Source organism: Ursus americanus, chromosome 13 (assembly GCF_024610735.1).
Source record: "Ursus americanus isolate L20-20 chromosome 13, mUrsAme1.1.p, whole genome shotgun sequence".
Lineage (NCBI taxonomy): Eukaryota > Metazoa > Chordata > Mammalia > Carnivora > Ursidae > Ursus > Ursus americanus.
Genome location: NC_142139.1, coordinates 44,917,295 through 45,205,652, shown reverse-complemented (window position 1 = coordinate 45,205,652; position 288,358 = coordinate 44,917,295). Strand labels below are relative to the sequence as shown.

The 288,358-nt window shown below is 35.8% G+C and overlaps 2 protein-coding genes across 2 annotated transcripts in view; both read right to left on the bottom strand.

The window, feature by feature from the left end:
• GRIA2 (glutamate ionotropic receptor AMPA type subunit 2) overlaps window positions 1–131,856 on the bottom strand; it is a 146,695-nt gene extending 14,839 nt beyond the window's left edge. Inside the window, exons 1-12 of the mRNA XM_087866547.1 lie at window positions 131,440–131,856; window positions 130,765–130,905; window positions 61,597–61,836; window positions 48,873–49,069; window positions 44,717–44,770; window positions 39,665–39,826; window positions 28,002–28,169; window positions 27,426–27,530; window positions 26,646–26,756; window positions 24,940–25,146; window positions 24,068–24,438; window positions 19,355–19,553 (exon numbers count right to left, since the gene is read on the bottom strand). Coding sequence (XP_087722673.1) covers window positions 19,355–19,553; window positions 24,068–24,438; window positions 24,940–25,146; window positions 26,646–26,756; window positions 27,426–27,530; window positions 28,002–28,169; window positions 39,665–39,826; window positions 44,717–44,770; window positions 48,873–49,069; window positions 61,597–61,836; window positions 130,765–130,905; window positions 131,440–131,527 — 2,043 coding nt within the window. The 5' untranslated portion in view covers window positions 131,528–131,856. The remainder of the gene's footprint in view (window positions 1–19,354; window positions 19,554–24,067; window positions 24,439–24,939; window positions 25,147–26,645; window positions 26,757–27,425; window positions 27,531–28,001; window positions 28,170–39,664; window positions 39,827–44,716; window positions 44,771–48,872; window positions 49,070–61,596; window positions 61,837–130,764; window positions 130,906–131,439) is intronic.
• Window positions 131,857–172,804: 40,948 nt separating this feature from the next.
• On the bottom strand, window positions 172,805–267,706 carry GLRB (glycine receptor beta). The gene is made up of 10 exons (XM_045798757.2): window positions 267,471–267,706; window positions 265,570–265,719; window positions 231,278–231,384; window positions 229,512–229,579; window positions 206,658–206,887; window positions 206,465–206,547; window positions 204,700–204,840; window positions 199,512–199,664; window positions 185,648–185,940; window positions 172,805–173,646 (listed from the first exon to the last, which is right to left on the bottom strand). The coding sequence occupies exons 2-10, from the start codon at window positions 265,689–265,691 to the stop codon at window positions 173,350–173,352; spliced, it is 1,494 nt and encodes a 497-aa protein (XP_045654713.1). The 5' UTR covers window positions 265,692–265,719; window positions 267,471–267,706; the 3' UTR covers window positions 172,805–173,349.
• Window positions 267,707–288,358: the final 20,652 nt, after the last annotated feature.

Here is a 288,358-nt window from a genome sequence, read left to right as displayed (position 1 = left end):
GCCCAGGAAGGAGCAAAACTGCTGTGAGACCCTGCTCCTTCCCCAGGAGTCTGTCGAGTTTGGCAATCTGGAAGAAATGGATGCATTCCTGGAAACTTATAAACTATCAAAACTGAACCAGGAAGAAATAAAATACCCGAACAGACTCATAACCAGCAAGGAAATTGAAGCGGTTTTCAAAAACCTCCCAACAAACAAGAGTCCAGTGCCAGATGGCTTCCCAGGGGAATTCTACCGAGCATTTAAAGAAGAGCTAAGACCTATTCTTCTGAAGCTGTTTCAAGAAATAGAAAGGGAAGGAAAACTTCTAAACTCATTCTATGAGGCCAGCATTACCTTGATTCCAAAACCAGACAAGGACCCCATCAAAAAAGAGAATTAGAGACCAATATCCCTGATGAACATGGATGCCAAAATTCTCACCAGGATACTAGCCAATAGGATCCAACAGTATATTAAAAGGATTATTCACCATGACCAAGTAGGATTTATTACTGGCTTGCAAGGGTGATTCAACATTTGCAAATCAATTAACATGATACATCACATTAATAAAAGAAAGGACAAGAACCATATGATCCTCTCAATTGATACAGAAAAAGCATTTGACAAAATATAGCATCCTTCCTTGATTAAAACTCTCCACAGAGTAGAGATAGAGGTAACATATCTCAATATCATAAAAGCCATCTATGAAAAGTCCACAGCAAATATCATTCTCAAAAACTGAGAGCTTTTCCCCTAAGGTCAGGAACACAGCAGGGACGTCCACTCTCAGCACTTTTGTTCAACATAGTACTAGAAGTCTTAGCCTCAGCAATCAGACAACAAAAAGAAATAAAAGGTATTCAAATTGGCAAAGAAGAAGTCAAACTCTTACTCTTCACAGATGACATGATACTTTATTTGGAAACCTCAAAGACTCCACCCCAAAATTGCTAGAACTCATACAGGAATTCAGCAAAGTGGCAGGATATAAAATCAATACAGAGAAATCAGTTTCATTTCTATTCACTAACAACGAGACAGAAGAAGAGAAATTAAGAAGTTGATCCCATTTACGTTAGCACCAAAACCCATAAGATACTTAGCAATAAACCTAACCAAAGAAAGGTTTAGATCTATACTCTAAAAACTACAGACCACTTATGAAAAAAATTGAAGAAGACACAAAAAAATGGCAAAACGTTACATGCTCATGGAATGGAAGAATAAATATTGTTAGAATGTCTATGCTACCCAGAGAAATCTACACATTGAATGCAATCCCTATGAAAATACCATCAACAATTTCACAGAGCTGGAACAAATAATCCTCAAATTTGTATGGAACCAGAAAAGATGTTGAATAACCCAAGCAATGTTGAAAAAGAAAACCAAAGCTGATGGTATGACAATGCCGGACTTAAAGCTATATTACAAAACTGTAATCAAGACAGTAAGAAGGGCCTGTTATATGATGAGCACTGGATGTTACATGCACCTGATGAATTACTGAACTCTACATCTGAAACTAATAATGTTCTATATGTTGGCTAATTGAATTTAAACAAAAAACAACAAACAAACAAAACCCCCAAAACAAAACAAAACAAAACAAAACAAAAAAGACATTATGGTACTGGCACAAAAACAGTCACATAAATCAATGGAACAGACTAGAGAACCCAGAAATGGACCCTCAACTCTATGGTCAACTAATCTTTGACAAAGAAGGAAAGAATACCCAATGGAAAAAGGACCATCCCTTCAACAAATGGTGTTGGGAAATTGGACAGTCTCATGTAGAAAAATGAAACTGGACCATTTCTTACACCATACACAAAGATAAACTCAAAATGGATGAAAGACCTAAATGTGAGACAGGAATCTATCAAAATCCTAGAGGAGAATTTAGGCTGCAACATCTTCTACCTTGGCCTCAGCAACTCTCTGTAGACATGTCTTCAAAGGCAAGGGAAACAAAAGCAAAAATGAACTATTGGGACTTCATCAAGATAAAAAGCTTCTGCACAACAAAGGAAACAGTCAACAAAACTAATAGGCAACCTACGAAATGGGAGAAGAGATTTGCAAATGACATATCAGAGAGAAGGCTAGTATCCAAGATCTATAAAGAACTTATGAGACTCCACACCCAACAAACAAATAATCCAGTCAAGAAATGGGCAGAAGACATGAACAGACATTTCTCCAAAGAAGACATACAAATGGCCAACGAAACATAAAAAAATGCTCCACATCACTTGGCATCAGGGAAATACAAATCAAAACCACAATGAGATACCACCTCACTCCAGTCAGATTGGATGTAACAAGTCAGGAAACAACAAATGTTGGTGAGGATGTGGAGAAAGGGGAACTCTCTTATACTGTTGGTGGGAATGCAAGCTGGTGCAGCCAGTCTGGAAAATAGTATGGAGGTTCCTCAAGAAGTTAAAAATAGAACTACCTATAACCGAGCAATGGCACTACTAGGTTTTTATCCCAACGATACAAATGTGTTGATGCAAAGGGGCACCTGTACCCCAGTGTTCATAGCAGCAATGTCCACAATAGCCAAACTGTGGAAAGAGCCAAGATGTCTATTGACAGATGAATGGATAAAGAAGATTTGGAATACAAACACACGCGTGCGTGCACGCACAATGGAACATTACTCAACCATCAGAAAGGATGAATACTTATCACGTACATCAGTGCGGGTGGAACTGGAGGGCATTACGCTGAGTAAAATAAGTTAATCAGATAAAACAATTATCATATGATATTGCTCATATGTGGAATATAAGAAAGTGCAGAGGATCATAGGGGAAGGGAGGGAAAACTGAATGGGAAGTCATCAGAGAGGGAGAAAAACCATGAGAGACTCTTAACTGTAGGAAACAAACTGAGAGTTGCTGAAGGGGAGGTGGGTGGGGGATGGGGTAATTGGGTGAGGGGCATTAAGGAGGGCAGGTGATGTGATGTGGCATTGGTGTTATACACTGATGAATTATTGAACTCTACATCTGAAACTAATAATGTACTATACGTTGACTAATTGAATTTAAATAAATAAAAGAATAATACTGAAAAAGCTACATTCGAAAGATAGATACCAGAATAAAGGGCTTGAAAATATAATTTAATAAAGAATGGTGGAAGGAATTAAGAATTCTTAGGTTAGATGATGAGAAAATTTATGGAAAAGATGAGTTATCTTATGTATTTGATTTATGTGTCATATGAAAAAGAAAGCAATTACTAAAGTCAGAATAGGACCAATGAACGAAAACACTTAGGAAGCAAGTTTTAGTTTCAAAGAAATTTCTAAAAACTGTAACAATAAAAAGTAACAAAACGAAATTTAATGCTAAGGAAAGTGGCAAGTGAGCATTCATAAGATATATTCAATAATAGTTTGCATGATTAATTCTTTATAAATGTCACAATGTTTCAAACATGAATAGAATCTGAGAGGTAATTTATAACCCAAGCCCTGTGTTTAAAGATGAAAATGCTGATGCCACCTGAGATCACCATGTATAGAAGGAACTTGATCTTTTATGTGAGAGTTTGCTTCTAAAACACTTTAATGGAGCTTCTTTGTCCAACCTCAACATGGCATCTACAGAAATAGGGAATTTTAAGTATAACCTTTCTTAAGCAATTAAAAGATGTATGCAATTATGGGCAAAATTGCTTTTTGTTGGTTAATTATTCTAATTTAAAAGACTGTGAGATTCTTTTTTGTTATGAATGAACAAATTTTCAGGGGAGCACAGTTATTTCCAGAAACACTACTACAGCATGTGCACTGTATTCTTTAACAACATACTATTATTTCAGCAAATAAGTAAATACTACTACATGTCCCATTCTCAGGCTTCAGATTGGTGTCTCGGTACTCTGAAGTTACACAAAGAAAATAAGGAAATCCCAACACAATGACCAAATTTCTCTTATTAATTTTATTTAAGAAAATTTGATTTTAGAAAAAAAATGATGGTTGCCTAAATGTGAAGCCATTCTTTACTCCTCTTCTCCCCTCCCCAATATGGTGCAATATTTTATATCCTTTTATATTATGAATCACGTGGCCAACTTTACAGAAATACTTATTTTTACTGCTTTTGTGGTTTTTTTTCATACTCTCAATAATTAAAAAACTGGCAGAAGACATGAACAGACATTTCTCCAAAGAAGACATACAGATGGCTAACAGACATATGAAGAGATGCTCAATACTACTGATCATCAGGGAAATGTAAATCAAAGATATCACCTCACACCTGTCAGAATGGCTAAAATCAACAACGTAAGAAATAGCAGGTATTGGCAAGGATCCAAAGAAAGGAGAACCCTCTTGCACTGTTGGTGGGAATGCAAACTGGTGCAGTCACTCTGGAAAACTGTATGGAGGTTCTTCAAAAAATTAAAAATACAGCTAAACTATGATCCAGTAATCACACTACTGGGTATTTACCCCCCAAATAAAAAAACACTAATTCAAAGGGATACATGCACTCCTATGTTTACAGTAGCATTATTTACAATAGCCAAGATATGGAAGCAGCCCAAGTGTCCACTGAAAGATGAATGAATAAAGAAGATGTGGCATATATATACTATTTAGCCATAAAAAAGAATGAAATCTTGCCATTTGCAAGACATAGATGGGGCTAGAGAGTGCAATGCTAAGTGAAGTAAGTCAGTCAGAGAAAGACAAATACCATATGATTTCATTCATATGTGGAATTTAAGAAACAAAACAAATGAGCAGAGGAAAAAGAGAATCCAAGAAACAGATTCTTAAGAACAAACTGATGGTTACCAGAGGAGAGGTGGGTGGAGGGATGGGTGAAAAGAAATTGGGGATAAAGAGTACACTTACCATGATGAGCACTGAGCGATGTATACGATTTATTCAATCACTATACCATACACCTGAAACTAATATAACCTTGTACATTAACTACACTGGAATTAAAATTTAAAACTTAATAAAAAAAGAAAATCGCTGAATTTGATTTTTAAATAAGCAAAGAAACAAAAAAACCTTGGTACTCAGGGGAAGTAAAACAAGAAAACGGTAGCAAAGGAGAAAGGGTAGCAAAAGTCACAGAGTGTCGATGAAATATCATTAACATACAGACATGTTGGGCCCCTTGGCTTATAAATATGAATCCCTCTAGCAAATCAAATACTACAGTATTTTCTACCTTTCTTACCCTCCACTATCATGCTACTAACCCAATACGGAAAGTTTACTGTATCCTGCAAAAAACATTTTAAAGACAGTGATACAAATCTTTTCAGATAAAAAGTTCAAAGTCATTTCATCATTAAGGTATTGCCTTCCATATAAAAGGATTTATCATAAAGTCCCCTTATTTGCCATGTCAAGAATAAAGGACTATCAAGAAAGCGAGTTGGAGCAAAAAAATACAGGACAATGACTATATATAAGTAATTTCACATATATGTGAATATACTAGCCACCTTAATATGTACTTTATTATATATATTAAATATATACTATATTGTACTAACTACATTAAAATTTCTGTGCACTTATGTGTCTATCTACCTCATGACTGGTACATTTAATATTGAAAAAGTATAAATATTCATGCCTGCCTCTAATTTTGTTTTAATACCAATCTGCCATTTTTTTTGAATTCTAGTCACTACCTTGTAAGAAGGAACATCAACCATTTATGAATTTAAATTTTTTAATACTACAAAACACCTCCTAATAAGATAGGTTCGTTCCTTATTTTTTCTTTTTGTTTTGTTTTTTGTGTGTGTTATCTGGGGTAGGTTTTTTTTTTTATTGTGGTAAAAAATAATACATGACATGAAATCTATCTTTAACAAATTTGTAAGTATACAGTACAATATTATCTATATGGGTATTATTGTACAGAAGGTTTTTAGAACTTTTTCATCTTGCGTGACTGAAACTATACCCACTGAACAGCAACTTTCAATTCCCTCCTCCCTCCAGCTATGATAACATTTCTACTTTCTGCTTCAACGGGTTTGACTGCTTGAGATATCTAACATAAGTGGAATCATACAGTGCTTGTCCTTCTGTAACCAGCTTATTTCAGTTAGCATAACATCCTCAACGTTCATCAATGTTGCAGCATGACAGGATTTCCTTCTTTTTTTTATTTTATTATTTTATTTTTTTTATTATGATATGTTAGTCACCATACAGTACATCATTAGCTTTTGATGCAGGATTTCCTTCTTTTTTTAAAAGACTAAATAGGGGCGCCTGGGTGGCACAGCGGTTAAGCGTCTGCCTTCGGCTCAGGGCGTGATCCCGGCGTTATGGGATCGAGCCCCACATCAGGCTCCTCCACTATGAGCCTGCTTCTTCCTCTCCCACTCCCCCTGCTTGTGTTCCCTCTCTCAATGGCTGTCTCTATCTCTGTTAAATAAATAAATAAAATCTTTAAAAAAAAAAATAAATAAAATAAAATAAAAGACTAAATAATATTCCACTGAATAATATACTATACTCTCTTTTTCCAAATATCCATCAACGGACACAGGTTGTTTCCACTTCTTGGCTATTGTGAATAATGCTGTAATGAACACGGTAGTGAAAATATCTCTTTGGGATTCTGATTTCAATTTGCTTAGACAAATGCCTAAAAGTGGGATTGCTAGATCATGTGGTAGTTCCATTTTAAACTTTTTCAGAAAACTGCATATTGTTTCCCATAGGGGCTGCATCATTTTGCATTCCCACCAACAATACACAAGGGTTTCAGTTTCTGCACGTTTTTATTTTTATTTACTTTTTTTTTCTAATGGCTCTCCTAACTGGTGTGAGGCAATACCTCATTGTGGTTTTGATTTGTATTTCCCTGATGGTTAGTGGCATTGAATATCTTTTCATATACCTTGACCCTTTGAGGTCTTTTTTGGAGAAATGTCTATCTCCTTTGCTATTTTTTTAAATGAGGTTAGTAGTTTTTTTTGCCATTGAGTGTAAAAGTCCCTTATATAGTTCAGATACTAACCTTTCATTAGATACATGGTTTGAAATATTTCCTCCAATTCCATAGATGCCTTTTCATGCTATGGTTTATTTTGCGGTACAAAAGCTTTTTAATTTGATCTAGTCCACTTGTCTACATTTCATCTTGTTGCCTGTGCTTTTGGTGTCCTATCCAACAAATCTTTGCCAAGACCAATGTCATGAAGCTTATCTCCTATATTTTCTTATAAAAGCTGTATAGTTTCAGATCTTTTCAATCTTTAATCAACTTTGAGTTGATTTTTGTGTATGGTATGAATACTATTTCATTTCTTTGCATGTGGGTATCCAGTTATTCAGACACCATTTCCTGAGGAGACTGTCCTTTCCTTACTATGCAGTCTTGGATCCTTGTCAAAAATCACTTAACCATATACACGTGGGTTTACTTCTGGGTTCTCTATTCTGTTGCATTGCTTGATAAATCCATCTTTAGGCCAGTATGAGAACTTTCTAATAGGTTTTGAAGTCAGGGAATGTAAGGCTTGTTTCCATTTCTTTAGGTTGTTTTAACTATTTCTTAATCTTTATGATTCTATATGAATTTTAGGATATTTTTTCTATTTCTGCAAAAAACAACATTGGGATTTTGATAGGGATTCCAGTGAATATATAGATCATGTGGTAGTATAGATATTTTAACAATATTAAATCTTTCAATCCATGAACAAGGAATTCTTCCATTTGTGTCTTTTTTAACTTCTTGCAGCAATCTTTTGGAGTTTTCAATGAACAATTCTTTTGCCTCCTTGGTTTAGTTCATTCTTAAGTACTTTACTCTTTCAATGCTATTGTAAATGAGATTGTTTTCTTAATTCCCTTTTTGGATTGTTCTTTGTTAGTGTATAGAAATGCAACCAGTTTTTGAATATTTTGCATCTTGCAACTTTACTGAATTTATTAGTTCTAACAGCTTTGGGGGGGCGTGAGGTTAGTGGAATCCTTTGAGTTTTCTACGTATTAGAACATGTGATCTCTGAGGCACCTGAATGGCTCAGCCATTAAGCATCTGCCTTCGGCTCAGGTCATGATCCCAGGGTCCTGGGACCGAGCCCCACATTGGGCTCCCCGCTCAGCAGGGAACCTGCTTCTCCTCTCACACTCCCCTTGCTTGTATTGCCTCTCTCACTGTCTTTCTCTGTCAAATAAATAAATAAAATCTTAAAAAAAAAAAAAAAGAAGAAGAAGAACATGTGATCTCTGAACAGAGAAAATTTTACTTCTTTTCCAATTTGGGTGTCTTTTATTTCTTTTTCTTGCTTAATTGGTCTAGCTAGGATTTCTTATACTATGCCAAATTAAAGTGGCAATAAGTGGGCATGCCTGTCTTGTTCCTGATTTTGAAGAAAAACTTTCAGTTACATCATTGAGTATGCTGTCAGCCGTGGGCTTCATATGTGGACTTTATTATGTGGGGTAATTTGTTTCCCTTCCTAGTTTATTATTTTTATCATGGAAGGGTGCTCAGTTTTATCAAGTGCTTTTTCTGGATCTGTTGTGATCATCATGAGATTTTTATTCTTCATTCTGTAATTGTGATGTATCACATCAATTACATTTCATAGGTTGAAATATCCTTGCACCTCAGGGATAACTCCACCTTGGTCTTGGTCATCTATGAGCCTTTTAATGTGCTGTTGAGTTTGGTTTACTGATATTTTGCTGAGATTTTCGCATCTATATTTTTTAGGGCTATCAGCCTCCAGTTTTCTCTTACACTGCTGGCCTCATAAAATGAGTTCAGACCTGCTCCCTCTTCTTCTATTTTTTGGAAGAATTTGAAAAGGATTATCACTAATTCTTCTTTAAATATTTGGTAGAATTCTCTGGTGAGCTCATAATCTCCTGCTCCTTTTGGTACCCTACTCTATATCTTTGGTTGGAGAGTTTAATCCATTTACACTAAAGTTACTGATAGGTTACTCCTACCATTTTGTGAATTGTTTTCTGTCCATCTTGTGGCTTTCTTATTCATCTTTTCCTGTCTTGCTGCCTTTCTTTGTGTTTCATTGGGGTTTTTTGTTTGTTTGTTTTGGGGGTTTTTTTGTAGTGACACACCGACTACTTCTTTGTGTAGGTTGTTTCTTTGTAGTTATCATGGAAGTTACATAAAACATCTTATAGCCATAAAAAATGATTTTAGGCTTAAGAATTTCACTTCGATTGCATACAAACACTCTATTCTTTTATTTCCCCATTCATAATTTATATTATTGATGTCAAATTAATATTTTTATATTGTGTATCAGTTAACATACTCTAGATAGTTATTTTTAATACTTTTATATTTTAACCTATATACCATAATTAAAAAGACTCAGGCAAAACTACTATAGTACTATGATATTCTGTATTACTCTATATAGGTACCTTTATGAATGAGCTCTGTACTTTCATATGCTTTTGTGCTGATGTTTACCATCCTTCCATTTCAACTAAAAGGATTCCCTTTAATATTTCTTGCAAGGCTGTTTTAGTGTTGATGATCTTGCTTAACTTTTGTTTATCTGAGAAAGTCTTTATTTCTCTTTCATGTTTGAAGGACAGTTTTTTTTAAATATAGTATTCTTGGTTGGTAGTTTTCTTTTCCAGTTCTTTGAATATATCATCTCACTCCCTCTGACCTACAAGCTTTCTGCTGATAAACCTGCTAGTCGTCTTATTAATGCTCATTATGTATGTGACAAGTCGCATTTCTCCTGTTTTCAAAAATCTTTTTCTTTGACATTTGACAATTTGATTATTGCATTTTTTAGTACACACATTTTTGGGTCCTCCTTCTCAGAAATCCTTGTGTTTCATGAACTTTTTTCCTCCCCCAAATTTGGGAAGTTTGGGGCCATAACCGCCTTAAATAAGCTTTCTGCCCCTTTCTTTCTCTTCTCTTTTTGTGACACCCATGTTGTGTATATTAGTCCTTTTGAACGCCCCTTAGGCTTTCTTCACTCCTTTTCCTTTTTTTTTTTTTTTTGCCCCTCTATTTGTATAATTTCAAATGACTTGTCTTAAATTTGCTGATTTTTTCTTCTGCTTGGTCAAGTATGATTTTGAATCCCTATAGTGAATTTTTCAATTCAGACACTATATTCTTCATTTCCAAAATCTATTTTTAAAAATGTTTTCTCTTCGTTGAAATTCTCAATTTGTTCACGCATCATTTTCCTGAGCTCGTTGAGCCTCTTTGTGACAGTCATATGGTAGTCTTTGTCAGGTAATTCACATACTTGGATTTTTTTTCCCTTTTTTTTGGTGTCACTTTCTGGAGATTAGTTTTTTCCTTTGATTGGGCCATATTTCTTTGTGATTTTCATGGCCTTATAACTTTGGTTTGGGATCATGCATTTTTAAAAACAGCCACCTTTTCCAGTCTTTATGGATTAGCTTTGTATAGGAAAAGATCTTCACCAATCAGCCTGGTTAAATATTCCGAAGCCTTCTCAAAACTTTTCTGTGGATGTGTATTCTTTGGACTTGTATGTGTAAATTTTCAATTAGAGGGACTTGTGAGCGTCTTTCTTCAGGAGCTCATAATCTCTTGCTCCTTTTGGTATCTGTATGCAGTACTGCTGGTTCTCTGGAGCTGGCACAACCACCCAGATCTCTTTTGTTCTTTGTGGCCCCAGCTTGTAGAGTACGCTAGGCCCAATTAGTACTCCATGTTAGGCAAGACAAAGACCAGTCCTTTGAGTACATCACCAAAAGGCGAGAACATTGGATGCACGTTCCACTCTCCTCTTCCCTCCTCCAAGGGAGGAGCTGCCAAGCTGTTTTGGCTTCTGTTTGCTGTACCACAAGTCCTCTGAAGCAGCAGCAACCATCCAGTTCTCTTTTGTTCTCAGCAGCCCAAAGGTGTCTAGTATCTGCCAGGTCCCATCAGTGCTCCGAGACGGGAAGATAGAAACCAGTCCCTCAGGCAGTCGTTCTCCCCAAATAAAGCCAAAGCGTTGCACCCACACTTCAACGTTTTTCCTCCTGAAAGGGAAGCTGGGAGTTGAAGATTCTTTCCCACTTTTTCCACACTGAGCTGGAGAGGGGGGTCTATGGTGAGTGAATGTGTGCTAGTCCAAACTTTTGCCTTTGTCCTCAGCAGTCCTCAACCTGGTGCCCTTCTTATCAGCATTTAGAATCAAGCAACACAGAAAGCAGTTCCTCTAAAAAGTCAGAACATGGACATACAGTCCAATCTTCACTTTCTCTCCCTCTGGGAGAAGCCAAGAGCAGGTGCTTTCTCCCAACTGTTGTGCACAGTACCAAAGAAGATTATGGTGAATGCCATGAATTTTCCTACGGAGTTTGACATGACTAGTTTTACACTCATTTGGTTTTCAGGAGCCCCTTAACTTGTTTCTGGATTTCTCACAAAGAAAACTGGTCAGTGTTGTGCTGCTGAGGCAGTGTCTCTGGTGGGAAAAAGAGGGTCTGGAGCTTCCGATTTCACCATCTTACTGACATCACTCCCTTCACCCTTTCTCTGTTTCTTAAAATGAAATTGTAAATATCATTTTTTGGGACTGTGACATTTGATTTTTCCAATTACCATTTTATTTCTAAACTCTCATTTCCCCGTGAAAATAAGCAGCCACCTTTACTAGCAATCTGTTTTTGGTAATCACTCAGTATGATCTGGAGCAATGTTATATGCTGGAAACATGAATTGTACATTACGTTAGTATCAAGGTTTCTTTCATATATCAAAAGTCTAATTAAAGAACTCTAAAAATTTTATTAACAATATTTACATTTAGTTCAGATTTTGATTCCAATATAGTCAAAGGACTGCACAATTCCAGTCCTCTTTTCTACAGAACTCTGAGACTGCATTAATTACTATGGCAACTAGTATGAATACCACACTAGTTCTTTTACTAAACAATGATTATTTTAAACACAAAAATAGAGCGAGTTGAACCCATGACATCATCTAAGGTACCTCTACAGGTTTATACTGATATTGATCTTCTCCGAGGCATCTAAACAGGAATTTGGGGAATGTTTTGAGATGAGAGATTAATTTTGAAATTTCTCCACTGTTTGAACATTTTCTGCTAGAATAACTGTCCTCATGATTTGATGGTACTGTGAAAGGAGTATTTTCTCTTTAATCTGGACAATAAAGAAAACCTCTGTAATCTGATTATAGTCAAATTATTCACCCAGTGGATAATGTGAACTCTCATTTCCTCTCTGTATCTCAAGGGTGTTCTCTATGTGAAGTGATCAGATGGTGTGCACACTAAGTTTGCTGATCATTAGTATGGAAAGAGGAGGATGTCCGAAATAACATAGTTACTCTGGAAGAAGCCACAGCTTTGCACAATAATCATAATTCAGCAAATAGACACATTCTTTTTTTTTTTTCCTTCCATGGCACACTGAACACAGAAAACATGGTTCAGTATGGTCTCTCATGCATTTATTTATATTCCTACAAATTTGGAAACTACTGACTACACTGCAAGGTCTTTAACTTAGACACTAATTTTTAAAGGAAACATTGGACATTTTGACCTTTCTTACACTGTTAAACCAGCTACATTTAGCTGAAATGAAAGAACAAAAGCTTTCTTAGCAGCTTAGATTAAATGTATTCTTAAAGTCTTTGAGACTTCAATACTGTTTCCAGGGCATTTGTGCAATGGTGAGAAAAATTTAAATATCAGAGAGAAAAAAACCTGACAACCATCGAAGAAATGATTTCAACTTGTTATGGATCATCTAGAGAAGCCTTAAACATGCAGAACTGTCAGCTATGCATATGGTTAAGCAATAATCAGGTTCCTTCAAGAAATTTAAGAAGAAAATTCTCTAATAATATGACTAACCATGGCATGAGTGACCTACAACATATCCATATTGTGCTTATTGCTAATTTATTCACATTCAGCTCTTGTTTAGCAATTAGTAGTTTAGAAAACATTTAAATATTTAAGCATGAGTGAGAGGTCTGTAAAGAGCCTAGTTTGATATTAGTAGCTATACATATGTGTGTGTATACATATACACAGACACATATGGCTATACCCATTTCATTTCCAAAATATTGAAAGATATATATGTATATGCATTAATATATAGAAAGTTAGAAGCATACATATATTCATATATAGAAACCTAGAAATATATATATGTGTGTATATATGTGTATGTACATAAGTATATATATGTAAATATGTACACAAATATGTACATAAGTACATATATATATTTCTACCTACATAGAAATAGGGGATATGTTGGAAGCTGTGGTAGAGAAGTCATTAGTTAGATGTAATGAAATAATTATAAAGAGCCACCACAGATCAGTGACATCTGTTCTGTAAAATATCAATAAAAAAATTATGTTATTGCTGAACACAAGCAACAAATGAAACAAAATGCAACTTTAACAAAGTAGCACTTAATGCATTTCCATAGGAAAGCTGTTATAATAGCTTAAACATTTTTATGCATAAGCATAGTTTAATCAAAGTTTTTTTTAAAGATTTTATTTATTTATTTGAGAGGGGGAGAGAGAGAGCAAGCATGAGCAGGGGGAGGGGCAGAGGGAGAAGCAGACTCTCTGCTGTGCAGGGAGTCAGATGTGGGGCTCAATCCAAGGAAACCTGGGATCAGGACTTGAGCTGAAGACAGAGGCTTAACTGACTGAGCCGCCCAGCCACCCCTCAATCAAAGTTTTTATATGTAAATACAAGTAGAGGTATGTATTGAGGCCACAGAAGAAGTTGAAAAAATGTTATAACCTTTTAAAAGATAATTTAAGGATCCCTGGGTGGCTCAGTCAGTTAAGAAACTGACACTTAATTTTGGCTCAGGTCATGATCTCAGGGTTGTGAGACTCCGCACTGGGCGTGGAGCCTGCTTAAGATTCTCTCTCTCCGGGGCGCCTGGGTGGCACAGGGGTTAAGCGTCTGCCTTCGACTCAGGGCGTGATCCTGGCGTTGTGGGATCGAGCCCCACATCAGGCTCCTCCGCTATGAGCCTGCTTCTTCCTCTCCCACTCCTCCTGCCTGTGTTCCCTCTCTCGCTGGCTGTCTCTATCTCTGTCGAATAAATAAATAAAACCTTTAAAAAAAAAAAAAAGATTCTCTCTCTCCCTCTCCCTCTTCCTCTGCCCCTCCTGTCACCTCTCTCTCCCTCTCTAAATAAATAAGTGAATATTAATTAATTAATTAATTAATTTAAAAATAATAAAATAAAAATATAATTTAAATTACTATAGTTCTCTGGTAATTGTGATTATTTATGGCAAATCATATATATACGATCATGTCATATGGTAATAAATCATGTATATTTTTTATATATGAAGATTTATATATACATATTTGAAAGGAAAATTTCAAACTAGTCCTTTCACTCAGGTAAGAAACATCTGCATTATCACTTACACTATTTATGAGTTCTATAAAAGCCTACAATGCTGGGTAACAACAGTATAGTTTTATGGATTATCAGACTAACTATCTCTTCTGAGAATGCAATAATTAACTTCATTAAATGAGAAGGAGGATACTTCTATTCTGAAAATGTTCTAGAATCTTTTTCTTCCAAAGTCAGAATAATTAAAGTAGATCACTTATTCAGACAATACACCCTGTCCCTCCTCCTTCCAGAGAAAACCAGAGGAAATAAACAGATTGAAGTCTGGGGGGTTTAGCATAGGAATGCAGAAATACTTCTTATCTGCAAGTAATAATTGTGTTTCAGGGATTGACTGGTCAATGACAGGTCTATTTATTAAGCCATTTCCTATACCCCAAACCTATGTTTCTATAGGAACCTAATGCATATAGGTCCTATAAAATCATTTTCTACTCAGACTCATCTCATTCAAGACCTGTCCTCCTTTATTGAGAGAAGAAGTTATCAAAATGTGAAAGTCTAAAAATAGTGGTTTATAATTGAAAGCCTAATTCTTTCTTAATTATAGGTGTGCTACAGTGGCACTATAATTAGAGATGACCAGGGCTCCAAAATGAGTCAGACTTTATCATTCACTCTGCACAAGGATGCACATGAGTTTCATAGAAGAAAACCCTGGAAAATGAAGATGCAGGGTCTTTTTCCTCATGCCTCTTGGTGGTTACAAGATTGTCCTCCAGTTATTGTCTCTCTCTAGCAGAACAATGTAAATATTTCATTCATATTTGTTTTACTGGTTATCCCTGATTTTAAGTTAGAAAATTTACAGCTGAAATTGGAATTCTGAAGTTCATGCACACTTACTGACTTTACTAAAGCAATATTATTATAATACAGTTTATTAAACTATTTACCCGAAATCTGAAAATACTTTAGACTTAAACTGGGTAACTCATATCATCTTAGGACAAAACAGATAGGTCCCTATAAAGGATAAAATATTCATCTTATAATTTTAAATGATGTGCTTTCATCCCAACAAAGATATACTTTTAGAAAACATTTGTTATGTTCCGACAAAAGACAACAAGTTATTTTTCATTCTTTAGCTAGTTACATATCTTGAAAATTTAGACAATGACCTGGCTTCTCAAATCAATTTCTCCAATGACTAAATCCAAAGCTCTTGGTGTGATAAAAACAAATAACTGGCTTGATAAACTCTCAGACAGTAGAAAATTTTTAATAATATAAATAATAAAATCCCTAGTCATAAACAGTATAACAGGAAAACGTTTTCAATGAAGCCAAACTAAGCTATATTAGGAAACATAAGATAACTGTTAGAACTTTAAATATTAGCAAATGGTAAAAATGGTAAACATTTTTCTTCTACATGTAATTAGCTTTCTTAGGTCTGAAAGTAAGCAGAACAGATGGCCAAGGAACAAAAAGTACAATACATGTCTTCAGTCTAACTTCAGCCCCCTTCATCTACATCTCCTTTCCTGACAGACCGGGCACCGTGATAATCAATCTGCCAGCTTTCACTCTGTCCTGAATCCACCTTACAGGAGCCCCAGGCATGCCTAGAGCCAAAGGACAGTTGAGAGAGGACGACCCAAGATGTGTGGTGAATGTTAATTTTAGAGATAGAAGCAAGGAGAATTTCCCATGTAGCATTTTCCACCAGAAGCTTAGAAATTCAACCAGACTACAGCTAATAGACAAATTATAAATACCCGAGGATTTAAGGGAAAGAATGTTAGTGAAAATCAATTATATTTTCCTTTCATAATGTCTATGAATTAGCCTCACCGTATCCAATACATTTTAAATAACACTCTAAAGAGAAATTCTTTTTTGGAAAGGGGAGCTCTTATTCCATCTCCATATTCTATTGCAGGAAACTTTATGTGAAATGGTGGAGGCATGATGAATACAGCTGGAAAGCCACTGTATCCCATAAAATATTTTTGGGAGTCAAAAGCAAAAATAAGATTGTCCTCACTATTATCATCTTGGAATCCAATTACCAAAGATTAATATGGTTAGCAAAATTATTCAAAATTACTCATGATTCAGCAGCACCTTTTTATTGAAACCAACTTTTAGAAACAAACCTTTTGTATACATAATTTCTCAAATTATAACCATGTCATATATGTCAATGCAAAAATTAACATGATAAGCTCCTATTCGCCCTGGTGATGTGTGCTGTTGATGTGGTGATGTTAGCTTCTGGGAATCAATACTAATAGAATAACTAGTGTGGCTCTTAAGTACTTTTGAGGCCATGTTCTTCTTTCTCTAGATATGGAGAAGCTGACTACAGTGTTATATGCATTGAGACCTAACCAAAGCTGATTCAGCAACAGTTCCCTTCGAAGGTGTGTTGAAAGGAAGTGTGAAGCCCTGCTTGAGTTTCTACCATTGTAATTCTGCAGTGCCACACACACAAACACACATGTAACCTAAAGTGAGCACGGGCACAGCAAAATAAACCCAGAGACCTTTATCTGCAAGTAAAGATGGGATATTGAAAGAACCCTATAGGGGTAAAAGGCCTCAGCACACTTACCAGCTGCCTGAATTTGGTCAAGTCCATAAAGTTATCTGAGATTTAGCTTAATAATGCATGGTATGCAAACAAAAATCATTGCCTTGATTATCAGGCAGAAGTAATGTGAGATTCAAAAAGATAACGGAATAAAGAAGATGTGGTATATACACACCATGGAATATTATTCAGCCATAAGAAAGAATGAGAACCTGCCATTTGCAACAACACTGATGGGCTGAGAGGGAATAATGCTAAATGGAATAAGTCAGGGAAAGACAAACAACAAATGAATTCACTTATATGTGGAACTTCAAAAACAAAACAAACAAGCAAACAAAGAAAAAAACCCAGACTCTTAAATACGGAGAACAAACTGGTGGTTGTGGGGGTGGGGGCAGAGATGGGTAAAGTAGATATAGGAGATTAAGAGTAAAGTTAATGTACTGATTAATGTATAGAATTGTTGAATCATTTTATTGTTCACCGGAAACTAACATAACATTGTATCTTAATTATACTTTATTTTTTTTAATTTTTTAAAAAGATTTTATTTATTTATTTGACAGAGAAAGAGACAGCCAGTGAGAGAGGGAACGCAAGCAGGGAGAGTGGGAGAGGAAGAAGCAGGCTCCCAGCGGAGCAGGGAGCCCAATGCGGGGCTCATCCCAGGACCCTAGGATCACACCCTGAGCTGAAGGCAGACGCTTAATGACTGAGCCACTGAGGCACCCCTGTTAATTATACTTTAATAAATAAATAAGCAAAGAGATAATCATAAGAAACTGTTTTGGAAAGCTATGCTACTAAAAGATATCAGTTTGCCTAATTACTCAATATCACTTCCCTGCTACTCTTGGAAGGGTAAGCTCTGCAATCTTATGTTGGCAAATGGCACACCACAAACTATGCTGGCAAGTGTATACACGTATACATGAATATACTGCCTATGGGAACCACGGTCTTCATGGAGTGAGTGCACTGAAACACAAGAGTAACAGCATTCTTTTCCCAGAGTCATCTAGCCTTCTCATCTTGTCTACGAGGGAACTTGAGTATACCAATCATGAAATCTTGGCATGTTGATTATTACATATATGTTTCTATGATTGACTGAGTTAAGGTATACTGTGAAGGTCAGGAAATGTGAATGCACAGTTGTTGAGAGTACTTGGTACTACTGTTGTGCAAACAAGCTAATGATAGTAACTCTCAACATATGTATACCAACCTGTAAGACAGTACCTGGAAATAATTAAGATTATCTTAACCAACATTAAGTAGCACTAAATAAACCATGATATAGTAGGTACCTTATTCATTCACATACTTCATTCACTTCAAGAGGAAGAATATGAACAAAATATATCAATAAAATAAATGAAAGCCGTACTGGGATACAAATAATAAAAACTGCTTCAAAATATACTTCTCATTAAGAACCATACAATATTCTAATTTATTTTAATAGATCCATTATTATGATCAAGTTAGAACACTGTGCTACATTAAGAGTATTTATATACATATTACATATATGTTCATAAACGGAAGCATATTGTCATCAGTAGCAAATTTGTATTATAACATTCATACATAGAACTGCATTAAAGTCAAAGTAGCTGCTGATAGATTGACCACACTTCTGTGCTTAAATTGCAGTGCTTAAAGAAAGCCTCAAGGTCCTGCGCTCCCGACACATACCCAGATGTCTATTATCGGCTGTGGTCTGCCCCCCAACTTGTTTTCCTATCATATATCTACTTAACTTAAGTTAGTTGGAAAAGATACCAGAGGCAAGGTAGATGAAACAGTCTTCAGATTATACTAATTCTGGAGTGCCCTAGATCTCACTCAAGCAAATTCAGATACATTCAAAGATTTTGTTGGATTATCAGAGATCATCATATGTTATATATATTTGCCTAAAACCTAAGTTTATTAGCTGCATTAAACATTTTAATAGACTGAGTTCTTATATAGAGAAAAGAGCATAGAAAGAAAGAAAGAAAGAAAGAAAGAAAGAAAGAAAGAAAGAAATGAAATGAAAGAAAATTATACTGACATCAGGTTATTGGGCTTGTCCTATAAACAAATACCATATGGTTACAATTTTTTTGAAAAGTAGAATATATTTAATAGACACATTGTAATTATGCTACCCATTTAGACCTGTTAGGCATGACAAAATAGAGATGGAGCTAAGGATAGGGATGGGGAAGAGAGGGGTATAAAAACGAGGTTCAGAACAGACATTGAGTTAGAGACAGAGATGGGGGTTACTATCACATAGTACCGTCGTGTAGAGCACAGGAGGGAGGGAGGGAGGACAAAATTTAAAATGGTCAAATTTTAAGATCAAAATCAGAAATTAACAAAGCAGAATCTCTTACCCTGAAAAACTCTTTAGTGGATCCAGAGTCTAATGTTCCATAAGCAATTTCTGTTTGCTTAGAAAGATCCTCAGCACTTTCGATGGGAGACACCATCCTCTCTACAGTCAGGAAGGCAGCTAAGTTAGCCGTGTAGGAGGAGATTATGATCAGGGTAAAGAACCACCACACACCTCCAACAATGCGCCCAGAGAGGGATCTAATAACAAGTATGAAATGGATTTGTAAAGTGAAATGAATGACCTAATTAAAAAAACAAGTTAGCAATATAATGCAAATATTGACTTATATGGGAATATTTAACTTAAAACTTTTCAATATATCTGCTAGTTAGTAAAACTGGAAATTATTAAGCATTCTGGGTAAGGAATACAAATTAGCTAGATTTAATGAGCCACCCAGAGGCCAAAACTTCAGATTCCTCAGATTCTTTCATAATTATAATGACCAAATCGTCTATGGTACGACATCTCATAATGAAGCAATTTCAAGAAATGTGCAAATAATCCAGCCAACGCCCATCCTACTATCCATTCATGACATAAGTACACATGAACAAGAGAATTTAACATCACTCGCAAAACTCACAATAATGTTGACAAACAAAATCAAATATTAAAAATAAAAGAATGTGCACCATAGATGAGGATTAAACTGAAGAAACACTCCCCTTAATTCAGACAATGAAGTTCCAAAACCCTCAGAAAGGTCCAAAATTTCATTGGGTTTTTGTGTGTACAAAAACATAGGTTTTAGATACAGTGCAGGATAGAAAATGGGGAAAAAATGATACAACAAACAAAGGGATGACACAAAATATAATTCTTAATGAATAAAAATCTGAGGCTTCCTGGCATGGACTGCTACCACCCTGTTCCTCTGTGCCTCCTGCTTAAGAAAAAAAGACAACTCAAGGAAAAAAATTAGACATTAAAACGTTTGCCGAGATACAAATTCCTAATTTGCAATATAATAAAATAATAATATTTCTTTGACCATAAATTCATATGTAAAATATTTTTAAAGGCTTAATAGATCCCTAGTAATTTACTTTAAACCCTACAGAGGTATAGTTATGTAGATATGGAAACTGATACATAGCTTATTATTTTGAAAGATTTGGCGAGATTCTAAGTATAAAGGGATTAAAAAGTAAAGGGATTTAAGTAATATTAACAATTCAATACAATAACATTTTGGGTTAATAACTTTGTTACGTCTAACAATTAAACTTGTTACAGTGAAGGGGAAACATTTCTAAAAGTTTAAATTACAAACGTTTGGTAATTTATGGCCTAAAACAGACCTCCTGACATTTAACAGTAAGAAATACACCTTTGTAGAATTAACTATTCTGGAAGTCAAAAAAAAGTGGGGAAGCTTATTTAAAAGTAAAGATTTTTAAGAACATCTATTGCTAAAAGAGAAAGAGAGAAAGTGAGCGAGCAATGAAAAAAATGTAACTAAGAGCCTTTATCACAGTCTCTGAGAGATGCAAAGAATTAAATAAATATGATAGGATGGAAGAAAGTTAACTTCTCTCTTATATCCTGGAAAGGGTATTAAATACATGTTAAATTTAAGAAACCTCTTGTGTAGATACAGCCACTCTCAAAATGTTCACTATTTATTCCATAACAGTGGAAGGTATAATTACAGGCCATGTCCCCCATATTTAAGAGGGCAGCTCAAATTCCTTAAAACAAGGCTGACTTTTTAGTAATTGCTTTGACACTATAAACTGCATGGTAATTGGCAATGTATTTCAGAATCTTTTTTATAAGTAATTCTGTTCCATTTGTAAAATAAACACCAGTTAAAGATATAAGTTATTCTCTATTCCAGTGCTTAAGTCAGATTTAATAAACTTAGATATGCCAATTTACTTAGAGTTTCACAAGATATCTCAAAAAAGTTATTGAACTTACACATCACTCAAAAAAGAAAATTCTTGAGCAATTTATTATTCATTTGTTAGTGTTTTCAAAGGATCAATTAATGTTTCTGAAAGAGTTCCTGAGAAATTTTATGCAGGGGGCAAATTCAATTTATGTCTTATGGTGACAGACAACAATGGTTTCTCTAATTAAAAACAAATCTTCACCTCTCTGAATCGGCACACAAACAAGCACAATATGCTACCATTTCTTTTTTTTTTTTTTATCCTACCATTTCTTTTAAATCTATATTAAATAATTGTTTAAAGAATGGCATTTTTATTCATTGGATTCCTTTTGAGATATGGGGAAAAAAACAGAGGCAAGCAGGAAAATAGAAGTCAACTTTATAGCATTTTGCCCTCACAATTTCTGTAGTTCTAGGCTTCAGAAAACTATAGGTAACATATTCTAAACTTAACTTCAGGAAAATGACCAATTCGGTTCAATAAATGATTCTTGATTAAAATTTAAATGTTTTATTAATATTAATAATATAGTTCCATACCATGTTGTACTTGAAAAGAGGTGATAAATATCTTTCAAAATATTTAAAGTGTATCTCGAAGTGATCGGTGCATTTTGTGTGTCATCATTATTATTATTATTAGATACTATGCTTCTCTAGTCTTCTTTTCTAAACTGGAGTAACCACCATTGCATTGTAAAAAAAGATAGTTCGGTTTGTTTTAAAAAAAATCATTAAATTTGCCAATATTATGCAGTATGTTCAATATTGAAATGCCCTTATAATATAGAATGAAAGATATGTACACTTAAAATTCTTTAGCAAAGAAAACTTTGCTTATATATATTGTGTAGTAAAAAATAAATCAGTTGATAACAAGGAAAAATATACTGTCTAAGATCTATTTATCTTACCAGGAAATAAAAATTATTATATGTGAAATTATAGTAAGTCATGACTCATGAATGAAATCCAGAGCACAGATAAAAGGCCATATTTTACTAAACAGGCTTGTTGAAAATTAGAAGTTGTCTGTTTGTCATGGTGGATCCTGGGGTAACACAGACTGTTAGATGTTCCCTGTGTTCCAGCCCCTATAAATGTTTTCTGTTCCTTGACAAGCACTGGACACCAAAACGACTAACTTCGGAGCCATGAGGCATGAGGAGTAAGGCAAACAAATCTAAGTATCCATCTACAAGAACCCAGATCAATATATCCTACTTTATAATGAACCTCATACCCTTCTCCTTACTTAATCAAAAGGCAGAGCATAGTTTACCCTAGGATAATTGAGTTTTATCTCAGGATTAAAGTAACATTACACTTCAGTAGCCTTCTTACCAAAGAAGAATAATTTTATTATTATTTATGGACCAGAATATTCTCTGAGATCCCTATTTGTTAATATTTTCTCCCTTTTATTAGAAATTTCTCTTTATGTCTTTAACTTAAATCAGATAAACTAAATACAGAGATAAACTATGAATCTCATATATTTTGTAGGAGGTCATCATATTTATGTATATTATATTATTATATATAGCATTATTATATATTTCTATATTATTCGATACTGTATATATTAAAATTGTTTTTCATATATGCCATGCAAATACCATTGGCATATTTCTAATTCAGTGCAGTTCCATAAAGAAGTCACAGGGAATCTATGGAATTAAGATTGTTTAGGTCCAAATAATTCATAACAATGTATCCTAACAGAGAAATAAGTCATTAATAATTTCTGCATACATGATATATTTAATTTATCTCACTGGGTGGAGTATACAAAAAAAGACTCAAAAGATACAAATTTTGGGGTTTCTCATATAGCCTTTTTGAAATTAATCAGTTATCCCCAAAGTGCTCAGAAACTAACAACATAATGAAATAGTGTTAGAAAAATCATCCCCTTTACTAGTTAAGATATCTCACAGAATCAAAGGAATATAATCAAACCTAGATTGAAATGTGCCATGTGGACCATAACTTAGGCTTCAAATGTGAAGAATCATACTAGAAAAAGCATGGTTTATTCTTCCAAAGAGCCAGATATGGCTATGCTTCTTATTCATGTATATAACATGAACAAAGGAAAATGTATTTTGTGAGCTATTCATTATATTTAGGCATCCTAGTGCAGTACCTGATACATCATAATGAGACTAGAGGTGTAGAAATGTATTCCACTATGTGTGTGTATTACTACTGAATATAGCACAAGCTGCAGTGAATCAGTCATCATTATTACCCAACCATGTATTTCTAAATACTTGGAAAATATCTTATCGTACATTCCCTTTAATTCTGCAACCTAACCTTTAAAAAAAATTATAGTATCTCTCTGATACCATCTGCATGAGCTAACAATGGGAAAATAAAAGAGATGGGATGTATGCCAATGAAGTTTTGTAAACAAGTTGTTGCTTTTGTAGTTAATAAATACTGTTGCCCATTTTCCCATATACAGGTCTGTGGATCAACACACAGATGACTGTAAAATGAGAATATGCAGCAAAAACACGGTACCCCTCCAAGAAGGCATGGAATGATAGGAACCTTATGCATTTTATAGCCTCTCCATGGTGTGTATAATTTCACCAGGAAATACATGATCAACATTCAAAGAATATTGCTCAAATATTTCACAGACTTATGCCAACAGTAAGAGTCTGTCCTGAAGAGTCATAAACTGCTTGGACAGGTAGTCGGCAGCTGTTTACTTCTTTATAGTGAATTCATAAACACCATGAATGTCCACTTGAGACCTAAAATGCACAAAGTTGAAGCAGGTGAGTAACCAACCTTGGCGAAATATCGCATCCTTGCTGCATAAAGGCACCCAAGGAAAACCAGAGACTATTAAAAATCCCAAATTCATTAGTTGATTCACTACTTTGTGTTTCTCTTCCATCTTCAAACTCCTCAGTGTGCCACTCGTAGGGGCTAAATCTGCTGACCAGGAATAAAACTACACTGACCCCAATGTAGGCAAAAACAATGCACATCCAGATCTCATAGGCTAAAGGATCAAGAAATGAAAACACTCCTGGTTTGGACTTCTGAGGCTTCTTGATCATGATAGATATCCCGAGGCTCATAAAGGGCTTTGAGAAGTCAATCACTTCTTCTCTCACAAGGGTAATAGTTAATGGAGCAATTGCAATGTCAGCTTTCTGTAAGGGAAACAAATGAAAGTAATAGTACCCAGAGTCATGGCCAGAAAGGAATCATGGTTACATTACTGGATCAAAAAGGGAAGAAAAGGAAATCAGGGAAATGTCAATAATTATTTCCCTGGCAGAGTCCCAATAAAGAATAAACAAAAAAGCAATTTGTTCCCCAAATATCCCTCCTTTTTATAAATACACAGTATACCCATCTGACTTGATTATGATAATTACATCTCTCAATTACACTGAATCTATGTCTTTGGCTCCTTTGAACAATGCACACGGTTCATATGCTTCAAGACAGAATGTCTGTCTCATTTAGTGTGTATGGTTGCTTCTGACTTTATCCTTAATTTTCAGATCCTCACAAGGAAATAAGATAGTATTTTTCAGTAACGTGGGAAACTAACCACCTCGGATAGAGGTACTTTGCAGAGAAGGGGGGCATTCTGTCAACAAGAGTTCAAACTGAATGACTTTATTTGTGAGAAGAGCTCTACTTACCCCGTATACAAGTTCTCCAACCATCCCATTCCAAATTTTCGTGTCAGCATCCCTGGCCCCATACTTGCCATCCCCAACAATTGTCAACTTGTACTTGAACCCACAATGTTTGGCGATTTCCGCAGCCAAGTCAACACAGTAGCCCTCATAACGCTCATTGCCTTCAAGCATTTCATGATTTTTCTTCATCATAACATACGGAGATTCCTATATGGAAAGATAGTGCTTTCATTGATTAAAAAAAAAAATAGCTGTGTTAATTACTCTCACTGAACCAAATCTTCTGGTTTAATTATTCTCTGTTAGCCAGAGAAATTGTAGAATACAAAGGTGGAAAATATCAGCAGAAAAAAATTAAGCATAATACTTTTGAAATAAAGGTCCTCAAATGTCTAGCATTATATTTCATTAATATGGCTTGTATCTAGCCATACCAAAGTAAACAAGAAACTCAAACTGTTCGCATGTCCTTTTGTCATGTTTGTCAACTTCTAGAGCTTAGACAGGAATAATGCTGCGCAGTATCTGTTTTATTTAACTCTGGATCTGCCATACTCTTATTCTAGATTAAGGTTATGCCAACCTCAAGAACCAGCATTCACCCAAAACCCTGTGTATTGCTGCTTCAAGGATAAGATTCATGTGGAAATCAGGTTCATAGTCAGTAAAGTACAGACTAAAGAATTGTTGCCATGGTGAGGTACTGAGGCTACCCTCTCAGATTTCACATCTCACTTCATCTAAGAGATATAATAGCCTAGGATAATATTACAAGGATGGAGAGCAGCTTCCCCCTGTAAACATAAGAAAAATGAAGTATGAGAATGATTCAACATACCCCAATATTCTCTATTGGAAAGTGTCACCAAGCATATTTGAGAGTTTGGTGAGATAGTCCGTCTCCATGTCATGATGGAGGCAAAAGCCCTCACATGTCGGAGCTTACACTTGTTAAGATATTTCCAAATGCCAACCCATGTTTTTTTTCAAATCCCTTATTAACCTACCTATATTTTTCTTCTCAATATTGTTAGAATAACGAATCCCACAATTTTACTCTATCACTGCTTAGTAAAATAAAATATGATTTTTTTGTTGCAAAATCATGTACTATTAGTGAACCCCACTTCCTCCACCTCATTTCACCAACAGCTTGTCATGATAATCTACATCTACCTTCCATCTCTCCAGAGCCTACATGGTCAAGACTCAGTTCAACGTTGTCTCATTCACTCAGTGCTGGCTATGTGCCAATGACTGTGTTGAGATTTGGCGTTTAAAAAAAGGGACATTATCCTTATCTTTAAGGAGTTCATCTTATCAAGAAAGAGACATTGCCAACATTATTAATAAATGTAAAGATAAAATGTACCCAGAATTGCATGAGAAGTGAAAGGTAAAGCACAAGAGGAAATACAAGGAACGCTCTTCCAGACCTTCCTCAGTTGTTCACACTTGTGGACACACCAGCGTATGAATTTTCTGTCAAGCTAAATCTCAGTATTGAAGAGGATAAGAAATACTTTGAATGCTTTAGCTAATGCTGTGTGGTCCTTCTGACAGAGTAAATACGCCGTACATGATTAAAAGAGTGCCAAAGCAGTACTATATTCGTTATTATCCTAAAATACAAACAGCAATTCCAGTTGGCACATATTTTTCACAAGAAAAACTGCAGTAAGGCACAGGCATCTGTGGCTAATTACCAAAATTGTAGTGACAACAACAGTCTTATTCTCAAGTCCAGAGGTATCGTTTCCAGAAGGGAGCTCAGTGAGGGTAACCACCATTTTGTCCACTTCACTCCAGTATCCGATCTGAAAAAGGTTACAGGAGAGAGACGCGTGGATAAATGATCTTTCTATTAGCCAAGCACTGAAGTATTTCAAACTCATGGATGAGTCAAAAATCATATCTACATTAACTGGGCTTCTTTTAAACAAAGATGTGTCTTTTATCTTTGCGACTAATAGAAAGAGAGATTATAAAAACAATGAAACGAAAGCATTTCTTAAAAACGGCTTGTCTCTTCACGTTCACTTCTCATATTTTCCCAGGGTAATATGTTTGGGAGTGATCATACAGAAATAGAAATAAAATCCAAGCAGTGAAATTTTAGCCATAACAATGAAAAGAAAAGGTACTGAATGAAAACATGAATGCATATTTGCACCAACTATGTTTTGTCTTCTGAACCATAACAAGAGAGCTGCTTTTTCTTCTCATTAAACTTCTTATACCTCGATCAAAAAACAGAAAAAAAAGCTCTATTCACAGTCATTTGAAGATTACATTTCAGTATTACTTACCAGAAATGAACAGATTAGATTTAGAAAAAATATTTAAAAATGTATCTGTTTCAGGAAGTAGATAAAGGCTACCTATGCGAATATGCATTTCCAGGACTCTCTGGAAGAAGAGGTGATGGGTCAGCAAACTCAGCTCCTCGCAGAAAGAAAACTGCCTTTAGATCACTAATGATTTACCTTCCGGGGCCCATTCGTTTTGAGTTCCATGATGTTAATTGTATAGTTTATTCTTTTTCCATTCTGGTCAAACTTTATATTTCCTGAGAGACCTTCGACCTGAACCTAACGAGAAAATGGGAAAGCAGCACAGTTTTCAATTCACTGCAACCAAAGATACAAACTGTACAGATTACTGTCACTGGGCTCAGGTTAAGAAAACTACATTTACAGGGGCGCCTGGGTGGCACAGCGGCTAAGTGTCTGCCTTCGGCTCAGGGCGTGATCCCGGCGTTATGGAATCGAGCCCCACATCAGGCTCCTCCACTATGAGCCTGCTTCTTCCTCTCCCACTCCCCCTGCTTGTGTTTCCTCTCTCACTGGCTGTCTCTATCTCTGTTGAATAAATAAATAAAATCTTTAAAAAAAAAAAAAACGAAAACTACATTTACAAGATTGCTTTTCACCCTTCAACCTACATTCACGCAGTTAGGAAATAATATTCACTTTACATTAAACATAGTAAGGAGACTAACGTAGAGGAAAAAAACAGTGTCCACTGTTAAGTCACATTCACAATCATTTTGAGTGACTAACCTGTTTGAGGGCCCTTTCTATTTCTACGCCTTGTCCCCAGGGGACTGCTGGGTTTGCCAGACAATCTCCCGCATTCCCCCTTCGGGAGATTTCAATTCTCTGCTTCCGTAGGTTGCGGAAAGCTTCAGTCATCACTTGAACAGCGTCGTAGGTCAGAGCAGAAGTATACTGAAAAACATCATGCACATTTCATAAGAATGGGAGAAAATTCAGAGGCTCACTGCACACTGGCCATCTGGGCTGCAGCTGGCCACCACACAGCACCCTATCACCGTCCAAGAATTTAGACACAATTCCTACATCTAGAAGTCTAAGAATCCGAGGGGTAGTGTGGAATATTGGGACTACGGAGTGTGCTCGTCACTGTAAGCATTTCCTATTATGTTTGCATCTCAACTGTTTTGGGGGAGACCTTTTATAATAATTGGGTCTTCTCTTTTTGAGCCAATTTCTTACTAGCGCATCACTTTATGGCCTGATTTGGGGATATAGGAAATTACCAAATTTACAAGCAAATATGCCTCCACTAATGAAGGATTCATTTGACAATAGGGAAAGAGTAGTGATTAGTTTAAATCTCTAATTCTACCTCAGTGATGTTTACTTGGATCTGCAATAGTCTCGAAATATTTGTTTTTAAGATTCCCCTATGTAGTTATGGTAATTCAGAAGAAGAACCATCACATTTCATAATTTCTATGCCTCCTTCATGCTCTAACAGTCTATAATAAAATAACACTGCTTCCAAACTTATGGTATTCAGATCCCAGGGGGACAGTAGGATTATTACAGGAGCTGGGGGCCAAGCAGAAAAAAAGAGCATTATCTAAGTGTACTAAAGCACTGCCAGTGGCTGGAGAGGTATTATTACATGCATGTATACATACCGCCATCTATCAAATGTACCATGCAGCTATTGTTAATGATAAAGCACATGTTTATATAAAAGATTTAATGAATACTGAGGAAATTTCTGTTATTGAATTTTTGTTATTGTGAGTAACAAAAGTACAGTGAAGCTGGGTAGAAATGCAATATTGTACTGATTTTGCGACACCCTAAAATTTTTTTATAATAATTTTTTATTATATTATGTTAGTCACCATACAGTACATCCCTAGATTTTGATGTAAAGACACCCTAAAATTCTTGATCACAAATCCAAAACGGGCACTTAGTATTTCCAAATCCTCCCCCTCCTTTCTTTAGTAACTTAGTTCTTCCACTGTCAAAAATGATTATTTTATACCTTTTCTTTTCTTCTCTTAACACACACAGCTCTGCACACTTCTCTTTCTCTGAATTCCTGCTGATTCTTGCCTACATGTCTCCAAAAAATAGAAGCCTTCAGACAGAAACTGTTCATCTTTCAACCATAAGACCGCCAAGATCACATTCTCTCTGTTTCCCTCCTGAGTTGACAACACATGAATGCTCCTACATGAGGACAGCCACTCCAACAGTGCACGGTACAGTCCCTCGGATCTTTCTAAGGATATTTCATCTACAAGTACACCCTCGATATCCTGCATCAGTCTTTTCTCTCTCTGTACTGGATCATCTCTATTGGCACTTCAAATGCTCTGAGATCCCCTACCACAAATAGAGAGACAGATGATGATAGATATATAAATAGACGATAGAGGATAGATAGGTAGATAGATAGATAGATAGATAGATAGATAGATAGATAGATAGATGATAGCTACGATAACTGCTTCTTAGGTTTATACCTCCTTCCAATACCCACCTTTTTTTTTTTTTTCTGTTTCCTTCATTAGAAAATTTAAGAGGAATTTTGTAAACTTGCCATTCCACATCAACCCTTCCTGCTCTCTAAGTGATCTCACTCAGTTCATGGCTTTAAATGACATGTATGTGCTCAAACATTACTTCCTCAATAATGTCCTTCCTGCCCAGCACAGACCCAATCACTCCTCTTCACATGACCTTATTTATTTCCTTCATAGTGTCTACCAGTATCTGAATATCTTGTTCACACATTCTTTATTTCTCTATTTCATCTCTCTTCCCCAGTGGAATAGTTACTCTAGGAAAGAAGAAAACTCACCTGTCATCACTGAATTCTCAGAGCTCAGGGCAGGGCCAGACACACTGAAAAGGCTTAGGAAGGGAGGAAAGAATGTAGGCAAGGAAGTCAAAGATCTTGATATGGACCCTGTCTTTACGAGATCCATGGTCTCTTTCAGTCTAGTGAAAAGGTGTATAAACAGATCATTGCAATATGCCTATCATAGTGTTATAAATCAGTCTGATGGTAGATAGATGTCTGAGTTATGCTTTTAATATGAGAGATATTATAATAATGCAAATGAAACATAGTTTATGTAGTATGAATCATCCCCTCCATGTATCCAGAAATTTCTTAACTCTCCATTTTTCTAATACTAAAATGGCAGTGTGAGGATATCGTTCCTTTAATCTTTCCACGTATTAGTTTAGTTGAACTGCTTTCATTTGACCATATGAATGAGTCAAATGTGATGGGAAAGCTGGCAAGAAGAAGAGAAAGAAAAAATGATTTGGAGGCCATGAGCACTGTGACTGAGTGCTGTAAACTGTAATAAAATATTCATATTTACCTTTAGGTGTTCTTCCTTATTTCTTCTTTTGTGATACCACTTAAGCAATGTCATTGCAGGCCTATATATGAGTTCTCTACATATTTAGATTATCTCCTGGATGGATGCACTTGAGTTTCTCACAAATATCTCAACTAGACAGATCTAAATAAAACCCATCACCATTTTTTCCAAAACATCTGTAACCTTTTTTCTCCAAACTATATGCAAGAAATTAGCAAAATATAGTAGGTAATAGGTCCATCCATATTTAGAAAGAACTCACATATCTGACAGTAAAAGAATGTATAAAACCTATACTTTCTGCCTTAAGCAAGTATAATGCAGCCATTAAAAATGATACTAATAAAGAGTATATAACAATATATAATGTTAATTATAAAATTAGTGAAAAACATTATTACATCTAAATTTTAAAAAATACCTTCTTCATTGATTAATGAGAGTGGTTTTAAAAAAAGGGTAATATCCCTTCAACAAATAAGGGGAAAAAAATAAACAATAAAGGTTATAATAGGGAGGAAGCATACCTGATTATATTTCTTTTCTAAGTATTCTAGAATATTCATGTACTTTTTTTTTTAAGAAAAAAGCATTGTTTTAAATCCTATTTACTTAAGAAAAGATCTGGAGAAATAAGATAGCATATCAGTATTTATCTGCCTTGCTTAGATGTTTATTTCTATTCTCCTAGAGAAAAAAAAATGATTAATTTGCTTTCTTATACAGTAATTAGTTCATTGCCAATGTAATTGTTAAAATAAAGTCTAGGTCACTGAATATGAAACAGAGCCTAAATTAAATAAATTGGATATTAAAGAAAAGAAGTAGTCAATGCACATTAAAAAGTTACGATAATAGTTAAAAGCCAAAATCTTCATTGAGTCAGCTTGCTCACATGACTACGAGAAATCTATAAAGCCATCTGCTGAATGTTTTAGAGGTCTATAAACGTTGGTGAACTACATGAAAAAATAAGATTAGGCTGAATGAACTAAAAGCATTGAGGTCCTTGCCGCACATTACAATTATGATTCGAAGCATGAGCGCACCAAGAAGAAAAATCCTTTCGACCTTTTTCAAATGTTCACATTTAATCAAGCCTCGAGCCTATTATTGTTTTAAATTAAAAGTCACAATCATAGAAACACAATTCTGGACTCAGAGAAAATAAACAGACACTGTTTCCAGAGTTCCTCTTTGTTTATGTTCTACATATGTGGCTTGTTTATTTTTCTAATCAAATATACTCATATTTTTGATTGGAGAGTGAGATACTTCAGTCTTATTCTACCATTCACTAAACTAGATGTAAATTAATTTGAAGGGAACACGACGGCAATGTAACTAGCTCCTTCTTTGAAAACAAATGCATCATCTCTGCCCTGATGTTTATGTTCTGTGAAATCCCTCAGCTGAGCTGGAAATTTATAATTCAGTGGGGGGCCATTATGTTTTGCAGTGCTGTATCACAATCGAATCATAGCCACACTGTAAGAAGAAATCTGGGAAAATGTTTTTATGGTCCATTTTCCAAATGCACTTTTTATTCCATTTTAAATGTATATTTATTGAGACTTATTTTTCAAATACAAAATGAAATATGCATTTTAAACATGTTTGTTATGCCCAATAGTCATCAGACATTATTCAATAATACATTACTATAATCACTGGAACCAGTAAACAGTCTTCTGACAGCCAACAAAAAGAGAGAATGTAAAGAAGTTCTATGCACACTCAGAATTCAAAAGGATAAATAGGCTATAATATAATATTTTATGGGTCATTATTATGATAGCACCTATTACTAAATATATGTTATCTGCACTGTGCTAAAATAGAAAATATTCAAAGAAAAAGTACTAGACTTTATATATTATGATAGTGCTAAAAACTTACTATGAATGGCCACTTTCCAAATTTTCCTTAACACTTGAAATTGAATTGAATATAGTTTAGAAAGCATTGAATGTATCATCAGAAGACAGTGCCCAAGCCCTGATTTTATCATTTACTGCTCAGTTGCCTTGGGTTAAAGTGTCCAAGGTTTCTTACCAATGAAATGCCTCTTTTATGTCATAGTGGTATTGGAAAAGCTGGTGAGGAAAAAGAATTCATGTTGACCAAGTCCTCTACATGCTATATCTGAGCTGGGTGGTTTCCTCATAAGTCCTTTTTTAAAAATTCTATGCGGCAAATATTTTTACTCTAGTTTTATAGATGAAGAGTCCAAGTAACAGGTTATATTTTACCCAGGGTCACAAAAAATTAAGGCGTAGTTTGAATCCAGATCTCTGTGTTTCCGGGGCAATGACGATGACCAATTGTCTTGGTTTGCCAGGTACTATCCCTGTTTCAGGCAGCAAGCCTGCATACCCAGGAAACTCCTCAGTACCAGGCACACTGGGACAGTGGGTCCCCTTGTCTGGCAAACACCACATCAAATGAGTACAGTTACAGGAAATGAGAAGCCAGGTGACGTGTGAAGTATGCCCCAAAATACAAGTTATTGACCACCATGTTTGCTTTCTTTTTTCCTTTCATTACTATCTATCCTGGTATAAAACTAGATTGTTTGGATGTTTTGAAAACAACTATCCTAATCTACGAAAGCATCTGTGAGCCAATAAATTCAGGAACTGATTGTCACATTGGCATATTAAAGGCCCTCTGAAATACTACAGTAACAATTCTAGTTTAGCTTTGTCTGAAGAACATTCATTGTCCAAACAAATTACCATTTAAAAAATTTCCTTATACCAATTACTTTTCATAAAAATAATGTGCTGTGTCACATACTTAGGGCTGTTAAAAGTTGTATGGACTGATAAATTTATATACTCATTCTTAAAATGGCATCACTTATTTGATTAAAGTTATTGTACACCAAATGATATTTCCCTAAAAAATCTTACAATATAATTCTCAATTTCTTCATTTTATCAAGTTATCAAAATGGTCAAAACAGATGAGCTCTAGGAAAAATAATTAAACCTATAAGAAAAACTTTAGGAAGTTTTCCTTCTTTCCTCCCTTTCTTCCTTCCTTCCTTCCTTGATTCCAGGCAATGACCAAGAATCAACTAGAGCCATTTAAAAAAAAAAAAAAACAGTATTGGGAAATACATTATAAACTTAGGTTTATTCACATGTCTTAATTTCAAATTTAATTGCAGTCTACCCTCTGGAAAAGAGCTGTCTGCGATAAGGCTGTATAAAGCTTGTTGAATATGTGCCCTTTGAAACTTCCCTGCATAAAGTCACAATATCTTCACAGAAACAACATCAATGGAGCAAGAGGAACTCTCATTCACTGCTAGCGAGAATGCAAAATGGTACGGGCACTTTGGGAAACAATTTGGCAGTTCCTTACAAAACTAAACATACTCTCACCATATGATCCAGCAATTGTACTATTTGGTATTTACCCAAAGCAGTTGAAACCATATGTCCACTCAAAAACCAGCGCACAGATATCCGTGGTAGCTTTATTCATAACTGCTGAAACTTGGAAGGAACCAGGATGTCCTTCAGTAAGTGAATGGTACATCCAGCTAATGGAATATTATCAGTGCTAGAAAGGAGTGAGCTACCAAGCCATGCAAAGACATGGAGGAAACTTGAATGTATATTACTAAGTAAAAAAAAAAGCCAATCTAAAAAGACTACATACTGTATGATTCCAACTATATGACATTCTGGAAAAGGCAAAACTACAGAGACAGTAAAAAGATCCATGTTTGCTAGGAGTGAGAGGAGAGATGAACAGGCAGAACACAGAGGATTTTTAGAGTAGTGAAAATAGTCACTAGGAGACTATAATGATGGAAGCATGTTATTATACATTTGTCCCAAACTATAGGATGCACACTAACAGTGAACCATAATGTAAAATATGGACTTTGGGTAATTATGATGTCAATGTTGGTTCATCAATTCTAACAAACGAATCACTCTGTGAGTGAAGTGGATATTGGAGGAGGCTGTGCATGTGTGGGGGCAGAGGTATATGGGACTTCTTAGCACTTTTTGCTCAGTGTTGTGGTGAAACTTCAACTGCTCTAAAAAAATTAAATTGTAATTACAAAATTTAAAAAAAATCACCCTCTTTTTAGTAAGCACGCATTTCCAAGGGTGAAAAAAACAGCTCTGTCAGCAAGAAACCAAAATTAACATCCTTTATTATTCTTTATGACTAATAAAAATAATCTTTAAGCCACTGTGAAAAAAGACTCTTTGTGTAAAAGGAATACATTAAAAACAACGTATTTTACCTAAATAATCCAGATTGGCTACTGACCCTGACTGAGTCTTGCTTAAGGATCAAAATGTTTACATTCTGAAACTTTGGATTCACTTCAGCACTCAAATTTTCAGATAAAACTAATTAGATTCATCAAGATGGAAAAAAGATACTCAAATCAAAACATTGTCTGGCTTTGATTCACCCATCAGTAGGTAGAGACTTTCTTAGAGGCAGATCTCCTATTTTGTTGGTTGCATAAATTCCTCCTGGACTCTCCCACTTCTGAGGAATCTTCTAACAAAGTGGAAGTTCCTTATCTTTTATAATCCAGGAAAAATAAATATGTTCCAAGATATTTTAGGATTTGATCCCCATATCTGGAGTTCAGAGATGACTGCTTGCAAGTCACTACAATTTTTGAGAGACAGAGGAACCATTTGAGATGTCACAGATTGGGCGAAAAGTAGAACTGTTAGCGTATGTTTTATTAAGTGCCTAAATTAGCACTTCACACAATCATGACAGCAGAGATTTGGGAGAAATCTTATACATCAGCTAAACTTACTCCCTTTACAGATGAAGAAGTGTGGCAGTGAGATGAACCCAGATATCCTGCATTAGTATTACAAATAGTAGTAATGCCTTTTTACTTTTAATGCTGTAATATAAATTTAAATAGTACAAAATATTATTTTTTCAATTATTTTTTGTAAAAATTGTACCAATATCATTATTTTATTTTATTTTTAATTCTTTATTTTCTTTTTTTAAGATTTTATTTATTTATTTGAGAGAGAGAGACAGAGAGCATGCTCAAGTGAGAGCAGGAGCAAGTGGGAGCAGCAGAGGGAGGGGGCGAAGCAGACTCCTCTCTGAGCAGGGAGCCCGACATGGGACTCGATCCCAAGATCCTGGGATCATGACCTGAGACCAAGGGGAATGCTTAACAGACTGAGCCATCCAGGTGCCCCACTATCAAAATTTTAATTTATGGACTTATTTCAACCATATACATACTTTCCAAGCCATAGAACATAAGAAACTAAACATGTCAAGCCTCTAGGCTGTTGTGTGGCAAAATACTTTCATATTAGGAGTAAGGGATGCCAATGTGTCTGCAGTGGTTTTGGTCAGTTAACATGTTCAAGAAGCAGAATTAATTCTATTAAGCCACCAGGGTACTGTATAATGCATGGCGCTAATTGCTGAACTAAAAAAAGATTATGCTATTTTCAGACAAGCCTAATAACTCTCTTAGGACAGCAATTTAAAAAGCTTGAGTCTGTGCTTTAAGTCATTTCTTGCCTGAAATGAGATTCTGGTGGGAAAACCATTACGTGAAGTGCCACAAAAATGTCAGTCACGGTCACGTATTTTTGTTGCATTCCTTAACGTGGGCAGAACAGCAGAACGTCACAGACACAGAAGTTGAACGAAGGTTCAGACTGTCGATGTGATAAGGCGGCAGGAATAGCTATCATTTTGCAAGTTGTGGAAGACACCGAAAACACTGAAAATCTATCTAAAAATAGAAATATTTGTAAATGATTTTTGAGAGACTGGCAAATCATCCTTATTACCTGCCTCTTTTGAAACGTTTTTTAAGGAAGGTAAAATGGTCACTTTAACTGTTCCATTTAAATCTAGGTGCCGTGATGATTCAGGCCTGATGACTAAAGTCATGACACACCTCATCAGGTAAAATAACACTACCTTTCTGCCAGGGCGGAATAAAAGGACATAACAAATGTTAGCACAGAAATTTCCATCAAATTTCATGGCAATGGTAATTACTTTTTTTTTTCTTTCTTAGTGATTTGTTATTTTCAAAGGGTTTCTTTGTATTTTTCACTTCAACAAATGTCTACTATGTGTCTACTGTGTGTAAAGCACTGCAGGAGATTGGGGTCAGTAAGATACAAATGATGCAGACTGCCTTTCTGAGTCTTGTTTTTAACCCCCAACTATCTTTCAACTGCATTTATCTTACTATATACTAAATGAATGGTATGATTTCGGCAGTAATTATTTCGTTCACAAATAAAGAAATCTGAAAGAACTGGCAAGTGTAGCAATCCACTGATTCCCCTCCACCCTGGTGAGACCACCACAGTTCAGACAACTCTGATCGGTTACGTCGGTTGCCTGGACTGTTTGTGATATCTTCCTAAAAGCTCACCGGCCATCAGGTTCACACCGTACAATCTATTGTCAGCAGACAATGTTGCAGAAGAGTAATCTTCCTGTATCAAAACCATGATAATCACTCTCCTCTGGTGGTTCCTTAATGCTCTCAGACTGGAACTTTGTCATTTCTCTGACACTTAGAGCAGTGCCAGCTTGCAGAGGAAAAACTCAATAAATATGTATTGAATGGATAAATGGATTGATAAATGAATAAATGAATGAACATTGCCTGAAATAAGCGAACTGGTGAGTCAGAATTAAAATCCCAGTACCATGACTCTAGAGTTATTTTTTGTACAGAGTATAAGAATGAAGACATTTAACATTCATAGTTTGTATTTCATGGTTGTTAAAATACGTGAAATATGGAAACATTTATATTTTACTTGTATTCATTGACTAAGAATGATTTTAATTAAGAAATCATGGAAGCTCTGTTAACTTTTGGAGAAGACTAAAACTTTAAAACAATCATTTACTTAATATTCCCACAGCTTGAAATGAGTTATATTATTTCCAAAGCCTAACCACAGAGAGAATTTCATGTAATGAATTGCATTTTTACAGGTTTTTATGCCTATAACATCAGTTTTTATTGTGGCGATAATAAAATGTGATTTAAATTATCAGGCAATGAACCTGTACAGTCAATGACCCGAAGACAACATAGAAAGAAATAATCTCATTAGAAAATATTCTTGCTTTCCTTCTTTAAACATATCAGATATTGAAGATATGCTACTTGTTTATATTAGAAAATACTATATCGTCCCCTAAGTAGTTTTTCCTCCCTTCTTCTGCCCATGGAACAGAAAAAATCATGAAATCCCTGTCCTATAATTCCTATCTCTTACATCTGTTGACATTTGAAAAGCCTTATCTCTTGGTAATTCCCACAAAATGTCCATCTCCCACCAACCCAAATATTTTAAATTTTTACAGCAGAAAACAAAACAAACAAAAAAACGGAAGAAAAAGTACAGTTTCCTGACTGTCATGCCCTTGTATCACTTTGACTCTGTGTACAGGCTCTTCCCCCAGCACCTTTTTCTCCTGCTCAGCCGTGCAAAACCCTGCCTGGAAGCCCCACCTCTGGAGAGTCCTCCTTACCATCCCTTCCGCCACACTGTCCTAACCATATGTCGGGGACCTGGCATATTTTACACACATCATTCTCTGTTATATTTGCTTATTGACATGGTAGGCTTCTCCATTAGACCGCAGATTATCAAAGATGAGAGTCTGTTTTTGTTTTTGTTTTTATTTTAAGTGCTACGGAGGGAAGGGAGCAAGCTCCCAAGAGAGTGAAATCCAGAGCTAGGTTTTGGTGAAACCGTTAACAGAATGCATTGCTACAGATCTCTCAGACCCCAAATCTGCCTTGCATTTTGATACATGACCCATGCACTTCAATAATGATATGACTTCCATGAGAAATTCGTCATCTCATTTTGCTCGCATCCTTCTCACAGTAGAGAGCAGTGGTAGGAACATGATGACTAATCGAGTATTCAAAAAGAGCACATTAGTTCTATTTGGGGATGAATGCCACACTCAATCTTCATCAGAGAGCTTAAAAGGCACCATCTTGGAATGGATGGAAGCCTACAGTTCCACAGAATGAGAGCCGCAGTCAGATCTCTACTAAGCACAGGTGGAGACACACCCTGACACCAATGAAAAGACTAGATGTCCATTTGTCTTCTCATCAGCTTTACTAGCTGAAGGTACCTCCCCCCCACTCCCCACCCCAAGCCCACAGTACTGTTACAGACAGGGGACATGCTGAATATCGGTCAAGGTCACCAAACAAGAAGTCACCTAGTTTTGAGAAAAAATTAACTCTGGGTTATTCTTTAACATTCTATGAGATGCTTTCCTGAATTTAACTTAAAATTACAAGATCCATTTATAGACCCAAAAGTAGAGAATTATTGAATCCTTACCTGGGACCAGTCTCACAGCCAGACACAAATTTAAAGCCAAACATCCAAATCTTTTTTTTTTCCCCCATTAGGTGCAGAAAACAACAAAACCTCTGCTTAATGTATAAACAGGGAGAGCAACTGAAATAACACTGTTCCTGACTGGTTAATACCCAATCTGCTTAATAATACACAAATAAACAAACAAAATCACTATGCATTTGAAATGCTTTGCAACTTTTGCTCTTACCTTTCATAAGTCTAGTTTCATAAAGAATATGATCATCTCATTCCACTCACTCTATCATCCACTCTTATCTCTGCTGTCAATAGGGTGACCAACAGAAGGAAAAAAAAACCCTTTCCATCAACAGCAGAAACGTTTAACATTTTGAGGTAAATATATGTATGTAGGGCATATGCCTAATAAAATATGTTGAATAAACAAGTGAAGTCCAAACCCGTGGAGAATAAAAGATGAGTCTGGGCAGTGCTCATATCAGAACAGTGCACTGCATTTAGGATTCAAAGATTCCTTGTTTGACTGCATAAAGCATTTATTGTTTTCAGTTACTAAAACAAATTAAGATTTTTATCTTCCCACAGTGTCCCAGAGAACAGGTTACTTGCCAGCAGTTAGCTATAGATAGATAAAAATACAGATATAGAGACACAGATGTACATATTAGTAGATGGATACCTTAATTGTAGTCGTGTGTGCTCCAGGGTATTCTTTTTCTTCCAGTGTTGACCATCTTTCTATAAATTTGGATACCAGGGAATCATCATAGTCCACTATCTGAAATCCAGAGACGTTTGCACCTCCAAATTGAATTTTTAATAGGTCTCCATCAGTAAATCCCTAGACATAGAACGCGTATGTCAGGCTTTCCATTAAGAATCAAAGAGAACTTAACATTTACCAAATAACTCAATACATTGTGGTTTTACAAATGTCAAAGAACACATGAGAGATAAAACGCGTAGAGTAAATGTTTCGTGTATTTATCAGCCAATACTCTGCACCAATACCTACAGTCATCTTGGAATCACAGTGGATCCTTAATCAATGATTGTTTATTGGTTGTACTCACATAAAAGCTCTCCATTTTATTGAGAAATCTTCCATGGATAAGTACTGGTTTTATTTATTCCATCTACAACAGAGCACTACCACATAGTTATAGATACTCAATAACATAAAGCTAGTTCCCAAGAGCTACCACATGGTAAGCAAGTTATTCCTATTTAAATTGTTCATTCTCTCGGGTGATAAAACATCTTTAAAATGAGAATGGAAGGTACTAAATGCCTAGTCATTATTTGAACAAACTTTTTCATATTAAGTGTGGAACTTAATTTTTTATAAAATATATGAAAGTTTAAAAATCAATCTCTTGCATTATTAGGATGAATTCAGTCATTAGTAAAACTAAACATGTGGTGCTTCCATTGATTTCAAATATTGTGCTCTCATAAATCCTATCTCAATTTGAGAGTACATTCTCTCAAAGATGAAATCACAATTTTAATAAATCACAATTATAAATATTTTCACCTTATACGTTTACTCATTATTCTGCATAAGGATTGAAAGCATCCCTGAATCCAAAACACAGGAGAATCTTTTCTTTGTAATTGATATTAAAAAACATATTTTAATACTATTTGTGTAAAGAAGGCTAATTACTTTGTTATTGGCTCATAATTTTGGTTTTTCTTTTCATTGAAATAATGCAAATAGTGCAAGAATATATGTAACAAAAGTCACAGATTTTCCGCTCTGCCCCACCCAGGCTTCAGTTAAGCTGCTTCAAAACAATCAATTTCAGTAATTTTTGTTTTTCATTTATTTACCTCCATATTTCTGCATGACACATTTTCGCTATTCTTTCTTAATTTGTCCATTTTAGATATTTTTTATTGAGTTTCTGCTTATGTCAGATGAGTATGTAATTCATTCACATTTACCTGCTCACCCATTTAATGTTTACGGTTTTAATATTTATAATTCTGTTATTCAGAACAAGGTCAAATAATGTGGTGGGACTACATTTTCCTTTTTCTTTTTTAAGAAAGAGAGAGCATGAGTAGGGGGAGGGGAGGCAGAGAGAGAGAGAGCGAGAGAGAGAATCTTAAGCAGGTTCCATGCTCAGCACAGTGGTGGGGCTCGATCTCACAACCCTGAGATCAAGACTTGAGTGGAAATCAGGAGTCCGAAGTGTAACCGACTGAGCCACCCAGGGCCCCTGCATTTTCCTTCTTGAATAGTATTTCATTCTAATGTTAATAATTGCTTCATTTTTTTTTTCACTACTATAGTTTTCTATATACCTATGCTTATTTTTCTCTGGTTGCTCCATGAAAAATTTCCATGTTTATATGAGTAAGTCTTTTTTTTTAAAGTAACATCAAACACATCAAGTAATCTGTTTCTCTTTTTTCTGAATATTTAATTTACAGGAGACCTTCTGAATGCTGCGATCTGAATTGGTGCCTCTTTCTATCTCCTCTGCAACTGTTACTCTGGCGTGTCCCTTCACCATGTTTCTGACTAGTTCCCCCACTTCCTGGATCACTGTTCTCTCACGTTTTACACACTCCTTCTTACAGAGCCCTCAATCCTTTCCAAAGACACACTGGAGGTTAATTCTTTGAGACACTGAATAGCTCAAGATATCTTCATTTTGCTCTGACACTTGATTAGTATTTTGGCTGGGTACCAAATTTTAAGTTGAGACCCTCGTGATCTGAAGGCATTGTTCCATCAACTTTTATTGTTCCTATTGAAAAATACAATGTCATTATTTGTATGTGTCCTGCTTCATACACCTTTCTGCCCTCACCTCCCACCTGTCCGAAACTTTAAACATCTTCTATTAATCTCTGAAATTTCATAATGACATCTTCTTTGAAACATGAAAGAAGTCTCTTTTCTTTCATTGTTTTGTATACTCAATGGGCATAATTGTGTCATCGAGTACTGGGAATTTTTCTGAATGCTTTTTGATAATTTCTTTCACTGTCTTCACTATTTTGTCTTTCTAGAAAGCTGATTATTAAGACATTGTAACTCTTAGATTAAACGTCTAAGTTCCTCACAGGTTCCCTGCACACACCACTTCATATTGTATTGTCATTTTGTTACATATTCTGGAAGATTTTTCTTAACCTTTTCATCAAAGTCATATAATTTACTTGTTATTTTAGAAAAAAAAAAGTTAATGTCAGATAGTTCTTTCTTATTCTGAGTTTTTTTTTTCTTTTTCATAACATACTTTTTCTCTTCTTTATGGATAGTTAAATTTTCTCCTATTTCTCTGCAGATATCCATTACAATTTTAAACATTTTTCTTGTGTTTTCTGCCTGCCCTGTTTATTTTATTTATTCATTCATTTATTTGTTTGTTTGTTTTGTATTGCATCCTTCATGGCCCTGGCTTTTCTCAAATGACTGATTCTCCTTGGCTATTTTAACACTTAGACACCAGAAAATTTCTTGGAATTTCAATGGGCATGGGAGAGGCTTGTTGATGAATGTGTTTCACCATAAAGTAGATAGTAAGGTGGGGTGGATTGCAGTCTTTCTGTCCATATCTATGGGTTGAAGAAATGAGAACTGGATCCCTTTCTGACCACTTCTTCATCACTTTATGTACAAATTATCCTTTTAAATGCTGTGTCGGCATTTAATCTGTTCAGCATTTAATCACAATCTGTTTTGGGAGCCTAATCAAGCATTGCCAATTCCTGAGGAAATTCATCAATAATGGTATCTGAGGACTTTTCTGTCTTTTATCACCACCTCCTTTATCACTCATTAGACCCTGGACAGGGAAAGGGGGACATCTCCTATCAAGAGTTGGAGATGAAAGCTCTTCAACTCTGAATGGCATTCTTTAATTTTAAATGTCAGTAAAATTTTCAAGTGCTCTCTAAATTCTCAGCAACTGCAGCACTCCTCAGATTCTTTGAACTTCCTGATTCACTAGAAGTTCCATATGGTGAAGATACCAAGTATTCAGAAATGGAAAAGCAGAATTTGAATTCAGATAAAATACTAGGTATGCTCCTCCTTAGAAGTATGACAGGAGCAGACACTTGTTTTCTGTTTTTAATTTTTTTTTTTACTTTGGTCATTCGTGCATTTCTTTCCTTTTCATAGCATCAGATATCAACTCTCAAACTGATGAACCACCTTCTGTCATTATTTCTCAATGTTCCAATATAATCTTCTCCATCTGGACATTTTTAAAGATCAACGGCTTTCAGTGTGGCTCTGTGTTGTTTATCAAATGGCACAATTCACACAGGGGACTGACTGTCCAGGCTGTTCCCTGCACAGAATGTGGCTGTGAAGAGAGTGAATACAGAGCTTTGGCTATTTTAACCCTTGCTTCTCTGGTAGGGAATCATTTAGGATCTATAATATCCTACAAATGGATAAATTCTAATGAAGTTAGTCATTTCATTGGTAGACAGAAGCTTTATCTGAACCACCAACTTCTACTAATAACATGCAGATTTGAGATTTACTATTCTCAATCACTGGGGCCGCCTTCTAGTGAAAACAGTATTTATCAATTGTAAAGTTTTTTTTTCCCCATCATTATTAGAAATAATGTCTTCTGATATAACAATCTAATATTCCAGAAACCACCTACAGAAATAAATCTACAGGGGCACCTGGGCTCAGTGGGTTAAGTGGCCAACTCTTGGTTTGGCTCAGGTCATGATCTCAAGGTCATGACATCAACCCCTGAGTGGGGCTCCATGCTGCTGAGAGTAAAGCCTGCTTGGGATTCTCTCTCTCCCTCTCCCTCTGCCCTTACCCTCCATCCCTCTTTCTCTCTCCCTCTCTATTTCTAAACAAACAAAGAAAGAAAAAACAACAAAGAAAGAAATCTACATTTAGGTAAATATGAAACCTTTTCAGAGTTCTATTATGGTTTTTAGAACAAGCTCTCATTTTCTCCCTCCTTTTCTCACTATCTTCCTGAGGTTGGGGAGGGCAGTTTTCTCAGTCAAGTAAGATCATACTTCCTCAAAGAATATAAACCTTTGCAACGGGAAAGGTTTAAGGTCATTATACTACTGATCTAAAAACTATTTTGAAAAAAATGTCTAATGACAATTCTAAATTGGCTCTGATTATACTTAAGAGAGGAGGATACAATTAACCACTTGGATGTTCAATATAATCGTAATTTGACAGAAATCCCAATGGAAGTGATTAGCTACAGGGATTTAATTTCATTGTGTTGCTTACATAGCAAATAGAAAATCAGCAATAAATAAAAATAATATATTAATATTCTTGACATTTGCAGCTTTAATTTTTCACTAAGATGTATTCTCACAAATGTGAATTTGTTTCAAATATTGTATTTACTAAAAACATTAAAGGAATGAACAAAAGGAAAAAATTATAAAACACTGTGATAGTGAGAAACAAGAGAAAATTTGAACAATTAAACTTTAAATATTTTTGAAAACTTTTCCATGATTAAATATGCCTTCTAAGATAATTTATAAAGTTTGTCAAATATTTCTTATATCACTTATAATAGGAAATTGACTAGAAAATGTAGAGTGGGAAGTCTAAAGCACAAACTCAGAAAAATATTGTCACTTCTAATTGATCAATATAATCAAGATACGTTTTTAAAAATACCACTGATAAATGCTGGTCGTTCAAAGCTATTTTATAAGTATCTCTATTAAAATTATAAATATCAATTAATTCACCTACCAGATTTGCAATGATATAATGGTAACCTTTAACATGCTTTCCAATGGTAATAACCTAACAAAGATAAAGAAACAATTATGTAATACATGCAACAATATAAATTATAATTATTGATGTTATGACCCAATTGAGGAAAAAAGTGGAATTTTATCTACCATGTTTTTGGATATTCTATGATGAGTCCTGTTTGACAAAATATAATTATCAAATCCAGAGAATATTTCTCTCAGAAAAACATAACAATACACTTTTGTGCTTTATTAATGCTATCTTTCAAGAAGTCAACAACTAAACAAATAACTACCTCAGTTTTGTCAACAGTGAAAATAAGGTCACAAGATTTTATGAAATGTAAAATGAAAAGAATGTTGAATCTATCATAAGTCATAATTTTATTCCTACAAAAAGCTATTTTTCTAAAACATTAGACAGCTTAAATCAACACCTGAGATTTTTATATTCACACATCGACACTCAAATTTATAGTAGAACATAAATTTTAAAAAATATTAATAAGCATATAAAATTCTTAGATGAATCTATAAAATAATATTCCCATCTGAAGAGTCTTGAAATGCTTGCAATTTAGTTCAAATGAACATTATTATTTCCAGCTTGAGGCAGCAAAGCATCAGAAAAGCTAATCTTTCTCCACAAAAAAATTCTAAGTCCAAACTCATTGGCAAGATAAACACATCATGGAACACGTGGTCATTTTGGTAATGCTCACGACAGTTTGGGGCATTATTGAATCAATGTGACTTTTCACTGATCTATAGCAATTCAAGAGAGTAGACGTTGTTGAAACGGCCATGCTGTAGTACTTGTACTTAGATATTCAAATGTACTTTTTATTTTTAAGAAAATTGTCACACCAATAGAAAGCATGAAATGCCGGGGCTACAGACAAATGTTCAAACCATTAGCTCATTTCCCTGATGACACAGTTTTGGTGGCTTCCCATTGCTTCTAGCATAATAAGCAAAATCCTTAATTTATGCTGCAAGTCCAATGATCTTGAAAGCTTCTCCAGGCCCTCTTTTCCACTCTCTATACTAGAGTCTTATCAGCCCTCTTTTTAAGTATTTTTGTACAAGAAAAGGCTTCTTTCCATCACCTCAGGACTTCACATACTCTGCTTCCTCTGCTTGGAAAGTTCTCTCCATCACCGTATCATTATCTTATTAAAGCTTCAGGCACAAGGAATCTCAGCCCAATGTTACCTCTTGGGAAAAGACTTCCCTGACCTCCCCTTATCCCAGACAGTCAGGTACTCCAAAGCAATGCATTTAGTTAAAGAACAAGGGCAAAATCTTAGGAAAGATTCCACCAAATGCCCTTTTGATGGTAAGTGATAGCTATTTGGAAGGGAGTTAGAGCTTGTATCATTTTTTAACCTATTTTTATGTAATACAACTAAATTCACTTTTTCCAAGAAAATGAACCCTCTGTATTGAAAGGAAAACTGTGAAAAAAAGATGTCCTTCTGCATGAAAAACATTAATTAGCATCAATTGAATTGAGTTGATTATGTCCCTCATAATTCCTACTGATATCTGTTGATTTTGCTTACTGTTCATTCTACTTTCTGAATCATGCATGTCTTCCTTTTGGGAATTAAAAACAAACAAACAACAACAAAACGTCATATAAATGGTGCTACCAGTAGTTGAATTTAGTGTTCACTGAAAGAAAGGGGGGGATATGAAAATTCACTAGCCTTGCCTCTACTTAGGAATTTGTGTTGACCATACTATCACATTTTTGCTTTATAATAATCATTAACATTGCACTAACAATAGTAAATTTATTTTATTAGAAATATTAAATTTCTAAATGTTTCTGATGGCTAAGTCCTTCCCCCCCCATCACAACCAGAAATAAGTAACTCCAAGGTTTTATTGAATGATAAAATACTCATAATCAACAAAGATCGAATCTCTTTCTAACTTTAAGCTATTACACCAATAAAGTTTCATCACCTCTGTTCTCTTGTAAGTATTGATAGAGTGAATAAGTAAATAGTGTTTCCTTTTCTTGAAATGAACATCAACCCACTTTTTGCTTTGTAAACTCTACTCCTTGAATGTTTTCCATGACCTCCTAATTTTTTTGGTAATTTTTTCATAACACCCTGTTCTCTTCATTCATATATATGCCATCATTACAATTGCATATTAATTTCTGTATATATATCATAAATATTCACCTTAATGGGGTTTTGCCTGTTTTGTTTAACATTACTTTCTTGGATCCACACAGTGCCTATCTGGCAAACATTAGACACTCAAGGAAATTTACTGAATGAGTAAATGAACAAACCCAGGCCAGACAAACGCTGCCAGTATGTGAACCCTTCATAGATCCTTCTTTCCCTGTTAAAGATAGGTTCTTTCTCCTCCTCTTAGACCACATTGTTTTCTAACTTGTAATACTATAGTGTGACATGTAAAATTTGTCTTCCCCTCTAAACCATGGATTAATGGGGTACAGATACCACTCTTCCCTTTCTTTGCATATTTCGTCCTGGACACAGAGGATGTCTGTAGTTAATGTTTGCTGAATGATGCAACCAACCACTGTACACACTCATTTAATAAATTCAAGAGTGTCATAAAAATATGATATACATGTGCAAAATCTCTGTACCTTTTGAATGGATTTCCAAATGGACATTTAATCATCATATATTTGTTTCAAAACATTCCATTCTATATATTCCCAATTTCTCCTATAGTTTCCCTCTTCTAGTTTTGGAAATAATTATTTTCACATAGACTTTCTCCAACATTTATTATGATGATCCATGAATTCATAAATTCTTTAAAAAAAGACTAATGACTATTATTAAAATTCAGTTTTAATGAGAATCTCCTATGAAATTCAAATGAGTTGTTGAGGTTCACATTTGAACAAGGGGCCTTCAGGTTAAAAACAACCCTAACTTCATCTCCTGAGACAGGAATCAAGATTTTTCCACTGAAATGTTCACCTCTCTGGCATATAACATTTAGCTCTTTCTCATAACAAGTTAGGTTTATCCAGTTATTTAATATTTTATGCGAGATCCATTTTGTATGTCTTAGGGCCTGTATTATTACATATCAATTAAAGCTGCATCAACATTTATGTTTGCAAATACTTTGTGTTATACAAATTAGTGAATTAATTGTCTCCTCAAAGCCTAGAAGGGCCAGTAAATGCATACTTGACTGCCTATTTTTTTTCCAATCCTATATTATCCTAAGGAACTAGCAGCCACTACACACACACACACACACACACACACTCTCTCTCTCTCTCTCTCTCTCTCTCTCTCTCTCATCAGTTGGAAAAAGAAGCAGATACCCAGTGAAACAGATCTTAACTCACTAAATCTTGACACTGCTTCACCAACATCCCTGGTCACTTACCCTGTGTATATAATATAGTGGATCTTATTTTTATCATTAGGATATTACTGAATGGCTGTCCTATCCTAAAAGACCTTAAATGGAATCAAGGTGGTATGGTTAAGTACAGATGAAACATCCTTATGTCCGGTAAACTTCTCAAATGGCAAACACAGACTGAATATGTCTCTCCTACATATTTTAATTTCACAGATTAACAGTTTCAGAGTGACACAAAGCCAATCTAACTGGAGGAAAAAAAAATCTTGGAAAAATAAATACAGGCTTTATCTGAAGACACAGATGCATTCAGACAATATAGGCTTAACGTTCCATACTGTGCTCTAATGTCTGATGTTCTCCATATTTTACCATGAACTACTCACTTTTCCCTTAGAACCCCAGCCTTATTTTCACTTAATTGATGGCTGTGTTCTTATCTCTAAAAAGTTCAATAAGTAAAATTTTAAATTTCCAACTAAAAATATCAAAGTTTAGGGCATTGCTTATCATATAAAACATAAGACTCAGTAGTTACAGACTGAATATAGTTAATGATTATCATGATGTGTCAGCATGATTGAAGACCATCTGCTATTGCTAACCGAAGCCAGAGGTAATTTAATTGATGATCTCTGCTGCATCCTACATAAACCATAAAGGAAAAACTGCTGTTCAGCACCTCAGGCAAATACTCATTGCAAATGCTGACACTGCACGCACATTCTATATTTGGTGCCATTAGAAAACAGAGGGTAGCCAACCTGGTCTACGATGTCGTTTACTTTATCCCGTTCACAGTCGAGGATTACACGCCGTTCCTTTTTTAACTCCAGATCTTGAAAAAGTGATCGGTATGTCTCATCTTTCTTGTCATTGTTAATGTTCCCCACATTGATAGCAGTCACTTGCCATTTCTTCTCAGCAGCAGAATCCAGCACAGCTTGCAGTGTTGATAAGCCTAGGAAGCCAAAGAAAAATGATGACTGATAAAGATACTTGAATAACTCAGAATTACGTTGTGAAATTGACAGCGAATATATTTTTACGGCTGATATTTTTGTGCAACTGAAGGGATGTTGACTCCTCCAAAAAGCTACAGTGATGATCTTTATCGACATCGACTTATTTCCGCTTCACATCAAAAGCTCTTTTATCTATATGCTGTTATTCTGATGGAAAGAACCATGGTTTGGGGGCAAAATAGTCTCCCCTTCTTTCAGCTCTCTCAGCTGTCTTCTTTTGGATATTACTAAAGAGCAATGTCTGTGATACCTTTGGTTAAAGTGAGATCTAAAGACATTACACACATTTCTTTCTCTTAGAGAATGGGCAAGACTGTTTCTTTACATATGACAGTCTATCACTTCATATTAACATCCTCAAGAGGTTGCAAACATTTTCAGGGAGACAAATCTACATGAGTCTTTGTAAGCATATGAGCCAATAATCTCGATGAGGCTGTTGTATTTCCTTCTATTGTCTTCTAGTCAGCAGTTGTTTTTCCTCAGCCTTCTGTTACATCATGTTTTTGTTATTGGAACTGATCCCATAGAGATTAAAATGTTCACCTATTAACCAGATGGTAGCAGTTAGTTTTCTAGCTCAGATTTGTTACATTTACTTAACTTTCCAAATGTAAGAGCTGTTTACTGTTTATCAATAGCTTTGCTATGGCATCATACGACTTATACAGTGACTAACTGAACATAATAAAATAAATAAATAAATAATAAATAAATAACTAAATTTTCTTTTTCTTTTTAATAAAAATGCATTGCCTCCTATGTAGGATTGAGAAGGAAAACAATTGGGGAATTTACTGCTTAAAGTTAAATGTGCAGTTTAGCAGTTGGAAAAGCAGTACATAAACTTGTCTTCCACACCACTTCAATTCTTCACAGCCAACCTAAATTCATTATTTCTATTAATAGCTTAATGAACAACATCAAATCTGGGCTCCAAAAAGAATTCAGGACTCATCACATCATCTTCCTGATTCCAGAAAGTCATACATCTTTCTCAGAAGAATGCTGATTTCTTTTTACCCATAAAATGTGGGATTTGCCTAACGTGATCACACCGCTTTATAAATTTTATTCATATGCTACACTTTATTTCAATCCATTTACTATGGCAAAAATTTGTGCATTCTAAAAAAAATTATTTAATCTGGAAAACATCATTAAAAATTGTATTGATTCAATACTGGCCAAGAAGATGCAAGATTAGCCTGGAACATCTTGTGATACAAAATGCAAGGAAGCTCTCCAAAACTATCAGCCTTGTGTCAAAAGACTCTGGAGCCAATGTGTTGAAGATCACTTAAAGTAAAGATAAGGCAATTTGGATATCAGTAAGAGGAATAACTGCAAAAGACTTAAATACATAACATATCTTAAATCCATGAATCCTAAATTAATATCTAAAAATATAAACTACCAAAACTGAAACATCAAGAAATAGAAAATTTGAACAGACTGATAACCAACAAAGAAACTGAATCAGTGATATTTAAATACATATAAATATCTGGTTGCCTTTGAAGGATACTGGGAGCTGAGTTATTATTTTGAAATTGGTAAATAAAGGAAGAGAAACAAGAATTTTCCTGCCCTTCCTATATGAACCATACTCAGGATAATAATTAAGACAGCTTTTCCTTTTTGGAAAGACTCCAGCTAACAAATGAGGAAGGAATATAGATTTAGAATTACAACCACTTGTAACACCTAGCAAATTAATGAATCAAGGTAACAATCATTAACTGTTGCTAAAAACACAAAAAGAGAGATGACCAGAAGCTACATGTCTCTAAATAGAAATATTTAACATCACCTGTGGAGTATTCCTGCAAAAAAATATGAACATGAATCTTACCAAGCTTCTAGATCAAGCTACCAATTTATAAGGAATATGTAGCAAAGTAATATGCTAAATATCAGTGTTGCAATCATCAAACTGAAACTCTACATATGTTATTAAAGACTTAAGAGATATATTAAACAATTTGGAAATAGGGACCTCATTTTTATCTTGATTCAAATAAACTGTGGGAAAAAATAGATGATGATATTAATGAATTACTGTGAATCTGCCTGCAAATGATAATGATATTGTGGTTGTGCCAAAAACGGGAGTATTCTTTCACAGTACAAACTGAAATATGTACAGATGAAATTACATGATGGCAGGTATTTGTTTCAAAATAATTGTGAAGGACAAAGGGATATAGATAGTTACAGGATTCCTTGTATATTGGTCATTAACAAAGCTGAGTTAAGAGTGCTTGGGGGTCTTCATACTATTCTCTTTATTTTTTATTTAAAATATTTCATTATGAAAATTGAAAATAATTTATTTTTATTTCAATTTGGGAAGTTGAACCATAAACTGAACTTAGAGTGAATTTTGGGGTTTTTGGCAAAACAACAATAATTGTTTCCTCTGTGCAGTCCATGTACCAAAAACACAGGATACACAAGAATTTCTCAAGGGATAATTTAAACAAGAGACCACATTATATTGTAAAAAAAAAATCTATTAATGATAAAATTTCTTTTAAAAACTTCATGGATCACCTATGATTTTCATTCACTATTTATAAATAAATCTTTCCATGATTTAATTCAAACCCTTTTCCTGTTTTTCATCATCAGTGAAGATAGAACATACAGCTGGCCATCATGATCAATTCAACAGCTCTCAGAGTGCTTGAAAACAGTTATTAAATCTATCCAGTCTTTTTTCCTGAGTGGGAAAAAAAAGCTAATTTTCTAAATCTCTCTCACTATCTAGGTCCTACTTTCCTACATTATAATCTTTATGCAACTAACTCTTCCTTGTTGCCTCCTTAAAAACATTATATCCATGAATGATCTTCCATTTGCTATCCACATAATATCATACAGCACTGGGATTCCTTTCTTCCAGGCAGAAATTATTTTTTGTTTTTATTTAATCATGAAGTTTACCACATACTAAAATTTCAAGTGTTAATGTTCTTGATATTCTATTCCAACTTTCAACAAATATTATAAGAAATTTTGGATATAAATAATGATTTGTAAATATCAAGTGATAATTCTATACCTCACATTTATTGGCAGTTCATCTTGTCAAAAAATATGGAGATGATGTATTAAATTAATAAGAATGCATTTAAAGAAATGGTTGAGTTTTCAACTTATTCATTCTTGTGTCAAAAGTAACTCACAGTTGGTGTGGATTTTCAGTTATTAAAACTCTCAGAATTAATGTTTTGTAACCTATGAAGCCTAAAAACATTACATCCATTAAGAAGCTAAATAGCTCAAGTGGTGCAATATCAGACGTGATTAATTTAGTGCCATCAGAAGACAATGAATAATATTAACTCATCTCCTAGGGACAGCCAGAAGTAACTCACAATCCATAAAATAGTCTGACTCATGATTTAAAGAGATTGCTGTCCCATGCTTAGTAATCCATATTCTTGGATTTGTTTTTTTGCTAATAGCAACAGACCTCTTAGTCTATCGACTTGATTTGTGTCTTCCCCACAACTAAGAGTTTTGTATTAATTTTGGTTACTTTAAAATTAGCAGATCATTTTAAAACCCACTGAAAATACATGTTACAACTACTGAGGTGAAATTAACCTCTTCAAACCTAACACAAATTCATGTTCTTGGTCTCTTGGTACCACATTCTAATTAGGGGGAAAATATTACTTGAGATAATTACTCTTTCCCTTCCACACAAACTGGTATCTTCGTAAATACCTCCATCCCTTAATTGGACTATAAACTTGTATGGACAGTGGACATTCTTTATAAATATTGGTTTACTTCAAGTTATTACTAAGTGGTAATTACTCTACTTTAGTATCTATACTATATCAGGATAGCTGAATTATAGCAGAGACTGATTTCTTATTACTGAATTACTCAGAACAAAGAAAGCTGGAGATACGCAGTTGTTCATCTACAAATAGGGGAAAAAAAACCCAGAAAATTAATAATTCCTCCTAATCCATATATTTAAAATACATTCTAAAGTAACTCAAGAATATTACAAGGTCTAAAATTAAGTTTTAAACTCTATATTTTCAGGCTTTTGGCTAAAATAAAGAATGACTAGACTATGTTTGTTGGACTACATTACCACTTCAAGAGCCTAACTGTTGCAAGACTAGTTATTGTTGTATAATCTATTTGTGAGCTGACAATTATCCTAAAACTCTCCCAAAGTATTACCATGAGTACTTCACTGTTTCATCTTGAGCTAGTGTTAGTAATACCGGGAGAGAGTTATAGAAAGGTTATCAGCCTAAAGACAGGTAAAGTCTAAGTGTTTTAGTCTGTATATTAGTGAGTAGAATTAAGAATGATTACTGCAAATAGGTATATTTCATTCAGACTATTTTTTTCTTTTCAAAAATATTTTCTTTGTTTCATTTAAAATTCACTGCCATTATTCATCTTTCAGGCACAGAAATTAATATTTATGATCTCTAAATCATGGCAGCATGCCTAGGCAGATTAGATTAACATATATTTCCCCCATTGACTTTCTCAGGACATCTGAAAAGAAATTTATAATTTGGAAGCATTTTTATTCTATGCATGATTTCTTCTTGGAACCAGAATCAAAGTGCCTTCAGGGAACAAATAGTATGGCTCAAAATTAAAATCAAGACATAAAGGTATAAAGCATTAGTTCTGGTTTTACTTACTGTCTATAGAAACGTGTTGTCTTACCTTATTGACATTGAACCAATAAATAGGAAACACATTTTGATGAAAGTCTTGGTTCAAATTTAATACATAAAACTATATTTAATGCATTAACATAGGTAAGCCCATTACTCTATAGTTCCAAACGTATTGAAGATCTATCTACCTACTGTCTATGAAGTAATAATATGCTTTTAGGAAGAGCACTGGGTCATCAAGGAGTGATACAGTATGGCTTGGATAAAGAGAAGACAGCGGTCCTAAAACATCACAGGCACCAAATGAACATTTTCAGCACTCCTTTCATGAGTAAACTTGAAATAGAAGAAGATGAACTCTACCAAGACCAAGATGCATCTATGTCCTCCCTTGTTTATAACTGGGACATGGACTCCTGGACTAGGTGCTCAGCATTTTGATGGATGGTGGGAAGCAGGAAGGGTTTAAATGGCAGTCTTAGGAGCAGTGCAATAAAAAAGCATAGACAATTTTAATTTTTTTCATCTAGCTCATATTTGGGGCAAAATGTTAGTGACCCATTTTCAAGCTTTGGCCCCATGCTGCTCAAAAGAACATCAATTAGTATATTTAGAAATTAAAATTTAACAATATAGAGGTTCCTGGGTGGCTCAATTGGTTAAGCGTCTGCCTTCAGCTCACGTCATGATCCCCAGGGTCCTGGGATGGAGCCCCACGTCAGGCTCCCTGCTCAGCGAGGAGCCTGCTTCTCCCTCTCCCTCCGCTCCTCACCCTAGCTTGTGTGCTGTTCTCATTCTCTCTCTCTCTCTCAAATGGATAATAAATAAAATCTTTAAAAAAACAAAAACAAAAAAACCAATATGTTTATTTAATTCTAGACTCTCAGAAAAGTAAAGATTATTAAAAATTGAAAAAAATAAAACCCTATATGCCAACAAATTAGACAACCTAGGAGAAATGGATAAATTCCTAGAAACATATAAATTACCAAAACTGAAACAGGAAGAAATAGAAAATTTTTTTTTCTCTTTTTTTTTTTTTTTAAGTTTATTTATTTATGTGACAGAGAGACAGCCAGCGAGAGAGGGAACACAGCAGGGGAGTGGGAGAGGAAGAAGCAGGCTCCCAGCGGAGGAGCCCGATGTGGGACTCGATCCCAGATCGCCAGGATCACGCCCTGAGCCAAAGACAGACGCCCAACGACTGCACCACCCAGGCGCCCCAGAAATAGAAAATTTGAACAGACCAATAACTAGCAAAGAAATTGAGTCAGTAATCAAGAAACCACATGGCTTCACAGATGAAATCTACCAAACATTTAAAGAAGAGTTAATACTTACTCTTCTGAGACTATTCAAAAAATAGAAAAGAAAGGAAAACTTCCAAATTCATTCTATGAGGACAGAATTACCCTGATACCAAAACCAGATAAAGACACCACTTAGAAAGAGAACTACAGGACAATATTCCTGATGAATATTCTCAACAAAATGCTCTCAAACTGACTTCATTAATACATTTTAAAAAAAAATCATTCACCACAATCAAGTGGGATTTACTCCTGACTTGCAAGGGTGGCTCAGTATTCACAAATCAATCAATATAATACATCACATCAATAAGAGAAAGGATAAGAACCATTTGATCAATTCAATATATGCAGAAAAAAAATTTGACTAAGTACAACATCCAGACATGATAAAAACCCTGAACAAAGTAGGTTTAGAGGGAACACACCTCAACGTAATAAAGACCATCTATGAAAACCCACAGATAATATTATCCTTAATGGGGAAAAACTGAAACCTTTTCCCCTAAGTTCAGGAACAAGACACACATGTCCACTCTCACCACTTTTATTCAAAATTGTACTGGAGCCCTAGTTACAGGAATCGGACTACAGAAAGAAATACCAAATTGGTAAGGAAGAAGTAAAACTTTCACTATTTGCAGATGACATGATACTGCGTATAGAAAACAAAAAAGACGGCACCAGAAAACTGCTAGAACTCACACACGAATTCAGTAAAGTTGCAGGATACAAAATCAATGTACAGAAACCTCTTGCATTTCTATACACCAATAACGAAGCAGCAGAAAGAGAAACTAAAAAACAATCCCATTTACAGTTGCACCCACAATAATAAGATACCTACGTATAAACCTAACCAAAGTGGTGAGAGACCTGTACCCCGAAAATTACAAAACACTGATGAAAGAAATTGAAGATGACACAAAGAAATGGAGACATTTCATGCTTATGGATTGGAAGAAGAAATATTGTTAAAATGTCAATACTTCCCAAAGCAATCTATACACTTAATTCAATCCCTACCAAAATGCCAACAGAATTCTTCACAGAACAAGAAGAAATAATCATAAAATTTGCATGAAAACACAAAAGATCCCAAATAACCAAAGCAATCTTGAAGAAATGCAAAGCTGGAGACATCACAATTCTGGACTTCAAGTTTTATTACAAAGCTGCAGCAATCACAACAGTATGATCCCGGCACAAAAAGACACATAGATCAATGGAACAGAACAGAAAATCTAGAAATAAATCCACAATTATGTGGTCAATCAGTCTTTGACAGAGCAGGAAAAAATATCCAATGGGAAAAAGAAAATCTCTTCAACAAATGGTGTTGGGAAGACTAGACAGCAAAAAGCAAAAGAAAGAAACTGGACCACTTTCGCACACCATACACAAAAATAAATTCAAAATGAATTAAAGACCTAAATGTAAGACCTGAAACCATACAAATCCTAGAAGAGAACATAGGCAATAATTTCTTTGACCTCGGCCAGAGCAACTTCTTTCTGTCTCCTGAGGCAAAGGAAACAAAATCAATAAATAAACTGTTGGGACTACATCAAAATAAAAAGCCTCTGCACAATGAAGGAATCAGTCAACAAAACTAAAAGGCAACCTACAGAATGAGAGATGTTTACAAATGATATATCTGATAAAAGGTGAGTATCAAAAAATATATAAAGAACTTATAAAACTCAACACCTGAAATAACAAATAATCCAATTAAAAATGGACAGAAAACATGAACAGACATTTCTCCAAAGAATACATACTGATGGCCAACAGACACATGAGAAGATCCTCATCATCACTGATCATCAGGGAAATGTGAATCAAAATTACAAGGAGATATCACCTCACACCTCAGAATGGCTAAAATCAACAACACGAGAAACAGGTATTGGAAAGGATGTGGCAAAAAAGGAACCTTCATGAACTATTGGGAATATAAATTGGCACAGCCACTGTGGAAAACTGGATGAAGGTTCCCAACAAAGTTAAAAATAACCTTATGATGTGGCAATTGCACTGCTGGGTATTTACCCAAATAATACAAAACCACTAATTCGAAGAGATACATGCACCCTTATGTTTATAGCAGCGTTATTTACAATGGCCAAGACATGAAAGCAGCCCAAGTGTCTATCGATTGATGAATGGATAAAGAAGATGTGTTATATATACACAAAGAATGAAATCTTGCCATTTGCAATGACATGGATGGAGCTGGAGAATATAATGCTAAGCAAAATAAGCCAGTCAGAGAAAGACAAATACCATATGATTTCATTCACATGTGGAGTTTAAGAAAAAACAAACAAACAAAAGGAAAAAATAAAGAAAGAAAGAGAGAGAGAAAGACTCTTAACTATGGAGAAGATGGTTACCAGAGGGGAGGTGGGTGGGAGGATGGGTGAAATAGTTGACGGGGATTCAGAAGTGCACTTGTTGTGATGAGTACTGGGTATTGTATGGAAGTGTTGAATCACTATATTGTACACCTGAAACTAATATAACACAAAGTATGTTAAGTAACTGAAATTAAAATAAATTTTTTTAAGTTGAGAAAAAAAAAAAAGAAACCTTTATAATCCATGAAGTAGAGAGAGCGCCACATCAAGGACAGACCAAGTTGTTTGAAATTGAAGCATGTAGAGATGTAGTGAAAGATGAAATAATGGAATCTGTTTTTAAAGCATGCATAGCAGGGATAAAGGGAACAAAGACGTGTGCTCGTAATCACGTAACACTACATAAGGAAGTGCTTCCTTGAAGTGTATGAGGTTAATGGCTGTAGGAAAGAAAACCAGTCACACAATAAATGCACGAATGAGCTTTTTAAAGTGTAATATGATGGCAAAGCTATAAAAATTAAGACAGTAATAAGAAAAAAATTGGATAGCAAAATCCCATTTCCTCGGTCCAGGTAAAACACTATATAAAGATCAAGTCATTTGCTAATATTTTGAGTCTTACACACTTATCTCTGAAAACAGTTTCAGATCTAGTGTAACATTGTTCATATTAAAACAGGAGTACAGCTATTTGATGATACCTTGAAAATGTGTCCATAAGGCCATTTTTGGCTTAAATATATGATACATAACTTTAATAGAGAATACTATAACTCTAATAGTCTTCTCTCAAAAGATGAACTTAAACTCAAATCCATTTGTACAATTTCATGACTGGAGATTATCTCATCACTTCAATTTTATTTACTATTTCCGAAGTCTGTATTAATGAAATCACTTCAGAATGTTTCATGTTCTTTTCACAAGTGTGTAAACTCATCCCTCGTCACCTGATCACCTCCCAGAGCTTTTCTTTGTATCTCTCTTCAAATACTAGAGTTTCTCTTTTTCTGTTTATGGCCTCTGTCGTCTAAAGTTCATGTTCACCTACAGGGAGTCACAGCGAGGGTGAGGTATGCCCCTAGAGGAAAACCGCCACCTTCAACTTTGTCAAACAGAATTCATCTTCCGATCCTTCAATTTAGCCAGCGAGATCCAGGTTCTCATATCATCACAAACTTAAAATACGCAGATGCTTAACTCTTATTAATACTATCTATTCAATATCAGCTCTGTTCCAGCATCATCTTAAGCGTTGTGTGTACACTTAGAAACTGGACACCCAGTGTAATGGGTGCTGCCTGGACATTGCCTTCTGGGGGCTTACAGCCAGGGCACAAATGAAGACATAGTGCTTGGCCTGTGCAACTGAAACTGGCCCTGAAACATAGTAGCTCAACAGCAGTTCTTGAGTAAAAGAACAGATACTACTATTCAGGATAAATTGTGGTAAGTACTATGTAGGGAAAGAGGAGACTTCTATGTGAGAGAATAAAAGTATGAAACGCAGCTCTGTGGAAATGCTCTAGAAGCTAAGACGTGAAGGAGGAGAAAGAACGAGAGGCGTGTGCAGAGATTTGAGCTGCAAGGGTTTGGTTTGGTGCATCTGGAGACAGTGAAAGAAGTTTAGTTCGATGGATTTAGCTTAGTGAGCAGGACGGTAGCATCAATTGGCAGGAACCAGACCTTAGAGCCATGTTAGGGATTTTCTATTTTATCTTCATTTTCATGAGAAGTGTTTTAAGCAAAGGAATGATAAGGTCAGAAAAGCACTGAAGAGCATTTACACGTTGCGAATACTTTGTGGAAAATGGATTAAAGAGAAACGAGTGTGGAAACGGAGGGGAGGGAGAAGGAACATGTGGTGGTGGCCTGGCCTGGAGCGAAGACAATGAAAAAGAGCGTCCAGAGATAAAATATGTTTGCGTGGTAGAAATCACTGCAACAGGAGGCAGGGGTGAAAGAGGCACTCAGAATATTCGCAGATTGTAGGCTAGTTTTATTAACATGACAGAGTTCTAAAGGAGTTCGCAGAGAACAGGAGGAAAGTCTATGAATAAGCTCAGTTTTGAAAGCCTTTTATCACATTAATAAGAAGTATGCTTCGGAATCATCCAGCACATTGTAACCCATATTTTCTTTAAATGGTTCTGTTTTAATTTTTCATTCCTCGTAGGAATAGCAAAGCTCTCCCTTCTCAAAGCGGGGGGGGGGGGGAGAGGGGAGGGGAGAAGTTGTTGACTTAGCAACTTTTTTCAGCTTGTAGATGCTGGCAGGCTTTTCCATGGAGTGTTCTCATTGCCGGGACTGGGAGGACAGGGCAGGGAATCAGACACCTAGCTTGAGCACCCCAGATGGGATTGCTGCAGCAAATGACTACAGACTAATCAATGGCGAATTGACTGGTGGCTGGCTCTCTTCTTGTCTGCCCTTGCGGGTTAACAAGGTGCCCTATCTTGGTCGAGACAGGCTTCTGGGTTTCATTTGAACCTTTAAATATTCCAAGAAGCAAGCTGCTGAAGAAAGCCTAGTTTGGACTTAGGTACTCTTACAATAACGGTTCTCAATCCTTTTGAGTTTGGTTATGGATACTGTCTTTAGAAAAATATAGATGCAAACATGTGCACAAATGCTTGTTCAACTTTAGTAAGTACACCCACTGAAGCCAAATCACGGACCCAGGAATAGTTAAGAACATCTGAGATTCCAAAGAAAATGAAAACACCAATGTGAAAAGATATGTGCACCCCTATGTGTCTTGCAGCATTATTTACAGTAGCCAAGATACGGAAGCAGCCCAAGTCTTGACTAATAGATGAATGGATAAATAAGATGTGGTATATATACAACGAAATATCACTCAGCCGTAAAAAAGAATGAGATCCTGCCATTTGTTACAATATGGTTGGATCTAGGGGGTATTATGCTAAGTGAGACAGACGGAGAAAGACAAATACCACATGATTTCACTCATATGTGAAATCTAAAAAACAAAACAAATGAATTAACAATCAGAATCTATTAAAAAAAAAAAAAGCAGAACCGGGCACATACAGAGAACAAACTATAAAATATAGAAAACAGAGAATACGGAGAACAAAGTGATGGCTGCCAGAGGGGAGAAGAGTAGGGTGTTGGGCAAAATGGGTGAAGGGGAGTGGGAGATACAGGCTTCCAATTATGGAATGAATAGGTCCTGGGAATAAAAGAATGTAGTCATTGGTATGGTTGTAGCGTTGTATTGTGAGAGATGGGAGCTACACTTGTGGTAAGCAAAGCGTAATGTACAGAGTTGTTGAATTACTATGTTGTACACCTGAAACTAACGTTAACATCATGTGTCAACTATACTCAAATAAATAAAATTTTAGAAAAGAACATCTGGGATTCTATGACACATACATCAAGCAGGTCTGTTAATACGAAACTTCGCAACATGAAATGTGGGAAACACGAAGGAAGTAACTCCCCCTGAAAATGCAACTTTAGTATAATGAGCCAAGATTCTATCCAATTAGTATGCTAATCAATAACATCTCATCATAAACTCAGAATTACGAAAACATGTGGGTCTGGTGTCAGAAGACCTGGGTCAAATTGTACCAGCCGCTCGAGTGGATCATGAGCAAGTCCTTTAACTTCTCTGAGGTTCAGAGATGTCATTTTAAAGCAAGGTTAATAACGGTCACCTCTTCCTCATAAAACTTTTGCACGTGAAGATATTTAATTGCTACAAATTTCTCTAGAAGTCCTTATTTGCATATTTATTCAGGTTCACTTAAATCAATTTTCAAGGCAGTCACTTCGAAGACCTTTGACTAGTAATGTAGTCCCCACAGGGTCTTAGCTGCTGACGTCAGAAGGTGCTATTTACATTACAACTGAACATCTGGGCATTGGGTTGACAGAGTCTCTATCCTTAAATTGCACATTCACTTTTTTTTAAACTCTAAATATGTTTCCCAGGTTTCAAATTGCATTATTCATTTACACAGAAAAATTAAACCAAGTGACCCCTAGGATTTAACACACCTGTGTAGCTCCATAATATCACATAGAAGTGTCAAGTGTAGGCACTGAATTTGACCCATTACAAAGGCATAGGGATATTGTCACTTACCTCTGTCGCTGTCATAGAGATAAGCAAACTTGTCCCATTGATAGTATTCAATCAAGCTAAGAAGTGCTCCTTTGAGGTCAGGTCTCATCTGAATGACAAATGGATGTGTGCCATCTGTTGGGAAGCTGGGAGTGATGAAGGAGACATGGAGCGTTCCACAAAATGATGTGATGGTATTTACAGACTTCTTGTCATAAAATCCAAAAATAGCATAGACTCCTCTTGAAAACTGGGAGCAGACTGAATAGGAAAAATAGAAAGGATAAATCATTGAAATTGGCGTACAATAATGTAGATTTGCTTAAAACTTAATGCCCTTTTATATGAAACATAAAATCGAATTGAAAAATACAGAATTTATATCGATGATCCATCCAATGTATAAGTACTTATTTACTTAGCTGAGGTCATGATCTCAGGGTCTTGAGATGGAGCTCCAGTGTGGGCTCCATGCTCAGGGGGCAGTTGGCTTGAGGATTCTCTCCCTCTGCCTGTCCCCGCACTCACACATGCACACTCTCTCTTTCAAATAAATAAATAAACCTCTAAAAAAAAGTGTAAGTAACAATCATTAGATATGTGAAGAACAAACTGCAGTTACCTGGCATTTACACACATTCATAACATCTCATTCCCTCTAATATCTGATTCTTTAAAAGGATTTACTGTGTTAATGACGCTTCATGCTAGAAGGTCAGAGTGCTTATGAAGAGTTCTAATGCTGACCCAAAGTTCTTCAAGAGAAACCAGATGCAAGACTCACTCACATCATACACAAAGAGACATATCACCAGAAAGAGACCTCTTACCTTGGGTCTCTCAAGTCAAGTAGCGATTAAATGGAGTTCAGAACGCCTAATTTTAATCTTTCTCATGGATTCACTTACCCACACAAAACAAAGATTATTATCAAAATATTCTGATTTAGGACCATAATCTTTTAAAAAAAAGTAATATTTCATTTGAAAGTCTCCATCACTCCACAATCCCTTACCCTCTAATGATATACAGTAAATGGCATGTGACAATACCTTCTCCAACCCCCTCCCCTATTGTCAATCACTAATTATTGTTTATTCTAACACTAAATATACTCAAATGTGGTCCACTTATTTGTAACTCTATTCCAATCATCCAAGTTCATTAACAGCCTATACTTACATTGTACTTGCCTTGTGGCTGGCATGATCTATGGCACATTAACTCACTTACTTCTCATGAAAACCCTTGGGGCAGGAACTATTATTATTCCCAAATAGGGATTTTGATAGGAAAATTGAAACACAAGATTAAGTGATTTGCCCAAGGTCACACAGCTAGTAAGTGAAAGCTGCTGTGCTCAAATCTAGCATCTGGATTCAAAGTCCATGCTTTTAACTAATGGATAATACTGTTTTTCTCACTCGGATTATTGGAATACCTGCCCAACTTTCTTCCTTCATCCAATATTCCCTTTCCATTCAATTCTCTACAACATAGCCAGAATAATTTTTTGAAACACAAATCTGAAAATATCTGAGAAGTAAGAGTTACCTCTTCCAAGACTGATTCCTCTGAAATGCCCTATAGAAACCACCCATGACACAATGCTTAAGACCACCAATTCAGGTCAATCACATAGCTTTACATGATTAAGTAGCTGATATATTTTTTTAAATCACAAGGGTCATTTCAACCCAAGGAAATGTAAATATGCTATCCAGTAAGATAATCTAATAAACCGGAGCATAATACCAAGCATCCTTTCAAATTAATTAATCCCATTTAAAGGATAAGACCAGTGCAATCTTATTTCATTTTATTTCCTTTACAAAAAATAGAATATCTGTAGAAAAATAGATTTGCTTCATGAATAAGAGCATTGCTACAATACAGACAGATTCTAATAACCAATTCCAGACAATCAATAAATAATAGGCAATAATTTTTAGTAAGTATTAAATGATATGCAAGGAAAGGAAAGCAAGATTGACTATTTCTTTGAGTGGCTTTTATTTATCAAATAGTCTCATCTTCCTTTAAATATTTACTAATCTTCAACTCACTTCTGTATTTCTAACATAAGTTTTCTGAGATTTCTAGGTTTTATCTGTGTAATGTATCAACTGGCATCTCCTCCTTTATTACCAATCTTCTGCAGAGTAGTCTAATATACCTCAGAAAACTGAATATATTCATTTACATTCATTTCAAACTTTTAACATAAAATAGAGATGAGATTTCTGTCATTTATTTATGTTCATATTTTGTCCTTGTCTGAGTACAGAAGTTGAAAATAACCTTTAATGTGTTTGACTGGGCTCATTCTTCACATAAGTGAAAAAAACCCTTTCATTGTTAAAACCCTCCTAGGCAAATTCTGTGGTGGTTTCTTATTTTATACATGGATATATGTGTATGGACATGTACATCTTAAAGCTTACGTTTGTTCAGAAAATGATGATTCCATATGACATATAAAAAGGGGAAATTGCTATAAAATTCTCTCTGGGTCTACTTATTTCATTTTCCATGAAGTGTCCGCATGTCATCTAAATACTATAGGAATATCAGGCAATATGATTTATTAATGAGACCTCGTCTTCTCATCTTAAGTGAAATAGCTTCTGCGAAGGGAACAGCAGCCACAACACCAGCTGAATGCTTGATAAAGGATGCTCCTGTTTGAATGCAAAGACTATCTTAATAAGGAGCCATACCTTTCATTTTCCATTTGTTTTAGACACTGAAGTGAGTTGTCAAGGGGCCTCCTCGTTATTGTGGCCATCTGGAAACACTTGGCTTTGGCCCAACAACAGGCACAAGCTGTATGAGACTTCACAAGAAATTACAGTTCACCTGATTCAAAAGGCACTTTTTTTCAGGCAATTCAGCTAATTCTCCAATGAGCATAATTTTGTAACAATGGCCTTTCTTTCCTGACTATCCCTGGTCCTTCCAAACCCTCTTCCTTATCCTTTATCTCTTCATGGTACATATTCAATTGTCTATTTACTCTATCTTCTTTTTTTTCTAGATATTTCTTTCTTAATGTTCCTTTTCTATACATACGATTAACAGTCATTTTGTCAACACTGCTCGTCTCCCTCTCTTTATCTTAGGTCAGTCACTGTCTCTGTCCCCAAGCATGATAAAGATATCGCTGAGATTTACAACCAGGAATCAATCAGAATGCTGACCTGAGCTGAGGTATTTTGTTTATTCAGTTTGCAGCGATCACCTCAAGATAAAACAAAACAAAATAAAACAAAACCAAAAAACTTAGTGCTACACTTCTAACATTCCATCTCCAAAATACCCAAGAGTATTTTTGCATTCCAAAACTCATGCTTTCCCCAATATACCACAGATACATGACCCTGCTGACACAACATACAAGAATCTTAGGTGCACTGCCTTGAAATGACTCCTCACTTGATTAGAAATTTAATTGCTCATTGTGATCTCAACTTTATTTCCCAGCTATCCCTCCAAACTTTAGAGCCATTTTCCTAACTTATATCCATCCTTAAAGACAGAAGATTTACTATCACTGAGAATATCCAAATAATGTGTCACAAGTGGTAGAATAATTCCAAAGATAGCTTTCTAAAATTAGTTAGATAATAACAGCACCCTACATATATTCATTCTTTTCCTACGTCATCTCTGGAAGCAGAAGGAACAGAAAAGATCAGTTTTACCTCCAGTTCCATGGCCCATATAATCACCTTATGAAACACTATTGCAACTTTCTGAATGATTATACTGATCAATATTAGAATTGCATTGATGTCTTAAGACTCAAAACTGATTGCAAACTGGCAGGTCAAGATGCTCTTACTGAGTTCTGCTTTAATAAAATATTTAACACCAACTTTGAGAAGTTCAACAAAGGGAAGCCCTTTTAAAAGACACTTGAGGTCAAACAGCAGAAATTCTCATCTCCTGGGTGTAAGTAACTTGCTGATTATTCCACTTTTTATTACGAGCCCAGATGATAATAAGCCAATAACAATGCTGATGGTGCATCCACGTCCCATCTTTTTCTCTTGGGTCCTTCTGCTCATTGGTGCAGCTAATGCAGCATACTCGAAACAGTCTGGAGAACCTTCCGTGGTTATTTCATAGAAAGGCAGAAAAAGAACAGGGCAGGATTTATTTTTATTTTACATTTTTTATCCTAAATTGCCATTCACTTCAATGAAACAGCATAGGCTGCTTCATAAGCAGGAATGGTGACAGCCCCTTTGCAGCTTGTGCAAAGTCTGATAAAAGCTGCATCACCAAGCAATCCTGACTTCAAAATCTGGAGCCCACTGAAAATATCTCTTCTCTCATCACTAAACTTCTGACATTAACCCCTTGCAAACTTTGACCTTGATTTTACTATTGAAATGTCCCTATCATTTGTTAGTCCTCGTCTCCTACTCACTAAATCCAATCATCTTTTTCTCAGATTAAGCTTTCTTAGCCTCTCTGAATTTATTAATCAAAAACTTGCTTTTTGATCTCTTTCTCTTTCTCTCTCTCTCCTGCTATTAGGCTTGTTCTCCAATCCCTTCTCCATATTGCTGCCAATGTAAAATCATACCATCTCGGTACTTTTCCTCTCCTTCTAATTACCTTTCACTCTCCTATCTTTTTTTTTTTTTTAACATCCCAAATTAAAAAGGTATTCTCCAAGGATCTGTCTTCCGATTGTTTTTTCTTCTCTTTTTACATCTTATGTCTTAGTAGTCACATTCCTTTTAACAAGGTCAACTTCAACTTTTTAAGCACGCTTCCCAAAACTTCATTGGCACCCCAGTTGTCTCCCTTTGTCTATTTATTTACTGAACAAATACATACTGTAAACATTCAGTGTGAGGAGCATGGTGTTAGGCTTAGAAACTGCCACAGCAAAGAGGGGAGATATTGTCCACATCAGCTGGAATTGCTAGCCTAGCTCTAATCTCTCCCCCTCCAGTATCACCCACTGGAAAAATGTCTAATTCCCTATCATTCAGCTACATCCATAAAAACAGGGGGGAAATCCCGAAAATTTTATCCAACAAATCATGTTTGTGTTGACTTTTTTTTTCCTTTCTGCTCACAGCACCATAACTCTTGTAATCATTGGGCTTCTATATTTCAGAATAATTTATTCATTACTCTTCTTTGTTCTTGTTCATGACATTTATAACCACCTGTGTTTTATTCTACCTCACCCATTCCACATTAACCAAGTATTTTCGAGAACCAGCTATGCATTGCTCTAAGTATTGGGGAAACAACATTAAGTATGACAGGAGAGGCCCCTATTTACATGAAGTTCGTTTTCTATATTTCTTACATGTTTCTTGCATCTGCACCTTCATTTTCCTCCTCCTTCATTCTGCCAACATGAACCGTCCCACCTCCTCCCTTCCTCCTTCAATTCGTACTTTTGTCATATTAGTCCTCCTAAATCAACCACATAAAAGGCATTCTCCAAGGACCTATCTTCCAATTGTTTGTCTTCTTTCTTTACACTATATGTCTTCGTGATCTCATTCCTCTTAATATGGTCAAATTCAGCTTTTTGTATAAATGGTTCCCAAATCTGAACAATCACCAGAGTTGTCTCCCTTTATCTGCTTATTTGCTGAGAAGAGGTCACAACCAACACCAATGAAATTGGAAGGATTATTAGAAACTTCTATCAACAGCTTTATGCCAATAAATTAAGCAATCTGGAAGAGATGGAGGACTTCCTGGAAACCTATAAACTACCAAGACTGAAACAGGAAGAAATTGATTTTTTAAACAGGCTAATTAATTATGAAGAGATTGAAACAGTGATAAACAACCTTCCAAAAAACAAAATGCCAGGGCCTGATGGATTCCCCAGGGAATTCTACCAAACACTCAAAGAAGAAATAATACCTATTCTCCTAAAGCTATTTCAAAAAATAGAAACAGAAGGAAAGCTACCAAATTCATTCTATGAGGCCAATATTACCTTGATCCCCAAACCAGGCAAAGACCCTATCAAAAACGAGAATTACAGACCGATATCCCTGATGCATATGGATGCCAAAATTCTCAACAAGATCCTTGCTAATAGAATCCAACAGTACATTAAAACGATTATCCATCATGACCAAGTGGGATTCATCCCTGGGATGCAAGGATGGTTCAACATTCGCAAATCTATCAGTGTGATAGATTATATCAACAAGAAAAAAGCTAAAAATCATATGATCCTCTCAATAGATGCAGAAAAAGCATTTAACAAAATACAGCATCTTTTCCTGATTAAAACCCTTCAGAGTGTAGGGATAGAGGGCACATTCCTCAATCTCATAAAAACCATCTATGAAAAGCCTATAGCAAATATCATTTTCAATGGGGAAGAGCTGGAAGCCTTTTCCTTAAGATCAGGAACACGACAAGGATGCCCACTCTTGCCACTATTATTCAACATAGTACTAGAAGTCCTTGCAACAGCAATTGGACAACAAAAAGGGATAAAAGGTATTCAAATTGGCAAAGAAGAAGTCAAACTGTCTCTCTTTGCAGATGACATGCTACTCTATATGGAAAACCCAAAAGAATCCACTCCCAAACTACTAGAAGTTACAGAGCAATTCATGAATGTGGCGGGATACAAAATAAATGCTCAGAAATCAGTTGCATTTCTATACACGAATAATGAGACTGAAGAAAGAGAAATTAGGGAATCCATCCCATTTACAATAGCACCAAAAATCATACGTTATCTCGGAATTAACTTAACCAGAGAGGTAAAGGATCTATATTCTAGAAACTACAAATCACTCTTGAAAGACATTGAAGAAGACACAAAAAGATGGAAAAATATTCCATGCTCATGGATCGGAAGAATTAACATAGTTAAAATGTCCATGCTACCCAGAGTAATCTACACTTTCAATGCTATCCCGATCAAAATACCAATGACATTTTTCAAAGAACTGGAACAAATAGCCCTTAAATTTGTATGGAACCAGAAAAGGCCCCGAATCGCCAAGGAATTGTTGAAAAGGAAAAACAAAGCTGGGGGCATCACAATGCCAGATTTCAAGCTGTACTACAAAGCTGTGATCACCAAGACAGCATGGTACTGGCACAAAAACAGACACATAGACCAATGAAATCATATATTTTCAAAATTATTTCATATTTATTTCCTTGCTGGTATAATTTTTAATTAAAATGTTTAATTCTTTCAAGAAAGATCTCATGTGAGTTTTCTAGAATTAAAACAAAGAAAAAATACATAAAATACTCAGCACTATTTTACACTGTCTAAAAGCCTATAACTTCAATATCAAATATTAAATACCATAGAAAAATTATTATTCTCTAGCCCAGATCTTGGGGCTCTGACCTTAGATGTAGTAGTTGTAGAGGATAACAGTGAGGGACTGAACCAGGGATTGAATCCCTGCTTTGCTATTATCTAGCTGGATTTATTGGGCAAGTTACTTTATTTCACAGTCTCAATTTAGTCATCTGTAACAGAGGATAATAATGTTACCTACCCATCCACCTCACTGTAAGATGGAGCAGTATTAAAGAAAAAATGAGGAGCATCTGGGTGGCTCAGCGGGTTAAGCGTCTCCCTTCAACTCAGGTGGTGATCTCAGAGTCCTGGGATCGAGCCCCATGTCGGGCTCCCTGCTCAGTGGGGAGTCTGCTTCTCCCTCTCCCTTGTCCCTGCCACTACCCCCTGCTTGTGATCTCTCTCTCTCTCTCTCTCAAATAAATAAATAAAATCTTAAAAAAAAAAAAGAAAAGAAAAAATGAGCTGCAATAGTGTTGACTACTAGTAAGCTCCATATGTCTCTTGTGACCTCCCTACTTATTAAATTCTGGGTTCTAATCAATGTTGATATTAACTATTTATTAATCATGCATCAGGATTTTATTTGTCTTTTTTCTTTAGCATAAAATTCACCAATTCCATAAGGCAAGCGTTCATGTATTAAAACAAAACCTTTCTTTTCCAAATGTGAGGATCACTCTGGACTTCCTCCTTTCCTTAATCCCCAGCATACAAATTCTCACCAATACTATCTCCTTTGACTTCTCAAATCTGTCTTCTCCAGCTCCTCTGGCATTGCCTTCATATGGTCCTCAAACATTTATTGACTGGATTGCTGCAGTAACTTCCCAAATAGCCCCCTTTATAATAAATCTCTTTCTTATCGTGGCAGATATAACGCTCCTGCTTAAAATCCATCGATGTCTCCCCATTGCTTAGAGAATAATATACATAACAGTTCTCAGGTGTTAGCTGCTCTGTGTGTTCTGAGTTACACGACTCTCCTACGTGTGATTCTAAAGCAATCTGCATTTCTGCATGTTAGCCTGAGTTATCATTGTTTGGCTTTCCCTCCCTCTGAGCTAACTGACAGCAGACAATGAAGTGCTGTTTATCTCATACTTGGCACACAGCAAGCACTTGACAAATGTCATGTGATAAAATACCAATTTCTCCATGAAGGCTGTCCTGCTTACCATCAACTGAATATGATTTTCCCAATATGAGCCCCTCCCCCATGGGGGGGGTACAGTATGAAGTACAGTATGTTTGAGTGAGTGTGTGTATGTGTGTGGGGAAGAAGGGGGAGGGTGATCTGCGACCTCCTCGAGAGCAGAGCTCAGTGTGAGAACAAAATAATACCTGCATTGGAAGGCCAGTTTCATCCTTCTCTGGTCATCTGGTAGGAGGAGTCACTGAACATGAGCCTGTTTCCTAGTCTACTCAGTGAGGATACTAATTCCTCTCCTGCCTAACCTGGAGGAATGGTTTAAAGTTTAAATTAGATAATACAGAGAGAAATGCTGGGGGAAATATTTCATGAAATAAATGTGCTAGTGACAGAAAATCCAACCAGAGGCATTTTATATTCTCTGCAATACCCAGGAATTTTCACAAGCACACCATTACGTATTTGTTGAATGAATATGTGATTCAAACCAACTGGATACCAAAGATATAAAAGAGCTTCCGACAATGAAATTTCATTTCTGTTGATACTGGGGTAATCGTGTCAGGACAATATTTTCATCCTTCACTATCATACTGCAAAATAACTAGTATTCATTTAAAATTACCCGTGATATTTTGTCTCTTAGTTCTCATAATAGGAAAACAAACAAACCAACCCCAAAATACCATAATCATCACTATGAGAAGACAAACCCTGAAACATTTGTAAAATCTTATTATTTGAAGCTTTCAAAATATATTCGATATGTGGAGAATGTGCACCAAGAGAGGTGAAGTTACTAACCTTAAAAAATAAATAGTGCACTTGGAAAGCTAATGGAAGAAGTGAACTTCTTTCTTGGACATAAGTCCAGTAAGACATGTTGTACTTGAACATATCCTCAGGTAGTCTCCAATCTCAAATGTCTTACTTCTCTAATTCAACGGAGTTGTTCATGCCTGAGAACTTATCATAAACAACATGTATTCCTTCAAAAAAAGGTAATTGTTGTAACAGACAGCACCTGTGACAGTTCCTTTCCATGTAAAAAAACAAAACAAAACAAAAAAACACTATAGTTTCCTTTCTTCTTGGAAAATCTAAGTAAATACAATAGCCTGTTCTCATAGTGAGATGAAGTAAAACTATCTACTTTCCATTAATGGGGTTATTTTGAAGTTCTCATATCTATGGGGGGGCACCTTCTTTCCCTGTCAGTGGACAGGAAGGATCTCCCCCTCCGGAGCTAGCAGTTAGCAGCTCTTACAAAATTCTCATCTTTTCAAAAGCCAACTGTTCTGCACCTACTCCCGCTCCTCAGAGGCCAGCACGGTTCCCAGCAAAGATACTCACTATCTAGCTATTGAATGAAAACCTCAAGAGCCAAAGAAAATGTGAAGAATAATACAGAGACACCACAATGACATTTCCTATAAATTGCCTCACTAATGATTTTTCCTATAGCCCTGCCACAAATCTTTACTAAGATAAATTGCTTCTCCTTTGCATATATTTTGATCCCATTCTTCATACAAGTAGTAAATGGGATGCAGCATCATCACCCAGTAGTAGAAGATTATAAAGTTGTAATAACACATTTTTTTCTTTCCCTCTAACACACATTTATCCTTCCTGACCTTCCTGTTATGTTTGCTGAGTGAGGTGAAATGTCATAAGTTTATTGCTGTTGCCATATTATATGCAGCTTTAAAAAATCTATAACGTTTATTCTGGCTTCATTCATCACTGGGGACAGCAAGCAATAGTAGTCCTGGCAGTAATAAGCAATAACTCTCATGTGAATTTTAATGATGGGTTCTGGACACATAAGCGAAAAGAGAATTACCTCTGTTTATATAAGATGCTATTTCACAAAAGATAGTCCCATTCTTCAACCCTTGGACATGTATTTCCTCCTCCTGAATACGCAGAGTTCTACTCTCTGCAAATTCTTGCTCAGCTTATGCTCTATGTAAACTCTGGGCACTGCATGCCCTGCTGTGATTTGAATGTTGTGGATAAAGAGTGCCAGGCAGAATGTCTGGAGGCCTGGCATCTAATCCCAGTTGTGACACCAGCCAGCTGTACGCTTCTGGCAAATTGCAGCTTTCAAATGTCTCAGTGCCCTCAGAGGTCCCATCGAGCTCAAACTTGGGCCTGTACAGCCAAACATCAAAGAGAGAAATTATACAAAATGTCAGGTAGTGCATATTTATTATTCATCGCAAGCTTAACTCTTGTAAAACTGAGTGTGAGATATGATAACTTTTTGCAGATTAAATTCTATCATTCTCTGCAAGTTTTATTAGTCTTTCTTCCTTTTATTCTTTCTTCTTTTTATATTTCGTCTCCTTTCCATTTGTCCTGTTTCTTCCTTCAGTATTTTGCTTTTCTATTTCATGTCTATCTCTACCTTTTGCCCACTAGAGATAGCCTAGACTCCAACCCACTCTTGATCTTGATGCCTAAAGAAATGTCACCTCTCTTATCTGATTGTAATTAGAATGTACAAAATGGAAGGACTATGTTTTGTTTTGTTTCTTTGCCAAATACAGATTTGATGGTATTTCGCTACAAATAAAAATGTTAGCTGTTGTAATAAGTCTTTTTTTTAATATTTGAAAACTTTTCAAATAACTAGAAGGTTTTCTACTTAAAAGAATTTTCCTTTAGGTGACATGCAAAAAAAGGAAAAGACAGACTTTATTGCTTTACCTGTCTGGATGCTCTCAAATTAGATCTGATAACCCTCTTTCTTTTGGATGGTTCAAAGTGTTTCTGAAGCTTTCCCAGAACTTTCTTGCTCATCCATTTGTTGGCAAGTGAGAGGGTTTCTACTTATATACCTCAACATTTATATGATAACTCATCAAGGTTTATTAAATGAAGGAAAAATTTTCGAATATCATAGAACAAGCAATTATGTAAATGTACTAAGAAATGCTCTGGACCATTAACCTACATTCCTAAATTGCTAAGTAACTGGAGGAATTAACTTCAGCACAATGGACTCATTCACACTTGATGCACTGGTTCTGGTAAAATGATGCCCTGATGTTTGTTAAGGGAACATGGCACTTCGCTCTAACATCATCTAAAGGTTTTGCTTCGTTGCTGTATCACTTCGATAAGAGGAGCAAGTGCAGAACTAATGGTGTGAAGAGTTTCCTCAAGAAAAGACTAGTAATTTATTTATGTTTTGGCCCTTGCATTTATCTTAATAACATAAATAAAATGTTTATAACTCAAAAATAATAGGAATAAACTCTCACACAAATTTAAATAAGTATGTTCATTAACAGGCTATAATTCCCATCACTCTCCCTTCTTTTCCCAGAAGTAACCCCTATTAACAACCATTTGGCATGTATACTTCCACGGCTGAAGTTCTAGTTAGAGTTGATTTTCTTTTTTTCTGATTTTGTTATGTTTTTAATTAAGGAGAGCACGGAACAATTGTCCTGTGTCTTGCTTTGACATTTGACGAAGAAATTACAATGCTGATACAGACTTAGTTCATGCTTTTAAACTACTCCCTAGAATTACCTGGTTTGGATATATCACAATTTCATCAATATTCCCTAACTAGGACATTTAAATTGTCCTGAATTTTTGCTACTATAAACAGGGTTGCTGCAGCAAACGTGTCTGTATGTTCATCTTTGTGCACCTGTGCTAATATTTTTGCAGAACAGATTATTAAAAATGGCATTTCTAACAGCACTTTTCACTGAACTAGAACAAATAATACTAAAATTTGTATGGAACTATAAAAGACCCTGAATAGCCAAAGTAATCTTGAGAAAGAATGACAAATCTGGAGGTATCAAAATATAAGATTTCAAGATATACACAAAGCTGTAGTAATCAAAACACATGGTACTGGCACAAAAATAGACATATAGATCAATGGAACAGAATAGAGAGCCCAGAAATAACCCAACACTTGTATGGTCAGTTAATCTATGACAAAGGAGGCAGGAATATACAAAGGAAAAAAAAAGGCAGTCTCTTCAATAAATGGTGCTGGGAAAATTGGTCAGCTACATGCAAAAGAATGAAACTGGGCCACTTTCTTCTACCATACACAAAAATAAACTCAAAATGGATTAAAGACCTAAATGTGAGATAAGAAACCATTAATCTCCTAAAAGAAAAAATAGGCAGTAATTTCTTTGACATCGGACTTAGCAACATTTTTTGATATGCCTCTTCAGGCAAGTAAAACAAGGAGAAAAATAAACTATCAGGACTATACAAAAATAAAGAGCATTGCACAGTGAAGAAAATGATCGACAAAACAATATGGTCAACATGGATGGGACTGGAGGAGATTATGCTAAGTGAAGTAAGTCAAGCAGAGAAAGACAATTATCATACGGTTTCACTTATTTGTGGAACATAAGGAATAGCAGGGAGAATGTTAGGGGAAGGAAGGGAAAAATGAAGGCAGGGGAAACAGAGGGGGAGATGAACCATGAAAGACTGTGGACTCCTGGAAACAAACTGACGGTTTTAGAGGGGTGGGGGGATAGGTTAGCCCGGTGAAGGGTATTAAGGAGGGCATGTATTGCATGGAGCACTGGGTATTATATGCAAACAATGAATCATGGAACACTACATCAAAAGCTAATGATGTACTGTATGTGACTAACATAACATAATAAAAAAAAAACTTAAAAAACCAAAACAACAACAACAACAATAAAACAATATGGCAACGTACTGAATAGGAGAAGATATTTGCAAATTATATATCTGATGAGGGGTTAATATCCAAAATATAATAAGAACTTACACAGCTCCACACCAAAATACCCCCCCAAATAATCCAATTAAAAATGTGCAGAGGACCTGAATAGACATTTTTGCCAAAGAAGACTTACAGATGGCCAAAAAAATACATGAAAAGATGCTCAACAGTACTAATCAAGGAAATGCAAATCAAAGCCACAATAAGATACCCCCTTACACCTTGCAGAATGGTTAGCATCAAAAAGACAAGAAATAAGTGTTGGTGAGGATGTGGAGAAAAAGGAAATTTCATGCACTTTTGGTAGGAATGTAAATTGGTACAGCCACTGTGGAAAACAGTATGGAGGTTCCTCAAAAAATTAAAAATAGAAATACCAAATAATATAGTTATTCTATTACTGGGTATTTACCCAAAGAAAATGGAAATACTAATTCAAAAAGGTATACATAGCCCTATACTTATTACATTATTTATATCATTTATATATATTATTTATAACCATTATTTATTTCCATTATTTATAGCCAAGATATAAAAACAATCCAAATGTCCATTGATATTTGAATAGATAAAGATGTGTTATACACACACACACACACAGAGACACACACAATAACCATTTGTATACATACACAATGGAATATTACTCACTCATAAAAAATGATGAGACGTTGCCATTTGTGCCAACATGCATGGACCTAGAGGGTATTACACTCAGAAATAAGTCAGACAGAGAAAGACAAATACCATATGATTTCACTTATAGGTGGAATCTAAAAAGCAAAACATGAATAAAAAATAAACAACAAACAAAAAGCAGAAGCAGTCTTATAAATACAGAGAACAAACTGATGGTTGCCAGAGTGGAGGGAGTAAGGGATGGGCAAAACAGATGAAGGACAGAGAGAGATACAGGCTTCCAACTATGGGAAGAATAAGTCATGGGGATGTGAGGTATATCATAGGGTAATATAGCCAATGGTATTATATTAGTGTTGTATGGTGACAGGTGGTAGCTACCCTGGTAGTGAACACAGCATAACATAGAGACTCATCAAATGACTACGTTGTACACCTGAAACTCACAGGATATTGTATATCAACTATTCTTCAGTAAAAAAGAAAAAAGAAAGTGGAATTGCTTGGTTGAACATTATGCTGGATAAAATGTTATCAATGCCATCAAATCATCACCTAAATACAGTGTACCAATTCGCATCCCTGTCAGCAAAAAAAAAGATAAATTCTTATTTTGGGGGGTTCTTCATCAACAGCTGATGGTTTTACCCATTTAATTTTTTCTAATCTATCATGTGATAATAGCATTTCACTGCTGTTTTAAAAATGACAACTTAAGTTTTGTACCCTTGTGATAGAAGGTATTACTCAGGGCTTTTCAAGTAAGAGCTCTTTTAAAAATCATATCTACATGAGGCCTGATATTATACATTTTACAGATGAAAAAAAACTTGAAAACAAGGTAATTTTCTGAGATAACACCTCTAGAAGATGATACAGAGGGGGTCAAACCCAAGCAGCCAGACTCCAGATCTTGCCCTATAATCCATTGTACTACACTCCCCCTGGTAAACAGGAAAATGTGGATTTCCATCATTAATGAGAAAGTGCATTTTTTATATATTTCTCTTTTAATGGTCTATTCCTATATTCTCCATATTTTTTTACTATCAGTTTACTGCCTACATTTTGATATGTTTAATTGCCTTTATATGTAAAGGTCATATTTTTTTCTTCCTTTCTCTTTTACTTTGTTTATAATATTTGTAGGGGCACCTGGGTGGCTCAGTCAGCTAAGCAGCTGACTCTTGATTTTGGCTCAGGTTGTGATCTCAGGGTCATGAGCTCCTGAGATCAAGCCCCGAGTAGGGCTGCGTGCTGAGAGTAGAGTCTGCTTGGGATCCTCTCCCTCCCCCTCTGCCGCTTCCCTGTATTGCGTGTGCACACTCTCACTCTCTCTCTCTCTCACATAAATAAAGTCTTTAAAAAAATATTGATATTTGTAACCAAATTCTCAGTCTTTTTCTTGATGCCTCCTAGATTTTGTGTCTTGTATAACAAGAATTTGACAGCCTAAGTTCTTCAAAAATTTTTGTTTGATTTCATGATTATTCTTGTCAAAACTAATTCTTCTATTATTAATATTTGGATTTTATGCAAGGTAGAATCTAACTTTGTTCCTACATGGATATTCAATATTCCAACGCCTAATTTAATTTTATTGATTTCCCCTCAATTTTAAAATGGTACCTTTATCACCTCCAAGATCCCTTTTGTGCTTAAGTCTATTTCTCAAGAAGGAAGCAAGTATTTTTAATTACTTCTCCTTTTAAAAATAACCATTTTCAATTGCTTTCAGTGTAATTTTGCCTATTGATTTACATTTTTCTCTTCTAAATTTTGGTTAGGATTGGATTGAAACACACATTAATTAGCAGAGATTAACACTTACAACACCATTAACTGTATAGCCAATACAGTTTTGTGATTTTCAGTAAAGTTTTACACTTTTATTCATACCTTGTACACTTCTGATTAAGTTTATCCCTAGATGCTTTGTAGTTTTATTACTATTGTCAGAAATGTTTTCTTTATATTTCTATATTAGGTACTGCTAGCAGGTAAGAAAGCTATTGGCTTTAAAATAATACTTTTATTTCCGGATGATGAATGATGTTGAGCATCTTCTCATGTGTCTGTATGTCTTCTTTGGAAAAATGTCTATTCATGTCTTCTGCCCATGATGGGTGGGAGGATGGGTTAAATAGGAGATGGGTATTAAGGAGGGCATTTGTGATGAGCACTGGGTGTTGTATGTAAGTGGTGAATCACTAAATTCTATACCCCAAACTAAGATTACATTGCATGTTAACTAACTGGAATTTAAGTTTTAAAATATGATACTTTGATATCTAGTGATATTATTGAACTCTTCTATCAGTTCTATGAGCTTTTGGGTTGATTCTTTGGGATTTTTCTATGTAGAAAGCCATTATTTTTGTAATAATTTTACTCAACTCATCTTTGGACCATTCTACTTTGAGATATCATTTCTCCTTATTTTTTAAATTTCTGTTACATTTCTTAAATTAATATTAAATTGAAAAGTATACACCATTATCTGGTTTCCATGCAATGAAAATTGAGTGATAATTTGAATAATTATCTTATACATTTAATCAATATATAAAATTAAACCCTTTTATACAGTTCATAATTCTTTCTTTCCCATAATATACTGGCTCTTAAAAAGCCCATGTATTGTATGAATAATTGTTCCAGTTTTCCACTTCACTTAGAGAATGAAAAAAAAGTAGGAGAAAACATAATACAAGTTATATAACATCAATATTTAGTCATTAACAATATGGTTCTAAAATTATTCATACCCTACTCCCAGCATGCCATAGGTGCAACAAGGCAAAGGAAAAATTAATTAGCTGAGCAATAATTCTCCATTAGTAGGAGCCAGGGACAGAGAAAAACTATTCAGAGCGATGAAAGCAAGTGGACAACAAATGAATAGCTGAACAAGAGGCATTCAGGAAAGACAGCACAAAAGCTCAGTGTAAATTACTATTGCAATAACTAATTTCTCTGAAAAACAAAGCTGGAAAAAATAGAAATGAGTAGCTGAAAGCTATTTGCAAGGAAAAATATTAACATTGTATATATCTTATGCTTACACCATACGTGATTTCAGCTGCACATGATTACTGAAAATAGACACATATGAATTCAGTTAAGGCCATCATTTCAAAGATATCTCAGTGAATGGATGCCTTGTTCTAGAGAACACGTGTAATTTTGTACATAAATCACAGAGTAAATTGAAGATTTGGCAATTTTAAGGTGGCTGACTTAAATGCAAATGGCGAAAACATAAAGCAGAAACAAAAATCTATACTGGAGTCTAAACTATTCAGTTTGGTTGCCTGCCTTTTTCACAGCCACTAGTAGTTGCCAGGTCCCTAACAGATAATGTTGTGAAAACAAAAAACATGGGGAAGACCAGAACTTCTAACACAATTTTTTAAAGAATCAAAGAATACGTTCTGATTTTTTTTTTTAATGTTAAGAACGATGTTTTAGTATATGCCATACTTCAGTAATATAACAACGAATCTTTTATCAATGGGAACAATACAAACTAAGTCTTACATGAAAGTGAGGGAACTTCTGGACAAATATATACACAAAATGGCTGGCCTACCCCTGTGAAATAGTTCCATCAAGGGTAACATAGTAGAAAGCAGTAATGTAATCAGCCAGGGATGTACTTTTCTGAACGCTAATCTTGCAGAGTGTCCAAAAATATTAATGAAGAAGGGAGAAATCTACATATATGTGTGCATGAGTATAACCTTCTTTTCCTTTTTTTTTTGAGGACAATTTTCTCTTACGCAACATCTTTCATGCTCTCAAAGAATTTTCAGCAGCACTGGACCAACTGCAATCATAATCTAATTTGACAGGACTTTGCCAAATCATTTGTGAAGTTATATAGTGTTTTTTTGTAAGATAAAATTCCCCTTCAAGTAAATTGTGACACTATGTTGTATATTACTATTGTAACATTGTATAACCAGAACCCATGCTTTAATGGGATGGAAAAAAAAAAGGAAAAAAAAAAAGGAAAGGAAAAAAGATTCTAAAAAATTGTAAAGAGGTTTTGATTTGGCTGTTGTTTGTGATTGTTGTTGTTTTGTTGTTGAAACCCAGAAGATCTCAAAGATCTCTTTCAATTTAGAGATTCAATTACGGGAGATTCTTTTCAACATTCGAGAACATAGAAGACTATGAGTATAGGACTTAACGACTCTGCTTACATTAGAATAAGAAATAACTGAAACTTAGGGGCAACTGCAAATGTTTTTTTTTTTTTCTTAATTTCCCAAACAAGGATCCTAAAAATGTCTTCTACTATATTAAAACGTTTTTTCAGTATTCTTATAGCACACTATGTTGGCTTTCATTTTCAACAATCTGGGTAGCTCAATAGCCTTAAAAACTCTTCTTTTCCCCCAATATAATGTTACCTATGCAGAGCTGAGCCCACAAGAAAGAAAACTGACAAAAATAATAGGGAGAAAAGCTGGGACATTGAGCCCTGACTGCCCTCAGGATAAGTATTTGTCAGGATTACTTAAAACCTTCTATTTAATGGCTCATTAAGGAAATGAAAAAGGCTTTGGATATTCCCCAAGATGAGAACATGGGATAAAGTAGGGGATGGTTGGCTGGCAAAGGGATGAAACAGGGAAACTTCTTTTACCTGGCTTTGCTTTCAGTAGAAAAACAAAGTCACCCAGAGAATTCATGACCATAGGCTACACAACCCACCAGTTTTCAGTTTCAATTTACATTTGGGAAAACCTACCCCTGGAAATTAATGTAAATCCATTCTGCATTGATCTCCAATCTAAGCAGAAGCAAATAAGCACATATGCTCTCTAAAAAAAAATGTAGTCTCAACCCAGGATCCTTGGAATCCCAACAGATAAATAGCACTCAAATATGAGCTCAAAATTGGGGGGAAAAAAAAGGAAGGAAGGAAGGAAGGAAGGAAGGAAGGAAGGAAGGAAGGAAGGAAGGAAGGAAGGAAGGAAAAGAAATATACAGGTAAGATTAAAGCAATCAGGAGTGCAATATAAGATAATTAACTCTCTAAAAAGTAAATAAAAGAGGATATTTCAAATATGAGCAAAAAGACACTGTAGAAGTTATATTTGAAAGAAAAATAATTTCCATATAATAAATATGACTATTAAAGTTAAAAATCCAGTGTAAAAATTAAGCATCATATTAGATCAACCTGGAAGAAAATTAGGCAATGAGAAGTTTTACCAAGAATCACCCAAAATTATCTAAAGAAGCAAAGAGATAGATAACATTAAGCAGCTCATTGGAGTTGCTAGAGAATAGAGAGAGAATGGGAGAAAGACAATATAAAGAGGTTGGTGAATTTTTTTTAGAATTTATGAAAATATATATTTAAGCCTGCTCAATAAATTGACTTCCACAAAAATTACTGAGGCTGCAGTATATCAAAGAAAAGAGATGAATGAGAAGAAACGGAAAAGAAAGATCTGCTATAAAGGAACATAAATTATAATGACAGCACATGCCTCAACTGCAACGAAGAAACCTGGAAGATAATAGAATAGTATCTTCAAAATAAGTAGAGAAAAGAAAGTTCAACCTAGAATCCCATTGGTTCTTTACTAACAGAAAAATGCTTGTTAAATTATTATGCAACTACTAAAAGAATAAAAGTAATGTATCTAAGAATAAAATCTAATAAAAGAGGTGTATGAAAATTATGGACTTTATTGAAAGATCGTAAAGAAGACTTACATAAATATTTACCATTTTCACTTGTAAGAGGACTCGATATCATAAAGCTGTCAAACCCTCTTCGAAACAATCTATAACAAAAGCTGACTTTCATTAGGCATGCACTGCGTCCATGATACTGTTCTAACTTGTTTAGCTCTCCCTCACCAAAAAATTAAGCACTACAGTTTTTCACCATTTTGATAACTGATTGATGAGGAAATCAGAGTGGTTACTAAATTGACCAAAATCAAAGAATAAGGAAATCCAATAAAAATTGGGATAGATATTTTCATGAAACTTGGCAAGCTAACTTGAAATTTTATACTGAAGGGCGATAGGTGGAGAGCAGCAAAGATATTTTTAATTATTATTAGACCGATAGATCAGTACAAGAGCTTAGAAACAGGCCCACATGTATATACGGAAAATTAACTAGTATAGAAGTAACGTAGTAGCTAAATGGAGAAAGAATAGGTTCTTCAGTCAGAAGCTTCTCAGCTGATCAACCACAGGGAAAACATGAAGTTGGATTTCTACTGCACAGACACAGAAATGATTTTATGTGGGCTAAAGGAAGAAATGTAAAAATTAAATATTTTAACAATAGATGAAACTATTGGGCCATATCTTAATAAGGTGAATATAGGGAATTTTTTTTTTTATGTGACAGAGAGACAGCCAGCGAGAGAGGGAACACAGCAGGGGGAGTGGGAGAGGAAGAAGCAGGCTCCCAGCTGAGGAGCCCGATGTGGGACTCGATCCCCAAACGCCGGGATCACGCCCTGAGCGGAAGGCAGACGCTTAACGACTACGCCACCCAGGCGCCCCAGGAAAAAATCTCTTAAGCAAGATACAAGAAGCAAAAATGATAAAGGAAAATGTTTAAAAAGTCAACTACTTTAAGAGTTTTTATAAAAATGCATATGAAAAATACCACAAAGAAAATAAAAAGGCAGGGGCACCTGGGTGGTGCTGTTGGTTGAGCGCCCGACTCTTGGTTTAGGCTCAGGTCATGATCTCAGGGTGGTGACATCGAGCCCAACACCGGGCTCTGCGCTCAGCAAGCGGACTGCTTGGGATTCTTCCTCTCCCTCTGGCCCTCCCCATCTCCCTCTTCCTCTCTGTCTCTCTCCGTCTCTCTCTCAAATAAATAAATCTTTAAAAAAAAAAAAAAGAAAAAGGCAATCCATAATACTGTCCAAGGTATTTGCTAGCAATATAAATGAACATAGATTAAAATTCTGGTGATATAAAGAACTACAAATCACTAAGAAAAAGAAAAGTAACCCAGTATAAAATTAAGAATGACAAGAACAGATATTGCATTAAAAAAGGGACACAGAAGTCTTACCCAAATATTTAAAGATGTTCAACCACACTGAAAATCAGGTAATACTCATCAAGACCAACTGAGTTAACTTGAAGTATCTACAAATTGGCAAAAGTGACAAGTCTCATGTTACCAAGAATTGAGAAAATATAAAAACGAGAACTCACAAAATAGGTGTAGGTATGTGCACTGATACAGCCACTGCAAATAATAATTGGACAAAATCCTGTAGGTTAAGAATGTGCACACCAGCAATAATTTCTTTCTCAGGCATTTGCCCTGGAGCACGCACACCAGGGGACATGTAAAACGTTTATGGCCACTTGGCTTGTTATTACCAAAACAATGAAAACATCCTTTAGAAGGCTACCACATACTGTGGCATACCCAATGGAACAGTACACAGCAGTGACAATGAGTATTCTCATTTTTTTATTTCATTATTTCCATCTAGAACTGCAAGCATAAATCTCAAAACATACTACTGAGTATGAGAAACCCAAGTTACAGGAGATGGATAATTTGCTTACATAAAGGTAAAAGAAACTATGCTCTTTTTAGAAAGTAAATGTATGAGTGGTAAATTTATAACGAAATTTATAGAAATGAGAAACATCCAATTTGAGACAGCTACAGTGAGGGCATGTAACAGTGGAGGAGGCTCAAGGGTTTCAATCTTCTTACTAAAGTTTTCTTTCCTTAGCTGGGTGCTGTGTATAAGGATGTCTGCTCTAATAGGCTGTATAACTTTTTATACAACTGATACATTTAGTAACATGATTTAAATGAGTAACAGACGCTTTGGAGATCAGGACTTATAAAAAAAAAACCTCATTAAAGTCACCAAGGATCAGATGAGGAACAGAAAACACATCATATCAAACGTAAACCCACTAAAGTTGAAGCAGGGAGAGCTTAATGTCGCTTGCAGTGTCCTAATTAGTAGGGGTTTTTTTTGTTTCATTCTCAATAAAGTAACAACCAAGCTATGTCAAGAAATAAATACTGCCTAGTTAATGAAGTGCACTAGCTGACCCAGTTCTTCTCATGCAACGTCAAATTCTCTCAAATCTGCGCTTCAGAAGAATCAAAAATTATGTCTTGTCAAGTGACTTCTGGGTCACTCCACTTACAAACAGTTAAACTAATAAAGGTCAAGGTGCTTTTGTGTTAGAGAAATCTGAGATCCACTTTTCTGCAGAAATATCCATTTTTTATTAAATATGAATGTGTTATACTGATGCCGCAATAGTAAAAACTCTCCAGCATCACCCAAGAATGAATATTTATTATAAAGAAACTAGGTTATTAATTATTAATTAATGACAACTCTAAACCTTCACCTTTGCAGAAGGGTTTCATATCTCTTTGATTTCATGTCTCCTTTCACGATCTCTTTGACCGAACACTAGAATCTCAGGATAATAATATAAATCTTATTCTCTCTATTCTACAGGTCAAGATTGGGCTGATTTTCCATAAAAATACTGATGCGAGTGTCTTTAATTTACTTCAAAAAGTACATTAATTTCTAATAACTTTTAAAATCAGAGGTCAAAAGTGAATAATATGGGGCTAAATTAGCTAAATGTAAATTAGCTAAATCTGTGAAATGAAAGTCACAAAACGAGGAAATTTTAGAAACAGTAAACAGCATTAAAGACATTAGGAAGTTTTATTTCCATGTACAATCAAACCGGCCAGGATGTAATAGACACAACTCCTGCATTTATAATGCCAGTGATTCAGATGGAGTTTTGCACCAAAGAAATTGGTTTTGCTCATTTAGAGTTAATTTAATTTAGTTTAATTGGCATTTATAGTTCCCGTATTATAAATCACTTAATACTTAGACAACAGCACATTAATTATAATTTCTTATGTGGGTATTTATCATTCACTAGGAGCCTAACATTTCAGGCCTCAGATTATTCAGGGAGATTTCCCTCTGCTCCTAGAAAGACACCACCATTTTCCCCTCAGCCATGACTTTACAAACTTCATTTTGCCATCACCGCTCCATTGTGCATAAACAAAATTAAGTCAAAACAGCATTCCGTTTGGGTGGCTCTTAACAACAGCTTCGAGGAGATTCTGGGACCTTAGGAGAGTTTTTTATATGAAAAGTAGGAAGTCTAGATTGTAGATATTTCAGTGGTTTAAACTCCCACTCTTCACAACGAACAGCCTAAGTATTTTTTAAAACACTGGTTTTTGTAAGGTATTTCCCTGACATATATTTAAAATTATAAAAGAGAAGACTTTAAATGTATAAAGCAAACTCGAAGTGAATAAAGTAGTTGACCTGGTTTGTTTTTCGACCTTTTTGTGAAATTCATCTATTCTCTTTTGAGTGTCAAGTCACACGTATTTTCTGGGCCCAGGCCAATGTAGAGATTGAAGCTGAGTGTTGTTCTACGCAGACATATGAAAGGATGTTAATTGTGATATCTTGTTTGGGATTTTTGTAAATTTTCAATAACATATTTTGTGAAGGAAGCAGTGTCTCCTCCAAAAACAAAAGTACTGCTACTAAAACGGTACAGAAGGAAGGCACATCCTCCTCACCCCCACCCCCGGGCCCAAAGGACAAAACGCTGCTACCTACTTTTGTCTTTTTAATTTGTCTTTTCTAATTAGCTTGGACTGAAATGTACAGAGGCAGGTCAAAATGAATTTTCTATGAAAATAAACAGGCTGGGAAGGCTACTCAATTGCAGATATGTAGTGTGTCTATTCAAAAAGGAAAGACAGACTCAAGTATCCAAAAGGCAGAGCCAAGAACAACAGAGAGCAATGAATTAAGGAACCTTCCCGGAAGCGGGATGACCCAATAAAGAACATTCCATAATCCTGGAGCATAGGCCAGCTAGATTTCAGCAATGCTATGGACCAGTGACTTCTTTGTACCTTTTGTTCATCCAATTATTGAGTTATGCAGATTTTCCTGTCGCTCTCAAAATTGATGGCAGGTGTGGGAGGAAGAGGGAGAGAATGTAAATCATCTTCTTAGTTCCCAGTTGTCTGGTTAAAGAAAATCTCCACCCAAAGAGCTTCTCTGCATATGAATCTGATCTAGATGAAGAGATCAGGGGCCTTGGAGTTCAATGCCAGGGTTGGATGAGACTGAGGGTTTTGGAAGGGGTGAATATATTTTGCACATGAATCCCTGCAGCCAGAGGGCAGACCGGAATAGACTGTTACAACAATGGATGCAAATAAATCACACCTCCTGTTACTTACGCTCCTGTGCGGTTCCCTCTCTCCTTCAGTCAGGCATGGCAATGCCTTGCTTGATCAGTAGGCTCTGAGCAAAGAGAACTGTGCACTTGCACACTGATGCTTGCCGTCGTACAACACTGTGCCACGACTGCGTGTGGAGAAGTGTAGCCTCACCGAAGTAGCACTTCAACAGAACACGTACAAAACGACACGCTATTTTTAAAAACAATACAAACGACTACGAATAGGTAAATAAAGTAGTCTATTCTAAAAAATGGAAAAAAATACAAAATAAACTGTTGGGTCCCTGCAGAGGAGGAAAGGAGAAACGCACAAACACTGGAACCAGAAGGAAGGTTCGCTTGTGCACACAAGACCCAAGTGGCCAAGTCCCCGGGCGGCCAGGTCTCCGGGTCATCTTGCTGTTTTTCAGGGTTCCTTTGGTTTGCCTGTTTCCCTTTTATAATTACCAGGAAGGAAGCCCAAGGGCCCCAGCCACTCACAGTGGCTGCTAGGTCTGGTCTGTGGGCCCTAGGTCTGGTCTGTGGCCCCCTCAATAGTGTAGGAGACTCCCCCCGCCCCAGGACCTGGCCTCAGCCCCACTGTCACCTTTCTCAAGCTGACCAGCTCCCACCTCATGTAGGGCTGCCTTCGGCAGTGGTAGATGTGGGGCCTGAGTGGGGAGGTACAGAGGCGGTGGGGCCAGAAAGCTCTGTCAGTACTCTTATTTGTTTCGTGGCATAAACTCTTGTCCTCTCTTAAAGAATTTAAATAAAACATTTCAGACACACACACACACACACACACACACACACACATACACACAAGAACAGAGATCCAGTCATCCCATTTATTCCAACGGAGCTCAATTACAGAATGCATACGCCTAGGTGAACCTGGGCAAGACAAGGTGAAGAAACTCGCCACCCACCTATACAATCGTGAAAACAAACAATTGTTTTAAGCCATTGATTTTTTTAGGGGAAGGTATAGGCAGCAATATATCATTGATACAAACACCTCTGCCTTACCACTGCTACTTATTGTTGAAGATTGTCCCAGACTCTCAGAAGTTTTCCTGAGGGTGTTGCTTTGGGCACTACTTCCTATTTATTTTTTTTCTATTTTCATTCTAAGGGATTTCAGTAAGTTCTCCTTTTCTCTGACTCTCCAACTCACCAGCTTTATAGTTCCTTGATATCTTAGTAATAAGAGCATTCATCCTCCAAATACTTTGCTATTTGTAAGCATGGCCATATCTTCAGCCAAACAACAATCCAAATATTCTATTTATTTATGTGCTCAAAAGTTTTTAAAAATAAAAGAGATCATTTCAACAACAAACCACATATCAATGATAAAAGTCATCACATGACTTCTGGAGAGGTCGCTGTTCTAATCCTAAAAACATTGGTAATTTGATGTAACATTAGAGAACATTTTAGGGTAAGACAAACTTGGATTAAAAAGGCAGGTTTGGAAAGAAAAAAAATGTAACTATGTAATGGGTATTAACTAGACGTATTGTGGCAATCATTTTGCAATGCATACAAATATTGCAATATTATGTTGTACATCTGAAATTAACATACTGTATTATGTCAATTATTCCTCAATTTAAAAAAAGATACTGTTAAAAAACTTAGGCACAATAAAAGTACGTGCTTTTCTCTGAATATAAGATGTAGAATTTCCAGAAGAAGCTTTGAGTCTCATAATTTCTAAATAAATTTATATTTAACTAAGCTAAAAAAAGCCAGCTGTGGCACTTATTAACAAAGTAAATTTTAATTATCTCATGTATAAATAGTGAAAACTATAAGGACTCAGTAGCGAGACGTTAGTACTATTATCCTTATTCATATAATTACTTTAAATTATCCAATCTTATTTTAGAAATGTAATTGAATAAAAAAAGAAATGTGCTTGAATAAATAGGCCAATAAATAAGTGGGTTTTCAGCCCTTTCTCCTTGCAAATAAGTTTATGTTGAAACATAAGGATGGTTGTACAAAAGTAGAGGTTGAGTTCAAATGTGAAACTCTGACTTGATGGAAGAAGTACCTAATTTGGTGCTTAAAAACCTCTATTTGATGTCTGACTTTATTAATTACCATTATCTGATTTTGACCATTCGCCTTCCCTGTACCTCCCTGATTCCTTATTTGTAAATATCATTAGTTACATCACAGTGTTGTTGTGAAATCTAAGCACAAAAACAAATAACAAAAAGCTATTAAAATAAGAACTCACAGATGATTGGCCCACCATGTTATAAAAACTTGAATTTTCCTGAATCTATGTTTGTTTAATCTGCAGATAACAAGAGTAAGACCCCCAAAAAGCATTCTTTCCTTTCTGACATCCGATCCGAGTGTCAAGGCCCCTGCACTGCCACAGCGCTTTAGGTTACCCTTGACTGTAAGGATGTCACAGTCTAAAAACCAGTTTACTAGCACGTTTTTCTGGCCAGATTATAAATTGGAGTGAAGGAGTATATATTTCACTTTTTTCATCTCCAATTCCTGACATGAGAAATGGCCTAGAATAGTGGTCTGCAAAGGTTTAAAAATCTTGAATTATGAAATGGAATAATGAGCAAATAAAAGCCATTTAAGTTATCTTCATAATCAAGGAAAAATATAATATGACCCAATCTCTGACACATTTTAAATCTTCAAAAATTTTTAACACAAACTGAGCCCCTTGAGGTCCACGCCAAAGAGAAACCTGAACGCACAGCTGCGGAGGCTGCCGGGCGGTGTGTTCTCAGTATGAGCCAGTACCTCGAAGCTAATGGCATGTTGCCTTTTGGAGCACCAAAACTTCCAGGTGTCTCTAAGAGCCTCAGTACACGGAACATGTGCCAAGTTCCTAAAAATGCACAAGGCAAAAGAAGGATAGAAGCACTTGAAGTAGTTTACATCCAAATAAGTAAGAATATTTCTTCACAGGGGAAAAAAGGGAGCCTTGTCTGCATAAAGCCACCGCCGCCGTCGTCATCGTTGTCATCATCAACATGAGTTAAATCTGAGTCTGACAGGTAATCAGCTCACTTAGAAACTCTCCTGAGCCAGATAAAGCTCTGACCCTCGTTCAGGAAACCCAATATTATACATGAATTTAAAAGTTATACACATTAAAGGAGCATTATTTGAATTAATTATGGAAAGAGCTTATGCTTATAAGGGAACTCTTCATCAAAATCACTTTAAATAAAGCTTCTCAAGAAGCTACCTTTAAGGGAAGAAGTCAGATCTTAATATAAAGAAGTTCTGAATTATAAAAGATAGAAAAGTATGGATTAAATTATAAAGAACTGATGGGCCCAATTCTTAAGGTCTTTTTGTATGAACATAAAGAAAAGCTCAAATGTATATCATGCAGTATCCATCTTAGTGGGAAAGGTACCTAGATTGCATAAAAGTTGTAGATGCCAAAACTAAATTTCTGTGTAACTGAAATTTATAAACATATTTAAATTTATATTTCAAAATACTTAAGAAATCTATAAATGTATTTCAGAAAATGGAATGACAATTCATGATTTGGTATCTGAAGGATAATATACTCATTAAATTCTGAAACACCTGGACTTGTACAAATCTACTGCTAAGAAAAAAAAAAAACAATTGCAACTTCCTGTCATGCCTTTGAATATGCTCCACTAGTGATGACAATAAGTAGTTCAGGCTGGACACGAGTCCAGGATTCTACTGTCACTTCAGCTCTTCCAGTGACTATGAGATCTTGGCCAGGTTCCTCAAACTTTTAGGTCGTAAGTTTTCTAATTTATAAAAAGAATGGTTGTTATGGATAACTTCTTAATGCCTTCAAATTCTAACAGTCAGATTAAATTATTGTGTTTTAGAACTGTCTTTGGAAGCAAGCATAGATGAGACTTTAATGAACAGCTCCAGTAACCTCTGTGTACCTGAGGCCATAGTTAGCACATAAAGATACCTTTGTGCTTCATCTTTTCCTTTCTTCCAAGTAGGGAACCTAATTTTGGGCTGTCTTCCTTGCTTCTAACAATGCTTCTGTCTTACGTACTTTTTCTTTCAGCCACTTTCCCATGTGGCATCAGATGTGAGTATTGATTCAATAAGGAGTGAAAAAGAGAATAGAATCACACTAATTGAACCATCCATACCCCCACTACCATCATTAAACCAAAGCCTACACTACATTTGTGTATATGTGTGTATATATACATACATATATACATGTATACATATATGATGGATGGGCGTTCACAAAGGATACTTCTACTCTTCTAATTCTCTCCAACCCATACTCATACCTACATTTTCTTAATTGAGAAAGAGAAAAGAACTACTTATGTGTCTATTATATGATCTTTTTATCCCCTGGTTTTAAATTCTTTTCTTTTTTTCTAATTTTTTCACAAATCATTATTAAGAAAGGAAATTGTGCTCTAGAAAAAAAAATTAGACCCTGAATTAAAACTGAATAATAATGTAAGTGGAATAAAATTTAATTAATAACTAAATACTAAATATGACCTAGTGGAGTAAGAAACTTGAACTCACACAAAAAAAGAAATTTTTCCTGGAATATTAGCACTGCCCCCTAGTAATTTAAATACAAGTACTGAGTTCAGTTTAAAATTGCTTTGGGTTGGGGAGCCTGGGTGGTTCAGTCAGTGAAGCGTCTGCCTTTGGCTCGGGTCATGATCCCAGGGTCCTGGGATCAAGTCCCATGTCAGGCTCCCTGCTCAGTGGGGAGCTTGCTTCTCCCTCTCTCTCTGCCTGCTGCTCCCCTGTTTATGCTCTCTCTCTGTCAAATAAAATCTTTAAATAAGTAAATAAACAAATAAATAAAATTGCTTTGGTTTTTACTTAAAATGCCATTTCAACAAAACCAGTACTACAGTATCTTGGCATAACAAGAAGAACAAAGACATCAAGGTCTTTACTTATGTTAATACATCTATTTTAATATTTCATAAAACTATCATAAGGTAGATCTTTTATTTTCACTATGATGGAATTGAGACATAGCTAGGTGAAGTAATTGGCCCAAAGACACACATGTAGTAAGCCACAGAACTAAGATTCTAATATAGGCAGTGGGCCTCCTTATTTCAGTAACATTTTATACTATTAACTTCTAAGACATGAAAACGTATGAAATAGCAATCCCATACGAGAAAGACCACAGTTCTTCCTAGGCCATGTGTAAATTGTTATCTGAGAGTCATGTGGAAGAACAACTTTGTGAAATCATGGGAAGCCAATATACTGAATACTCCTATAACCTTGAACAATTCAAAGACTACTAACCACCTATCTCGCTCGTGAATCCCTTTTAATCTATTTGTATCTTCACATTGTCTCACCTCTTTCATTAATATTTCATTAATTTAAAACAGACTCTTTAAAGTAGTATTTCTTTTGATTTTTCCTAACCTCTTTCTTTGTGTTTCAAGGGTGTCCTCTAATTCTAATATTATGAAATTTGGTGAATAAGTTCATGTTTATTCTCTCCCAAGTTTTATAAACTTTGATCATTTCTCCTTTCAACACTTTGACTTTCCATACAAAGAGTCCTTTTTAACTCATTAGATAAAAAATTCAAGAGTTGAGACAGTTTCAATTTCAAAGTCCTAAAATTTCAAAGGAATCCAGAAACTTGTTATCCAGCCATGTCAAGAAGAATTTGAAAGAAAGTGTTTTTAAAGTTAAAAAGTTCTGAGATAGTCTCAATTCTCATACATGACACTGGGAAAAAAATCCCAAGGACAAATGCACTATGTCCATTTCTTAAAAGCTCTAAAGAAAGAAAAAAACCACGACCACTTATATATTTCCCAAGTCAGAGCCATCCTCATATCTTAAAATTTTAGCATACAAGGCTTAAAATGCCATTAATGTTAATTACAGTGGTATGAATAACAGCAGCAAATGATAGGTCTTTGATGACAAATGCTTGTAATAATCTCTTCCACTATTAGTGATGCTGTTTTTCATAGCATTCCCACACTTAACTTTTAAAAATTTAAAAAATATTTTTAGCACAAAACTAGCATCCTCTTTCTCATAGATTTTTAAAATTTTCTTTATTTTTTTTAACTGGTCCCTTTTGTTCAAGTCTCTCAACTTAAAAACAAACAAACAAAAAAAAACAAAAACAAAGACAAAAACAAAAACAACCTTACTCAACATCTCAGACCCCGCCACCTTCACATCTCTCCTACAGCCTAACGTCTTCAAATATGTTCATGGTCCACGTGTCATCTCCAGCTGCCTTCTTCCAATCCTTCATGAGCATGATCCAACGGGTTTATGAAACTTTACCAAACTCATTGTTCAGGTCTCCAACTGTCCTGTTGCCCTTTCCCACAAACCTGCTGGCCACCCTCTCCTTCTGATCTCTCAGCAGCATTCCAGAGAGATCTTTATAACCTGTCTGAACCTGCTTTTACGTGCCTTAAGCATTTTCCCCACCTCCCTTAAATGCTTGCTTCTTCTGTCACTTCTGACCTTTCTCCTTCTCTCTGACCATTAAATGTTGGTGTTCCTTAAACACTGTCCTAAGCATACTTTTCAAAAGAGATTCTTTCTTTGGCCACCTTCATTCATAATCATACCTTCAATTATGCCTATGGTGGAAATTGCAAAATCTCTATTTCCAACCTACTTCTTACTCCTGAATCCCAGGCCACATATCCCATTCCCTTTAGGCAACTTCAGTTGGATGTTTCGTAGGACTTTAGTTCAATAGATGATTCTAAAACTGAGGTCATCATTCTTCCTTCAAAACCTTCTTTTCTTCCATTCTGAGCTAATTCAATAAATAGCAATCTTCAGTTGTTCAAGACAGAAAGCAAGTCCTTATTTTCTTCTACCTCATCCTCTACCTTGAATCCACCTAGAATCAGTGTCAATTTGACAATGACCATGTCTTGTCAAATAGGCCTTCTAAATAACATCCAAATCTGACTTCTCTTCATGCCTACCTACCTCCTAGACCAAATCACCATTATTATTATCCTAGATTTCACCCCATTCTCCATGTTACAGCCACAGTGATCTTATTCATAATTTAATTCTGAATTATGCTTAACTTTTCCTGATTTAAGTTGTTCAAAGTCTGCCTATTACAGTTATTTTAGATTCCCAAATCCTGAGGCCTTGTGTGATGTAACCAATGATTTCCTCATAAAACTCTCTCACTAACTTTCTATGTTCTAATCTCTGATGGACCACAACTGGCCACAACTTCTTGGTCACTCTTTCCAGAAAAGGTTTAAGTATACATCTCCTCTTGAATATGAACACACTTGGGACACCTGGGTGGCTCAGTCAGTTAAGCGTCTGCCTTTGGCTCAGGTCATGATCCCCGGGTCCTGGGATTGAGTCCCTCATGAGGCTCCTTGCCCAGCAGGGAGCCTGCTTCTCCCTCAGCCTGTTGCTCTCCCTGCTTGTGCTCGCTCTCTCTCTCTCTGTCTCTGACAAAATAAATAAATAAAATCTTTAATTTCTTTTTTTTTAATTGAATACAAATTCACTCTGTGGCTGCTTAGCCAACAGAATACAGAAGTGATGTTGTATAAATTCCTGACCTAGTCTTAAAGAAAACTGGCAGAATTGTTTCCTCCCCCTTAAAACATTCATTCTTGGGACACTCCTTAGAATGCAGCCATTATGCAGTTAGAAGCTTGTCACATGGTGCACCAGCCAACAGACAGCACCAACTGTCAGTCATAATAGTGAGCCATCTAGATTTTCTAGTGGCATGAAGCCCAGCTGAATTTATATGGGGCAGAAGAATTGCCCAGCTGATACCATTAAAATCATAAACTGCCCAGCTGATACCATTAAAATCATAAAAGATAATGAAATAATTGTCCCTTGAAGCCACCAAGTTTTGAGCTGGTTTGTGATACAACAGTAAATTATAGGAACAATACCTATATTTCATCTTACCTACATTCCAATTCACAGAGACAGAACCTATGTTTTACTTATATACCACTACATTTCCAATGCCTACCAGATTTTCTGGTCTGTGAGTGGGTGCCCAATTAATATTTATTAGTCAATTTAGCTAATAAATAAACGAAAAGATAAAATATTACTATCTTATTTCAATGAGGGCAATATGCCTAATGTTTAAAAATTCTGAGTTAGGTCAGACTTTCTGAATGAAATCATACCTCTCTACTTACTCCTGAGTGATCAAGAAAATGTTGCATAAACTCTGTGTGCCTCCGGTTGGATTGCCCACAAAATGGAGTAGAGTTGTTCTGAGAATTAAATGAGATAACACATACATGAAAGAGTGGATGGTATATCAGAGGCTCCCAGTGGATAGCATTTATTATTAATTTATTGAAATGGTAAACTGTGCAACAGAGAAACTGAATAGCTTTTCTGAGTTTCTTTACTAGTTGGCTGTAGAGTGGGAACTAGCAAGCTGCTTTCCTGACTGACTCCTTTTTTTTCCTTCACACCTTCCTGTTTTTTGTTCTTTTTTAAAAATGTTTCCATCACCTGTGGTAGGCAGAATAATGGTCCCTCAAAGATTCCCATTTCCTAACTCCTGGCATCTATGAATATGTTAAGTTACACGCAACAAGGAATTAAGATTGCAGATGCATTTACGGCTGCTTACTAATCATCTGATCTTGAAATGCGGAGATTTTCCTGGATTAATCAGGTGTTCCGGGATAATTACAAAGGCCTTTATTGTTGGAAGAGGAATGCAGAAGAAGGAAAGCATCCCAGTGATACAATCTGAAAAATGCAAGAGCAATGCAAGAAAGGCTAGACCTGCCATTGCTAAAGTGGAGATGGAGAAGGAGTACAGGTGGCCTCCAGCAGATGGGCAAGGCAAGGAAATGGATTTTCCCTTAGCAGCTCCAAAAAGGAATGCACCCTGCTGACACCCTTGATTTTAGTTCATTGAGACTAACTTCAGATTCTGATCTCCAAAACTACTGAAAATAAATTTGGAATGTCTTAAACCATGAAGTTCATGGCAATTTGTTACCGCAACAATAGAAAATGCATACCTCAATCCTTTTTTTTTTTTTTAACTCATAAGCCTGCATGCAGTTCCAATAACTAATACATGATACGTTTTCCAAAGTGGTCCTTAGATATGTGGTTTGAACTCAGATATTTCCATTTGGGACCATTAAAATTGATATTCCTTTGTTAATACCTTTCATCACTGCAAGAGATGATAATATTTCCTTTCTTTCTAACTAACAGTAAAGTTCAAAATGGGAAAAGTTAAGAGAGGAAAATATTAGAAAAAAATAAGCTTAAACTTAAGGATTTTTGACGGGTAATTCTCACCAGAAAGAACAGCACCTATGACCTTGGGTGTCCTGGAGAAGGTAATTTCACCTCCCTAATCTCTACTGAGACACTGGAACTACTGAATTTATTGCAATTATAATAAATGCTCACACAATCCATATTGTGTAGATACATTTTTTTAAAAAAAAACAGCTAAATACCTCTGCCAAGGCAGCTAACCCAGCACACTGACTATTAAATTGATTTAGGACAACAAGATCCAGAAGCTGTCGCACCTGTAAATGAACCTTTAACCATATGTTGTGATGTGTTTATATGCTAATCTCTTCAGAAGTAGCAAAACCCTTGGATGCCACCTGGTTGGCCATATTTTCTGAATTGATGCCAATAAAATGGAATAAAATTATAATACATGAGGTCTGCATTCTTTAAATAGGAACAAGAATGTGAATGGATTATTTAGTGTATTAAACTCTTAACCACTTATAAAATACTTGAACCACCACAGAGACAACTCTCCAAATGGAGATATTCAAAAAGTAGAAATTATATCATTTGAAACAGTCTAAATATTTATAATTTATATAAAGCAAATATACAACAGTCATCCTCACATGAAATATTAGTGTCTGTTTATTGCTTTGGGTATTCACCAGGGAATGAGAGGTAGAAAAGAGAATGCCTTGGAAGAAACAAGGATGTAATATCAACTACTTTGAACTGAAGCACTTAATGTGGTTCATTTTCTGCTTCTCTATTCAAAGGAAATAACTGTGGAAGATTATGACCTAGTTTTGGGAATCTTGCTATTCTTTGTTTACCTTGACAAATTTAAGTGACAACCAGAAAGTCACATTGTAGGTAAATATGTGTTAACTACTGTGGGCTAAATACATAAATAAGAGTTTACATTACCTGTCTCATACACAATAGGGTAACTTGGCTGCTGTTGGGAATTTGGTTTTGTATGTCTTTTTCTCATCTAACTTAAATAACTTTTTTTTTTTTTTTAAAGATTTTATTTATTTATTCGACAGAGAGAGACAGCCAGCGAGAGAGGGAACGCAAGCAGGGGGAGTGGGAGAGGAAGAAGCAGGCTCATAGCGGAAGAGCCTGATGTGGGACTCGATCCCGTAACACCGGAATCACGCCCTGAGCCAAAGGCAGACGATTAACCGCTGTGCCACCCAGGCGTCCCCTAACTTAAATAACTTTGATCAGTGATGAATCATTTTGGAAATATAACCTAAGTGGAAAAATAAAATGGAAAGATTTTCCTAAGAAGTTTTTGTGGTAGTTTCTGTATCTTCGTACCAGGCCTTTTTTGAGAAGCTAATGAGAGAAGGACAAAAAGGGAGATTGAGATAAACAAGAGTCGACTGCGTCTCTGATAGTCAGTGAAAGAACAATATATACCAAAAAATTTGTTTGGAGTCCAGACAGAATCAGTCAATTAAATAATGTTTATAATAGCTCTTAGTCCAGGGAATTAGGTCAAAATCAGGGGCAAAGTTTAGAGAAAGGCTAGACTGTAGCTCAGAAGCTACATGGCACTCAGAGTTCATTCTTGACACACTTGAAGTATCAGAAATGATTAACAAGATAACTTTGTTGGAAGCCCACCAATCGGTTTAGCAAAAAGTAATGATCTTTTTGCTGATAACTCTGTTATGATTGGCCCAGAAACCGGTATAGGCCTGGCTTTGAAGTCAGAGCACATCCAGCAGCAAAAGTAACTGTTATTTGAGAAGGGTAGGGACAAAAAAGATATCAAGGGATGAGAAATAATAGCTTATGGCTTTACTGATTAAAATGCAGGGCTGATGTTTTCTCCAAACTTACATATGAAGATTTAGATAATATGCTTACAAGATCTCCTTATTTATGAAGATCATACAATGAATTCTCTGTTGTAACAAAAGTATGACATAGGTTTGTGGCCATAAGAGTAAGAATAGGAATGAGGAGAAATTTTCCAATTTGGAGACAGAAATGACAGAACTGTGCAAGTATTTAAATTAGTAAGAAGGGGTTTTTTGTGAGCAAGAAGGACACGTAAAAAGTATAACTATTAACAAAGACAATCTTAATCAGGTTAAGCGATGAGAAAGAAAATACGGGTTTAAGGGGGTTGTCTGGCCGTGGGCTATAAGGAATCCCTTTTAAATGTGTTAAGTTCTAATCCAATTGAAGAAACAACCGGATATACAAGTGTGGAGTAATACAAGAGCGAGAGCCAGGTATCCGCATCAGGTACTCTCACAAGGACAGCAGTGGAAGACTTGGTAGTAAATAAAATGGACAAGGAAGATCAAATAGAATTAAAATAAAGAGAACAGAAAACAGAATCATATGATGTCATAATTCTCTGAAATTATTTTAAAGCTTTGCTCCTACTCCAGGATTTAGGATGAATGGAACATAGGATTCATATCCTTTTGAAACACCAAATGGCCTGTGAAATAATCTATCTACAGAATGATAGAGCCATCGGTCCTCGGACTCTCCCAATTTGTCATAGTTAAGAAAAGTGACATGTAAAGGGATAAAGTAACTTATCCAGGAGAGCTTCACTAAGATGACAGAATTCTCCAATCCCAGTGTGCCGGGCCGTAATTTTATGCCCAAGAATTTGTAAACCCTAGTGACAGTAATCTAAAGATGTTTCTCCTTCCCCTTCACGTCTTTATCTTCTAAATTTTTTTGTTTCTTTCTGCTTCAGAACCTCTGGGAACTCGACAACTTTTCAAGAATCAGTAATATTCAGTTAGGAAGATGCCACGGCAATTGGCTTTTCATACTCTTCAACCGTATTGGATAAAATTATTTGTAGTAAAACATTGTTTGTTTCCATAGTTATTCTTTTAATCAAATACATTATCTTCATAGTTTTTCAGATTAAAAGACCAATGCCAAAAGAAAATTATATTCTGGTCTCACAAGTAAAGCCAAAGGCATTAAGACGAATGATATTTCTGAAATTAATCCTGTAGATTTTTACAAATTCATTGCTTTTCACATTGTTATTCCTTGCAGTTCAGTCAAGGAGACAATTCAAACACCTACCATAAATAATATTTAGAGAAAGCAGTCAAGGGCTCGTTGATCTTTGTAAGCAGTTAGACCTACATTTTTAAGACACATTCACTCTTTCAGACTCCAAAGCACTAAAGATAAAATCTCCCTTCAGTGATGTGAAAGAGCAAAATAAATTCCATGAACAAATAACAACCTCAGAGAGCGATTAAACACTGGAAAGCAGAAAACATAAGATATATTTGAAAACATCATGGTGCAGTAAAAAGGCCATAGGGCCTGGCACGAGGGAATGACGGATCCTATCTCGGTTCTTCTACAGCATGTGACGTTAACCTCTCTGTGCCTCAGTCTCCTCATTCACAAACCAAAGGTCACTAGATCTATGGCGGTGCTTCCATAAGGAAAAAAAGAAGCTAGCAGCTGATAATAAGTGCAAAAAAAAATTAGCTCACTCATATAAGCTTTCAAAGAAGAACTGCTGATATGACAATAAAGAATGTATATAAAGAAAAAAGTGTCTTTAAATGCTAATTACCTGCCTGGATAATAGGTTAGTTCTTATTCAGTCATTTCTTCATAAGGCAAAAATGTTTAAAAACTCGGAAGGTAACAAACATGATCAGGGACATTATAGCAAACCCTTGTCCTTAATTCATCAAAAATCACAGAAAATGTTCCATAAGTGAATGAGAGAGTTGTGATAATTTCTCTGTGATTTCTAGAATCTATTGCAGGACCTCCAAGCTCTGTCTCTGAACTAAATCCTAATTGTTGTCCCAGACCCAGTTAACTTCCTCCTCCTCAATGTTCATATTCCAGATTATCCCATTTTTTTTCTTCTCTGCAGTTACATATAGACATGTATTATACACCCACAGTATTTTAAAATAAAAAGATTATAATATAAAATATTTAATATAAAAATAATCACAATATTTTATATTCAATATATGATGAAATTTCTTCTCTGATTGTATTTAAAACTATATTTTCATGACTGTACAAAAATCTGTCAGATTGATTTGTTATCATTTTACTAATTCATGCATCTCTGAAGTTGTAGCTTCTGCTGGCTTATAATTATGTGGTAATTCATACACTGCCTTGTACTATGCTTGTACTCTTTTTTCTTTCCTTTACATTTTTAAAAAATTTTACAATGAGAACGTATTTGCGGTAAACATAATTGGATTAAACACATTGCCTGATATAGTATGCTCATTAAATATTAATTGAATTGAATTTTCCTAGTGAAATCAAAGAACCTAATCAATTCACAAGATGGATACAACTTAAGTAACTGATCTGATATATAAATTAATTCTTAAGTTGTGGTCACACTGGGCCTTTTCAGTTTTAGGGAGTAAACCCTCTGTGAGCTCCTCCCTCCTTTTAAGTAATTAATGCCTTATAATTGAGGAGCTGGCCACTGCAATCTAGTTGACACTTCTCCATTCTCCTGTAATACAGAATTGAATGAATTTATAACTGAAACTTGGGGAAATCACACTAGGAAAATTCAATTTAATTAATATTGAACTTGAAGAGATAAATCAAACAATAAAAGAAAGTGAAAATCTCTTATAACCACATCACTGACATAAAGCAATTCTCAGTAGTCTGGTGTATATCTTCCAAAGACATTTTATCAATGCATATAGACTAGTATTATATGCACACACACAAAGCATTTTTATAAAGATAATCACAGTATTTTATACTTAACATATGATGAAATTTCTTCTCATTCTATATAAAACTACATATATTTTCATGACTACAAAACCGGTCAAATTGACTTGCTATCATTTATTTAACTAATTCATGACTACTAACCATTTAACTTGCTTCTAAATTTTCATCATTGAAGACAATGAACATCCTATACTTAGATCTTTGCTTAGACATGAATATCTCAAGGATAATTACTAGATGTGGACTATCTAGCTTAGACACACATTTGGTCAAGTTAAAATCGTTCAAATTAACAAGGCAGGAAACAACAGATGTTGGCGAGGATGTGGAGAAAGGGGAACCCTCTTACGCTGTTAGTGGGAATGAAAGCTGGTGCAACCACTCTGGAAAACAGCATGGAGTTTCCTCAAAAAGTTGAAAATAGAGCTATCCTACGACCCAGCAATTGCACGACTAGGAATTTACCCCAAAGATACAAATGTAGTGATCTGAAGGGGCACTTGGACACCAATGTTTATAGCAGCAATGTCCACAATAGCCAAACTATGGAAAGAGCCCAGATGTCTATCAACAGATGAATGGATAAGGAAGATGTGATATATATACACAAAGGAATACTACTCAGCCATCAAAAAAATGAAATCTTGCTGTTTGCACTGACGTGGATGGAACTAGAGGGTATTACACTAAGCGAAATAAGGCAATCAGAGAGAGACAATTATCATATGATCTCACTCATATGCGGAATTTAAGAAACAAAATGGAGGATCATAGGGGAAGAGAGGAAAAAATAAAACAAGACACAATCTGAGAGGGAGACAAACTATAAGAAACTCTTAATCGTAGGGAACAAACTGAGGGCTGCTGGAGGGGATGGGGGTGGGGAATGGGGTAACTCGGTGATGGACATTACAGAGGGCATGTGATGTAGATCACTGGATGTTATATAAGACTGATGAATCACCAACCTCTACCTCTGAAACTAGTACATGATATGTTAATTAATTGAATTTATTTTAAAAAATAATATTAATAAAGTAAATAAATAAAAAGAAAAAAAATCCTTCCAACTGGGCATGAGAGTCTTTGAAACACCCTCAACTCTGAATAGCTCCAACATTTATAATATTGTCATTTTCACAAATTCTCCATGTATTGGCTGAATATGTGTATTTCTTCTTATTATTGTGTTTCCTGATCTTTAACATTTCTTATATTGAGTTGTTTGCCTTTTCCTTGCTGACATGTAGGAGCTCTTTACAGACATTATGCACTACAGATGTGAACCGTTTATCAATTGCATGTATTAGAAACATTGTCCCAATATGGTTTTTTTTTAATTTTTCAAATGAGTAATACAGGTTTTCTTTTTTAGTTTTATGTCATCAAATCTACTTATCTTTCCCTGTATGCCTCATGTTCTTTGTATATATGCAAAGGCAACCTCCATCTCTAGACTCTAAAAAGACTTCTGTGTGTTCTTAGACTACATAAAGGAAGTGGGGAGTTTATGTAATCTTTGTCAAATAATTATCTAATGGGCCCCAAATCATTAATAGACCATGGTAATTTTCCCTTCAATAACTAAAAAACTTCCTGGTCCTTAGAGTATAATCACACATACATTTTGTTTGTTTGTTTGTTTCTGGACAGAAACCAAAAAAAAGTGCATATTTTCCCTCAGTTTTAATCTAATCTCAAGACTGTCAGAAAAACAAAAGTGTATGCTCACACTTTTACCTTAAAATATTTCTGAAAAGACTACTCTTCAGATAAATAGATTTATGTTTACTTGGATTTGACAAATCTTTTACAAAAATACCTAAAAGGAATTTTTCTCTAGTGTTTATTTTGCTTTTTCCATATTAGCATAAGATAAACTTTATTCCCTGCTGAAAGTGGGAGAAAACGCAAGATGATAAATATCATTGAGCTGGACATGGCACTGGGTTAAAATTTCCAATGAAATTCTCTGTTTGGGTCAATTCTGTGGGGTCTGAAAGAGGATCAGCAACAGGGCTCCACCAAAAGTTTTGGTCCCTGTATAGAATCAATTTTGGGGCGCCTGGGTGGTGCAGTCATTAAGCGTCTGCCTTCGGCTCAGGGCATGATCCCGGCATTCTGGGATCAAGCCCCACATCAGACTCCTCTGCTATGAGCCTGCTTCTTCCTCTCCCGCTCCCCCTGCTTGTGTTCCCTCTCTCGCTGGCTGTCTCTCTCTCACTGTCAAATAAATAAATAAAAGTCTTAAAAAAAATAATCAATTTTCCCCAAATATAATAATTCCCATAAACTTTGGTGTAGGACATCAGTCAAACAAAATTCTCAAGTTCCAAATTTGTAAGTTCTGTTTTTCTATCATGTTGTCAATTCACCTTTTGAAGTCCCACCAGTAGAAAATCTCCATAGACTCGGACAGCAGTTCTCAAATAGTTTGGGCTCATCATTATTTCACACTCCTAAAATTTATCAAGGACTGTAACGAACCTTTGTTTATAAGAGTTATACTGTTTTCTATTTACCATATTTTAAATTAAAACTGAAATATTTTTAAAATGTTCATTTAAAAACAAAAGTATGCAGCCCCTCCCAAGCTCCTATTCATAAAGACTTTTATGAAAACTATATTGTCCAGAAGAATGAGAAGAGTAGCACTGCTTTCCATTTTCACAAACATCTGTAATGTTAAAAAAGGAGAGAGCTGGATTCTTGTATTTTGCTTTAATGGACATATATTAAGAAAATCTGTCCTCACATATCTATTAGTTTAAAAAGTGGCAAGTATTTTGATAACCTTTTCAGATAATTGTGGATATTATTCTTTGGATCACACTTAAAAGTTGGTAACTGGTAGTTTTTTAAAGGTTAGTTGTAATGTGGAATCTAAAACCATATAAATGAACTTTTTGTACTCTGTTCCATTAAAATCCACTGGTCTATCCTGTGCTTTGGATCTTTTACCCATGACTAGTTCTGTAATACTATGCATTGGTCATTTGGAAAATACTGATTCAATAAATTAAGCAGATCTTCCAAATGTCGATACATCTCACTGTATAATATCAAAATTTTACATTCCTTCGTATTACCACTACTCTTATCTGAGAAGTCTTTAATTATTGGGAAGGTGACAAACTCACAGTGACAGATGCAAGTTTTCCAAAAGTCTATTTTTTACATAAAACTTGAATATTTTAATTGGCACCAAAAACTGTCGATTGTTTTTCCTTAAAGAGACAGATTTACTTTGCTCTTTTCCAAAAACTGTTGCCGAAATAACCAAGTGTAAGTAACTCTAGTTTGTCAGTTACTCTTCCAAACAAAGAGGTGGTCTATGAAATTAGTATGCAAATAACCAGGTGTTTTGCATATACTTTTCATTTTGTTTCACAGAGTACAAATAGATGTCTACTTATGGATTGAGATTCAGTAGAATCAAGTTTTTACTGCTTTACGATAGACATTCTTGAGCAAATCTTTTTTTTTCTTTTTCTTTTTTTCTTTTAATGTATGTGTGATAGTGGTGAATGTCATAGCTCCTCCGTACGGTTTGGTACCACCGCCTTACTTCACGCTAATGGATGTTTTTGCCCCATCGGCACAAAGTATACAACGCAGAAAGACAATGTCTTGATATTATTATAAAAATAATTTAGACTTCATGGGCCCTCTTATAGAGTATCAAGAATCCCCGAGATCCTCAGACAACACTTTGAGAAATCACTGGACTAGTATATAAGACTTCTGGCCCAATGGTACGACTGACGGTGTTAATCTTAAAATGAATGAAAGAATAAATGAATATCAACTTTCCACTGAATTCCCATATCTACGGTTACATGAAACAAAAAATAGTCTCAGAAAATGAACACTTTATTGTAATATTCTCTGCTGTTAGCAGTATTATTGGAAGGGCATTTATCTCTATTTGTTCTTTATTAGAAAGATACACATCTTCATTGCTTCACAATCCGTTCATGATGTCCATGTTAATAGTGGACGTCAGCAGGCTGTCACTACCAAGACAGATGAAATAAAATTAAAAAGAAAAAAAGTACGATAGGAATAAAATAACTCATAGGATGGAGTTTTTAACTGAACAGAATCCAACAAAAATCTGAGTGACTGAATGGACTGAAATTTTCTAAAAAAAAATAAATAAAAATAAAAAAGACTAGCTAATCTGTATTGGTTTTGTTCTGCCCCTCCCAGAATACTAGGATGACCGTATTTCTCTTATAATAAGCCTCCGTGTCAGAAAATATTTTTTAAAAGCTTTAAATATTTTAAGACCTGTTCCATGGCATGTCTTTCTTGTGCGATTCTCCATCTCTCTCAGTGCAGTGACATATGAGCTTAACTCTCTCTCCTAGTTGTTACTGCCTTCCTTAATTTAACATGACACTTCTGAGTATAAAACTGGAAGATAGATAAGGTTTCTTGATAAGTGTCACAATGCATCAAGTCCAGGTAATTTAGGAAATTGGGTTTCTGCTTCTCTTTCTAAGGTTATACTCCTTCACACTACTCATCCCCTAAGAAAATGGTGAAATGAAGAAAATTTAGGGGATGGGACAGAAACAGAGAACAAGAGGAAGAAAAGTAAACACAGCTGGATAGTGAGAAGCACTGTCTCTTATTACTTTCAAGTAACTGTGCTGATGTCCTACGATGTCCTCTGGGATCATGAAGTATGTGAGGTGAGGAAGATTTTTACTTTGGAGATAAGAAGATTGTGGTTTTTGTAAATGATGTGGAGAAAGCATTTTTATTATGTATCACAGTTATTACATCTTTTTCCTTACTTACTTATTTTTCCTGGGAAGCAAGAAGACCTTCTTGACTTAATGGTGGGTTTTACCCTAGGAATGGAGGTGTTTATGTGTCTTTTATATGTTGATCACCTTTGCCTTCTAGATAGATCTGTATCTTGCAAACATTAAAAGGGACTGGGCTCACTAAAATCTTCAAAATTGAATATGGTCCTATTTTAGAATGTATAAGAAAGAAGGATCTCAAGACACTTATTTAATATATTCCCTGGCCAGATGAGAAAGACCCACCATTATAACATTTCTTCAACTGTGAAAATTGACCCTGCTCCAATTGTCACCCCAGGATGTAATAATCAACCTCCTTGTGTTCCAATGATAGGACAGAGCAAAGCTTCGTATTTGCTTTCCTAAGCCCTTAGTATAAGGTACAATAATTTGCTTTAAATTCAGATGCGTATCAACTAAAGAAGATTCTTCAGCAAGTAAAACATTAATAACATAGGGATTCAGGCTTCTAATGCTCCTTTCCATTGGAACAATACTTCCTTATCTGTGAAGCAGTTAAACTGTGCCTTAAACTTAAGGCTAGGAGATTGAAATATCTGTTAACAAAAAGGGAGCCATGTTCCTTTGATTTGTGGGACGCAATGATTTTTGGCAGTCCCATAATCACTAATTCCAATTTGAGTAGTGGCTGCTTAATGGTAGCTTTAAAAATATTTGCAGATCACAACAGTCACTTCTTTGCAATATAAATAATCAATAATCATTTTTACTAGAATAACAGCCCCAGCACATGCCCATTGCTCAACTGCAAGGCTCGGGAGCCCAAATATTCTTCACAATACAGACACAATGATAATAGGTCTTAACGTTGGTGTGGCAGTTCTCTTTCACGATTTCTACTTCCTCCATATGAAGACAATATGAAAGAAGTTTGTGTTAACAATCAGTAAATATATGCTTAGCACCTACAACTGGCTCAGTTCTGTGCTGGTAATCCAGGATACACAATGCAAGTGTAAAGCACACATGATTCTTAAAGAAACTATAGTCTAGTGAGGAATAAGACTGATGCCTAGGGACTAACAGCCATCATTCATTGAGTATCTGCGATATCCCAGCATTTTGTCAGACACCTGACTGATGCAAGAGTCACAAGGTTTAGGTACAAATCTTGGCTTCTTCTGTAAAGAGCTGTGTTAACCTTAACTAAATCACCTTATCTTTTCGGGCTTCATTTCTCCCTATTTTAAATTAATTAAATAAATGATGTTAAATCTCTTCCAGCTCTGAGAAGTCTATAATTTCACAAGATAGCTAAAATAGATGGGAAGTTCTGAAGACACTGGGACAGTGACGATTAAAATGCTCCAGAAAAACTTCACAGTGCATGAGAATTTTGAGTTTGTGTTGAAGAACGTATCTAAGCTTATACATATAACAAAATAATAAAATAATAATATAAAACATTAATAATAAAATAAATAATACAATATAAAATAATACATTCTATTGAGGCATGACTGATAAATAAGAATTGTATAAATCTAGATTGTACTAAGCTCTTGAGTAGTTGGAGGAGAGTCTGAAGGCACTCCCTTAGGAAGTGCTCAGGAACTTTAAAACGTCCTTAGAGGTTCATAAAGTGACTCCCTAGATTACAGACCCCTTGAGGGCAGGTTCTTTCCATTGGCACAGTGTCTGGCACTTAAGAGGTACTAAAAATATTTGTGAAAGAAAGGGGATATTGACGAGGGCAGAGAGTTTGTTATCTAAAGAGTACATAATGTTAGGGGAGGATTTTACAAACCAGGCAAAGTTTGAGCTTGATAAACCAGTAACAAGTGATTTCCCAGTGAGGATGATAAAAGCAGAGATCAGGCATCTCCGTCCTATAACCCAGAGTCAAGCCCCAACAGCTTCCTCCAGATAAGAGAATGTGCTGTCAGCACAATGACTCTGCTTCTGCCTGCACCTGCTTCGCTGACTCTGCTCTCTGAACTCCACCTCCCACACATACGTCCCTGTGCCCTCGTTCTGCTTTGAAACCTGGAAGTCTCTTCTCATCAGAACTGTCCTTGTGTCTCCATTTTGGCTAGATAGCTTTGATCTCAGCTTTCTCCCTGGGACTCAAGAACTGCAAGAGCCCCGCCTCCCCCAAACAATCTCGCAGCCAGGAGTCCAGCTTGCACTCTGCTCCAGTGGCCCAGTTCACCTGCCTGGCCCAAGTCCCATTTCTAGACTAATGTGACAAGTCCCGCTGTGGGATTATGTGTGTGCTCACACAGTCGAAAACAGCCATTCTCTGGACTTCATCTCACATTCTTCATTGGTTTCCCTCTACGTGCTAGGAACTTTTCTGGGCACCTTACGAATTTAAGAGTCACTGGTTATGCCCATGACTTCTTTTCTTTTATTTCCACATTAACACAAAATAAAGGGTATTTTCCAGTTTCATCAATCATAACGATCTCTGCATTTTCTAGATCCACAAGCTACATATGTTTAGGGACATAAGCATCCCATCTTCAAATCTTTAGCGTGTTTGTCTTTTTCCTCCTAGCGTATCTGTAACATGCTGGGAGATGACTCTGGGTTTGCTGCCTCAGAAGGCCTGGCACAGAGTCTTAGGAAATATACCTGGAAGGTACTTGTGGATTATGGAAAGGCACAATTTTCAGCCATGTAGTAGAAACCTGCTGATGAATCCCAAGTATTACAGACTTTCATCTTTATCTGGGTGAGAGAAGATAAAAGGAATAGGGAAGAAACATCTTCCCATCAACTGGTGAAAGGAAATGAATTAAGGCAAAATTAATGTAATTATAAATTATAATTGTAAAACGAAGTTGCTTTCAAATTTTACCACTAGTTGTGATATGTATGTTCTATATATGTTCTAACATGAATGTAGAAATCCAGAGTGAAAATAAACAGAAATGAAAAATTTTTATATGAGAATATAAGAGCATGTTTCCTAAAGCACTTAAGGAAACAGTGAAGATTAAAAGAAATGATGACTCAGTATTTCTGAGAAGAAAATCAGCTCTAACCCAGAAGTGAAAGTCCCTACAAAACTACAGAGAGGTAGCATATCAACTATAGATAACATCATTCTAATTTCAATATTTAATATTACAGAGGACATCACAAGATATGCAGCTCGAAGCCCTTTAGAAGAGTAAATACTGAATAGATTCCAAAGTGAATTTGTAAAAAGCAAACCAAACTCCATAAATCTGATTTCCATTCTATAATTTATGTTTGAGGAAAGTAAGATCACCACTAAAGTATGAAAGGAAAATAGAGGGAGCAGGGTCACATTATAAAAAGTTTATTAAAAATAAAGTTGGAGCACCTGGGTGGTTCAGTCAGTTAAGCATCCTACTCCTGATCTCAGTTCAGGCCTTGATCTCAGGGTCATGAGTTCAAGCCCCACATTCAGGCCCAGCATGGAGCCTACTTTTAAAAAAAATAGAATAAAATTGAACAAACATCTATTTTGCTATGAAGAAATGTATTAACTTCAAATAATGCATATAAAAAATAAAATGTACTCAGGAAGAAAATTTGCATTTTTTGAGCACTTACTACATTCCTAGCAGGTCATTAAATATTTTTACAGAGACAATATCACATTATTCACATTTCACAAATAACGTAATTAAAGCCAAGAGAGGCTAACTAGTCTGTCCAATACTACATATCTAACAAGTAGCAGTTAGGATTCCTAACCAAACACAAGAATAATAAAGTAAAAAATAAAAAACAAACAAAAAAAAGGGCAGCAAGATCTTAACCTACATACTGAGTGAGTATCATCAATATAATGTCGTTATTTCAAAACTAAATGTAATATTGGAATGTATTCAATATTAAATGATATATTATCTTGAATATTTGCCTCAACCATCATCAGAATTTGCTAGAAATTATTACTATTGCACCTACCAGTATTTTTCTTAAATAAAACAAAATAGGGATGAAGTTATATATGAGGAAAAAAATAAACCAGAGAATGAACTCATGTACTTGGAGAAGCCCGAGTTGAGTCCCTTACTTAGAAAACAAATGAATGGTTTATTTACCATCTTTAAGTAAATGGAGTCCTATCATGCTGAGGAAGCAGAGAATTTTTTTTGCTTCTTTTTCAAGGGTTGAATAAGAGAAAGGGTATTTAAATTACAGTAAGACAAATTAAGTTAGACATAAGACAGAACTTCTTGACAAGAAGAGTTATTTTGTGATTAGATAGACTATCAGGAGAGATCTTGAAATCTTTCTCCCTAGAAAGCATCCCCCAAAGACTGACAATTTATTGCCTTTACTATTTAGCATGGCATCTATCCTGGGGTTCTGAGGTCCTGATATTTTATCATTGGATTTCATTTCCCTTGTCATGTTTCTAGTAATACAACAAAGTATATTCACCTTTGAATTTTACCAAGTTGTTGAGTTTTAACAGTTTCCCTCCAAGGAAACCCTGTTGTCAAGCTATTCAGAAAGCATAAATACCTTAATAAGGCATATAGGAGAATATTCTTAGGTTGGATTCTATTCCTTTGAAAGACATGTAACACCAAGTCTATTATCACCCAGATAAGGAGAAAGGGAAAGCAGAGTGTTTTGTTTCGTTTCGTTTTGTTTTTCACTAGGAAAGCAGAGTTTATTCCATAGACGTATATTGGACCTGGCAGCATAAACCAACACTGAAGTATATGATATCACCACAATTACCTGGAAATAAAAACAGTAGTGGCCCTTGGGGATTACAGTGAGAATCACGGCTTCCATTGAGGGTCTGGTATACTCAAAGCAATAACTTTACTCTGTCTGCTACCATTTTAAAGAGTATGAAAATACTCACCTCATGCACTAGTAGCTCTATTAGACAAATGAATTGAGCAAATGTAAGTTTTTAGAAAATGGCCATCCTTCTGATATTACGTGTTTTTTAAGCAGCTCTTTTCTCAACCAAAGAAGATCACGTTTTGGCCAAGGCAAGGAGGACCAATCAGTAGAGCAGCACATTAAATTTCATATTTCTCTCTACACTTGCTTTCAGAGGGGAGAGTATTCATGGAGCCTCCAACATGGCTTCAGAGAGGACCTCATTCTTCCTCACTAGGAGCACCTAACTCTGCCTCAGCCTAGGAAGCTAAAGAGGAAAATGGTGACCCCTCCCTTACCCCTGAGGCCAGGCTTTCCCCATTCGAGATCTCCTGTTTCTCACAATGAAAAAGTTCAGAAGTCAAAGATGACGGATGCTTTGTTCAGAAGATCCTTGTGGCACCAACTAAGGGACAAACTTTGAGGATCCTGAATTATAATGTAACTGTCGTATCAGGAACCTTATTTATATAGGGCCATTCACAGCACAACCGACCGAAAGTCCCCGAAAGCAGAGAAATTCTTTGTGGCCTAAGCTCTAGGGAGCTGTTTATAGTGAACAAAATTAAGGCAAATCCAATCAAAAGAAAATAATTTTGTCATCCTACAATTATTTTGTGAGAACAGAAACAGTATTGGCTTCTTCCTATTGAATATTTTTGCTGACATTCACTCTGATAAAGCGGAGTTGTTGAGGGGTAGGATCTTTTTACTGTTTACCTGCCAGTCTGAGATATATATGAATCTTGAAAAATGCATAAATTAACACACGTGCTGCTTGCCATGATCTACAAAGAACTGTGTGCTTTGCCTCCCGTACTGATCTCTCGAGCTTCTAGGGCCCACTCTCTGGCTCTCTGACCATGTTGCAACTCCTCTGGGTTTCTCTTGAAGAGTAATCACGCCAAGTCTTTCCTCTTTCAGGCCCTTTCTCCTTTCTGTGCCTTCTACCAAGGATGCTCCTCTCCGTGTCCTTTATCCGTCAGGCCGATTCTGGTCTGCCTGACCTCCGCTTAGGTCTCACTTCCCCCAAGAATGCACCTAACATAGTGTCTTTATCTGGTTCCCCCATCATGTGTCCCTACTGAGTTCTTTTAAAGCATGTAACCAAACCTATAATTGCCTCTTTTCTGTTTGTTGGTTGGTTTACTATCACTCACCCTATTCTAATGTGGGTTCCATGAAGATGCACAGCTTTCCAGGCTTCCTCACCACAACCTCCTCAGTGCTGAGAAAAATCCTTCACAAGAAATGGAATGGTACCTAGATTCCATTAAACCCTTGTGAAGCCTGGATCCATCCCAACACATGGCCAAATGGTGTGGACACTAGGCACAGCCCCCCAGGACGGCCATGCGCACCTCTCATTTCTCTGTCTTCTTTGGCACTTGGACCTTCCCAGTGAGAAGACTGGCAAAACACCAGTGGAAAAAATCTAGAACGACACAGCACAAAAATTACTGCTTAAACACCCCAAAGGAGCTTAAAGCCTTTTGGTGTTTTAGACCTTTCTCATTTAGGGGACATTCTTTAAAGAAAAAATAAAATAAATGCTTTGTCCTTCAGTTGTGCCATCATGAGCTTGAATTTGTGGAAATAAGCATTTTTTTTCTTCCTACAATTTTCTCCACAGAATTTAAACTAATGTCGGTTTCTCATCCTTTCAAATCCAAGGTTATTTATCAGCATAGGTAATTATAAACATTCCAAAGCAAGGTGAAATTCTTTCAATTCTATCGGACTACTGCTAGAAAGAAAAAACAGAAAGCTATTTGAATTGCCAAAACTGGCTCAAATCAAATAAATACAGTCAGTTTTCATTATTCATGGATTTTGCATGTGCAAATTTGCCTACTCACTAAAATTTATTTGTAAACCCCCAAATCAATACTTGCAGCATTTCTACCATCATTCACTCATGCACAGAACAGTGGCCCAATACACACAGTGCCAGGTGAGATGGAACAGCACAATATTCTGCTTCTTGTTTTTGCTCTCAAACTATAAAATGTCCTTTTTACAGTTTATTTAGTGTCACATTTTCTGCATTTTTAGGCGTTTTATTGGTGATTTTTCTGTTTAAAATGCCCAAGCATATGGGATGCCGGGGGGGGGGGGGGGGCTCAGTTGGTTAAGCATCTGCCTTCAGCTCAGGTCATGATCAGGTCCTGGGATCAAGCCCCGAGTTGGGCTCCCTGCTCAGCAGGAAGTTGGCTTCTCCCTCTTCTTCTGATCCTCCTCCCTGCTCCTGCTCACTTGCTCTCTCTCTCTGTCAAATAAATAAATAAAATCTTTAAAAGTAAATAAATAAAATAAAATGCCCAAGCATAATGCTGAACATGCTCCTAGGACAGGTCCCAACTGTCAGGTATTCTTAAATGGAAAAAGGTTGTGATGTGCCTTACTGGGAAAACGTATGTGTTAGATAAACTGCTCAGACATGTATTCAATGTGAGTGGATCAACAATATGTATTAAATAAGGTGTCTGAAACAGAAACACATATGAAAGTTTGTGTATCAGTCAGTTGATGGAAACATTGTGAGCAGAGAATCTAACTCTATGTTTCCTTAGGAGCAATGGTTCAGTGTTCCCTAATTTGGTATTCACAATGATTTTACAGAACATAACTACTGTGAATAGTGAGAATCAACTATAGAAACATTTTAGGGAAGAGGTGTTAAACTCTTCAGATGAGTTACTAGCAATCTCACTGATACCTCTATCATCAGAAAGCATACAAATCGATCTTCCTTATTTTCATCAAAAAATAAAAAATTATTTAGTAAACTGTATTTTCTTCCAACCACTAATGTATCATTTGTGTGATTTCTTTAGTGTACTTTCATTTTCTGAGGCTAGAGATGATCTTCATGATGACCAAGGTAAAGGGCAAACAAAGGATGACAATAAAAAATAAAATCCCTTAATCTCTGGGCCGTTTTTCTTCTGTCGAATATATTTAATATTGTTTCCTACTGGGTACCCAGATTTGATCATTAGTGATGCACCTGTTAAAACATCAGTGATGCTTTAACCTGACTGATTTTTAGAATTAAGGACCTGGAGATGAAGCTTATCATGATCATAACATTCAAAATTCAAAAGCCATATACCTAATCGAAATATCAGAAAGAAAACATTCGACTTTGTTGCCAACATAAAGAAAGAGTCTTTCAAAAGAATGAGATGGCAAAGATAAAAACTGTGAATATATAGGTTTCACAGAACGGCTGCAAAGAGGAAAGAAAAAACAACGTATAATTACATACAAGAAAATGACCAGGATGAGGGGCGCCTGGGTGGCACAGCAGTTAAGCGTCTGCCTTCGGCTCAGGGCGTGATCCCGGCGTTATGGGATTGAGCCCCACATCAGGCTCCTCCGCTAGGAGCCTGCTTCTTCCTCTCCCACTCCCCCTGCTTGTGTTCCCTCTCTCGCTGGCTGTCTCTATCTCTGTCGAATAAATAAATAAAGTATTTTAAATATATATATATATACATATATACATATATATATACATATATATAAATGTGTAATAAGCATGAAGAACTTTTATTGCCAAAGAGGATTTTTCTAACCGTCTAATACATAAGGACTTTTAAAAATAGTAACAATGATATTGAGTGGCTGTGAGATTAGACTCTTCATAGATTGTTGATAGGACCATAAATTGGTATGAACTTCCTTAGTGTATATCAGAAATATTCAATTAAATGTTTCAAGGTCTTTGATCCTGTAATTACACTTCAGTCATCAGAAATGAGGAAAAATGCATATGCAGAAGGGTTTTCAATTGCAGCAATATTTTATAATGGATAAAAGAAGGATTCAAATAAAATCTGCAAAATTAGAAAATGAACTAAATTATGAGGATGAATATTATTAAGCTATGAAAATTAAGTGTACAAATGTCTTTACTGCGGTCTAAGAATGTTTCAAGTACAAAAGCACTGGAAAAGAATACATGTAACTATTCAGTAATTATTTTTTGGTTAAAATTAGTGATGATTTTTATTTTCTTTTAGCCTTCTTAATATGTAACTTTTATAATTAGGAAAAATATTCTAATCAGAGCTTCAGAAAGTTTTTATATTAATTTTGGAGGAAATCTTTTTCTTTCTTTTTTTTTTAATATGAACATAGCTGACATACAATGTTACGTTAGTTTCAGGTGTTCAACATAGTCATGCAACTTCTTGTACGTTATGCTATGCTCACAAGTGTAGCTACCATCTGTCACCCACCATACAATGCTATTACGATACCACTGACTGCATTCTCTGTTGTTCCTTTTATTCCTGTGACTTATTGATTCCATTAACTGGAGGCCTGTGTCTCCCACTTCCCTTCACCCATTTTGCCAATCCCCTACCGACCTCGCCTCTGGCAACCATAAGTCTGCTCTCTGTATTTACAGGTGTGTCTGATTCTGCTTTTCATTTATTCATTTGTTTTGTTTTTTTTTTAGGTTTAGAGAAATATTTAAATAAACATGTCCTGAATTAGATTTACCTCAGGAAAATTCTGACGTACAAGAGGCTTGAAAAAACTTAGAAATAAATAAAGATGAACAGAAACAGAGACAAATATGATTGAGGGCTTTGAAATACAAATTTGCAAAGAAAACTAAAAGTAAATGGAAAGCTAATACAAACTGTGAGGGTTTAAATCAAAACAAAAAATTACTATGACATATATTAATAGCCATTTGGACACAAGGGAAAGTGTGGCAAAAGACAAGCAGAAGCAATCCCTTGAAACAGAACAAGGGCAGTGCTCCATGGAGCCTTCTTGAAAAATCTACCGCCTTGGTCTAGCTTCATTCCACTGCATTATGGCACCAGAAAGGCATTACGTACACCCTTTGGTGGCACATCACCCATTTTTAGTAGAGTGGCATCAAATGGCTTTTTCTTCATCACTTCCCTCTGCCTTTATGAGTGGGGGAAGAAATGAGACTAAACCAATGTTTACAAAATATTTAATTTTTTAAGAGTGCTACCATAATTATTAACACCGCAGTTCTATGTTGTAATTTTTTAAATTTTCACCCAGGTATATATTTTCTATTCATCAAAAGATATATTAAGACATAAACAGATGACTAGAATCTTTCAGAAATTTAAAGAAATACATTTTATAAAATCATTATCTTAAAAGTTAAAATATTCCCATTTTAATGATCATGGGAAGAACATGTAATAGAAAATGTATGCCAGAAAATGCACTTAACCACATTAAGTTCAGACTTCCACAGAATGCGGTGATTAAAGATTTATAAATTTCCCTGATGTTTGGCCAAAAATATATAATGTATGTCATACGCCATAAGACAAATTGAAAGTATTTTGTGACGCAAGTGACAGGCTAGTCTTTTATTTAGCATTCCAGCTTAAATAAGATTTATATCATAAATAGCTTGATATTTGGCTTTAGAGAGACCATATAACTAGTTCTTACAACAATCTGAGGATAAAACTATATATTAGTTAATAAAACCATGTGTATCTGAGTTCCTTTACCTTTCTTCATTGCGTCTGGACTGCGGTCTTTAGTTTTAATATTCTATTTGTGAACACATATGGATTGCTACACTGAATTAACTTCAAAGTGATATTTAGAAGCCTAGTCATAGTCATAACGCATTACTTAAACCTTGATACAGGTAGAGAAATATGCAAAACTAGCAGTCCAATTAAGTGATATTAGTGCTGTGACACAAGCCAAAAAACATAACAAAATCCTTTATTTATCCCTCTGGGTTCAGTTAATGTTCAAAATCCGACATCCTCTTTTATTGGTCTGAGACCCAGTGACACAAAAGCACAATTTATAAGAAAAGTACTACTCAGGAAAGAAGTGTCTTGCATTACTTTACATTCCTTTGTCTGTAATAGGGCTTCAATCTTGTTTATTTCATTTTCTGGGTAAATTTCCCGTTTGTTTTTTAACTCCCAGTAGAACTGTTTACTCAAGAATAAAGTCAGATGGCATTTCAAACCAATGAGGAAAAAATGCATTGTTTAGTACTCTATGTCATGACAATTGGCTAACCTTATGAAGGAAAAACTACAGCTAGATCCTTACTTTAGTATTTATACCAAATAAATGCAGATGAATCAAAGGTTTATTCTGAATCATGAAACCAAAATAGGATGGATACTAATTTTAAAAATGAGCAGTTGTTTTTCTTTAAATAACTTTAAGTGGGAAAAGTCTTGCTGAGCAAGGCACAAAAATCCTGAAGCGATAAAATAAACAATTTCTGAATTTGACTAAAATATAAGAATATGTGTATTCTTAAAAATCATGAACCGAAATTTTGACTCTGAAAAACCATAAGCAGGTTAAAAGAAAAACAAAAACAGCCACATAACACAACAAAGTATATGTTACTTTATCCTATGTACCCATCAGTAATATAGATCCACAGCCCAACAGAAAACTGGGCAAAGTTAGGAATGAGTGCATGAGGAACAAGCATGCACACACACATACATAGATGCAGAAATGCAAGTAATAATGTTTAGAAACTTTTAGCATTAATAAAAAGCTATTACTGTAAATTTAAGCAATTAAAAACCAGTGGCAAAGCTTTAAAAAATTTAATATTGTACACTACTAGTATGATCAGGAGAAAACAGGCACATTCATACACTCTGTGTGGGATTGTAAATTGATATACCTTTTTTGGACAGTGCAATTTCAAATTCAAACATCTTTTGACTTGGTTATTCCATTCATAGGAATCTATCCTGCAAACTCATTTGCACACAATATTAAAGTAGACAGCAAAAGGTAGAAAAAAATCATCAACAAAAGACAGGGCTAAATAACAAGAGGATACTATGAAAAGATTACAAAAAAAAAAAAAAGGAAACTGTGCAGATAAAAGAAGCTCTCCAATTTTTAAGTTGGAAGCAATCAAGGTACAGACAGCATACTGCATATGTTATACTAGAATTTCTGGAAACCATGATGGCGACAATCTTAAAGAAGTAGAATTGGGAGAGGGTAAAACACTCAATATTGATTATATTCCCTTTTGTAGTGTTTAAAAAATTACCATATACAAGAGTTACTTTCATCAGAATTTTTAAACCTTAAAATTTAAGACCTTAAGAATCTAAATTCTAATTTTTCCATGTTTTAAGTTTTAAATCATTCAAAATACCAAAATGTTATTATTCACAAATATTTTAATTCCTTTATATTTTTTATACATTAAAACTACATCAATTTTTTTTAAAGATTTATTTATTTATTTGAGAGAGAGAGAGCATGAGCATGGGGTTGGGGGCAGAGAGAGAGGGAGAGAAAGAATCCCAAGCAGACTCCCTGCTGAGCATGGAGCCTGACTGGGTCTCAATCTGAGGACCCTGAGATCATAACCTGAGCTGAAATCAGAGCCAAAGGCTTAACCAACTGAGCCACCAAGATGCCCCTGATCAATTTTTTTTGGATAATTACAATCTTCCACTTGAAATACTCGAACTGCTGTAATAATCAAAGTTTAGATTTTATAAAATCTGTCTTAACATTATGAGAGAACTATTAATGTGTTAATTCAACTTATTCAAAATAACTCTACATATCAATATTTTTAACTATTTCATAAAACTTACTATTGTAAAAATTATAACTTATTTCTTCAGTAACAAGCTAAAATAGCATTTATGATAATTATATAATATAGCTGACATCTAATTAATTTATATAAAGACCACCCAGCAATTTCCATGGTGTATGCCAGTTCAAACAACTTAAAAGTTTTTGGCAGAAAAGGAAAAAAAGAAAATCATGCGAAATCAACTATAAATTATCATTTCCAAATCTGATTCAAAAATTATAATTCTTTTTGACAGATCTTCAACTCACATTATAATTAATATCACTAGTTCCTCATTTGGCCACCTATTTTTCAACAATATATTCTAAATCAGTATATAAGATCGTTATTTTTCAGCTTCTATCAAGACCATTTTATGTTTTCTTCACAATTTTTGGAATTACCATTTCTACTCTTAAGATACTTTGATTCAAATCTAGTTCCAAGGTATGTAATAACATTTATAAACTGTATAGAAACCATGACTACACTACACATGCTAACATAATAAGAAAATCACCTAGCTAACCTAGACTAACTACTACTTTTGCCATAAAAAAAGATTTTGGACCCATGCATAATTTCCAATACAGAAACCTTATCTTTCTTGTCACCTCAGACATCATCAAGGGACTGGCATAGAACAGATACCTACTAAAAGTTAGAAAAAAGAGGTAAAGAAAGAAGAAAATCCTGTGATAAGTTTTGACACACACTAACAATGTAGACATGTAGGCATAAGTATTTTGAAGATAAGCATTTGACTTTTATCCAATGCATTCTACCTCAGGTCCAAATCAAAAGTTATCAACATAACTTTATCTTGTAAATATATGGATTTGCTTTAAAAGAATACTTTTGACCCAAGTTCTGAATACACTAAAGATTTCATATGCTGATTACTACAATATGAGGTAGCATCAGATTAATGAAAGTCAACACAAAACGAGGTAATTAATAGTTTATAAACAAACTGAGGGCTTCAGAGGGGAAGGGTTGGGGGAATGGGATAGGCGGGTGATGTGTACTAAGGAGGGCACATATTGCATGGTGCACTGGGTGTTATACGCAACTAATGAATCATCGAACTTTACATCAAAAACTAGGGATGTACAGTATGGTGACTAACACAATATAATAATAAAAATAATAGTTTATAAACAAAGAAAATTTCTAACTCATTTATGAGATTCCCTTATTTTTACTTCCCATCAATGGTTACATCCCCTCAAAAAGTATCTCTCTATTCTCCAGAAGAAGTGGTCTCTAGGCAAGTAATTATTCAAGTTTTTCAAATCTTTGAACCTTTCCAACACAACAGGAACAGGAAAAGAGAGCCTCCCTTATTCATGCTTAGGAAGGAACTTGCAAGGAAGATGACAATGGGCCAACCAACCAGCAGCGAGCTGCAGATAATTGATCCTCAGGGATAAAGTCACAATGAACATGTCCTGTGTTTAATGTCACGCTATTCATGGGAATGATCTACCATCATTTTTACTTGCTCAAATATATTGATGGCAAAAGTGGTAACAATAAAATTCGCTAGTCACAATTAAAGCTAACTAGAATCTACATTTTTGTTAACTTATTCATGATTTTCAGTTCCTTCTGTTTATCTGTTGAATTTTGGGGATAAGGTTTGTGGATCAAGACACACCAAAATTACTGTAAGATGTGCATATTCACCAGTTTCCTAAAAATGATAATAGAATAAAACCCTAGTCTCTAATATTAGTTGGAATGGCCATATTAAAGAAGTTTATTAAAAATTCCATAAAGAGCTAAATTAGCTCTCTTTAGCTACTTTATCTTCCGCTCATCTAAAAGGATGGAGCCAAAGGGCTCCTGGGTGGCTCAGTTGGTTAAGTGTCTGACTCTTGATTTTGGCTCAGGTCATGATCTCAGAGTCCTGGAATCGAGTCCCACGTCTGGTTCTGTGCTCAATGTGGAGTCTGCTTGTCCCTCTCCCTCTTCTCCCCCCACCCCATTCCACTCTCTCTCTCTCTCTCAAATAAATAAATAAATAAATCTTAAAAAAAAAAAGGATGGAGCCAAGTATATGTGACTAATACACACTAAAGGGGATTGAAACGACTAAAATTAGAAAGTAATCTCTATATTATATTGGGCAACTATTATCATTTAAATCTGACAGTTATATTATGAGGCAGGCATCACAATGACTCTCATTTTACAGAGGAAGAAACAGGATTAGAAAGTTTAGCTGATATATACAGATTCACACAACTAGTAGTAAATGTTGGAGTCATAATTTCAAACCACGTCTGCTCATCTTTATACACTAGCGTCACTGCTGCCTAGGACTGGGGACAGGCCTGGCCCAGGAAGCGGAAGGCTTGTTTTCCAGGCAAGAGCTCCTCCACAAACCTGCAGTGGCTTAGAACAATTCACTTAATTTCTGTTTTCTCCTCTGGAAATCAGTATAGTAACCGCATTTATCCTATAAACTATACAGAGCTACCTACTATAAAGACCAAATGGATGCGGAAGTGTTTTGAAAAGATGAAAGTGACACATACATACAAAGCTATCAAATACATAAGCTCCCTGAAGGCAAGAATTTTATTCTCCTCCATTGCTGTGAGCAGGCTGTTTAGTTCCCAGTAAAGGGCTAGGATACACAGAGGAAGGGCCATTTATTTTCTCATTTAAACCCCCAATAATATCAGGTATGAGAAGGAAACAGCCTCATCCTACAAAGAGAAAAAAAACATGCTTTGTATCGTAAAGCAACTGATCATATTTAAACCCCTATTTGCCTGATATCAAAGCCTCTGGTCTCTTGCATGCTTTTCATTTAAATAAATATAATTTAATTAATTAAGTGAAATAAAGCATTAGGAATCTATAACGTGCACTGTTCAAAAAGATATCAAACGATATCTTAATTAGGTGCTTGAAAGCTCTACCAGGGATAAAACAGTTCCAAACTGCTGACATCCTAAACATAAGTGATATGCTGCAAAGGGAAAGTTGTGGTATCACCCGAGTTTTGGCACCTCAGTCTTTAAAAATCATTTTCATATTTTAGTGCACCAAACATAACTTTAAGTGGTTTATATGGTTTATTGTGCTAGCCTCTTCTTTGCCACAAAACAACAGATGCCCTGCTCTGGTATACGAACAGTAGAAAAAGATTCCAACAAGAAACCAGAAATGCATTCTTCTTTATTTCCCACCTCTTATATCAATACGCATCAAAACTTCCTAAAGATCGTAACACAGGAAGTAATAATAAAAGTTCGCTAATTTTCATGCACTTAGATACGCCAAACACAGTATGCAGTGTTTTATGCCTACTGTGTATCCTTGAAACAATCCTCTAATGTATGATTCCCTTTTACAAAGGTGGAAACCGAGACTTCCCTAGATTAAATTTGTCTAATGTCACTCATCTAACAATAGGACTAGAATTTGGTTCCAAGTTCAGACTTGTAGCCAATGCTGTTCTGTCTCGCATGTTACCAGGGCTGCAAACTGCATGCGTTTCTCATTAAGATGACAATCCTTGACTTCTCTGTGTTCCTAGTATAAAGATGAAGACTTATCCTCCTTTCCATCAAAGCACTAAAACTATATCATTCCTTGATATTCCCTGTGAATTCTTGCCTCTCTTCCTAAAATTTCCTCTCCATATATAAATCAGTAGTAACAGCAGAAATTTGTAAAAACTAAAAAGCTGTTAAAACAAATACAGCTATAAATTATGAAAGTGCTTGGGAATTACAAAGCCCAACATCTCCATTTCCTACGGAAACTAAAAACGATTAAAAATTTTCAATTCCTCACAAGATAAGACATGAGAAAAGAAAAAATCATGACATAAGTGGAAATGTATCTTTCAAGAAAAACTAGCAAAGCACACACCTTTCCTACCACCCCTAGAGATCACTTCCAGAACTTTCTTCACCAAAGGCTTGAGATGAGACTTTTTTTTTAGGAAGCCCCTCCTCCAACTCCAGAGTTGTAGGAGCTATTTCTGTGGTTGGTGGATCATTGAAAACAATCCCTCTACACATCTGTAATCCAAAATAAATAGCTTACATGAAGCCCTTGAAGAATAAGTTAAAAATGTTCCAAGTTAGTGTCACTAAAATATTTATGACAATATTTTCAAATACATTGACCAAACTGATGATCCTTATTCTTTGGATTGAAACTACTCATTGTGTTCAGCATTTCCATGCCAAAATGTCCTTTAAGAATTTTTATTTTTATTTATTTTTTTAAAGATTTTATTTATTTATTTATTTAACAGAGAGAGGCATCGAGAGAGGGAACACAAGCAGGGGGAGTGGGAGAGGAAAAAGCAGGCTCCCAGTGGAGGAGCCCGATGCGGGGCTCGATCCCAGAACGCCAGGATCACGCCCTGAGCCGAAGGCAGGTGCTTAACAACTGAGCCACCCAGGAACCCCATGAATTTTTAAACAATTAACTTTAATGACAAAAATTATATATTGCTTGTGAATTATCATTAATTTTGTTGAATATTCTTCTAAGATGCTAATATATTTTAAAATATATCTAGGATCGTTACAATATTATTTAGATGTGAAAGAAACAGAATATATTATCACAGGGTAACACACTAAAGGACACACGTTCTACGAATGAGCCTTATTAGCATTTATCAAGCAGCTGCGTTGCTACAATGTCTCAGGTACCCCAAGCAGGATGTCAAGTCCGCTATGATTCGTGCAGGCCCCTCCTAAATTCAAAGTCTAGTAGGATGTGCCACATTAGGTATTTTTATCTACAATGTTTTCCGAAACTTTTCAGTCAGTATTTTACCTCATAATACCAAGGAAAACTTTTTTACCAGCTCAGAATGATAAAATGCCTAAAATGGGTGTTTTGCATAAAAGGATGTATAATGCCTCTTTTCCTTTTTCTCTCTCTCTGGAAGTAGTTAATAGTTTCTATTTGTCAAAAGTAATATTAATGTAAGAATTCACGGGTTTGTAGCAGTTCAATGCCAGTGTAGATGAAGACTGACCATAGACTTGCAAATGGGGGGGATTCTAAGCCAAAGAGAAACTTAAACAAAAGTTTCCAGTTCCCAACTCCTACTGCCCTACCAAGTACACTACATTACACAGCCTCTTGGAGTTTATCCTGCTTTTCCATGGCCCTCTTCCCACACTATAAGAAATGTGGCAATTTCGATTTACGATTAAGAAAAAGAAATACTTTTCCCCTTGGCCTGAAGATATTTATTTCAAAATATTTATTTCATTCTATCCTTTTAGTCTTGCATAAGAAATAAAAAACATAATCAAATTGTTGACATCCTTAACTGCAATGAACTGAGCACCAGTGCTAGGGGAATTGTAAAATGAAATGAAAACTAAATCTGAAAGAGAATAGGATTGTAATGTAAAGCCTTAATATCAGCTGCAAAGGCTTACAGGCTGAGAAAATCTTTTCTTATATCAAATTATATAACTTGAGTTTCAATTAAATTTATGCTGAAGTTAGAAATGATCGACTAAGGCCATATTCTCTTGTAAGGATGAAGAATCAGGTAACACTTCGCTATATTCAAATAATAAGCATACAGTTTATTCAGTTTTTATACTCATATTTCTATCATTTCTATCAGTATAATTGGGTATTTATAAAGATAAGACCAAAAATATTTGCACTGAAGGAGCATGTTGTGAGGTTCACTGAAATTCAATCAAAGTGAAAGTGTCAGAGGGCCATAAAACAAGTGAATATCAGGGGCACCTGGGTGGCTCAGTCAGGTAAGCATGTGACTTCAGCTTAGGTCATGATGTAGGTCATGATCTCAGGGTCCTGGGATCCAGCCCATGCATTGTGTTCCCCACTCAGTGGGGAGTCTGCTTGTCTCTCTGCCCCTTTTCCTGCTCATACTCTTCCTTTCAAATAAATAAATTAAATCTTTTTTAAAAAGTGAATATCATAGTATTTATCAATTAAAATTAATTGTATATGAAGGGTTAATAAATTCCATAGGAAAATATATGATGACATATTCAAAACGTTTTGGACATACTAAAATTTAGTCACTTAGTTCAACCCAATTTGTGCTCAAATCACGAGGAAACAATATAGGTATTAACAAACCCATAAATAAATTATATAACACTATGATTTAAAATTCTTTAAAAGAACAATCTAAATAGTAAACTATGATGAGTGCATGTGTCACTGATTTGAGTAATGTGAAAAGATATGAAAATTAGAGCCATCTAAAAAGCTATCTCCTTATAAATTTCCTTCCTATAATGAACCCTGTCTTCTCCCAAACCTATTTGTTCTATCCAGTTGAAGACACTTAAAATGTCAAGGCTCCCAATTTTAAAACTGTCTTTGACCTTAAGCCACAAATCAGTAGTAAGCATTTTAAATGATTTTTTTCAATAAGTCAGTTAATGTATGAAAACTAAAAGTCTATCATAACAAGTTGAGGGATTTTTGCTGAAGCAAGTTATCTACAGAATGAAAACAGGACAAAGCTAAATTACTGGAAAATAAATCCTAAAGGTAAACTGCTGATATTAAAAAAAAAAAGCATGCATATAAAAAAAATCACACAAATTAGCACAAATATTAGAGCAACTCGTCCACAAGAAACTGTATCCATAAACTCCTCCTTCTGAGATAGCCTCTAAAAGGAAAAAAAAAAGGTAATTTGGTACTTTTTTAAAAATTTGCACTACAAGATTAATACAGAAAATTGTGATATATTATATTATGGGGGTAGGGGGAGACTGACAATTTTGTGGCCATTCAAGGAATATGTATAGTCACATTTTGAGAAAAATCCAAAACTAAAATGGAAGCTGAGCACACCCATAACTCTCAGGGCCCTTCTAATGGAGTCTTGCATTCTAACCACTAGCAACATGGCTTTGGCATCACCGAACAGCGTTTGTAAATCCACTTTGAAGGGTGTATTCTACTTCTATTTGGCAAATCACTTTAATGTATAGCAATGTATATTAAGGAATAAAGGTGATAACTTTGAACTTATCTAGCTTGTAGATGGAAATGAAAAATATTTTACACCTCTATCTAAATAGGATATGAGGCAGACTACAAGTAAAGTGTTTCTTTTGAAACCAAAATGGAGAGGAAAAGCAAAATTCTGACTTTAAAAAGTATAATTCTATAATAAGAAAATCTGCTATAAAATTAAATGTGTTTAATAGATAAATGATCATTAAGTCCCTCAGTGCAGTAGGAACTAGGCTAGGGTTTCTGAAGGGTACAAGGCAACAGTGGCATGATCCCGCCTCCTTTATGAAGGCCATATTTTCATTACCCAAGTTAGTTTTTAAATAATTTCCTTCTATAAATTAAAATTATCAAAAATGACAAAATAAATTGAATAGCACTGAAAAATAATAGATGTCAGACTCTTAACACCACTGTGACAACCACATTCATCTTTTTTTTTTTTTTCCAAATTAGTAAAATCAGCTTTGAAAAACATTTTGATGTTTGAAATGTTTCAAATCAGGGGGGATTTTGAAATTTTAATTTTGAATTCAACACTAATTTTCCTATTGTAGTGAAGAGACCTAGTCATATAAAAGGTTTGGCAATTAGTTACTCAAATCACTAGAGAAAAATCTCAGGAATTTTGGCTGCAAATTGCCATAATAAAAGACCTAATATTTTAATCATATCTAGGGAAACTTCAGTAGAATCCAGTTGGGGGGGGGGGAGAAAGGAAACATAATTTATCCAGTGGCCATTAACATCCCAATAAAATGTTTAAATTGAATGAAAAATTTAAGCTCTGTGTAATGTATCCTTTGTTCACTCAAAAAAAAAAAATCTCTATTTAAATTTAAATTTTATTTCCTGCATTTGCTCTGCAGATTATTTCCATTGCCTTTTTTTAAAAGGAGAGGACAAAGAGGAGGAAGAGAGGAAGAGGAAGGAAAAAACCGTATTCTCTGAAAACTCAATTATACAGCAACACATGCTGGAATAATGAGGAATTGGGGGGCTCTAGGGAAACAAAAGTTTGTACAGTGTTATTGGAAGAGATTATGAGAGAATCTGAGGTCTGAGCATGAATCAGCATTCTGTTGTCATAATGTCACAGTGCAATGACCTTATTACCACTTTAAAGGCTTGATGTGAAATGGAAATGCTCCATACCTTTTGAGTCAGCAGGTTAAGCCTGGAAGACCTCAAAAAGGAATAGCACAGGAATAAATTCTCATTAAGTTTTTATCATTTCATATAGTATTTTTTTATTTAAACACTTAATTTCTTTTATCCTAAAATACAATGTTTCAACTGATGCAATTCTTTGATTTCTGTTTAGTATAATGCATCATTTTCCTGAAACTCTCTTGTGATAAGTGAAGTATGAAAGTTTAACTACAAAAAAACCTAATGACAAATTAATTATTCTTACAAACAGGAGCTATTTCTTTCTTTGTAACTTCCAACTGAATATAACAACATTTATACCACCAAGTTGTAAGGTATCGTGTTCCGGTACATGTGTTCATGGTTTTCTTCATACCATGAATTCTTATTTTGGCTTAATAGCATCCAAGCTGATTCTAGTTTTGTGAAATATTTGCATATGTTGGTAACTCCAGGTTTTAGTAACTGCCTCAGTAAAAATGGCAAGACACGATAGCCCACCTATAACTATACATAAACATATGCATACTCACACATATACATACATACAGTCACATTCATGGAAAATGTAATAAAGATTTAGCAAACGTGAATTACTTTGATGAATACAGATACAAAATTTCAATAATTCACAACGCAAATTCAATGATAAGAAATTCGCCTTAAAAATGATATCTGAAGAATCAAGGTTAAAAAGCCAAAAAAATACAATTTTAGAATTCTCTCTCTTCTGAGAGCATTTATAATCAATGCTGTCTCTGGATGCCTTTATTAATTATTTATTATTATATTAATCAATTTTACAAGGATATTCAAGATAATCTATATAAAATCAAAGGCATTCTGTTTTTAAAAGGCACTTTAGTTCTTTGTTGAACAGCATTTTAAATGAAGTTTTTCAAAGTAAATGCCATTTAAATATTTTTTCAATTTCTCTAAATGTGTTTACAATGTTTCAAAAGGTATTTAGTGTGCGCAACAGTTTTACGAAGAACAATATTTTCTCCAACATCCCCATCTGCTGGCTTAGAGAAAAAGTAGATTTCTATCTGTTATTTCTTTAAATATTTTTATAATTTATTTTATGGATTGAAATATAAAATTATTAAATTAATTAAAAATAAACTAATAGCGATTTGTCAAAATCATTCATGAAAAGAAATAGAAAGGAAAGATTTTAAAGAGGAAATTTAATGTTTAAAAGTTTTCATTCTAAAGCCCTATGGGATCCAATACTCATGTTTGTAGCTGCTTTAGACAGTTTTATTTTAAAGAAATTTTGGTAATGAGCACAGAACTACTTTATTAAATTTGAGAACGTAAAAATATTTAGTATTTTCCTAAAATCTGCTGTTTTGTTCAACTATATATAATATGGTGGTACGTACACAGATGACAAAATCAAATTTATTATTTTCAAAAAAAATCTGAGTTTCTGTAATACATTGCTTTTGTATAAGAACTATTAGAATATCTTCACATCCTCATACTAAGGTTCTTAGACAAGACCACAGTGGCCAGGGCACACTGAAGGCCTCAAGGTCTACGAGACTTTGAAAACTATTCAAAAGAGTACAGAAGGTAAAGGTTAGGGAAAAAAATGAATTTCTATGAGAAAAATATTCATTTATTCTCTGACAACCAGAAGGCACTCAATAAATATTGAAAGAAGGAAGAGAGTAGGGAGGGAGAGAAGGAAGGAAGGAAGGAAGGAAGGAAGGAAGGAAGGAAGGAAGGAAGGAAGGAAGGAAGGAAGGAGGGAGGAAGGGGGAGGGAGGGAGGAAGGAAGGAAAGGAGGAAGGGAGGGAGGAGGAAAGAAAAGGAGGAGGGTAGGAATGAAGGAAGGAAGGGGGAATTCTTGAGGCCCATCACTAGTCTGAACTACTGAACACATCAGAAGCTAATCTTTTTTTTTTTTTCCCCTCCTGGTTTTATGGTTGTATTTTCCCATATTAAAGGTTTATGTTTTAACAGCTTTCAGGAAAAAAAAAAATCTTAGTACTTTCTCTAGCTAAGAAGAAAGAGAAGGAGGAAAGGGAATGGAGAGGGGGAGAGTGAGAGAGAAAGAAAGAATTGGAAATCTGTCTTTATTTCCTCAGGTACCCATGGAAACAAATGGGAACAAACAGGTACTTTCCCTATCCCACTGTGACTGTAAAAGGAAAAGATGTGGGAGTCTGGTGCCCTGAGCAGTCATTTTACCCAGCTGACAATATAATGACTTCACTTCATTTGCATAACCTTAACCCATTTGGTAGACATTGCTAGATCCTTAAATCAATGTCAACCTAGACATTTCCAAATTGAGTTCCTTTATCTTAGGAATAACACTAAATTAGTAAACTAATCTCTTTTCTACCCTGAAATTATATTATTAAGTTATAAAACTCCACTTTCTTAATATATACATTTAACTCTATGGGATTTTTATAATTTAACTAGGTGAAACAACAAGCTACTTTACAAAAATTAATTGATGATACATATTTAAATAATGGAGTTAAAGAATAGAATTCCTTAGATTTCTGGAGATGAGAGGAAGTCATTTTGGTCTTAGCTGTCAACATATTTGGTGCTGCTGCTTCCACTTCATATAGTAAAGAATCATGGACTCCCCCGACCAAAAAAGCAAGCAAACAAAGGCTAAGCATTGGAGAAAAACCTTGAGCAGAATTAAGATGATCAAGACTCATCTTGACAAACTTGAGATTAGAGATTTCCCTTCATTTCTTGACTATTGACTTCATGGTTGTAGTTTACATGAACATAAAGAGTTAAACTAATTTCACATTTTTCTCCTGCCCTTGGCAAAAAAATAAAAAGAAAAAAGAAATGAAGAAGGATACAAGGATATGAACACTCCAGGTCATTTTACAGGCTCTAGATTGTGAAATTCCTAAGGGAATGAAGAAACTGAGTCACAAATGTTGTTATTTGCTCAATGAGTCAATGTCCACTCCAGAAAATTCTATCCAATGTGTCTCTTTTGTATAACAGTACTTCATTAGATCTCTTTAGCAATCAGTAAGATTATTGATAAGCACATGCCAAACTTGAAAAGGCATTCAGTTGCTTACCACAATTTGTTTTAGTGTCTTAGAATAATAACCCATGGAAGAGTAATGTTGGGTTCTGGAGACATGCATCTTTATTTCAGATTCATTTTCTGAGAAAAACAAAAAAAAAAATCTGTACAAAATAAAGATCTGATTTTCCCCATTTCTCAGAAGTGTGGTCAAACAAATTTAATTGTGTGTGTGCTTTCTCACATGAAATTCATGTGCCATGGATGTATTCATTCTATGGAAATTCATGGAGTTATATATGTGCTAATATATATACATTTTCTGTCTGCATAACTTATTTCAATACTATTTATATTTAAAAAAAACCTATTCTAAAAATATTGAGACTGAAGACCTAAACCCGTCACCAAGCCTAAACCAAAAATAATCTTTAACCTTTACAAAGCCCCAGCACAGTCATTCAACATCTCTTAGAATCAAGAAATATTCATTTTATTCCATGGACATATCTGTTATTTTCTGTCCTTATATTCACCAATGAGTGAACTTCTCAAACACTGACCATTTTCAAAAGTGTACCTGTCAATTACTTGCACACTGTTTTAGAAATCTACATACTCACAATAATCATAGCCGTGCCTTAGTTTCATTACTTTTCAAAGCATTTTCACACTAGTATATACAATTACAGTTAGACACTTAGCACAGACATAGGTTAAACTCATAATTCAGGAAAAAAACAGAAATTTGATATCAAATCGAATAAATAACCTAAATCTGGTAGGTTAATAGGTCAGGTATAAAAACCTTCAATACTTAAACTACAGCGGCTTCTTTGTATGTATCTATGTACTGAAATTTTTCAAGGTATTCTTAATGTTCTTTTACAGAGATTTTTTTTAAGCTGCAAATCCACTATAATCTCTTTCTCTCTCTCTCTCTCTCTCTCTCTCTCTCTCTCTCTCTCTCTCTCAATCTCCCTGCACGCCCGTCCCGTCAGTTTGAAGAAAACCTATAGCACTGAAACGTTCTTAAACAGGTTCTTTAAAAACAATTGGATTCTAGACATCTAACATGCCCATAATAATGCCCCTGTTCTATCAGTAAACGAAAATTGTTTCATTTCTTCATTAGAGCGGTGGTAGTTTCAAAATGAGTTGATGATGTTCCTGATACCATAATCAAGCTAACCTACCGAATATATGATTAAGGCTCAGTATGGGGAATTGAGAGACAACCAGTTTGCCTAATGTGGGAGCACTGCAGTTGGGCTTTTTCTGTGGTAATTTTCCCCTAGCTCCTCTACACTGTAGCCACAGTGGAAGGTGAGCCATCTGCGACCTGCTGACTGATAACTATTTAATAAAAACTCAGAACATTAAGGGAGGAAAGAATCTCCCCACGCGGTCGGCAGGAAATGATGGCAGCTGCTGGGAAGAGGGCAGGAAGGTACAGTGGCGGCGGCTGCACTGCCCCCGGCCGTCGCAGGGGTGGGAGCGCCGGGACAGGAGCCCGCGAGCCTTTCCATTGAACCTTTTAGAGACTTAATGGCTTGGATTCTATTACTTTTCCTGAAGCTTTGATAGAGCTTCATCGCGTGTCCCGGAACCCTGAGCGGAGTGAGAGGGCTCATACGGATAACTGCAAAGACTAAAATGGCTGATCAGCGACTTCTTCAGATTTCCAAACTCGGCAGGATCCAACTGCTTTCGGGTCCTTCTCCTCTCGCTGCCTTTGCGGGAGCCCCGCCACCTGAGAACAAAGCGCACCCGGCCCGCGAGCAGACCGCGGCGCCCACGGAGGAATCGCCCCCTTCAACTTGGGCTGAAGAGCCGCGGAGCACAGAGAAATTGACAGCGCTCCCCCTTCACCCCTACTCGACCCGGCGGGCCGTGGGCCTGCTTCAGCCTCGCTTCTCGCCGTGCCTTGCCTAGCCCCTCGGGTGGGTGTTATGTAACAACCCCGAAACCAACTCCAGAACCATTTTAACAACTTGTCCCGTCGAAGCAGGGAATATAGGGCTCGTGGGGTTCATACAGTGAACCGGAGCTGGGCCTGTGGATTTAAATCCGGGGTCAGAAGAGGAGTGGAGCTGCCGGGGCAGGCGGCCGGGCTCTGGCAGTCCCCTGTGGGATCTATCCAGCAGTCCGACAGTAAGCCCGAAAGAATAAACATGTTCTCTGTGGTCAGGGTACCACCAGCCGCTCAAGGTGGGCGGGGGGGGGGGGGGCAAGGAGGGCTTCTCTTGAAGCACTCAAGATAAGCTAGAACCCCCAGAACCTAAGGAAGCCCCCTCCAGCTCCAATCCCCACCCCACTTCCCTAGTGCGCACACTCTTCAATGCCTTTTGCTCCCTCTTCAACCCCCCCCCGCCAGCGGGGGTCCCCGAGATTGCAGCCACTTTCTTCCTACGCCGTCACACGCACGCGCGTGTGCAGTCACTCACACCCACACACTGACACACAGAAACACACACACACACACACACACACCACCCCACACTCGCGGGCGCTCCGCGTGCGGCATCCAAAAGACATGATTATTCATTACTTACAAGCATTAGTGACTGCGAAGCTGTTTGCTACCTCCAAATTGTCGATGTGGGGAGTCAGTCTGAACTCCGAAGTGGAAAACTGAACCATCCCTACCCGAAATGCACTGTATTCTTGATCGGCGCCCCTGGGAAATAGCCCCCCTGCAAAGAACAAACACCAAGCAGAATAGTGTCAGTGCCAAGGAAGGAAAGGAGGGGAGCCCGCTAGTGCCCAACAGCCCAGGAGTCCCTTATTCTCGCTAATAGGCCGAATAAACACATCAAGGGACTCGGGCAGCGGGGAGCTGATCTCCAAATGGTAGCTAAGGGGTCGAGACACAGATGAGAGTCTGAGGGCAAGGTAGGTGGCCAGAAGCATTAGCCTTCCCTGGTAACCACAAGCTTTGCATTCAGACCCCCTAGAGGATCAGAACAAACAGGAAAATGTTGTTTAAGGCAGAATTAATAAAATTTGGGGATCAGAAATGAGAACACCTTTTCCTCTATTGTATCACAGCCATAGCCTTTTCCCTTTGCTTCATGCTAAGAAAAACATGTATATTCTAGGCAGTTTAAATCTGGAATGCAGTCAAGGTATGACATAAGTCTACATGACATGAATTAATTTGTCCACTGTGAACAAAGATTACCACCAAATTATGCACAATTCAAAAGCAGAGCACAAAGGGTACCTACCTATCTGTATGCTGTTAGAAGAGACACCAAAAATCAGTCCCCATAAAACAGGAGAAAGGAGGACAGATATATGCATAATCTTTTGCATTTCCAAGAAAAGTAGAGCATCCACAAAATACCCCCTTTTTTTTTCCTTTTCCTCCTCTTCCTTCCTTGGCGGTTTTCCTCAGCAAATTAGATCCTCTGCATTTTGAGACAGCAATTTAGCACCAAGCTGCTAAAACCTGAAGTGGAGGCAGAATTCCTATTTCCCAGGTCCTGCTGGTGGGTGCTGATGCCCTGCGCCCTGTCCCTGCTCCTGAAGTCCGGAGGACTGGCTGGATGCAGTTTTCAGCGGAGCTGCCGCTGTGGTTCCAGTGTCTTGGAATATTCAGCACCCTCCCATGCACTCACACACACTCACCCTCTCTCGCGCTCTCTTCTCCCTCTCCCCTCTGTCTCACACACGCGCGCGCGCGCGCGCGCGCACACACACACACACACACACACACACACACACGCAAGTCACAGAGGAGCAGGCAGTCCCGGGCGCGCGTGCGCGACTCGCGGCAGGCTGCTGGCGCGCGCGTCCAACCCCTCCCCCGCACCCCGCACCCCGCACTGGCCTGGCAGCGTCGCGTGCGCGGCGCTGAGAAAGCGCGGCTCGAAGCCGGGCAGCAGCTACCACTGGGCTAGACCTCGGGTTTCGCGAGCTGTCGCGCCCACCGAGCGCTTCTGCCTTTCAGCACCGAGGACAGCACCCCGCTCCTAGCCTCGTGCTACCTCTGTGCCGCCGCCGCAGCTGCCGCTGAGATGCTCCAGCCTGGACCAAACGCAGCAAAGCTGATTTCCGGCTGCTGTGCAGAAGCCGAATTGCTAATTGTTGCCGGTGAAGCGTTTTCTCACCAGGCCCTGCTGTTTTACATTTAAACTAATTTTTATTTTCATTTTCTGTGGCCTGTGAAAACTCACCTAGCAATGTAGAAAAGCTATCATCCACCTCACCTGACCCAGCCAAAAAGCAAACAAGAGACCAAAATACCTATCGGAGAACTGTTCCAAAATCTTGAAGTTTTGCTAAATGTGATGTAGCCAGCATCCAGGGGAAAAAAAACCAAAATTCTTTCTTTAAAGGCTAAAGCCGTGTAAGAGGAGATCAAGATTGAATCTTTGAAATACTTTGCATGGATATCCCATCTTTTAGAGTGTGTTCCATTGGGTCATAATGCCAACTTGCAGAGCCAGCTGAGTGCAGGTCTCGCAGACTTCACCGCAGATTCCCTCCTATAGTAAAGACATGTAGACCTGGCTCTTTAGAAGCCCTTTCTTTACCGAAAGCAGAAGACTCCGTTTCAAGGAAAGTCTCATAGGAGAAAGAAAGAAGATGAAGTAAGTCTAGAAAGGCCGTTGAGCTGCACAATCTTTCCCAGGGACGTAGTGAGAAACACGATATTCCAACGCGTCGTGGCCCTGAGTTTTGAGAAATCGCTGCTCAAAGAAAGTAAGCTAAGTTTTCATCACTTTAAACCCGCGATCTTGAGATCACTGCGAAAGAAAGATGAGGTTAGGGATTAAAAGTTTGTGGGAAGGGAGTAGATGGGGAGGATCTAAGACTAGACTTCCCCCTGCGGAATTTATGCACTTCTCACTGCTTGCCAAGCAGTTGCCTGGGAACCTGCTCTGGCAATTCCTTCTGCTGCCTCAGAAATTCTTAAGTTTTATGGCTTTTTTTGGTTTACACAAAGAAATAAAGGAAGGTTGAGTACAAGGGACTGTTTCCGGAAGGCAGTAGATTGAAGCCCACAATACTAAAAGATTAACTTGCTAATATTTCAGAATGCCAAGAGTGTTAGTCTATCATGCTGCCTTCCTGTGCAGTTATCACACTAATATCATTCCTACAACCTCCTGGTTGACTGTTACCTCACACTTGCCCCTTAATCATTCCAGGCCTTGATTTCTCCATTTTAGAAATGAGAAAGATGGGCAAAGTGGCCTCTATTGCTCTCAAATCCTATAAATCTGTGATAACAAGTTATGGTCTTCCCTTCTTTTGATTTTAGATATTTACTCCTAAGCCAGGATGTGAACTATCCATAATCTATTACCAAGCTTAGTAAAATACCTTAGTAAAAATACCTCCCAATTTCATCACCAAGAATTTATTTTAGTCTGTTAATAAGTAATTCACTACATGTAAAACAGGCCCTGTGAATTAAAATGCATTTAGCTTTTTAAAAATTAAATAAGGATATAAAAGTAAAAGAGATATAAATAAAAATGTATCCAAATTTATAATATAAAGAATAATTAAATTAATTTTACCTATTTAATCACTAGTTGTGATCTAGGGCACAAAAAATGATCTGAAATTATTCCCTATTTGAAATATATATTGTATATATAAAAAATATATAAATGAATAAATAATTTCTCAGAATAAAATAAAAAATACTTTTCCAGCTATTTTCTTTTTTTCTCCATTCAGTTTTTTTCCACAAGAATTTCAATTTCATACAAAGTAACTTGGAATGAAAGGAAAGAGAGAGAGAGAAAGGAGCTCAAATATGGATAAACGATGTTTAAAGTGTAGATTAATGTAAATTGAATTTTTCTTTAAAAAATGTTTCAAAAACTATTTTCATCCTAATCTATTTCAAATTCAAAGGCAAAGATGAACTCAAAATGACTGAATTACATTCTATAAAAGCAAATGGTATAAAGTAAGAATTTTCTGAATCATAGATCATTTTCCCTAGTAAATAATGTAAGAACTCAGCATAAATATTATTGTTTAATGACAAATTATAATTTATATATAAAAGAGAAATAAAAATTTTAGTAGGCATTACTTGTAATTCAACTGCTATTCTATTAATGTATCTTTCACAAGTTAGTTATGTATGTACCTTTCACAACATACCTGGATACATTTCCTGCAATGTTAGTATCATTATATTAATATTATCATTCATGGAACTGTTTCTAATTTGCTATAATATTTATATAGCTTGTATTTTTCAAGTATAGAATACTGTCAATATAAATGTAATAAATTTAAGTTGACTGAAGTAAATAGTTATGAAAATGAATGAAAACTAGAATTTATTTTGAATACTTAGAAACCTCTCACTTCAAGAATCTATCTCTAATTGATCAGTAATAAAATCAATTTTGAAACTTTCAAAACGACTAGATCTATAGTGGAAGAGTAGCCTGCTCAAAGAAACAGAATTTGCTATTTTCTGCCCTCTGCTGTTCAATATTGGTAATTATCCATAAGTATTGTTTTCTGAAGCAAAGTTACATTAAAATATGGAAGAAATAAAACAAACCATGAGAGACTCTGGACTCCAGGAAACAAACTGAGGGTTTCAGAGGGGAGGGGTGGGTATGGGTATTAAGGACGGCACTTATTGTGATGCACACTGGGTGTTATACACAACTAATGAACCATGGAACACTATATCAAAAACTAATTGATGTACATTATGGTGGCTAACTTAACATAATAAAAAAATGCAAAAAAAAAATGGAAGAAATAAAAATACTACCCACCCTGTCATTTGTTTGTTTGCTTGTTTGGTTGTTACTATTGTTCCTTTATGTGTGTGTTTAAATATAATTTTTAACATTAAGGCTAGAAATAAGTATTATGTATAGAATTTCAATTTCTGTTCTACTTAATCTTTGTTTCAACATGGGAAACAATAATTTCCCTTTTAAATCTGCTTTAAAATGATTAAGGATAGGGGCACCTGGGTAGCGCAGTCGTTAAGCGTCTGCCTTCCGCTCAGGGTGTGATCCAGGCGTTCCGGGATTGAGTCCCACATTGGGCTCCTCGACTGGGAGCCCGCTTCTTCCTCTCCCTTTCCCCTGCTGTGTTCCCTCTCTCGCTGGCTGTCTCTGTCACATAAATAAATAAAATCTTTAAAAAAAATAAAAATAAAAAAATAAAATGCTTAAGGACATTATATATCCTACCCAATCTGCACAGTTTTAATTTTTATTCCATAATACAAAGTTTTGCATAAAGGAAAGGAAAATCATTGTGTGTGAGCAGGGGTGTGATAATTTTTAAATGACTGGTAGAGCAAATTTTTGCTGATTTCATTATCAAAAGTGGATTATAAATCAGTGCCATACTCTCTAGTGACAAAGTCTCACCAAAGCGGAGATCATCGCCTTTCTTCCTATTGATCCTCTGGAACTGCGAAAATATAGGCCATCTGAGAGGCTTGGATGCAACTCAACAAAGGAAAGGAAAGAGGGTCCATGCTCTTTCAGCAGAAGGTAGCAAAGATTGCAGTTCCTGCAGAAGGAACCCTGGTTCCAGACATGAGACCCCATTGGCTGAGACAAAGCAAACGAAGAAATGGATGATGAAACGTAAGGATTTTAATCACTTAGGACCATAAATAGAAGTTTCAGTTCTTTAATTAAGATAAAGAATAACATTAATATTAACAATTATTCCAGATTGAGACAATTTTTTTTCTTTTATGCAATAAAATTTTAAATCACTGATTCAATAAGATCAACTACATGACCCAAAACATATATCTAAAGTTAAGCAAGTTAGGCTTTTGTACCTTTTTTAAAAATGAATTTAGAATGTCCAAAAATGAAAAGAAGTAGTTTTCACTTTAGGTCGTGTGTGAGCTTTGATTATATGGATTTTAGTGAATTTTACCCTCATATGTAACAATCCTGTACCAGAAATATTTATTGGAAAACAGTGTTTCAATTCATTCATGAATTCAACAAACTCTGAGAACTATGATATTCCAAATACTGTGGTTGACACAGTGGATAAAAAGATGACTCAACAGAAACTTTTCTCAAGAAATTCCCAGACTTCATTCATGTAAGCAAATGATGAAGACCATGTAAGAAGGGTAATAGGAAACGAAACAAGTAGGCATATGGTTAAGATAACATGGTGAGGCAAAAAGGAATTTGGACTGCATATTTTATGTTGGAGCTCAGGAAGAGGAGAGTCACCAAAGGCTAACACCGGAACTGAGTCAAGTAGATGTTGTAGATAGGTAAACAGTGGGGATGTAGTGAGGAGAACACTTTCTCTTTATATTAATTTTCAACTTTATTGAGTCATAATTGACAAATAAAATTAAGATATTTAGAGTGTACAGTGTAATTACTTGATATATGTTTTCATTGTTAAAGGATTACCCCATCAAGTTAATATATCTATCACTCTGCATATTTATCCTTTTTTTATTGTGAGAACATTTAAGTTCCACTCTCTTAACACATTTCAATTATACAATATGGTGTTATTAACTATAATCGTCATCTTATACATTAATCCTCAGACCTTGCTTATCTTAAAATTGAATATTTTTATTCCTTTACCAACCTCTCCCTATTTCCCCCACACCCCAGCCCCAGGCAATCCCTTTTCTACTCTGTTTCTATGAGTTTGACTTTTTTTTTAGATTCCACATATCAGTGATACTATACAGTATTTGTCTCCTCTGTCTGGCTTATTCCAATTAGCATAATGCCCTCCAGATTCATTCATATCAAGACTGAATAATATTATATGTATTATTCATATGATATATATCTCATATAGAGCACATTTTTTAATCCATTCATGCAATGGCAGACACTTAGATTGCTTCCATACCTTGGCTAGTATGAATAATGCTGCAAGGAACAGGGAAGTACTTCAAGATAATGGTTTCATTTCTTTTGCATATACACCCGAAGGTGGGATTGCCAGATCATATGGTAGCTCTATTTTTAATTTCTTGAGGAATCTTCATACTGTATTCTGTAACAGTTGTATCAGTTTACATTCCTACCCACAATATACAATGGTTCCCTTTTCTCCTCATCCTTGTCAGGATTTGTTATTTCTTATCTTTTTAATATTAGCCGTAACCAAAGGTGAGAAGTGATAGCCCATTATGGTTTTTATTTCCATTTTCCTGATGATTAGTGAGATTGAGCACCTTTTCATGTACCAGTGGCCACTTGGATGTCTTCTTTGGAAAAATGTTATTCTGTTCCTGTGTCCATTTTTTAATCAGATTTTTGGTTTTTGCTATTGCGATGAATAAATTCTTTGTATGTTTTGGATATTAACCCATTATCAAATATATGATTAACAAATACCTTCTCCCATTCCACAGGTTGCCTTTTCATTTTGTGATGGTTTCCCTCTGCTGTGCAGAACTTTTTTAGTTTGATATAGACCTAATTATTTACTCTTGTATTTGGTGTCAAAAAAAAAAAAATTCCAAGACCAATGTCAAGGAACTTACCTCCTGTTTTCCTCTAGGAGCTTTTATTTTTCAGGTCTTATGTTCATGTGTTTAATCCATTTTAAGTTGATTTTTGTGTATGGTGTAATATTGGGGTCCACTTTCATTCTTTTGCAAGAGGTAATCTGGTTTTTTGAGCACCATTTATTGAAGAAACTATCCTTTCCCTATTGTATGTTCTTGACTCCTTCGTCAAAAATTAATTAACTACATATACATGGGTTTATTTCTGGGTTCTCTATTCTGTTCAACGTGTCTGTTTTTAATGTCAACTTCACATGTTTTATGTTTACTATAGCTTTGTAATATAGTTTGAAATCAGGAAGTATGCTGCCTCTAAGTTTTTTCTGAAGATTGTTTTGGCTACTCATGGTCTTTTTTAATTTCATGCAAATTTTAGAATTTTTTTTCTATTTCTGTGAACAATACCATTGGAATTTTGATAGGGATTGCACTGAATCTATAGATCACTTTGGATAGTATGAACATTTTAATAATATTAATTTTTTCAATCCATACAATATTACTTTCCATTTATTTGTATCTTCTTCAATTTCTTTCATCAACTTTATAGTATTTAGTGTATGTTATTTTATTCTTTTTTGATGCTGTTGCAAATTGGATTATTTTTTTAAATTCTCTTTCTGATAGTTCTTTGTTGATTATAGAATCACAATTAATTATTATGTTGATTTTGAATCCTGCAACTTTACTGAATTTATTACTTCTAACAGGTTTTTGGTGGGACTTAGTGTTTTCTATATACAATACTATGTCATCTGTGAAGAGAATCAATTTTACTTCTTCCTTTCCCATTTGGATGTCTTTTTTTTTTTCTTTTCTTATCTTGTCTTGTCTTTTCTTCTTCTATTTTTTCTTCTTTTATTTTTTTCTTTTTCTTTCTTTCTTTTCTTTTTCATAATTGTCTAGCTAAGACTTCCAGTGCTATGTTGAAAAAAAGTGGTAAGGATAGTCAACCTTGTCTCATTCCTGATCTTAATGGAAAGGCTTTCGGCGTTTTACTGTTGAGTATGAAGTTAGCTGAAGCCTTTTCATATATGACCTTTGTTATATTGGGGCATGTTCCCCCTAAAACCCAGGTTGTTGAGAATTTGTATCATGAAAAGATGATGTTTTTTAAATGCTTTTTCTGCATCTATTGAGATGATCATATGATTTTATTCTTCATTTTGCTAATGTGGTGTTTCACATTGATTTCTTTGCAGGTGTTGAAGCTTGCATCCTTGCATCCCTAGAATAAATCACACTTGATTATGGTGTATGACTCTTTTAATGTACTATTAAATTTGCTTTGCTAATATTTTGTTGAGAATGTTTGCATCTATGTTCACTAGGGATATTGGCCTGAAATTGTTTCCTTCTTGGAGTGTCCTTGTCTGGCTTTGGTATCAAGATATCCTGGCTTTGTAAAATTAGTTTGAAAGTGTTCCCTCCTCTTCTGTTTTCTGGAAGAATTTGAGGAGGCTTGGTATTGTTCTTTAAATGTCTGGTAGATTTCACCAGAAGAGTCCATCTGTCTTAAACTTTTCTTTGTTGGGAGGTTTTTGATTACTGATTCAATCTCTTTAGTAGTAATTGGTCTGTTCATATTTTCCATTTCTTCATAATTCGATCTAAATGACCACTATTTTGAACTCTATATCAGGCAAATCCTTTATCCTCCTTCTACTAACTTCCATTTCTGGAAATTTATCTTGTTCCTTTGTTTGGTATGCATTTCTCAGTTTCTTCATTTTCCTTGACTGTCTCTGTTGGTTTCTGCATTAAATCTAACAGGTACCTCTCTCAGTCTTGAGGGACTGGTGTTGTGTAGCAGATGAACCTTGTTAATCATCTTGGCCCGAGTTTATGGTTGTTCCTCAAATCTTTCTTATTGTCCAAACCACCTTCTTCATTCCTAGTGGTTACAGTAGTTGAGAGCATGCTGAAACCTATCATTGTCCCAAAGGGGAGGATCGTGTTTCGCACCCAGATGCAAACTGATTGGAAGCTTGGTCCCCAGGCAGCAGCTGGAAGAGTATGCAGTCAAGCCCTTTCCAGGGGTAAACTGGGAGATGGACATTTTTACCCACTCTTTCTGTAATAGACCCTGGTGTGTAGCCACAGGGGGTAAGGAAGGTGCTTCTGCACCCACTAAGAAATGCTTCTTTCTTTGCTACAGTTCTGTGGGACTCATAAATACAAGCCCTTTTGGTTCTCCAAGCCAGGTGATCCAGGGTCCTGTCCCTCAGCAATCACAAAAGCTTGGGACACCAGACATGTGTACAAGCTCCTTCTAGGAAGAAATTTGTGGTTTGGAGTGGGCTAGAGCAAGAAGGCAAGGGAAGAGTCCACTAGCTTCCCCAATCTCCAGAAAGGATCTTAGCCAACGCTAGATGTGTGCTAGATTAGATGCCTGACCCTCAGACAGCAACTTTTAAAGTACCCAGACGGACCTCTTTCAGTTTTGCCTACTTCCTGATGCTGAACGCTGAGGGAATAGCTGCAGTGAGTGCTCACAGGCACATTATCAGCTGCTTCTTCTTCTTTTTTTTTTTTTTTTCTTCCTATAGTTTTGAGTCTCCTGGATGCAAGCCTCATTTGCTTTCACAACTAGGTGTTTTGGAGGTCCATCCCTCAAGTGGGAATCCTGAAAATTAGGGCACTAAATATGGGTTCTGAACCCTTCACTCATCAGAGAGAAGTGGGGAGTTTGGAGTTCCTTCTCAACAGTATGGCACTGTGATGAGGATGGGGTTTATGGCAAAGCGTGTCTCAGACTTTACTAACATTCTTGAGGCAGGTATTTTCCTCATTCACTCAATGTGTAGCAGTTGCTCAGTTTCTGGATTTCTTTTCAAGGTAATGGCTCCATGTGTAACTATACATTCAGTATGTTCATGGGAAGAGGGGAATTTAGGGGCTTCTTATTTTGCCACCTTGGTTGACTTCAAGAATGCTTCTTTTAAAAGCAAACACATCAGTAAAGGCATGTGTGTGGTCCAGGAATTACAAGCAATGCAGTGTTTCTAGAATGGGAAGTATAAGATAAGGAGTAACAGAAATAAGCTAGATCATGGTAAGAAAAATTTATCCTGCAGGCAAAGGAAACCACTTGGAAAGTTTTAAGTACAAAGATGAGTTCTTAAGATTTTCGTTTTAGATAGAACATTTCGGAGGCTGTGGAGAATGTATTTATGGGGAAACATATTGAATGTACAGAGACCAGGTAGGAGGCTGTATTCATGGTGGAGATGATGAGAATCCGGATTAAGAGAATAATAGTATGGATAGGAAGAAAAGGCTGGTTTCATGAAATATTTAAGACGGAAACTTAGTCGAACTTGTTAGGGAGCCTGCATATCATGTAGAGACAAGATATGGAGAAGCAAAGCCAACTCCTGCACTAGGCTGAGCATCCGGGACAATGTTGTCTCCCCTCAGGATGAAACGTAGAGAACACTAGAAAGCAGATATGTAGGCAAGTGATGTGTTCACTTTGTTGCATGTTGGATTAAAGGGTCTGTGGTATAGAACCCCTCAAGCTGTTGTGTTAGCACTTGACACTGATTCTGATACTCATGGATGAGGTTTCAACCGAAGTTTGACTTTGAGAAGTTAACATCATCAGCCTGTGGTGCTTTATATGATAGTTACCGTTTCTTGGGAAAGTCATTTAAAACTAAACATTTAAGAAAGAGAAGACACATGCATACCTTTAAAATCCTGCTTTCACTTAGTACTGATAAATGTACAATCATTTTCCATCATTTGAAGTGAGACCAGGCCATTACCTTGACCATTGTTCTCCTAAATAGTTTCACCCATTTCAGTATCTCTAAAATGGAATAAGAATTTAAGAATATTTGTGAAGAAATATGAACACTAAATCTTTTTCATTTTTTATGATTTTTCTCATATTTTTTGATAGCCTTGCTCACTCTTAGCCAGAATAAAATTTTTTACTGACTTGCGTTGGTATCCCTTTCCAGAACATCCAACATGGTTTTCAACAATTCTCTTTTCACGTGTTATGAATTTACGAAGTATTTTAACCAAATTGCATAATCACAGTATCAAATTCAACTGTCATAAAATGTGGTTTTTTTCTAAAATATGCTTGACTCTCACTCAGTGGGTGACAGCAGAAATTAGAAAGGCAAGCTGCTAGCCAAAAATATTCAGCAGGACTCCACTGGCGCTTTTCACATAATATAAGGGGGGACAAAAGAGAGAGGAAAAGAAACAGATAAATAGCATAAAACATAGCTACAACCATTTCCAAATCTGTACATGGTTATGAGACATAAATAGGTACTCACAGCCACTATTTTCAAGCACGCCTTCCACATTCACGTTACTTTTGTTAGCACTTCAGTGAGACAGAGCTCTTTACTCGTTATACGTGACCCAAATCTTCATTCCTGCAGGGTCTGAGTCCTTGATGTTCTAGTCTTTTTTTGGGCTTCTATAGTTTTCTTTTGTCTGATTACCGGACAAGAGAACACTAAGAGGAACTGTAGTGAGTAGTGAACCTCCTCATCTACTCCATGGCATAGCACACTTCCCCTCCAGTCCAGGAGGTACCATTTCCATTTTATGATAGTACGCTGCTGTGCTGGTACAATTTTATGGTACAATGGGCCAGATGATGTCATTTCTTCCAGCTGGGGAAATCAGGTTGTAAAATCAGGTGGTATCCTCTGGACAGAAGCTCAGTATATACCAGGGCCTACCGGCAAGCTAGAAGCTACTTTTAAAATGGCAAAGAATTGCCAGCAGAGGGGAGCAAGGTCTTACTTCAAAACTTAGGCACCTGTGCTGAGATTCCCTTACTGGAACTTGCCATGCTCTCTATATCAACATTTTTGTCTGCTCCAGACGCTTCAAATACCATTGTGTCTACTGGGTCTCAAGACTTAAATGTCAGCTTGCACTGCAGCCTGAAACTGCCAATGTAGTTTATTTCTTTCAGTCCAACTGGCAACCTTATAGCTTAATACCAATAAATGTGTCAGAGCAGCATGCCCAAATGTGGTACATATTGCCTGCAAAATCCAGACAAGTCTACAAAGCATTGCTTCTTTCTTTGCGGTAGGTGGTAAAAGCACAATTAGCTTCAGGTCACTGGAGGCTTAAAAAACTACACCTGTGAGGCCGACCTTCTAATTTCTGAGGGGTTTAGCTCCCACACGCTGTCATACATATTTTTACTAAGGCATCTAAGTGGCTTACTACTTCTTGTTTATCAGGTCCAATTAACATGGTGTCATCGATACAACGTATCCGTGTCAAGTTCTGCTGTAGAGGTTACAGCCAGAGCAGTCCCTGTACCTCTCTTGAGGATACAGTGGGATAAATGCTATTTGGGATATATATATTATTATATTATATATGATTATATATTATTTACTATATTATATTTTTATATTATATATGATTATATATGGTTATATATTATTATGTTATATATTATTATGTATAATGCATATTATATATATAATAATAATTAATAAATTATTTCCATGGAATATATTCCATGCACAGACATTTTCTTTTTCGCATAGGGGATGGCTCCCTTGCAGAGTTGAAAGGTTTGCTTCTGCTTCTGCTTACACAGCAATTCTGAGGAATTCAGAATTTATAGGCTCCCAACCTCATCTGAGTTTGTACAAATGTGTTTATTCAATGCACCAGAATTTCACTCCTTGCCTACCAGCACCATTATATTGCAGACAATATAGTCTTTATATTGAGACTATAATCATACCACTATATAATATCATACTACTTAATATCTAATTGGTAAAGCACCTAATTGTTTACTTAGGTTTCCTGAAGCCATAAATTCCCTGCTACTATAGGAGAGTAAGGACTCATTCAAAGCTTCAAAAAGGCTTTTTGATTTTGATACATATTCCTAATTGTATGCTCATAGGTTTTCTTGTATCTCCTCTGTTCTTTGGGGCAAGAGAAAGAAGCTGGATGACTCCAATATTTCAAATCATTACTGCTGTCATAACAACGAAATGCTACAGCTACCTGATTTCCGTCCAGTTCCACTTCATCCTGTACTGCCATCAGTGAAAATGTTTATGATCATGGTTCTACCATCTTCCATAAATCATCCAAGTCCCATTCATTCCCCTTCCTTTGTAAGAAGCATATCCTCTGTTCCTCAAAATATCTGAGCAATCTAATGCTTGAATCTCATCATGAGGTTCTATTTCCTAGGGCCACTTGCAACACAAATTACTCTACATCTGGGTCCCAGCAGAAAACACATGACATATGCACAAAGAATGATCCAAAGATATTCTAATTACAAAATGTATGCAAGTAAAGGAAACCACAAAATTAGGTACAATAACCCAGGGTAGTAGCAGCAGGGATACTGACATCCTTAGGCTGAAAGGAATGAATGGAGGAATCCAGTACCTGAATCTAGAAGGAGAGAGTCATGAGAAGAAGACCATCTTTAAAGAAGCCGTGATCTTTGGTTGGGGACATAGATCACCTGATGTGACCCATCAGAAGAAAGACAGAGGAAAAAATATTCCAACCTCACTCTGCTTTCTTCCTCCAATTATCCAACCAGGCTCCCTTTTGGTTAAAGTCAACTGAAAGTCAAAGTGAGAGAAGCCACCGATACAGCTCCTACAGGTCAGTCTCCTAGAGGAGAAAGCAGGACCGAGAAGGAGAAAGTGTAATTTGAAGAGGAAATGGAAATATGTGCAGTACACATTGGCCATTCTTTCTTAAACTTAATGAAGATTCAGATAAATATTAGGATATGAGACAAACCACTAGGCAGAGACACCAAAAATTGTGTTTCATAGCAGCTATTGATGGGGAAGGCATTGTTTTTCCTGCCCAATAGTTGGCAAGTTGATGGCTTGGGTGACTTTGCAAGAGTACCTAGAGAAAAGTACCTAAAGGGAAAGGAAAGACAGTATAACGTCCATCTGACCTGAGTTCCGATACACTGACTTTACCTTCAGACAGAGAAGATAATGGAGGAGATGGTTTCACAAGAGTTTCTATGAAACAAGATGGCACAATTAGTGTCATTTTGGGATTACTACCCCCCACCCCCCAAATCTGCTTGGATCATGTATGACTATGTCAGAATGAAGATCCAAGGAGTTCTATGTGGCTTTGGCAGCTTGAGATTTTGTCATTATGGGACCATCTTACAGAGTACATAGATTTTCTCATAATAGCACCAGCATCAGACTCAGATTGGGGAGGAGTTACATCACCAAGTGGCTTCATAAGGAACAGATATTGATGCAGTACCAGACCTGAAGAATTGAGAGGACTGTTTGTGAACACGCATGAGAGCACTCCAGAAATTCCCAGAAGACGGAGTCACTTGGTGACTAAGTCACTGTATTCTACAGGAGGAGTCAAGAGTCAGTGAAAATTTTGAACATTACTATTACAAATTACCCATTTTCAATCCACAGCCTGAAGAGAACTGGAAGAACGCAATTGTTTTGTACTGGTCTCAGCCTATCAATAACCAGTGTTGTGGTTAGACCGGCCCTTGTGATTCTTACTATGATTGCAAGACCCTTCAGCCATAACCACGAGGAAATTACAAAGAAATTAAAGGTTTATTACTTACTAGATTTGGAAATTATATAACACACCTGGGGTCACACAGGGAGGTTACAGGTAGAGGGAGAGAGACAGAGTGCACAGACTTGGGGTTCTGCTTTTATTGGGATTAATGGTAGGGTCCTAGGGTTTCACAGGCTCATTCTTTATTGGTGAATTTAAAACATAAAAGCAAGAATTCAAGGCACTGGAAGAAAAAAACAAGTTGCCCAAATGGTCTGTTACCAAAATCAACTAGGATCTCCAAAACAAAGGCACCTTGGTGCAGGGAGGTGGCTTGGCCCCTCATCTTAGTTGTGTGGCTGCCACTATGTTTATTCAAAATAGGCTTCTTCAAAATAAAATGCCTCTGCAATCAAAGCTTAAGTCAGGCACTTGCATTAGCAAACAAACAAACAAACCCTGTTGGGGCTTCCACTACAGCAGCTGACACTTTGAGATCAGTTTTTAGGGGATTGGTTTCCTTTCTTGCATGACCAAACTTGAAATTAGTCCGATCTTCTGAATATGATGTAACTTTATTGCTAGGAATACAATCCTCGTTTAAATACCTAGGAAAGCCATGACTTTGCTATTGTTTTCAACATAGACTTTATTGCTAGGAATGTAACTTTATTGCTAGGAATACAATCCTCGTTTAAATACCTAGGAAAGCCATGACTTTGCTATTGTTTTCAACATAGACTAATAAGAAGTGTAAAGAAATTACCCTCTGGTAGTTTGCCTTTCTGTAATATAGCAATCATAATCCATATAAAACTCTTTTTTTTAATAAGGGCAATTATCCTTAAGGAGTTTTCAAAAGCCAATTCAAATGAGATAATATTAAAGAATGAATAGTCTACATTTAGGAAGAAATATTACATGGAGAATAAGTGGATGGAATATAATATTTGGTCAACTTAAATTCCTTAGATACTTATATTTTTATTTTTATTGTTCAGTTATGTTTTCATCCATTCAACAAATATTTATTGATCACCAATGTGCTGAGTTCTAGAGAAGTTTGCGTTCAGAGAGTTCATGTTCTGGTGAGAGAGACAAACAATTGCATTGAAAGGGTTAAGTGTGATATAAAGTTATTTCTTCTCTAAAGAGAAATGGCATGATTCAAATGACATAGAAAATAAATTTATCTTTCCACAGAGTCTTGTGGAAATGCAAAATAAGACTTCAGTTGCAAAGCCTCTGACAGTTTTCAACTGCAAAAGGGTAAATCTCCGCTTGGTTAATATTTTATTTAACAGAGCACTTCAGTTCTTGGTTGTCCAAAGGGGAAATCTACAGCTAAGAAGAGGCAGAGAAGGATAAATTCTTTTTTTTTTTTAAAGGAAGAGAGTTGAATTTCCAAGAGATACCCAACATAAGTGGCCCAGAAAACAGAGAAGCAAGGAAACAAAACATGGCAGGAGCCAAGGATCTACAGAGAAGATGGTCAGAAATTCCTGGGAAAGAAGACACAAAGTAATTGTTAAAAAATAGGGGTCTAATATTCCATGTTAAGTGGTATTGCTGGGATGTGACCCTCTCCTTCACCCTAACCTCCAATGAAACCTTGCTATGGAGACAGCTCCGCCTCTGCATCATCAGAGAGGAAAGTTACCACAAGGGTTTTGGATATTCAAAGGAAGATCTACAATGCTGTCACACATTCTAGAAAACCTGCTTTTCTTTTCTTTTCTTTCTTTCTTTTTTAACATTTTATTTATTTATTTGACAGAGAAAGAGACAGCCAGCAAGAGAGGGAACACAAGCAGGGGGAGTGGGGAAGGAAGAAGCAGGGTCCCAGCGGAGCAGGGAGCCCAATGCGGGGCTCGATCCCAGGGTCCTGGGATCACGCCCTGAGCCAAAAGCAGAAGCTTAATGACTGAGCCACCCAGGCGCCCCAAACCTGCTTTTCAAGGGGAAAAACCATAGAACTATTAGAGCCTAAAGTCTAAAGCAAAAATCAACTTTAATATGGCAATGCTTTAATTCTTATATCTGAATGAGTCAAGAAGAAATATAAGTTCCCATAAGTTCCCTTTTCTAAAAAGTAATTTCGTTGCTAAATCTATGATGTTTTATACAAATAACAACAAAAATTCCAGCACCAACTGCCTTAAAAATAAGATAAATATACTAATTCAAAAAACTGAAATTCCAGAGTTATAATAGGATTTGGTTGGTCCAATCACTCTGATTATCTTTTGACCAGACAAGATTAAGATTACTTCTTCTTATGGTTGTAGCAACTGGTATTTTCTCCAGCTAGAAAGAAAGCACTTTGGTTGCAGTATTCCAACAAGGTGTCCTTTGGTTATCTGAACTGACTTGCCTAACGTACACGGCCAGCTTTAACCCAGCGCCTCTGTCCAGGAGAGAAGATATTCAGTGGTTGGTTTGGGGACGGCTCTGCAAGAAAGCCGGAAGTTAACAGAATGCGTGGGTGCACTTCACAATAGGGATTAGGGAGACAGAAATGTGTAAGCAGAGAGAGACAAGCCTGTCCACTGGAGTAGGTAGACATGGAAAAAATTAAAGCTAATTCTAATAAAGGAGAAATTCTGTGACTTTATACACAAAAATGTTTTCTCTAATCTTAGAAACCTTTAAATTGATTTGATCACTTACATACAATTTGCTATGAGTATAGCATTCTACTTATGTCAAAGGCTGTTGCTTGAACGTTGCATAAACTCTGGTAACGCTGAGAACACTCTAGAATAACATCATTTGCTACTACTTACTCTACTTGCAAGAATTTCAAGGTTATGAAAGTAGTTTGAGGCCCAAATCAACTCTAAACGGCCTTGAATGCCCCCTCTGTTTTCAGCAGTTTTATAACATCATAAATATTTTTGTGTCTGATACGGCTAGTGAGTTCCATAAAAGAATCTTTAGCCCACAAACATCCTTGTTCAGCACTCTCTTTTTGGCAACAATAATTAGGATTTTTACCTGACTGTGCTAAAATACATCATGGTTGGTTAGCTATTTTTAAAAAATTAAAATAAACAAAATTGTATTATGTCATAACAAAAAAGACAAGATTTTTGTTTTAATTGTTCAGTGGTTTTCTGTTTGTTCGCTTGCTTGCCCCCACTCCAGCTTTCAAATAGCAGTGTCTGACAGCCATTTTATATAATGTATGGATAAATGCAAAGATCTGTCACTGAGAGTATGCCAGTTAGACATTGTTATTTTAATGCGGGGGAGGGGGTAAGCAACTAAAGCAAACATCTTGTTTTGTTTTGTTATGACATAATACAGTTTTGTGTGTGTAACTACTTGCTTTTCATTTATGATAAAGTCAAGGAACTGGAAGAAGGCTAAGATTAACTGGAATAAAATTTATACAGCTCCACTTTCTTCATAGATTAACAAGAAAATTTGGGTCTAAAGGAGCCACAATATCCATGGCATTCTTTAAATGGTGTTTTTATATTTCCTATTTGATATATTTGGTGTATAAATTTCACAGCAGCTGTTAAAAATTGAGCAATGTCTCAAAACTATTTTATAAGTTGTCCAAAAAATATGAACAACAAATCTTAATTATTGTCTAATGGGATGATCTCCAGGCTCTTACATGTCACTTTAGAACCAGGAGTTTATTATTCAGATAAATAATTTTGTGTTCACATTAGTGTGTATAATTGTATTACATATAAGAGTTACACTAATTTACTCCATTTATCTTCCTTTTTTAAAAATTTTTTTTAATAATATTTATTTTGTTATATTAGTCACCCTACAGTACATCCCCAGTTTTTGATGCAATGTTCCATGATTCATTACTTGCATATAACACCCAGTGCACCATGCAATATGTGCCCTCCCTAATACCCATCACCGGTCTATCCCAATCCCCCACCCCCTCCCCTCTGAAATCCTCAGTTTCTTCCTAATACATAAAAAACATTGTATGCCGTAAACTCCAAAATAGTTACCTTTATTAAGTGCTTGTTATGTGCCAGATACTAAATGTTAAACATTTTGCCTCATTTTATCTCCCTTGCAAACCCTACTAGGCACAATGTTATTTTGAGGGGGAACAAACTGGGCCCTGGAATTTAAGTAACCCTGAACTAGTAAGTGATAGACCCAGGTGTAAACATAGGTTGTATCCAACTCTGAGAACCATGTGTGATCCACTATTTTATAAGGCAAAATCATAATAAAATCATAGGAGTGAGGAATAAGATGTGATTCTCAATTTCTGCATTGTGCGTTCAAGTTCCGCACAGATCAGCCCTCACATATGTTTCTTCCTATTATTTCATTCATCATTAACTTGTTCACCTCATATTAGTTAAATTCCTCCTCAGTGCCAGTCAAATGGACTGTGGGAAATACAATGATAAACAAGTCAGATAAGGTCCCTGTTCTTATGAAAACTTTATTTAATTTTTGCTTATAATTAGAGACACCAACAATAACAAGTTGATATAGAAATTTACAAAATAGTCAAGGTTGTGATAAGCAACAACAACAAAAAACTCAATAGACACAGTATGATAAAGGGAGAACTGTCTTTTAAAGATTGGGCATCAGAGAAGCCAAGTTGAAGCTGTTTTATGAAGAAGCAGAAGGAAGAACTGCATCTTTCAATATAGTCCCTTCCAAATTCAATGAGGTGTTCATAGAATTCAAAAGAGTGAGACGCATACTTCAAGGAAACTGATGCTTGTTTCGAGATATCCCAGTGATCGTCCATAACAACAAGACAATGTGCTCTTTCTCTCTGACCGCAGAGCTCTAGGATCCCTTTAAAACTCCCCAATGAAAATAGAGAAGAAAGCATCAGTGTACACACTCACTTCTTTTTTTTTTTTTTTTTAAAGATTTTATTTATTTCTGTGACAGAGAGACAGCCAGAGAGAGAGGGAACACAGCAGGGGGAGTGGGAGAGGAAGAAGCAGGCTCACAGCGGAGGAGCCTGATGTGGGACTCGATCCCGGTACGCTGGGATCACGCCCTGAGCCGAAGGCAGACGCTTTAACGACTGCGCTACCCAGGCGCCCCTACACACTCACTTCTAAGTAGACGATTAGGCAGAGAATTCGGCATGGATTTAACCTGATTTACATGTAAGATTCTCTAGCCAGTGAGGGTGGGAGATGGAGTGGTTTAAAGGACAGGTTTGGTATGATTTACTGTTGTTGTTTTATATTGAGGTTAAACACTTAAAACATTTCAGGGTTATTTGTGCTTTTCTGAAGCGTGTTGTAGAGAATTCTGAGCTTGCATCTGAGTTCAGCAGGAAAGATGCCATGACATGCACAATGGAAGTAGTAAGTGACAGGAATGAAGTCAGAAGAGAGCCTGGTGACAAAACACACCCATCTGCCATCCTTTCTCTCAGGTATAAACGTTACCCAGAGGGATGACAAGAATTGGCTATATTAGGTATCTTAAGTCAGATTTCCTAGAAGCAGAACCTGGGCTAAGGATTCAAATACAAGTGATTTATGATGTACTCCCAGGAGAAAGTAGGAAGGGAATAGGAAACCAGGAGGGAAAGGGAACAAGCCGAGGAGGGTATGCAACTTCAGGTGAATTCCCAGATTCAATCGGATCGCTAGGGGAGCTCGAGAACGTAACTTCAGAGTAAAGGATCTGGATTTCTGTTCGCCCATACAGTCAGTCCCTGGCATTAGGCTGCCCTGACTCAGGAAGCGATGTGAATTCCAGGCCCTTGCAGTTCGCCAGGGCACCTCGATATTCTAGAGCCCTCCTCTAAAGAGCTGTCATCTTCAGGCATGATCTGTGCACAGAAAACACATCAAAGCCAAAGGATGGGCCCAAGGAACTGGTAAAAAGACCTGAGGGTATCCGACAAATGCACAAGTAGGATTTGAGATACTGCTTAACAAATTCCTCAGTAAATATGAGTGACCAGGAGATCAATATAGGAGATAGTGTGGAAGATAGTTTAACAATGAAGTAAAGCTTCTGGCCTAAGACGTCAGAGCACATGCCAAAGTGTCTTTGCCCAGGGCTCAAAGCAGAGGCATCCCCATGGGGGATAGGAATGGCTCCAAGGAGAGAAAGGATGTGTTCTCAAGAGCTCAAGGTTGAAACTGGGAGGGTACATGTGCTGAGTGAAGAAAATTAAGGTAGAGAGAGAGCTACAAACTGGAAAGTGTGACTGGACAGATTATTCTGTGGCCTCATTGCCTGTAACTACACACATAACTGGGATAAGTGTTATATGTGAACGAGACATGGGATGATTTTCACAAGGGGTATAAATTCACTCTGCCTTTGGTCCAATTTAAATCAGCCTGGATAAACAGGAACTTTGAATTACCTGAGCTCCCCTCAGTAGTTAGCATTGAGCAAGAAAAAAATCCAGAAGGGCAGTAAATTATCATTGCTTTGATTAAGGAACTGGTTGAAGTGAGACTCTTGATTCCCACTAACTGCCATTGTAATAACCCTGTCTAGCCAGTATATTAAGCAGGAACTAAATGTGAACAGCAGATTATTAAGGACTAAATGTGATGAACCCTCTGATTCATTCAGTTTATTTGATATGTAAAGGCAAAATCATCTTTCTCATCTAGGAATCCTGTTGCTTCCTAATCACAAAGTTACCAAAATGAAATCTGAATTTGCCTTGGGCTCTGAGAAGAAACAAGCATTAAAATAGTTACAGAGAGTGGTGTCACGAGCAATCCCTTCCAACTCTTGGGACCTGGGTGCTCACATTACATTAGAGGTATCTGCAACCAGAATAAACCCAGTCTAGACCTTTGGCATAATTTGAATAAGGTTACTCTGCTGAGGCCTCACGGTGTTGGATCTGAGGACTGCCTAAGACTGCTGCTAATTCTTGCTTACTTGAAAGGAAAGTGTTGGCTTTTTTTTTTTTTTAAAGATTTTATTTATTTATCTGACAGAGATAGAGACAGCCAGCGAGAGAGGGAACACAAGCAGGGGGAGTGGGAGAGGAAGAAGCAGGCTCATAGCGGAGTAGCCTGAGGTGGGGCTCGATCCCATAACGCCGGGATCACGCCCTGAGCCGAAGGCAGACGCTTAACTGCTGTGCCACCCAGGCGCCCCGAAAGTGTTGGCTTCTTATTGGATGTTAATTAAAATTTTACCCATCACAGAAGTGTCAAGTAAATCTAAGGACAGAGACACCAGTGATGAATTAGATGATGTCATAGAAGCCTTCTAAACAATTAAGCTTCCTAATAGGGAAAGAGCAACACAGCAAAGTTTACTTATGAAATGGAAGTTTAAGGGGTGCCTGGGTGGCTCAGTTGGTTGAGCATCTGACTCCTGGTTTCTGCTCAGGTCATGATCTCAGGATAGTGGGGTCGAGCCCTGAATCAGGTTCTGCAGTCAGCGTGGAGTCTGCTTGTCCCTCTCCCTCTGCTCCTCCCACTTTTCTCTCTCTCTCTTTCTCAAATAAATTTAAAAAAATCTTTTTTAAAAATGAAGGTTTAAGGACAGCACAAGCGTGTGAGGGGTTTCAGTGAGGTATGCCACACACATGAGTGGATTGCCTCACTTTCCATAGATGTTATGATCTCTGAGGAACTCATTGCCCCCATTGCTATGTAGTTAGAAGCTTGTTCTCTCCCAACTGCTGAAAAACAGGCTTCCTGGTCACAAGCAGGGGTTCCCAAACTTAGGGAATTTTCAATCTTAGGGAGTTCCCAATCTTAGAGCCATAATGCTGTTTGGAAATCAGCCACAATATGCCCAGCCGATGGTAAAACTTTGATGGAAGAAAGCAAGGGCAAGTTCACATACCTAATGAATAGAACTGAGAAATGTTTAATTAAAAGCAGAAAAGGAATTAGACTCAAGTCCTCTAAAGAGTGCTTGAGTATTTATAGACTTGGATTATAGCCAAAGACCTTTGCTATATGGTCAGGCAAATGGACTCTAGATGACTGAACAATAAAAAAAGTACTGCATATGGAGAATTCCGTTGTAAAATTATCTGTGGGGATTTAGAGGAAGAATTAAATTGGGTCATGTAGATGCTCACCATAAAATACCGTGGCCAGCTAAGAGGGGAATTGGAAAATCAGCATAGATTCCTAGCTAGCTCCTGACTTTATGAATAAGTGGGCATGTGGGTGTTCAGGCCATGTGCTCATAGACTGAGAGATGTCATGTCCTCTGGCACCTGATGAAATGTCTAATGTAATCAGAAAATGTGTCTAATGGCAATTGGAAAAGAATCAATACCTGCAAATCTGATTACACTGGATTTCAACGAGTAGCCACAGGGGTCTGCAAATGGTTTTGGCTGGGATTGACACAGATTCAACTCTAGGATTTTCTTTTCTTTCTTCTTTCTTTCTTTCTTTCTTTCTTTCTTTCTTTCTTTCTTTCTTTCTTTTTCTTTTCTTTTTTCTTTATCTTTTTTGGCAAATATATCTTTTTTTACATTTTTTATTGTGGTAAAATACACACAATAAAATTTACCATCCTAACCATTCTTAAGTGTTCAGTTCAGTGGTATTAAACACATTCATAATGCTATGCCACCGTCAGCACCATATATCCCCGTTCTTTATCTTATCAAACTGATCCCTTATATCAGTTAAACAATAACTCCCTAGTCCCTCTCCCCGGCCCCTGGCAACCACCATTCTATTTTCTGTCTCTGATTTTGACTACCCTAAGTACCTCATATAACTGGAATCATACAGTATTTGTCTATTGGTGACTGGCTTATTTCACTTAGCATAATGTTATCAAGATTCATCCCTTTAGAAAACATCAGAATTTCCTTCTTTTTAAAGGTTGAATAATATTTCATAGTGTATGTATATATATATAACACATTTTACTTATCTATTCATCTGTCAATGGATCCTTGGGCTGCTTCCACATTGTAGCTGTTGTGAATAATGCTGCTAGGAACATGGGTTTACAAATATGTCTTTGTGACCCTGCTTTCAATTCTTTTGGGTACATGCCCAGATATGAAATTACTGCATTATATAGTAATTCTATTTTTAAGTTTTTTGGAGAACTGCCATGCTGTTTTCCGTAGTGGCTATCCCATTTTATGTTCCCACCAACAGTGTACAAGGGTTTCAATCTTTCCACATCCTCACACACTTGTTATTTTACTTTAATAGTAGCCATACTACAGGATGTAAGATATGTCATGGTGGGTTTCAATTTGCATTTCCTTAGTGATTAGTGATATTGAGCGTCTTTTCATGTGCTTTTTGCCCTTTGTGTATCTTCTTTGGAGAAGTCTACTCAAGTCCTTTGCCTGTTTTGAAAAAGGTTTTGTTTTTATTATTGTTGAGTTTTAGAATTTCTTTGTATATTCTAGATATTAATCCCTTTTCAAATAGATAATTTGCAAGCATTTTCTCCCATTCTGTGGGTGGCCTATTTGAGCCTTTTCTAATCCTGCAGCAAAAACAGCCTTGGAGAAAACAATTAAAAGTTTGGAACAACCCATTTTCTACCATTTTGGCCCTTCTGGATAAGTAAGCACTTGACTGCTACCAATAAGCAAAATAGGAAAAAGAAACCTAATATTATAAGAACTATCATATTTTAAATTTTTAATTAGAACTGATAATGAAGATACTGTTCAATACAGATAAAGGGAAACACTTTGAAAGGTTGGCTTAGATATTTAAACAACTTGGTCCTCAGCCCAGTGGGTGAATAGGATACTTGAGCTAAAAAAGGCTGATCATGAGGGGTGGTAAAAGTAAACAAGGGAAAATAATAACACATGGAATAGGAATTCATAAGTGATTCACAATCCCAGGAGGGAATGCAATCATGCTATTTCCGCAAGGGTGTCTCTTCTTCCCAAGTCTCTTATACGTGGCACTGATTAGTGGCTAATATTGGGCGGGAAATTATGAAGTTATTTTTTTAGAGAAGTGTAATTGGACTCTTGTTAATATATGAACTCTGCCAATGAACTCCATCTGAAAAACTAAGGGAAAAGAGGTGATACAAAACACCCTGATAACTCAAATTACTTGTTGTTAACTCCAGCTATCATTCAGCTTATTGTTTTTAGAATATCACTCTGAGTAATTGAATAATAACTCTAATGGAACTCCATACTTGTCACCAGTGATGACAGAGGACTGGCATTCTTACCTAGGAAGGACTTCTGGATATTCTAATCATATGGATTCTGATGTATTTAAAGTGTAGCTCCAGGAGTGCTAGAGGGTTAGAGTAGTGGGCCGCATTTGTGGGTACACTGTGGTAAGCCTCAGTTATGGCCAGATGTTACTAAAGAACTGGTGGCTTTTATTGTTTTCTTTAATTGTTCAGTACCATGAGTAAAAAAGATTTTGTCATTTCTGTGATGCAGCTAATTAGAATTGAAAAGATAAAAAAAATATAATATTATCCATAGAGGGGAAAGATGGGCAGTTTACACCTTTATGTCAGGCTCTGTGAAAAGCTATATACCGTAAATGAGCTACGGTTATGCCTACAGACAAGTTGGAATCCACAATTTACTGAACAAAGGCCTCCAGTCTCCACCCTAGTTGCTGAAACGTGGCTTCTGTTAGGAAGGAATGAGATTGATATTGCAAATTTACTGATGTAAATATATCAGATATTTACAAATGATGTGCCAAATATACCCTTTCTTTATCTGCTACAGTTTTATAGGTAACAAAGGATTTATTAGCTAATAGATAGAATTAAATAAAAATCAACGTTATTATAGATGATGACCTTGAGAATGAGAAAAGAGTTTGAGAGGCAGATTTGAAAAACCAAGTGATAGGGGCGCCTGGGTGGGTTGGTCGTTAAGCGTCTGCCTTCATCTCAGGGCGTGATCCCGGAGTCCTGGGATCGAGCCCCACATCGGGCTTCCCCACTGGGACCCTGCTTCTTCCTCTCCCACTCCCCCTGCTTGTGTTCCCTCTCTTGCTGGCTGTCTCTCTCACTGTCAAATAAATAAGTAAAATCTTAAAAAAAAAATTTGAAAAACCAAGTGATAGAGTCACTTTCATAAAAGATTTACCAGAATAAAATATATGAATTTTTCCTTAAAAATTAAAAATGTATCTGCATTTTTTAAAAAAAATTTGAGATTACTACAGATAATGTAGTTAAAATTGCTGGTAAAAAAAATCAAAGAACTGTGAAATGATATGGTCACTGATAGCCTGCTTCATAGAGAAAATTCCTCCTACACACTAAATAGTTTAACATGCTGATCAAAGGGGCTTAGGAATTTTATTATTTAATATAAAACAGTCCATCAAATAAAACATGAAATTTTATGAAAGTTTCTGAGGAGTATGTGTCAAGGAGATCTTGACCAAGGTTAGAGAGTGGACTGAGAAGGAAAGCAGCAGACCTGTAATAGATTGTGTCCATTTTTTGGTAAATGTGCAAAACAGAAGAAGACTAATCAAATCTCCTCATAAACATACGAGTGGCAAACCACCTGGAAAATACATTAGTAGCAAGAGTTCTTACCTATGGAATGTTTTTAGGAAGATGTACCTGGTCTGTCTAGAAATCATGTTGGTTAACAAATCCAAAATGTATGAATCGTATCACTCACTAGAAAGTGTTATGTAAGCTATTCAACTATTATGAAGGGGACATATTTCATCACCAAATAAGCTTCCTTCTGTGTATATTATAGGACCATGTACTTTACTGAGTGATCTCTTCCATAAAAGCTAGTCCAGTGCACATCTTCATGCATCAAGAAAGGAATACCATTTTGATGGCAGTCTTGAACTTCTGCTTCTCTGTGTTTTGTGATTACTTCTATCATTGAAAAAATTAGTAAACTTGATGCTGGGTAATTTTAAAAGCAAAGAAATTAAGAGGACAGTAAGAGTTTCAGAAAGAGAAAGAAAAGATGCTGAAGCTGTAATTTAAAAAAGAACAAAATTTTTCCCAACTAAGAAAGACAAATCCCTTGATTGAGAAATACACTAACTGTTGAGAAGAACTAAAGAAAAAGAAAAGATATCTAGTCAAAATTTAGACAGTAAAGGGCAAAGAATATCCTAAAATATATTGGTAAGAAAAGACAGATTACCCACCAAAACAAAGAAAACAAAACAAAGCAATGACAACAAACCAAGACCCAGACTAATATCAGATATTTCATCAGAAATATTAGGAAATTTTATTAGGAAAATAATTTTAAATTTTATATACTAAGTTAAATATCCATGTAAGCATAAAGGAGAAACAGACATTTTCAAACATATATGAATTCATAAAATCTACCACAGAACTGCATAACTTGCTCAAAAAAACCTTCTAAATAATGTATTGCAATGAGAAGATAGAAAATCTTCTAAATCTAAATAAGTATTTAATTCAATAATAAACATTTATGTTTTTACTAGTATTCTAGAATTAAAATTTCAGGAAATTTTAATATAAGAGTTGGTAAAGAAATATCAAAAGAAGGAAATATTCATTAATATTTTTATCTTGGTCAGAGAACAAATAGAGTTAGTTAATACACTTAGACATAGGAGGAAAAGACTTAGATATGTGGTTTAAAAATTCTACACATAAAGAACGTAATAAGGGTGACTGGGTGGCTCAGTTAAGTGTCCAACTCTTGGTTTTGGCTCAAGTAATAATCTCAGGGTCATAAGATTGAGCCCCGAGTAGGGCTCCATGCTAGGTGTGGAGCCTGCTTGGAATTCTCACTCTCTCTCTACCTTTTCCACCCTTTCTCTCTCCCTAAAAAAATAAATAAATAAAAACATTTTAAAAAAGAATGTAAAGTATATACTTCTATATTATAGAAAAAAAATAGAATTAAGAAAATTTGATCAAAGCAACAGTGAGAAGGAGAGAAACTATGGTAAGAACATGCTACACAAAGTGGTAAAAATAAATCTATATATATCACTGAAAACAATAAATATAAATGAATTAAATATGGTTACTAATAGAAAAACTCAAACGATGTTTGTAAACTATTTATTTTCAAATAATTTTATTTACACAAAAGAATTAAAAGAAAAACAGAGTTCCAAATACTATGTATCCAGCTTTCACTAAATTTAGCATCTTATATAACCTTGGCATATGTATCAAAACTAAAATATTAACATTACTATTAACAGAATTATAGACTTAATTCTGTTTCCCCAATTCTTTTAATTGATGCACCATTTCCAGGATCTCATCCAGGATATTACATTGCATTTAGTTATCATGACTTAGTTTCCTTCAAATGCTGAGAGCTCCCTTGTTTTTCATGACTTTGACACTTTTGAAGATTCCTGGTCAAGTCTTTAATAGAATGTCCCTCATTTTTACTGTGCCTAATGTTTCATTACAATTAAGACAGTGTTCAAGTTAGATTCTAAAATATATAGTATAGGTGTGTGTAGTTCATAAGGGACAACACTGAAAAGATGAGCAGGTCAGTGAAGAGAAAGTTACCTGACAAAATTAAAATTAGGCAAAATAAGATATGAAATTAAAGGGGAAAGACATGAAATTGAATTAAATAGCAAAAATTATACAAATAAATGAAATAATCCATCCGAAAATGTCAGTCTTAGGCAGTTATATATAATACATAGATCCTGGAGGAGGAGAAAGATGGTGGAGGAGTAGGAGACCTTAGTTTTGTCTGGTCCCAGGAATTCAGCTAGATAGCTATCAAATCATTCTGAACACCTGGGAACTCAACCAGAGCTCTAAGAAAAGAATTGTTGAAATTCTACAAATGGAAAAGTAACCGCTTTCTGCAAGGTAGGAAATGCGGACAAGTGAATCCAAGGTGATATATGGGCAGATAAACCATGGGGGGAGGGAGCCTTCATAAGCTGACACCGGAAAGTGATATAGCAGGGGAACACAAAATCAGAACTTTTAGAAGTCTGCTCTGGTGAGACATCCCTGCCTGACCGGTGCTCAGGTGGTGAAACTGGGCAGAATCCCAGGTAGGACAGTGTGGTCTCAGGACCCCTGGGGGTCACAGGAAGATCAGGGGTGCCTGAGTGTGGCAGAGTTCTCAGGCATCGGAGCGGGAAGTCAGCTGCAATAAGTGAGCCCAGAAGTGAGCTCACCTCAGGGTTGCCATAAACTGTGAACCACAACACAGCTGGGTGACTGCTCTCTGAGCAGGGACCCAGCAAGTGGCAGAACTGCTGAGAGACTCCATCCCTTCCCCTGGGGGAGCAGCACAGGTGCATGCTGCAGGAGTCTGCAGGGTTTGGAAACTCAAATTGGGGTCGTGTGCCTGAGATAGAAACACTCAGTCACTGGCTGGGTGAATATGGTGTGCAGACAGAAACTGGGGAGACAGGAGTGACTGGCTGTTTTTTCTTGAGGGCTCAATGAATAGTGGGTCCCTGTGCTTTCCGGTCTGGGGCCAAAGATTGGGAAGCCCTCCTCTAAAGCAGCACGGAAAGCCACAGGGAACAAAAGCCACATAGAGCAATCCAAAGCCTTGCACTGACAAGGGTGGTACAATTCTGCCCAGGTGAAGACACCTGAGAATCAACACAACAGGCCTCTCCTTCTGGAAGACCAGCAGGAACATCCAGTTAATACCAAGTTTATGAACACAGAATTGTAAAACTCCAGTACTATGGAAAATAGTATTTAGAATTTGGGTTTTTTTCTCATGATTCGTTAGTGTTTCCATTTAAATTTTTTTTCTTTTTTCTTTTTTCTTTTTTTCCTTTCCAACTAGTTTCTTATTTTATCAACTCTTCTTTTAAGTCTTTTTTTTTCATTTTTACATTTATATTTTATATATATTCTTCATTTTTGGTTTCTTTTCATTGTATTCAATTTTGTTTTTGTATATATGTAAGTTTTTCTTTCTTTACAATTTTGGGATCCAGCTTCTCTTAAGAAACAGATCAAAATACACAGAGGAACTATTGTTTTATTCTGCGCTAGCCACTTGCTTGATTATATTGTCTCATTTTTGGCCATTTTTTCTTTTTTGGTTTTTGATCTCTTCTGATTTGTTTAGTGTATATTTTACATGGATTGTGGTTGATTTTTTGTATTTTGTTCTCTATTCATCTATTCTTCTCTAGACAAAATGACAGGACAGAAAAACTCACCCCAGAAAAAAGAACAAGAGGCAGTACTTGTTCAGAGACTTGATTAATATGTACATAAGTAAGATGCCAGAGCTAGAATTCAAAATAACAATTATAAAGATACTAGCTGGGCTTGAAAAAATCATAGATACACTACAGAATCCCTTTCTGGAGAAATAAAAGAACTAAAATCTAATTAGGTCGAAATAAAAAAGGGTATTATTGAGATGCAATAAAAAATGGAGGCTCTACTAGAATAAATGAAGCAGAAATAAAAAATGGAGGATAAAGAGCATCCTATTAAAGAATGAATGGGCCAGGCAGGAAATTAAAGAAGAATTAAAAAAAAAAAACTCATGGAAACAAATGAAAATGAAAACACAACTGTTCAAAACCTTTGGGATGCAGCAAAGGCAGTCCTAAGAGAGAAGACCATAGCAATACAAGCCTTTCTCAAGAGACAAGAAAGGTCTCAAATACACACCCTAACCCTATACCTAAAGGAGCTGAAGAAAGAACAGAAAATAAAGCCTAAGCCCAGCAGTAGAAGAGAATTAATAAAGATTAGAGAAGAAATCAATGAAACAGAAACCAAAAGAACAGTAGAACAGATCAATGAAACTAAAAGCTGGTTCTTTGAAAGAATAAGATCAATAAACCCCTAGACAGACATATCAAAAAGAAAAGAGAAAGGACGCAAATTAATAAAATCATGAATGAAGGAGGAGGGATCACAACCAACAGTGAAGAACTACAAATTATAAGAACATAATATGAGCAATATATGTCAACAAGCTAAGCAATCTGGAAGAAATAGATGCATTCCTAGAAACATAGAAACTATGAAAACTGAACCAGGAAGAAATAGAAAACCTGAACAGACCCATAACCAGCAAGGAAATTGAAGCAGTAATCAAAAATTTCCCAAAAAACAAGAGCCCAGGGCCAGATGGCTTCCCAGGGGAATTCTAACAAACATTTAAAGAAGAAAAAAAACCTATTGTACTGAATCTATTTCAGAAAATAGAAAAAGAAGGAAAATTTCCAAACTCATTCCGAGGCCAGCAATACCTTGATCTAAAATCCAGACAAAGATCCTAAGAAAAAGGAGAATTAACAACCAATATCCCTGATGTACATGGATCCCAAAATTCTCACCAAGATACTAACCAACAGGATCCTTTAAAAGGATTACGCACCACAACCAAGTGGGATTTATCCTTGGGCTGCCAGGGTGGTTCAACATTTGCAAAGTAATCAATGTGATACATCACATTAATAAAAGAACAGACAAGAACCACATGATCCTCTCCATAGATGCAGAAAAAGCATTTGACAAAGTACAGCATCCTTTCATGATTAAAACTCTCCACAGTGTAGGGATAGAGGGAACTGCCATGTAGCAGTGCTTATAGAAGAATTTGTAACTTTAGATGCGTCTATTGGAAAATAAGAAGAGTTGAAAAAATAAGCACTGAGCATTGATTCAAGAACTTTAGGAAAGAACAACAAAATAGACCTAAAGAAATCAAAGAAAGGAAATACTAAAGATAAAAGGAGAAATTAATGAAGCGGTACACACACATACAAAATAAATCCAAAGGTATTGATCAATAAAGAAGTAAACTGATTTTCTGATAAGGCTAACAGAATTGAAACCTGTATAAGTGTAATTAAGAAAGGATATAACATGAGTAAATATTAAGATAAAAAGGGATACAGATTATAATAGAGATTTTTGACACCACAACACATTATTTGATGCATAATCATCTGTTACATTTCGGTTTTTAAGTTATTGATGATTTCATCAATAACTTAAAAACCGAAATGTAACAGATAATTTTCTAGTGAAAATATAAATTAACAAAATTTATCTAACAAGGAAAAAGCCTGAATAGACCAATATTTTTTTTCAAATGCACTCAGATTCATAAGTGTCTCCCAATGTACCTTCAATAGCATAAGACTGGATCTGGTTTATGGGAGTTCTAGGAAAACTCAAAGAACCATTCATTCCGGGTTTCTTTAATTTCCTCTAGAGTCTAGAAAGAAACAGGAAGATACTCAACTCATTTTATTACACCATATAAACAGAATGTGGTTGACATAAGAAAATGTTATTATTTTGGCCAATCTCACATATAAAGACAGATACAGCAATTTTACATAACTTTTAAAGGACTGTTTTAAAGATAAAAGGAATATTCTAAAAATAACACATCACAAACAAAAACAGCTTATCTCAGGAATACAGATATTATTTCAAGTTAGAAAATCTTTCAACACAGTAACTACATAATAGTTTATAGGAGAGAAAACAATATAATCATGTCAATAGTTGCAAATTGAAACAATGAGTATATTCAGCACTTCAGTTTGGGAAATTTCTTAATGTTAAATTCAGACTGTGTCACTTGCTGAATGGAGGATGGAAATAAGTTATTGTATACAATTATGGCAGGTGTGTTAGTTGATACAGTTACCCTATAGAAAAATTTTTGCTTTATAAATTAATTTTTTAGCTGTACAGTTGTTCTACCTGTAGTTATCTACTACACAAAATCGTTCTCACAGTGTAGGTACACAAGGATGCCTATTTCAGCATTATCTGAAATAATGAAAATTTTGAATCAACATAAATATTCTTAATTAAATAAAATGTGACACACGCATATGAATGAATAACCTGGTTATGTATGTGCATAGCTTTGAAAAACCCTAATGTTATGAGTAATACATATAGTTACATATCAATTATGTAAATTTTAAAACACGAATATTTGTGTATTGTTCCTTTGAAATATTATACAATAATTTTCGAAAAAGTACAAACTAACTGATAATCATAACTGCCTCCAGGTATAACTGCAGAGGATCAAGTTAAATAGTTGGAGGTGGTGACTATTTCAAGTTTATCCTTCAGGGTCTGTTAACCTTAAAAATAAAACTGCCAAGTTATTTTACCAGCAAAAACGGGTTCATCTGGGAATAGCAGAAAGTTACAATTCAGGACAAACAAGTCATGGCAAAGCCACAGACAAGTCTGGAGAACAAAGGAAAAGTATGTTCTTTATAGAGGAAGCAGATTGCTATAGAAGGCCTGTTATAAACAAAACATTAACATGTTGTTTATATCATAAACATAACAGGAGGGCTGTTATCAACAAATCCATTGGCAAAAACTGGGTGTGAAATATAGTGGCTTTTCAGTGGCTGAATTGTAACTGTCTCTCATTGGCTGAATTGTTGCTGAGGGAGGAGGGAAACCTTTCTTCCTCCTGCTGCGTAGTAAAGAAGTAGCTAAAGTACTCACCCTTGCAAGGTGTGTCTTTGCCTGCTGGGTCTGCAAATGAAGCCAAGTGGGCCCAAGAGCTTCCCTTTCTGGCCTCCCAACTCCTTTTAATGAGGTTTCCTTTTATTAATTTTCATAGTTCTAATTAAAGGAACAAATAAAAAATCATTCATAGGTTACTTATCAATAAAATGAATAAAAATTCAAATCAAATATGCTAGAAACTTAAAGCGATTTAATTCTCAGTGTTGGAATATAGGTAATTATTTTATTTCCTTTACCATTTTTCTGATTTTTTTCTATTCCCACTGATGCCTCTCTCTCTCTGTCAATCTCTCTCTTTCATTGATACACACACACAAACACACATTTAAAATCATAATTTAAAATTTCAAGCTTCAAAAGAAAGGGGTTAAAAAAATAAAAGAAAGGGTTTTGCAGTTTTGCACAGTGTAGTGGTGTGCAATAGTGTGAATGTTTGTGCCCCCGCCCCGGCCCATTCATGTGTTGAAATGTTCAAATCCTAATCCCGGTGTGATGGTGTTTGGAGACTAGGCTCTGGGGAAGTAACTAGGTCATGAGGGTGGAGCCCTCATGAATAGCATTGTTGCCCTTACAGCAAGAGGCCAGAGAACTAACTAGCTCTCTTTCTGCCCCGTGAAGACACCGCAGGGAGATGGCCTTCTGTGAACCAGGAAGACGGCACTCCTGAAGAACAGACAGGCGGGCACCCTAATCTCAAACTATCAGACTTGAGAATTGTGAGAACTAAATGTTTGTTGTTAAAGTCACTCAGTCTGTGATGGTTTCTTATACGAGCTCCAACAGTCTAAGACACATAGGTGGAGAAGTAACCTGGGAAAGTATTAGAGAGCAAGAAAGAGGCTTATTCAAGTCCCATACCCTATATATGGTGAGAGAAATAAACAGGGCCCACCTGAAACAGATACAGTTCGACCACCATTTCACACTTTGGTATTGAACTTAAAACACTTCCCTGAAGAGTTCTGATTAAGTACAGGCAAGGCAGGGGAAGGAATAAACCACATAAAGCTTAAGGATGTTAAGGTTTTGTTTATAATGGCCTGGGCGTCCCGGGGAGCACAGAGGAAACATGTGGAAACATACGGAAAGGCGGGAACTAAAGGAGGTTGAGCCACGGAAGCGGAAGAACGAAAGAAGCGCTGGGCTTTGGGCTGGGATGAACAGTGACGGCTCGTGAATAGAGGTACCAAGACAGGGTATCCTACTAAGGCAGACTATTCTGCAAGTGCCAAAACCCCCCGAGGACAGGACTGACCTAGTCAATGTGCAAGGAGTTAGATTCAGCTTGAATTATGAGTAAACCCAAAAGAACTGGACTAAGTGAATAGGGAGGCAGCTGGATGTGTTTCCTTCCTTTCCTGTGAACCATTCGGCACATAGAAAACAGGAGTTGTTCTTGATGTATTCAATGATGGGGTGGGGGAGGCATATATAGTTCATTTTATGAGGTGGAGCAGAATGAACCTGGGGTATATACAAGAATGGCAGTGTTTTTCAATGAATAGCATGCAAATAAATAAATGGAACAATCTGTTGAGACTGAGTTTTTGTCTGTGGGCCATCTGGTTCATATCAATTAGCACACACTTATTTTACTTGATCCTTAAATAGGCATTCTCTCAAAGAGCTCCTAATGTAAACTTAATGTGAAACTGCTCCATATATACATAAAATAGGTACCCTTTAGTACTTCCAAGAGCGCAAAATATAGTATGTCTTAATCGCAAATAAAACACCAATTGCTATCATACTATATTTACATGTATATGTACATATATATATTCACCTACACCTATTCTCACACACACACACACACACACACACACACACACACACACACACTCACTCACTCACTCACACATTTTTTACTTTAGTCTCTTCCCAGCATTATACTTGTCAGGTGCCAAGTGTTTAACAAACGTTTCTTCATAAATGCATAAATATTATGGCTATAATATACAATATGTTGCCTTAAGAAGAGTTAAATAAAATTTTGTTACTTAGAAGTTGGCCTCATACATTTTTAATATGAATTCAGAATGCAACACATTATCATTTATATAGAATTGGCTTAATTGGATATTTCGATTAATTGAGACTAACCATTACGGTCAGTACGTAGTTGGATTACCAATCTTCAAAGAATTAAAAGTACAATAAAATATATTAACACGACAATTCTACTGAACATAATTTAGTATTCCCTCTATGTTTCAGAAAGAACTTCAGAATCATGCAGTTCTCCAGGATAATCATTATGAGCATTAATTATCTTTTATTAGTACCATACATGCATGAATTATAGGAGATTGAGTTCAATTTGAACAATATGGGTAACATACCTAGGAAATTCTTCCCTGTATACTTTTAAAAAAATTCTGAAATATTCTCATTTATCTATTTTTATAGGATAAATGTAGAATATGGCTCTTAAATACGTGGTTTCTGAATTTTTGGCACTATTGTATTCTGCTACTCACAACCTAATGTTGAAATTACGGACTTCCAAGTAAATATTCCAAAGATTTTTTTTATACCTTCCAATAATATTTTAATATGCAAGTTATAGTTCCTGCTGTTGTTTCTATCCTTAAATTATTTTATATTCAAAATCAACCTCAAAGATTATGAATGTTAAAATACCTAAAGGGCAGAAGTGATATGCACCTATTGTCAAAATGTCAGTGTATATTTTAGCCAAACACTCACTATTTTAATAAGGAAATTCTGAAAAAGGGCAACTTCCTTAGCGATAGGTTTAGTGCTAAAAATAGTGTAGTTGTAGGGGCGCCTGGGTGGCTCAGTGGTTAAGCGTCTGCCTTCGGCTCAGGTGTGATCCCAGGGTCCTCGGATCGAGCCCAGCATCGGGCTCCTCTGCTGGGAGACTGCTTCTTCCTCTCCCACTCCCCCTGCCTGTGTTCCCTCTCTCCCTGGCTGTGTCTCTTTCTCTGTCAAATAAATAAATAAAATCTTTAAAAAAAAATAGTGTAGTCGTAGTAGTAAGAGGTAAAATGAGATAAAAATAACCATAATTTATTGCACTTATATGTGCTGGGAACTCTGCTGAGCATTTTACATATAATTATACATTAAATCGTCACAGTAAACATTATGAGATTGTCATTGTTATCCATGTTTTAGAAATAGAGGCCCACAAAATGTTAAATAACTTGCCAAAATGTACACTATTAAATAGAATTCTAGCCTAGATTGTGTGTTTCTAAATCCTTGCCTATAACGGTCTATTAAAGGCAGACTTACATGTTGTAACTGGTCATTCTTACATCATTTTTATTCTTTCTTTAAAAATAGGGTTACCCGAGGAAAAAAGTCTTCGACCAGGTTTGCAGGGCTGTTCATGGCAAACCCAGAACTATAACCCAGGTCCTATTACTTCCGGTCCAAAGGTTCTTTCTACTACCCACTCCTGCCTCCCTATAGGTTTACATACAATAACTTTTGTCTTAGTTTAGACCCTAAGATTATTTTTAATCATGGGTGTCCACATATATTCTTTAGGAAATTTCACATTTTTATTTAGACATTTAAATTAATTCATCTAGAAATTTGAAAGCTTCTAAGATGCCAGCGGACTGATTGGAAACTCCAGTGATTTTTGAATGAAAGGGCTTTTGAGTATACAAATGAATGAACCAGACAAGTGCAGCTGTGTTTAGAATGAGGCTTTATAATAGACCAAGGCAGAATTTATTAGGTATTCCCTCTTAATGAGTTCTGTATAATTCTCTCAGTTAATAAGCTAAAGATCATCTTTGTAGCTGAGGAGCCTGAGGATTCTGACTTAGATTTATAAAAATGTTTAAGTTTTGTTAGTAAAGCAAGCAGATATGATGCTGTCATTGTGTGCTAACTTCGTGTCCGAAGGAGGAGATCCCTAAAAGCTATATGGCGTGAGGTCTTAGTCCTAAAAGAGAAGTGGACGGGGTGTTTACTATTGTTAAACGCCATTTTCCTCCTGCTACACTTCCAAATCTAATAAACACTTGAAAGAACATCCCATGGGAACATACAATAAACTGAGCTGAGCTTTTTCAAAAACTAAAATCATTTGCCTCTTCATCTTGTTTACCATTTCACAAAATGGGGTTTCTGTTATGTGTCATCAATGGCCTAGGGTGAGGCAATGCTAATTGACTAATAAAATCCCTATTTGATGAGGTAATTGGGAAAGGACCTGTAGTTTGACTGCATTCTTGGTAAACGGGCCGGAGGGCTCTGATTCCTTTTGACCGCCTCACTGTGAATGATATTAATTGAACTACAATTGCCTCAGGCTGCAAATTGGGATTTACTGAAAAATGTTTCAAGTTATAGGATTAAGATCAGATGGGAGTTTCAGTTAAGAGGCAAACGTTAGGTAAAGTGCATTACATCATCAGCTAAGGAAACTTTCCTTTACTGTTCATTATTTCCTCAGCAACATTAACTAGGTAATAAAATGCAAATAGCACTTTAACATTTGTAATTGCAATGTTTCTGCACTTTACATATCATTTTTTTTTTTTAGGTAACGTCTCGCTTCAAAATTCTACGATCTATGGTAAAGTGGCCTTTATTTATCTATATTAAAGTATTTCTTACTTTTCTTGAAGACAGGTCTTTTTCTTTTAGACAAATGAGTTTGTTCCTTCTTCTCTAGCTTTGGTAATATGCATTATGCATTCTGATTTGTATTATAGTGATCTGTGTATTTAGCATATCTATATCCTTCTCACACTATTGACTCTGATTAAAGAATGGAGTCCTGGTCTTTACAGTTTTTGACTAACACGATACATTTGGCATATTAAGTATCCAACAAGCATTTACTGATCTACAATTTTTTTTTCAGTATTCTATTCTAAGAGGGTTTAGAGAGAATTGTTTTGGGTGTGATATGTGAGATTTGAGAAATTTTAAAGTATTCGTGGAAATGTAAATGTCTTTATTGTTTAGAATATAGAAATTCCAATGTTCTCATTGCTTTTGCTGGGTAAGAACAAACTAAAATAATATATAAACATATATAATAATATAGATTTATAAATATAGAGAAAATATAAAATGTATTAAGTATAAAATAATAAGTTTGTGCATAAATGTATATACACTCATTAAGGGTATAACCAACCTTGAATATGGCATCCATATTATCCATTAATATTAATCACAAGAAAATCTGTTTAGTGAAAAGAAGGGGGGGAGGTAGTGAATGCTGAATTATTGATACACTATATAAACATATGCATTTAGTTGAAAATATAATCGGAATAAATCTGCTATTCTAAAGCATGGTAATAATATTCTAACAAGAAAGCCATGAGGGCAGCTGGGTGGTTCATTAAGCATCTGCCTTCGGCTCAGATCATGGTCTCAGGGTATTGGGATGGAGCCCCGCATTGGGCTCCCTGCTTGGTGGGGAGCCTGCTTCTCCCTCTCCCTCTGCCTGCTGCTCCCCCGGCTTGTGCTCTCTCCCTCTCTCTCTGTCAAATAAATAAATAAAATATTTTTTAAAAGAGTTATAAAAACATTTCAAACCATTTCTCATCTTAGGCTTGGTACTTTAAAATTTTATATCCAACTATCTATATAAACTTAAATTTTCAGTAATACATATGATAAAATGTTTTTAGAGCATCTTAATTTGAACACTGCATATGTAATTGGGAAATATTTTAACTTTGTTTTTCAATTGAGATGCAACCATATGACTAAAGAACAATGTTGAGTGAAAACCTATTAGTTAAGTGAGTAAAGCATGACATCCAAGAGTGGCACACTTTAAAAAAATAGTGAAACATAAAATAAACCACTTTTCTAAAAGGTAATGCACCTGGCTGAACTTAGCACTCCAATCATTGCTAACCATGACACATAACAGTCAAAATCAGTTTGGTTGGAGTTTAAGATGTGAGTAGAGAGGTAGTATGAGAAATAGCTGCAGAGATAAGTGAAGCATTTAATAACAGAAAATTTTATGTCAGAGAGAGGACTTTCTACTTAGTTCATTGGGCAACACATGACACTAAAAATGTTTGAGCAGAATGCTATGATCAAGCTTTATTTTAAAGAACTTAATGTCATAATTGAGTGAAATATGTGATATTGGATTGGATCTTGAAACAAAAAAAAAAGTGGGGCAATTGGTAAATTTGAATAAGGTCTCTAGATGATAGCCCTGTATTAATGTTAATTTCTTGATATGGATACCTGGTACTACTGGGGTACCATGCCCTTGTTTAGGAAACATACACTAAAGTGTATAGAGGTAAAGGAACAACTTTATTTTAAATGTTTCAGAAAAAAAATGTCTCAAGTACACACACACATATAGTAGGAGGGGAATAAAGTAAGTATGATAAAATATTAACAATGGGGGAATCTGGTTAAATGGTAAACAGGATTCCTTGGAATATTTTTGCGAGTTTTTAAAAGTCTGAAACAATTTCAAGAAAGCTTTTAAAAAGAAAAGTAGTATGTCAATGACATAAAATAGGTTAAGAGATGACTAGATTGTGGGAGCTTGGAGATTGAATGATAAAAATCAACATTAGTAGCTTTTTGGAGGGAAATCTGGTAGAACACCCCCAAATTTAAAATGTATATGTCTTTAAACTCAGCAACTCCACTTCTGGCAACTGTCTCATGGAGGTATACTCATATGTGCACAAAGATACTTACTGCAATACTATCTTGTATTAGAAAAGTAAACCGATCAAAATTTCTGCTTAAGAAGGAGCTACATTCAGGCACATTCATGGTATAGAATAATAGGAGATAGAGGAGAGATTTATGAATGTCCAATATGTCCTCACACAGAGAGATCTCCAAGCCACAGTAAATGAAAAATAAAGTAATTGCAAAACTATACATATGGTAAAATCCCCTTTATGTTAAGTCCCATTGAATTAAGTTATCTTTAATATTTAAACCTGGATAGAGTTGTAAATGCCTAGAGTAAGGTGATGACTTCTGGGGAAAAGAGAAAAGAGCTTGAAGAAAAGAAGACCATGACGACAACTTTAAGTGCTCACTCTAAATACGTCTTGTTTTCTAATACATCAAGGTTTCATATCTTATGTAGATAATTTAAAAAAAAAAGGAATATTCCACAGTTAGTTAAAAAATGAGTTGGGGCACCTGGTTGGCTCAGATTGAGCAGCATGCAACACTTGATTTCAAGGTCATGAGTTCAAGTCCCACATTGGGTATGGAACTTACTTAATCAAAATAATAATAATGATAATAAAAATAATAATCAGCTGAGATAGAGTGGAGCGAGATTAAAAACTGGTGTAGCAGTCTGAAAAAGAATGGGAAAGGGCAACTGAATTAGGGTTGTGTCGGCAGAAACAGAGAGGAGGAGGCGGTAGGGGTGAGAGGGAGAATCTCTACACCTCCCTTCTAGAAAGGGTATAAAGTGAGAGAAGGAAGGAAGATTTAATATGGCTGACTACCATGGTGACATCTTTAACAAGAACCGGAAATAAGAAAACCTACTGATTTGTGAGGAAAGGATAATTTTTATTTTGGAGACACTGAATCTGAGATACTGATATCCAGGTAGATACACTGCAAGTATCCCAGAAAGACATAATATTTAGAGACACAGGCCAGGACTACCCTGGGGTTAAGCGACTAAATCCTTGAAGTAAAATTATAAAACAACTGTACAGGGACATGGATTGTACTTCTTCGTTATAATCATGATCTAATGTTCCATTTGAAGTTCTATAACATACTTAGTCTTGAAACAGCTATATATTTATAATTGGGTATTAAAATTGATCTTAAGAGGTGACAATATTATATTACAGAAAGGAATTCATTCACATTTTTTTCAATAAATTCTTGCATAATGAAAACGGTCTTCCATTTGGTACATTTCCCACTTAAAACTCTGTATCTAAATCAAACTCCTGAATATGAACGAAAAATGCAAGAACATAGAAAATATATTGCAAGCAAATATAATTTTTATAAATAAAAATTGTAAATGGTTTAAGTCCTACTCAAGGCATTTTTTTTCCTGTCACAGTTCCATTAAAATGTTACTGCCCTGGGTCCTGGCAGGATCTTCAAGACCATTGGTAGGGTTACCTGTGGCATTTTAAAACTACTCAGATGGCTAAGCTTTTGCAACTAGGGGGTGCTGAAGGACTACCAAGGATTAGATTACATCTTATTTTTTAAAAATTTGGTAATCAGCGAAAATCTTTTAAAAATTAATGTCTTTAATCAAACAGCATTGAATTACATATAGCAATTTGCATAAATAATATTTAAACACATTTTATTATTGAATAGACCATATAAACTCTCAGCTGCAACAAAACTCTCCAAATAATGTAAATATACTTACTTGGTCTTATTTTTGTGTTATAAGAATTATGGATAATTCCAATTTCAGCTATAGAGAAATAAAAAGGTACATTGGCTTGATATCACTAGGAAATGGGAGACTTAATAGACCTGAAAGTACCTATTTTCAGGTTCAAACAAGATCAAAATAAATAAATCTAAGGAGTCTAGACTTTTAGCAAGAAAGAAAATACACTTAGCAGTGAGAACTAACATAAACAAAGATATTACATACTTAATCTTTTAAAGTTTTATAGCAAATCCAAAAAGTATGCAAATAAAAAAGGAAATGAATTTGGAAAAAAATTAATTTTACTTAAAAAATATGTAAGCATTTTAATAAAGAAGTTAAAATCCTCCAATGACTTTTTTCCCCCCAAACTCAAGTTACTTCCAGTAATAGGGTATTTTCCTCTTGGTTTCTAAAAAATTATGTGAAATCACATATCCATTATTATTATTATATTCCAATTTAAAATATTTGTGACTCTTTAAGGCACAACGATTTCATATATTCTGTATCAACAAAATGAAATCCATGAAAATACATTTAGGCTTTAAGGAGGATTAAAGAGAATTTGTTTTGTCAGAAATCAATGTATCTATACTTTTATTTTTATTTTCATCAGAAGTCAGAATTCAGTATGAATTTATGTAAATCTAGATTTCCCTTTGTTTCAAAAATGCTTACTGTGTTCCATAAGATGGCATTTTGACAACACAGGCACACTTTAAAATGAGCCGATTTTACAAATTAGTAATTTTTTGAACTTTATTTCTCCACAGAGCCCACATACTTATAGTCGATATATTTCTACTTACAAAGTTTAAACAATATGTAATATAATTTTCTTAATTTGTGATAATACCATCTAAAATTATACAAGAATAAGATGGCTTTCTCTGAAAGTTACAAGGAAGGAAATTGGAAATCCCACATACGTTAGAATGGTGATCATAACAGGATCCAGCGTGCACATGATTTTATCAGAATTATCTGAAGTATCTGCAATTTACACTAACTGAAGAGAATCGTTTGGATTTTATTCTATGTACTATGATTATCCTTCATTTATTCCTAAAGCAATGTGTTTGCTATACATATATACATCATTAGTAGAGCACAGAAGTAACAAGTTCATGCTGCCATTCAAAAGTAAGGTGCCACATTTTTATTACAATCAAATGGCATCCAAAATGCAATATATTGCTATGAAAATGCAAAATTTTTCAGATTGGCATTTATGAATGAGGCTGGTCACAATGAAATGGCATTTTATTTTACTCAAATGAAAAAGATTTATCATAAATATATAGACCAATATATAACATTGAAGAACAAGAAGCAGAAAGGAAACAATGCTCTTGCATAAAGATCAATTCGCTTTGCTGCTGTTGGAATAACAGGTTTGGCAGGGGGCGGCTTCTTGTTGTTCTTTGCCTGAGATTTCCCAAGCCCATTGTTGACTTCAATAGGTTTTCCATAGCAGTCATAATTGGATAATTCAAAATCTCTTGGTAAGCTTCCAACAATGCTGAAGTCATTAGACCTCAGGTCAGACTTCGAAGTGCAAACCTTTTTGCACCTTGTCTCTCCAACCTGAGAATAAAAGTTAAGGACAGAGTACATTTAGAATTTTTCTATTCATAAAACATTTCTTCAAAAGGATATTTTTAAAATCTGATGGCTTAATCAGGTGACTATTATCTCTGTTTGACAAAAAGATTCAATAGTAACTGATTAGGCCATCAGATTACCTGAACGTTTAGGGCTCTAAAATGTCGCCCACATAATAAGGCTTATGTCATGGAATAAGCTTTTGATAGGTTACTTTATGTCAAGGGACTCAAAGCGCAAATCAACATTTATCTCGGTGCTTCCAGGCTTGTGAGAGTTCTCAGTTGAAATACCAATAAATTACAATCCAATATTTAACCATGGCATAGACCATATTACCACAACACATAAGATTACAGAAATCTTCTGGTACTTCAACCTTTGACTTCCCCATGGATTCTATTTCCAAAGATGGCGGTTTATAAATGACTGAGGCATTTATCTCTTCAACGAGATAGACTCTGTCTCTAAACTGCATGCACAAATAGGAACTAAAAGATGGTCACAGTGATCATGAACCAAAGATCTACTGGTGAAAGGCATTCATTCTTAATTTGCTGACTAAAGTGGATCAGCCAACCACACTCAGAGAAGCCAAAGAAATTGTGTATATTTCAGTCAGATCATATGTCACAGAGATTATTCAGTTGATAATCTCTGAACTATTAAATTTAAATCCATTCCCTATAATATACAAAAGAATTATTTCATATTGAACCCTCTCTAACAATCAAAATGCTCTCAGATGCTAACCCCAATGTCTTAAGATAGCACTGATATTACAAAAGGCCACAGAAAGGTAAGTTCGTGACTCTACTGCTTAATTTCCTACTGTTCTTAATCCTGAGTTTCGCAATTCACCTTTGTAATCTCCATTATTGATATTTACTGCTTTTACTGAAAAAGGAAACCTATCATTATATACTGTTAGTATACTATGGCTACTCTAGTTTTTGCCTTATTAGTATAATACAATGGTTAGTTACATAGATTCAATTTACCTTTACCAGATTATGGCTGGGTAAAACTCATGCTTAATGTAAGAAGTAACACAAATTATTTCCCAGCAGTACTTCAGGTAGCAAGACCCTATCCTTTATCTGGACAAGCACTGAGTCATATCTCCTGGGCAGGAGCCAGATGGCAGTGTTTAGAGGTTTATAGCACGTAAAATTAAGATGTACCGAGTGAAAAAAAAAAAAAAAAAGCTAAAATGTGCTTGTGCAGCTCCTGTCATTATACATGTATTTTATTTCCCTCTTTTCAATTATGAACATGTACTGGTAGTGTTATTTTTTAAGCTGGTATGTAAGTGTTGGCTCTATTCGTATATACTTTATACCACATAGGTATTTATACAATCCTACTGAGTAAGAATTGCTAAAAAATATGTTTGTATAAATATAACTATACAAAAATAGACAAGAAACTATTGATAAATAAGAATGGGAATTGTGGAGCTGGAATTTCACCTTTTTATTTGTTTATTATATGTTTTTTGGGGGGAATTTTACCTTTCTTAGTGTTTCATACTAAGAAAAAAAAAGATGTGAAACACCAATATATTAACATATTTAGAGAAGGTTTGTTATAAAATAGCTCAAATGGAAAGAGTTCCATCTTGCTTTGATGGACCTTTGTTTTAGCTAACAGAGGCCAGCCTTAAGCAGGAGGATTCCCCTTCCCCTTTCCTTATGTGCAGTTACAATTTACGAATTCTGAGAACTCAGTTGAGTTTAAAAGAGTATGGCTTGATGAGGTAGCTAGTTTTGATTGAGCAACCATAGGTCCAGGGTCTAGTTCGTGTCAACTTACGTAATGTGTCTAGGAAAATACCTGGCAAAAAATAGGGACTGGTCAATGGAATGAGAACAAAGGTAGCAATTAAAATCTAAATTATTTAATATGACATTGGGAAATCATATATATATATAATTATGAATATCTATATAAATATTATACATGTATGAATATATACATGCATATTATGTGACTATTGTGAATTATGATTATGTGTAATAGAAAATACATTTTATATATATAAAATTTACTTTACACCTTCCATCTAAATTCCCTAACTTGAAATTTTAAAAGGCCATTTTTAGCAAGCAGTCTGTCATTTAAACTCCACCACCATGCACATGCACACACAGACTCACATTCACACTCACACACCTTCCCTATAAGTGTACCAGAAAGAAGACCGCATTTAAAGCTCTAATTTTCCAGTGCTATTTGAGGAGTAAGTCTCAGGATAGATCAGTGAGCTTCTGTAGAGTAAAATTGCTACCTTGATTGGAACAGAGGCTGAGAACAGATTCTACATATCAAAGCTTTGCATAATCCTCAGACTCTCAGAGCAGTCTTCAAAATCTGGGGCTCTGTGGGTATCCCAGTCTCACTTTCTCCCTTTCAAATTCTCTACTCCAAAAGTTTTAGATTTACTAACTGTGCTTAAGAATCCACTTATCAAAACAAAGGGGGTATTCTAGTTTCTGCCAATAGGACTTAAGAAGCGTGATTCTTATCATTTATTTTACTTTTCGCAAAGAAAGCCATACATATTTACCATAGAAATGCATTTACTTTAAATCATATTTTATACATAACTCTAGGTATAGTTTTAGTATCTATAATAACTGAACAAGTAATCAAATTTTTATGATATTATAACCTAAGTCACATGTAAATACTTCAAATTTTCTGCTAGCCATTTTAATAATTTTAGAATTTCATCTACGCAGTTTACTCAAAATGTAGACATAGGATGTTATATTTATTCAGAGAGATTATTTGAATATAGTACACATGTCAGTAAAAGAAGAATAACTTCTTCAATATTAAAGTAATAACATAGAAAAGCACTCCAAAGAGTTTCAATTTGGTTCTACTAAATCTTCAATCATTTAATTTATTAAAACGTCTTCTAGAAATGTATTTGAAGATTCTTTTATTTGAAAAGAGTTGTGGCGGGTGTGTGTGTATACTGAAGGAGAGAACCTCTACTATAGAAATATCTTTTAATTATGTGACACAACTACATAAGAAATAAGAAGACCTCCGGTTCCTTAAATAGGTCATAATTCATTAACTAGTTGGCAGGTCTCACCTTTTTCCATTCATCGGAGATTTTACACAAACGTAACTTTTTTTAGTTAATACTCTCCACACGTAATTATGATATCAAATATGTGCATAAAAGTACAAAATATTCACAATGTAATACTATTTTAAGCAATTATAATATCACATCAAGAGGGATTCAATAAACTCCTTATTAATAAGAAAGTAACCCTATATAACACAGTCTTAAAGGTGATCTCAGTTGTATTAATCTCCAATTTATAATTTCTCAATTTTTCCTCATAAAATCTGTGTCTCATTTACTTTCATCATATAAACTTGTCACTCCTGAAAATTACTGGTAGCAAAAATGAGGTAGTATGATAATGAAACTGTCAAGAATAAAAATGATGCAGATAAGAACTTCCTAATGCTTCAAATTATAACGTTTAAGATTTGGTTTTTTTTGGTCCTTTTCAGTTTGAGTCATACATTTAAAAGCAAATCACCTTATGCAATATTTCTTGACCAGAAGACTTAAAACGTATGACTTCATGGGGATAATGGCATCTTCTGCAGTTAATAAAAATAGGTTCAGAAGGGAATAATCTCTATGTATTTTACCAAATTTAAGTCATTCCTTATTTTTAAAAACCTATCATTACCATAGGAAATAACTAATTCATTCATGCATGAACTGCAGGTTTTATGTTTTTAATTGTTCAAATCCGAAGGCAAAGACATTATTTTGTCTTTTTTTCACAACATCTTTCTTATGAATAGCACACGGCACATACTAGGCATTTGGAACAGGATGATATTAACAATAGTACGTCCTCGATATTTTTATTGAATTAAAAAGAAAGGATTATAAGAATAAACAAACAAATTAGTAAATAAAATATTGTAATAGTTGTGGAAGTACTAAATTTAGGCGGGGAAATAACCTAGATAATTATATATGTATGATGACAGATTTATGTATGCAGACAAAATTATAAAAACATGCTAAAAGCTAGATTACATTATCATTGATGTTTCTTATTTCTTACACTTTTTAAAATCATTCTTTTCCTTTGCAAACACAAATTTAATTGTGCTTTCATTAATAACTACTGTTATTCTATCTAAAAATAAATGACATACCATTTTGAAACTGTGCCCGACAGGGTTCATGAAGTTGAAACTAGCAGAACGTTTAAAGCTTGTTTTCCAGAGAATTGTTTCTCCCTAATCAGCTATTGTGTCTTTTCAGAGCCTACAAACAAATCTGCTAGCTGTTTCTGCAGAAGCCTGAACTCAAGGTCAACTGATATGATTCCAGCCTATGAACAAGCAAGCCCCTGCATTCCTTAACAGATAATGAGACTAAGACCCCATTCCAGTTTATACCAGCTCTCGGAGCATGCCCATAGCCCCTTCTCCTTGTCCTAAGATAACCTCCCGATGTCAGGGCCTGAATTTTGCCCCCTCCTGGTGTTAAGTCCCCACCCCAAAGTGAATATGGGATCCATGTTACATATATGTTTGCTCAATATGTGTGTTCCATCTTTCCTCATGAATAGTCATAAGTTTCCCTGCCCTTTTTCATCAATATGTATGTAATCTCCTACCTGAATTTCCCTTTTAAAAACTCTATTTCTTCACCTGGAACCTCAGAGATGGTCTTTGGACACCAATCCCCCATCTCCCCAGGTTGTTGGCCTCTTAAATAAAGCAATCTTTCCTTTCCAACCAACACTTGTCTCTTGAGTATTGCCTTTTGAATGGCAAGCAGCCGAACTTGGGTTTCAATAACAATTTCATTGAAATTACTCTGCAATAGTTTGTGCTTTGAAAGCAAAGTACATTGCGAACAAATGCATTTTGAAACCAGAAACTATCTTTTTTTCACAAGAAAACCACTAAATTAAAAAGGCAACATTTTTTAAATTTCTTTTTTATATTCTTTTATGTCAATGTGTAACAGTCTTATGCATTTATCAAACTTACACATTTGTTCTAAGTTTGACATATATATTAAAGATGTTATTTTTTTACTCATTCTTTTTTCGAAGTCTATCATAGGATACAAATATTACATAGGTACAATGTTCGTTTCAGAAATTGCATTTGGACTGTGAGCAATAAGAATAATTTACATATATTTATGGAGATTAAAATTTCTGGTCAACTTTTAAACTCCCTAAGCATCACTCTATGACTTTTGTCGCAAAATGTTACAGTTTCAGAATCCAAATACGTGTGTTTTTATTAACAACCCCAAACACAGATAATTAAAATACTGAAGTTCTTAAATATGCTGAACTTTTCTTCATTGGGCAATTGTTTTAATGCCTGAAATCTAAATTTAAAATAACATAATTCTAGGGAGAATTCAAGATGGCATAGGAAGATCCAGATCTCATCCCTCCTGTGGACATAACAAATCTACAACTACATATGGAATAATTCCCTCCGAAGGGGATCAAGAAATTGGATGAACAGAGCCCCTGCAATAAGGGACATCAACAAAATGGGTAGAGGAGGCAAAGATACGGTCTTGCTAAAGGAAAAAACCACACTCCAGGCACAGGACTCCATGTTTAGGAGGGATCTCAAAGGCATAGAGCTTTACCCTGAGGAGTGAAAGATGTGAGCTCCATATCGTGCACCCTAACCCTTTGATTCTGCATAGGAGACATGAGTCCCCAAAATTCCTAACTCTGAAAACTGATAAGGAATACCTCCAGGAAAACTATGGAACCATAGTAACAGAAAAACCCACTCTTAAAAGGTTCAGGTGCTGACTCACTTGACATGGAAACCAGTGCAAGAACAGGAGGCAACTGAGCCTCTCTTCCCCCAGGAACTTAGACACTGGAGGCAGCCAGTTTTACTATCTTGTTCTGCCATGCTGATCCTGGCACTGGTGAGCTCCATTTTGGAATCCTCCCTCCAGACTGTTAATGTCAGAGGGCATTCCCCATAAAGACCATCAAACAACCCTGTGCCTTGGCCAGGCCTTGCAGCTGACAAGACAATAACCTCACCCACCAGGGCTCTTGCAGCAGGCATAGCCCAGCATTCCAGACAGCTGGGCCAGGGACCACTCCCACCTACCACATGTCCACAACAGTCATGTCCCCACCACAACAGGAGGGTGCACATAGCCTACACAGGGGATACTCCTGGAACACCTGGTTCCGATGACCAGGAGGATTTGTACTTCTGGGCCCCACGAGACAACACGTACATACAGCCACTCCTTCAAGACCAGGAAAAGGAGCTGAACTGCTTAATACTTAGTAACAAACACAGAGAGTCAGGCAAATGAAGAGACAGAGCAATATGCTCTAAGTGAAAGAACAAGGCAAAATCTTAGTAAAAGAACTAAATAAAATGGAGTAAGCAATCTACCTGATAAAGAGTTCATAGTAATGGTCATAAAAATGCTTACCAAACTCAGGAGAAGAATGGATGAACACAGTGAGAATTTCAACAAGAGTTCGAAAATGTAAAAAAGCACCAACCAGAGCTGAAGAATGCAATAAAAGAAATGAAAAATACACTAGAGGGAATAAACAGCAGATTAGATGTTACAGAAAAATGGATCAGTGATCTGGAAGTCAAGAGAGTGAAAATAACCCAAACTGAACAGCAAAAAAGAAAAAATAATTTTAAAACTGGATAGTTTAAGGGATGTTGGGACAATATCAAGTATACACACTAGAATTCATACCGCTCAATATCAAAAAACACAATCCAGTTAAAAACTGGGCAGAAGGGACACCTGGGTGGCTCAGATGGCTAAGCATCTGCCTTCGGCTCAGGTCATGATCCCAGGTCCTGGTATTGAGCCCCATGTTGGGCTCCCAGCTCAGCAGGGAGTCTGCTTCTCCCTCTCCCTCTGCCTTTCTCCCTGCTTGTGCTTTCTCTGTCTCTCTCTCTCTCGAATGAATAAATTAAATCTTAAAAAAAATGGGCAGAAGACCTGAATAGTCATTTTGTCAAATATATACAGATGATCAACAGGCAAAAACCACGCTAAGATATCACATCACACCAATCAGAATGGCTAGTATCAAAGAGAGAAGAAATAACAAGTGTTGGTGAGGATGTAGAGAGAAGGAAACCCTTGGGCACTGTTGGTGGGAATGTAAACTGGTGCAGCCACTCTGCAAAATAGAATGGAGCTTCCTCAAAAAATTAAAAATAGAATTATCATTTGATCCAGCAATCCTGCTTCTGTGTATTTATCTGATGAAAATGAAAACACTAATTCAAAAAGACAATGTACCCCAATTTTTACTGCAGCATTATTTACAATAGCCAAGATATAGAAACAACCTAAGTGTCCACTGATAGATGAATGAATAAAGAAGATGCGGTAAATACATATAATGGAATATTACTCAACTACAAGAAAGAATGAAATTTTGTCATTTATTACAATATGGGTAGACCTAGGGAGTATTATGTGAAATGAAAAAAGTCAGACAGAGAAAGATAAATACTATATGATTTGCCTTATATGTGGAATCAAAACAAAACAAACAAAACAAAACAGAAACAGACTCATAGACACAGAAAACAAACAGACGGTTGTTGGAGGATGGATAAAATAAATGAAGGGAATTAAAAGGTACAATCTTCCATTTATAAAGTAAGTAAAGACATAGGAGATATAGATAGATGATAGATAGATAGATGATAGATAGATAGATATAAATTATAGCATAGGGAATATAGCCAATAATTTTGCAACAATTTTGTATGGTGACAGATGGTGACTAGTCTTATTGTGCTGACCATTTCCTAGTGTATATAAATATCAAATCACTATGTTGTACACCTGAAACTAATATAATATTGTGTATCAATTATTCTTCAATAAAAAATAAAATAACATAATTCAGTCTAATGTTCTAGATCCTATTTATCCTTTGTATCTATTATCATAAATAATCTTGATATATTCTATAGTATTCCAAAAATCTCTGAAAATCTCCTCCATTTATAAAATAAGTAAGCACCTATTCTCTAGAACTTCTTTGCTTTCTGTCTTGAGATCACTTAGCCAGGGTTGAGTTAGTGGGTAGGCGCATTAGTAGGCTGGAAAAGTGAGAAACTGATAAAAGACTGGGAGATATAAATGGAAATCAGCTGAGGACCTTCAGACCCCTGAAACAACTTGGTGGTGAGTTCTTGTGTGTCCTCTTTGCCTCATATATCCCAGATTTGGAGCTGAAGGAGCTGAAATTGAAATGCCAATGAGTGCAGACAAAAATAGCCCCAATAACAGCCTGCTTCCTCTGGTCACAGGACAAACAAAAAAGTAGCTTAGCAAGACAAAAAACTCTTTGGCCAATAATCTCTACTTGAACCAAACACCACACACAAAAAATGTAAGCCCATCCCCACACATGCCAGCAAAGGCTGAATGGAGAACTGAGCATTCTACCTTTAAGAGGCTGTAACAGGTACCCAATACTCCCACTGAAGTGGTATCAGAGAAGGCCAAATAGGGAGCTGGGACTTCCATCTCTATAGACCACTATCAAGGGCCTGCTCCTCCCCCACTGCATCAGTGGAGACTGTATAGGCAACATGGAGTTCCACCCCCACCCAGCAGAAACAAACCGCTTCCCCTCTTCTACACTTGGGATGATGTCATAGGAGGACTAGCAGAGAGGCAGGACTTTTATCACCACCAAGTAGTAACAAGAGCATTCCCCCTGTGGTATCAGTGGAGACCACATGGGGTATTAAAAACTCCCAATCCCACCCTGCAATACTGAAGGGCCCCATCCTCACTGTGTGAGGATTTGGACTTCTACTTCTGGAAATACTGATGCAGCACCCTTCCTTCTCCTGGAAGGACACAGTCAGAAAAATCCAGCTAAAAAAGATAGGAAAGTTTAAGCAAGATTCAGAGTCTCATAAAATAATATGAAAATGTTCAGGTTTCAATAGAAATCACTCCTCCTACAAAGGACTAGAGAAGATCTCAAACTGAATTTTTTAAAAATACTATCAGTAGATACCAACACCACGATGAAAAATGTATTAGAATTATCTGAGAAAGGTTTTAAAACATGGATGATAAAAATGTTTCAATCGGGTACTATGAATATTTGTTTGAAACCTTTGAAAAATAGAAAGCCTGAGCAAAGAAATATAAAATCTCAGCCGCCCCCCAAAAAAAGGAAGAAAGAAAGGCCAAATGGAAATTTTATAACTGAAAAATACATTAAGCAAAATATAAAATCTCAGTGAATGAGCTCAACAGAAAAATGGAAAGGGCAGAGGAAAGAATCCGTGAATTAGAAGACACAACCAAAGAAATTATCCAATCTCAACAAAACTAAAGAGAAAATCAACTAGAAAAAATGAAAAACCTCAGGGATCTGTGGGACTATAACAAAGGATCTAACAGTTGTGTCATCAAAGTCTCAGAAAGATGGGAAAAAGAAAGCAGATATGAAAAGGTACTCAAGAGAATAATAGCTGAAAACTCTCCAAATTTGCCAAGAAACTTAAGCCTACATTAAAAAAAATTTTTTTTTAAGATTTTGTTTATTTATTTGAAAGAAAGAGAGCTCACGGGCAAGTGAGTGCATGAGTCAGGGTAGGGGCAGAAAAAGAAGCAGGTCCCTTGCTGAGCAGTGAGCCCAAGGTGGGGCTCAATCTCGGGACCCCAGGATCATGACCTGAGCCGAAAGCAGACACTTAACCCACTGAGCCACCCAGGCACCCCTTTAAGCCTATATTTTTAAACAAGCCAAACAAATCATAAACAGGATAAATGCAAAGAAATCCATACCAAAGCATAGAATTTAACTTCTGGATAATAAAGAACCAGAAGAAGACTTGAAGGTGGCCAGAGAAAAATGACAGCTTACTCTTAGGGTAAAAACAATATGAATGAAGTGGATTTCTCATCAGAAGCTACAGAGGCCAGAAGGAGGCAGCACAATATTTCTTATGTGCTAAAAGAACTGTCAACCCAGAATCCTATACCTGGTGAAAATATCCTTCAGAAATGAAGGGAAAATCAAGACTTCCTCAGATGAAGGAAAACTAGAATAATCTGTTACCAGCAGTGCTACCAAAAATAACGGATAAAGGAAATTCTCTGAAAGTAAAGAAAACAACGAAAGACACATCAGAATAAAAGCAAGAACATGGTAAGCAAAAAGATACATAAATACAATAAGCTTTCCTTCTCCCTCTCGGTTTTCTAAATTATGTTTGATAGTGAAACAAAAAGTATAACACTTTCTGATTAGGTTCTAAGAAATATTTACAATTCTATCATAAACAGAAAGTTAAAGGGATGTTAAAGAATGTAATGTTTCTACACATCACACAAACTGGCAAAATAATGACACCAGTAGACCATAATAAGTTATGTATATGTAATTAGTACCTAGAACAAACACTGAACAAGATAGACAAAGAAATATGCTTAAAAACAATATAGAAAACTCAAAATGTCATTCTAGAAAATGTTTAAGTAACCTTTGTGAAAGTAAGAAACAGAAGAGAGGGAGATAAAAAAAATGAAACAGAAAACAAAACATAATAGACTGAAGCCCTAACATACCAATACTTATATTAAATTTAAATGATTAAATACACCAATTAAAACATGGGAGTGGTGGAGCAGATGAAAAGTCATGAATTAATAATACATGTTGTCTATGAGAAACTTGCTTCAAATATAACGATACAGACATGCTGGATGGAAAAGGATGGAAAAAGACACGCCAAATGTATGAACTCTCTAAGGTCATGATAGCTGTGTATTAATGAAAACTGTATACTTAATGTATACGTATTGTATACTTATTCTTCATAAAGGGAGTTAGGGTATGAATGAGCTTTAAGGCCTGAAAAACCCTCCCATAAAGTAGCAACTAAATTGCAGAGAATCTTGGCTGTAGATGCAGAAATGAGTTTAATGACTTAACCAGATTTTTTTAAAAATTTTTCTAAAAAATCTAGATTTAGGTAGCATCACATAAAAACATTTTGCCTGCTTTTGTATTTAAAATTGTGTATGTGGCATACTTGTCTAACATTCTAGGTAAGGGACGTGGTGGTAATTAACAAATATAAGCAGAGGAAGCAAGATTTTCAAGGTCGTAGGATGGTATGAACCTATTAGTCTTTTGTGGAATTTACCATGCAAAGCTCAATGGAAATAGTCTCCTGGTTTACCACTCTTCCCAAACAGAAGACATCAATCAGGGGTACACTGAGATAAGTGGACAGTTATCCTTCATCCATGAAATAGCCTATCGCTCCAGAATTTATCAGAATCTAAAGGCATTGCCTAATTTTCTTAGATCTATGATCAAGTGATAAGGCAAGGTCCAATTCTGTAAGCACTCACCACTGGGCTGGACAGACCCCAAACTATGGGTATAGTTTCCCTATGAGCCAGGCATCTGATAAATAAGTAGCCTGCCTGACACATTCTGTGTGAGGCTTTCTAACTGGGTAGGGAACAGCTGGGCGTTTTATCAAGAGCACGGGCTCCTCTAGGTCTTCAGTGCTTGCAGAAGGTCAGTGTTTCCAGCAGTCTTCTGGCCTTTCAGTAATGGCTTATCAAGTGAGAAATAGTAGAAAGGTTTATACTTCGGCAAGATCTCCACATTCAAAGGTAGCCGTCAAAGCAGAAATGTACCATTAAACTCGATGGGAAGTCTAGAAATTTGATAGGGTATTGATTTCTTTTTCTTAATTAGTATTTAACCTAAGTGATTTTTATTTCTTTTCCAAAAAGTATGCTGTGTACAGTTCCTTTTCCCTTTGAGAGAAAAATGAGGCAACACCAATTCTATGAAAACTTCACACCCATAGACAAGTATCTTTCTCCTGCTACTGCAGAGAGGATGGGGGAAATAATTTCCCTGGATAGTTTCATTCTTACCTGCAAAGTGCTAATGTGAACAGGAGTCCCTGTACCATTCACAGTATTCTTTTTAGCAGCATTTCCACCTTTCCCATCTGCTTGCTCAGCCTTAGCAATTCTGGCTTTTTCTGCTTCAACTCTTTTGGGGTTATTCAACATCACCTGGACGACGGCATACTCCACCAGTGAGGCAAACCCAAAGAGAAGACAAGCAATGAGCCATACGTCGAGAGCTTTCACATAGGATACTTTGGGAAGTTCAGCAGCAAGCGTAGTACACTCAGAGGCCAAGCTGAGTACCGAGAAAATACCTACAGAAACAGAAATAGGAGTTAAAGTTGCTTTTTAACCCCCATGAAATGTTGTGCAAACATTACTTTCTGACAATATCCTCCTCTAGTAAGTTTCAATGCTCCTCAGGTCTCTTTCAAGTTCACAGAGTAGAAAAAACAATACTGACATACTTTTTATGTTAGGATTAGTGAATGTAGTTGGAGATGTTTGTAAATATTTAATATTTAAAAGTAAACAGAAATTTAAACCAAGGTGTAAAAACACAATTTAGATCTAGTTTAAATACTACAGATATCTGAAACTATTTTGTAGTATCTCAGAGAAAGCCATAAAGCTCTCTAATTAGTTATTTCATTCTTCAGCTTTATTTTAGACAGTTATAGAACTGAATTTTACCCCACGAAGAACTAACCTGAGCAAGAACAGAACATATAAAGCAATTTTCTGATAAGACTCACAATTAAAAAAAAATCTAATAGAAAAGATATAGAGCATTCCTGATTATTTCAGGAAAACAAATGATTTCAGCTTTTCAAGGAAAGAATAATATTCCGCTATACGTGATATTAACCATTTATGGAAAGCTAACTAGTTATATACCAATTTAAGTCAAATAATTGTAAGATCCCAAAGGAAAATGGCATTAATTTATATCCCTCCTTTTCTTTCCACTTGCCACACTCCCAGCATTTCCCTTTTGTCTCTTTCTCCCTTCCTTCATATTTTCAGAAGAGGGGATGGGCAAATATGATCCACTGGCACTGGCTACCAATAACAGACTGGGTCAGAAAAAATCTTATATAATGTCAAGGGACACTCACTTTCAGCCATGTAGGAAGCAGGTGTGCCTTGGCTCTGTGAGTCCATTTCACTTATGGGGCCAAGTGCACTTTTTTTACTCTTAGATTTGGCCACCACTGTGAATTAATGAATATGTTATCCTAATAAAGATGTACTTGGCTCTCTTTTCTCTTGCCTTGGGAATATGGTAAGTACTATATTAGTATCAATAATCAGTTAAAACATTGAAAAATATATTCCATCAGTTGCATTCAGAGGCTCCTAAAAGGTATAGAGTTTCTTGGTTTGTTTTTTTGTAAGTATTCAAGAGTTAAAAGATTTTCTAATAGAAAGGTTTCTAGTAGATGGAAACAATATTCCTTAGAATATAAACACTTAATAAGCATCTAATTTGCTATTATACTAATTATGCTTAGTCCTGAAGAAAACTAAGAACTAATTAATAGGACTATATTTTAAAAGTTAATATAGGTCTTAATGTTTCTTATCTGGAAGTGGAGAATAACATAAAAATCCAAGGTCCTATCACTTGTTGCTTGAAACTACAGTTACTTATGCCTATGGGCATTAATTTGGCAAATAATATTTCCAAGTCAATTTTTCTATTCTTAATCAAAGGTTACGCACAAACCTATCAATCGAAAACAAAGCTTACTTCATTCCTTGAGATAGAATATATTGACACACCGTTCTCTGTGTTTCCATAAATTATCATGTTCATCAATAACACAGAATGTATCAAACTTAGTAGTATACCTGAATATTTCCTGATATGTTAGAAATGTCATGAGAAAATGGAGAATGATGTCAGATTATAGAGGGTCCTAAAAGCCCTCTAATGAATTTACCACATTTGGTAGAAAATATTAAAAAACTGTAAACTGAAGGAAGAGAAATGACGTTATCAAAAGAATGCTGAATAACATTACTCTGGTAGGGATGTACAAAACAGACTAAGAAAGGAAAAAAGTTGTAGTTGCAGAAACAAAGCATGAGGAAAAGAAGGACAGAACTGATATAAAAGGATTTTGAAGAGAACATTTTAAAAGACTTGGTTACTGATTGAAGGAAGAAGGAAAAGACTGAAACAATTTTCTGAAAAACAGAATAACTAGAAAAGTACCCATGAAAGATGGGAAGAAGAGACGAAGAAAGATTATGACTTTGGTATGAAAATACTGAGTTAGGTTAGATAAAGGCCAAGAAACACAAAACCGATGACCATGATGCAGCACAATGCACGTCAGAGTTTTGTAAAAGGAAAGATTAGCCAATATCATGCAGATGGAGGTCATGCTAAAAATGAAGAAAACTTTGTGAGGAAAAAATGCTGGAGTGTCAGAGAAAGGAGACCAAAGAAACAGAGAAGGGACTACATTTTAAAAGGAATGATATGATATTAATAGATTCTTTGGGGGGGGGGATAAAGGATGTATTTATAATCCCAGGTATTACATTAGAAACCATGATAGTCCATTCTATTAAGGTTTTTATCATTTCAAAGATGAAAGAATAGAAATGGGGATGAGTTATGGAGGAGGAAAATGTAAACATCACTGTATACTTTCTCTTTAGGAAATCATATTAAAATAGGAAATATCCATTTGGTTTTTTATCCTAAAATAAGAAATCATGGGGCCCCTAGGTGGCTCAGTTGGTTAAGTGGCCAACTCTTCATTTCTGCTCAGGTAGTGATCTTGGGGCATGAAATTGAGCTCTGCACTCAGCACAGAGTTTGCTTCAGATTTTCTCCCCCCCTTCTCTATCCCAATCCCCACTCACATACTCTCTCTCTCAAAAAATAAAATCTTTTTTTAAAAAAAAGAAATCTGAGCAAATAATATTTCTTTAGACAAATATTGTAGCATTATCTTAATGTAGTCTTCAAATAAAATTACTTCACTGTTAAATAATGCATAGTGAAATTTTGTCTGAATTTTAATAAATTATAAACCAATCAAAAGAAATTCCACTACTGGGTATCTACTCAAAGAAGATGAAAACTCTAATTTGAAAAGGTATATGTACCCCTAAGTTTATTGTAGGATTATTTACAATAGCCAAGATATGAAAGCAAACCAAGTGTCCAATGAAAGATGAATGGATAAAGAAGATGTGATATGTATTATGTAATATTACTCAGCCATAAAAAAAAATGAGATCTTGCCATTTGCAGCAATAAGGATGGAGCTAGAGAGTATAATGCTAATGTAATAACAAATGCCATGAACTGGTCAAGGAGTAACTGCAAGTGATCACATACCTGTCTACAGTCCTAATGATTCTTATCTCATTAAGCGATAAACTATTTATCAAATTCATACACGTGGAATTGTGATTAATAAAAATTCGTTTAGAAGTACTACTAAATTATAGTAGGATGTTATCATTTCATAATGCTTTAATCAAAAGATACTAAAAGGAAAACCATTACTAATATGATGTGGGAATCCAAAAATACATTTTCACATTTCTGAAAGAGGTCTTGTTCCAGATGAAAAGAGTACAGGAAAGAAATGTATGTATGCGTGGTCTGCTAGAGGTCTGAGTTGTAACCTAAATTATTAATCTTTTTGACTGAAAGTTATTTGCTAAAAAAATTCCTTTTTAGCAGCTAAAGTTAAAGTGTTTTATGTACCAGAGAAAGGGAACGTTATGTATAATTTATAAAAGTTACTCCCATAGTTACTTGCATAGTTATTTCCATACTTAAACAAGTAGCTAAAGACAAAAGTCTTTATCTAAAATTCATAGAGGGAGCTTTCCATTGTGTTAACAATGGAAAAGGTAAATCAAAATTAGATTGGGAGAATGTTGAGCATCTTTTCAGATGTTTATTGGCCCTCTCTATGTCTTCTTGGAAAAACGTCTCTTCAAGTTTTCTGCCCATTTTTTAACTGGATTTTTTTTTCTGTTTTGTTTTGTTATTATTTTTGTTTTTTTTGATATTGAGTTGTATAAGTCTTTATATGTTTTGGATATTAGCCTGTTATCAGATACATGATTTGCAATTACTTTCTCCAATTTGGTAGGTTACCTTTTCATTTTATTGATGGTTTCCTTCACTATGCAGAAGCTTTCTAGTTTGATACAGTCCCTCTTTTGGTTTTGCTACTTTTGCTTCTGATGTCAGATTCAAAAAATCATCACCAAGACCTATGTCAAGGAGCTTACCACCTGTTTTCTTCTAGATTTATGGTTTGGGGTACACTTAAGTCTTTAATACATTATCATTAATTTTTGTGTATGGTATAAGATAGTGGTCCAGTTTCATTCTTTTGCAGGTCCAATTTTCCCAACACTATTGAAGACATTGTCCTTTCCCAATTGTATATTCTTGGCTCCTCTGTCATAAATTAATTGACCATATATACATGGGTTTATTTCTGGGCTCTCTATTCTGTTTCATTGATCTGTGTGTCTTTTTCATGTCAACACCATGCTGTTTTAATTGCTATAGCTTTGTAGTATAGTTTGCAATCAGGGAGTGTGGATACCTCTAGCTTTGATTTTCTTTCTTAAGACTGCTCTGGCTATTAGGGATCTTTTGTAGGTACATACAAATTTTAGGATTATTCTATTTCTATGAAAAATGCTATTGGAATTTTGATAGGGATTCCACTGAGTTTGTGTACTGCTTGGAGTAGCATAGACATTTTAACAATATTAATCTTCTAAATATGGGTATGGAATATCTTTTCATTTATTTGCATTGTCTTCAATGACTTGTAGTTTTTAATATACAGCTCATTTACAACCTTGGTTAAATTTATTCTTAAGTATTTTATACTCTTTAATGCAATTGCAGATAGGAGTTTCTTAATTTCTCTGATAGTTCATAATTAGTATAAAGAAACACAATAGATTTTTATGTGTTGATTTTGTATCTTGCAACTTTACTGAATTCATTATTAACTCTAGCAGCTTTTGATGGAGTCTTCAGGGTTTTCTGTATGTAATAAGTCATCTGCAAATAGTCGCAGCTTTAATTTTTCCTTTCCAATTTAGACGCTTTTTATTTCTTTTTCTTGCATAATTGTTCTGGCTAGGGCTTCCAATACTATGTTAAATAAAAATAGCAAGAGTGGATATCCTTGTCTTATTCCTAATCTTAGGTGAAAAGCTGGTTTCACTGTTGAGTATGTTAACTGTGGGCTTGTCACATATGGCTTTTATTATGTGGAGGTACATTCTCTCTATATCTACTTTGTTGAGAATTTTTTTATCATAAATGGATGTTAAATGTATCAAATGATTTTTTTCATCTACTGAGATGATCATAGGAGTTTTTTGGTTCATTTTGTTAATGTGTGTATCACACTGACTGATGTACAGATGTTGAGCCATTCTTGCATCTCTGGAATAAATTCCACTTGATCATGGTGTATGATCCTTTTAATGTACTCTCCAATTAGATTTGCTAAAATTTTGTTGAGGACTTTTTCATGTATATTCATCAGGGATTTTAGCCTGTAATTTTCTTTTAGTGTGTGGCTTTCTTGTCTGTTTTTGGTATCAGAGTAATGCTGACCTTGTACAATGTTTAGAAGAGTTCTTCCCTCTTCTATTTTTTGGAAAAGTTTGAGAAAAACTGGTATTAATTCTTCTTTAAATGTTTAGTAGAATTCACCGGGGATGCTGTCTGGTCCAGGACTTTTGATTTTGGGGAGGTTTTTGATTACCAATTCAATCTTCTTGCTGGTAGTCAGGCTGTTTGAATTTGCTATTTTTATCATCATTTGGGCTTGGTAAGTTGTATATTTATCCATTTCCTCTATGCTGTCCATTGTTGGTGTATAATTGTTCCTAGAAGTCTCTCATGACCCTTTGTGTTTCCTGATATCAGTTGTAACCTCTCTTTCTTTCCTGATTTTATTGATTGGAGCATTCTTTCTTCCTCAGTGAATCTAGCTAAATTTTGATTGATTGATTGATTTTTAGAAGTAGGTATTTTATTTTATTATTTTTAAAAATTTTTTAATTTTTTAATTAACATATAATGTATTATTTGTTTCAGGGGTACAGGCCTGTGATTCATCAGTCTTACACAATTCATAGCACTCACCATATCAATTTTGTTTCTTTTCAAAGAGCCAACTTTTAGTTTCATTGATCTTTTCTCTTGTCTTTTTAGTCTCCACATATTTCTACTACAATCTTTATTTCCTTCCATCTACTTACTTTGAATTTCACTTGTTTTCTTTTTCTAGTTCTGAAAGTATAAAGTTAGGTTGTTTATATGTGATTTTTATAGGTATGTAAGCATTTATCACTATGAACTTCCCTCTTAAACCTGCATTTGTTGCATCTATAAATTTTGGTATGTTACATTTTCATTTTCATTTGTCTCAGGGTGTTTTTTAATTTCTGTTTTGATATTTTTGCCCATTGGTTGTTCAGTTGCATGCTGTTTAACCTCCAGAAATGTGTCAATTTTGCAGTTTTCTTTGTGTAATTAATTTGTAGTTTCAGGGGCACCTGGGTGGCTCAGTCGGTTAAGCTTCCAGCTCTTGGTTTTGGCTCAGGTCATGATCAGTGTCATGAGATTGAGTCCTGTATCAGGCTCTGCGCTCAGCAGGGGGTCTGCTTGAGATTCTCTCTCTCCCTCTCCCCCCGTCCCTCCCCCCATTCACATGCATGTGCACTCTCTCTCTCTCTCTCAAATAAAGAAATCTTTATAATTTCTGGTTTCATACCATTGTGGTTTGAAAAACTGCTTGATGTGACTTCAATCCTCTTAAATTTATTAGACCTTGTTTTTCAGCCTAACATATGATCTTGGAAAATGTTCTATGTATATTTGAGAAGATGTATTCTGTTGCTCTTGGATGGAATATCCTGTAAGTATCTGTTAAGTCCATATGTTCTAACATGCTGTTTAAGGCTGATGTTTATTGATTTTCTGTCCTAACGATCTATCCATTGGTATAAATGGGGGTATTAGAGTCTCCTACTATTATGTATTGCTGTCTATTTCTCCCTTTAGGTCTATGAATATTTGCTTTACATATTTATGTGCTCCTATGTTGGGTGCATAAATATTTACAAATGTTATATTCTCTTGTTGGATTGGCCTCTTTGTCATTATGTAATGCCCTTCTTTGTTTTCATTACAGTCTCTATTTATTTTTATTTTTTAAAGATTTTATTTATTTATTTATTTATTTATTTGAGAGAAAGCGAGAGAGAGAGAGAGAGAGAGCACGAGCAGGGTGAGGGGCAGGCAGAGGGAGAAGGAGAAGTAGATTCCCCATTGAGCAGGGAGCCCAATGTGGGGCTCAATCCCGGGACTCTGGGATCATGACCTGAGCCAAAGGCAGACACTTAACTGACTGAGCCACCCAGGTGCCTCTATAGTCTCTATTTTAAAGTCTATTTTGTTAAAATAAGTATAGCTACCCCAGTTTTGTTTCCATTTGCATAGAGTATCTTTTTATTAAAGTAATATTATACATTAAATCATACATTAAAATAATATGATTTCATTTCTAGATTGAATTATAAATATGTAATGGTTTAATAACAAAGCTTCTGAATACCTGAAGCATAATTCTATATAGTGGGAGATATTTAACAACTCTCTCACCAATAGCTATAAAAATAACTAGACACATGACATAAAAGATTTCAATAGTACCACCAACCAACTTGACTCCACTGATACTTACAGAACACTACACCCAACAATGACAAATATACTTTGCAAGTGAACATGGTATGGTTACCAGGAGACATATACTGGTCTGGGCCATAAAAACAAGTCACAATAAACAAAAAGTTTGAAGTCATATTCTGACAAAATCAAAAAGCATTAAAATAAAATTAAAATCATGTTCAGGTATTTATTAAAACTCTACATATTTGTAAATCGAACAGAATCCATGGGCCAAAGAAGAAATCACAAAAGAAATCAGAAAATATTTTTAACCTGAAAGAAGATTAAAATACAATATATCAAAATTTGTGAATAGTAACTAAAGTAGTGTTATAGGGAAATTTATAACTTTAAATGCTCACATTAGAAAAGAAAAAAAAGATCTGAAATCAATTATCTGAGTTCCCACTTTAACCATCAAAGAGAGACCCAATTAAATCCATACTAATTAAAAAATAGAAATTAATAAAGAACTAAAAAAAGGGAAAATAGAAAATATAAATGAAATGAAAACTGAGATTTTGAAAATGTCAAGAAAAAGGATAAGCCTTTAGCTAGAATAATCAAGAAAAAAGAGAATTCACAATTTAAATATCAGGAACAACATCTCGGATACCACTACAGCCAGAAATTAAAAGGATAAAGAAATATTATGAACATATTTTTATGCTAATAATTTTTGCAACTCATAACATCTAGAAATCAATCAATATAACTCACCAAAATAAAGAAGAAAACCCATCTAAATATTTAAATACATGCAGAAAAAGTATTTGGCAAAATGCAATCAAATTTAAACTCAACCAAAATTCAATAAAATTTTATCATACATGATAAAAAAAACCTCTTAGACAACTAGAAAGAAAATGGAATCCATTCAACCCAATTAAGACATCTACAAAAAATCTACAGCTACTACTACTCTCAATAATGAATGGCTCAGTTATCTCTACCTAGAATCAGGAATAAACCATGTCTCAACAATTCTAGTCAACATTATACTAGAGAATTACAATAGGGTAAGAAAATTAAATGTTAGGGAGTATATGAAGCAAATGGTACCATCTTTTTGATCAACGCTAGAGTAGTATTTTATAAAAGTAAAACATATTTTGGTATCATCTCATACCTGTCAAAATGGCTAAAATCAAAAACATAAGAAACAACAAGTGTTGGTGAGAATGTGGAGAAAAAAGAACCCTTGCACACTGTTGGTGGGAATGCAAACTGGTGCAGCCACTGTGGAAAACAATATGGAAGTTCCTCAAAAAATTAAAAACAGAACTACCTTATAATCCAGTAATTGCAGTACCAGGTATTCACCATAAAAATACAGAAACACTTATTCAGAGGGATACATGCCCCCTTATGTTTATTACAGCATTATTTGCAATAGCCAAATAATGGAAGTAACCCAAGTATCCATTCATAGATTAATAAAGAATAATTAATAAAGAACAATAAATATAATGCTATATATATATATATATATATATCTCACATATATATACATACATACACATAAACATATCATGGAATATTATTCAGACAAAAAAGTATGAAATTGCCATTTACAACAACATGGATGGAGCTAGAGTGTATAATGCTAAGCAAAATAAGTCAGTAGAAAGACAATACAATTTCACTCATATGTAGAATTTAAGAAGCAAAACAAATTAGCAAAAGAAAAAAAGACAAAAAAGAGAGAGAGAGACGCACAAATCAAAAAAGAGACTCTTAACTATAGAGAACAAACTGATGGTTACCAAAGGGGACAAGGATGGGGGGGATGGTTGAAATAAGTGAAGGGGATAAAGAGTATACTTATCATGATGAGCACTGAGCAATGCATAGAATTGTTGAATCACTACATTGTACACTTGAAATTAATATAATACTGTATGTTAATAATACTGGAATTAAAATAAAATAAAAAACTTAATAAGAATAAAATAAAATAATTAAATTTTTAAAACGTAAAACATACTTTTACTTTAAAACCCAGAAATCTAATTCCTGGGTATTTACCCAAGAGTAATGAAAATGTATGTCCATACAGAGACTTGTACACAATTATTCATAGCAACATTATTTATAATAACCAAAAACTGGAAACAATCTAAATGCCCATCAATTACTGAATGGAAAAACAAACTATGCTTTACCCATACTATGAAATACTGCTCAGCAATAAGATACAGCCAAATATAAATATAAAGCAACAACATGAATACATCTCCAAAACATAAATATATCCCTCCCCTTCCATTCACTACCTTCTCTTTCTCTTCAAACTCACAATAATGTATCCTATCTCACTAGAAACTTATGACCTTTCTTCCTATTTTATTGAGAAAACAAAATCATTTACAAGCCCCCACTACCATATCTATTCACCTATCTCTGTCTATACGTATATATTCTGCTTTCTCTCCTGATATTGTAGACGAGGGGATATTAAACTGATGCACAGGGCATTGGAACACACCAACACCCATTCAGTTATGTATTGTCAACTCCTGTTGTTCAGGAGTTGCAACAAAAACCATATGGCCCACAAACATAGAATATTTACTATCAGGCCTTTTACAGAAGGAGTTTGCTGATATCTGGGACAAATCCACTTTGTCTTAGCAAAGGCCAATCCGTCTACTAGATCTCATCCCTTCTCACTTCTCAAGGGCTCTGCTTCTGTATTTCTTCCATCTCTCATTTTTTCCTTTGTTAATCGTTGTTTTCCACCAAAAATAAACATACTATGATTTTGTCCACCTTAAAAACAAAAACCAGAAACCTCTCAACTCCTATTCCCACCCAGCTATTTCCCTATTCTCTTTTTCTTTTTACAGTTAACAATCTCCAATGGGTTGTTTACATTGGATGCCAATAGTTCCTCCCCTTTTGTTCTCTCTTGAAGTCACTCCAAACAAGCTTTCCTCTTGTCACTCTAAGGAAACTGTCCTTATCATGGACACCAGTGACTTCCCCAGGTTGCTGAATCCAATGACAATATTTAGCCCCAAATTTACTTGATTTACAAGCAGCTTGGCTGATCACTCTATTCACCTAGAAATGCTTTCTCCATTTGGCTGCCAGGAATCTACATCATGCTGGTTGTTACTCATCTTCTCAGTCTCAAGGGTTGAGTTCTTAGATGTCTTCTCTACCTGTACTCCAGTCTCATCACTTTAAAGACCATCTATATTCTGATGTATCTGAAGTTCTTACCTCTGGCCTTGATCCCTCCTAGAAACCCCAGACTTGTATATCCAACTGACTATATGATAACCCTACCTAAAAGATATCTCAGACTTAACATGTGCAAAAAGAAGCTCCTTGTCTGCCCATCTTCTCAAACCTACTTTACACGCAGCTTTTCTCACTAATTTAGTGGAAGCTTCATCTTCCTGGCTTCTCAGCCAGAAAAACCCTTGAAGTCAGCTTTGAGTCTGCTTTCTTAAATCCTACATACAACACATCTATAAGTCTTTTTATCTCTACCATAGCCATCATCTACTTACGAGCATCTCTACTCCCTGGCAATACCGTGATTGTTTTACCTGGACTATTATAGCTTTCTAACTGCTTTCCTTGCTTCCACCCAGGCCCCCTTTTAGTGGGTTCTACACAAAGCAGGCAAGGAGGATCTGTTGAAATTTAAAGCAGATCATTTGCAAAAGCCCTCAAGGGCTTCCCATTTCACTCAGAATAAAAGCCAAAATCATCAGAATGCCTAAGAAGATGTTACATGGTCTCCTCACCATTGTTGTCTTTCTGACCTCATCAATTAATCACCCTTTCACTCATTCTGCTCCAGCCACACTGGCCTTGGCATTCCCAAAATATTCCAAGCATGTTCCTGCCTCAGGAACGCTGGCCTTGATGATCACTATCCCAGCTCATTCTTTCCTAGATATCCAGTGATTCATTTCTTCACCTTCATCACATTTTTATCCAATATCACTTCTCTCTGAGCAATTCCTGACAAGCAGGCTGCTGTCCCTGAACTCTCTGTCCCTACGTCATCTTTCCACCCACTCACTGGGCATTAGGATTTTTTTTTTAATTGAAGTATAGGTGACATACAATGTTATATTAGTTTTAGGTGTACAACATATAATTCAACAATTCTGTACATTGCTCAATGCTCACCATGATTAAATGTAGTCATCACCGGACATCATACCCTGTTATTATAATATTATTGACTATATTGACTATGTTCCCTATGCTGTACTTCTCATCTCCATGACTTATTTGTTCTATAACTGGAAGTTACGTCACCATTTTAGAGATTACATATTGTGCTTCTTTGGTGTCTCTTTCTTTCCAAGAAGAACACTCACTGAGTCTTAGTGTTTTTCTTTTGTTTTATCTATTTTGTTAACTACCTATTTGCTATTTACTTTAACTATATGCCCATCTTCTTGAATATTGCTTAGGACATAGTTGGTGCACAATGAGTACTTGCTGAATGAATCAAATGTGTAAAAGTGCTTTATAAACTGTAATGTATAAGTGAAGCATATTATTAACTCCTGAATGTGTAATAAGCACTTTCCACTCATATTTCCAATCCTCCAATTAACCTTTTGAGTATTTTTCCATCCCTATTGACATTTTAACAGAGTATGTTTAAAGAGGTTAGAGCTGTTTGTTGTCTAAATTGTCACAACTAGTAAGCAGAGAGCAGGAATTCAAATCCAGATTTAACTGAAGAGACTGACTTTCAACCATTAAACACGTTTGCTTCATACAACAGTGCTACTGGATGTTAAGTGGATAGTTCAGGACTTCATGACAGAAGTCCTGTAATAGATGGAGATTTACAGAGAAAAGTCCTTCGAGAATATGTCAGGGATTGAAATGTCTCCAGTGTACTTCTGGAAGCCTGACATTTCAATTTATATCACTGCATAAAAGTACAATATTCCTAATAAGCAAAAAATTAACTATTTGGGGGAAATACAAGATATTTTTGACAAGTCTAAGGATACAAATCCAGTTTTTTAGGAGTTTTATTCTCAGTGCAATATATACATAGTTCATTTTCATCCCCTAAAGGAGCTAATTAATGGGTTGTCATTGTTTTCATTCCAGATACATAACCATTAGGATGAAATTTCCCACATTTCTGGTTATTAAGATGTAGATTTGGTCTCTGTGGCTCTTATTAAATATAAACCATCAAATTTCTTATCCAGGTAAAATTGTCATTTTCATTGCTTCTTTCCTGATTGCCTATTCTTTAAAATCTGTATTTCATTTAATTCCCCCAATATGTCAGGAGGGAGATTCGCACAAGGTCTTTTCAATGGAAATAAAAAATCAAATGCTGCAACCAATCAGTGACTAAGAGGTCAGATATACCACAGCCTTACCTACATAATTTCCAGGTGATATTCAGAAAACACACACACACAGGGTAATGGAACATTTTAAAACACTCCAAACAATCAAAATTTGTTGTAACAATGTCCTTATTTTTAAGTTTATTCACTTTATCCATTAGAAGAGATCTTTATTATTTCATGAAGCAAAGACTTTTATACCCCTATACAGACACAATTTTCAAGAAGGGCTGATGCTGTTTCTGTGTGACAGAGCATTAAAAATAACAAATGGGAGAGCATGGATAACCAGCTCTTCTTCTCCCTAGCCACTCCTGATGATAGAGCACACAATAATTGATGTTTAAGAAACTGACATGAAGTCGTGTTTAAAAAGATACATTGTACCACAGATTCCCTGGGGAAGACTATGAGATAGTAGACAATATTATTTAGAAAGATTCCCATCAAAATAGTTTGTGTTTAAGTTTGGCACTGTTGGGGTTTTTAGACTTTAGTTATCTGTGAAAATTCCTTGGTAATAATTATTTCATGAAAGTCAAAGTAGGATAGTTTAACTGTTTAAAATACCCAAGGATATGAAAAGAAAAAAATGTAGTCTAATTATTGAGTGCATAAACATTGAGAAAATCTAGTTCAAGTTTTGAAGGAAGTCTAAAAACAGATGAGGAAAAGGTTGCCTTCAATTCCAAAAGTCTGTTTTAAAATAGTTGATTTTATAGTTAGTTATGCAAGGACATAACACATTCCCAACATGAGAGAGAAGCACAGAATACTTTACCCAGGGGCACTCTGGCAGCACTTGCGTCTGGGTTGATCCAGAAGGAGAGCCAGGAGAGAACCACTATCAGCAGGGTCGGGGCATAGACACCCATCATGTAAAACCCGACCTGCCTCCTCAGGGTGAAGATGACTTCCACACAGGTGTAGTACCCTTTCAGAAACAAACGTGTTAGAAATAGAAGGGGCTCACTTACCTACAATGGCAAAAACCAATAATGTACCTGTAAATTGTAAGTCACTTCTATTTGAGGCAGTTTCACAAAGTAAATTCCACAGAGAGAGTTTTTTCCTATAAATATATAATTTATTTGGTGTAAAAGGTTGACTTGATGGGACCCGTCTCACCTGACCTTTCACAACTTTATTATGACATTGAGAAATAGATACCACATGCTGCTCCACTAGGTCAGTGTCTCAGCTTTTAAGTCTTTGTTCAGGGAATAGGCAATGAACTTAAACTTTTCATGACCCATGGGCACTCTCAGAACAATTGATCTAAAGGAGTCATATAGGGAGCAGTAAATCAAAGTGGATCAAGTCTAAAAAGAAACATTCCACCACTATGTATTGTCAGTATAATTTTTCGGCTACATGTACCACTTCTTATCTAGAAAACATAGCAGTCTACGATAACTCCTATGCATATTTAAACCTTAAAAAATTAAGCGTATTGGAAGTAAATCTTAGCAAGGATAAGAAATACGTATTTTCCGTCTATAGAGATAAAAGATTATAAAGCGTAGATATCTGATATTCCTCTCAATTCTCTCCCTTCCTTCACTCCAGGCCCTCAAACATGTTTTTTGAAGGAAAGGACTTCATTGTCACAAGCTGAGACAAGTGCAGAAATTGCCTTACAACATAATTCTAGAGATTCCATGACACCAACTAGCCCCCCAAATTAATCACAAATTATGGGCAGCCTCATCATAGCCTTTGCTGACTTGAGAAACAAAATAAGTGACAGGATATTCTTCTAGCACTGGAATAGAAGAGATGCTTCTAGATGTTTGAGACTTTTTGAAAAATGCTTTAGTCCTTTCAGTTAGCAATTTAAATATAATATTTAATGCCTGAAGTGCTTAATTTTGATAAAAATGTCATTTACCTTTCAAAAAAACCAAGGTTAGGTACAAGTAACAGAAAGTTAAAACGTCTCGAATTGTGTTCAGCTTAAACGTCATTATTTCAAAATGTTGAAGCAAAATAAATCAATGAATAAATAAAATAATTATGGGGAAAAGTAAAAAATTACTTTTTTACTGTTTTGTATCTTAAAAGTTACATTTATCTAATTTTCCTAGTTAGGAAGAATATACACACGGCACTAGATCAATCTTCAAATTCATTCATTAATTGTACCTATGGTGGTACTGACACACAATAGGGTCTTAAAAAATGTTAAATAAAAGAACAGCTATCCACATCCTCTTACTTAATAACTTAGATCAGAAATCTATCCTTTTCCCAGTGTGAATTATAATCATTGCCACCTCTGAGAGACTAGAAAGATATTGGGGCTAATATGCAACAAAAATAAAGAGCTGACTGAAACTGAAGTAAATTCTAATTATGCCAAATATTTCCAAATTATATCAAAAAAACCACCCCCCCCAAAAAACGCAGCATGTTTGTCTTTTTTTTAATTTTAATTTCATTAAAACTAGGCAATTAATTTAAATTGTACATAGGTTTTAAAAAAGGATCAAGAGGTCAAACAATGAAAACTCCCTCCCTTTTCTCTTCCCACCACTCACCTTAACTTCCTGCCTGGACAAACAAGAATCATATGTTTCTAACTAACAATCATGGGCAAAATTGCCAAAATATAATCTTTTATAAGTCCAATTTTCTGCAATTAAGAGGCTCACAGTATTTCCTAAAAGTGGTTCTGAAGTACCTGGCTTTGTAATAGCATCACTTACTCAAGTTCGTTTTATGTTTACCTAGTGCCTGTGAGATAGAGAACAACATGTATGTGCTTATTGCATATTTTTAGGTAACCTAAATTGTCACAAATATTACAACAATTTACTATAGAGTTGCTCACTTTAAAATGAACTTTTGCGTTCCATCCCACATGTTTAAAGGACAGCCCAAATGACAGGAATCCTATATTCTGAAGCCAGGCTCCGCCCCTTCCTTTTATGAAGGCACCCACTAGGGGAGCTTCCCAGGACTGGGATGAATTTGGCAATAAAATACATGCTTGGATATTATAGTGATTTGCTCCATAAACTTTTATGAGAAACATTTCTTGATCTTTTTTGATCTTTTCCTAATACTGTTACATTTATGAGAGGCAGGTGGGCAGCTAATTGATATAAATGTTCATTGGCAAATTCAATTTACTTTCTATTTCCTGTGAGGTTTTATTTCATTATTATTCACTTAGGCTTGCAATTCAAGTATTTCTGTATACTTGTTTTCCTATATCTTTCCACCTTTGTAACATCCATAATTATAAAAAACTGTAATTTTTAAATAAAGGTAAAGCCAAATCATCATTTCTGATTATTTCTGTACAAGTTAAAGAAAATATTGCCAATCATTTTATAAATGTTGCTGTCTATATATTTTTCACTATTCTATGTATTAAGCATTCATATATTTAGAAGCTTCCATATTTCTAAATACATATCTAAATATTATCTGAACATTAAAGTATGTTTCACTTATATTCATTTGATGATAATGCATGTTTACTGACAATTATCATTATGTTAGACATAAGTTTTTTTAATTATTTTCTATAGTTAATGAGAGATCAGTGACTTACTTAAAATAGCTCAAAAAGTACCACAAAAAACTTTACTTCTTATAATCTTGAGTAATCTCTCAAGAACAAAAATGAATCGTATTTATTTTATGTGTGTACCATATTAGAATATAGATCTATAAAAGGCCAGGGATGTCTACTTTATTCCTTGCTGCATCCCCAAATAGAGATTTTTAGATGTAGGGCTTAAAGGTAAAAAAAAAAAAAAAAGCACCCCCAGGATTTTCAATGCTATTTCATACTTTTATGCTATTACATAAAATCAGAAATAAAATTACTAGTTTTATTTTCATTTTTAGATGAAATTCAAAACTGCAATAGGGTCATTCCAAATTTCTCAGAACAGTTTAGAGACTATTCATTTTGAAATGTTAAGCATATAATCTAGATGTGGATAACTATTTGCAAAGTATAACAGGACTGACCACAGGTAGCATAGCAACGTCAGACTCACTATGCCAGTGCGTCACTTAGTAACAGTATGCCTTGGGTAAGTGTCATTGCTCTATTTTCCTAACATGTAAAATAAGGAAAATAAAAGTACTGAATTTATAGGGTTGTTGTGAGGATTAAAATACAGAGTTCCTGCAGAGCACTTAGAATAATGCCTGACATACACCGAGAACTCCAAAAGCCATCTACTAAATGTGTTTCTATACAACAATCCCAAAAGGATTTTCCTTGGCTTTCAAGCTTTTTTTTTTTTTTTTTTTCATTACTAGGTGACCTGTAAAAGTTTCTAAACACTGTAGTCGTTAATTTGAGTGAGTACAGAGAAAAGGAGAACTGTGCTTAGTGTACCGGCTGACATTGATTTGCCTGTAACATTTTATAAGTCCCTCAGTCACCCTGTTCCTCAGTTATTTTCTGTGTTAAATAAAGGAACTGGCTCAGAACTGTCAAGACCACTTCCATATCTAAACGTCCATGTAACGATGACTTCTTCATTGACTACTTTGAGGGTCAAATTTTTAAGAGCTCTCAGGGTTTTCCTTTTAAAAAATCTTTTATAAATTCTTTTAGCGGTGTATTTGCTTTTTATCTCTCTTGTTCTAATATACTATAAGCTCTATAAGAGAAGGAGCTATTTATATATAAATGCTATATAATCCATTAAAGTATGTGAAGGTCAATGACAACAGATGCTTAAACTTCATCTCCAGGTTGCTTAAGTGTTGCATTTATTGTAACACTGTAAATGTGCAAACGCTCGCTCTGCCTTTTTTAGTACTGTATTTTGTCTTTGATGATGCCTGATGGCAGCATTATAAACTCAAACATCTGATCTCCCTGAATTCTACACAATTACACTATACGGTTTTATTTTTACAAGTCAACATAAATGTTGCAATACATTTAAAGTTAAATTGTATCTATTTCTCTTTTTTTAGAGATTTATTTATTTTAGAGAGAGAGAGTGCAAGGGCACCATGAGGGTGTGGGGCGGGGGAAGGGCAAAAAGAGTCTCAAGCAGGTTCCCTGGTGAAAGCAGAGTCTTACACCAGCTTGATCTCAGGACACTAGCCAAAATCAAGTGTTGGGCACTTAACAAACTGAGCCACCCAGGTGCTCCTAATTATATCTATTTCTGAACATCTTTGCATTATCTTTGTTTACTTCCTCATAGAAAATTAGAATTATGTAATTTACAAGTTGAAATGATTATTAGTTTGAATGTAATGAGTAAGATCCAATCAGAAAACATTACATTTAATATCTAAAACCCTCAACTGATATAGTTGTGACTCAAATGTTGAATATGAAACATATTATTAAAGTATTGAGTAGTGGGTATTATACTTTCATTTCTGCAAAGCTTGAGATAATGTAATGAATAAGGTTAATTTGCTGTGCTTTCACAATTAGCTGTTCCATAACCTAGGTCAACAGTATCATGCAGGGAGTATTTACTGATGCCCAGTGATTCTCCACATTATTGCTTCCTGCACAGCATAAAGATCAGTGCCTTGTAAAACTAAGAATATGGGTAAACCAACATCTAAAACCTTCCTAAAAGACAAGAGACAAGTGTATATGGCTTACATCGATCAAATCCATAATGTTTGGGCCCAAACTGAAACTTGCCAGAAGCAGAGTTTCTTGCCAACACCTAAGAAAATCATTGCCTGGGAGAGTTCATATTACTAAAACAAAAAATTAAAAACCTCTTGTTATCTAGAATTACATAAAGAAAGTCAAAAATACATAGTAATAAACATTTTTAAGAACTTCAGTGAATGTGACTTTATGAAAGATTTAAATATATGAACGCAAAGATAAACTACTTGTAAATACTGAACTCACTTTTTAACTAGTTTTCTACTATTCTGTTCCTAGCATATGTAAAAATTAAAATGAACCTTTGAAATAGGACTTAGTTTTGTTTAATTCAAAGAATAGTACTTACCGGTGCCTTTATAGTATTTTGTACAGTTACCATATTCGATATCTTCCTTTTTAATATCAAACTGAGGCAAGGCAATTTTTTCTAACTGAACAGGATCCCCTGACTGCCAGATAAATCGTAAATCATCAGTTGTGTAGCCAACTATAAACAAAAGTAAATAAATAAAAATATTAGTTTGAAATATAATTATTAATAGTTTCTTAATAGTTTAATAATCCAATTATTAAACACAGAAATGGTAAGATAATAAGCCATTCTTCTATGAAATTTTTGTTAAAAATGTAAAGAGATAAAATCTATGGCCATCAATGAAAACATCAGCACAAATTTACAGATAACTGGCTTAAAGAAAGAACAAGCTAAAACAATTAGCATATTGCAAATAGTTACAATCTCACTGCCTCATATGTGGTAGCATATTTTGCTATGTCAGAATTCTGAACTGTCAACAATAAAAAGTCATAAATAAGTCACACTAGCTTTCTGAATATATTCGGAATAGATTCATTCACAATTACACAATATGCTACCTGGAAATTAAAAAAAAAAAAACTTAAGCACCAAATCACTTATACTTCTGAAGAAATAACTACAAACTTCCCTAAAGGAGCTGCATTGCACAGGCAAGTGGTAAAACAATCTCTCAAATGGACATCATTACTAAATGCGGAAGCACCCATTTTGGGTTTAGGTAATATGGCCACAATTAAAGGATCCTAAGGGGGTTTACAGCATATAGTAGTCTACCATTCGACTCTAAAGTACATGGGTTTTTCAAAGCAATACTTCATGCATCTGATAATAGATTTGAATGTAAAAACAGTTGGAATTTTTTACACAAATACATATTGACACACGGGCATAAATATATACAACACATACACAAAAATGTACATACATACATACATTTACATCTGCAAAATCTTAATGTATACTTCAAAAGCAGTAGAAATTGTTCAAATTTAGGCTCCAGCTTCAGTAAATGTTTTTTTTTTAAAAAAAACCAACAGATAACCACGAAGTAAACTTAAGCATATCATCTAGCAAGTATATATAAGATATTTTACAGGGCTATTATTCTTTACTTTTTGCTGAAATAGGTTATGTTATATAAGTATTCGGGCTAAGGCTTCCTTCCTTATATTAGTGTTAGTTTTTCAAGTTTTATGTCCTACTTTTGTTTTCAAAAGACAAGCATCATTGCGAATTAATTGATATATTTTAAAGATAAATAATCATTTTAATAATCATTTCAATTAATATACATTAAGCCTTAATATGGTACATCTTTCATGAACTGAGAAACATATGATCATAGAAATACAAAAATTCCAATTTTGCAAAAAAAAATTTTCTTAGACATCCACAGAAATGACTACTTGGTAGGAGTTAGGCACTGTTTTTCAATGCTTTCAAATTTTCTGCTCTGAACATGTGGCTTTAACAGCAGAACAGTTATTAAGATACTGTTTTCTCCTCTACTTTATTTATATTATCAATTCAAATGACAGTGGCAATTGGAATAAGTTAGAAGTGTATACCTACATAAACTGGAAGCAAAATCTAGTATCCAAAGGATGTGTCTATCTTAGTAATTGTTACAGTAAAAGAATAACAACAATTTTCCTAAATAAATTATTCTAATGATTATTTGTAATGAATAGCATTAGTTTTACCATTGTTATCTAAGAGACTAGTAGAATGTATTGCCAAGGGATTTTAGGCATTTTTATTGCTATAGTCACTTAGGGTCTCATTTACATACAGCTCTCCAGTTGCATCTTGCAACGTTGTGTATCCATGGGAAACAAGGTCAAGTCCAAAGGGCATGAAAGAGTAATAGATAGCCTGAAAGTAAAAACAGAGGTCTTAGAAGTCGCTTAATATGTTTCTCTGATATACCGACTTGGAAAAAAGAATATATATATATATACATATGTACAAATATTAAAGAGTACCTCATGCTGACAAGAACATCTCCATCACGAAAAATAAAGAGAAGGATATTTTCCTGGGTCACATCATGAAAATTGGCACTTTTTTCATTTGCAAAAAATAAGTCCGGTTTCCACAGACATTTGTACATTGTGGGATCCACCGTCAGTGCGTCCGAGCCCCGAAAATCACTAGGGAGCTTCAGCCTGGGATCATTCCATTTCTGTCTCAAGAAGATGTTAACTCTATAGTCCTGGGGAAAGAAAAAATTGTGTGCAGGGATGCGTTTACTGCTATTTGAAAATATATATTCAACACCAGAATAAAAAGAGTTTCAGTAATAAGCAGCACAAATATTTTTAGTCTCTCACCATCCACCAGGATCAAAACAGCTTGGTCACAAAATATAAAGAGCTCCATGGGTAATATAAAAAGACCCTTGTGTCTATTTAATTACTCTCTACAGAAATTTCCATAGCACTTGCTAGCTCCAACGTCAAAATACAACTTTACCAATAATTGCTTCACCTTTATATGAACGCCAATTACACCAGTTCGTTAAGCAAGATTTAATCAACACGAGACTGCTAAATATTGTCGTTATTCTTCCCAAAAACGGTAAAATAAAATTTAATTAAAAATAGATAAGAAGCCAAGGGGAAATATTTCTACTTGCTTTTTACTAGGTAGAAAGCTATAAAAATAATATATACCTATATATAAAACATATACATTATATAACACATATATATGTCTATGACACACATACCTACAGATGTCTATGTAAGAAAGAAAAAGAAAAACTATCCTTGCTACTCATACATGTACATGATTGTAGAGAGAATTTGAGATAGTCGAATGCGATTTGCATTATACAAAACAAACGAGTATATAAAAATTTGCATTATGTTTATTTAACTATAGTAGAAAAATACTTTGAAAGCTACTAAATAGCTGGCTGTTTTACTTCAGTTTTTTTGCCTGTCTCTAAAAGTACTCATTTTAAAGCTTTGTAAAAATTGAATTACATCAAGACATAGATTTTAAGAATATGTGAACCTAGAAACTTGTTTAATAGCTTAATACATTTTATATCTGCCAGTGAAGTGGTGTTCTGATACCAGTCAGATTATTGGCATATACAAGCTCAGCATTGAGGATGGTGCTCAGGTCTTTTGATTTTAATTTTATATGCTGTACTCAGAACATGCACAAAAATGCTCAAGGTAAAAACTGTTTTGGGCTTCAGCTTCCTTGTTTTCAATCATTCAAAATTCACAAAATACTGTCTATCCATAGTCTTTCGACATGATCAAAATAAACTAAATCATACACTTCAAATCACAATCCAAATAACTAACTAGGAAGAGGTTATAGATCATCTTTTATTAAGTAATAAGAATAGATTTCTATGAAACGTAAGCGCACATGCTTTATATATGTATAACATATAACATAAAGCATAATCAAGGAGCAGTAACTGTCCCAGTTAAAAAGCTTGGACAACTTACTTTCTCACATGATCTTCAGACTCTGTATAGTAATTGTAGAAGGGTAAGGTACATAATAACGATATCCACATACTGAAGTATAGACAGTGAAATAAAATTTAAACTACCTACATCTCATAGCTACTCTACTCTAAAGATTTACAAAAACTTCAACATGTAGAATACAAATTGATTCTTAAAAATCATATGCAGATGGTACTAGAGCACCAAAGTCAAATAAATTAAAGATTATATAAGCTGACACTGAACATATCTGCTCCACTGATTAAAAAAAAAAGCTAACATTTTTCTAATCAAATGAACATGGAATTAAGGAGAGAATAAAGGAGGCCTAGCACTCTGGAAAATAAAGAGCTGCATTGTATAACTACATGAACTGTCAAAATATACACCTATCTTAAAATTCATAATGGGACCTAATTGCTTCACATCTGACAGTGATTAGGACAACAAGAAGTAACACAGACGCGTCCCAGACAAAGGCTGATGTACGTCCCATGGTGAGACTTCCAGAAGACCTCATGTTGCTTCCTGATGCAAGCTTTATCCATTCCAGGCAAACATGCACGGCCCTCCCTTCTAAAAGGAATACACTTTAGGTTCAATTATTTTCTTTTTTTGAAAAAAGACTTATTTATTTAAGAGAGAGAGAAAGCACACAAGGAGGGGTAGAGAGGGAGGAAGAGAGAGAATCTCGAGCAGACGCCCTGCAGAGTGTGGAGCCTGATGCAGGGATCCATCCCACCACCCTGAGATCATGACCTGAGCCAAAATCAAGCCTCTGACACTGAACCCACTGAGCCACCCAGGTGCCCCTAAGTCTAATTTTCTAATAAAATACCAATTACACTACCTTAGCTGAAGCAAATGGTTGACGTACACTTGACATTACTTTGAGCCACTTAACAGTATTCAACTCCAAATTGTTTGCTAAAAAGCTTCCTTGGAATGATCTGCTAAAATTATCGGTATTCTAAAATTACATACGCTAAAACTATTTTATTACCTTCTCTATGTACTGTGTTTTATCACAAGGTAAATAATCAAAAACTACATTTCTAAATTGCCGTATTTAAAACGTGCATTCACAATGTCATGATAAAATACATGTCCTTAACTTATCAAGGATTAGTAGGAAAAATAACCAGACGAGGTTGCCTACGTATCTTTTATAAACACATTATTAAAGCCATGACTCCTTATTTTGGTCAATGACTACTATATGAAAATACACAAGATAAACTCTTCTTTATTTATTTAATTTTTCATTTGTTTATACATATATTACTATAATATCATTATATAGGTATTTACTATGTGTTAGGCATACTTACTCTAAGCGCTTTGCAAAAATAAATCTATTCCTCAGAGTTTATATTAAAAATACTTTCCTGATTCTCTAATACGCTTCCTATTACAGGAAAGCAAGACTGAAGTATCTCGTCATGTTTTTCTTTTTGCCTGGCAGCTAGGGAACTGAAGGCTAAATTCTATAGCCAAATTAATAATTTCTCTCTCATATCCTTGTATGACTATCACTGCATGGTTCTTTCACATTTAGTCCTATTTCAATTATTTCCTTGCATTTTTTTGTTATTATGATAGACTCAAGCGCTTGCCAGAAATAGATATGGATGAAAAATAAAATAACAGTCGAGGGATTGTCATATACTTGACAAGAGTCTGTCACCATTGTTTAGATGTCACTTTCCAGAAACTCTGCCAATGTGGCTTTTAGACTCAAGATGCTTTATTTTAGTTTAACACTAGGTTTTCTTATTTTTTTAAGTTTTTTATTTACTTATTTATTTGAGAGAGTGAGTGAGCGAGAGAGAGCACAAGCAGAAGAGGCAGAGGGAGAGGGAGAAGCAGACTCCCCGCTGAGCAGATGCTGGGCTGCATCCCCGGACCCCTGAGATCATGACCTGAGCCAAAGGCAGATGCTTAACCAACTGAGTCACCCAGGTGTCCCCGGTTTTCTTATTTTAATAGAATGTTAGGTGTATTTTTAGAGATATAGATATTAAGACCTATTGGTACTCTTTAGATTAAAACAACTACATTTTGGAATGCATTTTCGTTTACATCTTAGTAACTATTTCCCAGTGACATTATATTGATATTTTATAATGATACTCAAGGTATCTGACAGGAATTAAAGCAATTCTAAGCTTTAACTTTGGCATGCTTTGCAAAATTAAAAAGAAGCCACCTTGTAATGTTTGGGGTAGAACTTCAGAAATTACCCTAGCATTAATACTGAATTCTCCTTAAAATCTTCATACATACACACATTCTTTGGGGAGCACTACTCTATGTTCCACTATTCTATCTCCAAAAATGGTATGGGTAACTCATCTAAAATTATACAGCAAAATTATTTTTCTTTTAAAATTTTAAAGCAATTTGAATGGTGCTTCTCCATGTGAAGTTCATTCTTCTAAATCCTTCTTGAAGTCTAATCAATGTTTCCATCAATCCAAGAATATCTTTATATCATCTATGTCTTTATATCAGTTATTAAGTTCAAAGCATTCTAGCCAGCCAAAAGCTGAATAAAGCCCAATGTAGCCCTACATAGTATCAAAGGCTTTGACAAAATAAAACGTATCTGTGGGAAAAATTACAAAATTACAAATTATGTAAGAATGTTTTAATGCCACCCCTTTTTAAATTCTATATATCATCAGAAATAATTTTTTATAGTTATATTAATCAAATTATGAAGTCTAATATAATGGAATCAACATGAGCTTGGAAATATAAAGTTCCTGACTCAAGTTTCAGCTCTGAGTCTTAAAGCTTTGACCCTGAGTAAGTTTCTTAAACTATCTGAGATCAAATTCTTTCTTTTTTTTTTGCATTTTATTATTTTATTTTATTTTTTATTTTATTTTATTTTATTTTATTTTAATTATGTTAGTCACCATACAGTACATCCCTAGTTTTTGATGTAAAGTTCCATGATTTATTACTTGCGTATAACACCCAGTGCACCGTGCAATATGTGCCCTCCTTAATACCCATCACCGGTCTATCCCATTCCCCCACCCCCTCCCCTCTGAAGCCCTCAGTTTCTTTCCCAGAGTCCATAGTTTCTCATGCTTCATTCCCCCTTCTGTTTACCACCCCCCGTTTCTTCTTCCCTTTCTTCTCCTACCGATCTCCTTACTATTCCTTATGTTCCATAAATGAGTGAAACCATATGATAATTGTCTTTCTCTGCTTGACTTATTTCACTTAGCATTATCTCCTCCAGTCCCGTCCATGTTGCAGCAAATGTTGAGAAATCGTTCTTTTTGATGGCTGAGTAGTATTCCATTGTATATATGGACCACAACTTCTTAATCCAGTCATCTGTTGAAGGGCATCTTGGTTCCTTCCATGATTTAGCTATTGTGGACAATGCTGCTATGAACGTTGGGGTGCATAAGGCCCTTCTCTTCATTACGTCTGTATCTTTGGGGTAAATACCCAGTAGTGCAATGGCTAGATCATAGGGTAGCTCAATTTTTAACTTTTTAAGGGACCTCCACACTGTTTTCCAGAGTGGCTGTACCAATTTGCATTCCCACCAACAATGTAAGAGGGATCCCCTTTCTCCACATCCTCTCCAACAATTGTTGTTACCTGCCTTGTCAATTTTTGCCATTCTAACTGGCGTAAGGTGGTATCTCAGTATGATTTGAATTTCTCTGATGGCTAATGATTTTGAACATTTTTTCATGTGTCTGTTAGCCATTTGTATGTCTTCATTGGAAGAGTGTCTGTTCATATCTTCTGCCCATGTTTTGATTTGATTATTTGTTTCTCATGTATTGAGTTTGAGAAATTCTTTGTAGATCTTGGATACCAGTCTTTTATCTGTAGTGTCATTTGCAAATATCTTCTCCCATTCCGTGGGCTGCCTCTTAGTTTTTTTGACTGTTTCCTTGGCTGTGCAGAAGATTTTTATTTTGATGAAGTCCCACAAGTTCATTTTTTCTTTTGTTTCTCTTGCCTTTGGAGATGTGTCATGAAAAAGGTTGCTGCGGCCGATGTCAGAGGTTGCTGCCTATGTTCTCCTCTAGGATTTTGATGGATTCCTGTCTCACATCGAGGTCTTTCATCCATTTGGAGTTTATCTTTGTGTATGATGTGAGAGAGTGGTCAAGTTTCATTCTCTTGCATGTAGCTGTCCAATTTTCCCAGCACCATTTATTGAAGAGACTGTCTTTTTTCCACTGGATGTTTTTTCCTGTTTTGCCAAAGATTAGTTGCCCAAAGAGCCGAGGGTCCATTTCTGGGTTCTCCATTCTGTTCCATTGGTCTATGTGTCTGTTTTTGTGCCAGTACCATGCTGTCTTTGTGATCACAGCTTTGTAGTATAGCTTGAAATCTGGCAACGTGATGCCCCCAGCTTTGTTTTTCCTTTTCAACAATTCCTTGGTGATTTGGGGCCTTTTCTGGTTCCACACAAATTTAAGGGCTGTTTGTTCCAGTTCTTTGAAAAATGTCATTGGTATTTTGATCACGATGGCATTGAAAGTGTAGATTGCTCTGGGTAGCATAGACATTTTAACTATGTTAATTCTTCCAATCCATGTGCATGGAATATTTTTCCATCTTTTTGTGTCTTCTTCAATGTCTTTCAAGAGTGATTTGTAGTTTCTAGAATATAGATCCTTTACCTCTCTGGTTAAGTTAATTCCGAGATAACGTATGATTTTTGGTGCTATTGTAAATGGAATGGATTCCCTAATTTCTCTTTCTTCAGTCTTATTGTTCGTGTATAGAAATGCAACTGATTTCTGAGCATTTATTTTGTATTCCACCACATTACTGAATTGTTCTATAACTTCTGGTAGTTTGGGGATGGATTCTTTTGGGTTTTGCATATAGAGTATCACGTCATCTATGAAGAGAGAGAGTTTGACTTCTTCTTTGCCGATTTGGATACCTTTTATCCCTTTTTGTTGTCTGATTGCTGTTGCAAGGACTTCTAGTACTATGTTGAATAATAATGGCGAGAGTGGACATCCTTGTCGTGTTCCTGATCTTAAGGGAAAGGCTTCCAGCTTTTCCCCATTGGGAATGATATTCGCTGTAGGCTTTTCATAGATGGTTTTTATGAAATTGAGGAATGTGCCCTCTATCTCTACACTCTGAAGTGTTTTAATCAGGAAAGGATGCTGTATTTTGTCAAATGCTTTTTCTGCATCTACTGAGAGGATCATATGGTTTTTGACTCTTTTCTTGTTGATATGATGTATCACACTGATAGATTTGCGAATGTTGAACCACCCTGCATCCCAGGGATGAATCCCACTTGGTCATGATGGATAAGCCTTTTAATATACTGTTGGCTCCTATTAGCTAGGATCTTGTTGAGAATTTTGGCGTCCATATTCATCAGGGAAATCGGTCTGTAATTCTCCTTTTTGATGGGGTCTTTGCCTGGTTTGGGGATCAACGTAATACTGGCCTCATAGAATGAATTTGGTAGTTTTCCTTCTGTTTCTATTTTTTGAAACAGCTTCAGGAGAATAGGTATTATTTCTTCTTTGAATGTTTGGTAGAATTCCCCGGGGAATCCATCAGGCCCTGGAGTCTTTTCGGGAGGTTTTTGATAACTGCTTCAATCTCTTCATAATTAATCGGTCTGTTTAAAAAATCAATTTCTTCCTGTTTCAGTCTTGGTAGTTTATATGTTTCCAGGAAGTCATCCATTTCTTCCAGATTATTTAATTTATTGGCATAAAGCTGTTGACAGAACTTTCTAATGATCCTTCCTATTTCATTGGTGTTGGTTGTGACCTCTCCCTTTTCATTCATAATTTTGTTAATTTGGGTCCTTTCTCTATTCTTTTGAATAAGTCTTGCCAGTGGCTTATCGATTTTTATTTATTCTTTCAAAGAACCAGCTTCTAATTCTGTTGATCTGCTCTACTGTGCTCCTGGTTTCTAATTCATCGATCTTTGCTCTAATCTTGATCAACTGCTTTCTCGTGCATGGATTAGGCCTATTCATCTGTTCCTGTTCCAGCTTCTTGAGGTGAGAATATAAAAACTGCATTTTAGATTTTTCTATTCTTTTGAGTGAGGCTTGGATGGCTATGTATTTTCCCCTTAGGACTGCCTTTGCAATGTCCCATAGGTTTTGGACCATTGTGTTTTCATTCTCATTGATCTCCATAAGTTGTTTAAATTGATTTTTGATTTCCTGGTTTATCAAATCATTCTTGAGCAGGATGGTTCTTAGTTTCCAAGTGTTCGAGTTTCTTCCAAATTTTTCCTTGTGATTGAGTTTCAATTTCAAAGCATTGTCGTCTGAGAATATGCAGGGAATAATTTCAATCTTTTGGTATCAGTTGAGACCTGTTTTGTGATCCAGAATATGATCTATTCTGGAGAAAGTTCCATGTGCATTAGAATAGAATGAGTGTTCTTTTGTTCTGGGGTGTAGTGTTCTATATATATCTATGAGGTCCTTCTGGTCTAGCATGGCATTCAAAGCTCTTGTTTCTTTGTTGATTTTCTGCTTAGGTGATCCGTCTATTGCTGAGAGTGGAGTGTTGAGGTCCCCTACTATTAGTGTATTTTTATCTATATGTCTGTTTATTCTGTTTAAGAGTTGGCTTGTGTATCTTGCTGCTCCCCTGTTGGGGATGTAGATATTTATAACTGTCATATCCACTTGTTGGATACATCCTTTAAGAATAATATAGTGTCCTTCTGTATCTCTAACTCCAGTCTTTAGTTTGAAATCCAATTTGTCTGATATGAGAATTGCTACCCCAGCTTTCTTTTGAGGTCCACTGGCATGAAAAATGGTTTTCCATCCTTTCACTTCGGTCTGGATGTATCTTTAGGTTCAAAATGAGTCTCTTGTAGACAGCAAATGGATGGGTCATGTCTTTTTATCCAATCTGCCACCCTATGGCATTTATGGGAGCATTTAGGCCATTCACATTGAGAGTGATTATTGAGAAATATGATTTTAATGATGTCATGTTGCCTGTAAAGTCTTTGTTTCTATAGATTGTAAATTTCTGTTCTGTATCACCCTTGGGGCCTTTTTACCTACGCCACGTCACGTCATAGTGCAATTCGCAATTTGATCCAAGGATACAGTATTGAAAGCAGCCAGGGCAAAGAAAGTTCTCACGTACAAAGGCAAAAATATTAGGATTACATCAGACCTGTCTACACAGACCTGGAATGAGAGAAAGGGTTGGGGGGACATTTTTAAAGCTCTTTCAGAGAAACACATGCAGCCAAGGATCCTTTATCCAGCAAGGCTGTCATTCAGAATTGATGGAGAGATAAGGACCTTCCAGAATCACATGTCACTGACCAATTTCGTAACCACGAAACCAGTCCTACAGGAGATATTAAGGGGGGTTCTATAAAAGTTAAGAGATCAATTTATTAATGTAAAAACAACAGGAAAATTAATTCCATTTTTTAAAAATAATTTTTATTTTGTTATATTAGTCACCATACAGTACATCCCCAGTTTTTGATGCAATGTTCCATGATTCATTACTTGCATATAACACCCAGTGCATCATGCAATATGTACCCTCCTTAATACCCATCACCAGCCTATCCCAATCCCCCACCCCCCTCCCCTCTGAAGCCCTCAGTTTGTTTCCCAGAGTCCATAGTCTCTCATGGTTCATTCCCCCTTCTGTTTACCCCCTTCATTCTTCTCCTACCTATCTTCCTATTTCTTATGTTCCATAAATGAGTGAAACCATATGATAACTGTCTTTCCTAATGTGATAATTCAATAAAATGCTCAATGTAAAAGAGTGATATAGTACCTACTACATAAATAAGTTAGTTTCCTTTCCATTAAACATCCTTGAGAATCTAGCTACAGAGTATATCATATACTTTCCAAAAAGGTTTATTTAAATTCCTCCTAAATCCCTAGGTGATTGGTAGGCTCAGTCATTTATTAACTATATGTTCCTTCCATGCTCTGGGTACTAAGGATACCACTGTGAGTACTCTCAGACTTCAAAGAAATAATTGTCAGTTACAATGACAATCAGTTAAATACAAAACAATTTGAAAAAGATTATGAAAATGGAAACAGATTACAATGGGGCATCTAGACTCAGTATTAGTTAAAAGTAACCAAGTGAACTGACACCTACACTGAGACCTGAAGACAGGACATTTAGACAAATGTGGGTCTGAATTACGTCCTATTATGTGCCCTAAGGCAAGTCACCTAATTTCTCTGAGCTTCAAATTCATCATTAAAATTAATCCTCAGTTATTCACAAGAAACAAATAAAAGGCTGTATCTAAAGCATGAAACCTGGAACAAAGAGGGTACTCAAAAGTTAACGAATTTATTATATGTATTATTAACATTATTACCGTTATAGTTATCACCTCTTTGAAAAGGCTCACAATTACTATTGACAGCATTCCTTTTCTATTGCTATAAAGATGCCACCTATAGGTTTCAATTGGTTACTGAACATCAAAACTAACTTTAATTCTATTCTTTAAAAGCTCTTAAAAAGTCTTTTTTGTGTACCAGATGCAAAGAGTATGTTAGTTGCTGGTTACTACACAGATGAATACAATACAGTACTGGAAAACAAAGCAATTTCTGATTATTAATATTAATTATTAATATCTGATTAATCTCATATTATTCAGATTTCACAGACTTAAGACACAACAATTAACAATAGCAAGTTTTTTATGGACTAACAAAATAAAACATCTACTTGTTTTTATGTTCCAGACTAAATTCAGTGATTACAAAAGAGGCTTTTAGTTAACAATCAGTTTTACTTTGCTAGGTCAAACATTCATTTTTTCCTTTCATTTGTTCATTCATCAAACAGTAATTCATTAAGGGCTTTCTATGTTTGAAGGTCTGAGCTACCAGTCTGACAGGGATAAAAATTTGAGGGCCACACCCTCAGGAAGTGATGATTAAACAAGTAAGGGAATAATTGGTAAGGATTCTAGGGGTGACAGCACTTGCTGAGAGAATAAATGATCACTTTGGACACGGGTCAGGAAAGGCTGCAAAAAGTAAATCTGAGGAGTTCTCTGAGAGTGGGCAGAATTTTGACAGGTGGTGATATCAGGGAAGGGCAGGACTAAAGTAGGAGGCAAAAGTCACTGTTTCTTAAGTGTTTTATCAACAATACAAAAGAATCACTGAATACCAAGAAACGTAAAATGTCAGAAATTGTCAAGATCATCACTAAAAGGAGGCCAGAGCAAGAGACAGAGGTTTTAGAGTGACGGGGAGAAAGACACTAAAGTCAAGACCAAGAAGAAATACACAAAGAATTCTTAAAATTTAACAATAAGACTACAAACAACCCCGTTAAAAAATGGGCCAAAGATCTCAACAGATACCTCACCAAAGAAGATATACTGATGGCAAATAAAGCTACAAAAAGATGTTTCACTTTATATGTCATTAGGGAGATGCAAATTAAAACAATGAGATACCATTACATAACTGTCAGAAAGGGCCAAACCCATCACACTGGTGACATCAAGTGCATACGGAAATGGAAATGATGATGAGCAATCATATTTATCACTGGCAAGGCATGGAGGGCTGGCACATTCATACACCACCAAGCGCTAAATAAATGTATGAACTTTCCTGGAGGGTTATCTGGCAATATGTATCAAAATTTAGAAAAGTCAATAAATTTCAACAAAGTAATACATCCTAAGAAAGATATGTAAAAAGATGAAGTTACCCCAAAAAAGTGAATGCAAAACATAGTATAAACAAAATGAAAGGGAATAAACACAAAAGTAAGAAAAATCAAAATTGGAAATTAGGAAAAAAGATTATTATTTGCCCTTTCAGTATCATGCTGAAACATTGTATAACAAGCCCACCTAAGGATTGTAGGATTCTCTAGGGAAGCGTAACTTTGTCTGACTTGCCATTTTCTATTAGTTAGGGCCCAGACTCTGCAAAAGCAGATAAGGTACAGAAGATTCATAAATTGCAAATGATATTTGCCTGGTACAGATGCAAATGTTCTATGTCAGGTAGAAAAGATATCCCCAAAGATTGCACCTTTATTGCCCTGTGAGACATTAATAAGCCTGTATCTAATTTAGCAATCTAATTTCAGCATTCATTCTTTCACTTCAAGCTCCTGAATTTTCCACTGAAGCAGCTTTACTATCCCGCTGGGTCCCTCACTAATGAGTTAAATAAATCACTAACATGTCCGTACTTCCTCACTAAATGTACATTTTTAACTTTTAAATAATTATACCTTGTCCTCAAAAACTTACACATAGAAATACCATTAGATCCAGCAATTCCACTCCTAGGTATCAACCCAAAAGAACTGAAAGCAGAGACTCCAACAGATACTTGCACACCCATGTTCATTGCAGCATTATTCATAAGAGCCAGAAGGTGGAAACAACCCAAGTGTTCATCAAGAGATAAATGGATAAATGAAATGGCGTATACAGGCATGCCTTGGAGATACTGTGGGTTCAGTTCCAGACCACTGCAATAAAGTGAATATTGCAATAAAGCAAGTAAAATGAATTGTTTGCTAGTGCATATAAAAGTTATATTTACACTGTAATATAGTCTATTAAGTGTGTGATAGCACTATGTCTAAAAATAATGTATATATCTTAACTAAAAAATACTTTATTACTAAAAAATACTAACCATCACCTAATCTTTCAATGAGTCATAGTATTTTTTTGCTGGTGGAGGGTCTGGCCTCAATGTTGCTGGCTGCTGACTGATCAGGGCAGTGGCTGTGGCAATTTCTTACAAGAAGATAACAATGAAGTTTGCCACATCCATTGATTCTTCCTTTTGCGAACAATTTCTTTATAGCATGAATGCTGTTGGATAGCATTTTACCCACAGCAGAACTTCTTTCAAAACTGGAGTCGGTCCTCTCAAATCATGCCGCTGCTGCTTTACCCACTAAGTTTATGTGGTGTTCTGAATCCTTTGTTGTTGTTCCAACAATCTACACAACGTCTTCACACGGTAGACTGCATCTCAAGAAAACACTTCCTTTGCTCATCCAAAAGAAACAACTCCTCATTCATTAAAGTTTGATCATGAGATCACACCAAGTCATCCCATCCTCGGGCTCCACTTCTAACTCTAGTTCTCTTGCTATTCCCACATCTTCAGCTATTTCCTTGACTGCAGTCTTGAACTCCTCAAAGTCATCCATGAGGGTTGGAATCAACTTCCAAACCCCTGTTCATGTTGATATTTTGACCTCTTCCCATGAATCAAAAATGTTCTTAATAGTATCTAAAATTCTGTATCCCTTCAAGAAGGTTTTCAATTTACTTTGCCCAGATCCGTCAGAGAAATCACTACCTATGACAGTGATAGCTTTGCAAAATGTTTTTCTTAAATAATAAGACTTGAAGGTCAAAACTACTTCTTAATATCTGGGCTGCAGAATGGATGTTGTGTTAGCAGGTACTAAGACGACGTTAATATCATCGCCCATCTCCATCAGAATGGTTGGATGACCAGGTGCGTTGTCAAGAAGCAGTCATACTTTGAAAGGAATCTTTTTTTTCGAGCAGTAGGTCTCAACAGTGGGCTTAAAATACTCAGTAAACCATGTTGTAAACAGATGTGCTGTTATCCAGGCTTTGGTGTGTCACTGACAGAGCACAAGCAGAGTAGATTTAGCATAATTTTTAAGGGCCCTGGGGTTCTCATAATGGTAAATGGACACCAGCTTCAATTTAAAGTCGTCAGCTACACTAGCCCCCAACAAGAGAGTCCGCCTATCTTTTGAAGCTTTGAAGCCAAGCACTGACTTCTCCTTTCTGGCTATGAAATTCCTTCTTCCAATAGAAAGCTGTTCCCTGTACATTGAAAATTTGCTGTTTCCTACAGCCGCCTTCTTAATGATCTGAGCTGGATCTTCTGCAGAACTCGCTGCAGCTTCTGCATCAGCACGTGCTGCTTCACCATGCACTCTGATGTTATAGAGCTGTCTTCTTTCCTTAAACCTCATGAACTAACCTTTGTTAGCTTCAAACTTCTCTTCTGCTACTTCCTCACCTCTCTCAGCCTTCACAGAATTGAAAAGAGTCAGAGCCTTGCTCTGGATCAGGCTTTGGCTTACGGGAATGTTGTGGTGGCTTGACCTTCTATCTAGACCACTAAAACCTTCTTTATACCAGTGATAAGCCTGCTTTGCTTTCTTATCATTCCTATGTGACCTGGAGTAGCATTTCAAATTTTCTTCCAGAACTTTTCCTTTGCATCCACAACGTGGCTAAGCATTTGGTGCAAGAGACCTAGCCTTTGGCCTATCTTGGCTTTTGACATGCCTTCTTCACTAAGCTTAATCATTTCTACCTTTGATTTGAAGTGAGAGGTATGTGATTCTTCCCTTAACTTGAACACTTAGAGGCCACTGTATGGTTCTTAATCGGCCTAATTTCAGTAATGTCTGTCTCAGGGAAGGGAGGCCCAAGAATGAGGAGAGAGACAGAAAATGGCTGCTTGGTAGAATAGTCAGAACACACATAACATTTATCAAATAAGTTTGCCATCTTATATGAGCTTGGTTCTTGATGCCCTAAATCAATCATAAGACTACCATCAAAGATTACAGATCACAGATCATCATAACAAATATAATATTAATAATAGAGTTTGAAATATTGCCTGAATTAGCAAATGTGACAAGGAGACAGCAAGTAAGCAAATGCTGTTGGAAAAATGACACCGATAGACTTGCTCATTGCAGGATGCCACAGATCTTCAATTTGTAAAAAAACACAGTATCTACAAAGCACAATAAAGTAAGGTATGCCTGTGTACACATATACACTAAGGAATATTATTTGGCCATAAAAAAGAATGACATTCTGATTCATTTTATGACGTAAATGAATCTTGAAAACACAACCAAAAAAAGAAAAGAAGACTAATGAAGAGTTTGTCCAAAAGTATTAATTAAAGTAGGAATGCAAGGCAAAAATAAATAAATAAATAACCCTGGGAACGGCAGGCATTCAAAGGGTAGGCTAGAACACTGAGGAAAAGAGAAAACACTGAAAATGTGATTTCACCAAACCAAACAGGCCAAAGCTTTGAGAAGGTCAACAGCAGCAGGTGTCATACAAGGTCAGTATAGTCACACTGAATACTTTCAGCAAATGAGGAGGCCACTGAAAATTTTAGCAAAAGCGTTTTTGGTAGAGTAGCATGTTAAAAGCAAGATTATGGAAGATTAAGAAGTAAACAAAGGGGGTGCCTGGGTGGCTCAGTTGTTAACCGTCTGCCTTCGGCTCAGGGCGTGATCCCAGGGTCCTGGGATCGAGCCCTGCATCAGGCTCCCTGCTCTGCTGGGAGCCTGCTTCTTCCTCTCCCACTCGCCCCGCTTGTGTTCCCTCTCTTTTTGGCTGTCTCTCTGTCAAATAAATAAATAAAATCTTAAAAAAAAAAAAGAAGTAAACAAAGGACAAAATTCCCTATCTCTAATACGGGGATAATATTAGCACACCCACAAAGATAGGGTTTTTATAAAGATTAAATGAGAGAGTATATAAAGTATATGGACTACATCTGGCCATATTAAGGACTAAACAAGTACACTACCTTATTAGAATATAGCCCTTATGCTGCTGTTATCCTTTTATAATGTTGGTAACATGGATTAATAAGATTTTTTTGCCTCAAAAAAATTTTGCATATAGTGTAAATCATTCAGTTTTTTCTGTACTGTGTTGATGAACCAACAATTATTTTTGTTTGTTTGTCTTAAAGATTTTATTATTTATTTGAGAGAGAAAAAGAAAGAAAACATGAGTGGGGGGCAGGGGAGAGGGAGAAGCAGACCCTCACTGAGCATGAAGCCCAATGCGGGGCTCCATCTCAGGACCCTGAGATCATGACCTGAGCTGAAGGTAGATGCTTAACCAAGTGAGGCACTGAGGCGCCTCCAACCAACAATTATTCGTAACAATAATCTACTTCAAGGTCACAAATCTTGACATTGTGCTAAAATCTGCTTCTGAGCATCTCCTGAATTATTCGTCTTGCTTTCAACTGCTCCATTGTAAGCTTAACGCACCACATAAGCTTCAAGTGTCTATGGTAATCCTTTTCTTAATTTTTTAGTAGAACTCCAGAGTTGTATAATGAGCATCACTGAAAAACTGGAAATTGCTTATTTCATTGTATCAGTCTTGGTCATTATATCTTATTATTTCATTATAAAAGTACTTCAAAGATGCTTTCCTATTAGCTGTGTAGCCACATATTGTTATGATTCAATCCAAGTTGTAGCAAGTTTATATATCTTTTAAGAATGTTTTAAAATTTTACAGTTTAAATTAATAGTTTGAGTTTAACATTCATTAAAAGATAAAAGCTCATTAGTTGCTTTGGTTAATGTTTTATGAGCATCTCTAAATAATTGCTAATTATTGGCATTTCAAATGTTCTATATTAAGATAACTATCTTTGAAACCTATTTATTTTCATTTTCAATTATTCAATCACAATAATTATAACTTTATCGTTTATTTTGCAATGAACAAATTCCCATGAGAAACAGACTTCTTTTATCGGTGGGAAATTACTTAATTGTTTTTAAAGAACTTGGTGACAAATACTACTCATTGTTCATTCCAAAGAGCATACTATTAGTCATTATCTGGAAAATGGATGTTCTCCAAAATTTTCAGTCCCAATTAAAACCCAAATTCAACTATTTCTTCAAGGCAATAAAGCATTTCACAGCAAGACATTAAGACTGGCTAAGTTGCATTATTGATACTTTCATATTTTAAAAAATGTTTATACATTGCATTGTTGTTAGAATAGCTATTCTGGTTGGTTATAATTTTTAACTGGCTCTCACATAAGCAGTCTTTAACTTATCTGTAGTCTTTACATTATAATAAAAATATTAGCATTCAAGGAAATAAAGGAGATCAGCTCTCATAGCATCTGGCAGCATTATAATTAAAGTTCTATCAACAGAGCTGTTATAAGCCTGCTTTGAAAAGGATTTAAATTTAGGCATTAGCGAGGTTAGATATTTCATGTAAGAATTACGAGTTAACAAAATGCCACTAAAAATTTTTAGGTTATATTTTAGCAATTTTTCCCAATATGTCATTTGTAAAAAAAAAAAATTAGTTAAATATTGTTTAATAACACCTAACAGATATTTAAATTTTTCTAGACCTATTCCAATATTCCATGTATATTATGGGTGCCGGTTAGGTGGTGCAGTGGTGCCTCACTAAACTAAAAACCCCATAACGGTAGTCGTCTGCTGGGCTGAATAGAAAGTATCCAACATACTTTTATTTAATACATATTACTGTCACATTTTGACAGGTTAGAATATTTGTCTAGTATTATTAATACCATTAATTTCTCCTATATCTATTGATAACAATGACAAATTACTGGATGAAGAAAATAAAACTTGAACATTTCTCATCCTTCCTTATTGCCTAATATGATGTTTAATCACCAATACCTCTAAATAATACAGCTAGGAGGAAAAAAGGGAAGAGGAAAGTATCCATGATAAATCATATCATTCATTTTAAGGCAGACACTAAAAAGTAACTTTGACAAGAAAAGAGAATGAAATACATTTTTAACAACTAAAAACACATTCTCTTTCAAATTATGTCCTTATTATGATTAACAAGTGAGAGTTTTTGGTAACCATTGAATTCAAAACCATTGATTGTTTTGCCATTTCCACATATGGAAAAAGTTATATACATAGTCCAATAACTCTCCAGTAGCATTTGGGATGAAGTCATATGTAATCAGATAATCTTCCTACAGAATTTGGAAGAAAAAACCTGCATTAACAAAGCGTTCATCAGCATGTGTATGAGTTTCCCATTGCTGCTGTAATGAAATTACCAAAAATTTAGTGATCCAAAACATCACAAATTATTACCTTACAGTTCTGGAGTTTGACACATCAGAATTAGTTTCATGGGACTAAAGTCATGGTACCTGCAGGGCTGACTCCTAGAGGATCTGAGGAGAGACTCCATTTCCTTGCTTTTTCAGCTTCTAGAGGCCGCCTACACTCCTTGATCGACACACCACTTCCTTGCATCACTCCCCGTTCATACTGTCTTGATCACATCTACCACTACTGACTTTGATCCTCCTGCCTCCTGCTTACGAGGACCCTTGTGATTATAGTGGACCCACTTGGATAACCAGAATAATCTCCCCAACTCAAGATCCTTACTTTAATCACAGACACACAGTCTCCTTTATGTGTAAAATAGTTTATCCACAGGTTCTGAGATTAGGACATGGACGATTTGGGGCAACAATATTTAGCCTACCACAGGGTACATACCTGAAGATAGATCATATGAGAAAAAATAAATATAAAAACCTTTTGAAAGTTTGTGTATCTAAGATGTAAAATAGAAAAAAATGGGGACAAATATGTCTCATATTATTCTACAGTGAAATAATACTGCAAAGTCAATAATAAAAGCAACAAGATAAAAAGAATAGTAAGCTAAGACAAAGTTTTAAGGAAAGAAATGTCAGTCTATACAAAGCGAAATAAATAAAATTGTTTTTAAAACAACAAAGATATATAATTGCCAAAAACTAGAATTCAGCTCTTTTAGCAGATCCCAAATGTGACTTTTCCTATTAAGACAGATAATAACTCATGCAGCAGAAAGGCATAGAAAGTCTGATGGGATAATGAATTGTAGTGTAGTAATAATTCAATATAATTATGCAGCATGCCTAAACCAAAGAAAGAATATGGATTAAATAAACAGGCTCCTATTTCCAAGAAACAGCTCTTATGTATTTCTGATGAGATGAAATGTCTGTGTATAGATGATTATAATAAACCATGCTACCCAATTTTTTCCCCACAAGTGCAATAGTTCACATCTTCAATTATGAAAATCCCAGTGATTTAAGCCAAAGGTAAGAACTGAATGGAAAAATCAACAAATATTATAAACATAACAGCAGAGCAGATGCCACCTGGCTTCTAAAAAACCATTCTTCTAAAAAAATAAAAATAAAAAATAAAAAAACCATTCTTCTCACTGTTCTGAATACTCTTGTTTCAGTTGCCAAAGGCAGTAGCATATAAACTGATAAAATTAGAACTTCAAATTGGGATGATTACATTTATTTGACAATTTTGGTGATGTTACTATTAATGTCAGTAAATACCACTTACAGTATTTATAATGATACCTTACAAAAATGTAAGGTACTGGAATGCAAATAAACACACAGATGTGATGAAATAGGAATTATAAAATTATAAAATGAGATCATAAAACAAGCTAAAGGGGCATATAACCATGGAAGTGTGGAAGATCTTAAGGAATATTAATATGGCTATAACTTTTCCTTCACCACACAATTATGGCTTCTGAATAAATGTGAGATTACTTTCAATTTAGTCATCAATAGTTAGCATCTGAATTAAAAAAAAAAACAAATAAACATGAAGAAATGGTTTCCAAATGGAATTGGTTAAAATTTCCAAACAACGTGAATGCCTGTAACCTTGATTGCTTCTTTGATAATCAACATTATCTGTTGGAAAAAAGGAATGGGCTGCCCTCTTCTTTCAGAAGCTGCCCTATACCTGTCCACCACCTGACTAGCAGCTACTGATGTCACAGTCACTCCCGAGCTCTGCGTCCTGCATTATGTTTTCTGGAATAAGCAACTGCCAGTTGAGGTAGAAAAGTCTCAATGGAAAAGAAAAGTTTGGGGCAATATTAAAGCTTCCCAGACTTTAGGACCTCCTTTATTGCAGCAGATCTTTGTAAGGGAAATTTCTAGGGGGCTATTAATAAACAAAACCACAACTGTAGGATGGTGCTACTAACAAACTTATAAGTGGTTCATTTTCTTTAGCATTTTCTTTGGGATGAGATTCTATTGAGAAATACTAAGTGAATTTGAAAATGCATAACAACCCAAGAATCACCATCACTGAGAGCTACTATGCCAGGCAAAACACTGTTGCTTTATTTCTGTAATTTATTCACTCTTGTCAGTGTATAGCACATCAGGTACACAACAGATTCAAGCACAAGCCTGTCTAATATTGCAACTTACACACTGGCCACCATATTGTTTCCCTGAACATATATCCTGTATCTAGACAAATCTAATTCTCTCTGTTTTCCCATCCTCTTGTTTTGGGGGACTTTTTTGTTTGCTTTGTTTTTAAAAACTATGCTCTTGGGCTATTAGCTAAATAAAAAAATAAATAAATAAGGGGGAGGGAGAGAGAGAGAGAGGTAACAAATACCAACAAGGATGTGGAGTAAAGGGAACCATTGTACACTGCCAATGGGAACACAAACTGGTATAGTCACTGTGGAAAACAGTATGGAGGTTCCTCAAGAAATTAAAAATAGAACAGCCATATGATTCAGTAATCTCCCTTCTAGGTATATATCCAACAGAAACAAAACTATAGTCTTGCAGAGATATCCATGTTCACTGCAACATTATTCCAATAGCCAAGTATGGAAACAACCTAAGTGTCCATCAGTGAATGAATGCATCAAGAAAATGTGGTGTGTGTGTGTGTGTGTGTGTAAAATGTGTGTGTATATGTGTGTATGTATATATATATGTAAAATGGAATATTACTCACAAAAAAAAAAGGAAATTCTGTCATTTTCAACAGCATGAATGAGCCTGGAGAGCATAGAAACAGTAGAAAACTGGTTGTCACGGGCTTGGGGGTGTGGAAAATAGGGAGAGATTGGTAGAAAAGTACAAACTTTCAGTTATAAGATGAATAAGGTGAATAAGGTCTGAATAAAGTCGGGATCTAATGTATAACATGGTGACTATAGTTGATAACACTGTTTGTATAACTGAAATTTGCTAAGAGAGTAGAACTTAAATGTTCTCACCAAAATTTTTTTAATGAGATTAATATGTGAGGTGATGGATGTGTTCACTAATTAGATGAGGGGACTCCTTTCACAGTGTAGATGTGTATCAAATCATCATGTACATTTTAAATTTCTTACAATGTTGTCAATTATACCTCAATAAAGCTAAACAATAATAATAATAAAGGAAGCCCACCCTGGGTGATTGGAAGAAAGAAAGAAATACCCTCTCATCTTCTCCATACATGTATACCCTCTATTGAGTCCATCACCATTATTCCTGACCAGTTTTATACCAGGTAATAAAGAACAAATGGAAAATGAAGAAGTGGGATACATTATTCCTAACTTTAAAAGGTTTACACTCCATTAGAGAATAAGAGGAAAACACACAGTAACAGTTTAATTACAGTGAAGAAGCTATCAGATTTAAGTAACAATTGTTAGAGATGAAAGACCTAGATTGAAAAGAAGGCACAAAGTGAGTCAGAGCAGCCATAAAAGGCTCTGATTAGAAGATAAGAGATGGAAATCAGGGATAAGTAGCCCGGACAAAGACGCCCTGATGAGCATCGGTTGAATCTGGTCCCAGAAATAAGGACTCTGGGCTAGCTACTATGATGAATCCTTGCAGGATGACAATATGAGATTATGTTAGAAATATGCAATATTTTATTATAATCCTCAAATAATCTGTAAGAAAGTTCCTGTCCCTTTTCTAGCATCCCTTTTCCCCCAGGTGTAGATAAACCCGATATAATCAAGTAACACTGATGGGGCATGGAGAAGTTTAAGTGTCTGACATTTGGAAGGCATTCAGTGATGACTAAGGAAGAGATACATTAATGATACCTACTGAGCTGGACACATGTGTAGCTTTTATGCAAATGAGAAAAAATAGCCTTGCATTAGCTGTCGCAAATGCAAGAGTAGAAATGTTTTCAACAGGCCAGAACATCTTTCAGGGATGGTTTAGGATTAGTGTAATGATACCATAAAAGACAAAAGAGGGCACAGAGAAGGGTATAGAGACAAAATGGATTCCCTTAAATTTTCACCTTGAGAAAAGGATATCTCTTATTCTTGCAAAGTTAGACAGACTAACCACATTTTCAATTAACGAGCACTACACTTGTCTCCTGGGTGCTTTGCGGTAGTTTGTATCTTACTCTGTAGCTGTCTTCTGGTGATGTGTACTCTGCTTCTGTCATTTAGGCAAACTAAAAAGTCACAGGAAGTAAATGAATTTGATTTCAAAATCTTCTTTTGAATAATTCTCTGAAAACATTTACACACTAAGAAAATAAACAATTATTCAGGGGCTAAATATATGCTTCTATAAAATATAAATAACATTCTCACTGCAATTAGATACAAAAATAGGTGTCATAAATTAAATGGAATATATAGTTGCTTTTATAACACATTATGCTGCTATGAAGAATAAAGAAATAAATATTTTAAAACATTCTTTCTCTAGCCTAAGATAGTCCCTGAAAAATTATACTGTGCCCTATCCATTACTGGGCTTTCAATCCAAAATGTGTATTATTAATAAAATACAAGTATGTCAGAAAATACAACAAAATTGGGCCTTCTTTCTCCCACTTTAAGTATCAGTACAGCATATGGTTTTTCAAAAAGGGCACAAAATCGAATATTCTAAAACATCAAACAGCAAGTAGACTTTATTGAATGCCTTTTAAGAAGCTGAGGGGTAATTACATCACACATCATTCAGAAAATCTGCTAAAGTAACCTACTAATTAGTAACCTACTAACAAAACTACTACTTTCTAGAAGCCTTTGTCACTGTAGTCCAGCTCATCATGGATAGCAGCCACTCCTTCAAACCCTTCTTTTCCATTCCTTTCAAGACAGGAGCCTGCCTGTAACTCTTTCTGGCTCCTCTATTGCCTTTCCTTGACCTTTCTTTCCTCTTGTTACGTAAGTTTTTCAGGGAGATCTGTTGCCTTATCTTATATAAATTATTTTTTCTCATTGCTTTTTACAATTCTCTGATCCAAACATCACAATATTAGCACAACAGAGGAAACAAAGATTCTCCTCAAGAAACTAGACGACAAACTGTGAACACTTAAATATTTTATAATGTTCATACATACAAGCATACTAGGAAGTAAACATTGCTCTAGAATATTCATTGCATAAATGCTTTTCCCAGGTGGCATCCAATTAGTTGTTCAGACTGCGTATATTAATTCTTCCAAGTCTGTAAGTTTTAAATAGCATTAAGGCTACATTTGAATTGCATAATTATATAGGCACTGAAATCACTGACATAACACACCTTGGAATTTGGGTATTTCATACTAGAAGAAAGCATGCTTTTTTCCTTAGAGTTACTCCTTATTTTTCAGTTTTACCATTGCTTTCACTATCCTCTAGTTAAAATTTTGATAATTAAAAATACTGAACTGCCTGTAATCTTACCATTGTTGTCTCTTGAATGGATCCAAAACTGTTGATAAAAATGTTGACTACAACATCAACAGGAATGCCTACAAATAAAAATTAAGAATATATTTAGTAGCTGTAAAAAACTTGGTCAGGATTTTCATATTTTTATAGTTTGTGCACTTGATTTTATATTTTTTCCAATCCACATGGGATGTAAAACTTTAAAACTATGGTCTCAGTATTCCATGTTCACAACTTCTATTAACTTATTTCTCTAAATAAGGGAAAATAATAAAAATTAAAAATGAGTTAAGTTCTATTAGTCATGTTATTTATTCAGAAATATTTATTTCTTAAATTGTTGAGACTCGGAGTAAATATGTTTACCTTTAAAGAAATTTTAAACAGAGCTAAGGCATTTACCTTAAGAAAATGTAAAATATTCTTTAAAAAAAACACCATTTTTAAATGTTTTATTTTTTGCAATTTTAAAATCATTTCAAATCTTATTTTCATTAGTAAAGCAGTATTCAATACATCTTACTTACAATGACTATATTTTGATTTTTAATTCACAAACATGCAAAGGTAATCAGACATATAACAGAATCATTATAAAGATTTTTGCCTGACCTACTGGAAAATAATTTTAAAGTTCATGGAGTGAGAATTAAGGTATAATGTTGCAAATTTCTTGCTTGCTTGCTTTTTTTTCTTTTTTCTTTTTATTCGTTGTGGGCTGCTTTTGGGCTAACAAAGGGAAAATGTGAATTTAGCCTTTTAGCCACATAACCACTGACTGATGAAAAACAGGTGGTGAATCAATATATGGTAGACATGTGACAACCCAGACCATAGCTGTTGTTGAAAGTAACTGAATAGGTTCTGGTAATGAACAAAAAACCCTGTTTTTACAACATGGTTGTATAACTTCAGTTGACTAGAAACAGCTGCACTTTTTTTTTTCTGTAAAGGAAGAAGAAAAAAATATCAAGCCTTATAATGTTAATCTGATCTACATTAATACCTGTCTTTAGCCAGCAATAAGGATTACAGTTTTCCAGAGGAGATTTTTTTTTTCATATAGCTTTTCCTAAGACATCAAGAGGACGAAAAAAGAAAACAAGGAAAGAAAGAAAGAAAATTTGCACAACTATATAATCTTCTCGTGACTTTTATTGCAAGTATGGTTTTGGTTCTTGAAAGGTGTGGTAAATAGTAATATTCTGTTGAAGTAGAAACGATCTATGTTGTAGAAAACACAGTTGCTTTTATTCACAAAGTTAAACATGTTTTTAAAAACCATATGGCCATCTTTTTTTCAGCAAAAGAGTGGAGGGAAATTGCTATCAATGTGAAACGCTAACAAAAATTTTGAAAGAATCTAAATACATAATCAGAACTACTGTCTATCCCTAACGAGTATAGGCTATTCTACAAATTATAACTTTGGTGTCTGTGAATGAAAGCCAGATCTGTGTCCAGAGCTTGAAATTTAAATCACTAAGGTTAGGAATACTAAGTGCTTACCAAACCCATGACGGAGGTTAGTTTAATCCACAATATACCTATTTTTGTTCTTTTAACTGGGAGCCACATGAAACGATTAGAACTAATATTCTGCTTCTCTTTGAATATCTTTGTCATTAATTGCTCTAAATCTAAGCAACATCACAGGAGAGTAACAGGCCCATTTGAAACCTCATTATTTTGAATATCACAACTGAATGATTAAACACATAAAATTAACTTTTAAACTGAAAAGATTGAAGATTTTGGAGGGAGGGTAAGAAACAAACCTTTAAAATTTGGTCTTATTCTGGGATCATAGCTGACCAATAGCCTATTCAAGATATTGCTAGTGGAGTTGGCAGGTACTCGGGCAAGGTCCTCTGCTGACTGCTGGCTATAAGAGAAGACAACAAAACAAAACTCTCGTAAGCATTTAGAAATAGCCAGCAATAGAACTGGGTAATTTTCCATGGAGAAAGGATGCTTTTTGAGACAAATTCACAACTACAGCATGGCTTTAACACACAGGAGTAAATAAAAATAGTAGACATTGTCAGATGCCCAAAAGATAGTTGTCATAAACAAACAAACAAACAAAAAACGAAAGAAGTATTTTAGCACTTAATTTTCTTAATTCATGAAACACTGCCTTAAATACTCCGTGTTGCTTTCTTTTAAATAAAATTAAGCAGACATCTTACTTGTTCAGAAGCAATCTGCAGTCAAAATCTAGAAAAGCACAAAGGAGTACAAACAAGATACGAGGGGAAAAAAACAGCAAAAGATAGTTTTTTAACAATGTGTATTAACCTTCTGCCTAAGCAAAGGAGTATGTGAATACTGTAAGAGGATATGGCCAGATAGTCTAACAATTCGTAAAATTATCATGCTGACATTTATAAAATGATATTGCTCAAGAAAGAACCAATGAATGTCCTCACTGAGTTCAATATGTTGTGGAGAATGGAGGGGGGTTTGGTAAAAGAAGTTTCTCTATTACCAGATCAATTAAGCAAGGAAAATACAGAGCTACAAGTTACAGCCATTTCTTTCTTTTCTATGTGTGTTTGCTTGTCAACTATCAAAAAGAGAAAAAACTGCCGTAATTAACTTTGAACAACGAATTTTGACTAAATTGGTATCATTTGAAAGCACTTAAAAATACAAACAAAAAAACGCACTTCCTTGGAATCCAATGAAAAATGCTTTGTTGTTTACTGTTTGTTTCAGTTTCCTCTACCACCCATAAAGTCTTATATAATCCTTGCCCCAATATAAAAATAAAATCCATGACAACCACAAGGAAGTTTAAAATTATACTTGGGGTATCTAGCCCTGTCTATTCTATTCTGTATTGATATGGTGAAAGTATCAATTTCAAAAATGATATTTATTTATACGAAGCAAACTTAGAAGTAAGAGGCATGGCTTTGTTTTGAAATCCCAGCTCTTACCTAACAGGCAACTCTGTTCTGAGTTAATTATCATACAATCTGCTGATAAGATATAACCCCTAGAGGTGGGATGGGACTGATATTAAGAAGTTTATGAAAATAAAGAAATAGTACAAACTGATACAGACGATCTTTTCAAGTAGATATCAGAATCCAAAATATTAAAGAAAAACATAATAATCAGTTAGTTAAACCTCCTAAAGGTGCAGGAGATTATATAGATTTTTTAAATTGCTTCTCATGGTCTTATCAGTGCCAATATCATAGCTGCAGGGACTTGGGGACTGGTAATGAGATTTTCCATTTCATTGCAGGTGAAATTGTAACCTCCCTAGAGCCAATTGTCATCCCTTATCAAAAGATTGAAAACTCTAAAGAGAATGAGGGTATGTGGGAAAATTGGATATTAGGATGCAAATTAGTGTTCAAACCCATCTACAAGATTTCTCATTCAGGGAAGGAAAATAGAATTGATTGATTACAAAATACACTTGTATTGGATCAATTAAGGACTGCATTATTGTGTCTATTGATGTAAAATCCTTTACAAGTACATTCCTTGTAAGCAATGAAATGACCAGACAACATAAAAACAATTAACACTAATTTTAGTAGTAGAGAATTTCCAGCCTGATTTATTTCTTCCAGCTGTGGAAGATGTCTCCTTGGCATATGGATTATTCTAAGCTAAAGCCACCTGAAAAAGAGCAAATGCAGGGGAGGCTTTCTCTGAACTACTATCAGCCTATAGATAGATCCTCCAGAAGGAATTCATTGTGTAAGTTCCCTCCCTGGGAGTTTCATCAACTAAAGAAGACAGACTCTTATCACAGGGGAGGCCACCCAAACGAACTTTGTCACAAACTATCATACCTCCCATCTATTCTTCTAAAGGCCCATTCATCCTCCTTAAAAATCCCATATTCTCCCTTAAGGGGCACACATCCTCCTCCCTTTTCTAAGCTCTCAAATCTCACCACTCTTTGTGTATTCACTTTTTTTCTTTGCTCGAATGCCCCGGTGAATGTGATATTGAAAATTAATAATTTGTATACCTTTTCTCGTGTTAAGATGCCTGTCATCACTTATTTCACAGACCTAGGTATTAATGCTAGAAGGAAAAAAACCCTTCCTTCCCTACCGCTGTTAGTTGTGTCAATCAAACTCACTTTCCAGTCCTTGTAACTCACTACCAAATTTTGTCCTTCCTCCATTCACTGGTTCAGAATAAATCCCCCTTCCTGGAATATTGTAACTTCCACTTTGTTGTACCAATCTAAACCCAGTCTGTCCTTTAAGACTGCCCTCCTAAAATCTTGTCTCAATCATCCCATCTTACTCTAATGAACACAAACATAAATATACTGTTTGGCAATTATATTATAGCTTTTTTCATATCTGTGTATATAGTACCAACTAGACTGAATGCAGACAGTATGATTCTTGAGGGAATCATGGCTTCCATATTTTTGTAATTCCCTATACTGCCTGTCTAGTATGAAATACACACTGTCCCAAGCACTTTCCATCTGCCAGCTCTTCTTTTTTTTTAAGATTGATTGATTGATTGATTGATTTTAGCGAGAGAAGGGGGGTTGCAGAGGGAGAGGTGGAGAGCACCCCAAGCAGGCTCCACGCCCAGCACTGAGCCCAACGCAGGGCTCTGTCTCACCACCCTAAGATCATGACCTGAGCCAAAATCAAGAGTCAAATGCTCAGCCGATTGAGCCACCCAGGTGCCCCCTATCTGCCAGCTCCTCTAAGTTGACTTCGGTCTCAGGATGCCTGGGTGCCCTAGGGCAGGAGCAGTGCCACACATCACACCCAGGTGAAGAGTATTTCCTCCTGAGGTGTCCTCTTAGAATAAGGGTTATTTTTGCTCTTTTGTTTTCTTCGAAAGCTTCCAAGCATTGGCCATTGCTGAACCAATCATTGGCAAGGAGAAAAAAATGATCATGATTGGCTCAGATCAATAGTCCAGAATGAAATCAATATTGAGAAATCAACTATCATGTCCATTACATTCTTTCATTTGATAATCACAACGCTCTCTTGATGAAACAGGAGAGATTATTAACCACCCAGAGAGCTGTTCTTCAGTGGAGAGAAAGAGAGAAATCCTGATTGGTAGAAGAGTCCGCAGTAGGTGAGGTGATGGAACAACAGAAGCTAAGACAGCAAGGCTAAGGGAGTATCCTAAGGTGGTAGAGTTATGAAATCTGGTAATCCTGATTCCTAGTTACCATTTCACAATAAACCTGCCATAACGGAAGTGAAATAGTATCTATCTTATCACCATCCATCCATATATTGCTTTAGGATATATATATTATATAAATGTGTGTGAACAGATGTGTGTGTGTAATATATATATATTCTTAGCTTCTATTAGTCTTACTTATCATTAGTCCTGAAAAATCTGAATCTGCTCTTTCTATAACTTATCAGAGTCACTCTTCCATACAGACATTCCCAAATGCTTTCCTTTCTTCCCACAGCTAAAAAAAAAAAGAAAAAACAAAACAAAAAAACAAAAATTACCCCAAAAACAAAAAAAAAAACCCCTCCCAAAACCAAAAAATAAACAAAACAACACAAATTTTTGGTTATTACCAGCAATAAAAAATCAATGTTGGCTAACAAAAATCTCCTCAAATTAATAAAAAAGCAATATATCAAATACATTGTAGCCCCTTTCTTTTATTCTTACTTGTATCAATATATTTTTTCAATGTCTGTTGTAGTTAACCTGATATGAATATTCAGTTAACAGTTCACCTTTCTGTATGGAGAACTTCAAAGACATTTTAAAATCTAAGTGAAATCCCAGATAGTTCATATTCACATGCATGAATTCAGGGGTTTTTCTTACCTGAAAACAATAGAAATCATTTGTTTAGCTCAGTCAATACTAAAATAACATTAAAGTCATCTCTACATGTTAAAATATATTTTAAGAGTCTAGAAGCTACAGGGGCGCCTGGGTGGCTCAGTTGTTAAGCGTCTGCCTTTGGCTCAGGGCGTGATCCCGGGGTCCTGGGATCGAGCCCCACATCAGGCTCCTCCGCTGGGAGCCTGCTTCTTCCTCTCCCACTCCCCCTTCCTGTGTTCCCTCTCTCGCTGGCTATCTCTCTCTCTGTCAAATAAATAAATAAAATCTTAAAAAAAAAAAAAAAGAGTCTAGAAGCTATAGCACTTTCTGCCAAAGAGCTGAAATAATTTGCATTTTTTCCTCTGTCTGCACTTTACTATATAAACCTTGTAATTTGGGAAAGTGACTAGTACTATTTACACAAAACAAGCAAGAGTAAGAAGAGTTAAATACATTTAATTAGGTCACATGCTACATGTGTCATTGTTAGTCTTTATACTCTGAATCTCAGTCCAATATCTTATCCATTTGACTATGCCATTTTGTTTTATTTCAAGAAATCTATCAACAATTCTGTTATGACACAATAGGATTTATTCCATAGAAATATGATATTAATTTAAGAAAATAACTTACTTTACTCAGACAAAGTGATCAAATGACTAGAAAAAATAACATTTTATATCAAAAGCCTTTTTACAACCAGTCTTCTTTTGTTCACTTGCCTAAACTTGAACCAATGTCATTACTAATATGTGAAGTTATGCGAGGAATGTATCAGGCTGTATAGCTGGATGATGTAATGTTTTCCAGCACTAAAGGAAAAATCCAGAAATTTCTTTCCAAAGGGGACACTCAGTTTTCCATTAACTGTAGAACATTTTATTTTTACATGACCCTTTAGTGACCACACTGAACAGCTCAATATCAAAACTGGTGTGTATGAACATATTAACTGAACATCTTCCCTCCAATCAGGAATCTGAGTCCAAAGGGATGCTTTTGTTTTTAGAGTTATAAATGCAACAACAATGGTCAAAGTTTTTTTCAGACCTGAAAGCAGTCTGGCATGTGCCAGCATGAGGAATCTGGGTGTGGGAGCTGCAAAGCCGCCAACCGGACATGAACCGAGGCAAGCACAAAGCAGTAAGGAAAGAGCAAGGTATGTAAAATGTGTAGGTTGTGTTACTTCTCCTCTTTACACTAGGGCAGTGATTCTTTACTCTTTTTAGGTTATGGGCAACACTAAGAATCTGGTACAATCTATGTTCTCCCCCGAAAAATGCACACAAAGTTTACAACGCTGAGGGACTCTGGACCTGAACACCTCAGGTTGTAGAAACTCTCCTTCGTGGAAACAAACACTGGTATCTTCATCTAAAATGAGAAGAAAAGGGGCGCCTGGGTGGCACAGTCATTAAGCGTCTGCCTTAGGCTCAGGGCGTGATCCCAGCGTTCTGGGATCGAGCCCCACGTCAGGCTCCTTCCTAGGAGCCTGCTTCTTCCTCTCCCACTCCTCCTGCTTGTGTTCCGTCTCTCGCTGGCTGTCTCTGTCAAATAAATAAAAAAAAAAAATCTTAAAAAAAAAAAAATTATGGGGCGCCTGGGTGGCACAGCGGTTAAGCGTCTGCCTTCGGCTCAGGGCGTGATCCCAGCGTTGTGGGATCGAGCCCCACATCAGGCTCTTCCACTATGAGCCTGCTTCTTCCTCTCCCACTCCCCCTGCTTGTGTTCCCTCTCTCGCTGGCTGTCTCTATCTCTGTCGAATAAATAAATAAAATCTTTAAAAAAAAAAAAAATTTAAAATGAGAGGAAACGAGAATTAAAAAAAAAAAAAAAGATCTTGGGGCGCCTGGGTGGTACAGCGGTTAAGCGTCTGCCTTCAGCTCAGGGCATGATCCCGGCGTTATGGGATCGAGCCCCACATCAGGCTCCTCCACTATGAGCCTGCTTCTTCCTCTCCCACTCCCCCTGCTTGTGTTCCCTCTCTCGCTGGCTGTCTCTATCTCTGTCAAATAAATAAATAAAATCTTTAAAAAAAAAAAAAAGATCTGCTATCTCGTAGTGAGTGAAAGTAAGCTAAAAAAAAAAAAATGATGAGAGTGTGTCAAAGGGACACAGAAGCCAAGGGGAAAGATTCCCCAACTGCTCAAATCTAAATGCTTTGATTAAATAGAGTCATATGGGGTTATATTCCAAAGTATAAAATAAAAATCCATGAGTCCATATAGAAACAAATAAATGATTAAATAAATAAATAAATGAAGGAGAATAGACAATTCTCCCATGCTGAATTCCAAATAACTGGAATTTCAAATAGATCCTCTATTCTCAGCTGGTGGAGCATAACTCTGCACTCCTTAGCATGAGCTGTGCATAGTGACTTCCTTCCAAAGAGTATAGGATGGGAAGGGGGAAAAGAGTGGGCTTTAGAGCAGAGAAACCTGACAAATACTGCCTTAGCCAGATGATCGAGGTTAACCTCAATAGTGTTAAGTCCTGTTGATTTTACGTACCCTTAATAAAATGAGATGAGAATGGCATTGAATCTTGTGACCTTCCTCCCCAAAACACATAACTCCAGTCTAATCCTGAGAAAAACGTCAGACAAATCCCAGTAGAGTGACATTTTACAAAATACCTGCCTACTACTCCTCAAAACCGTCATGATCGTGTAAAAAAAGGAAGGTCTGAAAAACTGTCACAGCCAACAGGAGCCTAAGGAGACATGAAGACTAGATGTAATAAAATATACTGAATGGGATCTGGGAACAGAAAAAGGACATTGGGTAACAACTAAGGAAACCTGAATAAAGCATGGACTTTAGTTAATAACAGCGTATCAACATTGGCTCTTTAATTGTAAAAAAAGGTATCATACTAATACAAGATGTTAATAATCGGAGAAACTAGGAGCAGAGTATTTGTGAACTCTGTATTTTGGCAAATTTTCTGTAACTCTAAAGGCATTCTAAAATAAAAAGTTTATTTGAGGGGCAAAAAAGAGCAGAGGGCCAAAGACCTTCACAGATACCTCACCAAAGAAGATATACAGATGGCAAATAAGCCTATGAAAAGAGGCTCCACATCATACGGCACAGGGAAATGCAAATTAAAACAACAATGAAATACCATCATACACCTATCACGATGGCCCAAATCTACAACACTGACACCACCAAATGCAATGAAGATAGGGAACAACAGGAACTCTGATACATTTCTGGTGGGAATGCAAAATGAAAGACAGGGTGGCAATTTCTTACAAAACTAAACATACTCTTACCATACGAGCCAGCAATCTCACTCCTCGGTATTTACCCAAAGGACAGAAAAACTTAGCATCTACACAAACAAACCTGCACACAAATGTTTATAACAGCTTTATTCATAATTGCCAAACTTGAAAACAACCAAGATGTTTTTTAGTAGATGAATGGATAAAAAAATTGTGGTACATCCAGACAATAGAATATTTTTCAGCACTAAAAATAAATGATTATTCAAGCCATGAAAAGACATAGAGGAACCAGAATTACATAGTACTAAATGAAAGAAGACAATATGAAAAGGATACTATATGATGATTCCAACTACATGACATTGTGGAAAAAGGCAAAACTATGGAGATGGTAAAAAAGATTGCCAGGGACTGGGGTGAGGGGGGATTAATAGGCAGAGCACAGAGGATTTTTAGAGCAGTGAAAATACTCTTCTAGGTAATCAGACAGACATAAAAAGACAGAGAAACACTTTATATTTTCAGGTAATAAATTAAGTCGGTAGTTATGTATGAATCCAGATAACTACAAGGTTACTATAGAAGGTTTTATTTGTTTTGTAACTTCTTAATTACAGTATAACTTATTATTACCTCTCTTGACAGCTTCTATATTTATTTTCCATTCTGTTTTCAGAGATTAAACTGTGAACAGAGGTTTATGAATACAGTGAGTGATACCCTGTACATGATTAGTTGAGTTTAATTAGTTTATATTTATTTGAAAAGAATGTGTTTATGGGTATGTGTGCCTGTGTGTGGCAAAGTCTACTATGCTATTACAAGCCAAGAATCATTATTAAGAACAGTGCTTCACAGCAATCATTTTATTTATCCCTCAACTGGGCTTAAGGAACTGTTGGATCCTGTGGAAACATTTTCAAATCTTGTCTACTGTCAATTATGCAATTACATCGTCCATGGCTCAAAGAAAAACATTTTTCACAAAGTTGAAACATCTATTTGCAGAGATGCTGGATCCTGGATACCAGTGACTTCCCAATCTCATCAGAGGCTGTGGTCTTTTTTAACTTCCTATCACATGTGAGACTACTCATCCTATGAATACCACAAGGATGGTCTACTGACATGGTATGTTTCTCAGTGTAAAACATTATACATTCTCATTACTTCTTAATGGTTAACTAATTTGATACAAACCTCATAACAGTTTGCTTCCTTATGTCAAATGTTTCCCTTCTGGCCTAACAGAAATGGTGATAAGATAAATCCCACACTCACACACGTAATGAAGTGTGAATTTAAATGAAGAAACACTTGTCTTAAGAGTAAAGAGACTAGCATTCTAGACCCAGACAGACTATAAGGTTCCTACATAACATTGGGCAAATCCCTCTCTGAGCCTTGGTATACTCACCTTGAAATCCAAGGTCTAAGTAAGGTGATCTGTAAGACCCCACTCGGTTGCTAATCTGGTTCTACTTATAGTGGATGCTGTGGTGTCACATCCTCCCATCGCCCCTTCGGAACTGAGGCTCCTGCCAGGAATGCTGGCTGCTTCAGGCTCTGAGCTGGGTTACTTCTGGAAGAGCCTTCAGCTGAAGGAAGGTTTTGCCCTGGAGGCAACTCATACCCAAAGACTTCCTACTGGTTGAGACAACCCTGAAAGACCACCCCAGCTTCAGAGCTCCCTGTAGCTTCGCATCCATGTCGCAGGTGCAACTGCACTGCTCCTGTGTTTGAACCTGCTTCCTCGATCCCAAGGAGTGTTGTTCCTAAAGCAGTTCTCTTCCTGCATGGAAATCCTTATCTCACAGTCTGTCTTAGAGAGCTCAACCCACAACATCAACTAAATAATACAATTCCTTAAAGAACAATAAAAACGTAACTATCACTCAATTATCTCTATATGCTAAATATTTCCCTGACTTTAGTCATTCCTTAAATTAATTTAACAAAGTTTTTGAGCATTGTCTATATGCCAAGCATGATACAATGTGCTGGTTATGTATTTAAGACTCAAACACAAATGTTGGTTGTTCTGATGAAAAAGTAGTATTTAAAATTGTGTGTTGAGAACGATTTGTCTAGTGCTTCTCAGCGTTGCTGGGCACTGAATTCACTTAAGAAACTCTGCAAACTACTGATGCCTAGTCCCACCCCGGATTTAAATAGTTTGGGATGAAGTCCAAGCATCGGGATTTTAGAAGCTCCTCAGATGATTCTAATGGTCAGATGAATCGCTTGTTAGAAAAGAGAGTTTACAGTGAGAGAATATGGAATTAAAAACTGAGGAAGTCCAACATTTAATGAGCAGATGGAGGAAGATAAACCAATGATTAAGACAAAGAATAAACTGCTCAAGAGGAAGGAGGAAATTCAGAAGCGTGTGGTGGCAACAGAACTTAAGGAGACAGAATATTTTTTGGAAGGATTGGTTAATGGGACCAAATGCCACTGAGAGGTTAAGATGAAGAATGAAATCTCCCCATGGGATTTAGCAAAAGGAGAGCTGCTTCTCAGCTGAGAGAGACAGGAGCCAGACTGGAGTGGGCAGAGTATTGAGTGGTACGGTAGGAAATGGGGTCTCCTTCCTCTCACAGACCTACGAACTCAGCAGCAACACACAGATCAATTCTCTTGTCAGAAATCCAAAAGCTAGTTGACAGGCTTCTATACACAAGCAGGTGCAATGAAACTAATCGGAAAAGGGGAGACACCCTCTCGCCATAATCCCCACCCTAGCACAGCACAGTGTAATACCATCAGAGGTGTCTCCAGCCCACAGCTTCTCCCTGAGGAGGGAAGAGTCAGACCTCACATCTAATATCCCAGCTTTGCCGGGTGCTACCCTGGGGGCCAGCTCCTTTCTCACCCATCTGGGGGAATGATGGGACCCAGTACACAGGCTAGTCCCTGGGGACGACAGAGACCAGAGCAGCTGTCCCAACAAGCGGCACTCACCACAGCTCCGCCTCCACCTCCGCCTCCACCTTGCTGCACAGTGACTGGGCTAGAAACCCAGGTCCTCCCTGTCTCTGTGTGCCCAGAGTCACTGCATTCACAGTAGCCACAACGCCCACTGACAGATGAACGGACAAAATATTGTGGTATATACATACAATCAAGTACCATCCAGCCTTTACTTTTCAAATATTTTATTTATTTATTTGTGGGAGAGAGAGAGCACAAGTGGGGGGAGTGGCAGGCAGAGGGAGAAGCAGGCTCCCTGCAGAGCAGGGAGCCCAATTTGGGGACTCAATCCCAGGACCCTGGGATCATGACCTGAGCCGAAGGCAGATGCTTAACCAACTGAGCCACTCAGGTGCCCCTATCCAGCCTTTAAAGTGAAGGAAATCCTGCAACATGAAACAGGGATGAACCTTGAGGTCATTATGCTAAGTGAAATAGGCCTGTCACATAGCATAAATACTGCATGATTCCACTCATGTGAGGTATCTAGAGTAGTAACACTCAGAGAAGCAAAGAAGAAAATGATGGTTGGCTGCAGCGAGAAGAAATGAGCAGTTGCTAATCAAAAGGTAAAATTCAGTTATGCAAGATGAGTAAGTTCTAGAGATCTGCTGTTTAATACTGTCTATACCTAATAATACCATATTACACACAAAAATCTGTTATGAGGGCTACATGGTATATTAAGTGTTCTTACCACAATAAGATGAAAAAAATCTAAAAACACAATTTCTATTGACAACCCCCTCCAAAAGAAGATCTATGCTGTAGGTATGCATATAATAAGTTTTGAATGAGTTACTGCTCAATCGAATGTAAGAAAAAAGTCAAAAATTAGTTTGCTTTTTTTAAACTGAATCAAATGGCTGATTATTGAACTATTTGTACAGCTATTATTTGAAAAACAAAGAAAAGATGGCTTCTTCAATAAATGTGCTGCATCAACCAATATGCCTATTTTAAAAATGAGTCTTGACCCTATCCCACATCATATACAAGAAATGAACTGAAGTGGATTACACAGCTAAATGTGAAACATAAAACAATAAGGCTCCCGGGGCGGGGGGTGGGGATAGACTATCTTCATGACCTTGGAACAAAGAAAGAGTTAAACACACACACACACACACACAAAAGCATTAACAATAACATAAGTCAGAGCTCATTCAAAATAAGTACTTCAATTCATCAAAAGTTACCATTAAGAAATTGAAAATGCATGACAAAGACTGGAGAAGAGATCTGCAGTACATGCATGTGACAAAGAATCCTATCTAGAATGTATGAAGAGCTTCCACATACCAATCAGAAAAAAAAAAAAAAGTTAAGTGTGCTAACACTTGGGCACTTTGCAAAAGAGGGTAGCTAAAAATCCAATATATGTATGAAAAGATACTCAACAATATTAATCACTGGGGAAATGCAAATTAAAATCACATTGCAGTATCATTTTACCTACACCAGATGGCTAAAATTCAAGTTAACGCTAATAATATCAACTGTGGACATGAACATGGAGCAGCTGGAACTCTCATTCATTAATGATGAAGTCTAGTTGGATAACTGTCCATATCTTCCAAAGTTCAACATACACATAGCCTCTGATAAAGAAATTTTGCTCTTAGGTATATGCTTGTGTCCACCAAAATGCATGTATAAAAATGTTCATAACACCCTTAATAAATCCAAATAATAATGACCCCAAACTAGAAGCATTATGAATGTTCATCAACAGTAGTAATAGTAATATTCAAACTTTACCTGAATTCCTAGAACACTGGGACATTAAGAAATACCTTCACCCTTTAGCATTCTGGGAAGCACCTTACTGCAAAGATCCTGTCCCCAGATGATCTGGTAAGACTCATGGTTAACCCCTTGTTTGCCTATGACAAGACCGAAACCCTTGAAACTCCCCTTTTTTGTCTCTAAATGAGTACCTGAACTGTTTGTCCAATCTGAACTGTCCAACCTGAACTGAACAATCCGAACTAGATGCCTGGCAACTTCATTTGAACAACTTGGATTAGGCTTCTCTCCTCCCCATAGGCCCCTCAATTTTCTCATGCTCCTGAGATTAAGCAGTCTCTTGGAAAGCAGAACAAACCCTCCTTAACGGACTTCCTCAAGAACTGGCTTGTGGCAAAGAAAAACTGTCCAATTTTGCCACCTGCTCACTGCACTCCCCAACATCTGGTTCCTTCTAGCCTCGTTTACTCCTATAAAGGAGAAGGCCCTTCTGCCTGACCTTGAGATGCTTATAGATCTTAAAGTCAGAGCATTCTCTCTATTGCAACAATCCTTTCAAATCAAATCTTTACTTAAGTTCCGATCTGTTTTTCATTTGACAGTAAAGCGGACAAACATACAAAGATAGTACATTCAAGATGATTAAATACAACACAGCAATGAGGAGGAGAGTACTATTGCTATACCCACCACATGGATGAAATCTCACAGATATGATGATGTTGAGTGAAGTGATTTTCCAGGATTATTAGCCCTGTTTACAGATGAGCTAACTGAGGCACAGAGGATAATAATCCTGGAAAATCATTTCTTCATAAAAGACCTGTTTTCAGACAATTTAAGTGAAGAGCTTAGAATATTGCCTTATAGTTTGTGTTATATATCAATTCACAGTAACTTATTTTGTGTCAGAGGCGAAGGAAGAGAAATCTGTTACAAAATAAGACAACCCAGTCAGGGGAAAAAAAAAAAAGTGGAGTCCAAACCAGTTGAAATCTATCAATATGTGGTTTGGTTAAGTAAATATGCAGAATATTCTGATTTCTCACACAGACACACACTGTAAATTCATGTATCTTATTTTCCAAATCAGTACTCTAGTTCTGCTGCTCTCTAGAAAATTATGGTACTGAGCTAGTAAAAGGAAGTCATTTTCTTGCCACTACAAACCAAAACTTAAAAACAAGATATTAAGAGAGGCCAGAGCAGAAACTGGGAACTGAAACGAACAATTTAAGCTTCATAGCCCTTTAGAGTAAAGAGCTCCAAGAGATACTGCCGAGCTTTTGCATAAAGGGGCTTCTGCTACTCAGGACTGAGCTGAGTGAACCACTGTAAAGCCACCACTATTGATCCCGTTTCTGCTGTAACTACTCTTTGAGGCTTCCCTCTGCAGCATTTCTAAGGTATAAGATTATTTGTGAGACAGAGACCAGAAAACTATCTCTTTTGACTTATATCTTCATTAAAACATCCGCAGGCACACACATCTAAACAAAGATAAGTGTCCCAGACAAAAATCCCACTACCAGATACAAAGGCAACAACTATGAATGTCCTTCCGTGAGATGAACTGCTTCCTTGCACTACGTGGTGGCATCTGGATGATGAAAGATAAGCCTTTTTTTGTTCTTATCAACCACTGTTTGGAAACCAAAGTAACTCTTTTTTGAATGAGCTGGACTCTAGAAGACTCAATTACAAAAAAAAAAAAAAGATTCTGTTTTCCCCGTACACCCATCCAAACTCACTCTGTGAGCTAGTCCTCGGATGAATCTCCAGCAGATCTCCTAACATTTACAGTCACTCTCGGATAATAAAAGTCTCCACTGGCACTTTCAGTCCCACTAGAATTGCCACTTTTATAATTCAGATGCCCAGTCCCTGGTAATAATAAAAATCCTGCACTGGATTAAAAAATGACACCCCCTCCCTCCCCTAGTCAAGTCTTCCTCAGAAAGGAGCTGTGAGCAGGACTAGCTTTTGCTCTGTTTTCCTGCCTTGTTCGTTTACAGCACCTTTGTGGGTCTCCCAAAATCCTGTCTTCGAGAACCTCTCATTTCAATGACCATGAATTGGCCATGGCTTTTCTTCAACTGGCAGCTCCTGATTCCAACCTTCACCCCAGGTTTTCTGCAGTCCACGCATCACAGGCACACTACTGGGGTTCCATCACCCTCCCAGGCCCTTTGGGGCAAAGTTCCTTGGTTTTAAACGTCAAGCTGGCACGTTCTTTCTAGCTTTGCTCTCACTCTGGCACTGTCTTCTTCTCTTGTTCTCTCCCATATGACCAACACCTGAGCACGGTGAATACTCGAGTATTCTTTTTCCTGACAAACAGAAAGCGAATCACCATGTCACGGTAGCTCTCTTCTCTCTGTCGTATCTCCTCTAGCCAACAGTCGCAGCCATGCCCTTGACTTCTCTGACGTGAGTCAGTTGCCAGTCTACTATGGGACCCCCAAAATATGAGGACAGACATGGCTCTGCCTCTCACTAGGTTCGAGAACGAGGAAACACATTTTCCTCCCATCTCCAATGGCAGAGGGTATAGAAAATGCCACTGGGTCCTGCAACTTTCTCCAAAAACTTTCTCCCACCTGGTCTCTTCAGTCTTAACGCACTAAGGCCATCGAGGCATCCATCATTTTGTTCTTGGCCTTTGGAGCTTCAGCCAAAACTGAGTCAGAAAGAATCCTACTTCAACTTCCTGTTAGACTAAGTTAACTTTTAGCTGCTCTTAGTGGTCCTTTCTAACAGGAAATGTAAGTAATTATACATTACTTATTTAATTAATAAAGTAAATGTTAATATTTACTTAAAATTAAATATAAGTAATTAAGATGCTCCTTAATATCAAATAATCAATTTGATTATATATCAAATCAATTTGATATAGATAGGCAGACTTTTTGAAATAGAGATTTAAGAATTTTCACATGAGCTAAGATTTAAGAATTATGAAATTATTAATTAGAATTTTAATAACTTGGCTTTCTAGTTAAATAAAAATGTTTTGTCCTAATTAATAGTTGAATCAACAATTGGCCATTTCTATAGGAAGAGCTCAAAAAAACCTTTATTTCAAATATACCACCTCTACTTCAATTTAATATGAAGAGTTTAGATTAATATGTAAAAGATAGCAGCAGTTCACATCTTATAAATTCTATTTATTCTCCTACAAGGTCACTGCGATCCATAAGAAAGTCTGAATTAATATTCCTGTTCAAGTGGGTTTTTCCCTAAAATTGCACACACTATTGAAAGGCAATTTGTGCAATACGGCTTAGAAACGGGACTCCAAAGACAAACAAACAAGTATATGGAAAGAAAACAATCTGCAGCTCTGCCAACTAATCTTCTGGAACCCACAGAGACAGATCAATGAACCATAAGCAGTGATCTAGTGCATGGCTCATGGCACAGGAGTATCTGTCAATTAAAACCTGCACAAGTTCGCAGATCCTGCATGGTTATGGAATGGGGACTTAAGAGAAATATAGTTGATGCTCTGCTGTCTATCAGAAGATTTTGTTTTGGTATCTGTGTCCTAGCCCAGAATAAATGGCAAGGATAGTAGGTGCGATATGCTGATACCAGACGAAGCCCTTTTTTATGCTTCCCAGTGTAACAGGACTTTAAGCAAAACAACTGTTTGTCTAATTTTCTTCTATCATTGTGAACCTCATAGACAAGCTGGAAAAAAAGATAAAAATGCTACTCAATGTTACATTTTCCACTTCTCTGTGAGTTTCTGCCATTGTGGAATCACTCCGGCAACTGTCCCCGCTCTGCTTCACGAGCTTTCTCTCTCTACCAGAACCTTTTCACCACCTTATAAATATGCTTTATTATCCCCCATCTGTAAAAACCTTCCTCTTGACCCTACATTCCCTCTGACTATAGCTCATTATTACTCTGCTTCCTTTTACATCAAAAGTCCTCAGAAGAATTTTAATAATTTCAGTCCCCATTTCTTCGTTAATGTCTTTTAAATTCAATGTAGCAAGATTCTGTAACCATCTAAAGAAACAAGTCTTATCAAGGTCAGTGATGTTGTCAAATGCAATGACCAATTCTCAATGCTCACCTCTCTTGAGCTTAACAGCAGTACTTGTCATTGTTGCTCCCTACCCACCTTCTTAAACGATTTTCTTGACTTGAGTTCTAAGTAAAAGACATGGCCTTTAATTCCAATCTTACTTTCACCAGCTGCTCCTTCCCATTCTCCTTTGCCTGTTGTTCCTCATTTCTTCAGCTTCAACCCAGTCATTTCTCAGATGTTTTTACTTTCCTAAGTCACCTTCTAAGTGACCTCATCCACTTCATTAATTTACAACTCGCAAATTTATACCTCCAGACCGCACCATTCCCCGGAATTTCTGACTCTATATTCAACGGCTTACTGGACATTTCCTCTTCAAAGTCTATTAGAGACCCCCAAACTGTTATGACCAAGACCAAACGCCCAATTTTCCTTCACTTCCTATCTATCTACTCTTAATGTAGTCTTTGATAGACCTCTCAGTAAATGAAAAACTTCATGCTTTCCGTTGTGCAGACCCAAACCATGGGAATCACCCTTACAGTGACCTACAAAAAAAAAATGAAAATTTGCATTAAGAATTGTGAAATAATATAAACGCACTCAAAATAGTAATGATTTTGCCATTTATGTACGTATTTATTTATTTATTTATTTATTATTTATTTATCTATTTATTTTTTGGAAAAATAATGTTTTTAAGATCAATGTTTAAACAAGTTTTGGGGCATCTGGGTAGCTCAGTCGGTTAAGCGTCCAATTCCTTGTTTCAGCTCAGGTCATGATCTCAGGGTCATGAGATCAAGCCCTGCTTTGGGCTCTATTTATTATTTATTTTTAAAGATGTATTTGAGAGACAGAGAGAAAGCAAGAGTGGGAGAGAGAATCCCAAGCAGACTCCCTGCCAAGCATGGGGCCTGACTTGGGCTCAATCTCACAACCCTGAGATCAGGACCTGAGCTCAAACCAAGAGTCAGTCACTTGACTGCACCACCCAGGTGCCCCTGAGCCTTTTTTTTAAAGCTACCTATAGGACGACTCCCTTCCATTCCAGTGATAAGCCAGAATTGACTATACCTACCTAATTTTGGTAAGCAAGAAAATGCACATTTCCAGAAATAACTTACAGGAGTCAATCTTTATCTTGGATAATTTAAACACAGCTCCAAATGTCTATTTTAACTTTTTCATATAATTCTTATTCTAGACAACTCAATCTATATTTGTACTACCAAAGTTCTAATTCCTGATGCAATGCTAAATATTTTAGTCTAAAATTTTGAATTTTTTGACAAAAAAACCCACCCAAACTTAAAAAATGAATTATACTTTTGGTAATTACGTATACTGTTTCTTTAACATTCTTGTACATATCTTTTGGTAAACATGTACACATTCCCACTAAGTATATACGTAGGAACAGAATGGCTGCGTGATAGGGAATACCAATTTTCGGGGGTTTTTTTAGATGCTGTCAAGTTATTTACCTAGTGCTTATGCCAGTCTGAACTTTCACCAGCAGTATACGAGAGTTGTAGTTCACATTCTCACTAATACTTGGATACTTTCCTCTTTTTTTTTTTTAATTTTAGCCATTCTGATGGATGTGTAATAGTACCCCATTGTGACTTTAAGTTGCACTCCTTAATGACTAGTGAAGATGCTTATTGGCCTTTTAGCTATAGACTTTTAGTCATTTTCAATTAGGTTGCCTGCCTTTTTCTTAATAATTTCAATTCTTTACATGTCCTCAGTAAAAGTCTTTATTGTTGTGTGTGTCTGTGCATTTGGAAACAACCCGAAGTCTCCACAGTAGACTAGAAGAATAAAGTGTAGTGATTCTTATAACAGAATACTATGCAGCAATGACAGTCATTGCAGATGAATCTCACAGATAAAATGAACAAAATAAGGTACTCCTTAAAGATGTTTACTGGATTATTCCATTTAGATGTAGTTGAAAATTAGACAAGTTTAATATACTGTAATCTTCAAGAAGGCAGCGAGTAGTTGGAAGAGGACATGAAGTGGCTTCTAAGGTTTGAGTAATGTTCTGTCTCTAGATCTGAGTGCTGGTTACGTGGTTAAATGTAAACTCATTAAGCTGTATAGTTATGATTAGTACATTTCTCTGTATGCATATTACACTTTGGAATGTTTAAAACAATACACGCAAAAACAACTTTTGTGTTTAATTGTATGTGTGTGTATACACCCACGTGACAGACACAAAACCCTGCATATATACATACATGAAAAGAGAGAGAGACAGATTGTACGAAACAACTAAAAGATGATACTAGAATTACTGATTAAAACCAAAATTCTCTAATATTCTATATGAAAGGGGGTAAATGCATGTGTCCAAATTTGTTATGGTCACTAAATGATAATTCCCTTTTTTATCTCCCAAGAATCGGACTATTGCTTTTTATCTCTTGAAAGCATAGCCAAAGAGAACTGTGTGTTTTACGCTTCATTTCCTTTGTAGATCTTATTGTATGAGTATATGCAGTTTGGAGAAAGAATGTATCATATACTGTTTCCTGATAATAGTAGCTCAGAATGACTTCTTATTTACAAAACTCTTGGTAACTAACATCCAAACTGAATACCATTAATCAAACTAATGACTAGTTTTTATGTGGTGGGACACACATCAGTGAACAGGAAGACTGTAAGACTATGTGCTGAGAAACTGACGTTCTGTTATTTAGATAGAACTTCAATGAGTTTTAAATCTCAGTAAAAGCCCACAAGTAAACCTAATATGTTATTTGAAAATGATAAAAACATACAAATGAAAACTGAAATCAAGATAAAGAAAAATGAGTTCTTATTGTTGAAAGTAACGACTAAATAAATACAAACTGGGAAGAAAGCTACTAAAAAATCTTGGACTGAGAATCAGAAGACCTAAGTTTTACTCCCAGCTCCTAGACAGTGGTATGCCCCTTAAGAAAGCCATTGACCTTGGTTTTCTTACCTTCCAAATAAACAGGATGGACTATGATGTGCTGTATGAGCAAATAATTGGCCTAAAGTACCCATCTGGATTAGATAACTAGAATACTGCTAACCTTATGACCTTAAGAAAGCTACATAAACATGCTCCACAACACAAACTTTTCATATATAGAGGGTGAAAGGTGTTGCCTGCTAGATTCACTGTATTAAATGGGGCCATATGTCAAGCACATGGTGCCTACCCTTGCATTAAGAGTGTGCCACAACTGTATTCACTCAAGTCCTAGCATCCTGAATCTATGAAAAAGCTACGTCTAATCAAGTTACCCAGATATTTTCACCATGATTAGTTTTTCTGCCTGAGTAATGATGGAAGAATGAGACCAAGAATAATATAAAATATGCAAAATTCCTTTGAACCCCTTAAAAGGGTTCCATAATACACAAACATAGGTAATCCACTTTGTAACATTTTTACAGTTCAGAAAATACTTTCATATAAATTTCAAATTATACCTTCAGAGAAGCTCTGTGAAATAGGTAGAGATTATTATTTCCAATTTACAGATGAGAAAATTGAGGACTGGAGAGGCAAAACAATTGCTCATTCGAGGTCACAAACGTATTAATGTGTTCTAGAACAGAACTAAGGTCTTCTGACTTGGGACAACAATGTTTCCACAGGTTGAAATTCCAAATAATCTTTTCGCCCAGTTACTGTGAGAAATTCATAAATCATATTGCTAATTCCTTCATTTTACAGATCAGGATTATTAAGATCCAAGGTGACTTATCTGAGGACACACGATGAGTCCCAATTCTCTGGAACTTCAATCCAATTCTTCTTCTTCCTCTTTAACTCAATTAATTTCACTTCAAATTTGTCATTATTAATCGTATTTCTTAATTATTTAATTGTGTATAGAGTAGGGCTTTCTTAGAGTGGGTGACTTTTGAACTGGGGCTGGAGGAATAAGGAGGCATATAACAGGTAAAAGGGAGAGGGCGAGGGCAAATTTGAGGAGGTGGTTGCAGTATGAACAACAGTACAAACTCACAGAGGGATCTGGACCACTGAGAAGTTCAGCAACCAGGAGCATGCTGGCAGTGGGAAGTGGAAGTGGAAAGAGAAAGGGGTGCCTGGGTGGCTCAGTCAGTTAAGCATCTGACTCTTGATTTTGGCTCAGGTCATGATCTCTGGGTCCTGGGGTGGAGCCCTGCGTGGGGCTCCTCACTCGGCAGGGAGTCTGCTGGAGATTCTCTCTCTCACTCTCTCTCTGCCCCTCCCCCTCACTCTCTCTCTCTCAAATAAATCTTTTAAAAAAGAGAGAGAAATAAATGACTGGAGATACACTGAGCATCACGAATCTGCTGACACTCTAAAACAGTAGTTCTCAAAGTGTAGTCCACTAAGACCTGAAGGTACCCAAGAACTTTTCTGGCAGTCCACAGAGTCAAAACTATTTTCATAATAATAATAATAATTTAAAAATATTAGTTACTTTGTTTAACCATACTGACATTTGCACTGATGGTGCAAAACCAATGGTGGATAAAAACTGCTGGTGCACAAATCAAGAAAATAATATTAATATGTACTAATAGTCATTGTATTCTTTACTATTGCATGCTAGCAGTAATTAAAGAAATAAATAATTTAAAAAATAGTGTTCATAAGTAATGTTCTTAAAGGAGTGGTAAAAAAATGTTAAGTTTATTGAATTTTGAAATTAAATCCACATTGTCTTTTTAAAATTTTTTTTTTAAAGATTTTATTTATTTGACAGACAGAAACACAGCGAGAGAGGGAACATAAGTAGGAGGAGTGGGAGAGGGAGAAGCAAACTCCCCGATAAGCAGGGAGCCCGATGTGGGGCTCCATCCCAGGACCCTGGGATCATGACCTGAGCCGAAGGCAGACGCTTAACGACTGAGCCACCCAGGCACCCCAAAATCCACATTGTCTTAATATTCTGTGTGAAAAAAACGGGAAGTACCCATACAGCACTTTTGTTGCACAACAAACTATGCTATCTGTTCCTATGAAAAGCACTTGGGTGACTGATGTTCTAGCTAAACTAGATATTTTCATGGAACATCATTTTCATGGAACACCATTTTCAAGGAACACCACAGAAAGACTACGCTAGTTTAGTCTTAGATATTTAGCAAATAACTTTTCAACAGCGAATCAAGAGAGCTTGTAACTTCAACAAAAACTACAAAGAGCATAGCATTTGTTGCCAATAAAATAATGTAAATTTTCACACAAAAATTGGAATTTTAGAAAACTTAATATTCATCACCATGACCTTGACAGCTTTCCAATACTTAATAGACCTTCTGATGAGATCAGAAGTGACATTAAATGGATGTGATTTTTGATATTCTGTAATGAAATGTATCAACATTTGCAAAACCCAGCAAACCAATATTTCCTATGACCAATGCAGGATGCTATAAAATCGTGTTTGGGCAAAAGAGCCATTCACTATAACTTAACAAGACTATACTGTATATTTGAAAGTTGCTCAGACAGTGAATCTTAGAAGTTCTCATCACAAGAAAAAAAAATGTGTAACTTTGTGAGGTTTGATGGATGTTAACTAAACTTATTGTAATCCTCTCACCATATTTACCTATATCAAATCATTATATTGTACACCTTGCACTAATACAATGTTATAGGTCAATTATATCTCAATAAAACTAGAAAAAAAAGCAGAAATTAAATTGTTCAATAATTAAGACACTAAAAAAACATGAATAGTCATAAAAGAAAGTCTAAAAAAAGTGCAAAACCAGTGGATTTTAGTGCAACAGAAAACAGAATGCTCACTAATCTGATTTCAGAATTTACACTGTAACTAGCTTTTAAAAAATTATCACTTGTTAAATTTTGGCATGGCATTAAAGAATATTCACAGTTATGAAAAGGCTATTGAAATAGTCTTCCCTTTTCTAATTACATGTCTGTGTGAGGTCATATTTTCTTTCAATCAAAACTTCAATCAAAACAATATATCATAAGGCCAATATGAGAATCTGGTTATCTTCTATTAAGACAGCCTGAAAGAGATATGCAACAATGTAAAACAATGGCTACTCTCCCCAAAATTTTTGTTTATTTTTGAAAATATAGTTATTTTCATAAGAATTAAGTTATGTTTATGTTAACATGCAATGAGTAGAGTTATTTTAAGTGATTTAATAAATATTTTAAAAATTTGTCTCAATTTATAACAAGGCAGTATTGGTAGATATAACTCATATCAACTAAAGCTCTCTGTGTCCTTAACCATGTTTCAGAGTATAAAGGCGTGCCGAGACCAACCATTTGAGAGCCACTGCCACGCAATATGCACTAAAATGGAGAAGATAGGATGGAATTCAGGCATCTAGTAACTGCAATAACAGATTCAAGGTGAAATGATGAGAGCCTGGCAAAGGCCATGCTAGTGGAGATGGGGAGAAATAGTCAGATGCAAGAGTCATTTCTAAACAAGAATCAACAGGGTAAGTAACTGATGAGACAATCAGGGACGCAGTTCATGGAAGAAAGATGCTTCTGCCATTTCTCATGAAAGGCTGAATACAAAGCTGGGAAATGCAGATGGAAGAGCTGGTTCATACATTAACTCTGAGGTTCAGTAGGGTATGGAAAATAATTATGGGGAGCTCACAGGAGCAGAGATAAAGATGTGGGAATAGCCACAGGTAAAGTAGAAATTACTCAGGGGGAAATTGATGAATAAGAAGCTGAAAGGACCAAGAATGAAAAACTGGTAAAAGCCAGTATTTCAAGACAGACAAAAAAGGAATAACAAGTGAAGATGGCTAATCAGTTGTAGTGAGAGAGGTAGAAAAATACTTTCAGGAGGGGTCAAGTGCTAGCAGCCAAAAGCTGGGTGTGTGGGGTACGAGACTGTGTGTCAGGATATAGAGGACAATCATTAGTTCTTATCAAGTAATAGAAGGACTCAAAAGAAAGTCAGTAGATTTGCTTAAAAGGAATAAAGTATCTTTCCAAAAAGTACAGCGGTGACAGGAGTTAATATAACAGGAGACAGAGTATTCAGAATACTAAGTGGTACATATTGTTTCATGTGTCACCACAATAATGTATGGCTTTCACAATTTAAAGAAATTCACAAAAAGGAAAGGAAAGAAAGGGGGGAGGGGAGGGGAGAGAAGGGAGAAATAATGAATATCCCTGAGAAAGTATAGACCATTGTAGGCTATTAGTTGAAGACATACAGCAGTGAACACAGGGAAAAAAAACAAAGTTAATGAAATAGGAATATAAAAACTTTTTTTTTCAGTTGAGAGACCCTTCAGTATTTTTGTAAGCCCTCAGAGAAAAAAGAAAAAAAAAGCATATTGAAAACTTGGGACACGAAAGTAAGGTAATAGAGATAGGTGTCAGGAAGGGGTGGAAGAGATGGGACAGGGACTAAACAAAAGGAAGTCTCTTTTCCTGTTAAGTCGGAAGCAAAGGAGAAAAGAAAGGGTAAGGTTATAGGTAGCTTTAGCTTGAAGACAGAGAGATGCTGGGAGAGTTTCTCCCCAATGACTTCTATTTTTTTTTTTTAAGTGAAAGCTAAGTCTGCATGCTAAGACTCAGGATAAAGATGAAACAATTATTAGAGAGAGAGAAAAATAGAGCCACTAAGGGCCAAGTAAAAGGATTATTGGAAATATAGTGAAGACCCAGCCAAGACTAGATCACCACACAAAATAAATCAATACAGATTCTTAATAACTGAAAACATCTACATCTGTAGAATTAAGCCAAAAGTATTATAATCAAATGAATACGAAACTTCTGGATGATATTAAAGAGTGTTGTAGTTAGACCTCTGGATCGTTTTGTCAACCATGCCCACGGTATAAGGGAGAGCTAACTATCGATACAAAGGGAATACTCACTACACATCCGCTCATTAATAGGTTGGCCTTTTTATTAGGTTATTCTCAGGAATCAGAGTAGTAACCATCCTTGAATAGTCATGAATTCATACTATTGTTCTCTTACAAGAGGACTAATAAAGGTCAGATGTTTCAAGTTACCGCACACATTCTATTAGTGATTTAATCAGTGTTTTGCTGTTATTCCAATCAGAGCTCTAGAAATATTATTTCATATTTACATCATCTCTCAGAGAAGCTATTTGTATGTACATAAATTTGAATAATTTGCTTCATGAATTCTAAGTGTAAATTTCCATAAAATGTCTATGGTAAAGGAACTCATTTATAAAAAGTTCTCTGCTTTCTGGAACATAGCAGTGATGTGCCTCTTTTAGGTAGTAGCACAAAGAGAATAGAGAAGACTTCTGCAAATATACTCTATTCTTTACTGTATTATTGTATTACTTATCTCCAAAAGGAAAAAAAAAAGGTACTTTTTTTAAAGTCAAATTCCTTAATTTGTGAAAAATTGGTAAGCTAAAAGAATGCAAACAAGTCACCTTCCGCAGGCATTATTCTACGTTTCATAAACCAAGTCCCAAATTTAGATCTCTTTGTAATTAACCTGGTCAAGAAACAGAATTTTGTGTATTCTTTTTCTGCTAGTTTGGCTTGACTTGTTTTAAATCTGAAAGCAAAATAGTGACAAAAACAAAAAGAGTTAACCTTGAATATAAAATTACCAGAAGAATCATAAATGAAACTTGAGTAAGTCTTAAAAAATACAGCTGTCATAAATGAATGAATGAGTGAAATCAGGAGACTACTGAGATCAAACTTTTACCTATACAAATGAGAAAATTGAGACACCCCCTAAAATTAGTGAATTACTGAAAGTCATAAAGCCAACTAGCAAAAGTTCTAATTAAGATATAGCAGTGTTACCATGCCATCACAACTTAGCAGGACATACAAGGGAACTTTAAACAATACAGGTTTAGAAGTGTTACCTTTAATCACAATCCAAATGAGCCACTGACCAATCAAAAGATTTATTTGTTATCTCTATATAGTCAGTCACCCACTTTATTCCATTTGATTTAGCAAGCATAAGTAAGGCTCTTAAGGAAAGAATTTTGAAGTAGGCAGAATACAAAATTGTATGTGTGTGTGTGTAATATGTGTGTGTATATATACACATACACGGACTTTCACATATATATTAAATATACATGTGTGAATATATATATGCCCTTTTATATTCTCCCTACTTCAAGATTCTTTGCATAAGAGCCTCACTTATGCATGCTAAATAAGTGTGTGTGTATATATTCGTTATATATGGTTACAATTAACAATATATTGTGTTAACAATCTCAATGAATTGTAAATATTTGAGATGAGACGGATGTATGTATATACATATACATTAGATGAGATATGTATATATACTTGTATTAGAGTTAATACATATATAATATGGTTCAACTGGAAAATAAAAGATATCATATAAAGAGTATTAGAATTAAATATAATCAAATGTCAAAATATACAGTATGGACAAAAAAGAATTGAAAAGATCAAGAGGAGGGAGTTAACATTAGTTCTAATCATAGACTCATGAAACTGTGGGGACATAAAGAACTTTTACATTCTGTAACTTCCCACTGATGCTTGATTTGGGTAGCATCCCTATTCAAGCAATGTTTATTCACTGTAGCAACAAAGAACCACCCAAAGAAATCCATTTTCTCTTTGGACAGTTCTATCATATCCTTTAAAATTGAACTTGTCTTCTTCTATGTTTCTCTTTGGTCTTGGTTCTATAACTTGACATCATACAAAAGAAGTCGAGTTCACCTTATGTGATAATTCCCCAAGTAGCGAGGTAATTACTCTTCTATTCTTCAAGGAAAACCATCCACAGTGCAATCGATCAAACAACAAATTTTCATGTTCCTGCAAACCCTGATTATGATTCTCTGAACAAACTCTCATGTAATTCTAACCATCACAAATGATGGCAACCAGAATTAAACCCACCATGATATTAACACTATTTTCTTTCTAAACACAGTATTTCTATCAGTGTCCAAGACCAAATTATTAAGCAGCCATGGCATGCTATCAATTTATATTAACCTTTTTCTCAACTGAAACTTCTAATTATTTTAAAACTTCCATAAGACAAGGTAATACTTGAGAGGAGTCCTAAAGGACTAGTAAGACCTTCACAGATTATGCAGGAAGTTGTCATTCTACACATAAATATGTCTACACATAAGCAATGGCAAGAGAAGTTTAGGAGCAAGGGCAGATCAGCCTTTCTAAAATAAAAGGGTAGTTTCACATAAAGTTTGGGATGTAAATTAGAGAAGCCCCTGAAAGTCAAAGTAAAGAGTTTGTACTGGGACCCATAAGGCAATAAGAAGACATTGTGGGTCCTGAACTCAATATTAACAAGATAAAAACAGAAACAATATGCGAGATGAATGATAACAGAAATAATAGGGCAAATAATTAGAAAAATATTGATGAAAACTGTTCAAAATGATGCTAAGTGGAGATGCAATGAACATGACAGATATAGGAAATCATTCTAAGAGAGAGAAAGACAGGTTCCATTTAAGTTTCATGCCTGAGTAGCTAGAGTAATGAGGATGCCAGTTTCAAAACCTGGGAAATTATTTGGAAAGGGAAGAACATTAATTCAGCTGATGGCAAAAGAAAAGCATGCCATTCGGCTGGGACTGTTCAATAGGTAGTAAGAAAATACGTAACTAAACATCAGTGACATATTAAACCTAGATATGTGATAGTAAGAATAATGTAGGCAGTTTTCAGTTGCATTCATTCCAGAGATTACCCATACCCTTTTGTAATCAGCCTTTCATCTTCTGGCCAATGCACTTACCTTGAACATTTTCACTAGGAGGAAAGCAGAGCTAAACTAAAATCAACCCACTCTATTAATCAATAGTAGGTAAGAAAATCAGAATAGGAAGAAAATAGCTAATATTATACTTAGCACATAGTAGCTTTGATTATTCAGTATTCCCACCCTTCTACCACATAAAACCGATGTGTACAAATGTTATCATTAAGTGGGACAATCTCTCTCTAAAGGAGACAAAAATATTTCTCATGAACAGATATCAACAATTTTACACACACAATTTTTTTAAATTTGTGAACAAACTAATATAAAGAAATCACATTGTTTACCATTATGCACACAGAACCACAGTAAAAATTCCTTTGTCGTGATTTTAAAGGTAGAGTGCCAACAGTTAGGAGGAAAGATCATGAAGAAGACAGGATAAATTCATGCTAACGTGACCACACACTAATATAAATCATAGCAGCCCTCATCTAGTATTCATCAAGGGCTTATTATTAAGCTTCCCCATACCTAAGATACAAGTTTGGGCCAAAAGTGGGAGAAAGGAGATTTTAAATTTAACTTGTAATTATATTAGTGCACTTATTATAAGCTATCAGATATTTGAAATTCAAATAGTCCTCAACAAATGGTAGAAGGTTCCCTAGGCTCAATAATGGTAAAATATGGCAGCATGTGCCAAAGAGGTTACAGCCTGGCCAAATTCAGTATGTATGTATGTATTTTATTTTATTTTGAAGATTTATTTGAGAGAGAGAGAAAGCATGCGAGAGAGAACACACGTGAGTAGGGGGAAGGGCAAAGGGAGAGGGAGAGAGAGAATCTCACGCAGAACTCACAGAGAGCACAGCCCAATGTGGGGCTGGATCTCATGACCCTGAGATCACAACCCCAAGATCACCACCTGAGCGGAAATCGAGAGTCGGATACCCAACTGACTGAGCTACCCAGGCACCCCTGAATTCAGTATTTAAAAGTGTTATTATGTCTATTGGGAGCACAAATAGAAATGACAAGTAATGTTTTGAGATAATTATGTTTTGTTTTGTTTTTGTTTATTCAAACAAAAATTCTGAAAGTATATTTTATTTTTTTTTAAAGATTTTATTTATTTGACAGAGAGAGAGCAGCAGAGGGAGAAGCAGACTCCCCACTACGCAGGGAGCCCAATGTGGGACTCCATCCCAGAACCCCAGGATCACAAACTGAGCTGAAGGCAGACACTTCACCAACTGAGCCACGCAGGCACCCTGAAAGTATATTTTAATATGTTCTGGTTTCATGTATGATACACATATAAATATAAATCTATAAGCCTATGCCTTCTTGTAAATTACGGCAGGCAGCAAGTGGCTCACTTATATCGCCAGCCCCCAATCACTATTTGAGACATGTTTCTTCCTATTGGTTTAGATCAGAAAAGAGAAATATTTTCTGGGTTTGAAAGACACACTTCTAAAATACAAGTATTCATGAAATTCCAAGATGAAATTCTACCACTGAAGGTTTTTAAATCCTTATTATTAACACAGGACCAAGATATATTTATTTTATATGGTAGAGCTTTCCAAGACAATGAACCAAAAATAAGGGAAGATCTGTCTAAATCTGTATTGAGATAAAATTTTCAAATGATTCTATCTCATTCTATTGGATAATAGTAAGGCCATAATCAAATACAATATGTTAGAATCAAAGGATCTTAAAAATCTGACAAATTGAAATGACCTTAAGTATCACCATCTGGTCTAACCACCTATCCAATGTTCAAACTTTCTATAAAATATGTTTGCCAAATAAATACCCCTCAGTAACAAGTGCCTCCAGTTATACAGAACTTCACTACCTCACTTTCCAGTCAACTATATTTAGGCAGAACTCTTATTAGAAAGTTCTTCCTGAGAGCTAAAAATATCCTACCCATAGCTTCTACTCATTAGTCCTGGTTTTCACTATTGGTGCCAGCAGCGAAGTCTGCTTTCTCATTTACATCATAGTTTTTTTCAACGATTTGAAAACAACTTTCAAATTTCTCAGTTTTTTCAGTCTCCGTAAAATGACATGATTTTAATGATCTCAATTGTTCTTATTTCTCTCCCCTGAAAATACTCACTAGCACAAAGCAGAAAGCTCTGTAAATCTGGCTTTAAATAAATATCATCCTATTAAGTGAAGTAATATACCTTACAATTGGTAAAATAAAAATACTAGTTTAAGTAACTATATATACTCATTGGTATCATATATATTATCTACATGTAATACATATTTTATACATACATAAATCTTTACCGTATTACCTAATTTTTTCCAAATGCTCTCTACCATACTGTGTTTCCCCCATCCTATTCTTGCACAGATGATTTCTAGACAAAATTGCAATTTGTACTTCCATCTATCTTTTTTAGTTTCAGCCCATCACTTTAACCCTTCAAGATCATAGTGGATCCTAATTCTGTCTCAGATATTCATTATATGTCCCCAAATCACATGATCCTGTTTGGGTAAGTGTTCCCTCTGTACAGTCTTATTTTGGTCATTGATAAAATGTTAAACATGGTAAGGCCAAAATTTCACTAGGAAACATCATCCAGGTTGGAAATGTTTCACTAATTACCCAGTTGTTAACTCATCTAGTTGTCCCTATATTAAGACCATATTCCTAAATATGGTCCATAGGGACTATATAAGTTATTTTCAAGTTCCTTAACAAAATCCAAATATAATAACTTGTAAGAGCCAAAGATCTTTAGATTTTTATCCATTCTTTAAACAAATTTTTATTGTATGTATACTTTGTGTCAGGCACTAAATTTGTCTCATCTCTGGTGATTGAATCAATAAGACACTGCTCCCAAGGAGCTTACAATCTAGTGGGGAAAGCAAATAATGATAATTGATGATTACCATACAGTGTTATAAACATCATAGGCAATTAGGGAACTATGGAGGCACAGAGTGTAATTTTCTAAATCAAATTATCAGATTAGGAAAGGTTTCCCAAAGGAGATAGCAAGGTTTGAGTTTGAGGTCATTATGGGACAGTCAGATTAAAATCTGGTTTTATGGGTGTGGTGCTCTTAAGAGAGAAGTCTGGGCCAGGCATATAGACTCAGGTGTGTTAAAAAGAAAACCACCGGCCCAAAATGGTGTCCTTAAGCCAAGTCACTAAACATGGACCTAATACCTAACCCAACTGCATTTCAACCTGCCCTAAAAATGTAGTCTTAACTGGTCAGTCAGGAATTTTCTAATCAGCATCAATGAGGAATCTGTCACATGTGCCCTCTCCATCCCCCCAAAGATGAGGTAATCCACCTAATAAAATCCCTTGCCCTTCCCCTTAAGGGAAGGTAGCCTTGCCTGAAGCAATCCTTTCTTTTGCAAATAACTTCTTGCCACATTCTCCTTTGTATAGAAACCTTCCATTTTGTACAACTCCTCAGAGTATCTCTCTACTTGCTAGATGGACCACTGCCCAATTCTTGAGTTGCTTAATAAAGCCAATTAGATCTTCAAATTTACTCAGTTGAATTTTGTTTTCTAAGAAGAGTCAACAGTGAAAGATGATATTTATAGCCATGGATTTGGATAAGACCACTGAGGCAGGAGTTAACTAAAGAAAAAAGGAAAGCATTGGTATTTCAGGTATAGGGAAGAATACTTCCAGAGGTGTGAAATGTCAAGTGTGTACGAGACCTGACTCATAAGCATTGGGTTGGGAGGGGGGCTGGGATAGAAAGATACTGCTGGAGGTATTAGAGGCCAGTTCAGCAAGAGCTTTGTCTGTGGAGAGACAGAAAGCTACTGAGGCCATAAAGGGCTCTAAGCTTTGGAATTACTTGCGTAGATTGAAGATTTAGAAAACATCCTATAGGGTCAGTGTCCAATATGAACTGATGGAGGAAGACAAGAAGCAGGGGAACTAATAAAGAGTCACCAAAATGGGTAGAGAGGAGTATTTAAAGCAGTACTCACAGGGAAGTGAAAATGAAGGACATATTCCAGAGAGGAGAAAGACTCTGACTTGACAAGTCTTGGACACTACTGAATTTGAGACACATCAGTAGAAAGAGAAGTTCTAAGGCGATCCCCAGCATTTCAGTTGGCAAAAGAGAGTGGTATCACTTGCTAGATAAAGGAACACTGCATCAGGAGTGGTGGGAGGATTTCTGAACTCAGGTTTTATCATTTTAAGTTGAATCTGAGGTCAACATAGGATAGCCAGGTAGAAAATATTGGATGTATGGGTATGGCATTCTTCAAAGAACTCTGGGATGGACATAGACTTTAGGAGTTAACAGTGAATAGATGGTGGTTACAGCCATAGATTTGGATGGAATCACTCAAGCAGACTATATAGACAGAGGAGAGACCAATAGATGAAGGTTAACATCGAATTCAAGCTGTAAAATAAAAAGCTTACTATATCCAAGGACTTAATCAAAATTTTTTCTCATTTACAGTTTATTTCTTATATTTTAATATGTATTAAATTTCTAAAGTTTTTGAAAGGAAATTTATCAGATGGCTTGTCAATGTGGTACTACCGTTCCACTTATACATCAAAAAACAATAGCATAAATTTATGTTATAGCATCTCAAAACAACATGAGTTAAAAATATATATATAGTAAAAGAGCCAGGAAAAGTTTATGATACAATTCAAGCTCAACATCAAAATTAAACCCTAGGATGTTAAGGACCCCAAGTGTTTTATTTCTTCCACATTTTAAAACCTTTTTCTTCTTATTTACAGTCTTGGTTGGGGGAGAGAACATCGTTACAACAGTAAAATGGGAAATTGTCGCTCACATTTGTTACACTCACACATTAACTGCATGTGTGTATACAACTCCATTGCTTCATCAACTCTATTCAAAAAGAAAAAAAAAATTAAATAAATAAAAATATCACTGGGCAAGATTCCACCATATTGAAGAGCATTACGGTGGTCTGTACCTAACTTTCATAATCTCAAATATTCCTCTTAATCAAAACGCTGTATATTTTATCAACTTTTTCAAGATGGGCTAACTGGATCTAATACAAATGATTTGCATATTCTTTCACAGCACATTATTACAGCTGAGAGTCTTAATCTGGATGTTCAAAGAAATTCAGTATAATGGATCCAAACACAGCCAGAGAAAACTCTAGTCTTCTGAAATTCATAATTCAGTGTTAATAAATAAAAGTTCTTAATAAAATGCTCAAACAAAAAAAATATATAAATCTTATTCTGCAATGCACACCTACTTTTTAATAAGTCAGATTTTTGGCAGCATCACCATGGCAACTGTTAATAAAGTTTTATCTAGTCTCATAATTATAATAAAATTAAATAAATAAAGTAAAAAGTTTAAATTTTACAGTAGAAATTTTCAAAATAAAATTTCAATTAATTACATAACATTTCTAAAATACTGTGATATGGGCTTACCAAGGGTATGCTGGGTCTTCTATTCGGCGATTTCCATGTTCACCAAGAGAACCTTACTGTTTCATTTTTAACCTACTAGATTTAACTTTAAAAATCTGTCTTAAATAACTATAGACACTGCAAATATATAGCCAGTTTATATATAAGACAATTTAATCGCATAATTCTGAAAAGGACAGAATGTCCCGTAAAGGACTCTTGTAAGATACATGATAGTTAGGGGCTCCTGGGTGGCTCCGTGGGTTAAGCATCTGACTCTTGGTTTCAGTTCAGGTATGAGCTTTTACTATATATTCATCTCATGGGTCATGAGATTGAGCCCCATGTTGGGCCCCGCACTCAGTGGGTAGTCTGCTTGAAGATTCTCTCCTCCTGCCCCCCCCTCTAAAATAAATACATCTTAAAAAAAAAGAAAAGATATATGGTAGTTCTAAGGCTTACTGTTGCCATCTTCCGAATTCTTTGATTTATGACATTTGATTGGGGCGGGGGGGCAGGAGGCAGTGGAAAAGAGTCCTATCAGCTTCTACATATAGAGAAATTTGGCTGGTTGAAGTTGGCCTGACTCCACACATAAAATCACCATGACTGTTAACACATATGCAACAGTTTGTATCAATATGCCAATATTCATCAGGTAAAAGATTAATGTAAAAATATCTAAAACATGAGAATATGTCCTTTCTCTTGGGACGAGTAAGGCCTGACAATGCCCAGTTCCCTAAAAGGCTTATCTCCTGGTTGTGACACAAAAACTCTGAACACTGAAGAGTAGTGATAGTTGCGGATGGTGATTATTCCTAAACCTGCCCCATCAGATACTTCATACCCAGCTGGGCAGATGGTCAAGGAGGGACACATGAATATAATTCAGGGCCATCCTGTAATACACCCAGAAATCTGGCCCTAACATCAGGTTCGACAGCACTGAAATAAGTAGGACTAATAAACTTGAAAACCAAGAGATACTTCTAAATAGGGAGCTTTATTTAATGCTAGTCCATATGTGCATCGTGACACTGTCTCCAGACTTGCAGTCTCACATATTCATACCAATATCCATTCCAAAACACCAATTCGAATATCCTTTCTTAACAAAATAAACTTCCCAAAATGTTCCTTACTATCTCATACCAAATATCTACAAAACCATAATAGTCTATCTTTAAATAATGTTGATGCTGAGATGTTACCTGTGATCAATACGGTATTTGAAACATCTTAATTAAAAAAATGACCTGTAACAGCAAATTAATTTTTATCCCAAATCACTGCATATGTGATCTTATTACCTAAAAACACATTATGTTTGTGAAAGTTATTTACTTACATGCTCTTCAATTGCTCTAACCATTAGGTATTATTAAAAATAATGCTGTTATTCACCAGTAGTATTAACCCTTCTTATTAAAAAAAGAAAAAAAAAAAAGAGTCCAAACCACAAAAGGAGAAGTGGGTGATTTGGATTTAGATTTTGTTTTTACAAGTAACTTCAAACTTAGTGACATATTTTTTGAAAAAATACTCATTTTCCAATCTAAGCACTTTGAAGAAAATATTGAAATAGAAAACTGACCTACTATGTGAATCTTCTTCTTCCATGAATCAACATAAATACACCTTAAAAATCATACTTTAGCTAATTTTTAAATTGATACTCATTTTTAGGAATATTTTTTAGAAAAACCATCTTTTTGAACTGCTATTTGCTCAAAACATGGAATTTCAGTATCCAATTATAGTTGCATATTTAGGGTAAGAAAGAAATAGTAACTTTTTTTCTAATTTTATAAAAGAGGTATAGATATTATATAATCCCAGAGCATGAACAAAACTTTATAAAACTTTACCTTAAACACAAGGAATTAGCTCTCACATTCTAAACCTCCCCTTGTGAAACCAATGGGTACATATTCTGATATGAAAAGTTCTGCTGATATGTGTTTCAATAAACCATCTTACTTTGATAAAATGCAATAACATTTCTCCATATAATAATATAAGACATGAAGGACGTACGATGGGCATAGATACTGCTTCTTTTTCCCCTTCCCTTTCTTTGAAGACTTCTCTTTAGAATAAGCTTCTTCAACCCACAAGGAAATTAAAATAAAAAAGGCAATCGCCAATAAAAACTTCATCTTGAAAGTTAAATTTCAGGAGATCAATCTACAAGAAAGAACAAGAAAATGTTTACATAAAATGATAACAATACGACTCTAAAGACTATGACCATTACTGCTCAATGGACGAATACATTTATACATGAAATTCTCATTGCTCAAACCTATGTGGTTAGCCTTCACTATATATTTGTGATGTTTAGTAGTAAGGCTCAAATGGAATAATGACTCATAAAAAATACAATCCCAAGGAGGTATAAAAAATAAATAGGCAAATTTCTGATTTTATAGAGAAAATCGAAAATTGACATTGAATTGCACAATATATCAATGTACGTTTAGAAAGCTACCTGCAAGGATGTTTAACACAATGTTAAAATGGTTACCTTCTTCTTGTACATTTGGATTTTTTATTTCCTTTTTCAATTTCTATATTTTTTAATTTTGCAAGTATATTTTTTTTCAAAAATAACAAAACTATTCTAATGGAAAAGACAACGCTATTAAAGAATTGACAGATAAAAGAAAAAACTAGTATCTAAAGTTTCACACTTTAAATTCATTGTTTTTATTTATACACAGTAAATTTGCAAGTTACCTTTTACCTAAAAAGGGTGCATACTGATTTAAGGTAGCTTGTTGGCTTTCCCACTTTCATGTTACTAACATTTATTGAGGATGATTTTTAACTCCACCAATTCTAGGTAACATAATATGAAAAACAAAACAAAACAAAAACCCGGCAAGTATGGTCAGACTCTTCCAAATAATCTTCTTAGTCCTATTTTAATAACATTTTCTATGCTCAAATGAGAATTATATTCTTGCCGGTCTGATGCATCCAAAAAAAAAAAAAGAAAAGAAAGAAAGAGAAAGAAAGAACTTGAAGGGTCTAGTAACACTGGAATATTTAAGTCTCTTTTGCAGTCCTTCGTTTCCAAACCATAAATTGTTTCTCCATGATTGTTTTCTGCAGGCTAAGAGATCTATCAGATTCCTCAACATTCACTTAATTCCTTTCTCGCCCTTATAATTTTGCCTCTCTTATGTCATATTTTGCACCTCCTTTTCTCCTAGGAATTCTTATTTTCTCCCATTTACCCTTTACAGCCCCTATGGCAAGCCAGAAGAGCTAATTCCCTGGTCCCCTCTACTGAGGACAACAGAGGGGGCTTATCATGCCAAGAGCAACAACAGAAGGCTCTCCTCTGTCAACTTCAGCTTTGGACGCTCCCTTCCCCCATCTGCTTTCAGATACCTCGGCCCACAGCAGCAGGTACTTCTCCCACCTTCACATTCTTCCCCAGGAAAACAGGAGGGCCGTCCTAACGGTTTGAAGTGTCCAGAGAAATCCAACACTACGCTCCCTGTCTTCACCTCCAACCTTTCTTTTTTTTTTTTTTTTTTCCACCTCCAACCTTTCAAAGGGGACAGCCGCAATGACTGAAGGAGCTATACAAACAAAACAACGCAAGGAGCTCTCCCCGCAAATCCTGCGTTCCCCCAATTCCTCCCAGCTCTCTGCATCCCTCCAGCCGGAGCGTATCCGCGGACGCCACCGCATCGGTGCATCCATGACCCGGCTGCCCGGCGCCCCGCGCCCCTTTACCCACGCAAGACTGAGCTCGCTCGCCTCCTCCCCCTGCACGCCGCAGTGCTCCCCGCGCCTCCACCACCCCAGGCTTGACCCCGTCTTTCCGCAGAGCGTCGTTCCCGTCCCCAGACCACCGCCGCCTCCCACTGCGGGTCTTCTCCTGCCCTCCACCCCACCCCCAGCCAAGGGCCCCCGATACTTACCCGAGGCGTCCCCGCCCGCAGCCGCCAGGCGAGGACGCGGCGGCTCGGGGCCCAGACGGCGGTGGCTTCTGGGGGTGCGGCGGGCGCTGAGCGGGGGCAGCTGCGTCCCCGCCGCCCGCGCCACCGCCGAGCTCGGCTGACGCGCCTGCTCCGGCCGCGGAGTCTGCGCCGTGGCGCGCCGCCGCCCGGGCGTCCGCAGCCGCGCTCGGGGCCGTTGCGGGGCCGCCGGCCGCGCTGCCGGGAGCCGGGGAAGGCGGGCTGGCGGGACAGCAGGCTGGCGCGACGGCGGGCCGGCGGGCCGGCGGGGCAGGGGAGGGAAAAGGTGTTCCGACCAAGCGTGGAAGGACGTCACAGCACCTTCCCCTCCGGGCACTGGAGGGGTTTCTGTGAAATGTAGTCCCCCTGCAGGGGACTAGAAAAGACGGGCGCGGGGAAAGGGGGATAAGGACCGTTTTGGTACAGAAGGAAACCTTTCAAGGAGCTGGAATTCGTTTAGGGTCAACTTTTGATCACTAGTAACAAAAACAGGAGAACAACAGATGACCTTCTTGGACCAGAGCGGACAACACACAGTTTCTGTAATTTCATCATCGGACTCCCAGCATCTAACTTAATCTCTGAGTCTTACCAACAATTTCTAAAAGCCTGACCTTTCTAAGCAAGCTTGAATTGGTCAAAATTACTGAAAACATATAATCCTGCAGGTAGTGCTATGCTAACATTTGTTACATAATTAACTTGTGTCCAGAACTTGACAGTCTCAAAACCCTTGCCCTGCATTATCTCCTTTGGCCCTCACATCCTTCCTTCCCGGGCAAGTTTTATGTCGTCATTCCCGTTTGGCGGATGAAGAAGTGAACCTCAAATATATTAAGGGATTTATTTAGTGTTACATATCTTCAATGGAATTTGCCAGAGACGCAGTCTGATGTTTACACTCGAGTCAGAAATGACCTTGCCTTCTGGTAGCCAAGTGTTGATTGTGGTTGTTTTCTGGGAAGAAGCCTTTCATTTGATAATGCACCTTTGGGTGACAAACCTTTCCCATTACCTCCTGATGGTATAGCTAATTGACTTTTTTTTATTAAGAAAGCATTGTCTCAGGGGCACCTGGGTGGCTCAGTCAGTTAAGTGTGGGACTCTTGATTGACTCAGGTCATGATCTCATGGTGGTGGGATGGAGACCTGTGTTGGGCTTGGGGCTCAGCAGCGAGTCTGGTTGAGATTCTCTCTCTTCTTCCTGCTATTCCTCCTGTGCCTTTCCCCCCACTCCTGTGGGTGCTCTCTCTCCCTCTCAAATAAATCTAAAAATATATGTATATAAAAAAAAGCATTGTCTCAAGTGAGCACCACTCAGCATTGTATATTTGGACGTACACTTGTATCCACTAATAAAAACCTTAACCCGTATCTGTGACAGGAAGGGAATATTTCCTATATATAACCATTTTCTATAAGCTTCACAAGATGTTCTGCTGCCTATGGTTAGCATTTGATCATTATTTTGTTTAAAAAGCTATCCTAGGGGCGCCTGGGTGGCACAGCGGTTAAGCGTCTGCCTTCGGCTCAGGGCATGATCCCGGTGTTCTGGGATCGAGCCCCACATCAGGCTCCTCGCTGGGAGCCTGCTTCTTCCTCTCCCACTCCCCCTGCTTGTGTTCCCTCTCTCGCTGGCTGTCTCTATCTCTGTCAAATAAATAAAAATAAAAAAATCTTAAAAAAAAAAATAAAGAGCTATCCTATTTGGAGCCTCCAAATTGGTTCAGGATAGGACTTTGGATTTTACAAGTATATAAAGGAGAATCGCACTGATCATATAAGTTTAATAAGATACAAGTTTTGGAGAATAAGTCATGTAAGGAAGTGAGCTGGAACAGAATTTGCTACCCCAAAATATATCTCTTTGGAATAAGGATTACATTGAGCTGATTATTTTTACAAAACAGCAGACATAAGAGAAGCTCCTAAAACTGAGTAGAAGTTACCCTTTTGTATAAATAAATAAATAAATAAATAAATAAATAAATAAATAAATTCACATTTATAAGGGAAGTCTCCATTTGTAAGGGTGTTTCTCTTTCTCTCTCTCTCTCTTTCTGCTTCTCTCTCTTTCTCTATACCAGGGAGAGGAGGATGACTAAATCTCTAGAAAGTCTTATTGATGGAGAAGTCATTGACTTAAATCTGTATACAATCATACCCTTATTTACTGTGCTATTCCTGGTAACCTCCCATAACTGGCCTTCTGCCCTGACAACCTGCCCCTGCCCCAACGTCTTCTTTTGTCTTAAGAAGTAGATGGTATTTAAGATCATGGCTTGGGCCATTTTAGAGAGTACTCAGTTTTCCTGGATGTCTTCCAAGCATACAAGAGGTATACATGTTATTAAACTTCTGTTTGTTTTTCTCCTGTTAATCTTTTATTGGGAAAGGGGGCAGGAGGAGGGTGGTTCTTAGCCAAGAATCTAGAAGGATAGAGGTAAAAATTTGTTTCTTCCCCTACAGAAGGATAAAAGAACAAGTTTCATGCAGCCATGGGAGTTCAGAAGTCGAAGAAAACCATAAACTTAGTTTTCTCATAATCAAGGTATCACTAAGAGCTCGGAATAATAGGATATTCAGAGTCTTGTAATGAAATAGACACACCTTTTACTTACAAAAGTCTTAGGAACACATTTAGAAGAGCTTATGTGTTGCAAATACATAAAATTGACTGGCTTACCTTTCCTAGTATTGTCTTGTAATTATGCTATTTATGAATATATTATTGGGGAGTTATTCATAAGAAAAGCATTCCCAACTGTTTAGATATGTTTAGGTTCATTTTTATTTTTTGACCAGAGTTTAGGAAGTACAGTTAGTCAGTCACCTAAAATGACCTCTGCCAGGCTTGTGAAGCTATGAAGTTCAGAATTTTCAATATTTTCTATGAAGATGATCAAGTCACCTGTATTTATATACTTTTTTGTATTATGTTGCCAAAGGGAAAACTTCCCAATTATGTCATGAAATAGTCTGTTTCCCCCAATCCTATCAAGAGGTGGTCCACTTTTTTTTTTAAATCTTCATTCACTGTCTTAGTAATTTCATCAACTTATGTGGTTTTCAGTACCATTGTTGATGACTCCAAAATTTATTTCTCCAAACTAGACCTTTCTCCAGAACTCTAGACTCAAATATCCAATTGCCTTCTCACTGTCTCAACTTGCATATTTAATAAACGTTTTGTACTCAACATGTCCAAAATGGACCTAATGTTCTTCTCCCCCAAATCTGCTCCATACTCAGTCTTCTTCTTAATTGATAGTAACCACTTCCTTCCAGTGGCTCAGGCCAAAAATTCTTAAAAGTTTTTCTTGATTCCTCTCTTGGTCTCCGTCTCCACATCCAAACTATGAGGAAGCTGTTTCTCACTATTTTTATTGTAACAAACATGGACTGAGTCACCATCATCTCTAAGTTGGATTATTGTAATAGCTTTCTGGTTGCTCTCCTTGCCTCTACCATTGCCCTCCCCTATCCTCTAGTATTATCAACACAGCAGCCAGAAATGTTTAAAACATGTCATATGTTGGATGATGTCATTCCTCAGCTCAGAACCCAGCAATGACACCTCATTTCATTTGGATTCTAAATCAAAGTGTTCACAGTAGTCTACAAGGTTCCAATTGTTAGGTACCCTTTCCAAATACTGCCTTCTCTCCCTCTTCCCCTTGATCCCTTGGCTCCATCCACACTGATCTTGCTGCTTCTCCAGCATGCCAGTGCCACACAGGGGCCCACCTTAGGTTGTTGGTTTGAGCTATTCTCTTTGCTTAAAATGCTCTTCCTCCAGACAGCCATGTCTAACTCCCTAACTTCTTCAGTTGTTTCTGAAATGTAACCCTCTCAAGGAGATTTATCTAATATTATTTAAAAGTGCAAACTGTCCCCCTCCAAGGATTTTTGATCCTTTTTCCTGTTTTTCCTTTTCTTTTTCATAGTACTTACTGTTTTAATATATTACATGACTTATTAATATATGTGTTGCCGCTCTTTCCTCACTAAAATGTAAGCTCAATGAAGTCAGAGATTTGTGTCTGTTTTCATCCATTGATATTGCCCAAGCACCTAGAACAATGTTGAATAAATGAGTAAATCTTGGCCTAGTTGCTTAACTTCTTTAAATGTTGTGTATTCTTATCAGTAAAATGAAAAGAAGAGTACATAACTTGCAGACTTGTTCTAAGAACTAAATAGGTTAATTTATGTTAAATATCTGGTCCATGGAAGAGGGACATAAATAATTACCTCCCCTCTTTTTTTTTTTTCCTATTTGCTTAATGGAATGATAATTTTTTTTTAAATCAATGGTGTCCTGTTGTACATTTCTTTCTGGTTTTTTTGTTCCTTTATTTACATCTATCTGGAATCCTATTAGGAGGCCTAGCTCAACATATTCAATAGGAACCCTGTTTCCTATGTACTCAGCTTCATATGGCCTGTAGTATTTATTTTACTTGATCATCAAACGTAAATGCTGTCTTAAATATCTTGTGTTAGATTGAGTGGCCAAACACTAGAACAAAAGAGATGTTTCTAGCCACTTTATTTGTTTATATGGCATAAGCACTTAGCACTCTTGCTTTTGCCTTAAGTAGTTTTAAAACATTAGTCTGGAATATATAAATTTATCCCCTTTTTATTTTTTCTCTATATGGATCATGTTGATTTATTAACATTAGTCCAAATTGTAAGTCATAATGAGATTTTTCATCAAAACTTCAGTCCAAATGCTATTATAACCACCATATATTTTCAAGAAAAGTACGTCCAGCTGTTGTTTTATTTTTCCCAGTTTTATTGAGATACAAATGACATACATATTGTATAAATTTCAGGTGTACAACATAATGATTTGATATATGTGTATATTGCAAAATGATTACTACATCCATCACCACACATAGTTAGCAATTTTTTTCCTTGTGAGGAAAACGTTTAAGATCTACTCTCTTAGCAACTTTGAAATATACGATATAGTATGTTAACTATAGACATCACGTTGTGCTTTACATCCTCAAAACTTATACCTTATAACTGGAAGTTTGTACCCTTTGACCACCTTTACCCAATTCTTCCACCATGTCCACTTATTTTATTTATTTTTTAATTAATTTGTTTTAAGTAGGCTCCACACCCAATGTGGGGCTTGAACTCACAACCCTGAGATCAAGAGTTGCAGGCTCTACTGACTGAGCCAGCCAGGCACCCCCATGTCCAGCTACTTTAGATGTGTTTTTCCCCAATTCATTATCTTTAAAAATTATCCAAAAATAATGGGACTACAAATATAAATAAATAGATTATTACAACAGAGAATAATTAGGTATTGTGTCAGTTATTCAGCTCTCTTAAGTACTATTCATGATTTCAGAGGAGAGCAAAATTTGTACTAGGAAATGTCAATGAGCAGCCACTTTTAATGTATTGGAATAATGAAAACAATATTTGATAGCCCAAGGTCACTTCCATGTTTTTCCAAGCAGCATATTATCCTTAACATGTTCTCCAATCTCCTAATTATTCTTAAACTAACTTGTAAACAACAGCCACTTTTTATTGATTAATTGCATGAAATTTCATTGAGTTATGCTTTAAAAACTTCAAGATATCTTTGCAGTTATTTTCATAATATGTTTTTGACGAGAAATCAGAGGCTTCAAAAGAGAAATTAACTCATCTAGGATAATAGAATTGGAAGAGGAGGAGATGGGATTCTTCCTTCCTTAATGTCCTATAGAACATTAAGACTCTGGTTGCATCTAGGTGACTTAAAGCAGCTTCGTTTTTACACATGGACATGGCTTATATAGAATTCTGACTACAGACTAGGAAATTAAAATCAAAGAGGCTGTTCTAGTATAGATTACGGCTCTTACTTCCAAATCCAGTTTAGGTCTAAATATGAACTAATATATGAACCATCTTTCACTTAATTTTTTTATTCAACATAATGGCAATAATAATAATAATTATCATTATTGATTGAAGTGTACTATTCCTAGATATACACAAAGCATGTTAAATTTATTATCTCCTCAACAGCTTTATGGGATCAATACTATTCTTATCGCAATTTATAGATGAAGATTCGGAGGCATCATATAGCTCTTACAGATTTTGCTAATAACTTTGCTAATAAATTATTGAGAGAGCTATACACTTAAGTATGTCTGATTCTGGAAACTGGGCCCTTAAAATAAATTTGTGTATGTGTGTGTGACTGCAAAATATATATTCAATCATATCCCATGACACCTAGAATAACATTCATGTGCAACCAAAACACCACATTAATTATAATGTAATTTTGAGGGGATAAAATAAGAAATCTGAGTAAGATCTTCCTGTTTATGAATTTGAGCATTGTACCGTTTCATCTAATTGAGGAACAGTTCTGAACAATTAAAGGTGCTCTGTACCATCCAGCAATCCATCATCAGCCCTTACTCCCATGAAGAGGAACAGTCTGTGATTGAATGTGCAAGGACTTAAAATAGATCAAGATTTTAATGTTCTGTCAGAGTATTAACTGCAAAAATGACTACATGATATGATATAGGTCCTTAGCAAAAAAAGAGAAAAAATTACTGACTTCTATGGAAATAACACAATACTGTTACTATACTTTAAGAATGTGCCTTAGGAAAAAAACAAATAAACCTATTATTTAGCGTCTTCAAGGCTAGTCCAATATCAATCATATCAAAATTATTGATTTTAGCCAAAGCTTTAGCATGCAGGTAGATATTACAAAGCAACTGTCATCCAAAGATCGGTTTATGTACCTTATTTATTCTCGTATTTTATAGTTAGCATGTGATAGGTTGGCTCATTCAGGACTACTCAAAGCCAAACCTTGCTCTGGAGAAATAGTAACAATTGTTGCAGCAGAAGCAGATGACTAGTAACAGACCCACAAATCTCCTAGTCAGATGGAATCTCTTTCAAAAGTATTTGCAGTTTTTACCAAGTCTGAACAAAGTTAGAGTTGTCTCTTTTGGCAAACTTTGAATCTGCCCATCAGCATTGCTTCAGATCCAAGAGATCACGCTTTCCTCCAGCTGCCAGGAATTTAAGTCTTAAACATTTATGACAACATACCCTCTTCTCCAGTATCCAAAGCAAATACGTCATCAGTTTAAAAAGCAATCCAAAAATCTGTTTTTTGGAAACTTGTAAACAATGTCAGGGTTGGCTCTTTGTTGTTGTCTCTCTCTCTCTCTCTCTCTTTTTTTTAAGGCCTAGGTAAACAATTAACATTCGAGAAGTACTATGTATGATCAATATTAAAAATGTGTTCCTCTAGGTTTTCTAATATCAAGCTAGAACAACTGAAAGTTCCAAACATGCAAATCATGGATTCTAATGCCTTTATGGAAAATATTTCATATTTACCACACCAGTAAACCCCATTTATAATTTATGTATATGGCATAAGAGATGATGAATAAGAACCAACATTCTATTTCAGCAGGGTTTTGTGTGTGTGTGTGTGTGTGTGTTTTAGAATAAGAAAGTAAATGGGTAATGGTCCTACAAATATTAAAAGTAAGTTATAGAAAGAAAACCATGATATTTTTCAAATTATTATGGTTTAAAGTAAGATGTTAAAATCAGGCTCACTAAGGAAATTAAGCTCATGTCATCATTCACGACTTAAGCTTGCCGTGGATTGTAAAGTTTTTCTCTCTCCAACCTCATTTGTAAAACTTACTTTATCAATAGACTTTATATATAGTACTGGCGCAGGAGAAGAACATTTGTTCTAGGACAGCAGCGTCAGCAGAAGGGGTGAGGGGTGACAGATAAAGATCCAATTCTGAAGCTGGCTTGGTTGGAAAAGAGAAGCCAAGAGGAAAGTCAGTAAAGCATTGTGTTGGGATAGGAAAAATGGGATCAGAATAAAATGTTTGGATAAGATCTCTCAGCATTTCCGGAAGTATGTTCTATGCAACGTTAGCCCTCAGTATGCTTCATGAGAAAATAGAAATAGTCAATGACTAAACAAACTTGGAAATTTTTGTCTATCGTATCTTCTCAGATTTATAAGGTTTTTTAAACATATTCAATGTTTTGCTATGCCGTAAAGAAACATTTCAATGTTATGTCACCCAATATCTCTGTAACATGTTTGTCCAAGGTTTTTTTTCTTTTTTTTTATGCCATAAGTTTAAATTTCCATAGACTTAGGGTTCCAAGAAATAGTATTCAGAAAGTGCTGCTCTGTAAAAAACAAAACAACAACAACAACAAAAACCCAAACAATACAAAACAAACAGTATAAGAATAAGCTCCTGGTAGATTAGAGGGATGGTGAAACAAAGCTTTTTGTGTTTATATAAGAATAGAATATTAGCCAAAATAAGACGCTAGTGGCACCGTGCCTGTCTAAAAGGATCTTAGAGTAATCATGGCATAAGGTGAAGGACTAGATGAAATGAAGGCCATGAAAGTAAACAGAAATGATCAAATCTTCTAGACATTCTGGAGAGGCAATATACAGCTCTTAACTCAGCAAGTTTATACGATAGTTTATACAAATAGTTCTAGAAAGTATAGAACATGGTAACTTCCCTTAATGAGCTATCTTCCTCTGGGAGGCATAGCAAACAATAGATTTGAAAAACTATAAGCAACATGAGAGTTCCACATTTAGCTTTAATCTTGAGATGGTAATATTATATGAAGTGGATAATCAACAAGACTTAGCAAAAGAAAAAACTTCAGTCAGGTGGTCGGTCTTGTGCCTAAGATAATTTGCCAAGAACAAGAATAGAGGGCAGCAATGCTAGCAAAGAGAAGAATGAGAACTTAGTAAGTGTTAGATGGGAAGAAAAATTCCACAATGAATTTAAGACTTGAGCCTTAGAAAAAGAAAATTAGAGTTTTCACTAAAAATGAGCAAGAAGGGGTGCTGGTCCACAGGGGACACACCAATGAATACCATGTCCATCTATCAATCCTAAAATGAGTTAAACACAATACTACCCCCTCGTTTAAATGCACCACTCCCCAATAGTATAACATTAGAGTATTATCATTACAACAAAAAACTCATGTACAAGGCATTCATGGCCTCTTGAGAGTGAGTTATTAACTGGCTCAAGGCTACGGGGGAAGGATTGCCATTTCTTATCAAAATGATGCCTGAGTTGGGCTTTATACAAATCAATATGCCAGATTGACCAAAGGGAAAAGGGAATTTCTAACAAGTAGAAAAACACGTGTGGGACATAGATGTAGATTACATCTATACATTATCCATATTTTTGTAGTTTTGTTTTGCTGGAATACAAAGAGTTAATGATATGAGGAAAATAGAGAGGGACAGAAGACAAAGCTGGAGAAATTGGGATGGGCCAAATTACGGAGGGCCAAATATACAATGACGTTCATTTTCTATGCTATAATATAGCAGCAAAGTGTCTTTTTTTTTACATTTATTTTTTTATTTTTATTTTTTTATTATTTAAATTCAACTAGCCAACACATAGTACATCATTAGTTCCAGATGTAGTATTAATAATTTATCAGTTGCGTATAATACCCAGTGCTCATCACATCACGTGCCCTCCTTAATTAGCAGTAAAATGTCTTCAGGGAATCATAGGATCAGATTTGTTTTGTAGAATGATTACTGAACAGTCGTTTGGAGACAATGATAGGAGACAAAACAAGGAACAAGAAGAGCACTGAGGAAGTTGTAAAAGTCTACACAAAATAATATGAGCCCAAACATAAGCAGAGTCTTGGAAAATAAAAGAAGCCAGAGATTATAAGAGATATCTATGAAGCAAAATTCCCAGGAGTGGTGATGACTAGATGTTGAGGAATGTATAATGAAACATGATAGGACGAGGATGGTGGAACCAAGCATGTGGGTGACCAGAAACATAGGAACGATGGAGTAGCTTTTTTGTGTATTTTGTTTGTTCTATTTCAGTTCAGTGGCCGAAACAGGAATATAAATTATGGTTAGGCAGTTTCAAGGAATAACTTCTTAATTAATATCCTGAACTACACTGCTTCATTGTTCTTCTGCTGTATTCCCTTGATAAAATTCCAATCCTGGCTGAAGCCAACTACTTGCTTTCTCCAAACCTGAGTGAACAGATTAATTACTTAACAATAGCTTAAATGACATTTATACTAGATTGGCCCTTTAAAAGCACAATAGTATTATTATGTTTGCTCTTGTTTTCTAATGTTATTTCATACGTTCTCCACTTCCTCAAACCTCCGAACATCCCACTTCCTACTCACTCTCAACCGATGAGAAATTAGAAGCCATCAGAATGGATATTCCTCAAGGTTTAGTCAACAAACCAACTTATGAAAAGAACTTTTCACTTCTCCTTTTCTTCTTCTATGTTTCTTGTCCTCTCCAAGATCAATTCCCTCACCTGTTCTTTGAATTTTATCACCTGTGGGAGATGCAGGAACTATAACTCAACGACTCTCCTCTCTCTTTCCTTTACTTTCATCTTCACCTTCTCTACTAACTCCATCGTTAAACATACCAAGGCCTTCCAACATTTAAAAACAGAAACCTTCTTCTGAAAAGCTAATCTACAATAAACTTCAATGTGAAATAATAATAGAGCAATGGATAAAAAGCATTCTGACTCTGAAGCTATACGTTTACAGTTTTGCTTTCTTCTTTGGCTAGAACTTTCTTTCTCTCCCTTTACATGATCAACTTTACTATGTACAGGAAGGACATTAGGATCCCTATTCATTGGAAAGTACTTGACCCAAGTTCAAAATCGTATTAGTTTGCTAGGGCCACCATAACAAAATAACATAGATTGGGGCTTAAACAACAGAAATTAATTTTCTCACAAATCTGAAGCCTGGAAGTCCAAAATCAAGGCGCCAGCAGAATTGGTTTCCTCTAAGGTTTCTCTTTTTGGCTCACTTGCTGCCTCTTCATATGGTCATCCTAGGGTGTGCACACATGTCCCTGTTGTCCCTTCCTCTTCCTTTTTTTTTTTTTAGATTTTACTTTTAAGTAATGTCTACACCCAACATGGGGCTCAAACTCACAACCCTGAGATCAAGAGTTGCATGCTCTACCAACTGAGCCTGCCAGGCACTCCCCCCACCCCCACCTTTTTCCCCTTCCTCTTCTTATAAGAACACTAGGCTTATTGGATTAGGGCCCTTACTAACAATCCTGTTTTAATTTGATCACCTCTTCAAAGATCTAATCTACAAATATGGTTACAGTCTAAGGTACCAGGGGTTGGGACTTCAATGTAGACTTTTGGCGGGGGGCGGGGGGGACAAAATTTAGCCCATGACAAGCACTATAAGCAGATATAAAAAAGCAACACAGTACAGACTCTCACAACTTCATTGACTATTTAGATATTAGTTTACTAATATATTTTCTTATTCTGAAGGTAGAGGGAAAAGTTTCAGACCTAATATTTTGGACTTTGGACATAGCACCTAGAATGGAGAGCAGAGATAGATATGTGATAGGACTTTTCAAAAGGAGCTGAAATAGAGAAGAGATTATATGTGGGAGAGATTTCAAAAGAAGGATCCATGTTACTTATAATGCAATTCAATGTGGAGAGTAGTGAAAAACACTCAAGTACAACTCATGGTTTTTGAACTTGGACAAGTAAGTGGTTGATGGGATATTTAAAGAAGTATGGAACAGAAGAAGAAATGCAATTGTGGGAAGAAAGATGAAATGTTCTATTTCAGATGCATTGAGATTGAGGCACCAAATAGTGATGTCTGGCAAGCTGTAAGAAATGAAAAACCTATACTTAGGAGAAAGTCAAGGGCGACAATGTAATATAAGGCACAATACCAACTGATACACTGAGGGAAAATATGGAGGAAAGAGTCCAGCTAGATATTTAGAGATGCTTCTACTTAGAGGAAAAATGGAAAAATTGTTAAAATAAATAAGGAAATAAAATTAATGAAAGTAAAGGGAGGAGAGATTTTGAAAAAGAAAAGGATAATTAACACAGTGAAAGATGCAGTCTGTCATCTTCAATAACTGAGATGGGGTTCACAGGAAGAAGAGGTAAGAATGAGATAAAGGACCCAAAGCCAACATAAATCATTTACCTTATACCAGAAGCTTTACGTACAGTATTTCTAACTCAGGAGGTAGGTACCTTTTCTCATTTTTTTTTCTGTGTATTAAAGCCAGAATTGAAATCTAGGTCTTTTCATTTTCATATTCTGCTTTGTGTAAATGAGTTATAATAAATTTTCTATATATGGGGCGCCTGGGTGGCACAGCGGTTAAGCATCTGCCTTCGGCTCAGGGCATGATCCCGGCGTTGTGAGATCGAGCCCCACATCAGGCTCCTCCGCTGGGAGCCTGCTTCTTCCTCTCCCACTCCCCCTGCTTGTGTTCCCTCTCTCGCTGGCTGTTTCTATCTCTGTCGAATAAATAAATAAAATCTTAAAAAAAATAGATTTTCTATATAGAACTTTAAAGACAATATATGGAAAGTCAAAACACAGTACTGAAGGGAAAATAGAATTGCTAAAAACAGATAAGTGGATAGATAGATAGACTCCAAAAATATTAACGGAGAGCAAAATCTGGCCTTTTGTCAACATCATATGTATGTCATTAAGTGCCAATAGGAAGAGAATTCCATAAGCATTTATGGACTTCGTCGTTAGTCAAAATTGATATTTCAAAGTAAAAACTTTTTATTCCAAGACAAAATAGTTAATGCACTTTTGATTTTTATTCCTTATTCTTGTGTCAATTTCTTTTATTTATTAATTCCATTTAATTCAACTCAGTTTCCTATACTTTTTTGTAAATTAGTCAAACTTAGGAGTGACCTGATTTTTTAAAGTTTATAAAGATAAAAGTGGTAGTTGGTTAGAACAACAACATTAGACGGTATTTTTTTAAGTAAGAAAATTACTCATTATGACTGAAAGAATATTATATAGCTCATTTTTATTCTATTTTCATTTGAATAAAAACATGTTTTGGATATTTACGTGGGCCAAACATCATATAATAGGCAACTGGGATATAAAAACTAGTAAGAAATGATACCTACCTGAAAGTGATCCAAAGTAGGGAAACAGACATTTGTAAAAGAGCATGGTTAAGAGTTGTCACACAGGTAAGTAGAGACACCACATAGCTCTAGGACCACATAGCTCAGACCGGAGGAATCATGAAGGTTTCCCCAAAGAGATAGTTAGAATGAACCTTATGAAATAATTAGAAGTTTGCTGGATGAGAGTCCTTCTGGTACAGAGGTTTTTTTCTAAACATACAGACCAGGATGTATATGGACATTTGAACTAAGTGTGAGCCCACAGGTATTCAGAGCTACAGTATGGCTGGAACATGGTAGGAAAGTAGAAGAAGATAAAACCAGAGAGACAAGTCAGATCAGTCAATGAAGAACATTGAACACCAAAATCTTAAGTACGAGATAAAACATGAGCGGATTTACATTGAAGATGTATGCTTCACAAAAGAATATGTTGATTTTGAATTGTTTCCAAATATTAAAGAGTTTCATTCAAATAGTTCAAGCAAACAATGTAGTGAATCTGCACTGAGAGTAAACCTCTTTCAATGTAAGATATTGTGATTCCAAAATAGCACATCACTGTCGTCTCAATTTTGTGGCATATTAATTCTTTTTTGGAATTTTAAGTAAATAACTGTAAAACTGATTTAAAGGGTTATTTATGGAATTTTTTCAGAATTTAAATTTCTCCACTAGTGAATTGTGCACAAAACTTCAGTGTCAATCAACCTGTATCCTTCATTGTTAACTGGCTCTATCCCAATGGTGTTTGCAAAATAATTTTGTACCTAAAGATTAAAAATAAAAATTTTACTGGCAAGAATGGCTGCTCTAACACAAATCAGTGTTATTCAAGGAATTTCTATCCTGACTGTTGTGCAAGTAACCTGGGATCTCTGAGCCACTAAAAGCTTGAGACCAGAACAAAAGGCAGGTGTTCAAAAGGAAGTTTATATATTTGCATGCAACAGACAGGCTTGTATCAGGAATATGTAAAGAAGAGGAAGAGAGTCATTTATTCTGAGGCTTGGGATTTGGAGCAACCCTAGGAAATCTTTTCTGTTATATGTGAGGTCAAGATTCCATCTGCCTAATTTTTGAAGAAATCTATAACAAAATAAGGTCAGAATTCGTAGCTATTTAACATAAATCTCTATCCATGGATTATGGAAAATTCCCATATGAATCACATAATTGACTTTCCTAAGGATAAAGTATTTATCAACTTTTCTCTAATATAGAATAAAATGAGATATATTTAAGAAAACAAGCATAAAAGAGATAAATATGGTACTTGAGACCTGTGTTTATGCCTCTTAGAAAATTATGGGGATTTTGTTGTGATTGTTCTTGTTTGTGTTTTAGTGCTTTGTCAAAAGAAATATAGGAATATATAAAATAGTTCTTCATCTATTGCCATTCTATTTTATTTAGTGTAATTCCTAGGGAAACTATGTACAATTGACTGAGTTAATTGCTTCCATTTGAAAACCAAGACACAAGTTGTCCCAACCAGATGCCAAATCAGGTTCAGTGTTACTGATGGAATAGCTAAAAGCAATAGAGATTTTATTAGGTTAGTGAAATAATATATTTCAAAATTTACAATAGATGGCATTTAGTGCAGTTTCACTGATTTCATTATGATCACTTAAATGTTGCTTTTAACAAATTTGTAGCTCCAAATGGAATTGATCTGGAAGAAGATGAGAAAAGCAGAGAAGAAGGACATATGCCAAAATTTAAGAAGGTCAAAAGAAACTGGAATGTTAACATGTGAATAAAGCTTACTAAATTTAATATTGTTTCCATTGTTTTTGAAGCAATGTACTTTATTATCTCCACATTGACAAGTAGACAAAAATACATTTAAAGAACTAGGCCTCTTCATTTTCACAATTTATCAGAATAGTATTTTGTGAATAAGTAGGGCATTACGATTGTGAGGGCTTTAGCTTGACTAGATACAAATAAAAATTGAAGCGTTTTTCTAATTACATAGATACAAAATATATTTCTTTACTTCAGCTAATTCAAATGTAAGGTTCTCTTTTCCTTACAAAGAACAAAATATAAAAATTCTTCAGTCTTGGGGCGCCTGGGTGGCGCAGTGGTTAAGCGTCTGCCTTCGGCTCAGGGCGTGATCCTAGCGTTATGGGATCGAGCCCCACATCAGGCTCTTCTGCTGTGAGCCTGCTTCTTCCTCTCCCACTCCCCTGCTTGTGTTCCCTCTCTCGCTGGCTGTCTCTATCTCTGTCGAATAAATAAATAAAATCTTAAAAAAAATAAAAATTCTTCAGTCTTCTTCAGGCATATATTGCTGTATTTAAACAGACTCCAGTATGAAAGTTACTTTATCTAATACTGTAATCCAAGAAGATGGAAAGAGTTAATAATAACTAATGAGACTCTATAAATATGGCTTCCTACGTTACTAATAAATTATTTTTTTTAATTACCTCTTTGGTAATTAGTATGTGAGTGTGTGTGTGTTGAGAAATTGTGTTGGGGGATTGGGCCAAGGGATACAGCTTAGGGAGAAGCATGGGGATCTATCTTTTTTTTTTTTTTAATTCAATTTCGTTAACATATAGTGTATTATTAGTTTCAGGAGTAGAATTTAGTGATTCATCAGTTGCATACAACGAGCAGTGCTCATTACATCAGGGGCCCTCCTTAATGCCCATCACTCAGTTACACCCTCCCCCCATCCACCTCGCATGGGGATCAATGTTTTTTTAAAGACTTTATTTATTTGAGAGAGAGAGCCAGCATGAGAGAGAGAGCACAAATATGGAGGGGAAGGGCAGAGGGAGAAGCAGGCTCCCCACCGAGCAGGGAGTGGGTAGGGCTCCATCCTAAGACTCCAGGATCAGGACCTGAACTGAAGCCAGACGTTTAACCGACTGAGCCACCCAGGTGCCCCAACATGGGAATCAATCTTAAAAGGGTTTTCTTTTACAAGGAGACTCTGCAAGGAGCAATTTCTAGCATGCAAGACCATGCAGTCTGAAAGGAGAACCTGCATAAGGAAATTAGAGTGATGCTATCTATCCCGTGCTGTGGCTTTCACAGAGGAACTATTCTTATCTGCATTGTGATCATAGCACAGGGAGAAGCATAGTGCACTTACCTATTGTATCCCACTAAGGAAAGGACTGTGCCAGGGAAGTGGGAAGCCAGGAGAAAAAAATGCATCGTACTGCTCACTCCATAAAAGCTTAGTAACTTAGAGGCTTCCAAACAGAGCTCTCAACCTGGGTGTCACAGCTTGCCAGTCCATTGGCTCCTAGCCAACTGGTGACTGAATTCATTTCTAAATTCTTAGCACCTGGGTAAGATATTCCCCAGATAGGTGTAAGGAAATAAAAATGAATCATTAAGATAATATAAGAGAAACATTTCAAAGAAATTAGAAGAGAATAAAGTAGAGGTTTTGCAATGTTAAAAACAATAATATGATTTTTTATATAAAAAAGTTAATAAGGGAAATTTAAAAATAGACTGCTAAAAACAAATCATCAATTTGGAAAGTCAAATGTCAGAATCCTCAGCACAGAGCAATGACAATATGAGAATAATGGGCTGAATTACCCTATTAAAGGATACATGTCAGGTTACATTAAGAAACAGATCCAGCTCTGTGCTTTTTATGAGGCAAAAAAACAAAATAAAATTACATAGAAAGGCTAACTTTAATGACATGACTAAGAATGTCCTAAACAAATGATGATTTTAAAAATCAGATAAAGTAAGATATAACACTAAAAGCATTCAATGAGGCCCCAAACAAGCATATTTATAATGATAAAGACTAGATTAGGGGCTTCCAATTTCAGATGTAAAGATCTTGGAAGTTGCCACTCCTATCCTTACAACAAGAGAAAGATGGACGCACTGGAGTGTGGACTAGCATGAGGAGACACCTAGGGCTCCACACATTATGGACTTTACCTTGAGGAACCCCCACAGGTCGTCACAGTGAAGACTGGGGAGAGTGGAAAAGGAAGAGTAACCCTAGTGATGTGCGCCCAGAGCCTTCTCTGTAACAAAGAGCTCTCCACCGGCAAAACCTTTATCAGAACTTTGTCCTAGAGCCCTGGGGGAAGCTCTTCTGCTCCCTCCAGCCGCCTCCAGCCTTCCTGTCCACGGCGGGGGGGGGGGGGGGGGGGGGGGGGGGGGCTATACAGGAAGAAAACACTTGTGAAGGTCACAGGCCAGATACAGAGGCCCGGGTGAGAGACTGAGCTTTAATCGGGAGATTATAGAATGCCCTCTGGCATCCATACCTAACTATCCCACCCGAAGGGCTCCTGGATAATAATGGTGTATTAAAGCTGAGAGAAACAGACTCTCCCTGAAAAGTACTTCTAAAAACCCAAGGTCAAGAAAGGAGACAACAATAAGAACACAGGAAGAATTTGGCATCTATAACTAAACCAACAGTAAGTAAAGCCCAACTGTTAACCAGATTAACATAAAACTTCACACTAAAGGCCATTTACCTCAGTTCCTATTACCCAATAAAACATGTACAGCCTTCATGAAAACACCACAAGGCACAATAAAAAGCAAGAACAAAACAATCAAAAGAGACAAAGTCAGCATCAGAAACCAGACTCAGATATAATACAGGTATTGGAATTAACGAACAGGGAATTTAAAATAGCCAGGATGAATACGGTAAGGGCTCTAATGGAAAAAGCAGCAACATGCAAGAATAGATGGGTAATGTAGGCAGACGGATAAAAATTCTCCCTGGGGGGATGGGCAAAGTGGGTGAAGGAGAGTGGGAAGTACAGGCTTCCAGTAGGGAATAAGTCACAGGGATGAAAGTTACAATACAGGGAATATAGTCAGTGGTGTTGTAATAGGGTTGTATGGTGACAGATGGTAGCTGCATTTGTGGCGAGCATAGCCCAACATGCAGACTTCTCAAATTATTATGTTGTACCCCTAAAACTAATATAACATTGTGTGTCAACTACACTTCAATAAAAAAGAAAAAAAATTGAAAAAAAGAAAAAAGATAAGAATATCAGAAATGAGGAATGCCTTCGATGACCTCATTAAAAGACTGGACACAACTTACCTAAAGATCTTAGAACAATCGCAAACTTTCCTTCATCACACTCTATAGCTCAGACATTTATAACAAAAATTTCTGCTAATAAAAAAAAGGAGAGAGAGAAGACTAACTGACCATATTAATTGTGGGTTTATTTCTCGGGTTTCTGTTCTGTTCCATTGATCTATGTGTCTGTTTTTGTGCCAGTACCATGCTGTTTTGATCACTACAGCTTTGTAATAGAGCTTCAAGCCTGGAATTGTGATACCTCTAGTTTTGTTTTTCCTTTTCAAGATCGCTTTGGCAGTTTGAGGTCATTTGTGCTTCCATACAAATTTTTGCATTGTTTGCTCTAGTTCTGTGAAAAATACTGCTGGCATTTTAATAGAGCTTGCATTAAATCTGTAAATTGCTTTGGGTAGTATACACATTTCAACAATATTTGTTCTTCCAACTCATGAGTATGGAAATGTCTTTATTCATTTCTTTGTGTCATTTTGCATGTCTTTCATCAGTTTTTATAGTTTTCCGAGTACTGGTCTTTCACTCCTTTGGTTAAGTTTGCTCCTACATATTTTATTATTTTTGGTGCAGTTGTAAACGGGACAGTTTTTCTTAATTTCTCTTTCTGCTGCATTGTTATTAGTGTATAGAAAAGCAAAGGATTTCTGTATATTGATTTTGTGTCCTGCAACCTTACTGAATTAATTTACCAGTTCTAGTAGTTTTTTGGTGGAGTCTTTAAGATGGACCATAAACTTCTGAACAGGGCCAAACCACAAATATTCCAGCTCTGCAAGAACACCTGCAACTTGCTACAGTAATGGACTTTTACTCAGTGATGGCCTTAGCAACCAATTCTGTTTAGCCAAAATTAGATTTCTGCCACCAACATCAATCACAATTATTTGTAAACATGTATCAGACATTCCCTTTTGTCTTTAAAAACCCCTAACTTTTGTTCCCTAGTGGGACACAATTTGGGTTGTTTCCTGAGCCTGTGCTCTCAAATTGCAATTCTAAGACCCCAAATAAATGCTTTGGTTTAAAAAGCAATAATAATAATAATAATAATAATAATAATAATAATAATAAATAATAATAATAATAAATGTTTAATAAAAAGAGAAGTACACAATTCTACAATCATGGTGGAAGATATTTAATATACCTCTTCCAAAAGTTGTCAGATTATATGGACAAAAAAAACCCTGAAAGATTTAGAATTTTTTTCAGTTTTTTGCTTCTTCTGTTTCTTTTATTAATAAGATACATGTTCCTGTTTGCACCTGAATTGGTCTGTGGTAACTGAAATATAAAGTAGCAGAAACCACCTCAATTTTGTCTTCCTGCTGTCAATTTTCCCTTCCCTTCTCCTTTCCCATCTCTGTCTGGTTTGGGACCACATGATGTTGAAGATAAAATTTGAATGGCATAATTAACAGGACTGATGTAATACAGAGAGAATTTTATAACCAATAAAAGAAAAAAGTTACAAAAAAATTTAATTTACATCTAATCTTATACAAAACCCAAATTCTTTGCCCCTGCAATAGTAGATAATGACTACTTATAAGGCTGTAGTAAATAACTCAACTAATTTCGGGGGGGGAGGAGTCTATACAGCCTTCATTTTCAAGCTACAATGCAATAAACTAGAAATTAACTATAAATGACTAGAAACATACATACACATAAAGCCCTTCATTTCCAAAATTAAAAACACATTTCAAAATACAACTTGAGTAAAAGAGAAAATCAAAACTAAAAATATAACCTTTCAAAATTAATCATGAATCTCTGTATTTCAGAAGTAATGGATGTAGACCAAAGCAGTACCAAGAAGAAAATTTATAAGTATTTATTAGAACACAAGAATACTTTAAATAAATGAATTGGACATTCAATCCAAGAAGTCACATAAAAAGAACAAGGTTATTTCCTTTTAAATATAAAAGAAAACATAAAAGCAAAAGCAAAAATTAATTAAAATAAACAACAAATTTTACCAACTAAATGAAATAACTTCTGGCAAAATCTTATTTTGTCCCAAAACAAAAGATATCAGAAACATATGACATATTACTAGTAATGAGAAAAGAGACGTAAAGGAAAAAAGATAAGGGATAAATTTAGATGCCATAGATGATATTTAAGGAGATATATAACCAAAACTGACTCAAGAAGACATAGAAAACACAAAAGACCAATACCCATAGAATATATTGAAAAGCATATTGAATTTTCTATTTCAAGAGTTGACAAACTTTTTCCTCTGCAGGGTCAGATAATTAATGTTTGAGACTTTTCCAGCAATATTTCCTGTTGCAAATACTCAAATCTGCCATTGCAGTCGTAGAAAATTCCTGGGAGTGGCTGTATTTGAAAAAAACATGTGGCAAGATGGAATTGCCCCTAGGGCCCCTGTCGTATGTCAACTCAAATCATTGCTACTCTTTCCTTAGGTCCCCTCTATATTTCAGAGGAGAAGCCTGGAATTATATTTTCCAAAATCCACTTACGGCATGGTTCTGGGTTAGTCTACAAACACCAGAAACTCATGCGATATAAACAGGGGAGGGGTAGGAGAAAGCCATCGTTGTTCAGAATCAATTGCACACGGTCTGTCAGGGTTTGTTACTAGGTGGATTACATTTGCCAAATTTGGGGACTCAGTTGGCAGGCCTGTTTGGTTTTCCCATCAAGTTACATTCTATAGCTTAGACATATCC

Excerpts from the sequence above, each read along its gene's own strand:
- GLRB (XM_045798757.2), bottom strand. The coding sequence starts at position 265,691 with ATGAAGTTTTTATTGGCGATTGCCTTTTTTATTTTAATTTCCTTGTGG. Across the intron at positions 206,888-229,511 it reads CCATTCAAGAGACAACAATG|GACTATAGAGTTAACATCTT; the intron begins GTAAGATTACAG and ends TTCTTTCCCCAG. Across the intron at positions 199,665-204,699 it reads AAAATACTATAAAGGCACCG|GGTACTACACCTGTGTGGAA; the intron begins GTAAGTACTATT and ends TGTTTCTGAAAG.